This window comes from Schistocerca gregaria, chromosome 8 (genome assembly GCF_023897955.1).
Source record: "Schistocerca gregaria isolate iqSchGreg1 chromosome 8, iqSchGreg1.2, whole genome shotgun sequence".
Classification (NCBI taxonomy): domain Eukaryota; kingdom Metazoa; phylum Arthropoda; class Insecta; order Orthoptera; family Acrididae; genus Schistocerca; species Schistocerca gregaria.
In genome coordinates this window covers 350,098,696-350,378,468 of record NC_064927.1, presented here as the reverse complement: position 1 = coordinate 350,378,468, position 279,773 = coordinate 350,098,696, and the positions used below count along the sequence as shown (strand labels likewise).

Here is a 279,773-nt window from a genome sequence, read left to right as displayed (position 1 = left end):
AATGAGAAGATCATCTAACTCAAAATAACTACATAATTTCTTTCAAATGGAAGAGAGACAGTACAGGTACAAAGAGATATAATTGATAGATTTAAAGATAGAGAGAATCGACAACAGAATAAAGGAAGAAACAGTGCTACAGCAGCTCACAGCTCTGTGCTCACTAAGCACATCATGTACAAATGAGCTTACTTTCCTCTGGGAGAAATCATTTTTATTGTCAAACATAGTTGATACATCTCGAACAAAATAATGAAATTAATAGCAGTTACATACACCGGTGAGACAAAACATTATGACCACCTGCTTAATAGCTTGTTGGTCCATCTCTGGAATGGAATACGATTCTGCATATCAGGGATCCAACAGTTTGTTGACAGGTTTGTGGTGGTATGTGCCATTAAATGTCTATGCACAGGTCATGTAATTCACGTAAATAATGAGGTGCTGATTTGTGCATGGGGTGATGGCACCTGATAGTGACCCAGAGGGGTTCGAGAGGATTTACATCAGGTGAATCCCAATTTTCATTACAGTCTTAGAATCAGTTTCTGACTATTTATCACTTACATATGATGCAGGTAGATTATTCGTGGTTTTTAATACGTGTGAATACACATACACTTGTTTCTACATCATTTCTGGCATAAAGAGTTAAGTTTCAAACTAATTTTCAGTGATACGGTTTCTTACACTGCTGTTAAGGGCACAACCACAACTGTCCATTCTGTCAGTTTATATTGTGCGCCGGCCAGAGGGGCTGAGCAGTTCTAGGTGCTACAGTCTGGAACCGTGCGACTCCTACGGTTGCAGGTTCGAATCTTACCTCGGGCATGGATGTGTGTGATGTCCTTAGGTTAGTTAGGTTTAAGTAGTTCTAAGTTCTAGGGGACTGATGACCTCAGAAGTTAAGTCCCATAGTGCTCAGAGCCATTTGAACTATTACATTGGGATTTTATAATGGTGGACTGTTGTCATCAGTGCTACTCAGCTTAATTCTTGAGACCACCTTTTTCATATCTTTACTCTATTTCCTCATTACTGTTGCTACCCTTTCTTCCTTTGTCTGTTGATGAGCAGTTTAGCTTAAATTACGCCAACAGTGGCTGTTTTATGTCTTTCTTTCCATCTACATATTTTGAGACATTGCACTTCTCTTGTTGCAGTCTCCAAATTATGCTTATCGCACGTTTGCTTTGCCAATATGCATATATGGCTTTTGAAAAATAATCCACTGTAAAATCATGTGGCTACTTAGAATTGAATGGCCTTCTTTTGGAATGCAAAACTAAAATTTTATGATTGATATCAAGTTTGCCACATAAATGAATCCATTTACTAAATATGTTTTGTCTTGGTGAATTAAAACTGAGCGAGGTGGCGCAGTGGTTAGCACTCTGGTCACATATTCAGGAGTATGATGGTTCACACCTGCGTCCGGCCATCCTGATTTAGGTTTTCCATAATTTTTGCTTCAGGCAAAGGCATGGGCATGAGCAACTTCCTTTCCCATCCTTACCTCATCCAATGGGACTGATGAACTTGCTATTTGATCCCCTCTCCCAAATCCTTGCTGTTTGATCCCCTCTGCCAAATCAACCAACCAACCTGGGTAATTAAAAGATATCTGAAGTCTATTGTTGCAGGAAACTTTTTGTCATTTTGAAGATTGTTGGACTTGTCGATGGTAGAGTCTTTGTCAGCACTTGACTGTGATAGAACAAATAAAATCTGCTTACGAACTAAAGTTTTTAAGATGAAATTGGATTTATGATAACCATTTTAAAATTATTCTCCTAATGATATTATGTAACAGATGTTATGTAAGCAAGGAAACTGATTTTCGGAATACATAGATGGGAAAGATGTTGATTATAATAGTAACATTTTCTACAGAAATAGGTGAGTGAAATATGTGTACTGAAATTGATTTTAGTTTAGTTATGAAATTATGCTGTTGATAATGAGGAAACATTGATGAGAAGGTTGAAGTTTGAGTTTAGGGAACTCATTCTACATCATAGCAAAATTAGTGCATGAAAAGCTCTATATGTGATTACTGTGGTTCTTATAACTGATAGAAAAATGGCTCAAAATAAAATTAAATAATTATTACAATAAAAAGGGTAATTTTGTACAACAGAAATGATAGAAATAGAAGGGCTGAATATGAAGGAATAAGTAGAATGTTGCTGACCAATTGGCAACATTAAAAAGTTAAAACAAGTCTGAACATAAGGAGATTTTACTATGTCTTAATCTGAGAAAAAGTTCATATTTGACTACTTCTGCCAGAAATTAAGTCAATCCAAGGTATTTAAACCTGAAATCCATTTACCTGTGTATTACTAGTAACAGCACTAAAATGCCAACCAGTGACAGTTTTTGTAGCTGTAGTTACAATGATGTAAAGAACATTGTATTAAGCCAAGATGGGAAAAGGACTTATACATTACAAATAATGAGATGATGATGTACCAAGAACATGAAAAAGACTAAGTGAAATGAAGAAAGGTTTGGCATTTGTACTATTTTCTTTCTACTAGGTGAAAAAGACCATAATATTCATGTTCTTATCTGCTGTTGTAAATATTGACAAATAACATAAATATGGAGTGGGACAGTGTTTGTAAAATACAAAGAATTTAGCACGCTAAACAATTTTTGTGACAAAATTTCAACACAAAATGTACTTGTATGTAGCATTATTTAGTAATTTGCCTAATCATTTCCTTATGTCATTTGCGAATTTTGGTTTATTTTATATAATTTTTTTAAAAATAAATCTTAATCACCAGGCAGTCTGCACATGTCAAATAGATTTCAGTTTGAAAAGTAATTTATCTCTCTTATATTTGTCAAAAAACAACTTTGGGCAGTTCTGTTAGTTTGATATCAGCATTTTGTTCTAATGTGCATGCCTAGAAAGTTCTGGGTTGGCTGTCGTGATGGAAGTGCTCAACACATCTGTTTTTTTCTGCAGAGTACAGAAGAACACAATACACAATAATTTAATGTTATGAATCTTGTGATTCCCTATTATAATCACACTTATTGTTTTCCAAACCAATCAGAAAGATAAAACTGATAAAAATGCTTTAGTCTATACAATATTAATTGTCTGCATCTCTTTGATTAAGAATCATTGATTATAATGATAGTATATGCATATCTTTTTATGTGAAAATTGTATAATGCTGGAATAATCAACAAGGAGTTGGAGTCTGTCTGTTATCGAGTAGAAAGATGGAAGTGGGCAAGAGATGCTGGACTGGAAACTAGTTTTGTAAATGATTTTTAAAAAAAACTGTGATCTTGAAATTTTCCCAGCGTAAGGAGTATTCCATGAAGTTTCACGATTGAAGTCAGGTGCACCGACTTCTTGCCATGATATTTTGGCTGACATTCATTTAGCCATTGTCAGGTGAGTGTTTTTAATTGGAGATTGCTAGTTCACATCACTAACTTTACACCAAAAATAGATGCAGAGATGCATGTGTAAAGGCACCACTAAATGAGTGACTTGTCGAGTTTCATGCCCTCTTTAAATATTGCTCCATCTATGGCACGAAGGCGGATAGATAATGATTATAATGCATGCACACCCTTTTGCCAGAATGTGGGCCCATGGGGTTAAAATCCAGATGTCAAATTAATAAAGTTAACTGACATTAGACATGTCATTAACCATAAAATGCTTTCTTTCTCAAGATAGAAAAGAAATCATTCGGTCCCAAACCTTATCCAGTTGAAATCTCCCATCACAGTTAATAAGAACTTCTGCTAAACATATTTCCACCAATTCCTTAATAACCAAAACCAAGAAGGATCGTGTCAAGAAGCACAAACTTCAGTAGAAACAATCAACTTTAACCCTTGTACAATCATTTTCTTTTACTAATTTGTATATAATTTTGCAGATGGATGCAAAATGAGAATTTTGCTAATTTATTTAATACTACAGTTATTGAAGTCAACGTAGCAAGGGGTGGGTGGGTCAGAAGCAGGATACTACACGATTCAAACTGTTCTTTCTGCTCTGTGGTCATGGTGACAAAAAACCATGGTTACACTGCTACTGTTTCTACTGGACAAGACTCAGGATGACTGAATGAGACAACTTATCACAGAACCAAAGAAACTGACTGACATACACTCTCCGTACGCCCAGGAGAAGGCCCAAGAGTGCTATTACCAAGCACCAACCAGTAGTATATAGCCTGGCAAACATGGTATGGATTTTTATACCTGTGTGGAAAGTGTGACTACTGAAAAGATCCAAAAATTCTACTTTGGGCTTTACCATATCCTTCATCGCTTTTCAGACATCACGTAGGAAGTCGAGCATTATGACACTTCATCAAGAAGACAAAAGCACAGAAACATCATCTATGTCCACCCTATGAAGCCCTACTGCAATGCAGTGAGATGTATATTAGCAGCGGGGGCTTCTCAGACAAGGAAATTAAAGGTCCTGTCCATCATAATGACTCAATGACTCTTCAATTGCGGGGGGGGGGGGGGGGGGGGGGCTACTTTCAATTCTGATTGATGGATGTTCACCCAAGAAGCAGTTGCATTCTGTCTGTAGTTTGGTGTCCATAATAAACATGCTTTCAGTAACAAGTGTTTTTTCTTCATTGACAATCCTGCTTTCAGATTTGGACTTTATTATTATTATTATTATTATTATTATTATTATTACTACTACATGAAAGTGTCATTAAATTCAGCTGCAGACAAAGGTCACATTGATCAGCCTACTTAAGTTTTCCAGATATTTTGATAAACATTTTCTTATTTAAAAGTTTGTAATGTTCACGGCAAGTTTTTGACAATGAATGAGATAGATAGTCTTATAACTCTTCCTCAACGAGAGGGAAACATAACTGCCTTTAAGCATTGGTACTGGCAGAAAATTACTTAGCAGTATGGGTACCATTCACTGGGCGTTCATTTAGTCTTATAGGCAGCAACTGAGTGGCGCTTGAGTGCTGTAAGGTTTTTTACTTACTGGAATATCTTTACATACATTTTTAGAACTTCGACTGACAACTGATTGCATGAAAACAGCAGAAACTGACAAATCCATTCTCGTGCTAAAAAAACTAACAACACACTGGTCACACCAAGCTGATGCTACAAGAGCTCTCTTGCAAGGCAAAAGGGAATGCACTTTTTGAGCATCCTGAGGACAAAGAAATGTAAGGAAAAACACATATTATTGCTCTATGTTAGCACAACACAATGTTAGACATGGATATTGGGCCCTAACAGTATTTAATATCTTATGACAGCTAAATGAAAATAGTGAAACTCTGCAAAACCTTAGATTGGATGTTAACAGTCCTGTTTTATCACCATTCATAACCTTACTAACAAACTTCATATAAGCTAAGAAGGTTATCTTTGAAGAATATGAGGTGGAGTCTTCTGGATTATCTGACTGCACTGAGTATGAAAATGAAATTCATTGCAAGTGGAACGTAAGTGTATGTTCGTCATTGTGTGATTGTGGTATAGTACTAGAAGTCAAACCAACTGCATCAGAACAATTACAAACCATGAGTTCCCTGTAGCAAAGATTTGGGACATACAAACTAGTTGCTTTTGATGTTTGGCTTCTCAACAGGTTGGATTAACTTACCAATGAAGAGATAATTGGCACAACTCAAATCTTATTGAGACACAAAAGACTGGTTTACTGCTAACCTCATTCTCTGAGAACTACATGGAACAGATTGTTTGAAAACCCACCCATGATGGAAATACAGAGTAGAGAAAAATTGTGTCATGAAATTTTAACTCTGAATAGCTGATGCCTGTAGGAACCAAAATTACTAATGTTGTATAGGTCGACAACTGCAGAAACTTGACGCCACGTGCTCCACTTGGCCACAGGATTGCCCTGTAGCTGGATGTTCTGGACAATGCGTGAAATGCTTGAGAACAGTGTCTGTAAACACAGCATCCTGTTGTGTTCGAGATCTTCCAGCATCACCATGATATCCTGCTAACAAGCCTGTTTCGCCAAGTCGCTGGTGAATTGCTGTAAACGTTTGTAGGTGTGGGTGGTGGCATGCTGGGTACCGTTCCTCATACAACCGTCAAGCTTTGTGCACATTACCGTCAGCTAGTCCAATAAAAAGAACCATATCTTGTTGTTCTTCAAACGAATACTGTGCCGCCATGCTTACTGTATGACTAAATTGCAGGTGAAGAGTGTGTGCTCTGAAGCGAAGCTAACATGTGAATGCCTCTGATGTGAGGTGGAGACAAACGGCAAGACCTATTTGACACGTGTGCGTAACATGTTGGGGCAGTGATGGGGTGAGGGACGTTTGTATGCATGAACCAATAACCATAGTGCTGCCCATCAACCGACGGATGGAACAAGGCAATCCCACAGCCAATCGGAGTGTGTGGCACCAAGTTTCTGTAGTTTAAAAATGGTGCATTGTTGACCTACACAACTTTAGTAATTTTGGTTCCTACTGCCATTGGCTATCCAGGATTAAAATTCCATGACACAGTTTTTCTCCACCCTGTATATTGGATCTAATCGCAACAGACATACCTGACCTCTTTGATGGTATCCACATAGAAATTGGTATTGGTTGTTCTAAATCAGTTGAAGCAACAATGACCACTGAAGTACAAAGGGCAACTGAAAAAAGTAGAAGGATCTATATGTTCTGTAAACTGGATAAAGAGGGAATAGTGCTGTACTTCAGTAAGGAACTTGAAAAATTTAACTCTGCAGAGGGGCATGTGGAAGAACTGTGGCTCAGGTTTATAAGAATAATTGACTATGCACTTGACAGATATGTATGTAGTATAGCAGTTCTTGATGGGAGGAACACTCCATGCTATACAATCACTGTAAAGAAACTTGTAAATAAACAGACACTACTGCATAATAGACAAACAAAACATAGGGTTAGACCCAGGGAGATGCTGAAAGAAAAGTGTTAGGCTGTCAAGAGCCCAACATGTAAAACCTTCCACAACTATCACAGCAGAATATTACTGCTGGAATTGAGGGTAGGAAAGAAGAAGTAGGAGCACTGAACTCAGTTTTCAAATGTCCCTTTAGAAATAAAATCCCAGGGTCCAGTTTGAATCTTGCACCACTGCAAAGATGAATGATATGGATATTAGTGTCAGTGATGCCAAGAAATGACTGAAACTGCTAAAATTGAACAAAGCTACACATCCTGATGATGGTATCTCTATCAGATTCTACAATGAATTTGTGGCTAAGTTAGCCCCTCTTTTGAAAATAATCTATCTTCCATCCCTCAAACAAAAACTGTGCCCAGTAGTTGGAAAAAGTACAGGTCCACTTGCCTACAATAAGGGTGGCAGAAGTGATCCACAAAGCTACTTTCCAACATTCTTGACATCCATTTGTTATAAGGTCTTAGAACATGCTCTGAGCTTAAACATAATGAAGTATCTTGAACAGAATGGCATGCTCTATGCCAACCCACTGTGGATTTTAGAAACAGTGTTTATGTGAAATGCAACTTGAACTTTTCTTGCATGACTTCCTGAAACCCATGGATCAAAGCATTCAGATAGATGGAGTGTGTCTTGAGTTTGGAAAAACATTTAACTTAGTACAACATATATGCTTATTATCAAAAGTATGATGGTACAGAGTATCAAGCAAAATTTGTGACTGGATTGAGGATTTTTTGGTAGGAATGATGCAGTATGCTACTTGAAACTGAGAGTCATGTACAGATGAAGAAGTAAATTTGGGAGTGCCCCAACGAAGTTTGTTGGGATTCTAGCTGTTGATGTTGTATATTAATGCCATTGCAGGCAATATTAATAATAATTATCTCAGATTTTTCACACATGATACAGTTACTTATAATGAAGTACTGTCTGAAAAATATGCAACAAATATTCAGACAGATCTTAATAAGATTTCAGATTACTGCAAAGATTGGTAATTTGCTTTAAATGTTCAGATATGTAAACCTGTTCACAAAAAAACTAGTATTTTATAACTACAGTGTCAGTGAGTCATAGTTGGTATCAGTTAATTTGTACAAATACTTGGGTGTAATACTAGTAACTACTTTTAAGCAAAGGAGGCACTCAAGTAGTTAGTGGGTGTAACACTTCATTTGTTTATGAAATGGAGCAATTGCAAAGGCTGAGTCATAGATAAAGCAGAAGGCAGACTTCTGTTTCTTGGTAGAATACTAGGGAAATGCAATCCACAAAAGAGAACATTGTTCAAGTGTGCAGGACCCATACCAAGTAGGAATAACAGAGAATTTTGAATGTATACAGATAAGCAAAGCATGAATGGTCATAGGTTTGTTTGACCTATGGGAGAATGTCACAGAGACGACAAAGAAACTGAAGTGGCAGAAACTTGACAATAGACGCAAATTATCACAAGAAAGCCTACTGACAAAGTTTTAAGAAATGGTTTTACATGATGACTCTAAGAATATACTATGACCACCTCTCCTGTTGGGATTGTGAGGACAAGATTAAATTAGTTAAGATCAGCAAATAGTTATTTAAATTGTCATTCTTCTCAAGCCCCATACATAAATGGAATGAGGAGCAACTGTAGTAATTGGTACAATGAGAAGACCCTCTCTCACATTATAATAAGGAATAGCACAAATGAGATTAGTGATAAAATTAACATCAAAACGGGTTGCCAAGAAGAAGAAAAAGTGAAGGAATTATGCTGCCTTGAAAGCAAGATAATGCACAGATGAAGCAAGGAGGACATAACAAGTGTACTAACAGAGATGAAGAGAACATCAGTGGCCTAAAGACATCCGCTAGTATACAAAATAGGTCTTCATTAAAGGAAGAATTTTTTGAGTATATATGTTTGGAGCAAATAATTGTATGGTCATGAATCACAGACTGGGGGAAACTAAAAAAGTAGAGAATTAAAGTGTTTGTGGTCCTGTGTATAGAAAGATGTCCAAAATTAGGTGGACTGGAAAGATAAGAAATGAATAGGTTCTACACACAATTGGCGAAGAAAGAAAAATATGGAAAACACCAACAATAAGCAGAGAGACTATGATATGACACATGTTAAGATGTGAGGGAATAAACATGTGTTAAGATATGAGGGAATAACTTCCATGGTATTGTGAGGAGTTGTAGATGGTAAAACCCATAAAGGAAGACTGAGAATGGAATAAATTCAACAAATAAGTGAGAACATACTATGCAAGTGCTACTCTGAGTGGAAGGGATTAGCACAAGAAGAGAGTAATCTGTGGCGGGCTACATCAAACCAGCCAGAAGACTGATAAATAATGTTGTTGTTGTGGTCTTCAGTCCTGAGACTGGTTTGATACAGCTCTCCATGCTACTCTATCCTGTGCAAGCTGCTTCATCTCCTAGTACATACTGCAGCCTATATCCTTCTAAATCTGCTTAGTGTATACATCTCTTGGTCTCCCTGTATGATTTTTACCCTCCACACTGCCCTCCAATACTAAATTGATGATCCCTTGATGCCTCGGAACATGTCCTACCAACCAATCCCTTCTTCTACTCAAGTTCTGCCACAAACTCCTCTTCTCCCCAATTCTATTCAATACCTCCCCATTAGTTATGTGATCTACCCACCTAATCTTCAGCATTCTTCTGAAGCATCACATTTTGAAAGCTTCTATTCTCTTCTTTTGTAAACTATTTATCGTCAATTTTTCACTTCCATACATGGCTACTCTCCATATAAATACTCTCAGAAACGACTTCCTGACACTTTAAAGACACTGTCGATTCCATACAACTGCTCTTCCAAGTCCTTTGCTGTCTCTGACAGAATTACAATATTATTGATGAACCTTAAAATTTTTATTTCTTCTCCATGGATTTTAATACCTACTCTGAATTTTTCTTTTGTATCCTTTATTGCTTGCTCAATATACAGATTTAATAACATCAGGGAGAGTACTACAGCTCTGTCTCACTCCCTTCCCAACCACTGTTTCCCTTTCATGTCCCTCGACTCTTATAACTGCCATCTGGTTTCGTACAAATTGTCAATAGCCTTTTGCTGCCTGTATTTTACCCCAGCCACCATCAGAATTTGAAAGAGAGCATTCCAGTCAACATTGTCAAAAGCTTTCTCTAAGTCTACAAATACTAGAAATGTAGGTTTGCCTTTTCTTAATCTAGCTTCTAAGATAAGTCGTAGTGTCAGAATTGCCTCATACGTTCCAATATTTCTACAGAATCCAAACTGATCTTCCCCAAGGTCAGCTTCTACCAGTTTTTCCATTTGTCTGTAAAAAATTCGCGTTAGTATATTGCAGATGTGACTTATTAAACTGATAGTTCGGTAATTGTCACTTGTGTCAACACCTGCTTTCTTTGGGATTGGAATTATTATATTCTTCTTGAAGTCTGAGGGTATTTCGCCTGTTTCATACATCTTGCTCAACAGATGGTAGAGTTTTGTCAGGACTGGCTCTCCCAAGGCCGTCAGTAGTTCCAATGAAATGTTGTGTACTCCGGGGGCCTTGTTTCGACTCAGGTCTTTCAGTGCTCTGTCAAACCCTTCACGCAGTATCGTATCTCCCATTTCATCTTCATCTACACTCCTGGAAATGGAAAATAGAACACATTGACACCGGTGTGTCAGACCCACCATACTTACTCCGGACACTGCGAGAGGGCTGTACAAGCAATGATCACACGCACGGCACAGCGGACACACCAGGAACCGCGGTGTTGGCCGTCGAATGGCGCTAGCTGCGCAGCATTTGTGCACCGCCGCCGTCAGTGTCAGCCAGTTTGCCGTGGCATACGGAGCTCCGTCGCAGTCTTTAACACTGGTACCATGCCGCGACAGCGTGGACGTGAACCGTATGTGCAGTTGACGGACTTTGAGCAAGGGCGTATAGTGGGCATGCGGGAGGCCGGGTGGACGTACCGCCAAATTGCTCAACACGTGGGGCGTGAGGTCTCCACAGTACATCGATGTCGCCAGTGGTCGGCGGAAGGTGCACGTAACCGTCAACCTGGGAACGGACCGCAGCGACGCACGGATGCACGCCAAGACCGTAGGATCCTACGCAGTGCCGTAGGGGACCGCACTGCCACTTCCCAGCAAATTAGGGACACTGTTGCTCCTGGGGTATTGGCGAGGACCATTCGCAACCGTCTCCATGAAGCTGGGCTACGGTCCCGCACACCGTTAGGCCGTCTTCAGCTCACGCCCCAACATCATGCTGCCCGCCTCCAGTGGTGTTGCGACAGGTGTGAATGGAGGGACGAATGGAGACGTGTCGTCTTCAGCGATGAGAGTCGCTTCTGCCTTGGTACCAATGATGGTCGTATGTGTGTTTGGCACCGTGCAGGTGAGCGCCACAATCAGGACTGCATATGACCGAGGCACGCAGGGCCAACACCCGGCATCATGGTGTGGGTAGCGATCTCCTACACTGGCCGTACACCTCTGGTGATCGTCGAGGGGACTCTGAATAGTGCACGGTACATCCAAACCGTCATCGAACCCATCGTTCTACCATTCCTAGACCGGCAAGGGAACTTGCTGTTCCAACAGGACAATGCACGTCCGCATGTATCCCGTGCCATCCAACGTGCTCTAGAAGGTGTAAGTCAACTACCCTGGCCAGCAAGATCTCCGGATCTGTCCCCCATTGAGCATGTTTGGGACTGGATGAAGCGTCGTCTCACGCGGTCTGCACGTCCAGCACGAACACTGGTCCAACTGAGGCGCCAAGTGGAAATGGCATGGCAAGCTGTTCCACAGGACTACATCCAGCATCTCTACGATCGTCTCCATGGGAGAATAGCAGCCTGCATTGCTGCGAAAGGTGGATATACACTGTACTAGTGCCAACATTGTGCATGCTCTGTTGCCTGTGTCTATGTGCCTGTGGTTCTGTCAGTGTGATCATGTGATGTATCTGACCCCAGGAATGTGTCAATAAAGTTTCCCCTTCCTGGGACAATGAATTCACGGTGTTCTTATTTCAATTTCCAGGAGTGTATATCCTCTTCCATTTCCATAATATTGTCCTCAAGTACATTGCCCTTGTATAGACCCTCTATATACTCCTTCCACCTTTCTGCTTTTCCTTCTTTGGTTAGGATTGGGTTTTCATCTGAGCTCTTGATGTTCATACAAGTGGTCCTCTTATCTACAAAGGTGTCTTTAATTTTCCTGTAGGCTGTATCTATCTTACCCATAGTGAGATAAGCCTCTACATCCTTACATTTGTCCTCTAGCCATGCCTGATTAGCCATTTTGCACTTCCTGTCGATCTCATTTTTGAGACGTTTGTATTTCTTTTTGCCTGCTTCATTTACTGCAATTTTATATTTTCTCCTTTCATCAGTTAAATTCAATATTTCTTATGTTACCCAAGGATTTCTACTAGCCCTCGTCTTTTTACCTACTTGATCCTCTGCTGCCTTCACTACTTCATCCCTCAAAGCTATTCATTCTTCTTCTACTGTATTTCTTTCTCACATTGTTGTCAATTGTTCCCTTATGCTCTCCCTGAAACTATGTACAACCTCTGGTTCTTTCAGTTTGTCCAGATCCCATCTCCTTAAATTCCCACCTTTTTGCATTTTCTTCAGTTTTAATCTACAGCTCACAGCCAATAGATTGTGGTCAGAGGCCACATCTGCCCCTGGAAATGTCTTACAATTTAAAACCTGGTTCCTAAATCTCTGTCTTACCATTATATAATCTATCTGATATCTTTTAGTATCTCCAGGCTTCTTCGATGTATACAATTTTCTTTCATGATTCTTGAACCAAGTGTTAGCTATGATTAAGTTATGCTCTGTGCAATATTCTACCAGGCAGATTCCTCTTTCATTTCTTACCCCCAATCCACATTCACCTACTATGTTTCCTTCTCCTCCTTTTCCTACTATTGAATTCTAGTCAGCCATGACCATTAAATTTTCATCTCCCTTCACTATCTGAATAATTTCTTTTATCTCATCACACATTTCTTCAATTTCTTCGTCATCTGCAGAGCTAGTTGGCATATAAACTTGTACTATTGTAGCAGGTGTGGGCTTCATGTCTATCTTGGTCACAATAATGCATTCACTATGCTGTTTGTAGTAGCTTACCCGCACCCCTATTATTTTATTCATTATTAAACCTACTCCTGAATTACCCCTATTAGATTTTGTATTTATAACCCTATATTCACCTGGCCAGAAGTCTTGTTTCTCCTGCCACCGAACTTCGCTAATTCCAACGATATCTAACTTTAACATATTCATTTCCCTCTTTAAATTTTCTAACCTACCTGCCCGATTAAAGGATCTGACATTCCACGCTCCGATCCGTAGAACGCCACTTTTCATTATCTGAATAATTTCTTTTATTTCATCATACATTTCTTCAATTTCTTCGTCTTCTGCAGAGCTAGTTGGCATATAAACTTGTACTACTGTAGTAGGTGTGGGCTTCGTATCTATCTAGGTCACAATAATGCATTCACTTTGCTGTTTGTAGTAGCTTACCCACATTCCTATTTTCCTATTCATTATTAAACCTACTCCTGCATTACCCCTATTTGATTTTGTGTTGATAACCCTGTAGTCACCTGACCAGAAGTCTAGTTCCTCCTGCCACCAAACTTCACTAATTCTCACTATATCTAACTTTAACGTATCCATTTCCCTTTTTAAATTTTCTAACCTACCTGCCCAATTAAGTGATCTGACATTCCACACTTCGTCCCGTAGAACGCCACTTTTCTTTCTCCTGATAAAGACATCCTTTTGAGTAGTCCCCGCCTGGAGATCCGAATGGCGGACTATTTTACCTCCGGAATATTTTGAATATTTTACCCAAGAGGATGCCATCATCATTTAATCATACAGTAAAGCTGCATGTCCTCGGGAAAAATTACGGCCATAGTTTCCCTTTGCTTTCAGCCGTTCGCAGTACCAGCACAAGGCCGTTTTGGTTATTGTTACAAGGCCAGATCAGTCAATCATCCAGACTGTTGCCCTTGTAACTACTGAAAAGGCTGGTGCCCCTCTTCAGGAACCACACGTTTGTCTGGCCTCTCAACAGATACGCCTCCGTCGTGGTTGCACGTACGGTACGGCTATCTGTATCGCCGAGGCACGCAAGCATCCCCACAAATGGCAAGGTCCATGGTTCATGGGGGGAGGATATTGAAAGTGGTATCTTAAAATAACTAAATTCTGAAAATATTAGAAGTAGCTTTATTAGTATGATTTGTATGCAGGTACCAATTATCCAATAAGATTACTTCAAGGATGATTGTTTGGGAACATACTGTACCTGAATTAAATACAAGTAAAAAATTGTTTCATTGTTTCATTTCTTCTGTTATCTTGCATCTGCAAAACAAACATGTTTGCTTATAGTTTGCTGTGACATTTACTTATTAAAACATCTCACAAATATAGTAACTCCTCCTTTCCTGCAACAAATTTAATATGGAATAATCAAGTTGCCTTTGCAATACGGGACTGAAATTTGGGGTGGGGCGCCCACAGTCCATATGAATACTCAGGTTACAGAAGAAACAGTTAGCATAATTGCTAATATAAGTGAATGTTAGTCCTGTAGAAACCATTTCATCAGGCTAATTTAGTGGCTACACACTTATTGAGTGTCTTACTGGCATTTTTCTGTGAACTGTCAAAAGCCTTTGACTGTGTGAATCACAGCATTCTCTTAATGTAAATTAGAATATTATGGTGTTACTTGCAGTGGTGCAAAATGGTTTGAGTCTTACTTGACTAACAGCAAACAAAAGGTGTTGCTGTGCAATACCTGTGGAGTAAGCCACCAATCTTCATCTGACTGGGAATTATTTACATCTGGTATGCCTCAAAGTTCCATCTTGGGTACATTAATGTATCTCGTTTACTTCAACGACTTCGTCTGTTACATTGGCAGATGCAAAGTTTGCTTTGTTTACAGATGACACAAACATTGCAATAAATAGCAAGTCAAGTACAGATTTACAAATGGCTGTTAATCAAATTTTACTGGCATTAATAAATGGTTTAAAAGCTAATTCACTATCATTAAATTTTGAGACGACACATTACATGCACTTCAGAACCTGTAAGAGATTTCCTTCCGGCATGCTTATAACATATGAAGACATGCAGATAAAAGAGGTTGACAGTGTTAAATTTCTGGGATTACAACTTGATGATAAATTCAGTTGGGAGGAATTGCTGAAGCACCCAAACAAGTATGTATTTGCTATGCAGATGTAGGAGATATAAAAAAATTGCATACTTTCCTTACTTTCATTCTATATTGGCATATTGGATCATATTCTGGGGTAACTTGTCAAACCAAGCAAATGTTTTTAGAGTGCAAAAGTGTACAATAAGACTCATTTGTGATGTAAACTCAAGAACATCAAGCAGAAATGTGTTCAAGGAAGTGGGTATTCTAACCACTGCTTCTCAGCATATTTATTCCTTAATGAAATTTGTTGGAAATAATATGGCTCTATTTCCACCTAACAGTTCAATACATAATCTCAATACTAGGGATAACAACACTGCATATAAAGACTTAAAATCAGTTACCATGGTAAAAAACATATCTGTTATTCAGGAACACTCATTTTCTATAAAATGCCAGCGACCATTGAACATTTGGTTTCTGATAAAGCACAGTTTAAACTGAGTTTGAAAGACTTGTTGACAGGCAGCTCTTTCTACTCTATAAACAAATATCTTAATAGGGACTGTTAGACCAGCTGAAATAATAATGTCTATTGAATTTCAGTTTTGACAGCACTTGGTCACAACAGTCAAGATTAGGTATTATGTGTATGATAAATTTATTAAAAGTGCATAACAATGTTTCATTCTGACAGTGGCAAATATTAGCAGCTCCAGTTTAATGTAATGTATTCACATATCTTGAGAATCTCCTGATAAATGGTCAGGGAAACAGTCTTATATTCAGTTGTTCTGTGTTTTTTATATTATACTTTCTGAGATGTTCCACACCCACAGGAGTCATCTCATTTTTGGGTCTGTGGAACAAAAACTGAATCTAATCTACAACAACTATGTTTGTGAAACAGAATGAAGAACTAAGCTTAATGATACAGAAATTCATAATTACATCAATTGAATCAAATGTGATTATCTTAGGAAACAGGATAACTCAAGAGGTATGGATCACAGTCCACTTGCAGTTACAAGACAATTCTATAACACATCATCAAGTAACATACAGTACTGACCTGCAAATCTTTTTAAGGTAAAGTTGAAACATTTGTTAATTAATAGATGTTTACACTCACTCAAAGATTTCAGAACACCACTATCAACAGTAATACTTTAACAATACCAGAGAAGGAAAGTTACCATTCACCATATAGCGGAGATGCTGAGTCGCGACTGGCACAACAAAAAGATTCACACAATTATAACTGACAAAGGCCTTAATGGCCGAAAGCTATAATTGTATGAATCTTTTTATTGTGCCTATCGTGACTCAGCATCTCCACTATATGGTGAGTGGCAACTTTCCTTCTCTGGTATTATTACATTCCATCCTGGATTTTCCATTGTTTAATAGTAATACTTTTGTATGCTATATTGTAGTACACTATTGGCAATAAGCATTTGTGGTGACATCACATCACGTAATTCCACTGACAATCAATCTTGCACCACAACAGACTATCTTTGGTGTTGACTGTAATAGATAGTACTCCCTGTGGTTTCTGACTGAGTAAAAATCCTTTCTTGCTGTATACCATTTGATCAATTATTCTGTACTGTTTTGTGTTGTATGTCATCTACACCATATCCCATGGTATGGATCTACATTGGTGACCCACAATAACTGCAAATTAAAGATAATACACACTGAACTTGATACTAAGCATCAACAGTGTAGCTATTGTGTAACAATAGTGCATTGCAATTCACAAATTATGCAAATGAATGCAGTGCCAGAGTATACAGTGCTTCACAACTAACTATCCAACAAAATGTATTGTCAAAAGCAACACACACCTGTGCAGTGTGTCAGCAATTGCCAATAATGTTGAACAATGCCACCCTATTGCTGATTTATCATGGGACTTCATTGCCATTCCTGCTTCACAAGCGGCCCACACGGAACCACTAGCATCTGACTGACGGTACCTGTGACCACCTGCTGTCAATGATGTCTCTTGCACACCATGTGACCTAATCTTTGATAAGGTGCTGATGCAGCCAGCTATGCAGATGCACAGTCTGCTCACACTACTAGGCACCATGTGCCGAAATAGCAGATTCACCTACGTCACCACTACTAGTTCTGCGGCAACCAACATGACCTCTCACAGATGTCACTTCTAAGTGATTTAGTATTCACCCCAAGCTGTTACTGTTTTTGTTTGGATCAGCCCTCTATATGGTTTGCCATAGTGGACAACATCCCCACCACCCATGATGTTACCAGTGACGCTGCAAAGTTCGTCATGCTACTCGGCCACTTGGATGAATAAATCAGCACTTCTGTAACACCTCTCTAGGACAATGGAAGAGCAAGTGCAACAAGTAATCCATAATGAACAATTAACAAACAGAACACCATTACAACTATGCTGTCAGTTATGAACACACACTGTGATAGCCCAGCTCACAGCTCAAGTGCAAGCTTGCCACAATCACCAAGTGGGAACCATTGGACTACAGACTTAAATTAGCAGATAGAATTTTTTTTTGTAATTCAATACCGGTGATGTATAAATTTAGTTGACAACAATGCCACCATATATGGCCAGCAACACCAGTCCCAGCATGCTTTGCTTCCTGTGTCAACCGAATTGGCTTGATGGTACCTGATGGTCACTGACTGTTATGTTGGAGCCTCTGACTGGGACAATGACCTTCATGCAAGCTAAGTCAACACACCCACGAAGTCGCCACCCAGTGTCTGCCGGTACCTTGTACAGTTTACAACACTGTGTGCAACTGCTGTTCATCTTGTGAACACCCAAAAAAGATGTACAGCCTATGATGTGGAACTATGGTAAGCTCTATATCCTGGACCATTGGACCATGTCAGACAGTAATACTGTTGCAGAAGAAACTGAGCAGTGCAGACACCTTAGTGTAGTGGTTATGATACTTGATTGTTGCATGGAGGGTCATGAGTTCAAAACTCACCTGAACTAAAAATTTTAATTTCTATATTCAGTTTGAGTACATACTAGAAGTATCCACAAACGGCAAGCATCATTATACTGGAATGTTCTGTAACTTTATATATACCATATGTTTTCTGGCCAGAGGCAGTTCGCTCCCCGCTGGTGTATGTGGAACTGCTGAACAAACGTTTGTCATTCATCTACTTACATCTTTGTCTATATGAAATTATTCTGGTGGAGTCGCGGGGTATTGGAACTTGTGATACTGCACATTATTGATGACACAGTGGACCCCATCAGGCCACAACAGAGCCGCCATTTACGTGGCGAGAAATGATATTCAGCAGATCGCAATCCATCAGAGACAGAAGAAGAAGAGGATGTCACGATGACAACAACTGTGTGCCACCACGTGAGACATCCTTCTGGGTTCTCTGGTGACATGGCTGAAGGTATATGAGCATATAGCCAAATTTAACAAATTGGATGACACTGTGTGTTTGGCTAACGTATTTTTCTACTTGGAGGCCACTGCCAAGCAATGGTATGAGAACAATGAGGAGAAGTTCACGAGCTGGGAAGTATTCCAGGTGGAACTGTGCAAGTGTTTCAGCAACACACAACAACAGAACTGCGAAGCTGAAGATAAATTAAAGTGCAGGGCACAGCACCCAGGAGAAATAACAGCATCCCACATTCAAGATGTCTTGGAGTTGTGTAAAATGGTGGATCCTCGAATGAAGGAGGAAGATAAGTTTGCACATCTCATGAAGGGTGTTGCTGAGGACATGTATCAAGCCCTCCTCCTGAAGGAGGTTTCGACAGCAGACGACTTCATAAAATGGTGCCAGTATATCGAGACAATGCATCAAAAAAGAATTACATGCAAGAAGTCTGAATGACTTCCAAACATCGTATTGAGTCTGTGATGGAGAAAGAAACTGATTTCACAAGTGTTCTTCATCAAATAGTGAGAGAGGAAGTTCAGAAGGCAATTGGATTGCACGGCAAGCAAAAAACTGAGATGCTTCAAGAGGTAATAAGGGACAGACATTGAACCCAATCTCTCGTCCTTCCTTTCCCTTTAAACCGGTAAAAAAGTCGAGATCCAGGTGAAGTTATGTTCCTACAATGCCGCATGGGGAACCTGTTTGGGCACCAAGGAAGACTGATGTCTGGAGGACCCAAGATAACCAACCACTATGTTTCCACTGCGGATGACCGGGACAAGTGGTGCACTATTGTCAAGAAAGCCAGGGGATATTTGACAATACCCATGCCAGAAGACAGCAGACTGATCTCAGCTGACGCCAATTCTGGGACAACGAAGATGAACAAGAAGATGTGGGTGCAGGATGACATAGAGCTCCACTGCTGCAAGCTAGCCACTGAAGAGGATGCTCCACAACATGCCGATCAAGGTCTCCATCACTGTTTAGAAGCTCCAGCCAATCACCTAGCCACCAAAACCTGGAAAACTAAAGGGTGTGACCTTCCTTGGAGGTGAGGCCGCCAAAGAGAAAAATCCTCAGCCATTGATCACTACAAAAATGATAGGAAACTACGTTGACATCCTCATGGATGGCTGACCAGTCCAAGCTCTTTTGTACCATCGCCAGTTGCAGAAAACCGTATTCATCAAAAAATCTCTGCTGAAGGTGGATAATGGGAAATATGTAAAACATACAGAAAGATGTGTTATTCGTGTGGGCATAGGTGGCCATAAACAGCCCTTAGAATTCATCGTATTACTAGAGTGTAGTCATGACGTCATTCTCAGTTGGGACTTTTTGAAAGCTTCTCAAGCATTTATAGATTGTGGTAGCACGAAGATTATGCTAGATGAGATGAGATACTGTAGACAGGAAGATGCACATCCGAGTGTGTGGAGACTATGTGTACTGGATGAAGTGATTATTCCTGCAGTCAGCGCTAGAAAGGTAGCTGTCATGTGTCATGCCATGCATCAACCCATGGATCTTGTAGTGGAATGTAAGAGAAGCATACAACTGAAGAATAACTTGGTCATCCCAACCTCTGTCATCTTGTTTAAGAAGAGATTTGGTGAAGTGTGGATATTTAACTGTTGCCGAGTATCGCAGATCCTTCCAAGATGCGGAGCATAGCAAATGCTGAGGCATTAATTGCAGAACAGCTGAGTGTCATAGAAACTTCTCATGCTGAGTCTGTGGGTGAAATTAGTGATACCACTATGAGACAAGATCTCCTAGCTCAACTATCACCAGATCTCACTAATGATCAACAGCAGAAGCTACTTGCCATTCTTCAAGAGTTCTCTGAATGCTTCAATACACAAGTGAAGAGCGTATTAGACAAACTGATGGTGAAACACCAGATTAGCACTGGAGACCATCAACCAATAAGCCAGAGAGCATATCCTGTGTCAGCAACAGAACATCAAATAATTCACAATGAGGCAGAGAAAATAATGAAGAATGACATCATTCAGCCTTCACAGAGCCCACGGTCGTCAACAGTAGTTTTCATCAGGAAGAAGGATGGCAGTTGGCACTTTTGTGTTGATTACAGGAAGCTTAATAAGATAACTAAAAAGTAAGTTTACCCCCTTCCACAAATTGAAAATACACTAGATTGTCTGAAGGGTGCTAAGTTTTTCGCATGGACATGTACTCGGGATACTGACAAATCGAAATAGATGCGACTGATCGTGAGAAAGCTGTGTTCATCACCCATGAGGGCCTGCATGAGTTTAAGGTAGTGCCATTGGGTTTGTGTAATGAACCAGCAGTTTTTGAACAGATGATGGATAATCTTCCACATCACCTGAAGTAGGCAATGTGTCTTTGTTATTTAGATGACATTATAGTGTTCTCAGAGACATTTGATGAACACACAAAAAAACTGAGGTCTGTTCTTAAGTGTCTTCAACAACTCAGACTGGAACTTAATCCAAGAAAGAGTCTCTTTGGACTAAAAGAAATCAAAATACTTGGACACCTTGTGTCAAACGAAGGTGAAGGCCAGACCCAGAAAAGGTGAGAGCTATAACGGAATTTCCAATTCCTAAAAGTGTTAGAGAAGTAAGAAGCAGCCTTGGACCATGTTCTTATTACCGGCGTTTTATCAAAGACTTTTGTATCAAAGCCAGGCCATTTCAAGAGTTGTTAAAAGCCGATGCTAAATTTACCTGGGATGGTGCTCAACGAATTTCTTTCAATGTGGTGCGAAAAGCTCTGACGATTGACCCTGTACTTGGTCTGTGGATGAGAGAGCACCTACAGAACTAAACACAGTTGCCAGTGGGTATGGGATCAGTGCTGTTCAGGGGGAAATTTCGGATGGAAAAGAGAAGGTTATAGCCTATGCTTCTAGGACACTTACAAAATTTGAGAGAAACTACTCAACTACAGAAAGAGAATGTCTTGCTGTGATCTGGGCTACATGCAAATTTCAACAGTATTTCTATGGAAGGCCATTCACTGTTGTTACAGACCATCATTCACTTTGTTGGTTGCCAGGTCTGAAGGATCCAACAGGATGACTTGCCAGGTGGGCACTACGTCTTCAAGAGTATGACATTACCATAATGTACAAATGTGGAAGAAAACACCAAGATGCCAACTGTCTCTCAAGAACCCTGTACAAGACCATGAAGACTTTGATGAAGATTGTCTCACTGCACTCCAGGATCTCTCTGCTGAGCAGAAGGACGCCGAGATATCTCAAATTATGCTTGCCTTAAATCAGTCAGCAGATTTGAAAGGACAATTTGAGGTAGTTAATGGATTACTTTGCAAGAAAACTTTGATCCGTTTGGAAAGAGGTGGCTACCAGTGATTCCTTAACACATGTGCCTAGATATTCTACAGAAATTCCATGACACACCTGAGGCCAGACATTTAGGATTGATTAAGACATACGATAGGATCTGCAAGAGGTATTCCTGGCCAGGTTTATTTAGGAGTGTCCGCCACTATGTGTCGAACTGCCAAGAGTGCCAGAGAAGAAAGGTAGTTCCTCAGAAGCCACCTGGCTGAGTCTTACCAATTCCACCAGCCGAAATGCCTTTCCAGCAAGCTGGGATTGACCTCCTCGGATGATTTCCAACGTCTGCTAGTGGCAATAGATGGATTATTGTTTGCACTGATTATCTGACGTGCTATGCCATTATAAAAGCCGTGAAAACAGCTGAAGCATTCACGGTAGCCAGATTCATCATAGAAGACATTGTATTAAAACACGGTGCCCCAAGATAGTTAATTATGGATCGAGGGAAAGTTTTTCAATCAAATCTTGTGACAGAGATAAACTGTTGGTGCAACATTACTCATCATATGATGATTGCCTACCATGCGCAATCTGCCAGCTTACTGAATGCCTAAATAAGACCTTGGCCGACATTCTATCAATGTTCATCAATGTTGAGCAGAGCAATTGGGATGAGGTGCTACCTTTCATGACGTTTGCCTACAACATTGCCAAACAAGACATCACAGGATTTACGCCATTTTTCCTGGTGCATGGGCGAGGCAATGGCGATGACGGACACTGTGTTTCCATTACATCCTGATGATGTGGACAACTACTACATCGGCCAGGTGTTAACCAGAGCTGAGGAAGCTCAGCAGTTAGCTCAACTCCGCACGCTGCAGGCTCAAGAAAATGATTGCCGAAGGTATCATGCAAGCCACCGCCCTGTTGTTTTCCAGCCTGGTGACCTCGTCTGGCTCTTCACTCCTGTTTGGAAGGTTGGTCTCTCTGAGAAGCTCCTCAGGTACTATTTTAGACTTTATAAGGTTGTAAGACAATTGTCTGATGTTACTTCTGAAGTTGAAGATTTCGACCCTGACACAAGATGATGAAAGATCAGAGATATGGTCCACATCCTTCGAATGAAGCCCTATAAGGATCCTGCAACCCAAGGTAAATTTGAAACTCCAGTGACAGGCAACAAGTGGAAAGGTAACAAAGAATGTAGTGGCAAGGGAAGTTCTAAGAAGATCACCGCCAGGGAGAATATCAATCATCGGGAGTCAGAGTATGCAGGACCAATGACTTGTCCCCAGACTGGGAGGACATAACACCGAGACGCTGTCCTCTTAAGGAGGGAGCAATGTCGCAGAAGAAATTGAGTAGCACAGCTGCTGTAGTGTAGTGGTTATCATACTCGATTGTCGCGTGGAGGGTCGTAAGTGCAAAACTCACCTGAACTGAAAAATTTTAATTTCTATACTCAGTTTGAGTATATTCTAGAAGTAGCCACAAATGTCAAGAATCACTATAATGGAATGTTCTGTAGCTGTATATATACTGTATGTGTTCTGGCTGGAGGCAGTTTGCTCTGCGCTCTTGTATGTGGAAGTGCTGAATAAACCTTCATTAAATGAAGTTAGTGTTTGTCATTCATCTACTTACACCTTCCTCTATGTGACAATATTATATGGTTGATTCTGGCTCTGACATTATTGTGACACTCTTACCTTCCCTGCCACAGCATGCGACAACACAGTTATACAACTCCATGCACTGAGAAACTTGGTAATCACTGTTTTCAGTTCCACAACTCACACATTGGACCTGGGGTTTAGAATGATGGTCACATGGGACTTTCTAATCACAGACATCAGCGACCCATTACTCAGTACCAATTTTCTCTGCCACTCCCAACTTGTACTTGATTTATCCCATGGCACACTGATTCAATGTAACACAAGTCATGAAGTTGTTGGTATCATCAGCAGTGCCATCCTTACTACATCTCCAACTGACAAGCTGCACTGCACCTCAATGGATCACCATTTTTGCCCTCTACTTGACTTATCAACTCACGTGCTAACTCAACAAAACCAGTTTCCTTACTAGCAAACCCACCTGGAGTCTCTGTGCCTACAACAGTAGAATTAAACAATATGACCGGCAATCCAAAAAAACATCTGAAGAGCTCAGCAACCTCAGATGAAGCATCATCAGCTACACAGCCTTCATGTAATGAAAAGATAGTTCTTACCCCATACATTCAACTACCTATGAATTCCCCTCGAGTGTTGTTCTCCCAGTGTGCCATCACAAATGGAATGGTACACAAGATCCCTGGTCTTACACAGGCAGCCAGGCAAATACATACAGCCAATCCAGCAGTCAACAAAATTTTAAAAGCCGTGATAGTTAGACCTTCAGATATTTCATGAGCTTCATCTATTAAACTAGTGCCAAATAAATATGGTACATTACATTTATGCGGTGACTACAGAACTCTTAATGCACATACCATAACTGACAGTTACCTGATACCAAATATCCAGAAATTTACACACTACCTTGCAGGTGCATCTGTCTTCAGCATCCTTGACTGCAAATAAGCTTATCATCAAATACTAATAAGTGTGGAAGATGTGCAAAAGACAAAAAAGACAACAATCATCACATCTTTCAGCCTATTGGAGTACATCTTTATGCCATATGGCCTCAGAAATGCACCCCAAACATGGGGACAGTTTTGGGAGGTATCCTATTTAAGCTACAACTTCTGCTATCCTTATCTTGATGACATCATTTTTTCCTAGGATAATGACATGCACAACCCCCACCTCACACAAATTTTCTATTTTCTTACTGCAAAAGGAGTAATAATTAATAAAGAAAAAGACAACTCCGACAAATTTTTCTTGGTCATGTTGTCAATGCCATGGGATTCGCACTAAACCACAATGAATGGAACTCAACCAACAGCTACCACCTCCAAAAGACTATCAGAAAGTACCTCAGTTTCTAGGGATTATTGAATTCTACTGGCACCACCTCCCACAGGCCGCCCCTTATCAGGCCTCACTCGCAGAGGTCCTCAAAGAAAAAAACACTAACAGCAAACAGAAGATGATGTTAATACCAACATGCAGAAAGCCTTCTACCAGCTCAAAGACTGTCTCAATCAGCCAACAATACAGTCACACCCACTTCCTCGTGCACAGTTAGCCATAACGTTGATTGTGACTGATTTTGCAATAGGTGTGGTCCTCTGACAGCAAGTGGCAGGTGTACAACAACCATTGGTTTTTTTTTTTGTGGTGAAAATTGACTCGTTCTCAAAGCAAATGGTTCACTTATGACAGTGAACTTCTCCATCAGTTCAAAAATGACATACACTGTTGGGGGGAGGGGAAAGGGGTGGAAGAGGATTAATACATCTGGAAAGGCAACATTGATTTTGATCTGATGATGGTATCTGACACCTGGGGGATAGTAGATGTACTGGTAATGGATTCAACACCATCTGCCAGCAAATAGCATAGTGCCATAGCTACCAGAGTACCATACGTGTCTATTCTTTAATAGGGAATGCTTATAGCCAGAAGGCACAGTGTGATGTAAACATGCATAGCAAATGGGCAATCGTAGCATGTATACCCAATCGTGCTTTCTACAGCCAACAGAGCAATCTTGAAAGGAGTCACATTGTGACCTACTGAGTGGTGGGATGGTCCTTTTCAAAAACTGCCAGAAGTTGGACATGCTGTCTCAGTTATGCAATGACGCTAGTATCAACAGTCACGTGAACAGTCTGACACACATAGATGTGGATGTCCACACAGCACAGACGCCCATCAGAATTGTCATATTGTAAGGGCAGCAGTGGCAATTTGTGCAGCTACCACAGCACAGGTAAGAGAGCTTGTGAGTCCAGATGTGTCAATACAAACTGTTGTGAACCGGTTATTAGCAGTGGGACTATGGGCATGCACATCTCTACCCTGTCTTCCACTCACACCACAGTGTCAACTTGCATGACTTGATTGGTCCCTTCAGAAGATCACCTGAAAAAAAGAATGGCATGCCATTGTCTTCAGTGATAAAAGTAGTTTCTGCTTGCATGCAAGTGATGGATGTTTGCACACACATCATACATCTGGTGAGGGCTGTCTCATAGAGTGTATTCATCCAAGAGACACTGGCCCCAACACAGGCCTTATGGTCTGGAGTGCGATAAGCTACAATTCTCATTCACCTTTGGTGTTTCTGTAAGGGGTTACTAATCAGTGCTTTGTATATGCAGAATGTTGTTAGACCTGTTCTTCCAACAAGAAGGTGACGTGTTGTTCCGACAGGATAATGGTCGCCCACACACTGCGTGTGAGACTCAATGCGCTCTTCAATGTGTGCAGCAAATTCTCTGGCCAGCATGATCTCTGGATTTGTCTCTAAGGATGATAAGTGACTCATCAACACACAACTCTTACAGAACTATGTGAACCACTGCATAACATATCCCAGGACAGTATTCGCCGTCTGTATGATTGATTCGATGCCAGAGGCAGCACCTGCTTTACCACCCATGGAGGCTACGTCCTGTACTACTAAGGGTATCTCAGCATGGGTTGATACCTGGTATCTCAGAATTTTTTTTTAAAGGCAGGTCACTAATCATCTGTACAGATCACCTACCAGTATTGCTCTCAATTTGTAACCTGTTGAAAAACTTGTGTCGCAGACATTTCAACTACCTGGCCAAACAGCTCCAAGACTTCCTCAAGGATATAATGACTAATCTTAAACTTGAATATTGTCTGATACAGGGCACAACAAGACAGATCCTGTCTGACGTGTCACAGAGCTGAACCCGTCCCTTCATCCTCAACCATTGTGAAACATCATGTTCAATCAGCTGCACAACTCATTGCATTCTGGCATTTGACTGATGGCACACCTCATTACAGATCAATTTGTATGGCTGAACATCATGAAAGATTACAACTAGTGTACACATGTGCATACCTCATCAAAAAAGCAAAGTGGGATGCCATGCATATTCACCTATTGGACAGTTTACAATACCAGAAGGGTGGTTCCAACACATGCACCTTGACCTTGTTGGACTTTTCCCTTAATCTGATGGCTACCAATATGTCCTTTAAATCATCTACTGTGTAACACAGTGTGTAGAAGCCATCCCTCTCTAAGACATGTCAGTAGAATTAACAGCCAGAGCCTTCACTGACATTTGGATTTCCCAGTATGGGTGTCAGGTGTACACGACCACCGACTAACGTAACCTCTGTGGCACTCATTGTTATCAAGCTACTGTTTATCACACTCAAAGCAATAGCCTTGTGAAACAATGACATCAAAAGCTACACGTATGTGTCATGGTGATTGCTGGACAGAAGATTTACTGTGGCTGCTATTAGGCATATGCACCACCCACAAAAATGACCCACATGCCTCCCTCTCTGAAGTTCTGTATGGCAAGCCACTCACATTTCCCATTGAGTTTGTGCCACAAGTGTCGACAGCGAAAACCACAAAACTTCCTGCCCTCATCACTAGGATCAAACAACAAGCTACATGGCTCAAGATACCACCTCCGCAACCTCACAGCATCACTAAAGTTTTCATCCGTAAGGCACTCACAGACTGCACATGGCATGCTTCACAATAATATGATTTGGCACATTTTTCAGCTTCTTTATACAGTGCTCCACAAGGTTCTAAAACATGGCACACAGGTGTCAGAAATACAACTGAATGGAAGGGCCTGCACAGTATCTACTGACTAAAACCCAAGTGGATGCCTTAAGATGACCCATCCAAAGACAAAACATTAACCTTCACCATACAACACTGCGACTCAACCAGATACACCATGGCTCTTATGACTTCATAGTAAAACTTGACATCAAAAATTTCTGACCTAACATCTTTTGCGTAAAACTGCTCAACAAGTCTCTGGTTGCTGAAGGTCAACATCCCAAATACAACATTGGAACAGTTTCTTTAGCATGCATTTCAAACATTCCTATGAACTGCCCAACAGTATGGATGCATCAGCCATTGCATCACAGCTGTCATCTGATGGTTGCCTAATAGTTACAGTCCCCAGAACATCACACCCTCTGTCACTGCATTCAAGGACAATGGGGACAGTGCTCCACAAGCTGACCCCATAAGAACATCCCTGAATTTCAGCCAGACTTGGTGCCCATGTGTATACCTGCAATATTATCATGTTGAGGCTGTGCAAATATAAGGGTGGTTTGAAAAGTTCTCAAAATGGAATAGAAAAAAAAGTACTTGCATCACTGAAACTTTTTTATCTTTCAATTTAGTCTCCTTGTAGAATAATTCACTTGGTCCAATGATGTTCCAGCGCCTTGATCTCATCCCGAAAATTAGATTGCTGCAGGCCTGCAAAATAGCTGTCAACTCTGGCTATTAATTCTTTGTTTGAAGTGAATCTTCATCCACCAAGAAAAATTTTCAGTTTTGGGAAGAGATGGAAGTGTGACAAAGCCATATCAGGTGAATAAGGTGGGTGTGGCAATTCATATCTTAGTTCGTGTGTGTGGGTGCGCAATGTCTGGATGGAAGATGACTTTCTTCCTTGCTAAACCTGGCCCTTTTTCATGTATCTTTTGTTGCAGTTTGTCCAGGGGCTTAGCATAGTATTCTCCAGTAATTGTTTGCACAGTGGGGAGATAATCTATGAACAAAATCCCTTTTGCATCCCAGAACACTGATGCCACGACCTTTCCCACCAAAAGAATTGTCTTTGCTTTCCTTGGTGGCGGAGAATCAGCATGTTTCCACTGCTTTGACTGTTGTTATGTCTCTGGGGTATTGTAGTGCACCCAAATTTCATCTGTGGTCACAAAAAATCTTGGTTGTTTCTCCTAAAATGGGTCAAACATTATTCCGATATGTCCATTCTCAAGCGTTTTTGATCCAGCGTCAATTTCATGTCTAATTCTTCAATTAAAACGTTATATACCCTTTCAGATGACAGCTAGAAAGCGTGAGCAATTTCACCCACTTTCCATTGGTGATCTTCCATGACAATTTTGTGCTGTTTTGCAATGATTTCTGGAGTAGTGACACATCTTGGCCGACTACTGTGTGGGCCATCATCTAAGCTCTCCAAACCAAATAGAAATTCATTTGTGCATTTGGCAACAGTTGAATATGGAGGAGCAGACTCCCCCAGTGTATTCTGGAAATTGGCATGAATGTCCTTTGCTTTTATACCTTTCTTTACGAAGTACTTAATCATTGCTCAAATCTTGATTTTTACCATCTTCACAAATCATTATGCAGGAACAACAACAGAGCCATGTCACCGCCACAGCTCTCTTCGAAAAACAATGACATGTCACATGTTTACAGACAACAGTCCAATGAATATCACTTGAACAACTCATTGTGCTAGCACTGGCCTCTCATCGTGATTCCAAGAACTTTTCAAACCACCCTCGTAGATCCAGATCACTGCTCCTCCGACACGTCTAGCTCAGATGTTGTCCTGCTCAATGCCCATGAAACGTTGCCCACCATCGCATGGATGCCACCTTATTAAACCCCCATCAGCTCACAGTGGTCACCTTTTTCCAGTGCTTTGTACTAAGAGTGGAGGGGGCCACTGGGGGACACCACATTGAGTAACCCTGCTGACAATCAGTCTTGCTCCACAATGGATTATCTTTGGTGTTTACTGTGTATAGTTAATATGCTCCATGGCTTTGGATCAGTCACATGTGCTTTCTTGTTGTGTGCATTTGAGCAATAACATAATATTATTCTGTGGCGTGTCATGTTGTATGTCATCTGCACTATATCCCACCTTACAGATATACACATCTTTATAATAGTATCTTAAGTGCTACTGGCTAAAACTGGACATAGCAATGTTAATAAATTGTGTTGATTACCTTAATGATATAAATTCTGTCAACTCTTTAATCTCATCAGTTCATTAAATCATAAATAATATATCAAAATTTTATACAGTTGAATAATAAACTCTACATATTGTATTATGGGCCTTTAATGAAAAATTGCTCCAGAATGATATTTTGTCAGGTGAGCTGCCACAAAATTTCCTCTTGTATGGCCTACACCACAGATTCAGCCAAGGAGTCGTTTGTCAAGTATGGATGTAGATACAGAAAATCATTCAGCGTGGCATGAAAATACACAAAATAATCCACCACCCTATTTAGTAGATCAAAAGAATGATAAGCACTTTTTATATCATAACATACTATGGAATTGACCTTGGTTAGTTTATCTATGCATTGTGTACATTTTATATTGTTATCAAGCTGGGCCAAGAGGAGTTCTATTGTATGAGGATTAATTCAATTCAATTCAATTTATTATGATCCATTTCATCATATACATGATATAGGAATTGTCAAATAGAAAAAGAGAGAGAGAGAGAGAGAGAGAGAGAGAGAGAGAGAGAGAGAGAGAGAGAGAGATAGAGAGAGAGAGAGAGAGCAGGATTTATATTTTTAACTATTAAGGGAAATAACATTTTATTAATTACACATTAACATTTGCTTAATTACACTTTATGTATCTTATCTTCCTTTTACGTGCAATATGAAAAAATTACAAGTTTTATACAAAAAATCCATTAAGGGAAATAACATTTTATCAATTACACTGTAACATTTTCTTAGTTACATTTAACATACTTTGTCTTCTTTTTACATGCAAGTTGAAAAAAAATGAAGGTTTATGCAGAAAAATCAAAAGATGAGCACCATCTGTTTAGATAGCAAAGAAATTCATCAACATTATAGAAACTTTGACCTAACAGTAGCCTCTTTAATTCTTTTTTTAAATATATATAAGTTTTGTGTGCTTTTTATTTCTTTTGGTAAGACATTGAACACTAACTTGGGTAGATACATCACACTATTTTGGTACAGGGCTTTTGAATATATTTTTCTATGGAAATCATGCCTGTTTCTGGTTTGATAGTCATATACTTCACTGTTTAGAGAAGAGCATTCTTGATTTGACTTCAGAACATACTGATTCATAGATGAATAAACTAGGAAGGGTCAAAATTTTCAACTTCTTAAGGAGTCCTCTACATGGATCTCAATAGGCAACACCATTCAGAATATGAATAGCACTCTTTTGGAGCTTAAAACAACTTTTTGTGAAACCTGTATTCCTCCAAAATATAATACCATATCTTGCATTACTATGTATATAAGAGTAGTAGGCACATAGTACTGTTTCAAAATTGTAGTTTTCTTTAAGTTTTCTCAATATGTAACAGTATTTACTAAGTGTTTTTATTTAATAGTTCAACATGTTTTTCCCATCTTAAGTTATTATCCAGCCATACACCTAAAAATTTTGTAAAAGAAGTTCGTTCCAACAGACATTTCCCAATCTGTACTCTTACATTATTTTTTACTTTGTTCCTTATGTGCCTAAAATTCATCCAAGTGTTTTTTTTGTCATTTATAATTAAGTAATTTTCCTTGAACCATTCAACTGCCTCATTCACTGTTGAAGTTATTTTTTCTTGTAGGCCAGCTTCACTAACTCCCTTTATAAAAAGGCTCATATCATCTGCAAAAAGTACTGATTCTGCTCTTGTTAGATGTTTAGGAAAATCATTAATAAAAACTAAGAAGAGCAGAGGGCCTAGAACAGAATCCTGGGGTGCACCACAGTTGACTTTCAGATATGTTGAGTAATATTTTGTGCCATTATGTATTATTTCAACACTTTGATATCTGTTGCACAGAAACGATTGAAACCAGCTATATGCTTTTCCACGTACTGCATAGTAATACAGTTCCTCTAACAAAATATCTTGGCTCATGAGGTCAAATGCATTGTATAGATCTAAAAATATTCCACAGTTTAAGTCCTCATAATCCATTGCAGTTAAAACTTGTTCCAAGAAGTGATATACAGCTGTTTCTGTAGACCTGTTTTTCCTGAACCCATTCTGTGCATTGGTTAGAACTTTGCATTTGTTTAGGAAACTCAACAGTCTCTCAATTAATTCAGAAAAACCTGACAGTTGTGACAATTGTCTATAATTTTGTATGGTATATGGATAGTCTTTTTTATAAAGTGGCTTTATTATTGATTTTTTAAGTGCAGAAGGGAATTCACCAGTTTTAAATGATGTATTAATAATATCAACTAGTTCAGTTATTATTTTGTTTGCTCTATGTTTTATGACCTTATCAGGAATACCACCACATCCACAGGACATTTTATTTTTCAGCTTATTAATTGCTTTTCTCACTTCTGAATGCGGAACTGGGTACAAAAACATTGTCTTTTCATTTGTGGGAACTTCTGACTTACTACCTTTTGAGTTCCCCAGGTTCTTGATAAGATTTTAAGCACTGTTAATGTAGTAGTCATTGAACATCTTGGTAACACATAGAGGGTCTTCAACAACTTTTCCTCCCTTTTTTTATGAATAGATTATTGCTTGTCATTTTGGATTTACCAATGTTATGATTTATGATCTTCCAAACTGATTTGATGTTATTGCTGCCTTTTCTGATAATTAAATCATAATTCAGTTTTTTTGCCACATGAATAACTTATATGTAACATCTAAGATATGGCTTTAATGCTGCATTATGCATTGAATGCCAACCCAGATTTCTAAGAGTACCTGCAGATTTCTTAATTCTCGCAGTTAACCATGAATTAGATTTGAGAGACATTTTTACTTATCTAAGGGGAAAAGTGACATCAAAGCAGTATTTATAATCAGAGTAAAATGACTCATATTTAGAGTCTACAGCTTTGTTTGGGTCTCTGTCCCATTCAACGCTATCTACATCTACATCCATACTCCGCAAGCCACCTGACGGTGTGTGGTGGAGGGTACCTTGAGTACCTCTATCAGTTCTCCCTTCTATTCCAGTCTCGTATTGTTCGTGGAAAGAAGGATTGTCGGTATGCTTCTGTGTGGGCTCTGATCTCTCTGATTTTATCCTCATGGTCTCTTCGCGAGATATACGTAGGAGGGAGCAATATACTGCTTGACTCTTTGGTGAACATGCTATGAAAATTCCAAAGGCTACTTTCATTAATGTATCTTGTTTCTTTATAGTTTCCGCTGCCATGTTTTTTCCTAACCATATTTTTTAGTAACAGCTTGATTGCCATGTGGTCAGAGAAACCAGTATCTGTTACTTTAACCTCATAACTACAGGTCTCTTTGTTAATAAACACCTGATCAATTGTTGTCTCACACCCATCTCCATACCTAGTGATATCAGTTGCTACGGCTTCTAAATTATATGTGGTGAAGAGATTTAGCAATTCATCCTTGTGTGCAAAATTATTTCTTCTGGAATTGACGTTGAAATCACCCAGTACAACTGTTGATTTCGACCTAAGTCTCAATTCATTCATTAGATCCTCAAGATTTTTTGAAAATAAAAGAATATTCCCAGAAGGTGACCTACATATACAGACAATTACCAAACCACAGTCTGTCAGTTCACAGACACAGTATTCAAATTCTTTTTCTATACACTTTACATTAATTAACTTTACTTCTTCAGAATTAAGATTGCCTCTAACATAAATACAAACACCTCCATATCTGTAGTTTTCTCTGCAAAAACTACTTATGATTTTAAATTTGGGAAGGGCTGCTGTACATATTTAAGAGTTTTGTAACCAGTGTTCACTGACACTTACAACAAATATTTGGTTGAAACCGTCACTTAAAAATCCAACTTGTTACATAAACCTTGTACATTTTGATATAAGACTGAAAACTGATTATGAGACACAAAGTTAAATAAATTATTACTTATCTTAATTCTGCTTTCTCGGGGCTCTTTGACACTAAAAAAATCCCTGAGGTGATTTGGCTGCCTCACACTTCTGCTAATTGGTAGCCCAGAAATTATTGCTGCTGCTGCTGGTTCTGATGAAGTGGTTACTGAAGCTGGTTGTGGTGTCAGTTGGGCTTCTGGCGTTGTTGCTAAGACTGTTGTAGTAGTTCCTGGAGCACTCATTGTTGATACTGTTGGTGGTGCTGCAGATGAAGTTGATTGTGATGTTTGTTGGGCTTCTGCTGTTGTTTCTGCTGTTACTGGAATAATTGGTAACCCAGATATTATTGCTGCCGCTGCTGTTGTTGGTTCTGATGAAGTGGTTACCGACGTTGGTCGTGGTGTTGGTTGGGCTTCTCCTGTTGTTGCTTAGACTGTTGTGGTGGTTCCTGGATTACTCATTGCTGACCCTGATGGTGGTGCTGTAGATGAAGCTGGTTGTAGTGTTGGTTGGGCTTCTGCTGTTTTCACTGTTACTGGCGTGGGTACTGCTGCTGATGTTGGAGAACCCACTATAGCAATGGTCTCTTTATTCTTTTTTTGTCTAGCAACTGTACAATTTTTTGTCCAAGGAGTGACTTTCCACTTGCATGCAAATGCAAACCATGTTTAGTAAAATCTTCTCTCTGCAACAAATCAACAGATAAGAAATGTGTGTTGAGGAATGCTTTACATTTTTTTTTTTGCACTGTCTGTTTGCCTTAGCAATTTTTACATTCACACAAAAACTTTTTATCAGGTCATGTCTGTGTGGAATACCAATGACAACCACTGATGCATTCTTGTTGCAACTGAGGGTTTCTTTCAAGTTATCTGTGGCTTAAATTAATTCATTTTTATACATGTCATTGGCACCCCCAATTATTACAGTACATTGATTAGAATTAGATGTTTTTCCATCTTTTATGTTTCTTGTTACTTCAGCCATTGGTGCAGTCTGGTCATAGTTACTTGTTTGAATTTACATTTTATGGCCCTTTGTAATATTAAGATAGGAATTATCTACTGTGAACCATTTGTAGACTTGTTCAGCTATTGTCTGATCTATGCCTGGAGAGTCTGTGAGAGGACTCTTGATTAGTATACTTGTGTCATTTTGAAATCTTACAGTCTTTGACCTATCTGACTGATACAAGATCACTAGCAACCATAGCAAAGCATTATGTTGTGATCACTGGTGGCCACATGAGAGTCATCATGTTGCAATAATTCACTGATTTAGGTTAAGAACTAGATTGGATGCAGTACTGATCTTCATGGGGGCCCATGTGCTCTATTCCCTGTTCTAAGGGCAGATTCGTTCCTGTGAGACAGACTGTCACTTGGGTTCTGTTATGAAGTTAAAGTTCCACACATGCAAACAGGTCACAAGACATATCACCATAATTATTTTTATTTTACTCTGCTAGGACTTTACTTGTGATATCTCATTTGATTTTTGCCTGTAGAGAATATTTTACAAAAGCCAAACTTAGAGGAAGCTATACTCAGATAAATGAGAAAGTTTTCTATCACTGACCACTTGCTCAGAAAAATAGAATATTACATGTGTAAGCAGATAAATCAATATTTTGAGTCTAGTGATATACTTAGCCGCCCACAATATAGATTCAGATCTGGTCTCTCTACAGCCAAAGCAGTTGACAACATGATAGTAAATGTTTTGAAAATAAAGAGGTATTCTGTGCAACACTGTTGATCTAAGGAAAGCATTTGATCTGGTCTCCCACAATATTCTAAGTAAAAAACCACCATTACAGAGAGAGAGAATGCTCTATGCCCAGAGCAGACTTACTTGAACAATAAAAAACAGTTAGTGAAAATAAATAATTAAAAGTCAGGATGTCATAAAATTGTAAAGGGTTTGCCTCTGGGATCTGTTCTTGGGCCTTTCCCTTTTATTATTTATGCCAGTGGCTTACTCACAGTTGAGCTATGTGATGCAGTGCCATATGCATATGACACAACACTTACGACATGATACTAATCTTGAAAATGGCGGTAGCTATGGAGAGATGTACCACTCTGTTTGAGGCATCTCTACTGTAGAAAAATGACAGTAAAACTGAAGACATTGTATTCAGTTTGAATGCTCCAATCATGGTAACAAAACCATCAAAACCATTACAATTTCATATAGACCAAAAGACCCACAGGTGGAATTTATGTAGCAGACTATTAAAGCGTATTTTACATTCTCCCATTCCCACTTCAGCTTTGGAATACTACTACAAGGTACTTCTGTAGGCTCAAAATTAGTTTTAAAAGCCAGAAGAAAGTTGTCAGGTGCATAACAAGAATTATCTCATGTGACTCATGTAGAGATTACTAGAAACAAAAGTATAATTACAGTATCTAGTGAGGATGACCTTAGGAGTACAATCTGTGACTATCAACGAGACATGGGGATACAAGTAATGTGTCATATACCAGACTGGCAAAGACCCATAGCAAATAAAAATACCTTCGTCTTGTCTGCTTCAGCAATTTACCTGAAACTGCCTACACAGTGGCAGTAAGCAAGTTTCAAATTAACACTGAGGATGAAAAGTAAAGAATTTTACACTTCAGAACAGTACCTTGTGTTTGTGACAAATAACCTACATATCTTATACGAATGACGGATTTTATTTTCTGACCACGTTTGTCATGATGGGTAAAGATTTTATTGCTGACTAGCTGTTCCCAGCAACACGCTGCTCTGGCTCAGTCTGGTTAGTTGAAAAAGGAAAAAAAGAGAAAGCACATGTTTCTAACATGTATGCGAATTGGATAATTGGATGTATGTCCTAATCTCCAGCTTCTCCTGTCTCAGTCTATCTCCTCCTCTTCCTCATTTTGTCCATCTCCTCCTCCTCCTCCTCCTCTCTCTTTGTCCATTTCCTCCTCACTCCTCTCTCCCCATCTCCACATGCCCCCTCTCTTTATCCATCATCTCCTCCCCTTTCTCTGTTGATCTTCTTCTCCTCCCTCCTATATCTCCTCCTCTCCTCTCTCTATGTCCATCATCTCCTGCCCCCCTTTCTCTGCCTGTATTCTCCTCCCCCTTTCTCACAATTTTCTCCTGCCCACTCTCTCTGTCCTTCTCCTCCTTTCTGCTTTCTATGTCAATTTCCTCCCACCCCCTGTCCATCTCCTACTCTCTCCTCTCTCTGACCTTGAGCCTTGTTTATTGCTATTCTGTAGTAACAGTCATCCTACATCCATCCAACTGTTCATAAGAGTATTGTACTGAATATTGTACTGAATTAACTCCAGTTAAGAAACCACTCTTTAGATTATCACCAATGAGGATGTTGATATTAACAGAAAATGTGGCAAAGATACTAGAACAAGGAGTGAGTTTACCACCTGTCTCCTTATGCTACTCTAATTTTCTTCATTCCTAAATCTAATGATGAGCAGGGCCCTGCAGTGGACTACCATGAATTAAATAAAATGATAATATGAGATCAGTGCTCCTGCCAGATTTGCATTTGTTTTTTGGTTGGTTTAAAGGAGTGCAGATTTTACTGCCTTAAATCTTGATCAGGCAAATAATCAGATATACTTGGAGGAAGGTTCAAAGCTGATGTCTGAATCTGAAACTTTCAGTTTAAGTGTGTCCCATTTGGACTGACTACATGTGCCACTGTCCTTTCACAGATAATGGATGCTGTGTTTTCTGACATAAAATTTAGATGTGTTTACCATTATCTTGAAAATTTATTGGTGTGCAGTAAGTCAGTTCAGGAACATATACAGCATCTGTGAGAGGTTTTTGAGTGTTTAAGAAAGGCAGACCTAATGGTTAACCTATAGAAGTCTATTTTTTCAGTTCCTCTATTAAGATTCTAGGGCATATGGTTTCATGCGAAGTGACACAGATTGACCTGGAGAGACTGGAAGCCACTAATGAATATCCACTCCCACAGAATGCCAAACAAGTTGCAGGTTTGCCGGGATAGCCAATTTTTTCTTACGAAGGTCATTAGTGTAGCAATTTTGCACAGGCGACATCTGTACTTAATGCATTATGTAGAAAAGAGTGTCATGTTTTATGCGGGCCTTCACAGGAAGCATCGTTTTTGATGTTGAAGCAAGCATTGAAGTCAACAGCAGTGTTAGATCCACCAGACTTCAAAGTGGAATTCATTCTTCAGACTGATGCATCAGCTATCAGCTCTAGGAATAGGAGAGGTTTCATTGCAGGACAGGGAGGGGCAGATTGGGGGGGGGGGGGGGTAAGAAGACAGTTGCCTGTGCCTTGAGTGGATTAAATGAACTAGAAAAAAAGATACTCCAATTATGAATTGGAAGCCTATGCAATTTCATATGGTACAGAGAAGTTTAGGTACTATGTAGGAAATTGAAATAGACCAACAATCAAGTGCTCATCTGAGTGCTAGCCAGACCATGGAAAACTGGTAATATTTTCTGGTGGGCAGCAAGAATTCTCACATTTAAATTCATGGTACATATCCTCAGAGAATGTGGTCGCAGGTGGCGTGAGCAGTGAGTTTGATTGGAGTGAGAACAACAAAGGAGATGGTCAGCTTGTGGAGGACTGTGGTTTGGGTCTGATTAGGACTTTGATTCTGATTCACATTCCTAATTTATTTAATGATGTTAGAGAACTACAAGATCAGTATGAATGAATTTATGAAATTAAGGAGAGGCTTCAGAAACATGAAACAATAAAACCCTATGTTTTAAGAGATAAAGTACTGTGTTTAAGTCACATGGGGGTAATGAATTTAAGATAATGGTTCCATTGCTGTTCTAGTATGTCCGTGAATCAGCTGTAAGGGGAGGGTGAGAGCATCTAAGAGTGTGTAAGAAGCATGAGAACATCTGGCAGTAGTTTATATACTCAGGAGTGGATAGGGAAAGTCATAAAATAGCATACAATTGTAATGTGTGTGCCGTTTGTAAACTGGTCCAGAGTAGAAAGACAGGATACTTTGCACCCAAGTAGAGAGGGCCTTTCAGAGTAGGCAGATTTTATGGGTCTATGCCTAGCTTGAAGGTAGGAAACTGGTATAGTTTTGTTTGCATTGTTACGTTTATGTATTTCGTTTGGTTATGACACACCAAAGTGGTGACTGCTCAACATCTGCTACTTTGCTCATGGGCTACCATGTATCAACTCTACTGTGTAATTCCTGATCAACTGATTACCTCCTGCCTGAAAACAGAAATGCTCAGCAGGTGGTTACAGAATTGAGATAGGCTAAATGTGGAGTGTCAGCCAAATACTTGCTGAGTTGATGAGAAGGTCTTTATTAGAAGTTTCCAGGGGGTTAGTATGTCCTCTGAAACAGTGACCAAGAAGTTGTTGCCCACATTTAAGGGTCTATTGGAGATTAAAAAATTTCTCACTCCCATTACTGTTTTGTTAAGCGATCTACTTACAGGCAATGAAATAAGGGCTCATTTTTTTCAGATTAAGCTGGGTTTTCAGAAATGAGCTAGTTCTTCCCAGCAGATTTCCTAATTAAGGGGGGAGTATTTGTCAAATCTGGCACTATTTTGCCTAGACGCAGTCACAGAGTAAACAGATTTTACAAAAGGAGAAGAGGCTGTCAAGTATACTTTGAGCATGGATTGTGATATTATGAAGAACTAGGTGTCTAAGGGTGAGGGACTGACAGAATTGTAAAAGATGAAGATAGGATGTGTGACAGCCCAAGATGCCCATTTTAATGGTAAATCCATTAGGTGGGATATCATGTGCCTCCCTCTAGCCCCTACACACCCTACCCTCTGAGCTCCTTTCATCTTTTTGTGTAGATACTGAGTCATCTGTTGAAAGACCTGCCTCACTCTACACTGCTATATCCCACCTTGCCTCAGCCGTCCTTCCCTACCTCTTCCTCACCTCCGTCTACCCAGACAGGTGCTTTCAATAACTGGTATTCAGTTATCAGTACTGCTACTACTGCAGGCTTGTATGTTTGAGTGCCTGTAAGGTTGTACATGTAAATAAATGTACTCTTATCAGAAAAAGGACAAGAGCTCTAAAGCTAGTGTTAACTCTTTTCTATTACATGTTTCTGTGTGCCACGCACCAGTCTGCTATAGGTAAGTGGTTGCCATTCCATCACTTTACATACATTATTGATGAGAAACTTTTTTTTCAGGTGGAATTTCTGTGTGGTGTGGAAACAGACTGTCTTTTTTTCAGAATTTATTGTGAACCTGTTAGTTCTGAACCACTGTGCTAAATTTTATATTACAGATCCAGCTGTTTACTGTTATCTTAATTACAAGATTCTTATTAGGATATTTGTGTCATCTGCAAAAAATTATGTGGTCTCATCCATTATTTTTTTCTGTTAGGTCATTAACACAAAGAATCAACAGAATGGTCACAGAACTGACTTTGAGGGACTCCATATCTGATTTGTGTATTTTTGCACCTTTGTATTTTGTTTGAGTGATTCGTTGCTGATCATGGAGGTAAGATCCATCTCAGTGGTAGGTCTCAAATTCCATAATTATTTACCATCTTCAACAGAATATCATAATCAGTTACATGAAAATAATTTCTAAGGTCAAGGAATATGCTAGAAATGTGTTGTTTGTTATTTGCTGCAGTTAATATTTCACTTAGGAATGTCAAAATAGTTGACTATGATCAACTGCCAGTTTCAAATCCATGTTGTGAATCATTTATTACCATTTATTTATTCAGGAAGGCTGTTAGTCTCCTAAATAACTGTTTCTCAATAATTTTATAAAAGCCCAATGAAACTGTCACAGGCTGATTGTTCATAGTTTCAAATTTGACTTTTGTCTTGTTTAGTGGTGTCACTTTTGTAATTTTAAGTTTTTTGGGGGACTATACCACTGATGAATGCTGAACTGTAAATACCTGTTAGTAGTTCTGCAGTAAATACCACACATGCTTTTATTATAATATCTGGTAATTCGCCAAAACAGGAATATTTACTAGATAATCATTGATAATTCCTTGGGTGTTGTAGGAAACATGAATTTATGACTTGACATTAGTATGTTTGGTAATCAGGTGTTTTGCTATATTTGAAATGTAACTGTTGCATTTACAGCCCTCTATTGCACGGGAGGGGGAGTAGCAATATTTGTAACCTGAAATTTGTATGACAATTGACTTGTATCTGAAATACCAGTACTAATAAAGTATCTAACTGATCAAAATGAGCCAATAAAGAATTATGAACAATCTATAAATCCTAGGGAACCTTTTGATATCTTATTTCTTCATGCAGTGTGTTCTATAGAACCTATCAAGGAGAATCTTCAGGGATGTGGAATAAGTCAATATAGACATGAGATGAAGACATGATAGAAACTTAATATGTATATTGTATCAACAGTACAATATCACCATAGTGGTCTGCTTAATGCTATTCACTCTTATGTCATTTAAATATAACTGTTGGGGTGCTAGATAATTAGCTTCATTGGAACACAGAAACTAAACTGTTACTCATATGACTCTGTTAAATTAGCACATTCAACAACAGAATAAAATGTACATAAAAACAAAGAAGAAACATAAGTCCATGACAGCACTAAAGATAATCAATAAAAATAGTTATCATTCGTGCTTAGCATTACACATCACATAACACTGCATTTCACCTCTCTGCCCCTTGTATCAGCGATATTTTCTTTTGAATCGGACATGTTGTCTGGACCAAATAACAATGGGTCATGCACAGGCTGCTAATGGTACATTAGAGGTTGCCTCCAACATCCATTGTGGCAGATCTGTAATGGGCGGTGGAGCAGTTGGCGCATTTGTCAAGTCTGTCATGTGTGTAGATGGGCCCATACCAACTTAGTGTGAATGGGAAGCAGGTTTAAGCCTGTCAACAGTGATGGTGATTGGTGTACCCATCACAACTTTGAATATCTTGTCATCCCTTCAGAAGACATGGTATGGTCCATCACATGGTGGATGAAGTTGCTTGCATACTGCACCATGCTGTATGAAGACATGATGGCACTCCCTGAGCTCTTCAAAAACAAAAGGACATTGGGTCTGCTAACAGCTTGGAGCAATGGGGCATATTTGCTGGATTTGTGTACACACCTTTTGTACAAAATCTGATGGGTCAGTGCAGTCATCTGGCACACTGTCAGAGAACTTGCCAGGTAGTCGTATTGGCTGCTATAAACAAGTTCAGCAATCATTGCTTTCAGTTCTTCTTTATGCAACACATGGAGACCCAGGAGGATGATGGGCAACATCTCTGTCCATCACAGTAAGTCATGACATCGAAGTGACACTTTCAGTTGGTGGTGCATGCGTTCAACTACATTATTTGCTGCCGGGTGGTAAGCTGTAGTGTTAATCCATTTTGTACGCAGTAGGATGGTAAGTACTTTGAACAGACATGACTCAAATTATCTTTTATTTCACTTACAAGCCACACATTGTCCCACATATTGGCTGCAATCTTTGTCTCTATGTGGCTAGATAAAAGCTCACTTCACCATGTTGGCAGTGGCTCACACTCCAGGGTGCAACATGTTGTGTAAAGAGGCGATTGCCTGCTGGCAAAAGTCAGTAGTCACAAGTGGTCACTGTTTGTTAGTAGCTATATCACAATGCAGCAGTGCAGTTGACGATGGCAGCATAATATGGCAGAGTTGTAGCCCTGATCGGTGCACCAACAAATCTTGTAGCTTAAACTGATTCTTGCACTGAGGTGAAAGCTTCAAAGTCAATTGCATCAGTGACTGCTTCTATCCGAGATAGACCACCAACTGGTAAGTTTAGTTCTCTATCAATGTGACCAATATTGGTAGTGAACTGTCTGATATAGTTGAGGTGTCACAGCTGATGAGGTGATGGGTTCTCAGGGTGCTAATGGAAAGCATCTGTTAGTAACTTGTGATCTACGATGAGAGCGAACTGTTGTCCCTCCAAGATGTGACAAAAATCCTTGATAGTAGCATCGGCAGGGTCACAGGTTGATCAATTCTGTTGTGATGGCGATAACTTTTTACCAAAAATGGTTAAAGGCTGACAGTGCTCATCTATTTGCTGTTGCAGCGCAGCACCAATTGCAGTGCCAGATGCATCAACATTCAGGGTGAGAGGTGCCTCCTGCTGAACTGTGTGCACTAACAGTGTAGCTTCTGCAATGGCAGTCTTCAGCTTGGTAAATGCCAATTCGACCTCACTATTCAACTGTAGTTGCATGAATTTATTCACCCATGCAACTATGAGGGAATGATTGCAAATGAACCAACAGTAAAATTGGTTACACCAAGAAATCCAAATAATTCTTTAATTGTCATAGGCTGTGGAAAATTAAGTATAGCTTGTACTTTCTCTTGCAGTGGCCATATGCCTTACATGTTGATAATACAACCTAGGAAGTGTACTTCAGCTGCTATGAAACACACTTTGGCAGGTTGATGTGCACATAGACAAGTGAAGGTCTGTCATAAACGTGACAAGTGTTCTAGATCTGAGTTTCACATGACCAGAATGTCGTCGATATACATGTAACAAAAGCCAAAATCATGTGTGACTTCACTCATGAACCACTGAAATGTTTGGGCAGCTATACAAAGTCCAAAAGGCATTAATCAAATAATCCAAACAGTGAGCTTACTGTGGTCTTAGCAATGTCTTCCTGTGCCACAGGTATTTAGTAAAATCCATGAATTAAGTCCAACATAGAAAAGATGTGCTTACTGTGGATACTGAATGTAAAACCTTCAATACACAGTACTGCTTATCAATCAGGAATAGTTCTGGCATTTAGCTGTCTTTAATAGCCACATAGATGCCATCCATTATTCTTTTTTAGGACCATGTATAGTGGAGATGACCAACTACTACTCAATTCCTTGTGCAAGCATTGATGAGAATTCCTGCTTAACTATCTTCATTTTCTGGGGTGTCAAGCAGCACAGTCGAGCATGTAATGGTGGTACAGATGCTGTCAAAATATAGTCTACTGTTGAGTGCTGCACAGGTGCTAGTGTGGGGAATCTTGCAAGTGATATCTGGGAACTGTCTGAGGAGCTCTATGAATGGAGAATCACTGGTAATCATCTTTAATACTGTGTCTTCTACACAGCATACTCTACCTTGACTTGCTAGGTTGGTAGTACTATCAAGAAGGCTTCGGTGATGGAGGTCAGGCAGGTGTCCAGAAAACAATAAAAAGTCTGCCCCACATACGGAGTGCATCACGTCCACTACAATGAACTGCCAATGAAATTTGTGCCATGGGTCTAAGTTCAACACTAATGAGACATGACCATATGTTTCAACTGTAGAACCATTGGTGGCAAAAAGGTGGCAGTCATCACAGTTATGACGCAGCAGACAGGCTGATGGGTAGATTGACACATGAGCACCTATGTCTACCAAAAACAGCAATTTTGTGCCATGTTCTGTTACAAATAGTCAATGCCTGTTTTCTAGAGCGCCAGTGGCCATTATCACTGAGTTTCCCTATCTGCACAGTAGGCTACACTTCTGTGCTTCAGAACCATACCATTGGTGATACCAGCAAACTCTTGAAGAGGAGACCGAGTGAGGTGGCACAGTGGTTAGCACACTGGACTCGCATTCGGGAGGAGGACGGTTCAATCCTGTCTCCGGCCATCCTGATTTAGGTTTTCCGTGATTTCCCTAAATCACTTCAGGCAAATGCCAGGATGGTGCCTTTGAAAGGGCACGGCCGATTTCCTTCCCCACCCTTCCCTCACCCGAGCTTGTGCTCCGTCTCTAATGACCTCGTTGTCGACGGGACGTTAAACACTAATCTCCTCCTCCTCTTGCTGAGGAATTTGAGTGGTTGCACTTTCCTGATGAGCAGTGTCAATGAGATCAGCGACTGGTAGTCGGGGTCCTTAATGCAGCAACTTGTGCAGTGAGCTCAGCAACCTGTGCTTGTTGCACAGTGAGGCTATTATCTGCCTGATGCTGTGAGCAAACTGTTGCAATGCATGTGGATGGACACATTTCCACTATGTCATTCATCATTTTTGCATGAGTGCATCTACATCACAGGCACACACTGTCAATATCTTCAGCGCATTGGGTGGGACACGTGATAACCAAATATTCCACAGAATCTTGTCACTGACTACATTGCTCACTAATGTATAATGTTGGTATAGTAGCTCCAATGGGATGTGGTTGCCAGCTCTTCACTGCAGAATAGTTTGTCCATTCTCTTCACCTCAGACTGTGAGAGCTAGGTAATCAGGGCATCCTTGATGGTTAAGTAATGATCAGTGCTTGGTTGTGACACCAGAATGTTTTGCGCTTCTGTGACCGTATCTGCATTGAGTACAGCCACTACATAATTGTACTACATGTCATCTGCAGTTACTTGTACCAGCAAAAACTTACTTTCTAGTTGCAAAAACCACAGCACAGGATTCTGTTGCCAAAAGATTGGCAGCTGTACTGTCATGTGATTAATTACTGCATTAGTGGACATGTCTACAGTCGGTTGTGGGTTTGACATTGTTAAGTTTTGCTGAACTAGAACATGGAAGTAGGCGTATGATGCAGTTGACACAGATGCTCATACTTAGCGCAGTGCGACATGATACATACGTGAACATCGGAAATCAAGTCAGAGTCACCAACTGCTGTGGGGCTAGATAATTAGCTTTATTGCAACATAAACACTAAACCATATCTCATTTGACTCATTACATAGTACATTCAACAAAAGAATAAAAGATTTAAAACCACAAGGAAACATAAGTCAATGACTGCACCAAAGATAATGATTAAGAATAGTTATCAGTTGCATGTAGCATTACATGACACATAACACTGCACTCGTTACCCTTTTGTCAGGCACAGTGCTTTTCACAGTGAGATAGGGCATAGTGTATCAAATTGATCACACTGCTTATTCACATGGTTATTTATTAAATCACATTAACAAAACAAAAAACAACTTAGAAACGTTCATACTGTAAACATATGTACACATCAATTTGCAATGTAAATATAAAATGGCTTGCTCCACATCACTACAATCTATTAAGTAAAAGATCCACGAACACGTAACCAACCAACTAACTAACTAACTCTGTAAATGAAATATCTTTAAAGAAAGACAAAGAGCACAACAACAATAGAAAGGTAATCATTCAGATTTCTTGTTGTCAGTGTTGAACTGTGGTAACAAACGATAACAACACTGCATTTTCACTTGCTTCTTTAATAAATTTCACTAGTGAAACTTCTTATAAATGACAAATATCTTTACAGAAATGGAAAGATGACATTAGAGGACAACAACAATGACAATATTACACACTAATCTGTCTCATTGTCACTTTTGGGCTACAGTAATACATCAGGAATTTTACTGCAGTCAGAGCTAAAAGTTTCAATGTGCATCAAACAGATTAGCTTTTGACACATTTTGCAACATTATTTTGTCAAACACTTCTTTACTATGCGCGTATTACATCTTTTCCTCTTGTTCCACATTCCTTCTCCTCCATTTTGATTTCATCTTCTATTTCTTCCTCATGTTAGCCTACAATGTTGTAGTCTCCGTTGAAGATACGTATGAATTTTTGTGGTGTCCAAGATTCTTCAATCCAAGTAAGCTATAACTAATGCATGAGACTGTTGTTTCAGGTATCTTTTTCTTCTAATAAAATTCCTGTTGTTTCCACAATATATTACTTGTGTGCTGATCCCACTCATATTCGTAACAGCAGAAAATGTATGACTTTACACTGTGGGCTTAGTTGATACATGTTAAAAATTTCTGTCAATGTTTTTTGTTAAAATCTTCTTAAAAAATCTGGAAACTGCATTAGCTGTTGATAATCCTTTATCCCCAGATTATACATGACTGGCTTCACAATATTGTAATCATATCTTCAGGTGATAAAACCTACAAAAATACAAAATTTGGATTAGGAGCAAATTAATTATACCAAAAATGTGAGGGACCTAAAACTGAAAAAAGAGGGACTGAAATACATAACTAACTTAACTTTAGGCCACTGAAACAGTTTGCTCTCCCAATGTTGGGATGGCACTTGTTATTAGCATTACCAGTTAAAATGTAATTTAAGTGATCCAGAAAATGACTACCAAAAATAAGTGGTTGTAGGCCACGTAATTGAACACTGCAACAAGTTGCATTTTTAGACCTAAAAAAGGACGTAGCGTAAGAAAATCAAAAAACTATGGGCACACTAACTTCTGGTAATGTAAACAAATGATGGCTAACCAGTGCTGCAACCCCAGTGAAAACAGCAAGAAGCTACATGTTGTAACACTGGATATGGCTGCACCAAGGTATAGGCGTGGCTGAGTGTTGAGGAAAACTGATGTGGGGCAATGCACTGAAATGGGAGAAGTGAGAAGTAGTGGAGTATGTCAACAGAGGGTGCAAAAATGCCGCAGAAGTAACACTGGTACATTTTTAAAGCAAATGTTGGGGGCAGTTACATGAACAGGAATGTCTAGAAGAATTAATATTTTTATAGAAATTTTTAACTTGCTATAATTGTTAACTATCAGCCAATAGCACACATTTCTTGCAACACTATGCAGTGGTCAATATATTACTAGTGTCGACTCCACCTTTGGCGCTATTGTAAAATGTTTTGATGAATCGCTTCTGTTTATTTCCAGTGTCAGCATCTACTGAATTGTCTTCATACAAGCTTGATGCCAGGATCACAGGCTTCCCATTTTTACAAGGTGTACAACTTTGTTTCCACCGTTTGCCAATAGGTGGCGACAACAGTAAGTAGTGGTCGAAAGAAACAGGTCACAGATGTCAGGCAGTTAGCTTGGACCTCGGTCAACATAACCCCATTCAAACATTAGTCATTTTGTGTCAGCATCATAAAATTGTTCTTGATTGAAAATGTCAGTTTATGAGCCTAATTCTCATCATTTCTGGGAGGTGTTATTGTTTTGTTTCAATATGAAGAAAATAGCAGCTGAGCCTCATTGAATGTTCTCAAGTATGTATGGTAAGGACGCTTTCAGTGAAAGAACGTGTCGTGAGTGGTTTCAATGCTTCACGAACAGTGATTTTAACATCATAGACTGGCATAGTAGTGGGAGAGAGAATGTTTTTGAAGATGTAGAATCAGAGACACTGCTGAATTAAGACTCATGTCTAACTCAAGAAGAATTGGTACGATTAGTGGGAGTGACACAGCAAGCCATTTCAAAACATCTCAAGGCTATGGGCATTATTCAGAAAGAAGGAACTTGGGTCCTGTGTGAGCTGAAACCAAGAGACGTTGAACGGTATTTGTGTGTTTGTGAACAGTTGCTTCAGAGGCAAAAATGGAAGGGATTTCTGCACCGCATTGTGACCAGGGACAAAAAATGGCTTCGTTACAATAACCCTAAACGCAAAAAATCATGGGGATATCCCAACCATGCTTCCATGCCGATGGGCAAACTGAATATTCATGGTTCCAAGATCATGCTCTGCATTTGGTGGGACCAGTTCGGTGTCGTGAACTATGATGTGTTAAAACCAAGTGAAACAATCACAGGTGCTCGTTATCAAATGCAATTAATGTGTTTGAACAGAGCATTAAAAGATAAATGGCCGCAATACAGAGAGAGGCGCAATAAAGTAATTTTGCAACATGACAACGCTCGACCCCATACTGCAAAAGAGGTCAAAGCGCACTTGGAAACGTTAAAATGGGAAGTCCTATCCCACCTGCTGTATTCTCCAGACATTGTTCCCTCTGACTACCACCTGTTTAGGTCAATGGCACATGGCCTGGCTGACCAACACTTCCGATCTCATGAAGAAGTCACAAATTGGATCAATTTATGGATTGCGTCAAAAGATGAACAATTTTTTTGACGCAGGATTCGTACACTGTCCAAAAGATGGGAGAAAGTAGTGGCCAGCAATGGAAAATACTTTGAATGATACATGTGTAACCAATTTGTTTCACTGAAGCCTCAAATTTTGTGGAAAAAATGGTGGAAGCAAAGTTGTACACCTTGTAGGATCATACGAAACTAGGGTAAGGCCTTCCTTGAAGCGAAAAAGTGAACTATGGACAGCTCTTCCATTACTGGTAGCAAACTCCAAAGGAATCTCACGCTTGTTTTTCTTCACTGCCCCCCCCCCCCCCTTCCCCCAAAAAAGAAAAGATTTTTCCTTCCTAACTTTTCTACCAAGCCAATATCAGTACACCATTTGTTTGCTGTCACATTTCGACCTGACTGATAAGTATGTTCACACAGTCAGAATAAAACATCAGAAGGCTTATTGTTTATGTGCTTCCAAGCCAGTTTATATTTCCAAATTATTCAGGTAACATACTTCGGAATCGATAAGACCATACATCTTAATTCAATATTTGTTTGGTTTTGTGAACAGTATCCTTTCAGTTTCCCATCTACTTTAACATTTGTCTGAGGGTGTTGGATTTTTGGCAGTTCTGTGTGTGATTACCCTGTAATTGAGAAGTTCATTGTTTTTTTAAAAAATTATCTTGCACCGTTCCACAAAGGTGGTCATTTTTAGTTGTAAGTGCACAACGGTTTTTCTATTTGGAGACATTAGTGTTAACTTGAATATCTCTGCACTGGGTTAAGTTATAAATCCACTTATTAGACCCAAAATTAACAACCAAGGAGTTATTTACCAGACTGTATTTTTTATTTTAGTTAGATATCATAATCTAGTAGCCTTATATAGAGCAAGAACACTGACAAAGGTTTTCTTAATTTTTTATAAATTTGTGAAATTTGAAAATCTTTGTTTTTTATGAAGTATGGGGATAGTTATCTCTGGTGGGACTGAATATAAAAATTTAATTTTTGCACTTTTGTACATCTATATGATAGCAAAGCACTGCAAAAATTTGAACATTGATATCTGTCTATGAACAAAGACATGAATTTTTAAAAATGAGGAAATAATTAACATTATACTACAATTGATCTTATAGTTGTTCCCTGTTTAAATGGTTTATTGTTTCATTGTAATAAAATTTAGTTGTAACCTTCAATTAATTAATGCTATTAACCTATATTTGGTTGTTGTTGTTGTTGTTGTTGTGGTCTTCAGTTCTCAGACTGGTTTGAAGCAGCTCTCCATGCTACTCTATCCTGTGCAAGCTTCTTCATCTACCAGTACTTACTGCAGCCTACATCCTTCTGAATCTGCTTAGTGTATTCATCTCTTGATCTCCCTCTATGATTTTTACCCTCCATGCTGCCCTCCAATGCTAAATTTGTGATCCCCTGATGCCTCAGAACATGTCCTACCAACCGGTCCCTTCTTCTGGTCAAGTTGTAGCACAAACTCCTCTTCTTCCCAATTCTATTCAGTACCTCCTCATTAGTTATGTGATCTACCCATCTAATCTTCAGCATTCTTCTGTAGCACCACATTTCAAAGGCTTCTATTCTCTTCTTGTCCAAACTATTTATCGTCCATGTTTCACTTCCATACATGGCTACACTCCATACAAATACTTTCATAAACGACTTCCTGACACTTAAATCTATACTCGATTTTAACAAATTTATCTTCTTAAGAAACGCTTTCCTTGCCATTGCCTGTCTACATTTTATATCTTCTCTACCTCGACCATAATCAGTTATTTTGCTCCCCAAATAGCAAAACTCCTTAAGTACTTTAGGAGTCTCATTTCCTAATCTAATTCCCTCAACATCACCCGAAAAAATCGACTACATTCCATTAACCTCGTTCTGCTTTTGTTGATATTCATCTTATACCCTCGTTTTAAGACACTGTCGATTCTGTTCAACTGCTCTTCCAAGTCATTTTCTGTCTCTCACAGAATTACAATGTCATCGGCGAACATCAAGGTTTTTATTTCTTCTCCATCAATTTTAATTCCTACTCCGAATTTTTCTTTTGTTTCCTTTACTGCTTGCTCAATACACAAATTGAATAACATTGGGGAGAGGCTACAACCCTGTCTCCCAACCACTGCTTCCCTTTCATGCCCCTCAACTTTTATAACTGCCATCTGGTTTCTGCACAAATTGTAAATAGCCTTTTGCTGACTGTATTTTACTCCTCGCACCTTTAGAATTTGAAAGAGAGTATTCCAGTCAACATTGTCAAAAGCTTTCTCTAGGTCTACAAATGCTAGAAATGTAGGTTTGCCTTTCCTTAATCTTTCTTCTAAGATAAGTCGTAAGGTCAGTATTGCCTCACGTGTTCCGACATTTCTACGGAATCCAAACTGATCTTCCCCGAGGTCGGCTTCTACCAGTTTTTCCATTCGTTAGTATTTTGCAGCTGTGATTTATTAAACCGATAGTTATGTACTTTTCACATCTGTCAACACCTGCTTTTTTTGGGATTGGAATTACTATATTCTTCTTGAAGTCTGAGGGTATTTCACCTGTCTCATTCATCTTGCTCACTAGATGGTAGAGTTTTGTCAGTACTGGCTCTCCCAAGGCTGTCAGTAGTTCTAATGGAATGTTGTCTACACCCAGGGCCTTGTTTCGACTCAGGTCTTTCAGTGCTCTGTCAAACTCTTCACGCAGTATCATATCTCCCATTTCATCTTCATCTACATCCTCTTCCATGTCCATAATACTGTCCTCAAGTACATCGCTGTTGCATAGACCCTCTATATACTCCATCCACCTTCCTGCTTTCCCTTCTTTGCTTAGAACTGGGTTTCCATCTGAGCTCTTGATATTCATACAAGTGGCTCTCTTCTCTTCAAAGGTCTCTTTAATTTTCCTGTAGGCAGTATCTATCTTGCCCCTAGTGAGATAAGCCTCTACATCCTCACATTTGTCCTCTTTCCATCCCTGCTTAGCCATTTTGCACTTCCTGTTGATCTCATTTTTGAGATGTTGGTATTCCTTTTTGCCTGCTTCATTTACTGCATTTTTATATTTTCTCTTTTCATCAATTAAATTCAGTATATCTTCTGTTACCCAAGGATTTCTACTAACACTCGTGTTTTTACCTACTTGATCCTCTGCTGCTACCCATTCTTCTTCAACTGTATTTCTTTCCCCCATTCCTGACAATTGTTCCCTTATGCTCTCCCTAAAACTCTGTACAACCTCTGGTTTAGTCAATTTACCCAGGTTCCATCTCCTTAAATTCCCACCTTCTTGCAGTTTCTTCAGTTTCAATCTACAATTCATAACCAATAGATTGTGGTCAGAGTCCACATCTGCCCCTGGAAATGTCTTACAATTTAAAACCTAGTTCCTAAATCTCTGTCTTACCATAATATAATCTATCTGATACCTTCTAGTATCTCCAGGATTCTTCCATGTATACAAACTTCTTTCATGATTCCTGAACCAAGTGTTAGCTATGATTAAGTTATGCTCTGTGCAAAATTCTACCAGATGCCTTCCTCTTTCATTTCTTATCCCCAATCGATATTCACCTACTATGTTTCCTTCTCTCCCTTTTCCTACTCTTGAATTGGTTAGTATTATTTATTTTAATAACATAATATTAAACAATTGGAGATTATGTTAAAAAATTCCCCTTTTACATCTAGGTTTATTCTCAATAAAGTAGCACATTACCACAAGTTCAAAATGATAAAAGTAAAATAATAAACGTGAAATTTCTCTACCGTTGAGAAGGCTACAGTTTTGTGCGTGAGTTTAGTCCTCAAGACAAGTGTGTACAGGAGGTCAGTGGGCAGAGTAGCAAGCCTGCACAGGAACTCAGCAGTCAGTGACAAGTCTGTGCATGAACTGTGTACCCCCACTACATTTGCTGGATGTGGCATTCTTGTAGTCAGTTTGTTCAGAAAACTCTGTTAGAGTGGATTAACATACTTCATTGAGATTGTAGAACATTTTATGTGATTTTGTTGTAAGTGTGATTTTAATTAACTATAGTAATATTAAAATTTAACAATAATAAATCTAGGAGACTAATTGGATTACAATAAAATAGATGAACAGTGTTCTATTGGAGAGGTAGTAGGTGAAGTGTGTTACAAAAAAGTTTATGGTTCAGTTTCCATAAACTTAAAAAACTGTTAATGAATTTGATGAAGATAGACAAACCCCGTTCACATAGTGAGCAAATTCTTCTGTATCCTCAGTTTGTGAGTAACATGACAGGGGAAAAAAAAATTCTACCAGAATAACATCACCTTGTAAATGGCATTGACATTCCTAATGAGGAAGCTATTAGTGAACTGGATATTACTTGTTCTAATTTAAAGGCATATCTTGCTTCAAAAATAAGAAAATTTTGTAAAGGAAAAAGAAAGGTTACTGTTGAAAGAAAGATCCTATGAATTTCTGAAAAAAATAGAAAAGACTTAGAATAAATGCTCCACCACCACTACCACGACCACTCCCTCGCCCTCTGAGGAGCCTGTGCCCCCCACAGCACCTGTAGTTGCCTGGGGAGGGGGGGGGGGGGGGGGGGGGAAACCAGGAAACCATCGCCCTGGAAGGGAACCACGTAACTGGGCAACATTTGGATGGTTTCGTGTTGGTGAAGAAAAGCTTTCGCCAGTTGAGGCTTCTGGGTGGCGGGGGAGTGGAACCCACCCCAAACAGATTTCAGGTGGTGGCTGATGAGCCAGATACAACACAAAACAACACAACAGAAACACAAACACAGAAACAAGTCACCCACTAACTCCCTCCGGTTGTCGCAGAGTTTCCCCAGAATTACGAGGAGCTCTTTGACTTGCTACAAACAGAAATTGGGGGAGGCAGTTTCGAGATGAAACATGCCGGTGGTGACAAAATAAAAATATCACTACACTCACTAGAAGACTACAATACAGTCAAAACACTTTTCACTAACAAAAAAAAAACATACCCCACTACATGTTCCCCACAACAAAAACACGAAACAAGTATATCGTCATCACAGACGTCCCAAGATGACTGTCCCCCCAGGCAGTCAAAACAGACTTGACTGCCCAGGGGTACGTCGTCAAGGCCGTGCAGCAGATGGGCAAAGTGGAGAGCAAGTGGCCACTTTTCCAGGCCACAATGCCAGACATCCCACAGAACAAAAGGGAGATTAAGATCGTCCTGGCTCCGCCGGTCACCACCGAACCACTCCGCCGCAAAAACAAGACGGTGCAGTGCTTCAGGTGTCAGGGCTTAAATCACATCCCCACACACTGCACCATGGCGATAAAGTGCAGAAAGTGTGCTGAGGCCCATGACACGAGATCATGCACACTAAAACCTTCAGACCCACAAATAAGGTGCATGCTGTGTGGCAAAAACCACACAGTACAAAAGCGCCCTCCACAAACGAAAACCAGACAGCACCACCCCAGCCATTCACACAAAGAAAGAAAACACGTCAACACACACAGACAGGGCTTGGGTAAAACCAAGGGCAACATATGCAGAAGTGGTTTCTCCCTCGATAAACCATGAAAATGTAGCCCTATCCTCACAATACCAAACACAGTCACAAGAAAAACACCGGGAAACACACAAAACAATGACTAGGTCCACCCAGACAGAGGAAGCTCTACAGAATTCCACAGTCAGTCCGCCCCCTTGGATCAGTTGTTAGGCTTTATGGTGCAGACCATGAACCTCGTCATGGAATTGATGAAGGAATTCAGGGAGGACCAGAAGCAGAACACTCAGATCCTCATTGCCCTTCAGGCAGCAGTTGCCCCCTCTGTGACATCCTCAGTAGTTTCAACACCCCATCACGGATAGACGATCAAATATCCAAGGCCTGACAATGTGTGTCTTAATGCAGATGGCATTGTTAATTAAGGGGTCGAGTTCAGAGAACAGATGAAGGAGTTCTCCATTGACATATGCCTGCTGGGGGAAACCCTCCTAAAACCAGGAATAAAAGTGACAGCCCCAACTATGTTAGCTGCCATTACGACAGGCCAACCCAAGGCGGAGGGGTGGCCATATACATAAAAAGAGGGATCCCATACCACCAGGTATTCTTACCAGCTACCAATAAAATCGAAGCAGTGGCTATGGAAGTAACCACTGCCACCGAACCCCTAACAATTGTTGCAATCTACTGACCCCCACAAGACAAGATAGATGAGGGAGATATAGCTGCTCTAGGGCAAATTGAAGGCAAATTCATAGTAGGAGGTGACTTCAATGCCAAACACCCCAATTGGAACTTTAAAGTAACCTCCAGAGCAGGAGCCAAATTGCAAAGACTAGCACGCAACCACCACTTCGAACCATGGCATCTGGTTGAGCCCACACATTTTCCAAAAAATGGAGGTAGGCTCGACGTGTTAGACATAGCCCTCACTAGGAGGGTCACGGGGTTTGTGGCCGCAAGGACAATCAACAAAATGTCCTCCAACCACAACCCAGTGATTCTAGAGGTCAATGTGGGAAAATGGGTAGCACTCCCACGGTACCAGTCATCTTACAAACGCACAGACTGGGAGTGATACTGAGAAACTGTTGCCTCTGATATCGCTCACGCTCTGCCACCTACTGCCGAAACAGTAGAACAAGCGCTACAAGATCTAACAGGAACCATTTTGCAGGTAGCGAAAGATGCCACTCCCCCACAAAGGGATGGCCCACCCTTGCAAGTACAACTCCCGGAACACTTACTAGCCCAAATCCGTCACAAGAACAGAGTGGCGAAAGAGTGGAAGATCACCAGAAATCAAGCCACCAGGAGGCTGCTCAATCATCCGCAGAGAGAGCTGAAGGTAGCGCTCAGTGAGCACAGAAACCAGCAATGGCAAAACCACCTCACAGCTCTCAAAGTAGACGATCACACATTATGGGAAGCAATCAAACAATTCACAAAAAGACGTGCTAGGATGCTGCCACTGCACGGCGAGTGGGGTCTGGCGTACAGCCATGCTGAAAAGGCCAATGCCCTGGCCGAATCCTTTGAGAAGCAGTTCCAAGCCGCAGAACTTCAGGATGAAGAACAAGAAGAGGTTGTCCATTGTCAAATGTCTGTCTTCCTCAATGCTGAGGAGGACCCAGAGGATGAGCCCACACTTTTTGCCCCTGAAGACGTGGCAAAAGTAATCAGGTCCCTTCCCACAAAAAAGGCGCCAGGATATAATGATGTCACCAATCAGTTAGTTGAAAACCTCCCACCCTTGACTATCGAACACATCGCGAATGTCTTCAACGAGATTACTCGTTCCCACGAGTTCCCAGCTTGATGGAAATACGTGGAAGTGGTTGTGATACACAAACCAGGGAAAGACCCTCTATTCCCACAGCACTCCAGGTTGATTAGCCTCTTGCCAACTCTCAGCATGATCTAAGAGTGCCTCGTGCTAATACCCATACAGGACCACATTACCAGAGAGCAACTTCTACCGGATTTCCAATTCGGATTCCAGCAGAACCACTCTGCTCCACAACAAATCATGAGAGTGGTTGAAGCAGCCATAGAGGGCTTCAACCACAGAGGCTACTGCAGGATAGTGCTACTAGACATAGCCAAAGCCTTCGACTCAGTATGGCATAGAGGGCTACTCTACAAGTTGTATACACAAGGGTTCCCCAGGAGCATAGTCAAGCAGATCAAAAGCTATCTCATGGACAGAACTTTCTCTGTCAAATTAGAAACCTCCACCTCCACCAAAAGATGTATTCATGCTGGGGTGCCACAGGGATCGGTCCTGGGACCTGTGTTGTACAGTCTGTACACTGCGGACACACCAACGGCCACCCTGGTGCACACCGCACAGTACGCAGATGACACAGCCTTCTACACTTGAAATGTGAACAAGGACCTGTCATCCGTAGGCTAGAAAGGGTTTTAGATGACACAGAAAGTTGGGCTTGTCGCTGGAGCATCACCATCAACTCTTAAAAGATGCAAGCTATGATGATCACACGTAGGCTCGGAACGCCCCCCCCCCCTTCCACCTTCACCTAAACAGAACCCAACTTCCCTGGGACAGAACCGCCAAGTACCTTGGTGTAACCCTGGACTCTCTTCTTACGTGGCAACCCCACACAAACAAGGTCCACAGGAAGGTCTGTGCCAGAATGTCCATCCTATACTCTGTCCTCAACACATCCAGCTCCCTTCCCTGCGCTGTAGGAGTGAACATTTATCAGGCCCTCATACGGCCAATAATGGAGTATGCATGCCCTGTCTGGGGATACATGGCGAAGCAGCACCTGAACAAACTCCGAAGGCTGCGGAACCACAGCCTCAGAACGGCTCTGAACCTACCCATGGGTTTCCCCACCGATGATCTGCACACCACTGCTGAAATCCCACTCCTCAAAGAAAGATTCCAAGGTCTGGAAAGAGCTTTCTACTAGAGCTCTTCCAGATCTGGAAATAACCTCACCCACACCTTAGGTCGGTATGACATGTCCCATGACAAGCACAAATGCCCAATGACGATCTTCGACGACTAAGTTGAAGAGAACATCCATATACCATATTCCTAATTCTCCTCCCTCTCCCAAAAATACCAATCATCACGCCAACCCCAGGCAAGTACCAGACACACACAGAACAATCATCACATCACACAGACAAAAAAAATCACAGAAATAAACACACACACAAGTGCAAAGTGGAGTAAAACCTGCAAGGCTACAAACTCCCCACAAACACTTCCTCAAAGCGGGGATTTAGATGAGTGAGAGACAAGCAACCACAGACGATGAATTCTTACAGTACAGGACATGTACGCCTTTTGCAAGGATACCATTAAAGGCATCACCATCGTTTTTTTTTTCCCCCCACCAAGAAAGAACAAGTAGTTCTTCATAACAAAACAACACTTCAAACCAGATTTGAAAGCTGTATAGCAATAAAAGGAACATGGCAATTCCACAAATTCCTTGGCTTTTCAGAAAACTTTGTGCGATGCTGTGTAACATCAAAAACCGAAATTTACAGAGATCATTGTGCCAGTGAATTTACATCTCTGTCTTAACACTGCATGACACAATGGCATTTGTGTTTGATGGACCATGGTCGCTATTGAAAGAATAAGTTTGGAAAACAATGATGTTTTTGTGCATTTTTACCACCCTGCTGGCTCAAGAACACCATTCGAGAAATGTACTAGTGACGAAGTTTGGATACCAATGAAAAATGTATTAAGGAAGCTTTCAGTGCTTGAACTTACCTCAGCAACTGGGAGGTCTTACTCTATATCACAAAAGTGGTCTGAAGAAATAAGTGTTCTTAACAATCGCCACTAAGATTCGGAAGCACAGAACCTCTTAAAGTATGTTAACTGAAAACATTTATTTTAAATTTGTTAAGATAATATAAATGTTTAGTTCAGTAATTTTTCGAGTTTTTACATATAATTTGGTTCCTTAACTTCAATAATAATTGATCTCATCTAGCCAATAACACACATGAAGTATGCAACAGCCATAAGATCAGTTGTTGTGTAATGTGAATTATTTCCTGTTTCAAAAACCCACATCTTTGTTCAAAGTCAAACATCAATTTTGAAATTTTTACAGTACTTTTCTATCATATTGGTGTGCTAAATGTGCAATAATCAAATTTTTATATTCAATCCCACCAGAGGTGACTAGCCCCAAAATTTACAAAAGATAAAGATTTTTAAATGTCAAAAATCTATTTAAAAAATCAAGCAACCATTTGTCAGGGCTCTTGCTCTATACAAGACTAATAGTTTATGATATCTAACTAGAGAAAAAATATACACTGGTAAATCACTTCTTGGTGGTTATTTTTTTGTCTAAAAAGTGGATTTTCTAAATGTTCAGTACCAAACTTTGGAGGTCATTTTGACTGGTTATTTTTGAATTTAGGGTAATAAACAATGTTATAGATGAGGCTCTTCTAAAAACAATCATGTCAATTGCAATGTTGTAACTTAATCATCCAGCGCAGTGATATTCGAGTTAACACTAACATCTCCAAACTGAAAAACCGATGTGCACTTAAAAATAAAAATGGTCGCCATTCAGTAAAGGGGCTAGGTAATTCTCAATTATAGGGTAATCATGTTTAAAAAAACCAAATACTTGAAAATGGTCAAGCAACCAACCTAATTTTTATTGGATCACTTCACTTGGACTGAGGCTGTTATTTTGTCGAAATGTCTCTTATCATCATGAGTCACATGACTGTCAAGTCTAAGGAAATGCATAATGAATTTTAAATGTTTTATGTTCATTACAAGGTGAAAGTTTTCAGTTCCCCACAGATCCTTTAAGCTTTCGTTTTACTTTTGTTAACACCAGTTAAAAATACGAAACCGATAAAGGCTTTCAATTCAAAAACACCTACTGGTTGTATGTCTCTCTAACACTTAAATTGAAGCTTTGACGCTCTTGTCGGACTGGCCTTGTGTCTGCAGCTGTCCAAACAAATTACTGGATGTGTACTATTAGCCGCTGATGTACCGAAAGAGACTCTTCATGTGAGAAGCAATAAACAGTTTATTCAGTTGCACAGGGAGTTAATTAATGACAAATACTAGATGGAGGTGTTCTACATGAAAGTAGAACAGACCTGACAACTAGGACATTCAATAGTTCAAAGTAATTCAGTAACTAATTAAAAATAGACTGGAAAGCTAATCTGACAGCAAGTGCACAAGCATCATAAAATACAGACCTCTAGCAGCTGGGACAGAAGCACTTTGACAGCATTACAAAACTATGCATGCAAACCACACAAACAGGGTTGTGCTGTAGTGTCACTTCTGCCTGATACATCAGCCCCTGCAGGGAAAGTGAAGCAATGTCCAAAAACCTTGTAGGGACATGGACTCATCGATCCAATCGTGTTGTGCATCCTGAGGGCTTCTTCGCATCAATGGTTGGTGGAATCAGTAGTGACAAAACAGTTGGAACTGGGTTAGGATTGTGCTGTGTTGACCTCATTGGAATTTCTTCTTGAAAGAGGTGTGTTGGTTTCATGTGACCCAGTGCGACAGTTGTGATTTTACAATTAACTATAATGCTGAGCGTGTGGCCTCCTCGTCAAGCTACTTTATGCGGTCCTGAGAAAAGTGGTAAGGTGGTTGTAACGGGGATTTGACTTTGTCAGAACATAGCATTGTGTATGTGCACTTCTGAAGGCCTTGGTGTATTAGGACTGGTTCCAAGTCTGGATGCTTGCTGGGGCTGGATGCAGGAGATGTGTTCTCTCAGCTGACATGCAATTAAAAATCTTCATCTCTCAAGTTATATAGCTGCAAGGACTCTGGATCCACAAATTCCCCTGGAAGGCATAACATTGTACTGAACATAAGTTTGGCAGCTGAAGCTTCCAAACCCAGCTCTTAGTGTTTCTCAGACTGAGCAAAACCATTGATAGGGCTGTGATCCAAGTTGCATCATGGAACATCAAGGCTCTCGCATTCTGGAGGCCGACGGTTCAATCCCACGTCTGGCCATCATGATTTAGGTTTTCCAAGATTTCCCTAAATCGCTCCAGGCAAATGCTGGCATGGTTCCTTTCAAAGGGCATGGCCGACTTCCTTCCCCATCCTTCCCTAATCCGATGAGACCGATAACCTTGCTGTCTGGTCTCCTTCCCCAAACAACCCAACCCAACATCAAGGATGCTTTGAGTAATCAGTGCCAGTATTCTATCATCCCATTGCTGGCGGGATGATGGCTCATCTTTCTATGCTGCACAGTGCCAAAAAATTTAGACAGCTATGTGAACAGGTTGGACTCAAACTGGTGTGTGTGATCCATCATGGCATGAAAAGGGCAACCAAAAAGTCACACCCAAGTAGGAACAAAGGTGGAAGCTAAGGTCTCTCCCAAGTTGTAGTCTACTGGTGTGGCTTCCAGCTATCAGGTGAAACGACCCATCATCATTAATAAATAATGTTGACCGTTTCATAGAGGTATGGGGCTGACCACATCAGTATGAATGTGTGCAAATTGAGCAGATGTACCTGGAAAGTTGCCCACTGTCATGTGAACATGTCTACTGACTTTGCTGCATTGGCATTTAATATGTGTCTCTGCCCAGTCTTGGCAGTCTTGACTCTTGGCCACACAAAATGATTAGAGATTAGTCATTTTGTCACACAATACTCCTGGATGGTAAATGTTATGTTCTTCTTCTCCTTCTTCTTTGACAATGGATCACTTAGGACCCCACATAATCAACATTTGTTGGCCTTCGTATTTGCCCAGTATTCCTTCATATGCAATGAATAGGCTCTTCTTTTTGCACAGACCATGTATGTCGGTTAGTTTTTTACTCTCTTCTTCCTCAAAACCCCATGTGTTCGTGATTTTTCTGATTTCATTTCTCTCATGTAGATTTGGAAACCCTAATTCTCTCAGGTCTTTTTCCTCTGTTTGTACCAGTTCAGTCTTGTAGTTTTCTTCTTTAAAAATGTATGGATTGTGTGTGTTAACCTGTTTGAGTCCATTCTTTTTAAATGCCCCATGAATTGGATTCTTCTCATGCACATTGTGTCTGTTCTTTTGGAGATGTATTTATACAGGGTAAGTCACCTAACATTATCGCTGGGTATATTTCGTAAACCACATCAAATACTGATGAATCAATTCCACAGACCAAACGTGAGGAGAGGGGCTAGTGTAATTGTTTAATACAAACCATACAAAAATGCATGGGAGTATGTTTTTTTAACAGAAACCTACGTTTTGTTAGCACATCTGAACATATAAACAAATATGTAATCAGTGCCGTTTGTTGCATTGTAAAATGTTAATCACATCCGGAGATATTGAAACCTAAAGTTGACGCTTGAAACCTCCGACCTTCAGTTGCGTGTTGTAACAAACACGGGCCACGGTCGGCGAGCAGCATCTGCAGGGGCATGTTTATGTTTCTACAGAATGATCTGCCAACGTTGCTCAAAAATGTCCCACTGGAAACGCGTCGACGTATGTGGTATCAGCATGATGGTGCTCTTGCACATTTCGCAATTAACACTAGGCTGACCCTTGACAGGATGTACGACGGGCGTTTCATAGGATGTGGAGGACGCATAAGTTGGCCAGCCCGTTCTCCTGATCTTACACCTCTGGACTCTGCCTACAACCCCAGAGGATATGAAACAACGTATTGTGGCAGCCTGTGGCGACATTACACCAGATGTACTGCGGCGTGTACGACATTCATTACGCCAGAGATTGCAGTTGTGTGCAGCAAATGATGGCCACCACATTGAACATCTATTGGCCTGACATGTCGGGACACACACTATTCCACTCCGTAATTGAAAACTGAAACCACGTGTGTACGTATACCTCACACCTCATGGTAACGTACATGTGCGTCAGTAAAAAAGACCCATAAAAAGGTGTTAGCATGTGGACGCAATGTGCTGTTCCAGTCTCTTCTGTACCTAAGGTCCACCACCGTTCCCTTTGGATCCCTACATAATTCGGTGCTCTCCGATACACACGATCGAACAGCGGAGGAGTGGTACTCAAGCGTCAACTCTAGGTTACAATATCTCCGGATGTAATTAACATTTTACAATGCAACAAATGGCACTGACTACCTATTTGTTTATATATTCAGATGTGCTAAAAAAACTAATGGGGTTCCATTTAAAAAAAATGTAGGTTTGTGTTAAAAAATATACTTCCGTGCATTTTTTATGGTTTGTATTAGCCAGTTACAATAGCCCCTCTCCTCACGTTCGGTCTGTGGAATTGATTCGTCAGTATTTGATGTGGTTTACTAAATATATCCAGCAGTAATGTTAGGTGACTCACCCTGTATATTTCTGGAATGGCTTTTGGATAATGCACACCACCTTTAGTTCTTGGTCCTAGGATTTTCCTCATTATTATAAGTTCTTTCACTTCTAATTCTCCTTTTAGTGTTCTGTGTTTAAGATTTAGTGTCTCAGATGCATAGAGAGCTTCAGGCTTAATTACTGTTGTGTAGTGTCATATTTTGCAGTTCCACGAGAGACTCTTTTTGTTGTAAATGTTTTTTGTTAACTGAAACACCGTCTCCATTTTCTGGACTCTTGATCTGACAGATTTCTTTTAATTACAATTTTCTGCAATCCATTCACTTAAATATTTAAATTCTTTTAGTCCATAGATGTAGTTATTAGCAATTTTGAGATCAGAATATTACTTTTCCATATTCAGATATTCTTCAATGTTATAAAACCTTTGTGTTAGTAAAAATTGGTTAAGATCTACCTTGTATTTATGAAATTCATCAATTTTCTTTATTGTAGAAGGCAATGCACTAAAAAGTATTTTGCGCTGGTAGTATACACTTTTTTGGTAGAGTGCTCCTTTGTGGGTGTCTCTGTGAAAATCATCCCTGTTCCTTGTTTCATGGTTATGAACCTGACTATTTGATGTTGAAAATTCCTGGTGAGTTTTCAGAAAGCATACACATTCATAGATGTATAAGCTAGGAAGGTCATTATTTTAAATTCTTGAAATATTTCCCTGCATGACACTCTGCAGTGAACCCCTTTCATTATGCTAATAGCACTTTTTTGAAGTTTGAAAGCTTGTTTTGCCATACCTGTATTTCCCCAGATCATCACACCATATCTAGGCAAACTGTTCATGTAAGCATAATAGGTACACAGCAATGATTCAGTGTTGCAACAAACCCCAAGCAATCTTAGCATATAGCAACATTTACTTACCATAATTTTTTACTCAAAACTTCTAGATGTTTTTCCCATCTCAAGTGCTCATCCACCCACATACTTAGGAATTTTGTGTATGGAGCTTGTGCAATAACATAGTTCCCTAACTCAGCTTTTACTCTTCTTCTAGCTTCATTTATAATATTACTGAAATTCGTCAATACTGTTTTATTCTTATTTATGATCAAAAAATTATCGCTAAGCCATTTTCCAGTCTCGTTTATTTTCCTAGAAACACTCTGATGCAGATTATCCTTTTATAAAAATGCTACTGTCATCAGCGAACATCACTGTTTCTGCAACTGTCAGATGGTTTGGCAAATCATTTATGTACACCAAGAACAAGAGAGAACCCTGGGGCACTCCATAGCTAGTTTTTTTGAAATCTGAAAGATACACTTTGCCTTCATGACATATTTGTACTTTCTATTGTCTATCGGAGAGATAAGACTTGAACCATTTGAAGACAAGTCCCTGGACCAAATGGTTCAAATGGCTCTGAGCACTATGGGACTTAACATCTATGGTCATCAGTCCCCTAGAACTACTTAAACCTAACTAACCTAAGGACATCACACAACACCCAGCCATCACAAGGCAGAGAAAATCCCTGACCCCACCGGGAATCGAACCCGGGAACCCGGGCGTGGGAAGCGAGAATGCTACCGCACGATCACGAGATGCGGGCACCCCGGACACCATAACATTCTAGTTTCGTAAGCAATAAGTCTGTATGATTAGATCAAATGCTTTAGATTAATCTAAGAATATCCCACAGCTTAATTTGTTCTTGTCCAACACATTTAGAAGCATTTTCATGAATTGGAAGACTGCCGTTTCTGTGGATCTGTTCTTTCTAAACCCATTTTGAGCATTAGTCAGTATTTTATTTTTATTCAGGAAATCAGCTAGCCTTTCATACATTACTCTTTCAATTACTTTAGAGAAACCTGACAATAATGACACTGGCATATAATTATTTATGTCAGCTGTACTATCCTTTTTGTGAAGTGGCTTTATTATGGAGAATTTTAGATTTGATGGGAACACCCCTGTCCTGAAATTAGTATTAATAATGCCAGTTAGGTGAGTATCTATGCTGGTAGAACTATGTTTGATTGCCTTGTCTGGAGTTCCATCGATATCACAAGACACTTCATTTTTTAGTTTATTAACAGCATTTGTAACTTCACATTCTGTTACTGGGTTGAGAAACATTGTCTTTTCACAAGTAGGTACTTTTATGTTTTTGTTGTTTGAACTGCACAGACTTTTAATTAGGTTTGTTGCTATCTTCACATAATGTTCATTGAATATATTGGTTACCTGCTGAGCATCTTCTATCACTTTACCTCCACTTCTAATTTTGAAATTATGCGTCTTGGTTTTACATTTTCCCACACTATTGTTTATAACCTTCAAAATCTATTTTGATTTATTGCTTCCCTTATTAATGTATGAATCACTGGTTAGCCTCTTTGCTGCCTGCAAAACTTTCCTATAGACCCTTCTATATTTCCTATAGTATGGTTTTATTGTTGTATTTATTTTAGCATGTTTGCTGACGTTTCAAAAGGTGGTTGCTGATTTTGTAATACCTTGTGTTACCCATGTTTGTCTTCTCACTGACTCTTTTTAACGGGAACACTACATTGTAGCAATATTTATAATCAGCGAGAAAACTAGGCCTATCTACATCATCAGTTTGTTCTATACCCCACTACATCCTTTTTAACATACTATTAAATACCCTTATGTTGTTTGCATTAACCCTAATGGTATGTTCAGTACTGGGTGTGCAAGTAATGCCACATCATCTATACTCCACATGGATGCTTAGAAAGCCAAAATCATTTCATCTGTCCATGAAAATGGCGAATTATCCCCTTGCTCTTGAGGCTGGTGAGTGCTGCTGTTAATGGCACTTGCAACCTGGCTGTTTGAGGTAAATGTCAGTGGTAGAAATTGAGGACACTGACAAAACAACACAGTTCCTTGCAGGTTTATGGCTGGGTCATCTGCAGGGTGGCTTCAGCTTTCTCTGTCAAGGATAGTGAGCCTGACAACGTGATCCTCTGGCCCAAAATATCAACTTGTGCTTGGCCAAAGATGTACTTGGTAGTGTTTAGAATGATGCCATATCATTCCAATCCTCTGAACACTTCAGTAAGTTGCTTCTTATGTTGCTCCAGAGAGGCAGGGAAGACTAGAATGTTACTAAGATAAGCGAAGAAAAAGCTTAGCCCTTGTAGTGAGGAATCAATTACCCTTTCCTACATTTGCACTGCATTTCGCAGGGCAAACATCATGAGCTGACTCTCCAAAAGGAGTGACAATGGCTGTCTTTTGTGTATCTTTTTCTGGCATGGGAATCTCCATATATACTTTGCACAGTCTAAAACATTGAATACAGTTGTACCCCACAATGTATAATTGTAGGTCCGAAGTAATGGAATGGGGTAACGATTCGGGACAGTTCTAGCATTTAGAGCCTGATCATCACTACACTCGCACAATGTTCCATTCCTTTTTGGTTTCAAGTGTAGTGGTGACGACCACAGATTAACTGATGGTCATATCGTGCCTTCTCAAATTAGTCAAATTCCAATTTCTCTATGGCAAATCAATGTAGTGCCAATTGTCGAGGTCAGCAGGGGACTTGTCGACCTTCTGTAATCTGTATGTGATGCATCATATAAAGGGAATCTCCTTCAGTGCTCCTGGAGGTCTTGTCGGTTCTGGGAGAGTCCCTTCCAATAAGTCGATGTACTTGCTGCTAGTGTTTTGTATGAGATTAGCCATGCGCACTGCCGGAAACTTGCCAAAAACTTGCAGCTGTTAATCCAGTGCATCAGAACACATGTTTAAGCCAGAACCAGAATCTGTGAGATATTCCTGCAAGGGCATACAGTCACTGACGAAGGCTGAGATGATGCCTGGCCTACATCCAATTGCATTAGGATGTGAGCAGGGTATTGTACACTTCCTTTCCCAGTCCCAAAATCTCCTGTGATACCAGAAAATGGTGGGCTTGTCACTACCTGATGTTGAGAAATGGTAGACGAGCAGTTTCTTGATTGCTTGTAATTATGACCCCTGTCACTACTGCGGCCATGCCACACAAATAATTCTTCCACCTTTTTGGTCAGCAAATCCACTCTGGTGACATGTAATCGGCCCATTACCAAGTGCAACGACAAACTGTTGCATGCAGCCACCAATGTCCTCACTGGCGGAGGCATTATAGCATCAAATATTTCGCTAAGTCTGCTAAAGTGTCTAATGGCATGCCGGTTTGTGAAACAATAATAGCTTTCACATGGGGTGGCAAGCGATTAATCCACTGCGTGCACTAAAGACTATCAGGCGTGGTTCCCGTATCCACGTTGACAAGTGTTGCAAATATTGTTAGGGTCTTCTGTCGCCAATGTGTTCATGGGTTGGGACTGATGCATTCTTCCTATGAAGTGAAAAGCCATCATATCAGTACCATTTTTAACTTCCGTCGTAGGAGTAGTGATCACATCTTTGATTTCCGCTGCGTATTTCTGTTCCAGCTGGATCACTACGATTATGAATTTGATTGCGTCCGCCATAATTCCGGCATGGTGGGGTCACCAAAGTCAAAGTAGCTTGTGTCTGTGACCGCCCGAACAAATTATTGCAAGCGTACCGTTACCATTACCGCCAATGCAGCACTTTATTCAACTGCACAGGGCGTTAGTTAAAGATGAATACTAGGTTCAGGCGTTTTACATGAAAGTAGAACAGACTCCACAACTAGAAACTCAGAAGTTAAAGCTAACTCCACAACTAATTAACAACTATTCTAAGAGCACCCAAGTGTCATAAAATACAGCGCCTCTGGCGGCCTAAGTCGAAGCACTTTGACAGTGTTACACAATTACGCGCGGAAACCACGCAGCTTGCACTGCATTGGAGTGTCACTTCTATCCACCACACTCTCAATATGCTGATTTGTATACAAAACCATAACAGACAAAATGTCGTCATCTGTAAGGTAATTGCAGCATTCCAGATGCACTCTTGCTGCTTTCGCTGCACTTACAGGCCCATGCAATTTTCAAATAATATTGTTGGGCCTGAAATGTACTGTCTGTGTCAGTGGAACTTAATTCCACTTTGTCTCTTTGTCCCTTCCAATACAGTAATGGTCGTTTTTCTCCCTCATCATCTTCCTCTGTTTCTGAATCTTCTAGCTGAACTTCGACTACGGTACATCATTACAATCGGTATTCTTTTCATTTTCAAAATCTTCCCGAATTTCATTGTCATCCTCTTCGAACAATATCTTTTGGATTTCTTCAACATGATTTGAGTGGAGGAGGTTCTACATCTTACTTAGCTTGCCATGATCAGGTAAGTCCTATATTAAATCACCAAATTCCTATAAAATAACGGATTCAGGCGCAGTGTACTAGTTTTATACTCGATAGTCCAGCCCTAACAGACGCTTAAACGGTCCAAAAACCAAATAAGTGCAGTTTACATTTTAAATTAACTTTGTACTACTAAGTTACGTTGATAACCATAGAAATGAAATGTTGAAAAGAAACGCGAACAGGTGCACTATATAAAACTCAGCGACTTCACTCATCTCAACAACGGATACTTAAGCACACAACAATCAAAAGCCGTAGGAGAAAGGAAGCTATTAGCGAGTGGTGCCAAGGCTGCCAATTGTTCATTAATAATTTACAGCAGCTCTTTACGCGTATCAGTTTGAATGCCGCGCCGATGGAAGATTAATAAAAGGAATTAGCAAGAAAGCTATTTTGAAAAAAACTGCTGCCTCCTCTGTTTTATTAAATAGCTGAAAATGAATTAGCAAGACAGTTGCTATTTTGAGAAAAGTTGCTGCTTCTGCAGTTTTATTATATAGCTGTTGTTTGTTTGCTTTTAGGTGCGAAATATTTTGATTAGAACGATATTTAAAAAAAAAAAAACATTTTGATCTGTAAATACTGAGTCCTATTATTATCAGTTATTATTGTCCATTATTACTTGTTATACAGCTTAATGAAAAGCTAGTACCTGCAACATAGCTAACATAACGTTTTAACAGCTGAATCTAGTTGCTGAGGTACCATAATTAGTAGTCGAAGTCGAAGTAGATACTCCGTGCGAATTGGTGTGGGTGGAGGTTATACTTAACAGCCGAATTAAGTTAATAATTGGCTCCTTCTACCGACCCCCAGACTCCGATGATACAGTTGCGGAACAGTTCAGAGAAGGTTTGGGTCTCGTAACAAATAAATACCCCACTCATACGGTTATAGTTGGTGGGGACTTCAACCTACCCTCGGTATGTTGGCAAAAATACTTGTTCAAAACCGGTGGTAGGCAGAAAACGTCTTCCGAGATTGTCCTAAATGCATTCTCCGAAAATTATTTAGAGCAGTTAGTCCACGAACCCACGCGAATTGTGGATGGTTGCGAAAACACACTTGACCTCTTGGCCACAAACAATCCAGAGCTGATAGAGAGTATCATGACTGATACCGGGATTAGTGATCACAAGGTCATTGTAGCTAGGCTCAATACCATTTCTTCCAAATCCATCAGAAACGAACGCAAAATAATTTTATTTAAAAAAGCGGATAAAGTGCCACTAGAAGCCTTCCTAAAAGACAATTTCCATTCCTTCCGAACTGACTATGCGAATGTAGACGAGATGTGGCTCAAATTCAAAGATATAGTAGCAACAGCAATTGAGATATTCATACCTCATAAATTGGTAAGAGATGGAACGGATCCCCCGTGGTACACAAAAAAGGTCCGAACGCTGTTGCAGAGGCAACGGAAAAAGCATGCGAAGTTCAGAAGAACGCGAAATCCTGAAGATGGGCTAAAATTTACAGACGCGCGAAATTTGGCACGTACTTCGATGCGAGATGCCTTTAATAGGTTCCACAACGAAACATTGTCTCGAAATTTGGTAGAAAATCCGAAGAAATTCTGGTCGTATGTAAAGTACACAAGCGGCAAGACGCAGTCAATACCTTCGCTGCGCAGTGCCGATGGTACTGTTATCGACGACTGTGCCGCTAAAGCGGAGTTATTGAACGCAGTTTTCCGAAATTCCTTCACCAGGGAAGACGAATGGAATATTCCAGAATTTGAAACACGAACATCTGCTAGCATGAGTTTCTTAGAAGTAGATACCTTAGGGGTTGCGAAGCAACTCAAATCGCTTGATACGGGCAAGTCTTCAGGTCCAGATTGTATACCGATTAGGTTCCTTTCAGATTACGCTGATACTATAGCTCCCTACTTAGCACTCATATACAACCGCTCGCTCACCGATAGATCTGTACCTACAGATTGGAAAATTGCGCAGGTCGCACCAGTGTTCAAGAAGGGTAGTAGGAGTAATCCATTTAACTACAGACCTATATCATTGACGTCGGTTTGCAGTAGGGTTTTGGAACATATACTGTATTCAAACATTATGAATCACCTCGAAGGGAACGATCTATTGACACGTAATCAGAATGGCTTCAGAAAACATCGCTCTTGTGCAACGCAGCTAGCTCTTTATTCGCACGAAGTAATGGCCGCTATCGACAGGGGATCTCAAGTTGATTCCGTATTTCTAGATTTCCGGAAAGCTTTTGACACCGTTCCTCACAAGCGACTTCTAATCAAGCTGCGGAGCTATGGGGTATCGTCTCAGTTGTGCGACTGGATTCGTGATTTCCTGTCAGGAAGGTCGCAGTTCGTAGTAATAGACGGCAAATCATCGAGTAAAACTGAAGTGATATCAGGTGTTCCCCAGGGAAGCGTCCTGGGACCTCTGCTGTTCCTGATCTATATAAATGACCTGGGTGACAATCTGAGCAGTTCTCTTAGACTGTTCGCAGATGATGCTGTAATTTACCGTCTAGTAAGGTCATCCGAAGACCAGTATCAGCTGCAAAGCGATTTAGAAAAGATTGCTGTATGGTGTGTCAGGTGGCAGTTGACGCTAAATAACGAAAAGTGTGAGATGATCCACATGAGTTCGAAAAGAAATCCGTTGGAATTCGATTACTCGATAAATAGTACAATTCTCAAGGCTGTCAATTCAACTAAGTACCTGGGTGTTAAAATTACGAACAACTTCAGTTGGAAGGACCACATAGATAATATTGTCGGGAAGGCGAGCCAAAGGTTGCGTTTCATTGGCAGGACACTTAGAAGATGCAACAAGTCCACTAAAGAGACAGCTTACACTACACTCGTTCGTCCTCTGTTTGAATATTGCTGCGCGGTGTGGGATCCTTACCAGGTGGGATTGACGGAGGACATCGAGAGGCTGCAAAGAAGGGCAGCTCGTTTTGTATTATCACGTTATAGGGGAGAGAGTGTGGCAGATATGATACACGAGTTGGGATGGAAGTCATTACAGCATAGACGTTTTTCGTCGCGGCGAGAGCTTTTTACGAAATTTCAGTCACCAACTTTCTCTTCCGAATGCGAAAATATTTTGTTGAGCCCAACCTACATAGGTAGGAATGATCATCAAAATAAAATAAGAGAAATCAGAGCTCGAACAGAAAGGTTTAGGTGTTCGTTTTTCCCGCTCGCTGTTCGGGAGTGGAATAGTAGAGAGATAGTATGATTGTGGTTCGATGAACCCTCTGCCAAGCACTTAAATGTGAATTGCAGAGTAGTCATGTAGATGTAGATGTAGTAGTAAGAGTAGCTAACGAAATGTTTCTAATTGGATATGCTACTCTTTAGTTAAGGACCTACTAGCTGTTGAAGAAGCTTGTAAAATGATCTGTCGAGTGAATACACTACTTCTAACTAAGTACATCATGACTCATGTCGACCACCTGTGCTAATTTCCATACAGCTAGGGTCTCTTCACTCTAGCGAACTAGTGGTCTACTGGGACAAGGGTCAGTGACCGAAACCGGTTGATGCAATAATAATAATAAAAGTAAAGTTATAAAATAGTGTCTGTTAACATTTCAGTGCACTACAACAGTCCATAACACAATTCAGATATGAACTTTTATGTAGTTTGTTAAAAAACAAAATACATGCTTTTCACATGGGTTAAATGTGTACAAAGCGGCTTTCAGTGCATGCGAAAAATGGAAATTGTCAGATGACAAATGTATTTTGTTCTGTTGCACAAGTAGGCACCTGAAAACTTTGTCCTCTCTGGCCGCACAATTTCACCCACTGCATGTAACAAATTGCGCAAATGAACCATTTTGACATTTATCAGAGATAATGTATCTACAATGGAACAGGTGGCACGCCTGTCAAATGTGGTCAACCTGAGCAGTATGGTTGTTTTCTGAGTATGGAGGAGAATGGAGGACGGTGCAAATAATGGTTCGTACGCAAACAGACCAAATGCTTTTGCTAACATTCTTAATATGTTGACTAGTTACTGAAAATGCACGTGCGAAACCTAATTAATTTTAGTTTTCACATTTAATTTCTTTCGCTATGGAAATAATGGCTGTTTGCGAATTCACGAGTGGGCGTCAGTGCTTAGGATGCCATATTACTCAGAAAACAGTTAACAGCTTCAGCTAAATAACAAATTGATTTATCTCTGCACGATGCGGATTAAATGATTAGGCCAAGTAGAAGTTGTGGTAGTTCCGTATCAAATTCTAGGCCCCTCAGTTGTTGCCCCTGTCATCTGTTTTGACAATTCGGAACTGCGTTTGTTAGAATTGTTTAGTGTATGCTGCTTTCACACATTTAATTGAAAGAAATTTTGGTCACGTGTTTTAAGAAAACATTGGGATAGTCAGCAGATATGGGTGTATTGGCACAGTCGGATTTGTTGTTACGTGTTGTGTAACAAAACATAGACTTGTTAAGCTGCATTTTGAGTTTCAAGCCTATGTACTCCAGGACAAATCGTATATCACATGCGTATAAAATGTTTGAATAGTTAAATTTTGATTTAGTTATGTGAGAAATTGTATTCTAGGAGATAGTGGATACAAATTAGTACGCCTAGACAGAGATCAGGGCGTGTATTGCATACTTTTCAGTCTGAATGTATCTGACACATTACATGTAATGACCTGTAGAGAGACTAAGTAATTTAGGAATAGTGCCCACCATAAAATCTTTGCAGTCTAAAAATATCGGTGATTATGACAAAATCTCGACTAGTAAATCAAAGTGTGTGTTTTTGTGTTTAGTAACATACGTGTAGCCAGTCGTGTATCTGCGAAAATTTCCTGAATAGTTGAATTAAGCCATTTTTTATGAAAGGAGAAAAAGAAATACCGTCCAGTTTCATTTTTGTCAGCAGTCTCTAAAAATTTAGAAAAACAAACTACACAACTGTCTTCGTAATCATCCTACGGCAAATACAGTGCCAGAGCTACAGTTCAGATTTCTAAAGGGTTTGCATGTTGAAAAGGCTATCTTCAAATACAGTGAGAATATACGTAGTTCATCAAATTACTCGCTACTGACATATTTTTTTGTTATGTCACAGGCATTTGAATGCATAAATCACAACACTGTATCATTTAGAGCAAATTAAAATAGTATATTGTAACAGTAAATGCTGCAAAACCGTTCAGATCATATATTTCTGACGGGAAATAACGGGTGTCAATAGGGAAGAGGTGTGTTAAGCCATCGGGCATCATCCAGCTGGGCTAAAGAGATTTGGTGTTGCAGCTGAGGGCCTGTACTTTTTCTTGTGTATATCAATGATATCTAAACTTTAACATTATCAGATGCCGAGTTTGTTCTGTTTGCAAAGGACACAAACGTTGCAGTAAATACCAAATGAAGTTCAGTTAGTGGAATTTTTGTGGACGTTAATAAGTGATGTATAGCCAGGGAGAGCATAAGGGAGCAATTGAAAAGAATGGGGGAAAGAAATACGGTGGAAGAAGAATGGGTAGCTTTGAGGGATGAAGTAGTGATGGTAGCAGAGGATCAAGTAAGTAAAAAGATGAGGGCTAGTAGAAATCCTTGGGTAACAGAAGAAATATTGAATTTAATTGATGAAAGGAGAAAATATAAAAATGCAGTAAATGAAGCAGGCAAAAAGGAATACAACGTCTCAGAGTTCGAAAGGAAGTGCAAAGTGGCTAAGCAGCGATGGCTAGAGGACAAATGTAAGGATGTAGGGGATTATCTCACTTGCATGAATATCAAGAGCTCAGATGGAAACCCAGTTCTAAGCAAAGAAAGGAAAGCAGAAAGGTGGAAGGAGTATATAGAGGGTCTATACAAGAGCGATGTAGTTGAGGACAATATTATGGAAATGGAAGAGGATGTAGATGAAGATGAAATGGGAGATACGATACTGCGTGAAGAGTTTGACAGAGCACTGAAAGACCAAAGTCGAAACAAGACCCCCGGAATATAGAACATTCCATTGGAACTACTGACGGCCTTGGGAGAGCCAGTGCTGACAAATCTCTACTATCTGGTGAGCAAGAGGTATGAGACAGGTGAAATACCCTCAGACTTCAAGAAGAATATAATTATTCCAATCCCTAAGAAAGCAGGTGTTGATAGAAGTGAAAATTACCAAACTATCAGTTTAATAAGTCACAGCTGCAAAATACTGACGCAAATTCTTTACAGACGAATGGAAAAACTAGTAGAAGCCGACCTCGGGGAAGATCAGTTTGGATTCCGTAGAAATGTTGGAACACGTGAGACAATACTGTCCCTACGACTTACCTTAGAAGCTAGATTAAGGAGGGCAAACCTACGTTTCTAGCATTTGTAGACCTAGGGAAAGCTTTTGACAATGTTGATTGGAATTATCTCTTTCAAATTCTGAAGGTAGCAGGGGTAAAATACAGGAAGCAAAAGGCTATTTACAATTTGTACAGAAACCAGATGGCAGTTATGAGTCGAGGGACATGAATGGGAAGCAGTGGTTGGGAAGGGAGTGTGACTTTGTTGTAGTCTCTCCCTGATGTTATTCAATCTGTATATTGAGCAAGCAGTGAAGGAAACAAAAGAAAAATTCGGAGGGGGTATTAAAATCCTTGGAGAAGAAATAAAAATGTTGAGGTTCGCCGATGACATCTAAATTCTGTCAGAGACAGCAAAGGACTTGGAAGAGCAGTTGAACGGAATGGATAGTGTCCTGAAAGGAGGATATAAGATGAAAATTTACAAAAGCAAAACGAGGATAATGGAATGTAGTCGATTTTTTTCGGGTGATGTTAAGGGAATTAGATTAGGAATGAGACAGTTGTAAAGGAGTTTTGCTATTTGGGGAGCAAAATAACTGATGATGTTCGAAGTAGAGACGATATAAAATGTAGACTGGCAATGGCAAGAAAAGCGTTTATGAAGAAGAGAAATTTGTTAATATCGAGTATAGATTTAAGTGTCAGGAAGTCATTTCTGAAAGTACGTGTATGGACGATAAATAGTTTGGACAAGAAGAGAATAGAAGCTTTCAAAATGTGGTGCTACAGAAGAATGCTGAAGATTAGATGGGTAGATCACATAACTAATGAAGTATTGAATAGGATTGGGGAGAAGAGAAGTTTGTGGCACAACTTGACCAGAAGAACGGATCGGTTGGATTAGGACATGTTCTGAGGCATAAAGGGATCACCAATTAAGTATTGGGGGCAGCGTGGAGGGTAAAAATTGTAGAGGGAGACCAAGAGATGACTACACTACGCAGATTCAGGAGGATGTAGGTTGCAGTAGGTACTGGGACATGAAGCTTGCACAGGATAGAGTAGCATGGAGAGCTGCATCAAACCAGTCTCAGGACTGAAGACCACAACAAGAAGCCAGTTCTTAGTCACTGACCTTTTTTTAACACACACTATGACTTTTAGAAATTTTAAGAGGTTTACTGCCAATATATGCCCAATTGATAAGCTGATAGAAGTTGAAAATGTTAAAATCTTGGGATTACACCCTGATAATAATAATAAACTCACCCAGAAGGGAATACCCAAGAATACAAAGTAGTTCCTAAAAAAAAAATCTTGTTACATTGTGTATGTTTGGGGAAATAGGAGGTATATAAATAACCAACACCAGCATACAGTGCTTGCTTTTATTCCATGATGTCATATGGGATTATGTATTTCTTGGGGTACCTCATGTTGTAAGACTTGTTTGTTGTGTGAACTTGAACATTCTGCAGAGGCCTATTTAGGGAACCAGTGATGCTGTTGCTTTCCAGTATAATTATTCCTTAATGGAATGTGTCACGAAAATATTTTTAAAACCAACAGTTCAGTTCACAGAATCAATACTAGAAACAAAAATAATCTTCATAGATTTAAAGTCAGTAAACATTGGTTCAGAAAGGTGTCCATTATGCAGGAACACTTTTCAGCAACTTGCCAGCAGCCATTATGAGTTAAACTACTGATAAAGTTGAATTTCAGAGGAGCCAAAGGATTTATTGGTGGTAAATTCCTGCTCCATTGATAAATGTGTTACTGGAAGTCGTAGGTGTGCATATGTTAATATTGGATACTGTGGGTAGGCCTATTACATAGAATCTGACTTTTGTACAGACTCAGTACAATAATGCAATCATTGAAAATGAGTGTTGTAAAATGTTTCTGTTTGATGGTATGTGTCTGACAGCCAAAGTATTATTGTATGCACCGGAATGTAATGGGACATATACATGATTAGTTGCAAGTTTGCTACTCCATTGTAAATGAAACGATGTTTAAGATTTTTTGACTCAGCTATTCTGCATCCATGAGGACCATTTCAATTGGAATCTGTGGAAGACGCATTAGCATATTTATTGTTGTTGTTGTCTTCAGTCCTGAGACTGGTTTGATGCAGCTCTCCATGCTACTCTATCCTGTGCTAGCTTCTTCATCTCCCAGTACCTACTGCAACCTACATCCTTCTGAATCTGCTTAGTGTACTCATCTCTCGGTCTCCCTCTACGATTTTTACCCTCCACACTGCCCTCCAATGCTAAATTTGTGATCCCTTGATGCCTCAAAACATGTCCTACCAACCGATCCCTTCTTCTAGTCAAGTTGTGCCACAAACTTCTCTTCTCCCCGATCCTATTCAACACTTCCTCATTAGTTACGTGATCTACCCATCTAATCTTCAGTATTCTTCTGTAGCACCACATTTCGAAAGCTTCTATTCTCTTCTTGTCCAAACTAGTTATCGTCCATGTTTCACTTCCATACATGACTACACTCCAAACAAATATTTTCAGAAAAGACTTCCTGGCACTTAAATCTATATTCGATGTTAACAAATTTCTCTTCTTCAGAAATGCTTTCCTTGCCATTGCCAGTCTACTTTTTATATCCTCTCTACTTCGAGCATCATCAGTTATTTTGCTCCCCAAATAGCAAAACTCCTTCACTACTTTAAGTGTCTCATTTCCTAATCTAATTCCCTCAGCATCACCCGATTTAATTGGACTACATTCCATTATCCTCGTTCTGCTTTTGTTGATGTTCATATTATATCCTCCTTTCAAGACACTGTCCATTCCGTTCAACTGCTCTTCCAAGTCCTTTGCCGTCTCTGACAGAATTACAATGTCATCGGCGAACCTCAAAGTTTTTACTTCGTCTCCATGAATTTTAATACCTACTCCAAATTTTTCTTTTGTTTCCTTTACTGCTTGCTCAATATACAGATTGAATAACATCGGGGAGAGGCTACAACCCTGTCTCACTCCCTTCCCAACCACTGCTTCCCTTTCATGCCCCTCGACTCTTATAACTGCCATCTGCTTTCTGTACAAATTGTAAATAGCCTTTCGCTCCCTATATTTTACCCCTGCCACCTTTAGAATTTGAAAAAGAGTATTCCAGTCAACATTGTCAAAAGCTTTCTCTAAGTCTACAAATGCTAGAAACGTAGGTTTGCCTTTTCTTAATCTTTCTTCTAAGATAAGTCGTAAGGTCAGTATTGCCTCACGTGTTCCAACATTTCGACGGAATCCAAACTGATCCTCCCCGAGGTCCGCATCTACCAGTTTTCCATTCATCTGTAAAGAATTCGCGTTAGTATTTTGCAGCTGTGACTTATTAAACTGATAGTTCGGTAGTTTTCACATCTGTCAGCACCTGCTTTCTTTGGGATTGGAATTATTATATTCTTCTTGAAGTCTGAGGGTATTTCGCCTGTCTCATACATCTTGCTCACCAGCTGGTAGAGTTTTGTCATGACTGGCTCTCCCAAGGCCGTCAGTAGTTCTAATGGAATGTTGTCTACTCCGGGGGCCTTGTTTCGACTCAGGTCTTTCAGTGCTCTGTCATACTCTTCACGCAGTATCGTATCACCCATTTCGTCTTCATCTACATCCTCTTCCATTTCCATAATATTGTCCTCAAGTACATCACCCTTGTATAAACCTTCTATATACTCCTTCCACCTTTCTGCCTTCCCTTCTTTGCTTAGAACTGGGTTGCCATCTGAGCTCTTGATATTCATACACGTGGTTCTCTTCTCTCCAAAGGTCTCTTTAATTTTCCTGTAGGCAGTATCTATCTTACCCCTAGTGAGATAAGCTTCTAAATATTTGTGTAGGTATTGTTTTCCAACATGTTCTCGATCCTGTCTAATCTCTTCTCTTTGGATCTTTTGGAACGAACTGTACATCTAATCTGTAAGAACATTTTCATGTTGAAGTTGATTATTGTGTGGCCAGTAACACGTGTGACCTGTCCTGAATGCAAATGTGGCGTTTTATTATACACCTTAGTCGTGTTTGATAATTTATGGGGAGACATGTGGAGGGGATAGGATATGAAATATATAGCCAATGGAACCATAGCATCGCCATAAAACCTAGGTGAGTGGGAAATGTCATTTAGAATCTGTGGAACGTTGCACATTAGAATGAAACTTGGAGGACTAGTACTAGTTCTGAATGTAAACTGCAAGAGAATAGTGCAATATAGACGAGCTTAACAATTTGATTTATCTGTAAGTAAGGACTAACAATAAGATATGTGTAATTGTTAGTTGAGGTGATCAAAGTGTCCAGTTGTTTAATGGTCCAAGGAATCCAGTTTTACGGGTGTGGTAAAAATAAAATTTGAATGCCATATATAAGAACAAAATTGACAATATTATAGCATTATGAGATAGCTGGGCAGGATTTTGGGGTACCTTTCTGTTCCACTTCCTCATACATAATCATGACTCACTGTGCATTGTTATTATCCTCTCTGTTAAGTGTAAAAGGGTATTTTGTGACACTGACTAATTGTCATTACCGAAATGTCAGATTCACCCATCTGCTTTGACCCATGATGTCATCAGTATGGCAGAAACGACTACTACTAGCATGTACAATGTGGAGACAATGGCATTACTAAGTACACCTATCAGCAAATGCAAACAAAAATGTTTCACTCCAAAAATGAAATGAAACTAATAGAACATCCACAGAAAATTGGCAGTTCAGGGCAAGGACAAGTTGAATATGCAACACTAAGAAAGCACTGTACCGTCCTAAATCAAATAATATAAAAAAAAAATTTATTACAACATTCCGTTATACCAACAAAACCACAGGAATTGGTCATTTCCCTTCACCCGTATAGCTCAAAAACAACTGTTGAAACCAACTCCCACAACTCTGAAAAGTGGAACCAAAACCCCAACAGCTCATAAACACAAATACACCATTCACAACATGAACTAAAACACAGCTGACACACCATCAATATAAAACAGACAAAAAAATCAGTCACTATAGAATAAAACCAAAACAAAAATTACTTACCAACAAAAGCCTCTAGCAGCAGCACCTAGGCCGATCACTGCCCTCCCCCCCCCCTCCCCCCCTTTACCTGAACTACTAAAACACCCACTCCTGCACTTCACTGTCATCTCCATACCTAATTAAAAAGCTATAAAAGCAATTCGGCTTCTTTCCGCACAACAAACACCAAACTAAACAGACCTAACAAAAACGACAAACACATAAACAAAACAAGAAAAACCATAGTAACTTACTTAAAACACTTCCTTAACTTTTGTTACCACACCAACTACCTCAATTCAAAACCATGTTAGCATGATGGCAAACAATACTCAAATGAACCCAACACTACACATTAATCTCAGCGCAGCCACCTTGCAAGGGCACCATCAAATACAACAAGACATCTGTAGACACAACCAACTCAAAAACTTCGTGCCCTAGTGATCTCACAAACCACAACACCGTTATGTCACGGGTCAAAGCAGAGGGATGGAATTGGACGCTTCAGTTGACCCTCGTCAGTTGCAGTTATACTTGTATGAGCACTAGTTAGTAAATACACAATTTTTAACACATTTACAAGTTATGCTGCACAATCAAGTATGTTACTCTTTTTGCCCTCCTTCCCATTTAGTTTTTCTTGTATTAAAAAAAAAAAACCACTATTGAGACTGAAACAGAATAACTTGTATGGTACACTTCTTTGAGAGACTCCCTGTAAACACAAAACATTACTATTATTTTTAGACTTTTACAGTTATGATTTACTGTCTGCAATTTTTTTTACTTGATGCAATTTTGATTTAAAATGTTTATGATAACACAAATTATTAATGTTAATTTTGAAAGTCAAACTGCTATAGTTAATCTAGGCCTCGCACTAAAGTTACAGATCAGTCTGTCACCACAGCCAGGTTTTTAACTTTAACGTTTATTGGCTGTGTTACTCACAACCAAACTATCACATAGCAACCTTATAATTCATGACATACTCGAAAAAGATCAAAATACTTATGATGACAAAGATTACAAATTTCATTGCTGCAAGTGAAATGAGCTGCAATTTAATGTGTGTTGTTAGGTTCCAACCTATCATAACCTCATAATTTGTGAAATACTCGGAGGAAAAAATATTTATGTGAAGAATGAAGAAGACTGGTTTCTATTTTGGCACTAGAAATTCATTTTCTTACCTCTCACTGGTTACTTGAAAGTATCATCTGATTGATTGCGTGAAACTAACATGAGCAATAGAGACACTGCTGTTTCGGCTGCTGTCCCTAACCAAAGCAGAAGTTTCTATGTTAAAATTAGAAGAAGAAATATATTTACCCATGTCCCTCCCAAAAGACAATGCATGCATGCAAGCAAGCAGAGCATTGTGGCACCTGAAGCTATTGTCCCGTAGCATAGTGAGGATGTAGCATGACAGGTCGTATGTGTGCAAAGATAGAGAACAGGTGCCTTCAGACCAATTATGTTCCCAATTACAGTACGGTACTCCATACTTAATTCATATATATAATTTCCTCTGCAATTGGTAAATTCCTGTGGTGCTACTACAGTTTTTTATTAGCAAATCACGGTAGCCAGTAGGATGGATACTTAAACTCCATTAAAATGTGTATAAGTAATGTTTATGTAATCACTATAGTCGGTGGTGCTGTTCGTAACTTAGTGCTTTGTTGGTTCCTAGTTGAGGCCATGGTGATAGTTTCCTAGCTTTGGGCTCAAAGGATTGACTGCTGTTATTTATAAGCCTGTTTGTGACAATAGAGAGATTGGGCATACTACACATTTGTGATAAATGTCTGCTTTCAAGCTTTGCCATATTGCCATGTAAAATAGAACCATGGACCTTGCCATTGGTGGGAAGGCTTGAATGCCTCAGTGATACAGTTAGCCATACCATAGGTGCAACCACAATGGAGGGGTATCTGTTGAGAGGCCAGACAAACATATGGTTCCTGAAGAGGACAGCAGTATTTTCAGTAGTTGCAGAGGCAACAGTCTGGATGATCGACTGATCTGGCCTTGTAACGTCAACCAAAACGGCCTTGCTGTGCTGATATTGTGAACAGCTGAAAGCAAGGGAAACTACAGCTGTAATTTTTTAAGAGGGCATGCAGCTTTACTCTATGGTTCAATGATGATTGCGTTATCTAAGGTAAAATATTCTACTGGTAAAACAGTCCCCTATTTGGATCTCCTGGTGCGGACTACTCGGGAGGACGTTGTTATCAGGAGAAACAAAACTGGCATTCTGCGGATCGGAGCGTGGAATGTCAAGTGGGAATTAGTGAAGTTTGGTGGCAGGAGGAACAAGACTTCTGGTCAGGTGAATACAGGGTTACAAATACAAAATCAAATAGGGGTAATGCAGGAGTAGTTCTAATAATGAACAAAAAATAGGAATGCTGATAAGCTACTATGAACGGCATTGTAAACACATTATTGTAGCCTAGCCAAGGTAGACATGAAGCCCGTACCCATCACAGTCATACAAATTTGTATGCCAACTAGCTTCGCACATGATGAAGAGATTGAAGAAATGTATTATGCGATCAAAGAAGTTATTCAGATAATTAAGGGAGATGAAAATTTAATAGGCATGGGGGACTGGAATTTGATTGTAGGAAAAGGAAGAGTGGGAAAAGTAGTAGGTGAATATGGACTAGGGGTTAAAAATTAAAGAGGAAGCCGCCTGGTAGAATTTTGCACAGAGTGTAACTTAATCATAGCTAACACTTGGTTTAAGAATCATGAAAGAAGGTTGTATATGTGGAAGGGGCCTATAGTAACTGGAAGGCTTAAGACTGATTATATAATGGTAAGACAGAGACTTGGGAACCAGGTTTTAAATTGTAAGACATATCCAGGGACAGATGTGGACTCTGACCACAATTTATTGGTTATGAACTGAAACTTCAACAAGGTAGGAATTTAAGGAGATGAGACCTGGGTAAACTGAAAGAACCAGAGGTTGTAGAGAGTGTCAGAGAGAGCATTAGGGAATGGTTAAAAAGAACAGAGGAAAGAATTACAGTAGAAGGGGAATGGGTAGTTTTGAGAGATGGAATAGCAAAGGCAGCAGAGGATCAATAAGGTAAAAAAGATGAAGGCTAATAGGAATTCTTGGGTAACAGAAGAGCTATTGAATTTAATTGATGAAAGAAGAAAATATAAAAATGCAGTAAATAAAGCAGTCAAAAAGGAAGACAACTAACTAAAAAATAAGATTGACGGGAAGTGCAATATGGCTAAGCAGGGATGGCTAGAAGACAAATGTAAGGATGTGGATGCATGTATCAGTTGGGGTAAGATAGATACTGCTTACAGGAAAATTAGAGAGACCTTTGGAGAAAAGAGCCACCTGTATGAATATTGATCTTGGATGGAAAACCAGTCCTAAACAAAGAAGGGAAAGGAGAAAGGCAGAAGGAGTATATAGAGGATCTATACAAGTTTCATATATTTGAGGCCAGTATTATGGAAACGGAAGACGAAATGGGAGATGTGATATTTGCATGAAGAATTTGACAGAGCACTGGAAGACATAAGTCGGTACATGGCCCCGGGTGTGGACAACATTCCATTAGAACTGTTGGTAGTCTTGGGAGAGCCAGTGGTGACAAAACTTTTCCCTCTGGTGAGCAAGATGTTGAGACAGGAAAAATACCTTTGGACTTCAAGAAGATTGTAATAATTCCAATCCCAAAGACAACAGATGTTGATAGGTGTGAAAATTAACAAACTATAATTTTAATAAGTCGTGATTGCTAAATAGTTACACACATTCTTTACAAACGAATGGAAAGACTGGTAGAAGCTGACCCCAGGGAAGATCAGTTTGGATACCGTAAAAATGTTGGAACACACAAGGCAATACTAACCCTATGATTTATCTTAGATGATAGTTTAAGGAAAGGCAAACCTACATTTTTAGCATTTGTAGGCTTAGAAAAAGCTTTTGACAATGTTGACTGGAATACTCTTTCAAATTCTGAAGGTGGCAGGTGTAAAATACATAGAGCAAAAGGCTGCTTACAATTTGTGCAGAAACAAGATGGCACTTGAAAAGAGTCAAGGGGCACAGAAGGGAAGTAGTAGTAGTAGTAGTAGTAGTAGTAGTAGTAGTAGTAGTGGGGAAGGGAGTGAGACAAGGTTGTAGCCTACCCCCGATATGGAGAAGATATAAAAACTTTGAGGTTTGCCGATGACATTGTAATGCTTTCAGACAGCAAAGTACCTGGAAGAGTAGCTGAATGGAATGGGCAGTGTCTTGAAAGGATGATAGAAGATGAACATCAACAAAAGCAAAATGAAGGTAATGGAATGTAGTCGAATTAGATTAGGAAATGAGACACGTAATGTAGTAGATGAGTTTTGCTATTTGGGAAGAAAAATAACTATGGTTGAATGAGAGGGGGTATAAAATGTAGACTGGCTATGGGAAGAAAGAATTTCTGAAGAAGAGAAATTTGTTAACATCTAGTATAGATTTAAGTCTTAATTTTTTCTGAAAGTATTTGTGTGGATTGTAGCCATGTATGGAAGTGAAACGTGGACCATAAATAATTTAGACAAGAAGAGAATAGAAGCTTCTGAAATGTGATGCTACAGAATAATGTTAAGAATTAGATGGGTAGATCACATAACTAATGAGGAGGCACTGGATGGAATTGGGGAGAAGAGGAATTTGTGGCACAACTTGACTTGCGGAAGGAATTGGTTGGTAGGGCACATTCTGAGGCATCAAGGGATCACCAATTTAGTACTGGAGGGAAGTGTATAGGGTAAAAATCATAGAGGGAGACTAAGAGATGAATACACCAAGCAGATTCAGAAGGAAGTCGGTTGTAGTAGTTATTCGGAGACGAAAAGGCTTATACAGGATAGAGTAGAATGGATAGCTGCATCAAACCAGTGTCTGGACTGAAGACCACAACAACAACAATAGTAGCAGCAGCAGCAGCAGCAACTACGACAAATAAAACTGGTGACCACACCACTTCATCCAACTTTTAAGTGCACATAGCTACCTGAGTAAATGCAGCGGTTTCGGAGTGACCCTGAAACAGCCAATAGGGGCTCAACTTTCAGGATATGTGGCAATTGTCACAGTGCAAAACACAAACCTGCTTGATATCACAGCCTAAAAAGAATTCCTAGTGAGCAGTGATGGTGCACATTAAACGGACTGTTGAGATGCAATGGGTCTGATTCATCACCGGGCCATGCCAGCAAGCAGCAAAGTGGCAACATAAATACACCCTAAGTTCAAGCACATGGCAATACTTAGACACCATAGTACTATAAAGGTTACTCACATTCACCTGAAACTAAATAACCTTTAGGATGCTAACATATGTATCTGATGTATGAAAATGATGGTTCCCATAAAAATACACAACCTGCAGATGAAATAAAAGGTATTTTGATGTTTTTGTGTACTGTGCATGGTCCACTATGATATGGCACTTAAAATTATTAAAGTTGAGAGAGAGAGAGAGAGAGAGAGAGAGAGAGAGAGAGAGAGAGAGAGAGAGAGAGAGAGAGAGGGGGGGGGGGGCTTCGAGAAAATTTAAAACAATTTTAAAGGGAAACAGTTTGTAACTGTAAATCAGAGTTATTTTACTGTTTGCAGGATTAACAGCTAGTATAAATATCAGTGATTAAAAGTAATAACAGAATTATAATCTGCTTCTCTGCATTAAGGCTGCTAAATCAAAACGTTGATCAAGCTCAGCCTCTTACTGCTGAGTGTGTTGTTTACAAATTACAAAGGCCATTCTTGCTAATCAGCCAGTACCACAGCAGGAAGAAAGCAAGAGTATTACAGAAACCATACATGTAATTACATAAAGGAATACAACCAGTCAATGGGCCATGGAACATGAGATCCATGCCGAAAATAACTAGAGTGCATCCATCTAATGAAAGCCATTGGTACAAGTGTAACAAAATTGAGGGTCACTAGAGACAACAGTCTAGTTGTGTGGATGGAATTCTAGCACATCATCAAAATCTGCCTCACTAACCTGCAGCCAAGTATTTTAAGGGACCTCTGGCAATAATCTTCTGTATGTTGTCGCATACCACACAGGGACGATTACTTCTAAATTCCACACTTCCTCACCATACACCACACCTCACTCCATTTGGGATGTAAGCATTGGGTCTGATCAGTTCATCGTCTATCACACTGCTTCAGCACTCTGGCATAATCAACACCAGGCTGCATACCGAGCAAGACAAGGCTCGTACAGGTGCGTCTAGTGCTAAATTTCCCTGACTGCCTCTTCTTTTGTCCTCTTTCAGGAAGCTGCGAAATCCATCACATTGTGACGAAGTGACAAGGTCTCTGCCCCACTCCAAAACACATTGATAGAAGCCAGTGCACAACTCACAGTACTTTCATCCCATTCCGAAATATTTTTTTGATAATAAAGCATGTTTGTCTTCTTAGATCACTGTCATGTGACAGCTAAATGTCGCGACCACAGACAGAATCACATATGACTTTCCCCCTTGATGTCTGTAATGCTACAGCAATATCACAATGTAGCTGGGGGGGTCCAAATTTTTGTGGTTATGTGAGAGAGAGGTAGCTGTGCAGCTTGTCTGTGCTGTTTTGTCTGTGTCGCTCGCAACTTGTCTGCCGGTAAGTGGTTCTTTTCTCATTTTGTTTGTTCCCAATTTCAGTTATTTGTTCAAGTAATATCCTTGTAACATTAAGAATAGATAAGATTATAGAGCTTCATTCCACTTGAGGTCATAAAATGTATACAAACTCCTGACAATGTTGTCTTCTTACATTGCAAAGCATGTGAATGACAACCTGTATTTGGTGTCTCTTGTTTAGTGCATGTTCTGTGAGCATGTGTTAAGTGCATATGTGTCACAATTCACAATTCTCCATTATTCGTGTTCTAGTGTGCTGTCCAATATGCCGTTCCAGGAGCCCTAGTTGTGAAGGGCTATATACTTCTGTTGCAACAAATTATTTTGTGTGAAATTTCTGAACAGTGTGTGAAACATTTTAACAGTGTTGATCTTCCAGTATGCATGTAATTGTAGCTGGAATGCAATATAATCAGTTTGTGCTTTTCATATTGTTATTTCCATAGATATTTTGTGTATCACAAAATGTCAATCTTAGTATTATATAATGCATTAGCAGTTCAGATTAGTACCTGTACTAGATTTTTAATGTGATTATCATTAGTTGAGATAGTGAACTACGAGGTTTGCCCAGAAAGTAATGTCACTGGTTCTGCTCTGATACTCATATTATTCATAGTGATGGTACAGTTACATCCACAGTGCAGCACTCATAGCAACAATAGTACCTATTCAAATTCTGTGAATACTCAGGAAATCTGCTGCCAAAATATTTCCAGTGATGAAGCAGGCATTTCTGTTAAAATGGCACGTGTTTCAGTGGCACAATGCGTTTCTGAAAGGCTACGATGATGATAACGAACTTGCTCTAGACGCTTCTCTGTGTCAAAATGTGAAGAGGGTCTCATATGCATGAACTATTGAATGCAGACTGTAGAACAGGTTTTTATCTGATAGCCCCTATTCTGGATATAGCTAGAACAGTTGGCAGTGAAATTGTGGCTGATCAATGGCAGATGAAGAAAATATGTGCAAAACACATCCCAACAATTTTGATGGATGACTGCAATTCCAACAGAGTGCTTATTTGTGAAGAACTTGCAGAATTGTGTAGAAATGCTGCTACTTTTGTTGGACTGTTACAGCAGGAAGCAAGTTGTGGGTTTTCATATACAATCCTGAGATGGAGATATTGCTCAGAGTGGCATACCTCAGAGACACCACACCCAAAAAAGGCACAGATGAGGGTAGGTCCAAATGGAAAGCACATTTCATAGTCCTTTATGAAGGTAGTGACATCATCCAATATGAGTTAGTACCTGTCAGATAGTCTATCAATGGTGCCTTTTTTGTGGATGTACTGAAAAGATTGATGGAAAGTGCTGCGTATGTCAGACCACACATTGCTTGTTCTTGAGAGCTCCATCAAGACTGCCCAGCCACACGGCTTTCGTAGTCAGAATTTGTGAAAAATGATGTGGTAACTCATCCCCATACCTTGTTCAATCCCAACGTCATTCCAGCAGACTTTTTTTCCCCAGTGTTGGTACCTTCAAAGGACACTGTTTCAAGACCACAGACAAAATGAAAGTGGCTGTCAAGTATGCCCTAAAGGATTTCCTAACACAGGTCTTCAGGACACCTGCAATCCTTGGAAATTTTATTGAAAAAATGTATTTACTCAGATGGGTCTTTGGAAGAAATTTGATGTGTTGTTCCATTCTGAGCAATAAATTAATTTGTATCGGCTTAATGACATTACTATCTGACAAACCTTTTGTGGTAAAATTTCTTAGAGTGAGCCTCCCAATACTATTCCATGTGTTGCTCACAGTACTGGATCAGGTATTTCTACAGTTTAGGTTTCAGGTACTTCTTTATTTAAGTACACATGAAAGCATATTGCTTCAGTAGAAGAGATAAATCATAATTTTATTTGTTTCAGATGATGCTGGTGACCCAGCAAATACAGAAAATTCCATTTGTGCTGGATGCCTAAATGTTCTTGATGAAGATGAAGTTATTCAGGCATTAAACCAAGAGTGGCATGTTGAGTGCTTTCGGTATGTAAAAATGTGTCGCATATATTAACTATAGTCTGATCGAAATTACTTGATAATTGATGTCTGTCACTTACTGCTACAATGTTGCCACATCCACTGCTTGCTAGTGCTTGGTTGTAGGTGACACATGGCGGGTCACTTAACATATGCTGTTAGTGTGTAATGGAAGTAGCCGCCACGAGGTATGACAGAACTGGGAGATGTTCTATCGATGGCTGATTTAAAGCGAGTAATGACTGATCTGCAGCGGATGATGGGTTTTGTAGCCCTGAATTTAAACTTGTATCTTAACCTAACCCCAAACTCATGTGTACAATGTCTCTGAGAATATGGCGATCAACAATTTGCGGCAGAAGTAAAATCAGGATTGCTTTGTTCATGGCATTTATGCTAACTTCTACAAGCAAACTCAAGAAAGAAAATTTTTTATAATACGTTTCTTTGCGTAGCCATCTTCTGCAGCAAAATTTAAGTTTTAGCAGTAAAAGGGAACTATAGTTCCTTGCTGTCATCGGTTACCTGAAACTACCCACACACAGGCTACATGGGATGCCATGGGACCAACCAGTGAGCAGCTTTTGTTAACACTTGGTTGCAGATTATAGGTGACACAAGTAGACTTTAAATGGGAGGGGATGGGAATTAAAATAAGATCAAATAAAAAAAATCAATACAATGATGAAAACGGTGTGGCAAACTATTAGGAATATAAAATTACATCAAAACCAATTAATTGAATAAAACTAATAATTGGTCTTTTGATTAGATATAATAAAAAAATGGCGATGCAGTTGACAAAGTCCAAACCATCAACTTTCTTGATGTCAGGTTTATAAGCTAACCAGTATGCTATGCCATTACACTGCAAAACACTGTTATAATTATGACTTTACCGTCCCAGTAAAAGTGCATGTGTGTCACAATTCTGGTGAATGGTAAAGAAGTCAGCATGATGTGGGATGTGTATAATATGGATTGCTTATAGTTAAAATATTTGTGAATTGACAAAAAGTTGAAAAATTATGACAAAAGTTACGTGGCCACGCGTGAACAGCAAGAATTTGAAAAATGGGCCTCCACCGAGATGCTGCTATCTAAGCAAATAGTTTGAACTGAAAAAAATTCAGAACTGTTCATTAGTTGGAGATGAAATGTTGTTTCCAATAAATTCGAGGTACAGATTTTTTCCCGAAATTGCATTATTCGCACACAAGATGTTCGGTGGTGAGAAATATGTAAACAAAGCTCTACATGCTGTGCTGTTGGTGGTTGGTAACAAACTGCCCTTCATGCTTATAAAAACCTCTGGTATGTCAATGATTTACAATAACCATTCACAATCAGAACTTCCAAAATTAATAGGGTGTGAAAAAATTAATATTCATACAAAGAAAAGTAATGAAAATAATTCTTTGCAGCTTTGTGTGGATGTGGACATAATTTCGCTAAGTATTCTGAAGTAATTTAGAAGTCTCAAGAAAATAACAATACATATTATATTTTACCCACCCCATGAACCATGGACCTTGCCATTCATGGGGAGGCTTGCGTGCCTCAGCGATTCAGATAGCCGTACCGTAGGTGCAACCACAACGGAGAGGTATCTGTTGAGAGGCCAGACAAACATGTGGTTCCTGAAGAGGTGCAGCAACCTTTTCAGTAGTTACAGGGGCAACAATCTGGATTATTGACTGATCTGGCCTTGTAACACTAACCAAAACGGCCTTGCTGTGCTGATAATGCGATCAGCTGAAAGCAGGGTGAAACTACAGCCATTATTTTTCCCGAGGGCATGCAGCTTTACTGTATGGTTAAATGGTGATGGTGTCCCTTGGATAAATTATTCTGGAGGTAAAATAGTCCCCCATTTGGATCTCCGTGCGGGGACTACTCAAGAACACGTTGTTATGAGGAGAAAGAAAACTGGCATTCTACGGATCGGAGCGTGGAATGTCAGATCCCTTAATTGGGCAGTTACGTTAGAAAATTTAAAAATGGAAATTGATAGGGTACATCTACATCTACATGACTACCCTGCAATTCACATTTAAGTGCTTGGCAGAGGGTTCCTTGAACCACAATCATACTCTCTCTCTACCATTCCACTCCCGAACAGCGCGCGGGAAAAACGAACACCTAAACCTTTCTGTTCGAGCTCTGATTTCTCTTATTTTATTTTGATGATCATTCCTACCTATGTAGGTTGGGCTCAACAAAATATTTTCGCATTTGGAAGAGAAAGTTGGTGACTGAAATTTCGTAAAAAGATCTTGGCCCGACAAAAAATGTCTTTGCTGTAATGACTTCCATCCCAATTCGCATATCATATCTGCCACACTCTCTCCCCTATTACATGATAATACAAAACCTTTCTGTTCGAGCTCTGATTTCTCTTATTTTATTTTGATGATCATTCCTACCTATGTAGGTTGGGCTCAACAAAATATTTTCGCATTTGGAAGAGAAAGTTGGTGACTGAAATTTCGTAAAAAGATCTTGGCCCGACAAAAAATGTCTTTGCTGTAATGACTTCCATCCCAATTCGCATATCATATCTGCCACACTCTCTCCCCTATTACATGATAATACAAAACGAGCTGCCCTTTTTTGCACCCTTTCAATGTCCTCCGTCAATCCCACATGGTAAGGATCCCACACCGCGCAGCAGTATTCTAACAGAGGATGAACGCGTGTAGTGTAAGCTGTCTCTTTAGTGGACTTGTTGCATCTTCTAAGTGTCCTGCCAATGAAACGCAATCTTTGGCTCGCCTTCCCCACAATATTATCTATGTGGTCTTTCCAACTGAAGTTGTTCGTAATTTTAACACCCTGGCACTTAGTTGAATTGACAGCCTTGAGAATTGTACTATTTATCGAGTAATCGAATTCCAACGGATTTCTTTTGGAACTCATGTGGATCACCTCACACTTTTCGTTACTCAGTGTCAACTGCCACCTGCCACACCATACAGCAATGTTTTCTAAATCGCTTTGCAACTGATAATGGTCTACGGATGACCTTACTAGATGGTAAATTACAGAATCATCTGCGAACAACCTAAGAGAACTGCTCAGATTGTCACCCAGGTCATTTATATAGATCAGGTACAGCAGAGGTCCCAGGACGCTTCCCTGGGGAACACCTGATATCACTTCAGTTTTACTCGATGATTTGCCATCTGTTACTACGAACTGCGACATTCCCAACAGGAAATCACGAATCCAATCGCACAACTGAGACGATACTCCATAGGCCCGCAGCTTGATTAGAATTCGCTTGTGAGGAACGGTGTCAAAAGCTTTCCGGAAATCTAGAAACACGGAATCAACTTGAGATCACCTGTCGATAGCGGCCATTACTTCATGCGAATAAAGAGATAGCTGCATTGCACAAGAACAATGTTTTCTGAAACCATGATGATTACGTATCAATAGATCGTTCCCTTCGAGGTGATTCATAATGTTTGAATACAGTACATGCTCCAAAACCCTACTGCAAACCGACGTCAATGATATAGGTCTGCAGTTCAATGGATTACTCCTACTACCCTTCTTAAACACTGGTGCGACCTGCGCAATTTTCCAATCTATAGGTACAGATCTATCGGTGAGCGAGCGGTTGTATACGAGTGCTAAGTAGGAAGCTATTGTATCAGCGTAATCTGAAAGGAACCTAATCGGTATACATTCTGGACCTGAAGACTTGCCCATATCAAGCAATTTGAGTTGCTTCGCAACACTTAGGGTATCTACTTCTAAGAAACTCATGTAGCAGCTGTTCGTGTTTCAAATTCTGGAATATTCCATTCGTCTTCCCTGGTGAAGGAATTTTGGAAAACTGCGTTCAATAACTCCGCTTTAGCAGCACAGTCGTCAGTAACAGTACCATCGGCACTGTGCAGCGAAGGTATTGACTGCATCTTGCCGCTTGTGTACTTGACATACGACCGGAATTTCTTCCGATTTTCTACCAAATTTTGAGACAATGTTTCGTTGTGGAACCTATTAAAGGCATCTCACATTGAAGTCCGTGCCAAATTTCGCACGTCTGTTAATTTTAGCCAATCTTCGGGATTTCGCATTCTTCTGAACTTCGCATGCTTTTTCTGTTGCCTCTGCAACAGCGTTCGGACCTGTTTTGTGTACCACGGGGGATCCGTTCCATCTCTTACCAATTTATGATTGCTCAGTTGCTGTTGCTACTATATCTTTGAATTTGAGCCGCATCTCGTCTGCATTTGCATAGACAGTTCGGAAGGAATGGAGATTGTCTCTTAGGAAGGCTTTTAGTGACACTTTATCCGCTTTTTTAAATAAAATTATTTTACGTTTGTTTCTGGTGGATTTGGAAGAAACGGTATTGAGCCTAGCTACGACGACCTTGTGATCACTAATCCCTGTATTAGTCATCATGCTCTCTATTAGCTCTGGCTAAGAGGTCAAGTGTGTATTCGCAACCATTTACAATTCGCGTGGGTTCGTGGACTAACTGCTCGAAATAATTTTTGGAGAAAGCATTTAGGACGATCTCGGAAGATGTTTTCTGCCTACCACCGGTTTTGAACAAGTATTTTTGCCAACATATCGAGGGAAGGTTGAAGTCCCCACCAACTATAACCGGATGAGTGGGGTATTTATTTGTTACGAGACTCAAATTTTCTCTGAACTGTTCCGCAACTATATCATCTGAGTCAGGGGGTCGGTAGAAGGACCCAATTATTAACTTAGTTCGGCTGTTAGGTATAACCTCCACCCATACCAATTCGCACAGAGTATCTACTTCTACTTAACTACAAGATAAACCACTACTGACTGACACAAACACTCCACCACCAATTCTGCCTAATCTGTCTTTCCTGAACGCCGTCTGAGACTTCGTAAAGATTTCTGCAGAACTTATTTCAGGCTTCAGCCAGCTTTCTTTACCTATAACGATTTCAGCTTACATGCTTTCTATTAGCGCTTGAAGCTCAGGGACTTTCCCAGCACAACTACAACAATTTACTACTACAATTCCGACTGTTCCTTGATCCCACGTCCTGTATTTGCCTTGCACCCTTTGAGATTGCAGCCCACCCCGTACTTTGCTGAGGCCATCTAACCTAAAAAACCGCCCAGTCCACGCCACACAGCCTCCGCTACCCGTGTAGCCGCCAGCTGAGTGTTGTGAACTCCTGACCTATTCAGCGGAACCCGAAACCCCACCACCCTATGGCGCAAGTCAAGGAATCTGCAGCCAACACAGTTGCAAAACCGTCTGACCCTCTGATTCAGACCCCTCCACTCAGCTCTGCACCAAAGGTCCGCAGTCGGTTCTGTCAACGATGCTGCAGATGGTGAACTCTGCCTTCATCTCGTAAGCAAGACGGGCAGCCTTCACCAAATCAGATAGCCGCTGGAATCCAGAGATAATTTCCTCAGATCCAAAGCAACACAAATCATTAGTGCCGACATGTGCCACCACCTGCTGCTGGCTGCACCATGTGCTCTTCATGGCATCCGGAAGGACCCTTTCCACATCAGGAATGACTCCTCCCGGAATGCACACGGAGTGCACACTGGATTTCTTCCCCTCCTTAGCCGCCATATCCCTAAGGGGCCCCATTACGCACCTAACATTGGAGCTCCCAACTACCAATAAGCCCACCCTCTGCGATTGCCCGGATCTTGAAGGCTGAGAATGATCCTCTGAAACAGGGCAGGCAGCTGCATCTGGCTCAGCCAGAGACAGTGCCTGAAACCTGTTTGTCAGACGCACCGGGGAGGCTTTCTGATCAACCTCCGGTGACATCTTTTGCTGCCTGCCACACCTTGGAACGACCTCCCAATCAACCACAGGCGAGGGCTCAGCCCCTCTGCAGGCAGCAACTGGGGCAACCACAGCGGCAGACCGATCTGGGGGCAGACGGGACGAGGTTGACATCCCCGTGATACCCAAGTCCGGCTCCCCACAGTGGTGCCCATTGGCAACAGCCTCGAGCTGCGCGACCGAAGTCAGTGCCGCTTGCAGCTGTGAGCGAAGGGATGCCAAATCAGCCCTCATCCAAACACAGCAATCGCAGTCCCTGTCTATTCTAATCGATGTTGAACAGCAGTTACTGAAACAAGAGTCTGTACGTAGATAACACAAGGGAAACACGCAAAGAATGTATTAATTAACCTGTACAAATGCCTAACGACTGTGCTACAATCTGCCTGAATTTACGATTACAGTAACTAAAACTCAAAATTACACCTCCTATATGAAACTCACACGCAATTTAAGAAAGAATCTACGAAGTAAACACTAAAGCGCGATGCTACAACTCTCAAATACTATAATACGCCCGAAATTTATGAATTAAACAATGCAAGTACCCAAAAACACGCAAAGAAATTAAGAATTAAACTATGTAACAAATAAGTAACCTAGGGGTATAAGACTTGCTGCTGCAGCTGTTTATCCAATGGTGGCAGGTAGTTAGATATAATGGGAATTAGTGAAGTTTGGTGGCAGGAGGAACAAGACTCCTGGTCAGGTGAATACAGGGTTATAAATACAAAATCAAATAGGGGTAATGCAGGAGTAGGCTTAATAATGATTGGAAAATAGGAATGCGGGTAAGCTACTACAAACAGCATAGTGAACGCATTATTGTGGCCAAGTTAGATACGAAGCCCATGCCTACCACAGTAGTACAAGTTTATATGACAACTAGCTCCGCAGATGACGAAGAGATTGATGAAATGTATGATGAGAAAAAAGAAATTATTCAGATAGTGAAGGGAGACGAAAATTAATATTCATGGGTGACTGGAATTTGATAGTAGGAAAAGGGAGAGAAGAAACGTAGTAGGTGAATATGGACTGGGGCTAAGAAATGAAAGAAGAAGCCGTGTTTTAGAATTTTGCATAGAGCATAACTTAATCATAGCTGACACTTGGTTCAAGAATCACGAAAGAAGGTTCTATACATGAAAGAAGCCTGGAGATACTAGGAGGTATCAGATAGGTTATATAATGGTAAGACAGGTATTTAGGAACCAGGTTTTAAATTGTAAGACATTTCCAGGGCCAAATGTGGACTCTGACCAGAATCTATTGGTTATGAACTGTACATTAAAACTAAAGAAACTGCGAAAAGGTGGTACTTTAAGGAGATGGGACCTGGATAAACTGAAAGAACCAGAGGTTGTAGTGAGCTTCAGGGAGAGCATAAGGGAACAATTGTCAGGAATGGGGGAAAGAAATACAATAGAAGAACAATGAGGAGCTCTGAGAGATGAAATAGTGAAGGCAATCAAGTAGGCAAAAAGAAGGACTAGTAGATATCTTTTGGTAACAGAAGAGAGATTGAATTTAATTGATGAAAGGAGAAAATATAAAAATGCAGTAAACGAAGCCGGCAAAAAAGAATATAAAAGTATCAAAAATGAGTTCGACAGGAAGTGCAAAGTAGCTAAGCAGGGATGTCTAGAGGACAAATGTAAGGATGTAGGGGCTTATCTCACTTGCATGAATATCAAGAGCTCAGATGGAAATCCAGTTCTAAGCAAAGAAGGGAAAGCAGAATGGTGGAAGGAGTATATAGAGGGTCTATACAAGGGTGATGTTTTTGAGGACAATATTATAGAAATGGAAGAGAATATAGATGAAGATGAAATGGGAGATATGATACTGCGTGAAGAGTTTGACAAGCACTGAAATACCCGAGTCGAAACAAGGCTCCGGGAGAAGACAACATTCCATTAGAACTACTGACAGCCTTGGGAGAGGCAGGCCTAACAAAACTCTACCATCTGGTGAGCAAGATGTATAAGACAGGCAAAATACCCTCAGACTTCAAGAAGAATATAATCATTCCAATCCCAAAAAAGCAGGTGTTCACACATGTGAAAATTATCGAATTGTCTCCTCCTTGTAAATGTTAAGCAGACAACAGTAGGCAATCTGTAACTGGAGAAGTGGCTGCATTTTTCACCAAGGTAGTAAAATTCCGGTTCTGGCAACATGACATTGCGCACACACAACAGTCATTGTCTTTAGATGAAATGTTATGTTAAAGTATTACTCTAGCTTTAGGAACTAATAGTTAAATTACCATAGAGGATAGAGCGACATGTTGGGGAATGTTATAAAGGAAGAACAGCTCACTCAGATGGCCAAAAGGGACCTATCTATTTTGCGAATGAGGACATCTTGTGTCCCCGCATAACAGGTGGATCCCTTACATCTCGGGACCTGAGTGACCCGACCTATCCACCTCCCTTCCCTGAGTAAGGAACTATTATTTGCAAAAACTAGGACAGTGTTGTGTATTTTTATATGTACTTACTGGTATTAGTGATGTTTTGCCTCCTAAAAGGTATGTATTGGTCAGCAATTTGCCTCGTAACTTTAAAGTTTTATCAAGTTTTTTATACATAGACAGATGAGTCTATTTTCTTGCCAGTTATTAATTTAAGAGCTTTGTCGTTGCATTCATGTGTACAAGATTCTTCACCTGGTTTCAATGTTTGAAAGCTTATGAAAACTTTTACACCACAGACTTCTTCCTTTCTGTATCTTTATTTCAGTACTTTGAGTTTATTACCATCCACTGGATTAGACATATTATGGGCCACATATTTTGATGTTGTTTTGTATACTTATAGAGAAGCATTTGGTCTACCAAGGGACTTTTCCTTGATTTTAGGTGATGGAAAAACAATATTAAGGAAATTGTTGACTTTTGATTTGGCATAAGGATCGTGCCTAATTTAATTGGATGAAAGTTGTAATGCCCATTTCAGTGGTTGGCTCATCATTTTATTTTTGCAATCAACCAGCCATCTTAATGCCATCCACTGTTTGTTTGAGTGCAGGGTGATTCAAAAGTAGTTTACATATCAGGCATACAACAAAGATAACTAATCGCATAGGAACTGGGGCTCGCAAACACTGAGAGGGTGCTGCAGTCATGAGAGGGCATTGCTGTACAAACATGGCCAGAGCACATGGGGGCCGTCACAGTTTGTGCCATTTAACCACTGGGAGTAACATGCCTAGCTACATGTTACGCTAAATGGCTGAAATGCATTTGATTTATGGTGCAGCCAACTGCAATAGACGGAAGCCATGCGATTGTATTATGTGAAAAATCCTGATAGGAAGATACCATGCCACACATTATTTGCCATCCTGCAATGCAGAGTGTGCGAATCTGGCTCATTCCATGTACACGAGCTAGATGCTGGCCACCAACAAACTACTCGGACAGTTGTGGTGGAATAAAGAGTTCTCGAAGAGGGTGCGGCATATGCTGTGAACAAGTACACGAGATGTATCCCATGCCCACTGATATTCCCCAATCTTATGTCGAGCACGTCCATGCATTGCTTCTGGCAGGGTCTACAGCAAGTGCGTAGGGTTTGCACTGTTGTTTCTGCGGGAACCTGCTGCAGATCAAAGCTTAACAACAAGTGTCCTCTTCACTGATTGGGCTGCATTCTCATTTGAGGATGTGATGAACTTTCACAACCTGCATATTTGGGCAAATGTCAACCGACATGCTACACGTACACATGCCTCATAATGCAAATTTGCCCTTAATGTGTAGGCTGGCATTGTTGGAGGCTGTTTAATTGGGCTATACATTCTCCCAGATGGACTTGGTGGTGACATGTATTTTGTATTCCTGCGAGAGGTTTTGCCAGACATGCTGAATAACGTTCCCATGCCTATTCATCACTGCATTTGATTTCAGCATGATGGAGCCCCCATGTGTTTCAGCAGACAAATGGGGGCATATCTACAGGTAACCTTGCCCGAACACTGGATTTGTCATGGTGGGCCAGTCACATGGCCACCATGATGATTACCCCATCTGTTCTCACCCTTTTTTTCCTGTGGGGGATATCTGAAGGTCCTTGTGTAAGAAACAGTTGCTACATTGCCAGAGGACCTAGTGGGCAGGATTGTTGTTGCAGTAGAATGTCTTCGAAATACACCAGATATATTTGAGAGGGTGCTTCATTCAATACGGCGTCAATGTTGGCCGTGGGACAATACTTAGAGCGTCTCTTGTACTGGGCGTACATTTGTAGCACGTGACTAAATAACTGCATTGCCATTAGTGTCCCGGACGGCCTTTGCAACCCCCAGTTCCTCTTGATTACTGATCCTTGTTGTATGCCCGATGTGCCATGTTTGTATGTAAAAGTGTTTTTGAGTCACCATGTATACTGGAGATTGTATGTGAAATTTCTTTACGACTTATGGCTGTAGTTATATGGTCTTCACTTTTTGTTTTAACAAGAGAAACCACTCGTACACCAGTACCACGATCTTGAGAAAGGGCGCAAATGATCATGCTGTTTAGTGCCAAATAATTTAAAATCCACCCATCCATTCATCCACACAAGGACTGAATGAGACAGTATAAGGTAACAGCTGGCACCTGATATGCATGTGAACTTCTTGTGTTGAGACACTGTTATTAAGAAATTCTGTTATTAAGAAGTACTCAGGACTGGACTGAGACCACTATGAACTTACCACACCTACATTATACTCTGCAAACCAGTGTGAGGTGCATGGCAGAGGGTACGTCCCATGGTACCAGTTATTAGGGTTTCTTCCTGTGCCATTCATTTATGGAGAGTGGGAAGAATGATTGATGAATGCCCCTGTGCATGCAGTAATTACTCTGATTTTATGCTCATGACCCCTTTGTGAGTGATACATACGGGTTTGTAGTATATTCCTGGAGTAATCTTTTAAAGCCGGCTCTTGAAACTTTATTAATAGAACTTGTCAGGTATAGTTACAATCTCTCTTCAAGAGTCATACAGTTCAGTTCTTTCAATATCTCGGTGACACACTCCCATGCATTAAACGAACCTGTGACCGTTCATGCTGCCCTCTTCTAATTACATTTGGTATCCCTGTTAGTCCTATCTGGCATGGCTCCCACACACTTGAGCAATATTGTAGAACTGGTCACAAGAGTGTTTTGTAAGCAATCTCCTTTGTAGATTGATTGCACTTCCCCAGTATTCTACCAATAAATCGAAGTGCACCACTTGTCTTACCCACGACTGAACCTAGGTGATCAATCCATTTTATATATGTTAAACCCAGGTGTTTGTATCGAGTTGGCTGGTTCCAACAGTGACTTCCTGATATTATAGTCATGGGATATTTTTTTTTAAGTAAAAAATTTCCATTTCTGAACATTTAAAGCAAGTTACCAATCTCAGCACCACTTACCAAGATCTTACTGTATACTTATACAGCTTCTTTCAGATAGTACTTCAGTATAGATAATTGCATAATCTGCAAAGAGCCTGATTCTACTGTTAATATTGTCTGCTGGGTCTTTAATATACAACATCAACAGCAATACACTTCCCTGTGCACACTCAAGTTTTTCTACATTATGTGGTCAAAAGTATCTGGACACACCAAAAAACACATGCTTCTCATATTATGTGCATTGTGCTGCCAGGTACTCCATATCAGCAACCTCAGTAATCATTAGACATTGTGAGAGAGCAGAATGGAGCACTCTGTGGAACTCCCAGACTTCGAACGTGGTCAGGTGATAAGGTGTCACGTGTGTCATACGTCTGTATGCGAGATTTCGATACTCCTAAACATTCCTAGGTCCACTGTTTGCGATGTGATAGTGAAGTGGAAACGTGAAGGGACATGTACAGCACAGAAGCGTACAGGCCGACCTTGTCTGTTGACTGATAGACCGCCGATAGTTGAAGAGGGTCGTAATGTGTAATAGGCAGACACCTATCCAGACCATCACACAGTAATTCCAATCTGCATAATGATCCGCTACTAATAATATGAAAGTTAAGCGAGATGTGAGAAAACTTGGATTTTATGGTCGAGCGGCTGCTCATAAGCCACACATCACACCGGTAAATACCAAATGATGCCTCACTTGGTGTAAGGAGCATAAAAATTGGATGATTGAACAGTGGAGAAACGTTGTGTGGAATGACAAATCATGATACACAATGTGGTGATCAGATGGCAGGGTGTGGGTATGGCGAATTGCCCTGTGAACGTCGTCTGCCAGCCTGTTTAGTGCCACTAGTAAAATTTGGAGGTGTTGTTGCTGTGGTGTGGTTGTTTTTTTTTTTCTTCATGGAGGGTTCTTGCACCCATTGTTGTTTTGTGTGGCACTATCACAGCACAGGCCTACATTGATGTTTTAATCACCGTCTTGCTTCCCACCGCTGAAGAGCAATTCGGGGATGGCGATTGCATCTTTCAACACAACTGAGCACCTGTTCATAAAGCATGGCCTGTAGCGGAGTGGTTACAAGACAATAACATCCCTGTAATGGTCTGGCCTGCAGAGAGTCCTGACCTGTATCCTATAGGACACCTTTGAAAATGTTTTGGAACACCGACTTCGTGCCAGGCCTCACCGAATCACATTGCTACCTCTCCTCAGTGCAGCACTCTGTGAAGAATGGCCTGCCATTCCCCAAGAAACCTTCCAGCACCTGATTGAACAGATGCTTGCAAGAGTGGAAGCTATCATCAAGGCTGAGTGTGGGCCAACACCGTACTAAATTCCAGCATTTACCAATGGAGGATGACATGAACTTGTAAGTCATTTTCATCCAGGTATCCGGATACTTTTGATCACATAGTGCACGTGTGATGATGTTCCATCCAAGTTAACATGCTGTTTCCTCCCTACTTAAAAGTCCTCAATCCAGTTATAAATTTCTCTCGATAACCCACATGATTGTACTCTTGGCATGATATTGCATCAAATGCTTTTTGGAAATCAAGAAATACGGCATCTACCTGATTCCCTTGATCCAAATCTTTCAGTATGTCGTGAGAAAATTCCAAGTTGGCTATCACATAATTGATGTTTTCAAAATCCATGCTGGTTGGCATTGAGGGGGTCATTCTGTTCCAAAACCTCATTATGTTTGAGCTCAGAATATGTTCCAAGAGTGTACAACAAATTCATGTCAAGGATATCGGACAGTAGTTTTGTGGATCACTTCTACTACCCTTCTTGTAGGTGGGTGTGACCTGTGCATTTTTCCAAAAAGCTAGCTATGGTTTTTTGTTTAAGGCATCTATGACACATTATAGTTAGAAGAGGGGGTAACTCAGCTACAAATTCAGTGTGAAATGTAACAGGGATTCCATTGGTCCCTGGAGCTTTGTTCAATTTTAACGATTTCAGCTGTTTCTCAACACCACTTACACTTCTTTCATTCATCGTTTTAGTGGTATGAGGATTAAATTAGGGCAATTCCCCTGGGTTTTCCTTTGCAAAGGAATGTATGAACATGGAGTGAATCATATCAGCTTTTGCTCTGCTACCTTCAATTTCAGATCCTGTCCCATTCACTAGGGACTGGACACTAACTTTGGTGCCACTAACAGCCTTCACATATGAGTAGCATTTCTTTGGGCTCTGTGAAAGATCAGTCGATAAATCAGCCATTGAAGGCATCACAGCTAAATGTATATCATTCAGCATCTCCCTGTCTATAGCCCAATGCTATGTTTTACACCTATGATGCAGTAATCTCTGTTTCTTTGGAAGTTTCTTTGGAGTGACTATACCATGGAGGCCCCCTTTCATTATGAACTGTTTGACTGGGTATATGTCTAATCAGTGCAAGTTCCTTATTGGGATATGACACCAGTGATTTTTTTTATCTAGTTTGCTGGACATATATATCTTTCTACTTGTTTCAGTTGTCCTTTGTACTTCGATAATTCCTGTTGCCACAACTTTGTCGTGGTCACTGATACTAGTTTTGATGTGGATATCCTCAAAGAGGTCAGGTCTGTTCGTTGCCGTTTGATCTAATGTACACTGAAGAGCCAAAGAAATTAGGAATAGTGAACTCAGGTGGCTTGGCTTCAGTCAATGGGATAGACCCACCTAGTTTTGCACACATGAAATGTGGTTAAATAATGGATAACAAGTATCTTATTGCCCCAACTGTGTATATAAAAAACAAAGATTCCAAGACTTACCAAGCGGGAAAGCAACGGTAGACGGGCACAATAAAATAACACACAAACACAAAATTACGAGCTTTCGCAACCGGCGGTTGCTTCGTCAGGTAAGTGGGAAGGAGAAGGAAAGGTGAAAGGATGTGGGTTTTAAGGGAGAGGGTAAGGAACCATTCCAATCCCGGGAGCGGAAAGACTTACCTCAGGGGGAAAAAAGGATAGGTATATACTCGTGCGCACACACACACATCCATCCATACATATACAGACACAAGCAGACATATTTAAAGGCAAAGAGTTTGGGCAGAGATGTCAGTCGAGACGGAAGTGCAGAGGCAAAGATGATGTTGAATGACAGGTGAGGTATGAGTGGCGGCAACTTGAAATTAGCGGAGATTGAGGCCTGGTGGATAACGAGAAGAGAGGATATATTGAAGGGCAAGTTCCCATCTCCGGAGTTCGGATAGGTTGGTGTTGGTGGGAAGTATCCAGATAACCCGGACGGTGTAACACTGTGCCAAGATGTGCTGGCCGTGTACTAAGGCATGATTAGCCACAGGGTGATCCTCATTACCAACAAACATTTTCTGCCTGTGTCCATTCATGTGAATGGACAGTTTGTTGCTGGTCATTCCCACATAGAAAGCGTCACAGTGTAGGCAGGTCAGTTGGTAAATCATGTGGGTGCTTTCACACGTGGCTCTGCCTTTGATCGTGTACACCTTCCGGGTTACAGGACTGGAGTAGCTGGTGGTGGGAGGGTGCATAGGACAGGTTTTACACCGGGGCGGTTACAAGGGTAGGAGCCAGAGGGTAGGGAAGGTGGTTTGGGGATTTCATAGGGATGAACTAAGAGGTTACGAAGGTTAGGTGGACGGCGGAAAGACGTTCTTGGTGGAGTGGGGAGGATTTTATGAAGGATGGGTCTTTTTTCAGGGCAGGATGTGAGGAAGTCATATCCCTGCTGGAGAGCCACACTCAGCCTGATCTAGTCCCGGAAAGTATCCTGTCACAAGTGGGGCACTTTTGTGGTTCTTCTGTGGGAGGTTCTGGGTTTGAGGGGATGAGGAAGTGGCTCTGGTTATTTGCTTCTGTACCAGGTCGGGAGGGTAGTTGCGGGATGCGAAAGCTGTTTTCAGGTTGTTGGTGTAATGGTTCAGGGATTCAGGACTGGAGCAGATTAGCTTGCCACGAAGGCCTAGAGTGTAGGGAAGGGACCGTTTGATATGGAATGGGTGGCAGTTGTCGTAATGGAGGTACTGTTACTTGTTGGTGGGTTTGATGTGGACTGATGTGTGAAGCTGGCCATTGGACAGATGGAGGTCAACGTCAAGGAAGGTGGCATGGGATTTGGAGTAGGACCATAACCATAACCCACTGTCCTTTGGTTGGTCTTTGTTTTTAATATATATAAAGACCTTTACAAATGTCTGCTTGTGTCTGTGTATGTGCGGATGGATGTGTGTGTGTGTGTGTGTGTGTGTGTGTGTGTGTGTGTGTGTGTGTACACCTGTTCTTTTTTACCCGTAAGGTATGTCTTTCCGTTCCCGGGATGGGAATGACTCCTTACCCTCTCCCTTAAAACCCACATCTTTTCGTCTTTCCCTCTCCTTCCCTCCTTCCTGAAGAAGCAACCGTCGGTTGCGAAAGCTAGAAATTTTGTTTGTTTGTGTGTGTGTGTGTGTGTGTGTGTGTGTGTGTGTGTGTGTGTGTGTGTGTGTGTGTGTGTGTGTGTTATTTATTGTGCCTGTCTACCGGCGCTTTACCGCTTGGTAAGTCTTGGAATCTTTGTTTTTAATATATGAGAGAGCGGATTGGAAATTCAGGTGTGGACTTTATTGTTAACAAAATAGTTAAAACAATGTTAATTAAAACACTATTACAATTGCTGAAGAAATGTCAGAATGTCAATAATTGCATGAAAAATAAACAGATTCATAGAAATCCATAAAGCGTACGTGCCAACATTCTTACAGAGAGGTGGATTATGTTTAAGAGCAACAGAAAGACTAAAGAATGATTCATTGGTGGAAAACTTAAGGAATGATGCCAGAAGTTACAGAGATGTTGTCTTGCCAATAACAAGATGTTTGTCCTTCACAAATTCAACCAAAATAAAAGTCAGGAAATGGACTTGACAGTGACCAAATTGAACTAAATATGAAAGTGACTCTGTTAATGAGTAAAGAAATTGTGCTTGATTTTATAGTCCTAAACAAATTTAAGAAATAGAATGTTCATAGGTTATCAAGTTGAAGAGTAAATAGAGATGCATCAACCAAAGCACTCTCCAGGCAGAAAGTAAGAAATTTTGATGACAGGAATTATCCAGAATAAGGAGATTTAACCAGATGAATTATACAAAGTTCTGTGTGTCTTGGTTTGTGGGGTATATGCCAACAATGACAAAAGGGGCAATTATGTAAAAACAAAAGTTCATATACAAACAGAAGGAAGTTGTTGCAGTTACTACAAGGAAAGGAAGTAAAATAAAAATAAAAAAGGCAACTATTAAAGAGAACATGAAAGTGTCAAGCAGCAGTAATGGAAACCTAATTCATTGCACTACATGAAACAAAACTGTTCGTAAATGTCTTTGAGAGCACATGAGAATATACAATCAATAGTTGGTAAAAGTTAGTAAGACAAACTAGTCAAAACAGAAAGACTATGAAGAAACAGTCGTGAATGTTGAATTAAGTTACAGGTGGCATGCTAACTGCAAGAAAATTGTACGAGTGTTCAAAGATTTCCTTATGTGTTCATTTAGTCAGAGAGATGGAGTAGGATCACAGATTGTTAAAAATGGCAGTGATGACACCAGGAATCACCCCAGATGAGTTGTCCTAAGCCATTCTAAGAACAAAGCAAGGAAAGGCTCTAGTAGATAATGATATACAATAAAAATGGTTAAAACTGGAGTGGGTAATAAAGCCATGACATTCAAAATTGTTTACAGAATTTCTGAAAGGGGGGGGGGGACACTAACAACCTGGAGAAATTTTTGCAGTTACTCTACTTCACAAGAAAACGTGTTTGGCTCCTCTTTACAGTGTGTAAGATATTTACTTAAATTATCAGCTTCACAAAAGGGAGTGAAGCTATAGATTTCAATCAGACAAAGGAAAAATCTATGTTTATAATTGTTTGGAGAACTGTGATCCAGTTACAAGCTGTGCACAGAATTATAAAATGGAGCAATAGATATGAATTTCTACTTTGTCTCTGATTCATGGATTGTGGAAAAGATCTTTCCTCAATTTCAGCCAAATAAATCTCAATATCCATTGAGAAAAAACCTGTTGATTCCATCTGTGGAAGCATACTGAAGAATATAAACATCAATGCTACAGATTCTGTTACACTTCAGCAGGATAAAAGAAAAATTAAAATTCAAAGAGGATGTGTGGAGAAGTTTCCATGTTAATGAAATTATTCTTAGGTACCTGAAATGTTTTCTGGATGAGGATGATGAGGATGGAACACAGCTGAATCACCATCTGCTTTGGTACATTACATGGTTTACATTAAGTGCAGATACACTGCACCTGATGGAAGCGTTTAATAGAGGAAGTGTGAAAGTAGACCTGAAAACAATGGTAAGATTAAAGTACTGTAGAATCAAATTGCTGAAAAGGAAACAGAGATATACAAATTATTTGTATTTATTTATAGAAGTGGGTCATGTGTTTTCGATATTTTCACCTTTCGAGTATGAGAGTTGCTCAGTAAATGATGGATATATCTTCGGAATTCCTATTCCTAGAAGATACAGGGAAAGAGACACAATGAATCAGTGAACAAATTGTAGCAGTAGATATCATTCTGACTGTATAAAATGCAGGTTGGTAGGATATGTAGCCAGGTGACGTAATGGAAGGTATGTGAATGATGTAAGAGAATGGAATAGTAAGGATGAATAACTGAAGTCTGTTGTGTATATGAAAGTATAGAAATGACAATATTAGCTGTTTTCACAGTGTTTGAGAATTTTCTGACTACTGTAACATATAGGCCACTGCATTGATGCAGTGTATCTATACTTGGCTTTTGCATAACCATCCCAGGTCAGATAATACTTTGCGTAATATTTAAGTCTCCCCTCTCCCCTTGGGGAGAGAGAATTAACATCTCACCCTAGTATCATCTGGCTTCAACATAATACAATTCTGTGATTCAGATCTAATATGTATTGCTGAATTGTTTTTCGTTTTATCAACAGCTGTTCAGCATGTGATGCAGCACTCTCCAGTTGGTATTTTGAGAAAGATGGGCTGCTATTTTGCAAGGATGACTACTATGCAAAATATGTGGAGTCATGTCAGGATTGTGGACAGGTGAGTGAGTGATATAAGGAGTGCAGTGAGCTATATTTTAACTATGAAATTAACTCATTGTACCAATTGTGCCTGTTTTTTCATTGGAGACTTTAGATAAATAAAATGTCAGGCACACTGTACTTTTCAGTATATCCTCTATCAAAAGAAACTGCAGACTTAAACATCAAATTTCAAGTTAGATTTAATGAAGGTGTATTTTTAGTTGTGTCCATGTCAAAATGGGATCCGATCTAAATGTACAAATATAAGTTTTGTGGGTAGCACTATAACCACTCCTGGACTAATTACACTGTGAAGTAGGTAAACAAACAACTGAATGGGCTCCTATATAACACTGAGAGATCCTACATTCATACTATTTCATATAATGCCATGGGCAGATGGGGTTGGACAAAAGACTGCTCTCGTTACACAGGAAAACTACTGATGTGGTGTATTAGTGTACATCTGTTTCTCAGTCTTGACGTTTATGCTGTATACGTGTTACTATGCTCCACTGGAAGTCAAAAACAGCAGAGCACCTGTGCAGCTTTACACAGTAAATACGTGTTGTTGGCAATAACACACACAGACTTGAATGGTCTTATATGTATTCTCCCTACTTGGAAGATTGCAACCACGAATTGAATATATGTATAAGTTGGCAAACTTGCATCATCAGATTTTAATTTTATCTTGTACATAGATGGCAAAACGTTTGTAATAATCTTGTTGTTCATTGCAGCTGAGCTAACTGAGCACTTAACAACATTACAGTGAAACCTCTATATAATGGTTTTTCAAGGGACCACAAATTCTGAACACTGTCTAGAGAAAAACACTATAAAGAGGAAGGCTTCCAAATAATAACTATAGGGAATTACTGGAGGTTGGGATACCACTAATCAGCTTTGACAAATGGTGCCATAGATGACATTTTAAATATGTAATACTGTAATATGATATTCATTGCAAATGATCAATGTATTAAATTATTAGTTTTTTGTAATTAAAACATGGGGCCCATTAGGTGGATGGGTGAAAGTAAATGGATCAGTTTGTAATGCAAAAAGTTATAACAGATTCTTAAGATATGACATCATTGTCCAAAGTTGACTGGTGGTATCCCGTTCTTCAGTTGACCCAATTATAGAATATGAGCCAAATTTTGTTTATGATATACTGAACATATTACATAAAAACACAGTAAATGGTACAGATTAAAAAGGACTTAGTTGCAAAAAATTACTTTAATAATTAAATTGTTGCAATAAGGTATGTAAACGAATGACTGATGTGGATAGATTTTACAGTGTCTAGCAAGAAAATTAGGATTGTGTCAGTATATTTGCATTGTGAAGGGACAGATCAAGATAAGATGGATAGTTTTTATGATGCACTCAGTGATGTAGTTGTTAGAGTAAAGGACAAGGACAGTGTTCTGCTCATGGGTGATTTTGATGCCAGGATTGGAAATCGAACAGAAGGGTATGAAAAGGTTATGGGTAAATTTGGAGAGGATATGGAGGCCAGTATGGGCTTAGTAATCACAAACTCCTTTTTTAAACATAAGAACATTCACCGGTATACTTGGGCAGGGGAACCAGATCTGTCATTGACGATATAACAACAGATCAGGAATTCAGGAAGGCTGTGAGGGACACACGTGTATTCAGGGGATTCTTTGATGACACTGATCATTATTTAATCTGCAGCGAAATTGGTATTGTGAGGCCGAAAGTGCAGGAGGTCAGGTCCATGTGTAGGAGGATAAGAGTGGGGAAACTTCAGGATAAGGAAATCAGGCACAAGTACATAACAATGATCTCAGAAAGGTACCAGTTAGTTGAATGTAGTCAGTTACAGTCATTGGAAAGAAAATGGACAAGGTATAGTGACACAGTACTAGAAGTGGTTAAAGAATGTCTTGGAACAATAGTGTGTAAAGGTAGGATGAAGCAAACAGCTTGGTGGAATGACACAGTCAAGGCAGCCTGTAAAAGGAAGAAGAAGGCATATCAAAAATGGCTACATACTAGAACTCAGGTAGACAGAGAAAGTTATGTTGAAGAAAGAAACAAAGCCAAACAGATAATGGCAGCATCCAAGAAGAAATCTTGGGAAGACTTTGGAAACAGGTTGGAGACTTTGGGTCAAGCTGCTGGAAAACCATTCTGGAGTGTAATTAGCAGTCTTCGAAAGGGAGGTAAGAAGGAAATGACAAGTATTTTGGACAGGTCAGGAAAACAGCTTGTGAATCCTGTGGATTCCTTGGGCAGATGGAGGGAATATGTTGAAGAGTTGCTCAATGTAGGTGAAAATACAATCAGTAATGTTTCAGATTTCGATGTACAATGGAATAGGAATGAGGATGGAAATAGGATCACATTTGAGGAAGTGGTGAAAATGGTCAATAGATTGCAGTGCAATAAAGCAGCTGGGGGTGGATGAAATTAAGTCAGAACTCATCAAATACAGTGGAATGTCAGGTCTTAAATGGCTACACAGGATAATTGAAATGGCCTGGGAGTCAGGACAGGTTCCATCAGACTGGACAAAAGTGGTAATCACACCAATCTTTAAACATGGAAACAGAAAAGATGGTAAGAACTACAGAGGTATCTCTTTAATCAGCATTGTGGGTAAAATCTTCTCAAGTATTGTTGAAAGGAAAGTGCGAGTATTAGTTGAGGGCCAATTGGATGAAAATCAGTGTGGGTTTAGGCCTCTTAGAGGTTGTCAGGACCAGATCTTTAGCTTACGGCAAATAATGGAGAAGTGTCACGAGTGGAACAGGGAATTGTATCTATGCTTTATAGATCTAGAAAAGGCATATGACCGGGTTCCTAGGAGAAAGTTATTGTCTGTTCTACGAGATTATGGAATAGGAGGCAAACTTTTGCAAGCAATTAAAGATCTTTACATGGATAGTCAGGCAGCAGTTAAAGTTGACGGTAAATTGAGTTCATGGTTCAGAGTAGTTTCAGGGGTAAGACAAGGCTGCAACCTGTCTCCACTGTTGTTCATATTATTTATGGATCATATGTTGAAAACAATAGATTGGCTGGGTGAGATGAAGATATGTGAACACAAAATAAGCAGTCTTGCATATGCGGATGACTTAGTTGTGATGGCAGATTCGGTTGAAAGTTTGCAAAGTAATATTTCAGAGCTAGATCAGAAATGTAAGGACTATGGTATGAAGATTAGCATCTCCAAAACGAAAGTAATGTCAGTGGGAATGAAATATAAACGGATTGAGTGCCAAATAGGAGGAACAAAGTTAGAACAGGTGGACAGTTTCAAGTACTTAGGATGCATATTCTCACAGGATGGCAACATAGTGAACGAATTGGAAGCGAGGTGTAGCAAAGCTAATGCAGTGAGCGCTCATCTACGATCTACTCTCTTCTGCAAGAAGGAAGTTAGTACCAAGACTAAGTTATCTGTGCACCGTTCAATCTTTCGACCAACTTTGTTGTATGGGAGCGAAAGCTGGGTGGATTCAGGTTACCTTATCAACAAGGTTGAGGTTACGGATATGAAAGTAGCTAGGATGATTGCAGGTACTAGTAGATGGGAACAATGGCAGGAGGGTGTCCACAGTGAGGAAATCAAAGAAAAACTGGGAATGAACTCTATAGATGTAGCAGTCAGGGTGAACAGGCTTAGATGGTGGGGTCTTGTTACAAGCATCCCCACTCTACCAAGAGTGTCTTTCCGCCATCCATCTAACCTTCGTAACCTCTTAGTTCATCCCTATGAAATCCCCCAACCACCTTCCCTACCCTCTGGCTCCCACCCTTGTAACCGCCCCGGTGTAAAACCTGTCCTTTGCACCCTCCCACCACCACCTACTCCAGTCCTGTAACCCGGAAGGTGTACATGATGAAAGGCAGAGCCACGTGTGAAAGCACCCATGTGATTTACCAACTGACCTGCTTACAGTGTGACGCTTTCTATGTGGGAATGACCAGCAACAAACTGTCCATTCGCATGAATGGACACAGGCAGACAGTGTTTCTTGGTAATGAGGATCACCCTGTGGCTAAACATGCCTTGGTGCACGGCCAGCACATCTTGGCACAGTGTTACACCGTCCGGGTTATCAGGATACTTCCCACCAACACCAACCTATCAGAACTCCGGAGATGGGAACTTGCCCATGTCTGCTTGTGTCTGTATATGTATGGGTATGGGTGTGTGTGTGTGTGTGTGTGTGTGTGTGTGTGTGTGTGTGTGTGTGTGTGTTATTTTATTGTGTCTGTCTACAGGCGCTTTCCCGCTTGGTAAGTCTTGGAATCTTTGTTTTTAATATATTTTTCCCATGTGGAAGTTTCTTTCTATTTTATTTATATTCATGTAATTGTTTATAAATTAGCTGAACACTCATGTAGATCCTGTATGTACAAAAGATTAATAGGATACTTAAGTGTCAATTCATATGAAGTGGTCCAGTGATGGTTGCTTGACCATTTTTAATATATTAATTTTTTTGTGATTGCCCTATATTTGAGAAGTTCAAAACAGTTTTTTAAAATAATTTAATTTGCACCTTTACTGAATGGTGGTCATTTTTATTTGTAGTTAAACAATGGTTTTACAGTCTGGAGACTTTAGCGAAAATTTGAATGTTTCTGCCCTGGTTTAAGTTACAACATTGCAATTTACATGATTGTTTTTTAGAGAAGTGTCCTCTACAACATTGTCTATTACACAAAATACCCTAAATTTAAAAATAACCGGTCAAAATTGCCTCCAAAGTTTGGTATCCAAATTTTCAAAAATGCACTTTTTAGGCCCAATAATAACAAACAAGGAGTGATTTGTGAGTGTCTCTTTTTTTCCTTTAGTTAGATATCATACACTACTAGCCTCATATGGAATAAGAACTATTACAAATGTTTCCTTAATTTTTTATGAATTTTTGTTAAATTTGGGATCAGTTATCTTATGTGGGACTGAATATAAAAATGATTTTTCCACAGTTTGTACACCTATAAGATAACAACGTACTGGAAAAAATTTCAACATTGATATCTGACTGTGAACAAAGATACAAATTTTTGAAAATCTACATCTACATGACTACTCTGCAATTCACATTTAAGTGCTTGGCAGAGGGTTCATCGAACCACAATCATGCTATCTCTCTTCCATTCCACTCCCGAACAGTGCGCGGGAAAAACGAACACATAAACCTTTCTGTTCAAGCTCTGATTTCTCTTATTTTATTTTGGTCATCATTCCTACCTATGTAGGTTGGGCTCAACAAAATATTTTCGCATTCAGAAGAGAAAGTTGGTGACTGAAATTTCGTAAAAAGATCTCGGCCCGATGAAAAACGTCTTTGCTGTAATGACTTCCATCCCAATTCGCATATCATATGTGCCACTCTCTCTCCCCTATTATGTAATAATACAAAATGAGCTGCCCTTTTTTGCACCCTTTCGATGTCCTCCGTCAATCCCACCTGGTAAGATTCCCACACCGCGCAGCAATATTCTAACAGAGGATGAACGGGTGTAGTGTAAGCTGTCTCTTTAGTGGACTTGTTGCATCTTCTAAGTGTCCTGCCAATGAAACACAACCTTTGGCTCGCCTTCCCCACAATATTATCTATGTGGTCTTTCCAACTGAAGTTGTTCGTAATTTTAACACCCAGGTACTTAGTTGAATTGACAGCCTTGAGAATTGTACTATTTATAGAGTAATTGAATTCCAACGGATTTCTTTTGGAAATCATGTGGATCACCAACTCGTGAGGAAATAATTCACATTACTCTACAACTGGTCTTATACCTGTTGCCAATTTAAATGGTTTATTGCTTCATTGTAATAAAATTTAATTGTGACATATATTTAGTTAACACTATCACCCAATATTAATTTAGTTTATTTATTTTTAATAATGCAATATTAAACAATAGGAGCTTTAGCTATTGTTCTATGGTAATAAAAGTGCCCATTTAAGTCTAAGTTTAGGTTTATTGTTAGCTTTTGTTCTATTATAGTAAGAGTGCCCATTTAAGTATACGTTTATTGTCAATAAATGAGTACATTATTGCTGGGTGTGGCATTGTTGTAGCAAGTCCGTAGGCATTGTTGCAGGCACTCCGTTCTTGACCTCTGTGTGGAAGTACATACTTCGAGAGTGTAGAATGTGTTATGTGCTTTGTTCTGTGTATAATTTATTAATTTTTGAGAGATTAACTGTATGCAATAACATGGAAGAACAGTGCTCTGTTGGACAGATAGTAAGTGAAGTGTGTCGCAAAACAATTTACGGTTTGGTTTCAAAAAAACTTGAAAAATGTCAATGATTTTGATGAAGTTAGACAGTCTTTGTTTACATTTTGAGTAAGTTCTTCTGTAACATCAGTGTGAGTATCATCAGTAGAAATATATTCTGAAGTACAACCACATTTCTGGAAGAAAGTGCTGTGATTCACTTAAAGTTCCTAAAAAGCCTATTACTAAAGGTTTGAGGGAAATAAAACTTGATCATTTGTCCTTATGTGAGAGTGAAACAGCTTCCAAAGTGATACGTAATGTGATTCCTGGAAATTCTCTGTGCCCAAATTTACTCAAAAATATTTGTTGCGAATCCAGAACCAGAATCATGTAACCTTGTTCACGACATTTATATTCCTAATGAGGAAGCTGTTAAGATATTGGATTTTGCTTGTTCTAAGTTATATGTATCTCTTGCTTCGAAAATAATAAAATTAAGTAGCAGAAAAAGAAAAGCAGCTATTGAAAATAAGGTACAACAAATTTCAGACAAAATTAAAAGAAACTTCCTGGCAGATTAAAACTGTGTGCTGGACCGAGACTCGAACTCGGGACCTTTACCTTTCGTGGGCAAGTGCTCTACCAACTGAGCTACCCAAGCACAACTCACGCCCCATCCTGACAGCTTTACTTCTGCCAGTACCTTGTCTCCTACCTTCCAAACTTTACAGAAGCTCTCCTGTGAACCTTGCAGAACTAGCACTCCTGAAAGAAAGGATATTGTGGAGACATGGCTTAGCCACAGCCTGGGGGATCTTTCCAGAATGAGATTTTCACTCTGCAGCGGAGTGTGCGATGGTATGAAACTTCCTGGCAGATTAAAACCGTGTGCCGGATCGAGACTCGAACTCGGAGACGAGGTACTGGCAGAAGTAAAGCTGTGAGGATGGGGCGTGAGTCGTGCTTGGGTAGCTCAGTTGGTAGAGCACTTGCCCGCGAAAGGCAAAGGTCTCGAGTTCGAGTCTCGGTCCAGCACACAGTTTTAATCTGCCAGGTAGTTTCATATCAGCGCACACTCTGCTGCAGAGTGAAAGTCTCATTCTAAAATTAAGAGACTTGGAATCATGCTTTAATAATAAACATACCAACATTATTTCTAAAGGAGAAGAAAATCTAACACCAGCATCATCCCTCACTGAATATTTGAGCTTAATCGAGAAATTAAAAATTACAATGTTCAGTAACATCTAAAGAGGAAAAAGTTAAAATTTTAAGTTTGCTCCCTGACTCATGGTCAAGAGAAAAAATAGTTCATGAATTCAACATTTCTCATCATGTGATTAAAAGTAACCCGAAAATTAGTGAAAGAGCAAGGCTTTCTTCTAGTTTTAGGAAAGAAGAAAGTAGTAGGTATAAGTGAAGAAACATTTAAAAAGATCCAGCAGTTTTTTGAAGATGATTGAAAACAGTAGAATGTGTCCAGGTTGCAAAGATAGCAAAAGAGTTATCACTGGAGTTGAAGTAACAAAGCAGGAATGACTAGTGCTGTCAAATTTAAATGAACTTTATGTAGCTTTCAAAAATTCTCATCTTGAATGCAGAGTTGGAAGGTTGTGACTTCTGCCCTGTATGGTGAATTTTTCCTGGATCCTCAGGGACACGCTTTATATGTGTTTGTCTATATCATCAAGATGTCAAACTGATGACTGTGGGTGCAAAACTCTGTGATCTTAACTACAAAGAGTTACTAGATTTAATAGTCTGTGGCACTAACAGTTATGACTGCATGATGAGTTTGTGCAATAAATTCCATGGTAAGGAAACCGTTTTTGAATTGTTTCATGAATGTGAGGAGGAAATTACAGACAGTATTACCTTCACAACAGTGGTTCACAACTGACAGGGCAGAAATAACAACAGTGGTTAAATCTCGGGAAGAGTACTTGGAACTTTAATTGATAACTTACAAAAACTCAAGTCACCACTATGTTTCTAAAATCCAAAGTAAGTTTTTGAAGGACAAAAAAAGCATAACTTCATGAAACTGAATGTATAGTGCTGGCTGATATTGCAGAAAATTTTACATTTGTGATTCAGGATGCAATACAAGGGTACCACTGGGACAATGACCAGGCAACAGTGCATCCATTTAGAGTCTACTTTAAAAATGAGAAAGACGAAGTTTGCAGTTCAATTTGCACTCCAAGTGACTACTTGGAGCACAACAGTTTGGCTGTACATGTGTTTCAAAAGTATGTAATAAATTACATAAAAGAAAATTTTCCCAAGGTTGAGTAGATGATATAATTTTCAGGTGGAAGTGGTAGTCAGTATAAAACAGAGTTTTTGAAATCTGTGCAACCACAAAGTAGACTTGGGTTGGAGGCTGAATGGCACTTTTTTGCATCTTGCCACAGTAAAAATGCATGTGATGGAGTAGGAGGTACAACAAAATGTGAAGTAAGTAAAACCAGCCTACAAAGGCCAACCACAGACCAAATTCTCACAGTACATGACATGTATGTACTTTTGCAAGGATAATATTAAAGGCATACCTATTTTATGATCAAGAAAGAAGTGGTTCTGCATATGAAAACAACACTTCAAACCAGATTTGAAGACTGTATAGCAGCAAAAAGGAACAAGGCATTTCCACAAATTCCTTGGCATTGTAGAACACTTAGTTTAATGCTTTCTAACATCAGAAACTGAAATTTGAGGATCATTGTCAGTAAAATTACATCTGTCTTTAATGTTGAATGACATAGTGGCATGTGTGTATGATGGACAGTGGTGGCTTGCAGAGGTTGAAAGAATAAGTTTGGAAAAAAATGAATGTTTTTGTGCACTTTTACCACCCTGCTGGCCAAGAACATCATTCAAGAAATCTACTAGTGACAAAGTTCGGATACCAGTTAAAAATGTTTTAAGGAAGCATTGTGCTTGAACATACCACAGTAACTGGGAGGTTTTATTTTATATCACAGAAGCTATTTGAAGAAATACGTATCCTTAACATTCACCACAAGGTTTAGGAACAGTCACATCTCTAAGGATGATGATTGAAAATATTTATTTTAAGTATGTCAGAATAATATAAATGTTAATGTCAGTGTTTCCACTCCTTGTATATAATTCAGTACCATACTTCAATAATAATTGATTATATTCTGCCAATATCACACATGAATAGGCAACAGCCATAAGATTAGTTGTAGAGTAATGTGAATTATCTTCTCATTTTCAAAAATTTGTATCTTTGTTCAGTCAGATATCAGTATTGACTGGCCGGGATGGCCGAGCGGTTCTAGGCGCTATAGTCTGGAACCGCGCGACTGCTACGGTCGCAGGTTTGAATCCTGCCTCGGGCATGGATGTGTGTGATGTCCTTAGGTTAGTTAGGTTTAAGTAGTTCTAAGTTCTAGGGGACTGATGACCTCAGATGTTAAGTCCCATAGTGCTCAGAGATCTAACTATAGGCAAAATCACTCTTTGTTTGTTATTTTTGGGCCTAAAAAGTGGATTTTTGGAAATTTGGATATCAAACTTCGGAGGTAATTCTGACTGGTTATTTTTGAATTTAGGGTATTTTATGTAATAGGTACTGTTGTAGAGGACACTTAGAAAAAATTCATGTCAATTGCAATGTTGTAACTTAACCCAGTGCAGAGAGATTCATATTTTTGCTGACATCTCTAAACTGAAACATTGTGGCGCACTTACAAACAAAAATGGCCGCCATTCAGTAAAGGTGAAAGGTAAAATTTTTTAAAAAACTGTTTTGAACTTCTCAATTACAGGGTAATCACACAAAAAATTAAAATATTTAAAAATGGTTAAGCAATCAACTTATTTTTTATTGGACCACTTTGTTTGGATTGACCTTTAAGGTGTTTAAGAATGTGGTTGTGATTGTTAACAGGTAGGATTGGAGTTTTGGGAAGGTGTCAGTTCCTCTAATTTGAGGAAACTAGAAAGGCAACTCTGCTGCTTGGTTCCATGAATGTTAAGTATTTATTGAGATAAAGAAAATTCAGGAGATATGTCACAAGTAGAATATCCTATATCGGGCAGAGAAAAAAAAAAAAACTATCTCAGAAACCATTAAACTTGCAACTCATTGCGGTCACAGGAATATACATTTGGGTGACTGTGTAGTTGTGTGTGGAAATGTATGTACTTCATAGTAGAAAGAAAGCCAGAGCTTCAAAGCTAGTGTGAATAGTGTTTGCTGTTTAGTGTGCTTGTACTTTACGCACCAGACTGCTATAGGTAAGTGGTTGCATTTCTCTTATTTTACATGTTGTTCGATGCAGTAATTTCAATATTGCTTTGAAGATGATAGTAAAGATGATACGAGATTGAAATCTGCCAGACACAACCAGCAATCTTCTCCAACAGCTTTGTCCCAATGTAACTTCTTTTGCAGAATGATAGGTGTGAAGAAAATTCAAACCTCACTGATAAGATCACTCTTATTTCATATTGGAGCATGTATGGGTTGTGGCTACATCTGAAGAAAAGGAGAATGGTACTGTAGGGCAGATCTTTGGGCTTGTGTAGCTTGTATTTGCTACAAACATATTTTAAATTATCTAGTGTCTCCATTCTAAGGGATAATAGCATACGGAGAAGATAATACTTCACCAAAAAGAAAAATATGGTATTAGTAACTATCTTTGTAGACGGTATTAGTAACTATCTTTGTAGACGAGGTGTACCACTCCTCGCCTCTTCATGGCGACATCCTGCTCACTACTATTCCTGGGTCGAGTTGTTGAATCCTTTGTAATAGAGAATTCAGTCCTTCTTCTGTTGGGTCAGAGCACACTTTTCAGCATTGCTACATAGCCCCTCTCTGCCAATGACTTCTATGTCCTCCATCCTATTCACACACTGCTCTGTGGGAAACAGTTGATTATTTCCACTCCAGTGATCACCAACATCTTAAAGAAAGTTACCAATATGGGTGCTCAGCAAGGAGTGAGAGACTGTGCTGTCAGCCGACTGTGTTTCAAAGTGGACAGTGTTCAGGAATTGATGAATCATGTCACCAGGACAGTCCAACACATTGCTGATGGATTCATGCTATAGCGACCACAGCCACAATCTGGTCAATTCCGCTAGGGGCGCTGTACTTTGTTCTTGCGATTTGCAGAGCTTTTTGTATTTTGTTTATTCTGCGTTTTTACCTTCAGTCTTATACAGGTTCCTATCTAGAATGCACCTAGTAAATCAAGCAGTGAGCTTGCTCAGACACAATAGATGTATTCTAGTGTTTCTGATCTCATGAGCCTGATATACAGCTGTCATCCTCATGAGCTCTCTATTTAGCATTCTGTGTGTTATTCCTATAGCAGGCATAGTGTAGTCTCAAGGCCTGATGTTAATACACAGCTGTCAAACCAGTGACCCCAACATGATATGGTGCCTGCATGTTTGTAACACAAGTAAACAACACAATGGATGAGTCTGGAGACTGTGAACATGATTGTCTCCAGACTAGCCTTGTGGCTACCGCTGATCTGGCTGCACAACCACGCCATATGGTTTGCCCAAGTAGAGGCATTTTTTTTCTATTCTGATGTGAGTGTAGATGCTTCTAAATTTGCATTGATGGTGAACCAACATATGGTAGAAGTGTAGGACATCACTGTTCCACCACCTTAAAGGAATCCATACAACACGTCGAAGTCGGAACTGGTCCACAGTGTTTCCGGATATCAAGTGGAATGCGTTAGACTGGTATGGACCCCAGAGGATATCTGCGATCGAAGAGCATCACAGTACCTGCGGCATCTTAGAAGAAAAATCCACGCTGGTACCGCATATGATCAGCTGTTGTGTACGATCTGGTGGTCACTTGCCTCCCTCTATCAAGGCAATTATGGTGATGCAGTCACAGATGTCACTAGATGCCGTGGTAGAATTGGCCAACAAAGTACTGGATGCCATATCACCTGTGGACATTATAGTATCAACTGTGCAGTGCGTGAATACAACCACCATTGTAGCATGTGCCAAGTACGAGGCATTAGTGGGGAGAGTCTATCAGCTCACATAAGAGTTACTGCAGCTGGTATCATTGTTGGAGCATTGGCTATTGCAGCTGGCAGAGGGATAGAATGTGCTCTTGAAGCAAGGCCACATTTTGTTGACCTATACTGACACCTGAGGTGCAGAAGGACATCTGATACCAGTGGCTTTTTGGGGAATGTGTGTGTTGCTGCACCAAGCCATGCATATATTTAAATGCCAGAGGAAATCGACTTTAGTTGCTCCTTCAGATTCCTGCCCAATGACACAGCAGCTATTCATCAGTGACCGATGCACTGGTCGTAAATGTCTGATAGACACTGGCTCTGATTTATGCATCCACCCATGCAAGTTGCTACATCAGTGCTGATCTCATACAACATTTTGCCTGGCGGCCGCAAATAACTTGCCTATCTCCACGTATGGTCTGCACAGAATAGACTGGATTTCGGTCTCTGCCGCATCTTCCTATGGAATTTCCCTGTGGCAGATTTGGGTGAACTGTTTATAGGTGCGGATTTCTTGGTGTAATATAATCTTTCGTGAGACATATCCAATGCCTGCATTGTAGACCAGACCAGTGGGCTGATGGCTGCAGGCTTCCAGTAAGACACCCATCCAATTTGCCCGGCCAATAACAGTGGTTGACGAACATGTTGTGTTACTGAGAGACTTTCCTGTGTTGACGAAGCTACCAGGCGTACCAAAAGACAACAGACACAATACTGTTCATCACATCAAGACAATGGTGGGCCCACCAATCTTCTGTCGACATCGAAGACTAGCGGTGCATCAGTTGAAGATAGCGAAAGCTGAGTTCAATATATGATCAAATACGGCATTGTGCATTTGCCTGATAGCCCCTGGTCTCCACCCATGCACCACATTTCTAAGAAGCATGGTATGTAGTGACGTTGTGGAGACTACAGGGCTTTGAACACCCACATGATTCCAGACAGATACCTGGTACCTCTGCTCCATGACTAAAACTATGTATCGAGCGGTGCTGTATACAGTGAATTAGATTACACCAGGGCCTACACACAGTTACCAGTGGAAGACTTTGACATCCTGAAGCCAGCCATTATTAAGCCATTCAGCTTTTTGAGGACAAGTTCATGACTTTCAGCTTCCAGAATGCTGCACAGACGGGACAAAGGTTTGGCGATTCAGTGCTGCATAGTCTGTCATTTTGTTTTGCACGCCTGGGCAACAGCTTAAAATTCTCCACATCACCAAAAGAACACCGCCAGCATCTCGTCCATGTTTTCCAACGACAGAGTGAACATGGAATTGGTCTGAACGTAGCAAAGTGGGTCTTCAGACAGCTGCAGATCCCCTTTCTAGGCAACTGCATTACCCCTCTCGGGCTTGCTACCATTGCTGGACAAGGTTGACGCTATCTGCCAGCTCCCAGGGCCAGCCACATACAAAGAATTAAGGCACTATTTAGGCACTATTAGGATTGTTAAACTTTTACCAATGGTACCTGTTGCATGCAGATGAAGTTAAAGAGCTGCTGACAGCCGCTCTGGTGAGCCCAAAGGCTAAAGGCAACTTAGTTATTACCTGTACTGATTATATGAATGTGGCATTTGAGATAGTGAATACGGCATTTTTGGCACACCCTGAGCCGAATGCATTGTTCCGCGTAGCAGTACATGCAAGTTAGACGGCAATAGGCAGTTTGCTTCAACAATATCTTAACAAGATCTGGCAGCCGCTAGCTTTCTTTCTAAAAAGCTGACCGCCTCACAGAAGAAAGGAGCATGTATCACAGAGAATTATTGGTGATGTACAGAGCCATCAATTAATTCCACTCTCATGTCCAAGCTTCTGCCTTCACAATATTTACTGACCACAAGCCGCAGACATTTGCCTTCCGGCAAAATAACCTGAGCTGTTTGTCGAGACAACAGTCAGCTGCTGTAGCAGCCCAATTTACCACGGACATCCGACACATCTCGGGTATGGACAACATCATGATGGACTGCCTCTCTTGCATTGGAAGCATCTCAAAAATGGACTACATGGCACTCACAGAAGCATAGAGGTTGGATCAAGAGCTTCAAGACTTGCTAAGACATGGGGTCATCATTACAACAACAACTCATGAACATTTCTGGCACTGGTGAAAAACTGTATTGCGATGTATGCACAGCCAAGTCACATCTGTACCTGCCATCGAACTTCTGTTGGGAAGCGTTTGAATCCGTGCACAACCTGAGCCACCCAGGTAAGAGGTCTACACTTGGTGTAGTTCTAGCTAACTTCATATGGTGATGGGGGAAGGAGGATTGCAGAGAGTGAATTAAGTGCTGTCTACAGTGCCAGTGCAGCAACGTTAGCAGGCACATTCATTTGCCAGTAAGTAATTTCCTAAACATCACTGTGTGCTTTACACTGTCCACGTTGATGTCTTCGAACCACTGCCACCCTGAAACGCTCAGTGTTCCCACCTCATTGTCAGCACATTCCCTTGTTGGCCTGAAGCAATTCCAGTAGGCAATATCTCAGCGGAAACCTTGGCACAGACCTTGTAACGCATCAGACATCTCGGTTTGGTTGTCCTCTTCATGTCACAACCGATAGAGGCAGACAATTTGAGTTAGTTGTTCACAGAACTGGCAGCCCTTAGCAATTTGAGCATCTTTGGATGAGCAACTACCACTCGGTCAGCAAAGGGATGTTGAAGATAGCACCACCCCCTAAACATGGCCTGATGTGCACTGCAGCCACATGGACTTAGGCTCTGGCAGTAGTCGTCCTCTGGCTTCACAATACCTACAGACCAGACCTGGGTGGTTCCTCGACAGAGCTAGTAGGAGGAAACACTGCAATGAGATCAACCCATCATGCTCTTTGGGCACCCCAGAGAGCACATGGAGAAGATAAGCACCCCACAGCCATTGAGACACAGTAGCATTCCAATGTTTGCACACAAGAACCTCAGCTCGTGCTCATGTGTGATGCTACATAGTGAAGGCATCAGGATGGCTTTCCAGTCGCTCGACACTGGTCCACACCAGTTTGTCAGCAGCGGAGACCACACTATCAACATTATCTTCATAACAACTGCCCCTCTCCGCCGTCTTGTCCATTGTTCACCTGTGCTCCAGAAGCGACCCAGACAACTGCACCGCCTTTGCCAGCAGCTTTTGACCACACTACACCATGAGATCTGGCTGTCATGTGCACTCCTAGTGTGCTTTCTAGATAGTGCTCTGCCCCTGCCAAGAGGCTGTTGTTGCAACTGCAGCTATCATCTGGTGTGTGTTGTGGTAGTGTGCGAGTGTCAGCCTGAGTGCAATTGTCAGTTTTTGCGCGTGTCTTTGTAATTATTGTGCTTTCCGCTGGGGGCACTGTGTTTTGTTCTCATGACGCGTTGAGCTTTTATTCCTTGTTTTGGTTCTTTTTGTGTGTGGTTTATTCTATGTCTTTTACTTTTAGTGTTTTATGGGTTCCTATGTAGAATGCACCTAGTAAATGCAAGCAAACAGAGCTCACTCAAGCACGGTTGATCCGTTCTCCCATTCCTGGCCAGATTTAGCGTTCATCCTTATGAGTTCTGTGTTCCGCATTCTACAATGAAATAAATTTCTGTTGTTTTCTTGATGATGATAAGGTGTACGTGTTATTCCTGTAGCAGGCCTACTAGTCTCTCAAGGCTTGATTCTCATACATGGCAGTCAGAATGCCAGTCTTCAGGACAACTTAAAACACTATTTTTACTCGGCAGAGTGAAGAGAGGTACTAGACAATTGAGGAGAGGCACAGTACACTGCAGTTGTTAAAGTGTGTACCATCAGTTAAGAATTTTGCAGACTTTTTGCTTCCTGTGGCAGAATGTCATTGTTTTATGAGAAAGATGTAGTGGTTGTTGTGGAAACAGTCTTCAACTCCATAAATTGTTATATTTGAGATATCAGGATCATTTCATTACTTCTGTAATGAGGAATGTTATTCTCCAGACCAACAGACATTGCTCAAACTATGATGAAGCTTTTTGCCCAATTAACTTTTACTGTTTGCCGGAATTGAACTTTCCATCAACATTGAATGATTGCTCAGAGGGCCAGTTTTGACTACTGTTCTACCAGTGTTGAAGTTTACACCTGTCCTTTCTCAATTGCAGGAGCTGCAGTTGTTATTGGATGTGACATTTTGTACATCATGAGATCATTATAGAATCTATTTAAGCATGTTGCAGCACATCAGTGGAAATACTAATGGAATCCTCCTAAATAAGTTCAATTTTGAGAGTGAAACAGGAAGATTTTGCAATTCCTTTCCTCAAGCTTGGGAAGGATTGTACATCCTGAAGTAGTTGACATAGTATTGCTCTCACTAGCAGTGTGGGAAAGACCTTGGAGTTCATCAACCACCATGTTGTGTGGATATTACAACCCAGACAACTCTTCAGCCACCATTTAAAATTTTTAACTTTCAGTGAGTTTCCTGCATTTCACATGTTATGAAAATCTTACCTGGTTGCCTTATGTGAATGGTCTGAAAGGGTCATATGTCAAGAGTTCAGTATTTTAAAATTCTTAAGCTGAAAGATGCCCCTCTCCGCTTGAACTGTGGCGTTTCTCAAGGTGAGGTAGCTTGTATGTCTCAATAGTGTAGATAATTATACTATAGAGCCAACCACCGTGGAATTAACTGGGGTGGGGCCCAGGGAATTTGGTTTGAAAATGAGATACTAAAAAGTGGTAATTGATGTTTGGTATTTGAGCAGAAAAATAGCTATGATGGATGGCTGAAGTGAAGAGGATATAAAATACAGATTGGCAGCAGCAGGAAAAGCTTTTCTGAAAAAGTGAAATTTATTAACTTCACAGACAAATTTGGAGGTGGAGGAGCAGGCATAAGACATGGGGATGGACAGAACTTGCGGTGGGGTCGGTTGCTCTCTCACTATCCTTTAAACAATCTGTCCACCACCTGGATAGGTTTCAGATTGTCTGCCCCTGCATTCTGCGATGGTAGATACTGGTTTAGCTGATAACAGTAGAGTTGACGAAAATTTGATGAAGTCCCTGCCATGGAAAGGCCACAACTCCAGGTCATGGGCTATAGCTGAAACTAACGAGTATTAGGTATTTGTCCATGACTTGTTTGAAAAAAATGTCTAAAATTTTCTTTAAGTTGTTTATTGTCTTTAGAACACAGAAAATGGCCACCAAGTCCGTATTTAATATCCCGACATCAATTATACCATGTTATTGACTGATTGTCAAAAGTTCACACTCAAAAGTATCCAGAAGATACCGAGTCCAACCTGTTAATTTGAATGTCCTAAACAGTCACTGACCCACGACTGCTTGCAGGTTAACACATTCGGTTGTTCAGTAGGCTTCTTGTAAAGAAGTTCTTGCCATAATGTCTTGTAAAATGCGCAAAACTTGCCATGTGGAGTTCATGTACAACATGAAATGTTTACACGCAAATGTCTCCTAAAATAACCACTCACAAAGCTCAAATTTTCATTAAGTCTCAATACTCTAGTCATTTTTCATTGACGACATGAGAACTGATCAAAAGTGCAAATTTCTTCATTTTGGTACAAATTTGTTCAGCATGGATTAACATAGATGTTTACCAGAAGACTATCTCGACTAGAGATAGGCACAAAGCCCTGCTCAAAAGCATGGGAAATGCTGAATTCCTGTTTGCTAGTATGTTAAGTAGCTAATCAAATAATCTGGAGCACTTCTGTACCCACGGTATTTCTAATGTCAGCCAATAAATTACCACAAGTAATTTAGATTAGATGTCTTGTAGTTCTGAAACTAAGTAAAATTTAATGGAAACAAAGTGAGATTCTTTTCCACAAAATAATTTACTAATAAATTTAATACTCAGTGCCCCTTCTGGTTGCCTTTTCAAAAACAAGCTCACTCGGAAATTCCCCTATTGCACAGCAACTCTCTCATGTGTACATATCCATAGTTTTAATAAAATATAACATTCTCACTTAACATATGCGCTCCATTCACTCTGTCTCTCCAAAACACGATGAAATAATAATTTTTCAAAGTACTTCAAATTGCTTCAGAAATTTGTGGCAAAGAAGAAATTCCAGAAAATTAGATTATGTGGATCTGTTCTATTGGTTGTAGTTTCAATTGATACTAGAGATTAATAATTACAGCCCCTAATTCAGTTTCACAATGCCAGCACAGTTATTGTGTGTTTTAGGGAAAAATTTGTCTCCAAAAATACTGAAGTTATTTGTTTGAAATTTTAACAATATGGTTAGTTATCCATAAAATTTGGTATGTTAGGTATGAAAGAAATCAATTAATATTTAATAGTACTTCTTCAAATTTATAGTGTGTATGTGAATATGGGACATCATCATCATATGTAATGTATTGCATGCAGCATTAAGCTAGTACACAGCTTACTTGGCCCAGTTGGCAGCATCAGCTGTACCAGTGAGAGAACCAAAATGTGCTCCCTCCAAGCTCCACGGCAAGCTATGCTTTCAGTGCAAGATGACAAGTAGTAATAATATGCTGCATTACAAACTCCCCTGTTCCAATTTTTTAGCGGTTTCCTGCGATCCTAGCTCTGTTATGATTGTACAGTGTGCGGATCTGCTCAATGATGCACCTGAAGAGATCCTGGATTTGGTGTTCCACACAAGAATAATGCTGACCAAAGTGGCGTTAAGGACCAATGCCATATGAAACCTTTGTCCTGAGCCAGGGGAAATGTCACTTTATATAAGACAGCAACTCCTCATGGTGTGATACATTCTATCACGAGCCTTGAGTACTATGCTGTTGCTCAACTATCCCTAGAGCAACTTTTTGATAACCATATGTAACCATTGAGGTCCTTTGCAATTATTGCAAAGACTTTTCGTCTAGAAGTTGTTGACAAATATTGTTTTGTGACCTGTTTCTAGCCATGGCAACCTGTGCTTTATTTGGTGACCCATAGTATTTAAAATTTAGTAATGTTAGAGAGAGAAAGGCACTGTGGTTATGAATAAGCACCCACCATGTAGTTGAAGTGTTGAATATGGTAAAGTGAAATATTTATATTAATCTCTCTGCAGTACCTTATCTGTCTTTTGTTGCTGTCCTAAAATGTGTATTGTTGTGCATTTGCTTTGTTTTATGCCATCTATTTCTTGAAGCGTCTGCAGTAGGTTCTGGGTCCTGTTTGTAGTTCAAGAAAGAAATTAACTACTGTAATTTCGCATTTTGTAATACCAGAAGTGCGTTAGCATTTGTTGTGCAATACTTGTGGTTAGTATTGTGTGTATATGTGAAAAATTACAGCACGCTTGTTACTGGAATTTTTGGATCTGTAAGTCTGGTCTATTTTATGGAGATGCACTGGATTTCCATGGTTTTGAGAAACTGTTGTGGTTGAAAATAGGACCATACAGAAGTTTGCAGTAAGAAATTCATTACATATATCAGATGGCACCCACAAAGTGTGTATTGATGACACACAAAGTAGGCGAGTATGCGAGTGATTTGTGGTGCAAGCTACATGCCATATTTGAACAGAAAACAAAGCAAGCTGCACTTTCTGTTCTGTCAGAATTCTTCAGTTTTCACACAAGTTCATGCAATGGCATTTGGTGACAAATGCGCACATTTTGAAAACTAAGTTTTTCGAATGTGAAACGAAAGATTTACCATATGGATAGGTTTGTCACCAATTGTGGCAGCATATTTATTACAAGAAAGAACTCAAAAATATGTAGGAGGTTGTCATGAATCTCAAATGTGGATTAATTTGGGTGAAGTTAAGCCTCAAAGGTTAGTCGAAACTGGTATTCTGATGGTTTATAGACCATGTGGATCAGGAGCTGCAGTGCTAGTGCCTCATGGAGAACTTGTAGAATATTGTTGATCATTTTCCTGATCATGGTGGTGTAATGGGGTGGGGGTGAATTGAACTGGCCATGTATAGGTTGGGAGAATCTTGCTATCAAAACTGGCGTCAGAGACAGGGGTCTGTGTGACATTATTCTGAATGTCTTCCCCAAAAAATCCTTTCTGCAGATAGTTAATTATCCAACTCATGTAGGTAAGATCTTAGACCACCTAGCAACAAATAGACCTGAACTTAACAAATTGGTGATCTTAAGGCTGTGATAGCAACCATGGCTGTGGGATTTACAAGGAATATTAAGAAAGACAGGAAGATTTTTTTTCTTAGGAACAGTGACAAGGTACAAATAGCAGAATAACTGAGTAGTTAGTACCAAATACTCAGTGATGAGGATGAAGATGTTGAGCACAAATGGAAAAAAATTCAGTAGCAGTCTTCAGTATCCCTTATACAAGTATGTTGTGAGCAGGGTCGTAAGGGATGTGAAAGACTCGCAGCAGTTTAATAGCCATGCTAGAAAACTGTTTTGTAAACAAAGAGATCTTCATCTCAGATTCAGAAACCTAGCTGACAAACAAAATCTGAATGAAGTGAAAATGAACATAAGGAGAGCAATGAGACAAGTGTTCAGTGAGTTTGAAAGTAAAATTTTTGTCAACCGCTGTGAGTAAAAACCCTAAGAGGATTTTTGGTCTCATGTAAAATCAGTAAGCTGTTAGACATTTACTATTTCTTCACTCAATGACCATACTGGGACCAAAACGAAAGATGAGAGAGAGCGCTAAAATACTGACTTTGGTCTTGTGAAATTGTTTCACCATGGAAGATGGGAACACAGTCTCTACTTTGTCATTGTATAATCATTGAAATGGCAGATATTGAGACAACCAAATGTGGAATAGAAAGCAGCTACGGTCTCTTAGTAGTGGAAAGGCATCAGGACCAGATGATAAACCTGTAAGATTCTGATAGGATTATGTGAAGGAACTCTGTCACTTTCTAGTATCAGTTTATTGTGGGTACCTGAGGACAAAGAAAAAAAACAAAGGCCCTTCCTGCTTTCAAGAAGGGCCCCAGGACAGATGCACACAATTACATATCTATATTGTTGATGTAAATATGTTGTAGCATTCTGGAGCATGTTTCATGCTCAATAATTATGACATATTTGGAGAATGAGTAATCTTCTCTATAAAAATCAAGATGGATTCAGCAGACAGAGAGAATGCGAAACTCGGCTCGCTCTGTTCCTCTGAGAGATGCATAGCACTGTAGACAATGGCAGTCAGGTTGATGCCATGTTCCATGACTTCAGGAAGGCTTTTGACACTGTCCAGCACTGCTGTTTAGCTTCAAGCATCGGAACAGATTTTTGACTGGGTTTATGACTTCCTTACAGACAGAATTCAGCACGCCGCTCTCATAAAAACAAAATCAACTTGTGTAAAGGTAATTTCTGGAGTATTGCAAGGAAGTGTGGTAGTGCTTTTATTGTTCACAATGTATATGAATGATCTAGTAGAAAGCATCTGGTGCTCTTTAAGACTGTTTGCAGATGATGCGGTTGTCTGTAATGAAATAGTAATGCCAGAATATGGTAACAATTTGCAGAATGACCTGCAGGGGCACTTGTTTGACCAATTCTGGAGTGTTGTTAATTGCTAAGGGATCCTTACGAGGTAGGACTGATAGAAGAGAGAGAGAGAAGACCCAAAAAAGATGAGTGTGTTTAGTCATCAGATCAATTAGTTTGGGCAAGAGCTATACCAAGACACTGGACAAACTCCATTGGAAGTCATTACAAGGGAGGTGTTCTGCATCTGAGAGAGGGTACTATTGTAACAATATTATGAAAACAAAAGTTGCCACCCACTGCATAGCAGAGAACTCTCTCTCTCTCTCTCTCTCTCTCTCTCTCTCTCTCTCTCTCTCTCTCTCTCTCATAAACACGACTGCAGTCTGTTAACTGTGGCTACATTTGCCCGAGGTTGCAGTTGTGTGTGTGTGTGTGTGTGTGTGTGTGTGTGTGTGTGTGTGTGTGTGTGTGTGTGTCGTCTATTTTTGACGAAGGCATTACTGGCCGAAAACTTTATTTGTGGCAGTCTTTTTGTCATGCTTACCTGCAACGCAGCATCTCCGCTAAATGGGAAGTGGCAACTGGAAGAGTTTGCTCCTGGAAAGACTCAAGGAAAGTGAGTTTTTTTTTTTCTCTCTCTCTCTCTCTCTCTCTCTCTCTCTCTCTCTCTCTTCCCCCTCCCCTGTTGGCACTGATGAATTTAGATTGTAGACTGACTCAGAAAAACGATTATTCAGATTAATAATGTTGTTTTTGAACCTGAGAAAGCTGGCATGACTATGGTATTAATCAAACATGAAATAGGCTGCGAACAATTATTCAGTTCAAATGTCAACTTCGAAGAGGCTGCAAGTGTGTTTAAAGAACCTGCAGAAGCAAGTTCCAGTGGACAAGTATTAGGCATTAGGCAACAACCAGAGTGTCTTATTGAAATGATGCTGGCTGAAATAAATTAACCTAAGAGTTATGCAGAGTGTGAACATTCTGTAGACCATGAACACTGGAGAAGAGAAATGGAGGAAGAAGTGACATCATTAGAGGAAAGTGCTGTATGGACTCTGGAACCTATGCCACCAGATCGTAAGCTCATTACAAACTGTTGGGTTTATAGAATTTAGTGCAAAGCTGATAGTAAAATTGATCACTGTAAAGCAAGGCTAATTGTTTGTGGATATGTCAACAAGTAGGTATTGACTATAATAAAACATTTATTCCTGTTGATACAATACAATTAGAGCAATTCTGAGTGTTGCAGCACAGTTAGATGTAAAATCTGCTTCTCTGAAAGGCTTGTTAAAAGAAGAGATATGTTCAGAGGTTTCTTTTACCAGGATTCAGATTGGCTGGCTGCTTTTCAAGGAGTTCCTTGTGTGTGTGTGTGTGTGTGTGGGGGGGGGGGGGGGGGGGGGGGCAATGGCTATGTACATAAAAAATAGTATTCCGTTTGAGTCCATAGACCTATCATGGCACTGCACTGAACATATATTTGAATGCTGTGCAGGGGCAGGTGAATTTAGTGAAACTAAACTTCTAATTGTTGCTGTTTATACATCCCCTAACTCTGACTTCAGGGCGTTTCTGCTCAAGCTAGTGTGGATTCTTGATTCCCTTTGTAGGAAGTACCAGAAATCTGGTGACTTTAATATAAATTTTGTGTATGATGGTGCAAGATAAAGGATGCTGGTAAAACTCCTAAATTCATATGATCTGATGCAGACTGTATTTTTTCCAACTAGGGTGCAGGGGAACATTAACACAGCCATAGACAATATTATTATTCGTTCTTCATTACTAGATGGGCATTCCGTTAGTAAAAGTGTGAATGGCCTTTCAGACCATGATGCACAAATTTTAACACTAAAAGGCATTTTCGAACAAATGTCACATGTAATTACAAACTATGTAGGAAAGTTAATCCAACAGCAGTAGAGAGTTTTTCAAACTTTGTCAGGGAACAGGAGTGGCAGAATGTTTATAGTGCCGATAACATAGATGATAAATATAATGCTTTTCTTAACACGTTTCTCATGCTCTTTGAGAGTGGCTTTCCATTAGAACATTCTGAACGGGGGTACTAGCAGTAATAGGCTGCCCGGGTGGCTGACTAGTGGGATAAGGTTATCATGTAGAACAAAGCATGTATTATATCAAAATGTTAGAAGTTGTCACAATCAAGCTACAGTAGCCCATTACAAACAATTATAAGGTGCTTAAAAATGTTGTTATGAAGGCAAAGAGTATGTGGTATGCAAATAGAAAGCTAATTCACAGGATAACATTAAAACCATTATGAAGGAAGTGTCTAGTCAGCATCACAAGGCTGACGATTTAACGTCAGTTTGCAGTAAAAAATATTTCTATTACTGATAAATCACATGTATGTATAGTATTTAACGATCACTTTCTGATTGTTGCTGGTGAATTAAATAAAAACTTAAGTTTCTACAGGGAATCACATAAATCTTTTTGAAAATGTCTTTCCAAGACTGATATCTGAAATACTCCTCTGCGATACTGACAGGGAAGAGATCGAGTAAATAAATAAGTTACTGAAGACTTCGGACTCTTTCTGGGCATGATGGGAGTATCTAGCAGAATATTGAATTACTGTGCTGCACATTTTAGCCCTGTTCTTGGCCATATTTTTAATTTTTTTTCTTGAGTGTTGGTCACTTCCCTGAACAATTTAAGTACTCAGCACTAAAACGCTTTATAAAAAGAGAGAAAGGGATAATGTAGACAATTTTAGACCTATTTCTATGCTCTCAGTGTTTGATAAAGTTATTGAAAAGGCTGTGTATGTAAGAATAACTGATCATTTTATATCACACAATTTGTTACCTAATGTACATTTCGGCTTTATAAGTCATTTAACAACTGAGAATGCTATATTCTCTCTCCTCTGTGAGGTACTGGATGGGTTAAGTGAAAGGTTTCAAATGCTGGGCATATTTTTTGATTTAACTAAGGTGTTTGATTGTGTTGCTCACAAAATATTGCTCCAGAAGCTGGACCATTATAGAATACTTTAGCAACAGACAACAAATGGTCTTTATTCTCAGTGTTGAGAATGGCTGTGATGTGGGGTATGGTCAAGTGGGGGGTGCCCCAGGGATCAATGTTGGGGCTACTCCTGTTCCTTATTTATATAAATGATATGCCCTCTGGTATTATGGGTAACTCTAAAATATTTCTGTTTGCTGATGACACTAGCTTGGTAGTAAAGCATGTTGTGTGCAACATTGGCTCAGTTTCAAATAGTGCAGTTCCTGACATAAGGTCATGGCTTGTAGAAAATAAATTAATGCTAAATCACAGTAAGACTCAGTTTTTACAGTTTTTAACACAATTCAACAAAACCTGACATTTTAATTTCACAGAATGGGCATATGATTAGTGGAATGGATCAGTTCAAATTTCTAGGTGTTCAGATAGATGGTAAACTGTCGTGGAAAGCCCATGTTCAGGATCTTCTTCAGAGACTTAATGCTGCCATTTTTGTTATTCGAACGGTATCTGGAGTGAGTGATCATTCGACACGAAAATTAGTCTACTTTGCATATTTTCATTCGCTTGTGTCGTATGGTATTATATTCTGGGGTAAATCTTCCCATTCTAAAAGGATATTTTTGGCTCAGAAATGAATATATATATATATTCCTTACTGACATTTCTTGTTAGCAATATTAGCTTATTCCCAAGAATAGGCAGCTTTCACTCTGTTTATAATTGGCAGAAATGAAACCTGCATTTGGATCAGATTTTCTTAACTCTTGTGCAGAAAGGTCTGCAGTATACTGCTGCGTCCATTTTCAGTAAGCTACCACTCGAATTCAAAAATGTTAGCAGTAATATGCTTTCAAATTGAAACTGAATAGTTTCCTCATGGGTCACTCCTTCTATTCTGTTGGAGTTCCTTGAAAAAGTAAGCTGATTCTTGTTGTATTGTTGATTGCTTTTACTTAAACTTATGGATTGACTTTTTTTGGGTTGATAAACCTTTTATTTTTATCTGTTATTATTTTTATGTTGTAATTTCATGTAGTGACACATTCCATGACCTTGGAGATTTGCTCCTCAATTTAGTCCTACAAAATTTGACACGTAAATGAAATAAAATAAATGTGGAGCACCTCGAAGGATTTAGTGATTGGGTGTACAGAAATCAGAAAAGTTTGTGGGCTAAAACGATCTCAAAGGTGCTGGAACCAACAGTGCAGAGACGTCCTAACAAACCATGGTCTTGGGGAAAGTAAGGCTGATTCATTCCTGTTCTATGGAGACTATTAAAAGAAGTTGGCGGTAGTTATGTAAATTGATGATGGAGCTATATCTGCAAGTAAGGAGATGGACATTGACGTTTCCCTAAGGGAAATTGAAGAGGAATTTAAGATAACTGTTGGGGCAGTGGGATACTTCTTAAATATTATTATCTACACCTGCATCTACATAGTTACTCTGTAATTCACACTTAAGTGCCTGGCACAGGGCTCATCAAACCATTATCATACTACTGCTCTACCATTCCAAACTCGAATGGCGTGTAGGAAAAAGGAACACCTAAGTCTTTCCATTCGAGCTCTGATTTCTCTTATTTTATTATGATGGTCATTTCTCCCTACATTGGTGGCTGTCAACAAAATATTTTCGCATTTGGAAGAGAAAGTTAGTGGTTGAAATTTTGAGCAATATCTGCTACCAAATAAGTTGGTCAGTAATAAATCAACTAATGCTCCATATCAAGAAGCAGTTAGCTGTCTTATACATTTAGGAATTGATACATGGTCTGATGTAGCATTTGTAGTGAGCTGTGTGTAAGATTTTTTAGGGAATCCTCAAGAAAATCACTGGTCTTCGGTAAAATGGATTCTATAAAAGATTTAGTGTCATAGGGTTCGTCATGCAAACAGAAGACTGGATATATGTATTGATGTTGATTATGCCTGTGATCCAGCAACTTGACACTTGATTAATGAAGTGACTGCAATATTGTATGGGGAAGGGGTTAGCTGGGCTAGTAAGTGCAACAGTGCATATCACTGCCAGCAACATATGGCTGCCAGGGAAGGGCAAGAGGAGGGAGGTGGCTATCTAAGCTCCATGAAGAAATTTCACTACTGGAAAGTGTTCCTGTCTTGTTAATAATGCAAGTGAAATTACACAGGGCAAAAATCCTGAATTTCACAAGCATGCACTACATCTGTGAGAAAATTCAAGAGGGCCAGCTAGCTATTGAGAATGTATGAGGGAATAAGCAAGCTGCAGGTATTCTCATCAAATCAGTGCCACGTCTGGCTTGAATATTTAAAGTAATTAATCGGAATTTGTAGCAAAGTAAATAATTAGAGTAAGTGTTGAAGCGAAATGTTTTGTTTGCAGTGTAACGTGTCTGTCTTGTTGCCACCTTAAAATATGGGTCATTTTGTAGCAACTACATTGTGTGTGCACTTTATATTGTGCCCTCATTTTTCTTTAAGTTTCTGCAATATGGAATGGATGACATGTGTGCATGCCTCAGTTATATGATAACTGTTACCTTTACTAAAATGGATCAGTTGTATATGGATAAGGGTGAAATCTGTAATTGCCTTATGAATTTTATAAATAACAGAATTTGCTGCTTCAGTTATGCATAATAGCAAAATTTATTTCAACAAGATGCTTTTCAGCAGCATGATGGCATCACCAGATTACATCTATTGTACATTATCTCGTAAGGTTTGTGCATATGCAGCAAGTGCAAGATATTGTATTATTGTTTGTGACAGTGAGGTTATATGGCAAGATTCTACCTTGAAATTTACAGTGGATTGCAATCTATTAATACATTTACACTAAAATGGCATATATGTTTCGAAGTAACTGTATATTCCAAGTTTTTGCAGATAATCGCCATACAAAACAATAACACTGCCTACAGTTCCTTAGGGCTATGTTAAAACTGGAGTGAAAAATGGTAGTATGAGAAAGATATTCACGTTGAGAACAGGTATTATTAAACTTGGTGTAATTCAAGACAACTAATTGCGGAGACAGAATTTTTCTGTTAACATCTACTTCCCTTTGTTAGTTTGTTGTCCCTTTTTCATTCTATATTGCTGCATCCTTCTGTCTTTCATTTCTTCTTTCGCATTTTTTAAATCTCTCTTGTCTTCATTGTATGCAACGTATTGACTTTAGTTGCCAAAAAGCCATTGGAGAAAAAGTTAATTGTTTTTTCTTGCTGATCATCTCTGTATCTAATAAGAATATGCTGCCACTCAGATTTAGGTCTAGTTATATTTGTGGCAATAATTGTGTTTTCTATTTTATTGTATGTTGTAGGTGATTACTGGACCTGTAATGGTTGCTGGTGATCACAAATTTCACCCAGAATGCTTTTGCTGTACATCATGTGGAAGTTTCATTGGCGATGGAGAGTCATATGCACTTGTGGAGCGCTCCAAGCTCTATTGGTGAGTCGTTCTGTGAGCTAGACTTTATTATAGCTAATACAATGGAATTTCAAAATTTGAGGAAATCTCCTCTCACCCACCCCCCTTCACTCTTCCTGCACTTGCAACATCCCTCCCCCCTTCTCTCTTCCTGCACTTGCAACATTCCTCCCCCCTTCTCTCTCTCTCTCTCTCTCTCTCTCTCTCTCTCTCTCTCACACACACACACACATACACACACACACACAAGTATCAACTTGACAAAAGTATACTATTTATGGATTAATTAGTGCAGTCATGAAAGCTCTTTTTGCTAGTCAGTTCACTCTTGGGCTAACATTCCCACTAAAACCTAGGTACCTGTTTTCCTCAAATGTGCCACCAGAAGAGGAGCAGAACTTTATTTTAAATTCATTGTTATTTTGGTTTTGTTTATAGATTTTCTTAAAGCTTGTTAAATATATGTTCTCTATTTCTAAACAAGCCATTTTGATTTACCACAGTTTTTTCAAACCATATAGGATGTTCTGTTTACTTCTGTGACTGTTCTGCATAATTAATAAGTGACCTATTTCATAAAATAATGGTAAAATCTGTGCTAGTTAAGTCATTAATATACTTTCATCATTGCCTTATTAAAAACAATAAACCAGATCAAAAACAAATCAAGCTAATTATGGGGTGAGAACGTGTGGTGCATAGTATAAATTTGTTAGGACACATAATTAACTTTTCGTTTTTGCTTGAATAGTGGTTTCCATGTTTATATTTCTATTTTCAGTGGTCAGTGCTACAAACGCCAGATGCAACCTCTTACAAAGACTGTTGGTGGTATGTCAAATGCACGAAAACCGCATTCGATACGCCTGGTAGAGATACCACCTTTGAATGATGGACAGCGAAGTATTAAACTTAGTGCAGAAGGAGGTCGTGGTATTCCAGTTGTTCATTCTGAACCATATGGGTGCCGTGGATTACGGATCTCAGAGTAAGAATCTTTTAACTTTGTCTTTGTTTAGTAGTGTTCGTGTATGTAAATATGTACCACACATTTCAATGTTTCCATCTCTTTTTGTGATTGCAAATAAATTGAATGAATTATAAGCTAACATTAAAAGTTTAGTCCAGCTTGTGCATGCTAAGATTCGTGGTAATCATTGTTTCTTAATATGCTGTTTCGTGAAGTGCTTTGATGCCATTTATATTCGGAGCAGAATTCAATGTTGTAAATATGTTTAGAGGTTGTGAAAATTGAATTTCTTTCAATGTATAAAATGTTAAAACAACTTGTGAGAAAATCAGTGGGTTTTCACCTGGCTGCATTCCTGTAGGTTGTTTCTATAGTGGCTATTACTTGCTATTATGACCATGTTTCACATGTGAAATTATACAGTTGCAATATGTGGTGACATGTGACACTTTGATTTGCGATCGAGTCATAGCTTTGCAGGGAAACTGTGGCTAACTGTTTATTTTTATTGAAGCTATGCAATAAGGATCAAATACAGTAATAAGGGACAAAAAGCTGCTACTGTTAAATGTTGAAATGTCCTTTAATGTGATCAAATTTTTTAGAACAATTTCGAAACAGTTTCTTTCTTTACCAGAATGTAATGTAATTCTTAGTTGATTTTGAACACTTTAATTTGATTTTGTGCATTTTTACATTGATATTTTGTCAGATGTCTGAATTCAAAACTAAGTTCACTGACATTTTGTGGTGCCGTTGATAAGATAGTTGTGATTCCAGTGAAATTATTAATGCCATTTCTCGGCATAATATTTAGGTAACTGGTTTGGTAATCAGCTATTGCTGTCAGTGTCTGATGTGTGTAACATTCAGACTACAACCAAGCAGACAAATTGATGTGGGATAGTAGTTAAGGTGGTAGAAACATCATTTGGGAGGATGGCAGGTTAAAACCCTGTCTGCTCACGCAGACTTAAATTTTTGATGGTTTTATTAAATAATGTAAGGCAAATACTGAGATGGTTTTTTTTGAAAAATGACAGCAGACTTTCCTTAGCCATTCATAGCATTTGCCCCATTGCTGTTGACCTAGTCATCGATAGTACGTTTTCCTGTGAAGCTGTGGGGTATTGTTCACAACATGCTGCCATCAGCATGAGACTCAGATTCCTAATGCTGGCCATGCACCTTTTATTTGCATTATCTCCCTTTGTTACAGTAATTTATGTATAGCATCTTCATCTGCATCGGCACTCTGCAAACTGCTATACTGTGTACAGCACTCACAATGTACAACTCCTTTGTTGTTATATCTTACCTACACTGTAGTGAGCTGTGGTGTTACATTTCTGTACTGATTAAACAGAGGTGAGACTTGCAGCTCTTAATGAAATCATTGTTAGCACTTCGATTAATTGAACTTTATCATGGTGCTACTGTCTCCTAGTTTGAAAGTAGAATATTAGCATTGAATTAATTTCTTTTTGTGAAATATTAGATGAAATAATGTTAATTGCATGCACGTGACAAAATTATTTGCTGTAAATATCAATAAAGCTGACTTTTTAAAAAGTACTTATTATTTTTGTTGAAAATGGGAAGTTTATTGCCATTTGAGGCCTCAATACTACTGAATGTTATTTTCAAATACAAGTGTCTACCACCATGCATGAGAAAACTGTGCCACCTTGAAAGATTTGTTGTACTGGAACACATGTAGCAAAGTTAAACAGTACTGACATGACATTGCTGTAAAGATCTTCAGTTAAAAATAAATGGTGCAATTGGAGGAATACTGCAGACTTGGTTGCAGTGTTGCTTGCAAGAGAGGTGGGCATTCAGACTGGGGTTCTATCACCAGGAGAAGGTATATTGTGGCGTGTGTGTTTTTCTTTTGAATAAATGTAAATAGTTCATCTTGTGTATCCTGCTCTGGCAGAAGTTTTACACCAAATTATTTATTTATTTATTTATCTTACATGTCCGAGATATACAGAGTCTGTCCCAAAAGTCTCTGGAATGAATTTTTAAAAATCATTTATTCAGTATTGGTTCAGTCTTTCCAGAAGTTTCCAAAGTATTCTCCCCGTACTGTGATGCACTGTTGCCAGTGCTTCACCCATTCTTCGGAGTTGTCCTGAAAGTTGTCAATGAGAACCTCCTTCAGTGCAATTGTTGGTGCTTTTACAATCTCCAGGATTCTTTTGACCTATGGGAATAAAAAGAAGTCTGCTGGTGCCTGATCGGGGCTTTACGGAGGCTGAAGCAGAGCTGCCACACACATTTTGGGCAGTAGCTCGGAGGCAATGAGCATGCTGTGGCTGGATGTGTTGTCATGGTGTAGATCCAGTTGTCAAGAATTTCTTTTCAGCCATTTCAATCTTTGTTGTGCAGTAGTTAAAGCGCTTCACAGTAAAACTCCTTGTTGACTGCTTGTCCTTGCTACATGCTTTCACAGTGAATCACACATTTTCTATCAAAAAACGCAGTGAGCATTGCCTTGTTTTGTGATTTGCTCATCCTTGTATTTTTCAGGCACGGAGACTCCTTGGTGTGCCACTTGATACTATGATGCTTTGTTTCGGGATTGTACTGAAAAAACATCTCATCTCCTGTGGTTACTCCGTCTAAATATTAGGAGTCTGTTTCATAGGACTTGAGCAATTCCTGGCACTTCAATAAATGCTGCTCCTCTCACTCATCAGGATTTTGGTTCCGTTTTCATGCAGAGTTTCCTTGTTTGAAGATCCTAGTTAAGATGTGGTGAAAGATTGATTTGGGTATTCCACACTCCTCTGCAATCATATGAACCATTAATAGTTGGTCCTTGTCCGCAACTTGCAAGTTTTGGACAGGTCACCCTTTTGGTGATGTTGCTTGTCATCCCGAGTGGTCATTGTTGTTTATGGACACCCAACCTTCCCGGAACCTTTTGTGCCTCATGAAAGCTTGGCTTTGTTTCAGTGCCTCATCACTGTAGGTTTTCCGAAGAATTTAAAGCATCTCTGCCCCATTTTTTTCCCCAGTTTCACACAGGACTTGATTGAATAAAGGTGCTCCAAAATCTGGTCCATTTTTTTGCTCGACAAGAGTGCAGTAGATACTTATGAGTGTAGCATGACCCGATCTCAACAACTGCCCACAGGTGACTGACACTTCTCTCGTTTCGAAGCTTCGATCCCCACCAACTTCTCCCCCAGAAGCTCTACCGGGCCACACAGTGTTGTCACCTATCAAAAATCTTACCATGAACTTTTGGGACAGACCCTGTACAACAATGTGAGATACAAATTTTAAACTGTGAGTTGAAAGTATTACTAAATTTCTTGGCTTATGTGTGATAACACACTAATAACTGAACACTGCACTGTGCATAAGACGAGATTTGCAGTTAAAAATTTTATTAACTGTAAGTTAGTAACACTAGAAATTAAAAATTAAACACACAATCATAATAGCAGACCAGTTATGTACTGTTCCATTATACTTACATTCAGACATACTGTAGTACAGTCACACTGAAATCTAAAAGTACAAGAAATGTTCGAAAAAATTGGGTTCTAAGCAGTTAACAACAGAAAAGTGTGTGCAAGAATGACATTTTTTTTCTTTATTCCTAAATGCATTTCTACTTTCCAAAACTGTTAGGGGTAATTAATTGTAAAAGCACACTTCCTTTATTTCTTGCATTGAGTAAACTTTTGGTGGATCTTTTACTATTCAGGTGAATGTCCAAACTAGAATGAGTATTATGATCAGAATAGACTTGTTGATTTCAAACAAATGCAAATTCTTATTAACAAAAGTCACAGTTTCTAAGATGTAAATGCAGGGAACAGGCAGTATTTTCAGTTCCCTGAAAATTGGGTTAGTGAAGGTACATGGAAACATGCTTCATCCTTGAGAGCTTTCTTTCTATCACAAAAATTTTGCCAACCAGCTCTCACAAACCGCATGGAGAAAACCCTGAGTGAAGTAAAGCAAAATAAACTGTTTTTAGGATTGAGTGAGCACTATTTCTTTACTAGCATTTCTCTGTAAATATTGCTTTGTAAGTTATTGTGTATCAATTAGTATGGGTTTCACGTAGGTAGGATGGTTTTTGGAGGCACTGAAAAGCTTTTTAAAAATATTATTTTGGCTTGGGCATCCAGAAAATTAGCCTGTTGATAGATCCTGATATTACTTCCTTTACAATCTGAAGAGATGGATTTTGGAGGAGATTTGTGTCATCTGCAAACAATACAAGTAAGACAGGTCATTGATAAATGAGAGGAAAAGTAAGGGCCCAAGAACTGAATGTTGAGGGGCACCAAAACTGATGATAATTTCGTTGTATATAACTTTGTACATTGTTTGTTGGAGAATTCAACCACCCGCCTACTATTAGTGAGGTATGGCTGAAACCACATATTGCAAGTGCTCCAGTTTTTCAAGCAGCCAAGAGTGATAAAGTCAAATGCTTTAGTCAGTTGTACAAAAAGATCAGACATAATATTTATCATTAAAAGTACGCAGAACTTTTCAGTAAAAGAAAATAACACTTTATTTAACAAATCTCTTTTTGCAAAAACTAAACTGATATTTGTGAGCAGGCAGTACTTATCAAGGAATGAAATTACACTACAATGCACTACTTTTTCTAGAATCTTTGATATGACAGACAGAACGGAGATGTGTTCATAATTGTTAAAATCTTATGTCCTTTTTTTTTTTTTTTTTTTTTTTTGAACGCAGGAATAGATTTAGCAATAATGATTTTATAGCAAAATTTTTCAGTAAAAAATCAGACATGCTGCATCATTATATGAATATGAGTCTGTATTTTATTATTATTATTATTATTATTATTATTATTATTATTATTATTATTATTTTAGCGAATTTTACAACATTGGTTGCTGTCTACTGTTCATATTAAAAGTATGTTGAAATAGCTTTTTGTGCTCTTGAGATCAGATGTATAATATTTGTATTATTAGTGTAAATACTATTGGAAGAATTTACCCATGTTTTAGTGTTCTGTTTCATAAATATCTCCTTTATATTAGTTTAAATGTGTTTCAAAATATAAGGTAGTAAATATAGAAGTGAGTCACTCTTAGAACATTACCTTACTATGGCTTCTCTTACATTAATATTTATCGTATTAACTATGTGCCTACAAATGGAAGAAGGCATTCTCAAGGTCTGCTGTTGAAGACTGACAGCAATAACAGTAGCGCCTGCTTTGATAAAGGTGTTGTCTGAGATAAGGATTTGTTTGTTTTTTGAAGGTATGAGTGAAAGGTGATGACCAGAGGTCAGAACAGTATGACTCATGTTCTCAGATAAGGACTATCTTGTGGTCATTCAGACAGTGTACAGCAGTGTTAACTTGTGTTTTGCAGGATACTGAGTATAGTTCATGGCAAAGTTGGCAAGTTGGCTGTATCACTTCTTGAGGCAGCCTTTAGATTATGCTGCCATCTATCACGTTATAGGTACTGTTGTTCATATACAAATGTGTGATGCATGTTCCTGCTTTGATCTAGTTGAATGCCAATAGTGTTATGTCTTTGCATTGGGAATTTAGTTGTCACAAATTGCGTAGTAATACTGCTCTTGAAGCTACAGTTAGATAATTCTATATTGAAGTTAAGTATCTCATGATAAAAGGAATAATTGGGAGCATAATATCTTTAAGCCATTGCTTGTGGTATGTGTGTCATATAGCAGCAGCTTTATCACAGGAAAAACCTTAAAGAGAGACAAATTACCAACAGCAATAATAGACTTTAAAGATTTTGTTAAAAAAATGAAATAAAATGCTGAATTAGTAACAGCATGAAAAGGATTATGAACAAATGACTAAATGGACTGGACATATTGCATGTTTAATAATAAAGAAAATTTTTAAGTGATTTAATGATAATTTTTAAAGATTAGACAGGCTGCCATTTTAGAACAGGTCCTTTGTCTGCTTTGGAGGGTCTTGCTCAGCAAATGATGATACAAATATTCTGACTGTAAAGAATATAGTTTACTGTGAACAGTTTTTCTCATATCCTTCTCTCATCGAACAAATGGCTGCACAAGAGTTCAATTGTTCATTGCACCAGAAAATTTGCATGTTCTTTATTCTGATATCGTTGCACTTTGGTGGCATATTGAGCAAGTATTTACTTCTTAGTGTTTGCACAATAATGTATTTTACCCTTTTGTGCATGCCTTTGCATGTGTCTGGGGTCTGATTATTTGTCCTTTACTAAGATGTTTATCTTATTTAATTTTTTAAATTGTTGATATTATCCATAAGCATATATATTGGTGGAAAAACCAAACACATGTTGTAAAATAATGTGTCCTGCTTCTAATGACACCTTATGATGTACATTTAATGAAATTTGTAAACTACAGACTGCATGTTATGAAAGTTATGTACTTAAGAGTTTCCTTTCTTGTCTTATGCACAGTATTTGTAAAACTGATTTGTGAATGACCCCTGGGGAATGATAGTAACCGTTGAAGTTGTGTAGTTCAGATTGATAGCAAGAACAGAATTTGATATTTCTGTGATTTTTTTATAAGATGAAAACTGCGAAAGACAAAGATTGTTTTAACAATATTTAACATAAATTTTTCTCTTTTTTAAAAAAAATTCTTAGTAACTTTCCATGTTGTCAGCAAGAACATAAGATGAGTTTGTTATTTTGCTGAAATTTGTTAGTAATGAGATTAAAAAAACTAATGGGTTCCACATGTTAACTGAAAACTCCAGGTCTTCTTTTCACTAGAAAAAATTGTCAATAAAATACTAAGGTAGAAGCCATTGAAGCCCATGTCTGTCAATGTTAAAAGTTGTTGAAGGAAATAGAAATTTAACTAAATAGTTCTTGTGAAAATAATTATAATTGGTAATTTGTGTTCAGAAGTTAGTTACGTTAGTGTCAAACATCTTTTCTCTAAGTTTGATCAATTTCTGGTAGTCTGATTTTATGAGGTTGTAGACACAGTTATGTTGTCAAGGTGTTAAGTTTCCAAAATCACACTGTATGCATACTGCAGATAAGTCAGTGGAGAAACTGTAGGTGCTGATTTGTGTTCCTTGTTATGTAAATTAACAATGGCAACAATCAGTTATTGATAATATTACTCAATTGGGTAGATAAAAAAAATCTACTCACAAAGCAGTGGCAGAACACACACATAAGACTGTTGCGATTAGCAAGCTATCGGAGCTCCGAAAGTTTGCCAATCGTGACAGTGTCTTTTGCGTGTTCTGCCACCGCTTGGTTAGTAGATTTTTTATCCAACCAGTTAAATAATTTTATTATGTAAATTAATTTTTATGTCTTTAAAGTTCCATGTTATAAGCCAGACTTGCAAACATGTGAATGTCTGATGCACAAAATGCAGTTTGTAAAGTAAGACTGTTCTAATGGTTAAAAACTGTTTCCTATTTGAATTCAACTCAGATTTATGACAGATAATGTATGAGCTTCAAAGTTAGGTAAAAATCAGTAAAATGATAATTTGCATTGAAAAACAGGATTAGTTAAACATCACATTTGATTTTCAATTTGTCTTTCATTATTAGAAAACCCTACTTCTTTCCTTTACTTTAGGAACTTTTTTTACACCTCAAGGGTCCCATAAGGAATAGGGTTAAGTGCAGTCTAACATGTGAATCTTTCTCTTACTGTTTGAGACTGATAAGCATTACATGCCCATTGCCTGTAGTGCTTTGTGCATGTTTAGTATTACTGTTCTTATTTTCTTGAGTTTCGTTTTGACTCTTTACACATACAGTTTTCAAAATAAAATGTTCCTTTTGTTCATCCGCTATTAATATCAATTAAATGAAGCTGCACAACATAGATGGAATTTGCTGTTGTATGTAAGTTAGAGGTACGTAATTGGTGTAGCTAAAATTAGTGGATGCAATAGTTAGGAGATGAAGTAGATACAAAATTTAACACTTCAAAACCAGACATAATCAAAACAATTCACAAATTAGGGCAGTTTTGCTCGAGTTGGGAAAAGTACTTAATATTTTGTGTAACTTAACAGCACATTCAATATCGCAAAGGTTCAGCACATTCAATACTGCAAAGGTTTGTCCAGTAAAAGTAATGTTTTTCTCCTCCTTAACTATCCAACTGAGCAAATTTTTCCGCTCCTTGTGACCTCACTGTCAAAAGTGTATAAATTCTAATCTTCCTTCCTTCTATAGGTTTTACAAAGGAAGGGTGTATATCTGGTGTTTCTGATTCACTGTTGGATAAAGACCTCTTCCAAATGCCATATGTCTCAAACTGCTAATAAACTCTAGCCATAAACCATCCATTCAAGATATGTTGGAAATTTATTTTTAAATATGACACTGAATTTCCCTAAATGAACTCGACAAAAATTTTAGTTCTGTATTACTGTCAGCTCATTCAGCAATTCTCATTACTACTCATTATGGTCTTCCTTGTACACCTACTGTGTACCGTTATTGTGTTACTACAGTGCATTTTCAGTCCTACTCTCGCACATACTCCAGCGACTTCAATCATTCTTTATTACACTAGTTCGTTTGAGGAGAACAAAACAGATTTCAACCACAAATTTTATGTGCTGTAGGAAAATATGGGTTATATATACTCTTTCATGAGCCTCATGGAAAAGGAAAAAATTTCCCATTGTTGCAGGAAGTAGTTTTGCTGAAATAGTCAGTTGTCCGACTTACAAACTCTCCTCAGTGGTAAATAAGTATACATTATTACTTTAATAATTTTGTGTTCAATAGCTGCATTTTTTCCCATTAACTTCAATTCCAATCAATTTCCAAGTCACAAGGCTTCATCTTAAGGCATAAATGATGGATGTCCAGTACAGCCACAGATAAATCATCTCAACAAGACACAGCATACATCTATCAACACGTATGGCCATATGTGTTTATAGCTCCATCATGTTCACATCTCACCACCTCATCTCAGACTGCTTCAAAATACATGAACTCTAAGCATGCATAAGGTTCGCTGGAGAGCTTCTGTAAAGGTTGGAAGGTAGGAGACGAGGTACTGGCAGAAGTAAAGCTGTGAGGACGGGGTGTGTGTCGTGCTTGGGTAGCTCAGTTGGTAGAGCACTTGCCCGCGAAAGGCAAAGGTCCCGAGTTTGAGTCTCGGTCCGGCACACAGCTTTAATCTGCCAGGAAGTTTCATCCATAAGACCTGTTCTTAGTTTGGACGTAAACGAAGGATTCTCCTGTTATCAGTAGGTCATTTCTCTTCTATGAAATGCAACACACTCTGTAAGTTATTTAGTTAGTTTCAGTAAAACCCCAAATTAACTAATCGACTTTTAACTGTACTCAGTAACTCTACTTTCCTTGTAACGATACTGGCAGACGCGTTGAAAGAATCTGAAATATATTTCCATTGAGTTAGGTCATGTGATCTTGATGTCACGGCCACTGAGTCTCCAAAGTGTAAAATATGTAGTTGTTTGGTTAATGAAGTGTCGATCTTGTGAATTTTACTGTTGTAGAGTTATGGCCTAAAAATAAAGCAAGCTTGCAGTTCATCTGCAATGTCGATGTCAATCTTTAAAAAAAAATCCCTCTGACATGGTGAAGAAATATGGTTTAGTGCCACCTGTTACAAAATTAGGAAATGTTCTTAAATGCTCAGGGTATATAATGGTGGATGTGGATCCATAAAGGAAGAACATTCATATTTCTGCATTCAGTGATGTGGGAAATATTCTTCTAAATTAGTTTCAAGGACTGAGGAGTGGAAACATTCCTATAAGCTGAATCATACTGCAAGAGAAAGCTCATAAAATAACTCTTGAAGATTGGTATTGAAAATTTCAGTGCATTGAATAACTTCTTGAATTGTTTTAAAAACATCATAATCAGTTATTTCAAAGTTTAAATGAGAAAGTGAGGCTCTGGTCATAGAAAGTATAAACTATTGGAAGAACAATAAATTGCCATGATTGATAAAGTTTTTATGTTCCAGGTACATTTTTAAAGCTGATGAAACTATCACCTTTTATAAGCTGTATTCCGCGATTAACTACTTTAATCACAATACACAACTTTCGCTACAATTTGCTTTAAGGGCAAAAAAGACTTATTTAAAAAAAATAAACTGTTTTGTGGAAAGTTTAATAATTATACATTTACTGCATTTAAATTTGTAGCACAGGTATTGGCAGTAGTTTTTTAAATTGAATAGTGCTTATATCACCTAAACATGCTTGAACTATGGTTCTGGGTCGCTCCTTCCATGCACTCTGGTGAAACCCTCATTTAAGGAAAACCTAGGGGGCCATTCTGGGCAGAAACACTTGCTATTGGGTGGAGCCCCATGATGTTACTGTGAGGCTGCTCAGAATAGTAGAGCGTAGCACAGGAGTGTAATTATATGACAAATACGCTGCACCACAAACGCTATGGCGTGTTACTCTTTCATTATACATCCGGGTTGGTTCAGTACACAGATGGACATTTCAAATCAAGTGACATGACAGGTCCATCACACTTTAGGATTAAATAAATGATGTTTAAGATGAAAAATAACATTCTCATTTGATGAAGAAGCAGATGTTAATGTAGCCTGTTCCAGATTTCCGTTGCCTTTGACCAGATGAAGATACAACTCATAGCTGCTTATTCCTTGTAGCACATTTCTTCATTGCTTCCAGTTTTGCTTCTTGATTCAGGTACCTAATCCTTACAAATGTTCTTGTCCTTACCTCAGGGAAACATTTGTTTGAAAATAGAGCACAGAGACTGTAAGACAATTTTTGTTTGGACGCTCCATTTCCATGAAAAGCAGCAAATTCTTCTTCAGGCTGTAACACTTAGTTTGACCTTGTTCGTGTTTGAGAGAAAAGACCACCTAAAGGTATAAAAAATATTCAGTCTGCATTAGTCTCTCCTACTACTTGCTAGTGCAAAAACCCTAACAACTTATCAATGTTTTGGGACTTAAATGCAATTTAGCCTGCAATCTATTTTACTACATCTGGGGGAGCATTCAAGATTACATCATCATAGTAATTTATAACCAGTAGTTCCATGAGTAACTGATATGTTCCATGAGAAGATAATTTGCAATGCTTTGAGATCAGTAACTTTTGTAAGTGATTTTATTTCGCTTTTTAGTTACACCAAAAATAAGAGGCTGATATAAAATTAGCTTGTAGCCAGTTATGCACCACATTTCATTTTTATAAAATCATGTTTGTAGCCATTGTTCTAACTTGTCTAAGTAGCTTGTGGAATGACAGACATTAATTTATTGTAGAGTGCAAGAGATTGAACTGAGAGAATGATAGTTATGACATTAGTGATAAGCAGTATAAACAAACATGAAACCACAATCAGAAGAAATTCAGAGTTCGCAACAAGTAATGTAACAGTTTTGTGATCATGCTTTGTATTTGCTAAGCAAAGATGGTTATGGTTGTCTTTAGAGTCTCTCATCCATATTGCTTCTGTAAGTTTTCAAATGCATTTATCCACCTTCTGTAGGTCTTTAACTTGGTTTTTTCTTATCTTGTTGAATCAAGCCAAAATCTTTGTGTATATACTATTGTTCATCTGGGTACGTGTCCTGCACACCTCCATCTCCTTTCCCTCCCTGTTTACATTCCATTGTGTTCAGCAATACATTTTTTCCTCTGCTAGTAATGCCAGTACATGTCTCCATTGTTTGCTCAGCAATCCGCTGTTTTAAATAGTTGAATTAAAAGTCCATGAATCGATCGACTCACTATCATAAGTCAAAACTAGTAGCCCACAATTACTCCAAGTTTTGCATCAGACACCTTGGGAAACTTGTTATGAAACATTGTTTTAGTTTATGAAGTATTCCAGGCCATTTTGTGTCTGTAATTTTTTATCCCCCTGCCCCCCCCCCCCCCCCCCTCCTCCTCCTCCTCCTCCTCCTCTTGTTCATGCAATCAGTTCCAGCTACCCTTAGTACAGAATCTCATTATACTGATTCTGTTACCTACTCGTTAATTTCTACTATTTTGTGTGTGTTATTTTAGTTCTGTAAAAATTCTTCAGACCTACTTCAAAAGTCGGTGTATTAAGTTTTTAATGTTTGTTGTCAAAGTTCACTTGCAATAAAGGCATGTGGTACAATGAAAGCAGCAAAAAGCTGGTGGTTCATACATGTTCCACTACCAGGTAATATTTTAGATACCAAGTTTAGGAATGTATGAATTCCTGAAGGAAAGCTGAGAATAGTATTGGAGGCAAAGAAATCATTGCCAAACTCTTTAGATTCTGAATTTCCTACAGTCCCGATGAAATGTTATAGAAGCTGTAACACTGATGTATATATTCTACACTGTATCAGTGCTGTGTTTCCTGTAGTCTGTTAGTATAAAATTTATTGAAACTCTGTCAAAAGCTTTTCTAATAACTACAGGATTTTGCTGTATCCACTTTTAAAACCAGCTTGTTCCTCGGCATGTTTGAAATTCAATGATATTTCATTGAAGTTGGCTGTAATGGTAGTGAAAATCTTGTACATTGTAGAAAGGGGAGATGGCTGGTAGGTCTATAGGTCTGTAGTGTTTCTCTCTTTCTTTTCTCTTAAGCAGAAAAATTACTGAAGTATTCTAGTATTGGAGAATTTTCTTCTCTTGAAGACACTGTAATTTTTATTCTAGATCCCTTTATTTCTCCATGGTTTTGACCATATAGTGTATGTTGAAGTTGAAATGCTATGATCTTTGACATACTTCTCCACATACAGTACCTGGAATTTCTTTATATGGTTCATCTTGTTAGTGCAGGAATGTCATTATTTTCATTACTTATTGTCTGTTTCTAATTCATTTCTTTAATTATACAACATATACAAAAATACTGATTTTTGTTACTGTACCATCTCCTCAACATAAGTTTTCATATTCTCCCATTCCCAACATCTTGCCACAGGTATCATATCCATGTGGAAAAGTGAGTTGAAAAACCTGCCTAATCCACCCACTCAACACTTCATGCTCGTCTTGTCACTGTCTTACCCTAACCCATCGGAGGCAGGGCCATAAGTGAAAGTAGCCATTCGTAAACCATCTCTGCTGCTAACACTGTGCACAGCTTTGTATATTGCTATGACTATCAACCAGTTGTCTACCAGGTTGAATGATCACTGTCAAACTGGTGCCAAGAATAAAGTTGACCAACTAGTCATACAACATGTAGCTGAGCATAGCATTGCTCAATTTTCTGGACATCTATATCCTTATACCATCATCACCTTCTGCAAACTATACAGATGGGAGCTATCCTTCGCTCTGGTAATAGTTCTTGCTTCAATGGTTGGTAACATATTGTCCCTACACACCACCACCTATCTGTTTACCTTTCCTCCTTCCTGTCACCCCTCCTAGTTAACTTCCTCATCACTTTTAGTGTGTGCTGCTAACTACCAACCCCAAGCCCTCTTCCTGCCTCCTCTGCCTCTCTTCCCCCCTCCCCTCTTCCTTCTCCACCCAACACAACCCCTACCTCAAACTAGTCCACCTGCTGAACTGCAGCACCGGCATTGTGCCTCCAGCTGGTGTGCGTGCGTGCGTGCGCGCACTTGTGTTCGTACTCCAGATTTACTCTGAAAGCTAGCAAGTTCACTTTCTTTTTTGTGCACACCTGTTCACTTCTTGGTGCTTCAGCTTTTCAGTGAGTTGTCTCCTTTACTCTTAAAGTATTTTAATATTCTTATTACTACTTTAGTTATTTATGACCAAACTTCCATTGAATCTTCTCACATTCTTTTGAAGATATTTATGAATAGTAGTGTTTAATTCAGGATATTGTATGATATTCCTGTTGTTTGTTAAAAACTTTGACTTTTTCTTTAAATATCGATCTGTTTAATTTTAGATTTTGGCTGTCTCCATGATAAAGTGTTTACCTCTATTATTGGATCTGTTCCTACTGTGCTTCTTTTATAACTTGGGTTTTTAAAAGTTGTATAGAGTTTTAACAATGTGTAAAATTTTATTTCTATTTGATAATATCGTCAGTTTTATTTTTAGTTCAGTTTGGCTCCTATCAAACTTTTTTCCTCCTGGAAAAATATGCTACAAAGTACATGCTGTTTATATAAGGAAATTCCAATAACATTAAAATCTGGCCTTTTTTGATTCACCAAAGTGACTGCAGTGGGTATTGATGAGTAGTCCATTTACATTTATTCTCCTTAATCCATGAAAATGTCACTGACACTTGCATTGTGTGCCTATGCAAATTTTGTAATGTTGAATTAAACATGAATGATTTTTGACTGAAAGTAAACTAAAGTCTCCAGTTTTTACATCAAAAGCTGTTCAGTCTGTTGCCTGATTTGCTTAAGGGGTTTTTAAGTTTTCTAGACTATAAAATAGTCCATACTGCCTTAATAACACTTAAGTTATGACTTATATGAAGGAACTATGTCACACACAGGGAAAATTCAAATGTATGTTAGAATCAGGAAGTCAAACTTTTTTTATTTTTTATGCAAAGTGCAGTTCTCGGGAACTTCTTCCAACTCTCCTATTTTTTTCCTTTTGTTGTGGTCTCCAGACCAGGGACTAGTTTGATGCAGCTCTCCACGTTATTCAATTGTGTGGAAGCCTCTTCATCTCCAAGTAACTACTGCAACCTGCATCCTACTGAAACTGCTTAGTGTTTACCTTGATGCCTCAGAACGTGTCTCACCAACTAACCCCTCCTTCTAGCCAAGTTGTGCCACAAATTCCTCTTCTCCCCAGTTCTGTTCAGTACCACCTCATTAGTTAAATGATCTATCCATCTAGTCTCCAGCATTCTTCCATAGCACCACAGTTTGAAAGCTTCTATGCTCATTTTGTCTAAACTATTTATCATTGGATGTTTCACTTCCATACATGGCTACAATCCATCTATAAAAATACTTTCAGAAAAGACTTCCTGACACTTAAATCTATATTCGATGTTACCAAATTTCTCTTCTTCAGAAATGCTTTCCTTGCCATAGCCAATCTACATTTTATATCTTCTTTGACCATCATCAGTTATTTTGCTCCCCAAATAGCAAAACCCTTGTATTACTTAACTCATCCACTTCGCTGTCTCTGACAGAATTACAATGTCTTTAGCAAACCTTGTAGTTTTTATTTCTTCTCCATGGATTTTAATTCCTACTCCAAATTTTTTCTTTAGTGCTGCTTCAATATGCAGATTGAATAACACCGGGGATAGGCTGCAACCCTGTCTCACTCCCTTCCCAACCATTGCTTCCCTTTCACGCCCCTCGACTCTTGTAACTGTCATCTGGTTCTGACCACATTGTAAATAGCCTTTTGCTTCCTGTAGTTTACCCCTGACACCTTCAGAATTTGAAAGAGAGTATTCTGTCAACATCGTCAAAAGCTTTCTGTAAGTCTACAAATACTAGACATGTAGGTTTGCCTTTCCTTAATCTATCTTCCAAGATAAGTCATAGGGTCAGTATTGCCTCACATATTCAAACATTTCTATCAATGGAAGAGTTTTGTCATGGCATGCTCTTGCCTAATCCTGGGGTCTTGTTTCGACTTAGGTCTTTCAGTGCTCTGCCAAATTCTTCACACAGTATCACATCTCCCATTTCATCTTCATCTAAGTATTCTTCCATTTCCACAGAATTGCTCACAAGTACATTGCCTATCTATAGACTCTCTATGTACTCCTTCCACCTTTCTGCTTTCCCTTCTTGGGTTATGACTGGTTTTCCACCTGAGCTCCTGATATTCGGATAGGTGGTTCCCTGTTCTGCAAAGGTCTGTTTAATTTTCCTGTAGGCAGTATGTACCTTGTACCTAGGGATATATGCTTCTACATTGTTAAATTTGTCCTCAAGCTGTCCCTGCTGAGCCATTTTGCACTTCCTGGCTATCTAATTTTTGATATGTTTGTTTTCCTTTTTACCTTCTTCATTTACTGCATTTTTTATATTTTATTCTTTCATCAGTTAAATTCCATCTCTCTTCTGTTACCGAAGGATATCTACTAGTCCTCATCTTTTTACCTACTTGATTGCCTTCACTATTTCATGTCTCAAAGCTACCCATTCTTCTTCTATTGTATTTCTTTCCCCTGTTCTTGTCAGTTGTTCCCAAATGCTCTCTCTGAAACTCTCCACAACCTCTGGTTCTTTCAGTCTATCCAGGTCTCATCTCCTTAATTTCCTACCTTTTTGCAGTTCCTTCAGTTTTAATCTACTGTTCATAACTAATAAATTGTGGTGGGTGTCCACATCTGCCCCTGGAAATGTCTTATAATTTAAAACCTGGTTCCTAAATCTCTCTCTCTTGCCATTATATAATCAGTCTTAAACCTTCCAGTTTCTCCAGGCCTCTTCCATGTATACAACCTTCTTTCATGATCCTTAAACCAAGTGTTAGCTATGTGCAAAATTTTACCATGCAGCTTCCTCTTTCATTCCTTACCTTCAGTCCATATTCACTTAATACTTTCCCTTCTCTTCCTTTTCCTGCTATTGAATTCCATCCCCCATGACTATTAAATTTTTATCTCCCTTATCTGAGAAATTTCTTTGATCACATCATACATCTCTTCAATCTCATCATTTGCCTCCCCAGTTGGCACATAAACTTGTACCACTGTGGTAGATTTGTGCTTAATATCTATCTTGGCTACAGTAATGTGTTCACTATGCTGTTCATAGTAGCTTATCTGCTTCCTATTTCATTATTATTGTCACAATGTAACTGCTCTATAAAATGTTATCAAGTGGAAACATTGACTTTCTCAAGTTTTAGATAAAGTTGAATCAGTGTTTTTATTTGAAAAAAGTAAATCACATGGTACACAATGAATGAAAATCCTTGTCTGTCAGAGAAGGAACTACACGTGCTCCTAAAAGGTAATACTTATCTTGTTTTTCAATAATTAACTTAGTCTTTTTCATATCATTACTATTTTATTCTTCAGAATCGGAAGGAAGTATTTGGCTGGCGAACATTTAGTCTGTAAAGTTAATTCCCCATTTGATCCCAAGAGTGAACTATCAGTTTAAAGGAATCTATTTTGAGATGAGGCCACATCTAATGAGCAAGACTATGATTGGGCACAGGCAGGACAGGGATTTAATAATGGTCTGAGGGGGTTTATGTGATAAATTAAGAATAAGAGTGCACAAGCAGCACTGTGAAGCTAGGAGCCAGACTTAAAATGACAAACAATATACTAATAAGTCATCATTTGTGAAGCATTACAATGATTTGAGAAGAAAGTACAGAAAATTTGATAGTCGATGGAGAACAGGTGCTAATGCTTTGTCTTTCACATATAGTGCTTTGAATAATTATAAAACAATTTATCGGCTATTTTGCTTATTACATATTAAAAGCAAATGGTTTCTCTCATTTAACAGCTCATTCAGTTAGCTGAGCTTGGTAAGGAAGTTCCTTGCATAGATATGTATTTTTACTGTTCTTCTACCTTTTGAAACAATTACTGTGTCACAATAGTATTGATGATGATGATGATGATAGGTTGATGCAAAGTTACTGTGTTTGTTCTGCATGTATAATTCATATTACTGTGTTTTTTTAAATAGTCATTTTTTATTTGTAGTTCACTGTTGCCTTAAGTTCGCATATTGTCATTGTATCATTTGGGGAGGGTTAGTGGAGCTGTGGAAAGTGGTGTGCAAATTGGAGAAATCATAACATTTCTGACACATTCTTCTGTTTGAGTTCCATAGATAGATGATAGCAGCAAAGAGGGTCAGAAACATTTAGGCCGTGTATGAGGATAATTCCATTGCACAGAGCCTGGCAAGAAAATTGTTTCCTTATTTTAGGGAGGATTGTTTTGACATTCTGGCTTTGAAAGAGATCATTTAAATGCATTAATCCACAATGATCAAAGTCAGTTTACTCGAAAACCGGCAAATCGGCAAAAATTCCGAAATCTGATAATTCCACCATCATGCGACATTTGTATGCATTGTGGAAGGTTCAAAAATCTGGTGTATGGGTACTGCATGCTTTGAGCCAAAATCACAAATATCAGCAGGTGGGCATATGTGGACCTGCTTGCTCGTCATCAGTTGTCTCGTGAACAACACCGACATTTCTATCCTGTATTATTACTGATGGTGAGAAATGGTGTTTTTATGCTAACGTCAGGAAAAGAAAGGCATAGATTTGTACCATGAGTGTAAAGTGCCTGACGTGCCGTAGGATCGTTAGCTCCGGGGTCTGGTGTGATGGATGTAGTAACTTTTTTCATTGGGGCGACTGTAGTGGAGTGGGAATTGGGAAAATGAGCGAGACTCATCAGTGGTTCTGTAGGCTATGCAGTAGAGATAGGAAGATTGTGGAACAGGAGGGGAAAATTGCTGCCCTTCAGGCTGAGTTAGATGAGGCTAGGCGAGAACTGGGCAGGTTAAGGGGGCAGAAGGGTAAACAGGGGTGGGAAGTGGCAACAGGCATGAGTAACAGGCCAAGAAATTCTTCTGACCGCTTTGTTATTAATGTACAAAATAGGTTTGACCTGTTGCCTCAGTCAGAAACTGATGAGCCTCTCACAGAAGTAGATGTACACAGGGCTCAACAAGCTTTCAGCAGCAAATTGATTAAGAATGTAGGGAAGTCTGCAAAGAGAAAGAAAGTCTTGTTGCTAGGTAGTTCGCATGCTAGGGGTGTGGGCCAACTTCTGCAGGATGAATTAGGGTTGGATTACCAGGTCACAAGTTTTTTCAAACCTAGTGCTGAACTTGGGCAGGTTACAGAGGATTTAGGTTCACTATGTAAAGGTTTTACTAAGGAAGACACCGTGGTTATTGTGGGGGGGCCGGGCAACAGTATTGACAGAGATCCGGGGTACAGCATAAAGTGTGACCTGGCAAAGATTGCATCGGCATCGAATCATACCAGTGTTGGGTTTGTGTCGGTTCTGGAGCGCCACGACCGACCTCATTTGACCTCTTCTGTCAGGAGAGTTAATTTGGAGTTGGAACGGCTACTTGGATCTGGTGCAGGGTCACACATTGGTGTGGTTCCTGTTGATTCACTCTGTAGGTGGGACTATACTAGACATGGCCTACACCTCAACAGGAAAGGGAAGGGTAAACTGGCTGGGCTGATAGCAGGAAATTTAAAGGGGGGAGGAACTACATCTCATGGTGGAAACTCTTTTTAGTGTAAGATCAGTGTCCAGTGGGAAACTCAGCCAGGCAAGTACTAAAGATGTTAAAAAAGTTCAAGATACTCACAAAAGTAAAGTGAAAAATAATGTTAGTATATTTCATCAAAATATTGGGGGATTGAAGAATAAAAGTACTAAAGATGTTAAAAAAGTTCAAGATACTCACAAAAGTAAAGTGAAAAATACTGTTAGTATATTTCATCAAAATATTGGGATGCTTGGATGCTTTGTTGTGCTATCTGTCAGACAGGGGGAAGCAAATTATCATTTGTGGGGATTTCAATGTTGATTCCCTGAAAGAGTGTAATAGGAAGAATGACCTTTTAGTATTACTCAGTTCTTTCAATTTGAGCTCCGTCATTGATTTTCCTACTCGGATAACAAAGAACAGCAGTACATTGATAGATAACTTTTTTATAGACCAAGATAAGTTTAGGGACATAAATGCTTATCCTGTTGAGAATGGTCTTTCAGATCATAGTGCACAGCTTGTTACAGTACATGACATAGCTCCATGCAGTACAATAAATCAGACTTTCAAAGCAGTGCGTTCAATTAACAATATAAATATTGCAAACTTTAGGGAAAGCCTACAGCAGCTAGACTGGGATGAAGTGTATAAGGAACCCGATGCAAACTTGAAATATAACTTATTTCACAATACATTTTTAAGGGTATTTGAAAATTGTTTTCCCAAGAAAATAGTTAAACATAATTCCAAGAAAACATATAAAAAACCTTGGCTAACTAAAGGAATAAGAATATCTTGCAACCGCAAAAGAGAACTGTATCTAACAGCAAGATGGAGTACTGACCCCGAAATTGTTCAATATTATAAAAACTATTGTGCGGTACTAAGAAAAGTTATTAAAAAGTCCAGAAGCATGTGTATCATGTCTGAGATCAGTAACTCTGATAATAAAATTAAAGCAATTTGGAATATTATTGAAAGGGAAACAGGGCAACCAAGAGCACAGGAAGACTTTAGTGCAATAAAATTGAATGACAAGTGCACTAACAAACAATCAGAAATTGAAAATATTTTGAATAATCATTTTTTAAATGTTGTGGAGAAAATAGGATCTAGATCTTCACTAGAAGAGGCAAGGCTATTAATAGAAGAGGCCATACCTGCACAGTTTGAAACAGCTGTAATTCCACCAACCTCTCCCTCTGAAATCAGTAAAATAATAAACTCACTGAAAAGTAAAAGCTCTTACGGAATTGATGGCATTTCCAGCAAAGTACTTAAAGCTTGTTCCCCACAGATAAGTAGAATTCTCAGCCACGTATGTAATAGCTCTTTGGAGCAGGGTGTTTTCCCTGATAGACTGAAATATGCCATTGTAAAACCATTGCATAAAAAGGGGGATATGTCGGATGTCAACAACTACCGCCCAATCTCTCTTCTGACAGCTCTATCAAAAATTTTTGAGAAAGTAATGTATTCAAGAGTAGCCTCCCATATTTGTAAAAATAAAGTACTAACAAAATGTCAGTTTGGTTTTCAGAAAGGCTTTTCAACAGAAAATGCTATATATGCTTTCACGGATCAAATATTAAATGCTCTGAATAACCGGACATCACCCATTGGTATTTTTTGTGATCTCTCAAAGGCCTTTGATTGTGTAAATCATGGAATTCTTTTAGATAAGCTAAATCATTATGGTTTGAGTGGGGCAGTGCACAAATGGTTTAATTCATACTTAACTGGAAGAATGCAGAAAGTTGAAATAAGTGGTTCGTGTAATGTTAAAACAGCTGATTCCTCAAACTGGGGTGCTATCAAGCACGGGGTCCCACAGGGTTTGGTCTTAGGTCCTTTACTGTTCTTGATATACATTAATGACTTACCATTCCACATTGATGAAGATGCAAAGTTAGTTCTTTTTGCTGATGATACAAGTATAGTAATAACATCCAAAAACCAAGAACTAAGTGATGTAATTGTAAATGATGTTTTTCACAAAATTATTAAGTGGTTGTCAGCAAACGGACTCTCTTTAAATTTTGATAAAACACAGTATATACAGTTCCGTACAGTAAATGGCACAACTCCAGTAATAAATATAGAATTTGAACAGAAGTCTGTAGCTAAGGTAGAATTTTCAAAATTTTTAGGTGTGTCCATTGATGAGAGGTTAAACTGGAAGCAACACATTGATGGTCTGCTGAAACGTCTGAGTTCAGCTACGTATGCTATTAGGGTTATTGCAAATTTTGGTGATAAGAATCTCAGTAAATTAGCTTACTATGCCTACTTTCATTCACTGCTTTCGTATGGCATCATATTCTGGGGTAATTCACCGTTGAGTAGAAAAGTATTCATTGCACAAAAACGTGTAATCAGAATAATTGCTGGAGCCCACCCACGGTCATCCTGCAGACATCTATTTAAGGATCTAGGGATCCTCACAGTAACCTCACAGTATATATATTCCCTTATGAAATTTGTTGATAATAATCCAACCCAATTCAAAAGTAATAGCAGTGTGCATACCTATAACACCAGGAGAAAGGATGATCTTCACTATGCAGGGTTAAATCTGACTTTGGCACAGAAAGGGGTAAATTATGCTGCCACAAAAGTCTTTGGGCACCTACCAAACAGCATCAAAAGCCTGACAGATAGCCAACTAACATTTAAAAATAAATTAAAAGAATTTCTAGATGACAACTCCTTCTACTCATTGGCTGAATTTTTAGATATAAAGTAAGTATTAAAAAAAAAAAAACCCTTAATCATTAGTGTCATGCAATATTTTGTGTAATGTAATTTCTTGTACAGACATCTTTTATTAACCTGACACGTTCCACATCATTACGAAGTGTCGTATTCATGATCTATGGAACAAGTATTAATCTAATCTAATCTAATCTCAAACAAAGAAGCACCTCCCCATACAAAGACCTGTGCACATGCACAAAGGATAGTTATGCATTTGGTGGAACAGTGATGGTGTAGCATAATAAGATTGTTTCCCCAAGACGTAACCTTCACTGCTGACATTTGTCAGCAACTGAGATGCCTTGTGGATGCAATGCAAGAACAGCGACCAGGAAGACTGCGTAAAGTGATGTTACTCAACAGTAATGCCTGCCCATATTCAGCTAGACTGACAAAAAAACAGTATAAAAGAGTTGGGTTAGGAAGTCATTCTGCACCCACTTTATTCACCTGATCTTGCATACTCAGGTTTTCACCATTTTCACTGTCTTGAACAACCTTCAAGGACCTTCCTTTCTGGCTGAAAATGCATTCCGAACATAGCTCAATGAGTTCTTCACCTCAAAACCACATAATTTCTACAGTTGTGGAATTGAGAAGTTACCACAGCATTGGCAAGCTGTTTTAATTAGTGAAGGAGAATATATTATTGATGACTAAAGTCTGTTGTGTATGTATTGTGTTGATTAAACTTTAGGAAAAACACTACACAGTAAGGCCTCAGCCTAATAATAATAATAATAATAATAATAATAATAATAATAATAATAATAATAATAATAGTGATAAGAGGCTTGGGAAAAAGAACATACAAACGATTGACAAAATTAAAAAAAAAAAAAAAGTCAGAAAAAGCACAAGGCCTCATTCCTCTGAAGAAGAATACAAAGCACCCTTGGTGGGACACTTGATTGTGAGAATGCACTCGCCACTAGGAAATTGCCATACCAGAAATACAACAGTAACATGCCCCAGAAAATTTACAGGTGTTCAACAAAACATGAAAAACAACAGCAAAAATTATTAGACAATCAAAGAGGAAATACCTGAAGGAACAGCTAGACTTTGTAGAGGACAAGCTCTGCAACTACAACACAGCGACTTCTACAGGATGTTCACAGGGCACATCTGAGGGTCACACCACCGAACCTCTGCTTTAGAAATAGTGACAGAAAATTGTCACTGACAGATAAAGAGAATTGTAAGGTACTGGCACAGTACTTTTCAACTGCCCAGAACTTGGAGAGATTCCCAGGTGAAGAACCTACAGACCGACACACAGGCTCACTACCCCCAACACAAGAGGAAGTCCACAGGCACATCCTCAGCCTCAAAAACAGGACATCTGGTGAAGATGGCATAGTGGCCGAACTACTGAAAAACCTCGGACCAAACTCTCAGAGAACTCGCACAGATCATCAAAGACATATGGACGTCAGAAAAGTTGCCTGATCCGTCCTCTGCGCAAAAAGGGTGACCCTACAGATGTGAACAGTTACAGGGGCATCTCACTAATACAAGACACATACTAGGTACTGCAGCTTGCCTACTACAAAGAACATGGAACCAACTGGAACATAAGATCGGCAAGTACCAGGCAGGCTTCTTCCCTGATTGCTCCTGCACAGAACAAATCTTCAATCTGAAGACTACTCTGAAAATCAAAGCCCTCAGGAACAGTCAAGTCACATGCACCTTCATTGATCTCAAGAAGGCATATGACTCCATCAACCGCCAGTCATTGCTCAACATTCTACATGTACAGGGTTTGGACAGCAAGACACTGCGACGGATCAGACATACACTGACAGACACGACATCTAAGGTGAAGTTCAAGGGGAAATCTCCAAACCCTGATCATTTGCCAAGGTGACGGACTCTCACTGGTCCTCTTCAATCTAGTACTGGATAAGGTCATCAAGGAATAGGAGAGAGAGTTGCAAATACAAGGCCATTGGAAGCCGTGTGACTTGGAAGACCCAGGGACAAGCTGGAGGTCGGCTGTTTAGCCTTTGCAGACCATCTGGCACTACTCACGGATAACGAAACTACAGCAATCAGACAGGTAGAAGCTTTCAAAGTGTGTGCAGAAAAAGGTAGAGCTACAGATTTCCTTTCAGAAAATGGAGTTCTTCTGCGTGAAATTAAACATTCCAAATTTGAACACGAAGTATGGCAAGATCAGCAGGGTCACACACCTTAAGTACCTAGGTGAAGAGCTCGAACCGACAGGGAAGGAGAAAATTGCCCAGAACACTAGGTTATTGAAAATGGAGAGAGGCTTATACAAAACACAGGGTATTTACAACCAGAAATGTCTGTCCACCTGCACCAAAATTTGTCACTACAACATTGCAATCAAACCTGAGGTGCTATACACCAGTGAAAGACTGATGTTACACACAAAAGTCGACCTTGAGAACATTCTCACACAGGAAAGAAAAATCATTAGGAAAATTATTGGGCCAAAACTCATGTATGATGGATACAGGCTTCACTCCAAGGACACCACAGAGAAGTTCTCCAACATTTCAGCGGACATCAGAAAGAGGCGACTAAAATTTTATGGACACATAGACAGACTTCCACTGACCAAACTCACCAACAGAATCCTCACTACATACAGAGACTCAAGACCATTACACCCTGGATGACACAAGTCAAAATTGATCTGGAAAGAGTTCAGATAGCTTCAGCGGTCGTCATGGATCTATACGTCTATAGACACAAGGTGCACAAGTGGGAAGTGATGTCAGAGAAAACAGCACCTAAAGCCCAAAGGCAGATGTGAAAGGAAGAAAGCCTTTTGGTGAATGATTGAAGGAGTACTGGAAGAACAGGAAGAACAAGTAGTCAAGAGTTTCACATGGTCTGATAAAAGGCCTGTAATCTGTGTAATAATGTAATAACATAACAACAGTGATGATGTAGTAAATCACTAGACTACACTTGCATTAGTCTTAATCTTCTACAGTACTAATGCCTATAAGACACCACACAGAAAAGCTCTCAGAACTTTGTCAGATACACTAATGATCAAAAGTAGCAGAAATGAGAATAGTGCCATGATGAGTCATAAAGATTCCTTGACAGGTGGGAATTGACCGTTTTCTATAGTAGCAGTTCCAGCAACAAATTGAGTTAGGTGAACCGCTGACTTTTAAGTATACATAAAGTAGACATGCATAAAATTAGATTCCAAGCAAAAGGTTTAATAACCTTAAATGAATTTAATTCTTAACAGTTAAAACCTAAAATTATTCTAGTTACAGCTTAAAAGTTACACAATGTGTACGCCTAGTTACAATAATAAGTACATGTTTCTGTTGTAATTACTCATCTCTTCCTTGGAATTCAGTGAGAAGGTTGCACGTGCTTTCTATGGCACAGAGTTTTGAAGTCACAAATCACTGAAGATAAATAAAGTCTGTAATTACTTTCAGCACAAAGCCTGTATCTGTATTTACCTTTTAAACAGGCATAGGGAGAAAATGACTTTTTGCACAAATCGGTGGATGAAAAGGGTAATAAAGCCATTATGGCTGTATTCACTAACATTGGGAACACTCTTAAAGTTAACCAAAAACCAATTAATGACAAACCATGTAGCAGAGGTGCTGAGTTGCTGATACCACAACAAAAAGACTGTCACAAATATAGCTTTCGGCCAATAAGGCCTTCATCAAAATTTGACATAACACACACGTATACACACACAAATGCAACTCTCTCACATGAGTGCAGTCTCAGGCATCTGAGACCACACTGCGAGCAGCAGCACCAGCGCATGATAGGAGTGGCAGCTGGGTGGGGGAGGAGGAGACTGGAGCAGGGAGTGGGAGGGATAGCAGGATAAGGGTGGCAGACAGTGACATGCTATTGGGGAGTCTGCAGGGATGAGGTGGAAAGAGGGTAGGGCAGCCATGCCCAGTCGGGAGGTTAGGCAGATAGGTGGTGAGGGGTGGGGGCATCAATAGCAGAAAAGGATAGAAGTAAAAAGATGGGGTGTGATGGAGGAATGAGGGCTATGTAGTGCTAAAATGGGAATAGGGAAGGGGCTGGATGGGTGAAGGCAGTGACTGACGAAGGTTGAGACCAGGAGGGTTACGGGAACAGGGGATATATTGCATGAAAAGTTCCCACCTGGGCAATTCCAAAAAGTTGGTGTTAATGGGAAGGACCATATGGCTGAGGCCATGAAGCAGTAAAGATCTCATGTTTCACAGTGTATTCAGCAACAGTGTGGTCAATTTGTTTCTTGGCCCCAGTTTGTCAGTGGCCATTCATGCGGACAGACAGCTTGTTGGTTGTGTCATGCCCACGTAGAATGCAGCACAGTGGTTGCAGCTTAGCTTGTAGGTCACATGACTGGTTTCACAGGTAGTGGGTGTTTTGGTAAAGGGACAGGAACTGTGGAGAATGATGGAGGAAATGGTTGGTATCTTTTATATAGGAGGGTGGATTTCGGGTAATAGGTTGAAGGTGTTGCTTATGAAAGCAGATACTCTTTCAGTGGGGGCCACAATGGGGCTTCCTGGGTGGTTTGGTTTGTGGACTTAAGGAAGCATGTAGAAGGTGAGGAGTGCAGGGAGTGGTAGGTGTGAGCAGAGAGGTGGACTCCAGGGAGGGGTTCTGTCATGGGCCTAAGGATTCGAGGAGTGACTGACCACCACTCCAGAAAGACCCACCATCTGGCCACAAATTAGCATTTCCCTCATAACCAGGACTGGAGCAACTGAATTACATTCTCTGCCAGGGTTTCAACTACCTCTTTTTGTGTCCTGAAATGAAATGGGGAAATGTCCTGCCCCTATCCTTCCCATCCCTCCTACAGTGGTATTCCACCGTCTACTGAACCTACGCAGTATATTGTTGATCGCTACACAACACCTGCTCCCAACCCCTTACCTCATGGCTCATACGCCTGTAATACACTTACATGCAAGACCTGTCCTTTACATCCTTCCAACACAACCTACTTAAGTCTCGTCACAAACATCACCAAACCCATCAAAGACAGGGCTACCTGTGAAACCGATCATGTGATGTACAAGCTAAGCTGCAACCACTGTGCTGCATTCTATGTAGGCAATACAACCAACAAACTGTCTTGGTCAAGAAGCAAGTGGACCTCACTGTTGCTGAGCCAAACATGACATCCTTCGCTTCAATGACTGTTTCACAGCCTGTACGATATGGATCCTTCCCACTAGCACCAGCTTTCCTGAACTGCGCAGGTGGGAAATTAATAACCCTCCTGGCCTCAACCTTTTTCCTACCTCTCTGTTGTCCTCCATCTGACCTCCCAACTGTGCATAGTTGCCCTACCGTCTTTCCCCCTTATGCTGCCCACAGCATGTCACTGTCCGCCACCCCTGCCGTGCTACCCGTCACCTCTCCCGCCCCAGCCACCTCCTACCCCCACCAAGTTGCCACTGGTGCTGCTGCTCACAACGTAGCCTCAGATGCCTGAGACTGCAGTCGTGCGTGTGCGTGTGTTCTAATTTTGACGAAGGCCTTATTGGCAGAAAGATATATTTGTGATAGTCTTTTTGTTGTGCCTATCTGCGACTCAGCATCTCCCCTATATGGTGAGTGGCAACTTTCCTTTTCACAATATTCTTACATTCCGTCATTAATTTTCAATTCTTCAATTAATGACAATGATTTATAACTTTTTTGTGATTCAAAATTAATGAAATTTGAAGAAGCTGCTCTTTTTCATTTACGCGTAATGTAGATTCTAAAATTGTTGGCTCTTCAAAGTGATTTGGACTCAGTTGTTGTTTTTGGGCATAGCAGGGAAATATTCTGTAAATTTTTTTCGAAATCTCTGCAAATATTATGCAACTGTGTTCTTGACATTGGTTTTCCTCTAGGAAGTTGTGATGGGTGTCAAAGCACTCTGGTAGATCACTATTGCAACAAAGCACTCTGGTAGATCACTATTGCAACACATTTCCCAAAAATTAAGTATTTCAATGAGTGATTTGATATGATTTTGGACAATACAATCATTTATATTAGACCCATGGTGAGACAAGATTAAGCTGTTAATTTTTGAGAAAATTTCTACCAAATAATCTCAAACCTGAAGCCAGATTTTGTCTTCGATGCAATTTGCTTTGTGAAGGTCACAGCTGGTGAGAAAAATGTGGACTTCTTCTTTAAGCTCAAGTAGTGTGGAAATAGTTTTGCCACGAGATACCCACCTAACTTCAGTGTGAGACATAAAAACTTGTAAATGCTTCCCATTTCCTCACAAAACTCTGCAGAGATGCCGGAATTTATAGGGCAAGCCTAAATTATTTTCACTGCATCCACTAGCATGGATTTCAATCCATCAGGCATGTGTTTAGGAGCAAGAGCCTGTCTGTGAATACAGCAGTGTGCCCAAGAAGCATTCAGCACTACTGATATCTCTTTGGCAACAAACCCAGCGTAACATCCTGTCACAGATTCACACTATCTGAACAAATGGCTACACAGTGAGTCCAGTCTACTGAATTTTCACGAAAGTATTCATCAGTTAACTGAAATATATCTCCTCCTCTAGTTCTCCCTCTTAATGATATGCAGTTGTAACTCCTCTTTTTACAGGCTCCCCTTTCATATAACAAATGAAAAGTAACTAAATGGTTGAATTGGCAAAATCAGTTGATATGTCAAATTGAATCGCTCAAGAGCTGGCACATACTCTTTCCAAACTTTCATTTTTGGTGTAATTAGGCACGACTTTAATCCGGTGGTTGACTGTATTGTTTCACAGTGGTACCATATTGACCTTTTTGTGCAAGATTCTCCAAGCATGCACTGTACTAAACAATGTATACATAGTTGCACTAGATCTTCAGCTATTGAATGAGGTTTTGCAGTTTTAGGCATCATGTTGCTAAAGCGATAAGACGTTTGAAGAGCATTCTCATTGTAACTTTTTGCAGCTGATACAAAAGTAGTTAAATGGTTTTTCCACTCATTAGCTTTTCATGTAAAAAAGAATGGCACTTACGTATCACGCCTGGAAGGCAGCACGTGGGTCTGCTCCTGTGATCTGCAAAATAGGCTGAATGAAGGAAGCGAGTAGGAGCAGGAGAGTTAAAGCAAGTCAGTACTGCATGTAAAGTAAAAGCACATTTAATAGAGAATATTAGTCAGTGACATATACGTAACTTCTGGTAAAGATGGTGACGTAGGTGTGAAGCTGTTGTCCGTGTATCAAAGCTAACAGTTATTAGTAGTTGGACAAACTATCATTGAATTAACAAAAGCAAAATCTGTAATGGCTATCCTCTCTATGAAGTAGAAGCTAAGTTGGGGTTGAAAGCAGAGCAGCACTCGTTGAGCTCCACAGCATTGACTAGAGGGCGCTGTAGTCTGTGTAGTTCGTCCACTCTAAGAGCGTGCACCTACCTGTGGCATGGGAACTATCGACACCACAGGCACATTTGTTGATGTGGGTTATGTGTTTAGTTCCTAAATGGTATTTAGGTAGGGAAGGTGTCTGACTACTATTAGCAAGGGTCTCACCACAAAAAACACACTTAGATCTTGGACGGTCTGTCACCTATATATGAAAATACAAACCTGATGTAATTGTTATCATACTTTCTTTTCTTTATACATGCTTCACTTTTTTCAGATTCACATACATTACTAGACGCTAATGACCTATTGACATAACACTAACTTGTAATTTTGTTGCATCCTGTTTCCCTTTACAACCTGTTATCCACTTTGATGTAAACAGAAAAGATTCTGATGCATAACTGACAACTTATTGCATGTGCCACAAGAAAAGAAGTAGTAGGCTATTGTTGAAAAACTGTAAATCAGGCATTTGCAGTAAATATTAATTTATGTTGTGATAATACAACAAAAATAAGGAAACAACAATATCCGATCCTCAAAATCCACCATTATGAAAAAAAAATTGGAGAACCCCTTGAAATATTTTGTGAACTCCCCTGGGGTTTCATCGAAACAATGCTTTGTAGGGAAGTCATGCTTTTTGCTGTGGATAGGCACATTTCCATTTTAATTGTAAGGGAAATGTAGTCTGTTGACAAGGTTTACTACATAATACCACACACACATGCTAGAGACACTGTCTTGTTGAGTAGAAATGTGACACCTTTATGCAGCTCAGAGATACTCCATATTTTCAACATAGAATGTGCTATAGTGTGTCATTTTTAGGCTATAATGATGATTATTAGACATAACAAATGTTCATCATAGACTAACACAAAGAGAGAGCACTTCGAGCAGGACTAGTTTCTGGCCTGAAATACAAGATCAAATCATACACTGTATGCAAGACAACAGTGGTATACAGACCGAATGGCTAGCAGTGTGTGTGTCCCACTCGCAGTAGTGCAAAGATGGACATGTTTCTTATGACTTCACAATATTGGGGCCATACTGTAAGTGAATGGAGGGATGTAGTTTTCATAGACAAACCTTGCTTCATATTGCAGAATTATTACAATTGCACATTCACCTGAAGTGAAGACAGTAACCTATACAATTACAGGTATATGACAAAAAGAGGTATACTCTGTTCTGGTGTTATTTTGGGTGTGAGTAGGTTTCATATATGAGAACATCAGAGTTTCACATCCGTCACTTAATTCATCAATATTCTTTCAAAAATCAGGCTTTTTCTGCATTATAGATTTCCTCAGATTGTGCAGACTAAGTTGTAAGGGTATTTACTAGCACTTTGAGAAGTATTGATAAGAGAAGAGTATGAGCATTGTCTTGTGTGATCATTCCTAGTCCCCCCCCCTTTTTTTACAATAATGTAATATATATATATAAAACAGAAAGAAACTTCCACATGGGAAAAATATATTAAAAACAAAGATTCCAAGACTTACCAAGCGGGAAAGCGCCGGCAGACAGGCACATGAACAAAACACACAAACACACACACAGAATTACGAGCTTTCGCAACTGGCAGTTGCTTCGTCAGGAAAGAGGGAGGGAGAGGGAAAAATGAAAGGATGTGGATTTTCATTTTTCCCTCTCCCTCCCTCTTTCCTGACGAAGCAACTGCCAGTTGCGAAAGCTCGTAATTCTGTGTGTGTGTTTGTGTGTTTTGTTCATGTGCCTGTCTGCCGGCGCTTTCCCGCTTGGTAAGTCTTGGAATCTTTGTTTTTAATATATATATATTTTTATACTAAGTGATTGCTTTTTCAAATGCAGCTCACCTTTCCACTTTTTGAGCTATGTATGGAAGTTTGTGAATCGTATTTCTGTTGTTTGCAAATTTTTCTGGCTAAAGGATCCAAGATATATTGTCAAGTGAGGTGCCCATTTGGTTGTTCCCAGAATTAGATAAGCAGACTTATTAGGTTGGTGCAAATGTTTATATTCAGATAGCGTTGGTGGCAGCTGTCTGAAGTAAGTAACGGTGATGGGGGGATTGTCTAATACCTGATGTATGTCATTTGTTCATATATCCAAAATGATAGAATTGTATGTTGTATTATCCATACTTGGACCATGTCACAAGGTATGCTGTGAAATTTTTTGACTGTTGGAATGGTTGTAGATGTTAAGGAGCAGATACAACTGTGTGCTGTTGAAGGACTTTGACTCCTGCCTTTGAGAAAATTTGTTTGTCAGTTTTAGAAACCTCTTTTTCTGCTGTTCCAAACACCATACTGTTCCCTTCCTCTATGATCTGCAGCACTAGCAACTTTATAGAAAACTGTTTGGTGGGTTGAACAAAACCTGAGGTTTATTTCTGAATGAAATGAATACTTCATCAGTACACTACACATTAACATTAACCTTAATGGCAGAGTAGAACTGGTTTACTGAGAGTGATACCTGAACTGAGGTGCTCCTTCCTTTTAAGGAGTGTTCAGCTCTAAGATTAGTCTATAATGGATAACAAATTTAGTTCCTTACTAACATCAACATACATTAACAAGTGGAAAATTTGTGCTGTGATGTCCTCAAACCTTGATGAATGCAAGCTGCAATGATTTATCATGTTTTATTAAATGTCACATTTGAGATGTCACGTACTGAACAGAATGCATTACCTGTAAGCTATCCTGTTTCATGTGTGAAATAGAACTGTAACTACTTCAGCACTGTTTCCCCAAATCTTTCATAATAAACAATCAAAATCATTATTGCAGGCTGGACATGAGCAGTGATTTGATGTCCCTTCACATTGGAGATAGAATATTGGAAGTAAATGGAACTCCAGTGAAGGACCAGCCAATTGAAAATATAGAAAACCTGATTCGTTATTCAGACACTGTGCTCCAGGTAATATGAAGAATATTTGCTGATTTCATTAACATTATTTTTTTAAGAAATTAAAAATGCTACATACTATGAAGTGAAGTGGTGAAGATTAAACTGTGCCAGTTATTTTAATCTCTCTCTCTCTCTCTCTCTCTCTCTCTCTCTCTCTCTCTGTGTGTGTGTGTGTGTGTGTGTGTGTGTGTGTGTGTGTGTGTGTGTGTGTGTGTGTTGTTTGTTTGTTTGTTTGTTTGGAGAGGGGGGGGGGAGATCGATCCTTCCTGTTCTTTTGCAGGTGAGTATCCTCATTTATGATTCTCATATCAATTATTGTATTTGGTTAGTCTAAATAGTATATTTTTACCATTCTTTGTACAAAAAGATATGCCTTATATCTGTTTCCATGGAAAGGGAAAAAAATGGTTGGTTAATGTGAATGGGGAGAAGCATTTAGTGTGTCTGACATAAATTATTCTGTTTTTACACCCACGTGTTAATACTTTTCTTACTGTGAGATATTGACATTTCTATTCATTTTCAAGCTGCAAGAAAATATATTAACATTATGTTCACAATCATGAATGGACTGCTAATCTTCTGCAGTACATATAAGATACAGTAAACATTTATAGGTCATTGACAGCCTTCTGGTTAGTAAGTATGAAATTGTTCTACCAAACAGTGGCCAGAAAATCCATTCATATTACACTTATACCATTCTGAAATATTTAGTTTCAGAGAATTCATTGTTTTTGTATTATGAAAAGGAAAGTTGCTGCTCACTATATAGCGGAGGTGCTGAGTCGCAGATAGGCATGACAAAAAGACACTCACAATTATAGGTTTTGGCCATTAAGGGCTTCGTCAACAACACACACGTGTACGCGAAGTGCAACTCAAACACACGACTGCAGTCTCAGGCAACTAAAACCACACTGCGAGCAGCTGCACCAGTGCATGATGGGAGTGGTGACTGGGTGGGGTAACTAGGAGGTGGGAGCAGTGAGGGGGAGGGGTAGCATGGTAGGGGTGGCGGACAGCGAAGTATTGCAGGTTAGACTGAGGGCAGGGGAGAGGTGGGGAGGGGGTGGGAAAGTAGTGTAAAAGAAGAGAAATAAAATGACTGGGTGTGGTGGTGGAATGACGGCTGTGTAGTGCTGAAATGGGAACAAGGGAAATTCCCACCTGTGCAATTCAGAAAAGCTGGTGTTGGTGGGAAGGATCCATATGGCACAGGCTGTGAAGCAGTTATTGAAATGAAGTATATCATGTTTGGCAGTGTGTTCAGCAACAGGGCGGTCAATTTGTTTCTTGGCCACAGTTTGTCGGTGGCCATTCATACAGACAGACAGCTTGTTGGTTATTATACCTACATAGAATGCACCACAGTGGTTGCAACTTAGCTTGTAGACCACATAACTGGTTTCTCAAGTAGTCCTGCTTTTGATGGTACAGGTGATGTTAATCACCGGAACGGAGTAGGTGGTGGTGGGAGGATGTATGTGACAGGTCTTGCATCTAGGGCTGTTACAGAAGTATGAGCCATGAGGTAAGGGATTGGGAGTGGGGGTTGTGTAAGAATGGACGAGTATGTTGTATAGGTTCAATGGACGGTGGAAAACCACTGTGGGAGGGGTGGGAAGGATAGTGGGCATTTCTAATTTCAGGGCACGATGAGAGGTAATCGAAAACCTGGTGGAGAATGTAATTCAGTTGCTCCAGTCCTGGGTGGTGCTAACTTATGAGGGAAATGCTCCTCTGTGGCCGGTCAGTGGAACTTTGAGAGGTGGTGGGAGACTGGAAAGATAATGCACGGGAGAATTGTTTCTGTACTAGGTTGGGAGGTTAATGACAGTTAGTGAAGGCTTCAGTGAGACCCTCGGTATGTTTAGAGAGGGACCACTGATCACTGCAGATTGCATGACTGCAGGTGCGTGGCAGTGTGGAAGGGACTTCTTGGTATGGAATGGGTGGCAGCTGTCAAAGTGGAGGTATTGCTGATGGTTTGTAGGTTTGATGTGCACGGAGGTACTGATGTAGCAATCTTTTAGGTGGAGGTCAACATCTAGGAACGTGGATTGTTGGGTTGAGTAGGACTAGGTGATGCAAATGGGGGAGAAGTTGTTTAGGTTCTGGAGGAATGTGGATAGGGTGTCCTCACTTTTGATCCATATAGCAAAATGTCATATATAAAAGATACCAACCACTTCCTCCACTGACTCAACAGTTCCTGTACCTTTACCATATGGTGCCCTGCTCGTCACTATGGATGCCACCTCCCTGTACACTAACATTCCTAATGCCCATGGCCTTACTGTTATTGAACATTACATTTTCCAATGCCCAACGGATTTCAATCCAAAAACCTCCTTCCTAGTCGCCATGAGCAACTATATCGTCACCCACAATTACTTCTCCTTTGAAGGCATTACGTACACACAAATCCGGGGTAGAGCTATGGGCACTCCCATGGCACCATCCTATGCCAACCTATTCATGGGCCATCTACAGGAACCTTCCAACCCAGAATCCTAAACCCATCACCTGGTTCAGATTCATTAATGACATCTTTGCTATCTGGATCAAAGGTGAGGACACACTTTCCACATTCCTCCAGAACCTCAACTTCTCCCCCATTTGCTTTACCTGGTCCTGCTCAACCCAACAAGCCAACTTCCTAGATGTTGACCTCCATCTCAAAGATGGCTACATCAGTACCTCTGTTCATATCAAACGTACTAACCACCAGCAATACCTCCAGTTTGACAGCTGCCACCAGTTCCATACCACTTAGTCCCTTCCGTACAGACTAGCCACCTGCGGTCATCAAATCTCCAGTGACGAGCAGTCCTCCTCGAAATACGATGATCTCACTGAAGCCTTCACTGACCGTAATTATCCTCCCAACAGTTTACTAAAACAAATCTCCTGTGCCATATCTTTACAGTCTTCCACCACTTCACATAGTCCCACCGTCTAACCACAGAGGAACATTCATCTTGTAACTCAGTACCACCCAGGACTGGAGCAACTGAATTACGTTCTCTGCCAGGGTTTAGATTACCTCTCGTCGTGCTCTGCAATTAGAAATATCCTGCCCGTCTATGCTTTCCACCCTTCTCACCCCTCCCACAGCGGTTTCCCACCGTCCCGCGAACCTACACAGCATACTCATCCGTTCATACACAAGACTTGGTCCCAATCCCTTACCTCATGCCTCTTACTCCTGTAATAGACTTTGATGCAAGACCTGCCCCATACATCCTCCCACCACCACCTACTCTGGTCTACTCAGCAACATCACCTGTACCATCAAAAGCAGGGATACCTGTGAAATCTGTTGTGTACAAGCTGATTTGCAACCACTGTGGTGCATTAATGTAGGCATGATAACAAACAAGCTGTCTGTCCGCATGAATGGCCACTGACAAACTGTGGCCAAGAAACAAATTGACCAACCTATTGCTGAACACGCTGCCAAACATAACTTTCATTTAAATTACTGCTTCACAGCCTTTGCCACATGGATCCTTCCCACCAATACCAGCTTTTCTGACTAGCGCAGGTGGGAACTTACTCTGCAATATATCCTACATTCCCATAACCCTCCTGGCCTCAATCTTTGTTAGTCACTGCCCTCACCCATCCAGCCCCATCCCTGTTCCCATTCCAGCACTACACAGCCGTCATTCCACCACCACACCCAGTCTTTTTATTTTTCTCCTTTTCCACTACTCCACCACCCCCTCCCCACCTCTCCCCTACCCTCAGTCTAACCTGCAGCACTTCACTGTCCGCCAACCCCACCATACTATCCCTCCCCCTCCCCACTCCAGCCTCCTCCTTACCCCCACCCAGTCACCAATCTCATCCTACACTGGTGCAGTTGCTCACAGTGTGGTTTCAGTTGCCTGAGATTGCGGTCTGGTGCGCGCATGCGCTGTTCGCGAAGCCCTTAGCGGCCGAAAGCTATAATTGTGAGAGTCTTTCTGTTGTGCCTATCTGCGACTCAGCATCTCCTCTATATGGTGAGTAGCAACTTCCCTTCTCATAATGTTGTGACATTCCATCCTGGATTTTCCATTGATTAATTCATTGTTTTTATTAGATAGATTTTGACTCTTTTTGTGTTTATGAGGTTTCCTTTATCTGATATGATTTAAGTGTGTATCATTTCTTTCGAGAGGGTCCTCTTGTGTATGGATATCTTTATTTAAAGATGTATGAGATAACACACTGAGAGGCAAGCAAGATACACGAAAGTGTTAGCAGTGATGAACAGAAGGAGAAAGAGAGAGAGTACCGTTTAGTTTGAATGGTTGAAAATTGTTACCTATCCTTAAAAATTTAGCTAAAGGCCATCTAGTAATGACACTTCATGTTTACAGTAACCTGCAGTTCTTTGTCCAGAGACTGGTAGAACAGGAAGAATTGGAAAGAGTTATAATTTATTAAGTACTTTATTGCAGCAGTTGACTTCAGAAATTTACAGGAGAGGACCAAGTCTAAATCAGTCAGTGATATCCATGAGAGAAGCTCCAAATAAGGCAAAAAGTTGGCAAATGTTGTAATGGGTTTCTGATCACAGTAGTTTGAAAAGATTGAATAAACTAACAAAATAATAGTAGTTATAATAATACGAATAATAATAATTTTTGTTTGTGTAGTTCGTAGTCTGCAGAAAGCCTTAACGCTGTGGTGTGCAAAATTTAAGCATAACCAAGAAACTACAACAAAATTTCAGAAAGAAATAAAAAAGTAAAACAATGTTAAAAAGCTTGTGATTAGAGCCGTTCTGAAACTGAAGATACATATTTTTAAAATGTAATAATGAAATGTAAAATTTCTTCCACAACAAAGCATCACTTAATTGGGGAAATGGTTCTCTCTGGTTGCCACATGTTTCATAGTGGCATCAGTGCTTGTTCTACACTGAGGTATTGTGTTAGACATCCTTTTGCCTCATGCATTGCAGCAACTTAACTTGGCATGTACTCAGCAAGCCAACAAACTTTTCTAGTCAATGATATGTTCATTTGGACCATAGGACCCAATCTACACACCATTATGGAGCCACCACCAGTTTGCCCAGTGCCTTGTTGACAACTTGGGTCTATGGCTTAATTGGGTCCACACCATACTCAAAGCCTACCATCAGCTCTTCCCAACATGAATCGGTGACTCATCTGACAAGGCAACGTTTTTCCAGGCCTCTGTGCTCCAACAGATATGGTCACGAGCCTAGCAGAGGTGCTGCATGTTATGTCATGCTGTTAGTGAAGGCATACACATCACTCTTCTGCTACCATAGTTAGTTAATATTAAATTTCACCACACAGTGATTTCTGTTATTTCCTGCAGCATTGGTTGGCTGTTAGCGTGCGCAACCCAGTGCTAATGTCACTGACCTCGGTGGTTAAGTGAAGGCTATTGGCCACTGTGTTGTCCATGGTGTGAGGTAATGCCTGAATTTGATATTCTCAGCACTCTTGGCACTTTGGATCTTGGTATATTGATTTCCCTAACGATTTCCGAAATGGTATGTCCCATGCATCCAGTTCCAACTACCATTCCACATTCAAAGTCTGTTAGTACCAGTAAGGTAGCCATAATCCCATCGGAAACCTTTTCACGTGAATCACCTAAGTATAAATGATGGCTCTGCCAATGCACTGCCCCCTTTATACCTTGTGTACGTGATACTACTGCCATCCGTTTATGTGCATGCCACTATTCCGTGAATTTGGTCACCTCAGTGTACACAGATTAAAAACTTTTGATGGCAGTCAATCCCATTCTTGATAAAGCTCTGTGGATGTATTAACTGATGGGCCACTAGTTGTTTCCTAATTGGATATGATTTATTTATCCTTATTCAAACCTACCACAAGCTGTTACATTTCATGGGGATTAAAAAAAGTTTGCTAAAGTTCAACGCTGAGTCTTATGATTTCAGCATTAATTGTGTAGAACTAAGATATGTTGTGAGCTAAGCTAAGTTGTCATCAGCATAACGAGTAAGTCTCTGAAGTTCAATATGGTATATTTAAAGAAAAGGGACCGAGGATAAAGTCCTGTGGAATATATGTACTAATTTCTACTAATGGATAGTATATTTCTTATAGGCAAATTGTCATCTCCTACGTAAAGAAGAAGAAAGTATGTCTCATGTGGATTTGTTTACATTAAAGATTTTAAAAAGAGGTCAAAAGGTATTAGGTCAGTATTTTACAAAGGCCACGTAACATCAGTGAGATCTTTTCATTTTCTAAACCTATTAATGTTTGATAAAGTTTCCAGAACAGCTGCATTCTGTTTACAAAGGAAACTTGAATATCTGTAGTCATAAAGTTTGAATTAAAATGGTGAGAAAAAAGTTACATAATTAGTTTTGTATTTGTTTGCAGTACGTGTTTTCAGTTCGGGTATGTAGTGACACCACAGTATGATAGCATGCAGCTTGAGGAACTGGAACAGAATGGTGTTTCCCGTAGATTAAGTGGAGGTGGGCTGTGGCATTTTGTTCTGGCGGCCGTCTGTTGGCCATATCGGTATGGGTGTTGGTGGGTGGGGGTGGGGGGTGTGGGGTGTATTGCCTTGTTGTAGGTGCCTTCAGTGCTGGATGCTGTGCGGAAGGGTTTGCATGCCTCAGTGATGGTGAGGACTATGCCGATGGTAGAATAACTACTGACAGGGCCACCCCAGCCGGAGAGGCCTCAGCAGAGGGGCCTGACAGTGTGTGTCCCACAACATTGGCAAGGCAGGGTTGTTTCCTATCACCAGGGAACTCTGCCAGCAGTGAATGGTTACGGGCATGGTGAGCCCAGGTTTCCTGAGCTGGAGACATGCAGCAGAACCACCAGATCTTTTCCCCCATACACTCTGGGCATACTTCACTGACCGTCATTGGGTGTGGCGGTGGAATGTAGCAATTTTTGGAGAATGTGGGCCTTGGCTTCACTGCCTGCATCATGAGGGAGGTAAACACCTCAAAAGAAAGAAAGATACACTGCTTGCTGATGGAGAGAATGGCTGGTAAGGTAAAACAGTCTCTCGTGGGAAACTTCCGGGGTGCCTATTGCCATCCAATCATATAAGGCTTTCTCAGGGTCTACATTTGTTTCCGTAGTGGCTCATGGGATCTCTATGGAGCAGCTTAACTCAAATCTATTCCTGATGGGACTGGTGTACTGTCAGGCAGTACCTACACCCATCCAACAGAGAGCTTGGATGGTCTGTTCACTTGAAAAGAACTCTCAGAATTACTGTAACTGCATACTAATCTGTCGTAACACTTTCATCATAAACAAGAGAGCAGAAGGAACACTTACAAAGATCTCCCTTTCCTATTTTCATAATGGGTTGGAGGGTATTCCTGAGTCCGCAAACAGTGCTTAACAAATTTTGTAATGAAACATTTCCAGTTGAAACATAAGCTTCTGGGATGCAAGATCTTAGGTGGCCAGCCTGTTCTGGCTGAATTGCATAATGCCATTAACTTTGGAAAGGTGTGGTTACCTGCTCTGTTGCAATGGAGATGTACCTGAGGAATTACATGGAGAATGGGTGTCACGGAAGTGCAGAACTATATGAGGGTCAGTGGCACATAAGGAAAACATAATCATTTATTTTAATATTCAACATTCCGGAATTACTTGGATGTATTCTAGCAGGCTATATCTGGCTTTTAAGGTTCCTCTGTTTGTTCCAGCCCAGTGTAATGTTTTAAAAGCCAAAGATTGTCATACTGCTATGGCACGTAACAGGAGGGCTACAAGTGGAGATTCTGGAGGCCCAGCACATAAATTGTGAGATTCTTGTACACTACGTCTGAAATGTATAAATTGCTCCAGGGAACACTGATTATTGAACAGGAAGTGTGGATTAATGACATGGAGCTGAAAGTTGACACACATACTGAAAAGTGAAACTAAAAAAGCTTTGAGTTGTGCAACCTCCAGTGTTTGCTATCTCTTTTGCATTGGCCCTTAAGGAGCTAGGAGTGATGCCTCCACACAAACACAGACAAGATTCAAGTAAGAGTACATGCTCTTTTCAGTGTACCAGTGGACTTGAAACCTCAGTCACACACTGCTGCACGCCATCAGAGTGGCAGTCCCTCTACCCCCGTGCAACCATCGCATCCCATAAGTAAGGAAAAGTTACACAAAAAGTCATTTGAAATTGAAGACAGTGGCTGATTAGCTACCAGATTGATGAACTCACTCCCTTTCTGGTGTGTTGTCAAGGATATTGATATCCACATGGAAGAACCTGTGAGCTGGATATTATCTAATGTTCACCCTGACGTCTCAGGTGAGTCAAGTCACTGCATTAGGGGGTAGGGGGAGGAGGAGGAGGCGGCCAATTGTTGCTAATCAATGGCTCTCACAGGAACGTCTACATTGCAGTGGAATGTAAATGGATACTGATCACATTTGGAAGAATTGCAGGTCCTGGCACGGGAAAACCATTCTGCATCTGCTTACAAGAAATTCATGTAAAGTTACTGACACACTTGCATTAAAGGAGTACCACTCCTACAGGAATGACAGTTCTTTTGGAGATGGAGCTAAGGGTGGAGTGGCTGTTTTCATAGATGACATATTCCACTCTTCTCCTGCCCCTCTTTCCATGGCCACACAAGCAGTTGCAGTGGAAATTCCCACATAAAGATCACTGTGTGTTCTTTATATCTTGTACCTCACAAACTGTTGGGTACAGATGCGCTGACAGAGCTCTTCTGTACACTCTCCCACCCATTCCTCATGTGGGTGACATTAATGCTGTGGGCCTTAGTTACTGTATTCCCCATGTGTTGTATTATTGAGTGCCTCATCCATCTAGAGTGTATGTGCCTTTTGAACTCTGGTCAGATGACACACTTTTCTAAAACTACTACATCATCTTCCATGTTTGACCTTTGCTTTTGTTCTACAGCTCTTGCAGACTCAGTGACCACACTGGTGTGAATCCATCAGCTGACTTGGACAGTAATAGATGGATGCCTCAAAGGGCAAATTGTTTTAGATACAGTCAGCAGGGTGTAATTGAACAACAAGAATATGTCCAGGAGGTGGTGGACCCATCACCTGTGTGATCCACTGAGCTGCTGCTGATTCCATTTCCCATTCTAGCAGCCACTTCATACTAGGCCCTGTTCCTGGTGGAATGATGAATGTTGCTTGGCAGTCAGCTGGATGTGCTGCTTTGTGGAAACATGTCAGACTATGGGAAATCTTCATACCTTCAGGTTTGTGAGAATCCAAGCAAGGCAAGTGGTAAAAGAATGGAACTCCAGGAAATTTGGGAAACAGCAAGGTATATTACAGGCAAAGGCGGTATACCTCCCCTTATGGCCTTGTTGGGAAATGGTCTTGCTGGCATGTTTAAAGACATGATTCCGGTCTTAGCTGAACACTCCTTTACTGACACTGCATCGTCCAGACAAATTCCTTAGTTCCAGATGGCCCATAAGACTTTGCAGGTTCATGTAATGAAGTGATCTATAATCATCTGTGCTCCATGTGAGCATCAGCTCTGTCCACAGCCAGAGACTGTAGTTCAGGACTAGATCAGATTCATTATGCCATGCTCTGTTATCTGTTTCTACAGCCAAAGACAAGATTTTATCTTTTGTTTGTCAAATTTGATTTGATGGAAAGTACCCCGCCACTTGGAAGGAGGAAGTGTCAATTTCATTACGAAACCAGGCAAGGATCATGCCAAACCTGACAGTTACTGGAGTGTAGCTGTTACCAGTTCCATGGGTAAAACTGAAGAGCATATTGTCAACCACCACCACCACCACCTATGGCTCCTCAAATCACGAGTTCGCCATAGCTGCTTCCAGTGTGGTCTCAGATGGTACTGTTCCACCCTTGACATATTACTTCTATTTGAGATGATGATACAGGAGTTCTCCTTACACTATAACTTTTGGTCAGTGTGTTTTTTGACCTTGAAGAGGTGTAAAACACCACTTGGAGGTAAAAAGATTGTTCACCATCTTCATGAATGGGGACTATGTGGATGTCAGCTGCTTCTTATCCAATCCTTACACGAGGACTGGTGTTTTTGATGTCTGACTGCTGTGTTCAAGAGAATGAGGCCCCTAGTGCACTATACTTTGTGTGATGCTGTTTTCACTTATCATTTTAGTGGATGACTTCACAATCTTCTCCTATTCCTCGGATTTTACAATGATGTAACAGGTACAGTTGACCATTAGGAGGCTGGAAATTTAGGCCAATAAAACTGGTTTTAGGCTCTCACCAGAGTGGATTACTTGTTAATTTTAACCATGCTCGTCCAAGCTTTAACCAATCAGAGCTGATGATGGGGAACAATATTTTAAATTTTCTGGACAAATTGACAAACTGAATTTTTGGCTTTACAATTTGACATAGTTACCCTGGTTCACCCCTTGCGGGTCTGGGGGTTAGAATAGGCCTGAGGTAGGTATTCCTTCCTGTACAGAGGTGACTAAAAGGAGTCTCACATGGTTTGGCCTTTGTGTTGGTCGCCTGTCGGCTTTGACCTCCATCTTTTTAAATTTTCCCGAAGAGCGAGCCAACTGGGGAAGGGCACCTTAACATGGTGCATCGTGTCCATTGTGCATTGAGATCTTTAGCCAACTTTCTCATTGTTGCATTGCAGTCCCGCTCAGTCTTCATCTCTTGGGCAAGGACACCTTCCTGAGTGTGTTTTCCACCATGCAATATGCAGTGTCACTTTCTGCTCTGACGATGACCATGGACTTCTTAGCTACTCATATCCAGTACGGTAACCAGTCCATTATGGTGGGGCACCATGTACCCTGTTGGTTGTAGCCCCCAGACAACACAGGGAATGCATGTGCCGTTAACTCCCCACGTATGCCATGTAGTAGATGCTCATCTCCCTGGGGCATCGGGACTCCTGGCAATGACCATCCTGCCAGGTGGCCCTTGCTGAGGCTTTGTGGTGCCCTAGTCGGAGTGGGTGGCATCAGGGCGGATGACGCACCACAAAACGTAGTACGTCATCATTTGCTGGTGGTCTGCCGCCAGCAGCCTCTAAGCAGGCGAAGTCTAGCTACAGTGCTAAGAAATATGGCCCCAAATCGTTCCCCTCCCTGGCCACACCATGGAAGGCATGCCACGCTAAGGATGGCAGTGAAGCTTATTCGCCCTGGTACCTCGTATGTATGAGACTTGATGACGAATCTTCCATGTCCATGAAGCCTCAGATTTTTGCGGACCATTTGGAGGACAAGTTTGGGGAGGTGGAGGGCTTGTCCGAAATGCGCTCTGGATCAGTCTTGATAAAAACAGCATCCACTGTCCATTCACAGGCATTACTCGCTTGTGACAAGTTGGAGGATTTATGTTACCATCACGCCCCATAAGAGCGTCAATATGGTCCAGGGTATTATATTCCACAGGGACCTTCCTTTGCAGTCTGACGACGAGCTGCACGCCAATTTAGACCAGCGAGGTGTTCATTTCGTCTGGCGCGTCCATCGGGGTCAGAGGGATAATCGGGTTGCCACCGGTGGCGTCGTCTTGGCCTTTGAGGGTGTCACATTGCTCGAGACGGTCAAGGTGATGGTCTACCATTGTGACGTCAAGCCATCTATCCCTCCCCCAATGCGGTGCTTTAAGTGCTGGAAGTTTGGCTATTTATCTTTCCGCTTTTTGAGTGCCTACATCCTGCGGCTATGACCACCTCTTGCACCGCTGCTACAAGAACAGTTGTTGTGCCAATCAGTTCCTTCCATTCCTGTCACCTCTCGGAACCAGAAGACTACACCTGCCCACTTGATGGTGGGGGCACTTCTCTCCCGGTTGCTCCCGCACCATCTACTTTGGGAGCAACCCCCCCCCCCCCCCCCCCCCCCCCAACCATCGAGGATATCAGTCCCCACTTCTGAGCCGGAGAAGCGTAAGTCTTCTTCAGCTCCTCTTGCTAAGAGGAGGTCCCTTGGGTTACTTACTCCCTTCCCAGATTTCTGCTAGTGGGAAAGATGACAACCACCAGTGGCTGAAGAGCCCAAAAGCAGCTCGTTGTAGGGCTTCATGCTCATCCTCAGTTGTGGAGACTGAATCAGTGAAGTCCTCCCAGCCAGGGAAACCCAAGGAGCAGCAAGAGAAATCCAAAAAGAATGTCCCCAAGACCAAGTGAATTGCAGTGGCACCCACACCACTGCTACCTACAAGCTCTGTGTCTATGGATGAGGTGGATATTCTAGTGTCTGCTGAGGATCTAGACTTCGCTGGACCCTCAGACACAATGGATATATACTGCTAAGCAAAAAGTCGTTGGCAGCAGGTGACCCTGAGGTGTAAACTGCCTCATTGAATGTTCCATGCCTTCCCAGTGTCATGATGAAATCATCCTTCAGTGGAATTGCGGCAGTTTTTTCCACTGCCTGGCTGAGCTACGGCAACTGTTAAGCTTTACACGTGCTTTCTGAATTGCCCTCCAGGAAACCTGGTTCCCGGCAGTGCGGACCCCTGCTCTCCGCGGCTATAAGGGATACTACAGGAACTGTAGCGACTATAATAGTGTGTCAGGTGGAGTTTGCGTTTATGTCCTAAACTCAGTCTTTAGTGAACCTGTGGCTGTCAGAATAAGAACGACACAGGAAATAATTGTCTGCAATGTATATCTTCCTCCAGATGGTGCAGCATCCCTGAAAGTATTAACTGCACTGATTGACGAGCTCTCTAAACCTTTCCTACTTCTGGGAGATTTTAATGCCCATAACCCCTTGTGGGGTGGCACTGTGCTTACTGGCCGAGGCAGAGATGTCGAAAATTTATTGTCTCAGTTTGGCCTCTGCCTCTTAAAATACTGGGGCCGCTCATGGTAGTTACTCGGCCATTGATTTATCAGTTTGCAGCCCAGGACTTCTCCCATCTATTCACTGGAGAGCACATGATGACCTGTGTGGTAGTGACCACTTCCCCATCTTCCTGTCACTGCCCCGGCATCAGGCCCATGGACGCCTGCCCAGATGGGTTTGAATAAGGAGGGCTGAGAAACTTTCACCTCTGCTGTTACCGTTGAATCTCCCCTACATGGTAACATCGATGTGATGGTTGAGCAGGTGACTACAACAGTCGTTTCTGTGGCAGAAAACATGATCTCTCACTCTTTAGGGTGCCCCTGGCGAAAGGCAGTCCCTTGGTGGTTGCTGGAAGTTGTTAAAGCAATTAAGGAGCGTCGACGAGTCCAACAGCGGCATAATTGGCACTTTTCCCTGGAGCACCTCAGTCTTTAAATGGCTCCGTGCCCGCGTTCGCCAACTTATCAAACGACGGAAACAGGAGTGTTGTGAGAGATACGTCTTGACCATTTGGTGTCATACGTCACCTTCCCAAGTCTGAGCAAAGATCAAATGTGTTATCGGGTACCAGACCCCAACAGGTGTTTCTGGTGTTAACATGAATGGCTTGTTATCTACTGACGCAAATGTGATTGCCGAGCACTTTGGTGAGCACTGTGCTCGAGCTTCTGTGTCGGAGAATTACGTCCCAGCCTTTTGCACACTCAAACGGCAGCTGGAAGGGAAAATCCTATCATTCACTACATGCCACAGTGAATCCCATAATGCCCCATTTACAGAGTGGGAGCTCCTCAGTGGCCTTGCACATTGCCCTGACACAGCTCCTGGGCCAGATCAGATCCGCTGTCAGATGATTATTATCTACAACCGGATCTGGTGCGATGGTGTCTTTACATCGCAATGGCGGGAGAGCACCATCATTCCAGTGCTCAAACCTGGTAAAAACCCTCTTGATATGGATAGCTATTGGTCCATCAGCCTCATCAACCTTCTTAGTAAGCTGCTGGAACTATGATGTGTCGGCAGTTGGGTTGGGTCGGGTTCTGGAGTCACGTGGCCTACTGGCTTCTGCCAGGGTCGCTCTACCGCTGATAATCTTGCGCTCTTGAGTCTGCGATCTGAACAGCCTTTTCCAGACACCAACACCTTGTTGCCGTCTTTTTGATTTACGAAAAGCTTATGACATGACCTGGCAACATCATATCCTTGCCACATTATACGAGTGGGGTCCAGGAGTCCATCTATGCCCTGGAATGGTCTGGTCATTCAGTGGTGTTTGTCTGGACCCCAGGTCAAGTCAGAATCCAAGCCTACAAACTTGCCGACAGGCTGGCCCAACAGGCTAAGCGGAAAACACTCCGGAGATCAGCTTCTCTGTAACTGACCTGCGTTCAGTACAACGCCGCAAGCGTTCAGTACTACGCCGCACGGTTTTGCGGCTTTGGGAGATGAAATGGCGCAACCTCAGCTTGCACAACAAACTGTCTGCCATTAAGGAGACTATGAATGTGTGGCAGTCGTCCATGCAGGCATCTCACGGACTGTGTGGTTCTCTGCCGGCTCCGCATTGGCCATGCTTGGGTGACACATGGCTGCTTCCTATGCTGTGATGACTCACCTCAGTGTTGGTGCGGCGCCTGTCCGACAGTGGCCCATATCTTGGTTAGCTGTCCTTCTTTGGCTGCCCTGCAACAGACTCTTCAGTTACCGTTACCAGACTTGTTGCCATTAATTTTAGCTGATGCCTCATCGGCTAATTTAGTTTTATGTTTTATACGTTATGGTGGGTTTTATCATTTGATCTAAGTTTTAGTGCATGTCCTTTGTCTCTCTGTGTTCTCCACTCTAATGCTTTTAGCTGTGGATGTTTTAATGTGTCACAGATTGGCTGGATTTTTCCTCTTTTTCCTTTTTTCCCGTGGTCGGCGAGCCATGAGCCATGGCCATCTGCTCCCCCCCCCCCCCCCCCCCCCCTTTTAACCAACCAACTTACCCTGGTTCCCAGACCTGTGAACAGAGAACATCAAGTCATGGAATATTTTGAAATGTCTAAGCAGAAAGATATGGGAGGAACTTGCAGGGTATGCCTCCTGAAGTTTTTTAGGCAATTTGTCAGAAAATTATAGATTTGGCTAGAGATCTGCCCACCATCCTCGCTGATGCAGACACCAATGCAACATGGGTTTTGAAATTTGGTGAATTTCAGTCTCATCCCTAAATGGCTGGGGTAGGAAGGTTAATGTGCTCTGAATGGATAGCTTGTCCATTCAGTTTGACATTTTTATTGCTCTGTTTTCTGTGTTATAGTTTAGCGCATCTTAATGATGTTTCTTTTATAATTAATGGTGGGCTTCCAGGAATTATAAGCTACTCTGCCACTTGGGGCAGCCTTCAGCCCCCTCTCCCAAGTGAATTACATGCTGGCCCTTCGTAAGGGTGGTGGTGATAGTGCTGCTGAATGTCCCACCTCCAAAAGATAAAAATTAGCTCAACTCATATTCCATGTATGTCAGTGTAAAAGTCCATAGTTTGCTGCACTTTAAGGAAACAGGTACAATCTATGCTTCACACTTGCAATATCATTTGCTCCACCAATATTGAAACCAATGGAAAAGACTATACAAAGACAGCCCAGTTCTTTGTATAAATGACTTACAAACACAGCATTGCACCGGTACTGAATTTGCGACTTTCTGTTAGAAACAAAAACAGAAAATGAACCATGTTTGTAGTGTAATATACAAAAATTACATTTCCATGTATTTGTGAAGATACCTTTTTGAAATTATGAAACAGTTTGTACAAAGAAAAGTGGATAATGCACATATGTATAATTGCAGTATCCATATTAAGAGACATAGTATGCAAAATACAAATTCTCTGTAATGTTTATTTCACTCTCAACTTGTTTATAATCAGCATTACTAGTTACATGGCCAGGAACTATGATGAATAAATTCTTGTGTGACTCCACCCTTCAGCAAGCGATACTAAGTTATCTGTGAGAAAAACATGGAAATGTGAAACCCACTCTGCAGTATTTAATAGATTGTCCCTGTGACTTGTTAACTGTAATGGAAAATGCAAGCCTCACTGGAAACTTAAGTCTCGTGAAATGAGAGGGAATATCTGTTGTGGTAAGGGGTATCATTGGGTTGTACACAATTTAATTCTCACCCTTTCCTATTAAGATGATAGCCTCAAGTACGTTACCCAAAACCTCTCTAACGCACAGCCTTGTGGTATTGCAAAATTTTGGTGAATTTAGGTTTTGTAGTAAAGCAATTGATGATTCCACTTTCAGTAAAAGCTGATGTGGTAGCTATGTTTTTGCTTACAGCCGTTCACACTTAACAGTCAAAAACTGTTGAAAGTGCTGGCAGGTGTCAGGAATTTCCTTAAGTTGACTCCACTGTAGAAGTTTGTTGGTAGTAAAGAACATATGTATTGAAACTTAATGCACAATGTAGCAGTTTTGTATGCATTTCATCATTTATGACATTATACCTCCTCAACTGCATATGGTACCATAGTATAATTTTGTAGGGCCATTTAGCAGCATATGTGAATATTGTCTAGGACATTTATTGCGAAAAGAGGTAGTAGCACAGAAGTAATAAGTATAAGTGTCATGCATGATGCTGCAGTTTTTATGCATCTCATTGTTTATGACATCACATCTCTTGAACTGTGATTGGTATGTGGTTACCTAACAGTAAAGGATGCGAGTACAGAATTTAATTGAAATTGGTCCATTGGTTTAGGAGGAGCTGTGGTACATACATACATACATACATACATACATACACTGATCAGCCAGAACATTATGACCACCTGCCTAATAGCCAGTATGTCCACCTTTGGCATGGATAACAGTGGTGATACATCATGGCATGGAAGCAGTGAGGCCTTGATTGGTCACTGGAGTTAGTTGGCACTAGATCTGCACACACAAGACACCTAATTCCCATAACTTCCGAGGAGTTGCCAGATGTATTTGATTGGGTTCAGATCTGGTGAGTTGGGGGCCCAGTACACCAGTTGGAAGTCGCCACTGTGTTCGTCGAATAATTCCATTTCCTAGAGGAAATGAATTTTCTGCGATGATATTAGACACATCAGAGAGCTATAAGACATCGCATATGACATAGTGTACATCACACACAGGACACAGTAATATGGGAAGAATTGTGTTTATTGCTCTGTTCAGTCATTCTATTCCTGAGAATGAGAAGTCAGTTGACAGACAGATTGTTCCAGAATTTTAACGCTCTCTGCACCTAACCAAACCTGTAGAAAATACAATTTGAAGCGTTTGGCTTCAAGTATTACTTCTGCTTCCCCCAGGTTTTTAGTAATCTTGGAGCAACTATATTAGCTTCCTGCAGTGTTAGTTAAAGTGCATGTTCACAGTTAGCATAAAAAAGGCCTCATATTGTGGATTTTCGAAAAGATATTTTCACACTTACCATTAGTGCATGACATACTGTTGGCCTGACTCTAGTTTATGAAATGACCATCTGAAAAACTTTAAAAGTATGAAATTTGTTAATTCTGGGTCACTAATAGAAAGGTGACTTGAAATTGTGCACTGTGTAGTAAATTTTAAGATTTATGCTGGAAAGCAGGCTCTCGACAACTCTTCTTCACAGTTGGCATGATGCTGCTGTCGAACAGTTATCGGCTGAACAAAGACCATACTGTTCCCTTTGATTGATTTTTGTTCCATCCCGTTTCTTTGTGCAGTTGGTTCAGGAAGAAACTGGTGCTAGTGTTCAGTGTGAACAAATAATTATGTTCAGTGCCTAAGGATTTACATACCACTAGATTGCAGAATGCAGAAATTGTATCTATACAAGAAAATCAGAAAGATGTTAGCAGTATCATGAAAGAACAAGTTAAATTTACATCGATTTGGACAAGGCTGTAGTTGACTTCACTGACAAATATCTGATGTTGTGGGAAATAAGTTGAGCCAACTTGATACTGAAAAAGTCATGGTGTCAATGTGAGGTATGTGATGTTAACTTTGTGTGTGAAATTGTTTTAAAAATTCATAACACAAATAAAAAAAGTGATTTAGTGGAAGAAGTGATAAAAAGTTGCCAAGTGTGTAGAAATAACAAAAAATGTGTTGAAGTATACTACCTGTAATTTTGCCCCATAATTTAAATTTTCATGTCACTAGAAACAGTATTGTGGTTTTCAGTATTTCCAAAATATGAGAGTTGATAAACCACAAAGACTTTCACTTTTAATTTTTTTCCTTTTCTGTTAAAACATAGAAAGTGTACATCACTTTTTTATGCACTCTCCTGCTCTCAAAATCCACACATCCCATGACAGCGTCATGTTGCCCTCACCTGTGAAAACTGCAAGACTCTTTCAACAGCCAGTTGTGCACAAAGTCTTCCACAGCTTTGTTAGGAGCTGAAAATTGCAAGGTGATGGATTTGGGCTGTTAGCAGGCTGGTTGTAGGGTATCTGTCTAATTTCGCCCACTTTCTGCTAACAGCAGCAGTATGATGATGTGCTAATTGGTTGATTTGCGTGGTGTGATAAGCTAGTGCAATCTTACTCAAAAGTTCACTACAGTATGCTAGATTGGTATGAGACTTGTCGGTAATAGACATGTCAAATACCCCAATAGTAACAAAGGTCACAATCATCTTGCCAGGTGACAGAAAAGTATTGGCTTTAACTGGAGTATTTTACACTAGATCGCGTGTTTCCTTACTGGCATTTTCTGATCTGGTCAAGTAGTGCTGTACTCATGTTTCATCAAGTGAAAATGCAATTCAAGAATGCACTCCGTTCATCTACAAATATTGTTGAGTGGCTTTCACTAACTTACCTACATTTCAGTTTATATTCTTAAGGGAAAAATTAGGGGACTTGCCAGGAGTGCACATCGCACTGGATGTGTTATAATAGCCCCCCATCACTTTTGGATACCATCAAATGTTGGATACCTTTTATGAGATGATGAAAGGCACTGAGTTTCTCATCTGTAAGTGTTTCTGCATAGGCTTCTTGTCTCTAATTTTCAACCAATTTATGGCTTTCTTCAAAGCGTACATGCAATGCCTTCAAAGTGTTGAACTCAAACTGTGCTTTCGGACTCTGCAAAATTTTTGCCATATTCATATCTTCATGAGTAAGAAATTTGATGAAGTGTTGCTGTATCATAAATGAAGCTGCCATTTGTGAATAACACTGTAAGGGACTATAAATACTTCTGCCTGCCATCCACACTGTTGACATCATCATCTGTCACTGCATACTCTTTCAACAACACATGCCTACTCTTTTCAACAACACGTGCTCAAAGCACAATCTTGTGTATATTTGAACCAACTTTATATTTACTGAATTTCATTAAGATTTCAACAGAATAAAACGTAGCAGAAAGAAGTTGTAAAATAGTGGCTAATTTGTCAAACAAACGACACAGCAGCATTTACCTGCATATTGCTAGCATTTTCCTGTTTCTGCAGCACAGTTAATAGAACTGATCTGGTACTTGGATGGTAAAGGAGCTTTTGGCTTTGGTAGAGGTATAACTTACACAGGAAAAAGTCAAGAAGCATTCGATGAAGCAATAGTTGCATTATATTTTGAGGTGTGTTATTTACTTGAAAACTAGGCATTTAATTGAAAGTTAACATTATTGTCCATACAGCTGACAATAGAACATGACCCAGATGCTTCTTGCCGACGCCGTCCAAGTGTAGCTGCCTCGCCACCTTCTTCACGTCCTCCAGATGGACGCCTTTACAGACGTAAAGATGAGGGTTACATGAGTGGATCCAGATCTCGTGCACTGCGGCGTAGCCGGGGGAGTGGTAGTAGCAGTAGCAAGGAACGATCCTCATCAATGTCAAGACTGCTTGAAGGGTAAGCAAAAGAAGTACTTTTACACTTTGAATTTACATTTTAGATAGAGCATAAATGTTCAGTGCCGTCATTTTTAATGTGGATGGAGGTATCGAAGTACCTGAATCTGAAAAACAACACTGAAGGCACAAAAATCATAAAATATGCAGGATGTTTATAAAATTCACTTTACATTATTGAAACATTGTGCACAGCTGCAAGCATGTCACTACACTAGATCGCGTGTTGTGATATGACCTGTGAATGCTATGGCCTGACACTGGTCAGTAGTCTTGTTTCTTCAGCATTAAGTATGCGCTATTGATCAGTAGACTATCGACCTCAACTGTATTTTGTTGATTAAGATTGCTCCCTTGGCTGTTGGTATTTGCTTATGATGACTTTGCTGCCTTCTGGAGTGGCTTTTGGTTAGCCATCCACTTCGTGAACTCCATTTTCATCAACCTCGGGACCCCTTTTGTTCCATTGTTCTCCTTGTACTCCAGTGCGAGTGATGATAAACTGTATTCTACCTGTGCAGAGTAGGATAGAAAAGTGGGGATTCAAAGTTTCTCACTGTTCCAGTGCAACATGGATCCAGAGTTTTCTAAAGTTGTGGCAGCAGCAGTTGCAACAGCAATATCAACAGGAGCTGCAGCACAGGTTGGGGGGGGGGGGGGGGGGGGGGGGGGAGAGAAACGGGATCTCCAGCAGCAGCATTGGGAACCCAGGAGCTATAAGAGTAATTGTTGTTAAAAACTGCTGCAAAAATTAGCAACATTCGGCAGCTGCACTCTCCTCAATTCGCCCTTTTTTGCTTTGATGAGTTAAATGAAAGTTGGGAGGTCTGTTTACATTGTTTTGTTCCCCATTGCAACATGGCAAGGCAAGTCAAGTAACAAACCCAAAACGTCAGTGCAAACTCTTACCGTCTTCTCGTAATAAATTGTACAAAACAGCACAAAAGTAGATTGCAGCTTGTGGCATCAAAAGTCTCACTGTCCTTTTTGTGACATCGTCTGCTTTGCACACTGCAAACTGCGGCATCTAGCGAGTGCCTGTCAAGGCTTGCATGTAACAGCAGCATTGGCCGCTAGCTCACTGCAAACTAACTTGCCAGTGGCCTTGGCAGCAGAAGCAGATGTGATACAGAGTCTCATGTTGCAACTAGATAGTAAAGAGCAACAGTGGATTCCCAGGTGGACACAGGCATGGCCGCGTCTCTAATTGAAGAGGACGCATACCTGCAAACTGGTTCCTAATAGCTGAGATCCCCTTATTATATAGTGATGACATATACTGACTATTTGATATCGTTGCACTGTCGCATTGTAATCTAGATTAAGTATAAAAATGTAGCTCGGCACCTGATCCTGCTGGTAGTCAACTGGATGAAAAACTAACATTTTTGGCTTAAAACCTTCTACACTTCTTGATTTCAGAATTCAGGACCAAGTGAATTGTGTTTTAACTGATTCACTCACACAGCTCTGTTTGAAACTACAGTGGGTTGTGCAATAGTGTTCCAGGCCTGTGTATCATTGAAACAATTGACAGTGCCTCAGTTTTGTGAAGTATGTACAACCAGAACTAGATAGGTTGCCAAGTATAGAAATTACATCCCCAGTATTGACTAGACAGTGAGCTACACCCATGGTTGTAGTTCAATTTGATAAGATTTTACCAGGGAAGCAAAAACAACATTGGTCAAACCCGCTGCTGCTCGCACCGAAACAGAGTTCATTGTGTGGTATCATTACCTGTGTCTCCAGTAAAGCCAACCAATGCCCTTGAACAGTGCAAGGAGATCCTTTACCAGTGCTTTGCAAGACACAATTTCTTCAGATCTGGTTGATCCAAATATTCTGTTTTAATCTCAAATGCCTCGCATTCGACAATCAAATGTGACGCAGTTTCCTCTCCCACACCACACATCCTACATGGAGTCTTCTCCTATTATCCCCATTGTATGTAGGTGTTCTTTGAAATTTTCATGGCCTGTCAATAGTCCAACCATGAGTTTCATTTCTCTCCTGTTCAAGCCCAGGATTGAGAGACTTCTCTTAAAACATGGGTTCGGCATCGATACCTTGCCATGTTTTTACTTTTGGACCTTAGCCCAATATTCTACATGCTATCTCCTTTTCCAGTCTCATAGTTTTATTTTGATTATTGCCTTGGTGATTGATAGGACAGGTTGTTGTTCTTGTTGTTGTCATCAGTCCTGAGACTGGTTTGATGCAGCTCTCCATGCTACTCTATCCTGTGCAAGCTGCTTCATCTCCCAGTACCTACTGCAACCTACATCCTTCTGAATCTGCTTAGTGTACTCATTTCTCTGTCTCCCTTTACGATTTTTACCCTCCACGCTGCCCTCCAATGCTAAATTTGTGATCCCTTGATGCCTCAAAACATGTCCTACCAACCGATCCCTTCTTCTAGTCAAGTTGTGCCACAAACTTCTCTTCTCCCCAATCCTATTCAATACCTCCTCATTAGTTACGTGATCTATCCACCTTATCTTCAGTATTCTTCTGTAGCACCACATTTCGAAAGCTTCTATTCTCTTCTTGTCCAAACTAGTTATCGTCCATGTTTCACTTCCATACATGACTACACTCCAAACAAATATTTTCAGAAAAGACTTCCTGGCACTTAAATCTATATTCGATGTTAACAAATTTCTCTTCTTCAGAAATGCTTTCCTTGCCATTGCCAGTCTACTTTTTATATCCTCTCTACTTCGAGCATCATCAGTTATTTTGCTCCCCAAATAGCAAAACTCCTTCACTACTTTAAGTGTCTCATTTCCTAATCTAATTCCCTCAGCATCACCCGATTTAATTGGACTACATTCCATTATCCTCGTTCTGCTTTTGTTGATGTTCATATTATATCCTCCTTTCAAGACACTGTCCATTCCGTTCAACTGCTCTTCCAAGTCCTTTGCCGTCTCTGACAGAATTACAATGTCATCGGCGAACCTCAAAGTTTTTACTTCGTCTCCATGAATTTTAATACCTACTCCAAATTTTTCTTTTGTTTCCTTTACTGCTTGCTCAATATACAGATTGAATAACATCGGGGAGAGGCTACAACCCTGTCTCACTCCTTTCCCAACCACTGCTTCCCTTTCATGCCCCTCGACTCTTATGACTGCCATCTGGTTTCTGTACAAATTATAAATAGCCTTTCGCTCCCTGTATTTTACCCCTGCCACCTTTAGAATTTGAAAAAGAGTATTCCAGTCAACATTGTCAAAAGCTTTCTCTAAGTCTACAAATGCTAGAAACGTAGGTTTGCCTTTTCTTAATCTTTCTTCTAAGATAAGTCGTAAGGTCAGTATTGCCTCACGTGTTCCAACATTTCGACGGAATCCAAACTGATCCTCCCCGAGGTCTGCATCTACCAGTTTTTCCATTCGTCTGTAAAGAATTCGCGTTAGTATTTTGCAGCCGTGGCTTATTAAACTGATAGTTCGGTAATTTTCACATCTGTCAGCACCTGCTTTCTTTGGGATTGGAATTATTATATTCTTCTTGAAGTCTGAGGGTATTTCGCCTGTCTCATACATCTTGCTCACCAGCTGGTAGAGTTTTGTCATGACTGGCTCTCCCAAGGCCGTCAGTAGTTCTAATGGAATGTTGTGTACTCCGGGGGCCTTGTTTCGACTCAGGTCTTTCAGTGCTCTGTCAAACTCTTCACGCAGTATCGTATCTCCCATTTCGTCTTCATCTACATCCTCTTCTATTTCCATAATATTGTCCTCAAGTACATCGCCCTTGTATAAACCTTCTATATACTCCTTCCACCTTTCTGCCTTCCCTTCTTTGCTTAGAACTGGGCTGCCATCTGAGCTCTTGATATTCATACACGTGGTTCTCTTCTCTCCAAAGGTCTCTTTAATTTTCCTGTAGGCAGTATCTATCTTACCCCTAGTGAGATAAGCTTCTACATCCTTACATTTGTCCTCTAGCCATCCCTGTTTAGCCATTTTGCACTTCCTGTCGATCTCATTTTTGAGACGCTTGTATTCCTTTTTGCCTGCTTCATTTACTGCATTTTTATATTTTCTCCTTTCATCAATTAAATTCAATATTTCTTCTGTTACCCAAGGATTTCTAGCAGCCCTCGTCTTTGTACCTACTTTATCCTCTGCTGCCTTCACTACTACATCCCTCAGAGCTACCCATTCTTCTTCTACTGTACTTCTTTCCCCTATTCCTGTCAATTGTTCCCTTATGCTCTCTCTGAAACTCTGTACAACCTCTGGTTCTTTCAGTTTATCCAGGTCCCACCTCCTTAATTTCCCACATTTTTGCAGTTTCTTCAGTTTTAATCTACAGGTCATAAGCAATAGATTGTGGTCAGAGTCCACATCTGCCCCTGGAAATGTCTTACAACTTAAAACCTGGTTCCTAAATCTCTGTCTTACCATTATATAATCTATCTGATACCTTTTAGTATCTCCAGGGTTCTTCCACGTATACAACCTTCTTTCATGATTCTTAAACCAAGTGTTAGCTATGATTAAGTTGTGCTCCGTGCAAAATTCTACTAGGCGGCTTCCTCTTTCATTTCTTAGCCCCAATCCATATTCACCTACTATGTTTCCTTCTCTCCCTTTTCCTACACTCGAATTCCAGTCACCCATTACTATTAAATTTTCGTCTCCCTTCACTATCTGAATAATTTCTTTTATTTCATCGTACATTTCTTCAATTTCTTCATCATCTGCAGAGCTAGTTGGCATATAAACTTGTCTACTGTAGTAGGTGTGGGCTTCGTATCTATCTTGGCCACAATAATGCGTTCACTATGCTGTTTGTAGTAGCTTACCCGCATTCCTATTTTCCTATTCATTATTAAACCTACTCCTGCATTACCCCTATTTGATTTTGTGTTTATAACCCTGTAGTCACCTGACCAGAAGTCTTGTTCCTCCTGCCACCGAACTTCACTAATTCCCACTATATCTAACTTTAACCTATCCATTTCCCTTTTTAAATTTTCTAACCTACCTGCCCGATTAAGGGATCTGACATTCCACGCTCCGATCCGTAGAACGCCAGTTTTCTTTCTCCTGATAACGACATCCTCCTGAGTAGTCCCCGGTCCAATAAATGGGGTCATCGCCCCTATCCTGGCAAACATATCAGCTTGCACATTACCACTAATCCCTGTGTGACCGGGGACCCACAATAGGTTTACCCTATTGCTTTCCCCTAGCTCCTCAAGGACTTTGTGGAATTCTGCTACGATCTTTGATCTTGTTCCAGAGGCCACCAATGCTTTCAGGTCTGCTGGGTTGTCTGAATAAATGAAAATTCTACGACCTTTCTGCTTGAAACACAATGACCATCTCCTCTACAGAGATTTCACTCACCAGTCTTGGCTGCACTCTATATACCCCGACCCCAGCACCTTGGTTTGTTTTCCAACCATCAGTGACCTAAACTACGTCCCCAGTATGATGTCAAAATTTCTTCTCCCAGAACTCTCTACTTGTAATTACTGCATTGAAATACTTGTTGTAGCAGCTGGAAGTTGTTATATAGTCGGCTGGCATTTCCCCAACCATACCTATGTCTACCTCACTCAGTATTTTAGTGTGAGATCAGGAATACCCCAGTGAGTTCCAGGTTTTGCCAGTCTTTAACCTGTCTGCTTCAGCTGCTGCCACCATCTTTACCCACAGGTATAATAGGGACATGTCCAGCATGGTTCCCATCCCAGCAGTGTCCGCCCTCGGTAGGTGAGTGGTCAGCACAACAGAATTTCAATCCTAAGGGCCCGGGTTCGATTCCCTGCTGGGTTGGAGATTTTCTCCCCTCAGGGACTGGTTGTTGTGTTGTCCTAATCATCATCATTTCATCCCCATTGACACGCAAGTCGCCCAAGTGGCGTCAAATCGAAAGACTTGCACCTGGCGAACGGTCTACCCGACGGGAGGCCCTTGTCACACAACATTTATGTATCCCAGCAGTGGGTGTGTTGCTAATTCCGCCTGTAATGGCTAAGCAGGCCAATCTTCGCACCTTAGCAAGCTCCTTAGCAGCTACCCACTGTTCTTCATTTTTCCAGGATTTTATAGTCTAATAAGTGATCATAGGTCTTACTACCGTGGTGTAGATCCAGTACATACTCTTGGGGATTATCGACCATTCAAGGAAGACACAGCAGTCCCTTCTCTAGAGAGGGTGAGCCTTGGAGCAATTCACACATTTTGTAGGAGATGAACATATGACTTCTTCATGGGCAGCCTTACCACAATTGCCACAGGTGGCGTCTCCCTTACATGCAAGAGTTGTGTGGCCAAAGCACTGGCATTTAAAACAGCACATTGGGTTGGGGACATAGGGCCACATGGTAAGGTTTGTTGATTTGGGGGAAGGGACGAAACCGCGAGGTCATCACTCCCATCGGACTAGGGAAGGACAGGGAAGGAAGTCGGCCATGTCCTTTCAAAGGAACCGTCCTGGCATTTGCCTGAAGTGATTTAGGAAAATCACGGAAATCTTAAATCAGGATGGCCTGATGTGGGTTTAAACCATTGTTGTCCTGTATGAGAGTCCAGTGTGCTAACCACTGCACCACCTTGCTTGATACCACATGATAAAGTGAAGAAAACTTGCCTTAATATGTTCTGGGAGTTTTGTGCTATTGAAAGTGAAGTTGAACATGTCAGATTTAATCAAACTGCCTTCCACCCATTGCATAACATTTTGCATATCTACAATGCCTTCTTGGGCCCACTCAACTTTCAGTTCTGTCCACCAGGTTCCTGAATGTCACAACACCCTTATTGTTGTTTAATGTGGTATGGTGCAGTCTCAGTAGCTCATTCCCCATGGCTTATGGCTTTCTGTGGTTTGTCACTTGTTGGGAACTTGAGAGTTCCACCAACAGTGTCCAATTTTGCAACCACTTAACGATTTTTAATGTACCTGCAATCCTCTCTAAGCCCCTTTCAATGCAAGAAAGTGAAATCTTTGCCAAAGCTTCACTCTTTCTTTTTAACCAATGAAAACAGTTCTTCTTTCTCCATTGAACGGGTGCTCCTTATCTGAGGGGTCCACGATAGTTTCTCATCCAGGGTTACCCCTAGATATTTCTCTATCCCATTCACTGGTAGAGTTTCACCGAGAAGCTTGGGATTACAATATGTGTGTTGGATCTGTATGTTCGATCTGCTTCCTTGTAACTGTTACTGCAACAGTGTTCTTAGAACTGACCTTTAGATCCTGTTTCCTGCACAAATTTTGCATAATGTTCAATTCTTTTTGTGCTATAGCTCTGACTTTCATGGAAAACTTGTCAAGTATTTCTATGATAAGATCATTTGTATATCCGTGGACTGTCTACTGTCTAGAGTTTTATTCTACAATAAGTTCATTCACCACAAGGTTCCAGAGTAGAGGGGACAGGACCCGTTCTTGTGGTCAACCTTTGGAGGTGTTGATTACTGTTTTTTCTTGCATCATGGTGGTTCTTACTTTTCTACCACTAATCCATAGCTCCACGGCTCTAATCCACCTACAAATGGTGGTTTCCAAGCCATGCACCTTTGCTGCCTTAACCATGGATTTGAAGGTCCAAGAAGATGCAGAGGGCTATTTCCTGGAAGTGTGCTTTCTCCATCTTCCCAACAAGTTGGTGGAATGCAGTTTCACATGATTTTCCTGGTTGGTATGCATCTTGGTTTATGTGTAGGACAGACTGGCTGGTCTCATATCTGTGGTCTTGGTATGATCAATTCTCCCTGGCTTTGGAATGAAGACAACCTTCACTGCCCTCCAGACATTAAGAATGATCCCTGCTGCTAGCTTAACCCTAAGTAACCTGCATAGGAATCGTATTAAGTTTGCTCCTGCTGGTTGCAGGAGCACTGGGAAAGTTCCGTCTGGGCCAAGTGACCTGAACAGTTGGAATGTCCCCCCCCCCCCCATTGGATTTTATTGTGTCCAACACATTCTCTGGCAGATTCCCAGTTCTTCCTCCAAATACCTGAAAACCGATATCGCACAGGGATCTCATCCTGGTCTACGTTGTCTCTGAGTACATTGAGGAAAATGTCTTAAGGAGTAGTTCCAGCGTTTCATGTGCTGTCCATGTATACTCCCATCCTCTTTCCTTAAAGTTCCTCCAGAATTAGTTGGTATCCTAGTGAGTATTTTGTGAAGTCTGGCCTTAACAGCTGCACTCGCTACCTTTTCACAGAATACCTTCCAGGGTGCCTGCTTTGCTTGCTTAATTACAAGATTGTATCCGGCAAGGGCCTCCACATATTCTGCCCATTGTCCTTTCCTTCTAGCAAGGTTAAACAGTCTTCATATCTGTTTCCTCTGTGATTCCAGGTTGTTGTTCCACCAAGATAAATTTCTATTCGTGCACTTCTTGGTAATAGAGCAGTTGTCATGGTATGAGGTCACCATGGCAGTGCCTCTGCTACCTCCTGAAACTCTACTGGTTTCCTTATCGAAGTACTGACTTCTGATAGGCTTGAGTGGAGGTCCCTCCTATATGCCTCCCAGTCAGTTTTCCTGCGATTCCTATAGGATGTGGTCTATCTAAGGCCCATTTCTACCTCGAACTTAATATACATGTGGGCTAATGAGGATGGCTCTGAAGCCTCATGCCATTGTTTGACATAACTAACCCTCAAAGTGGAACCATAGGTTATGTCAATTACCACTTCCTCTCTTACATTTCTAAAAGTAGGTTCCTTGCCCCTATTGAGGATCTCTTAAGTTATTAGCTAGAAGAAATTCTAGGAGGTTCTCATTTCTACCGTCAGTGTTGTCGCTGCCCCACATCAAGTTGTGGGCATTAGCATCACATTCAACCAACAGTTCGTCACCCTGTTGTGCACAGTTTTCCGTCAGTCTCTTCACCTCCTGAGGAGGAGGAGGAGGAGCACTGTCTTCATAAGGAAGGTACGCTGAAGCCATTACAAACTCCCTCGTGATACCTTCCTCACATTGCTGCATCCTGATGGTCATAAAGTCCCTAGAAGAAAAGTCCGCCATCAACGTGAAAGGGATTCCATTTTTTACATAAATGGACATTCTGGAGTTTCTTATATTTCTAGCATAAGCCAGCTTACCTCCAGTGTTGCCAAGGCCCGATACACTCGCTTTATATAAATAGGATTCCTGAATCAGGGCCACATCCACTTCTCGTCTTCTCAGAAGACGACTGAGGGCAGCAGTGGCCCCTTTACTGTGTTGTATATTTATCTGCAGCACATTCAGTCTCCATCTTGCCACCATTGTCGCTTCTGGTGTCCTTGATTACCCAGACGGCAATTGCGAGAACCCCAAGAATAGTCTCAGGTTCTGTTCCTGCACTGTCTTCAGGGACTTCTCTCTGACTTCCACCACAAGGGTTTTGCCATTTGATGCAATCCTCTGGTTGATTACCTTCCAATCCTCTGTTAAGACTTTTGAGTTTTGAGACCCTATTTTCTCGATCAGTGTCTCTGGAGAGGTATCCTTAAGGAGTTTTGGCACCCCGATTAATATTTTTGTGGTCTTGAAGAGCTACACGTCCTGCCACAGTGATATTAGGGGCACCTTTTCCTTAAGCCATTCCACTGTACCCATCCCCTCACAAAGGTAAGAACACCGTGATACAGATACTCTCTCCTGAATATGGGTCCTGGACCAGCAACCACCCCCCCCCCCCCAAAAAAAAAAAGCCATCTGTACGAACTACTACTGCTGCGAGGTGATCCTGATCAGTGGATAGCCTTGCTGGATAACCACCAACCTAAAAACTGAGACTGCAGTGCTAGAGGTTGAACCGCACAATAACCCTAGATTTGTGTGGGGTGGGTGGACTGCTGTGGCCTGTTGTGGGGTTGTGAACCACTAAGAGCTATGGCGGGATGAAGCCTCTCTGTCGTTTCTAGGTTCCCGGTTCAATACACAATACGTCTGTTTCCCTATTTCTTGCCTCGGATTTTTCTGGATATGCTTACCTTGAGAAGTGGGATCTTAGATCTCTCCCATGTTCTCTTACTGCCTGCCCTCGATGTAGAAGGGGTTTGTGCACCCCGTTCACCCTGGGACAGTCTTTCCTTGGAGGCCTTGGGCACAAGCCCTTTTAGTTCCCTTCACTTTTGTTTAGGAAGCCACTCTGTTCCTTCCTTTAGTTTTTGTTCTCAAAGAGGTTTCCTCCTCTGAGCCCGAGACAAGTCTTTGATCTTAATCTGGTCCAACTTCTTAGTAACCATTCCCACTTCTTGAACAGGTCTGTTCCCTTGTTCAGCTCAGGGGATGTTTTCCATTAGTTCCAGCCCCGATGTTTGTGTGTTGCGAGTTCTCATCAAGCCTCTCAGTTTTGTTGCTTTCTTTTGCGTCCCTTTTGGTCCCTCAAGAGTTGGGGATCTAATCGGTCCGCGCCACGGAAACCCCACACAGTGCAAGGGTAATTACTCAGGGAGATCCTCCGGTACCCCTGAGGCTCCGTTCATGACACATCTTCTCATGTGCCACGCACCCCTCGGCATGGATTGCATCACACCTTGGGTTGGCTATTGAGGAGTTGGGAAAGCACAAGGAATGGATGTGAGATGACAAGACCTTACCAACTGTAGGTTCCCATAGCCAGCATTGCCCTCAGCTTCATATGAACACACAAGCCTCCCCACCCACATGGATGGTGCTACTTCAAGGTGGTGGTCCCCGGAGAGGTAGTTGTAATTTAGAATAAGTTGTTTAATACTCAAGAAAATGTCAATCTCTATCAAATTCCTAGGCCAGAGGAATTGGTGGAAATATTGGCTGGGGGCAATTATTTTTCAAATATATGTCCCTGATGCCTATTTTCAGTTGGGAATATTGGACAGCCTTGGCGATAGTGACGATCTAAGAAGGGGAAAATAAGCTGCATATGTAGATTGAAGTTTGTGTTAGGGAGGGCATTGGACTAGTGTAGTCTATACAGCTGTGTTAGCTATATTGCTGTGGTAGTGTAATGGTTAGCATATCTGTCTAGAAAACAGACACACCCAGGTTCAAGTCCCAGCCGTGGCACAAATTTTAATTCTCATTTCTTCAGATTCCATCATTAAAGTGAAATGAGGGTGTAAAATGTAGTCAAGTTAAATCAGTTACTGCTGAGAAAATTAAATTAGAAAGTGAAACTGAAGGTAGTAGAAGTGTGTTGCCGTTGTTCGAAAGTTTTTCTTGAAAGTATTTGTCTGCTGTGTGAATTGAAACATTGACGATAAACAGCTCGGAAAGGAAAAGAATCGACATTTTTAAAATGTGGTACTGCAGAAGAATGTTGAAGATGAGATGGATAGATTGACTAATTAATGAGGAGATACTGAATTGAATTGAGGAGTAGCAAAACTATGGCTCACCTTGACTAAAAGAAGATAGGACATATCCAGAGGCACAAAGGGATTGTCAAATTAGTAGTCGAAGAAAGTAAATGGGAGAAAAATGTAGAGGGGAAACTGCAGTGCAGAGTCGGAGCACAGATTGTCAGTGCAGTATGTTCTAACAGCCAAGTGTTTGAATGTCTGTAAAAGAGTCTGCAGTTGCCTGTATGCTATTAGAAACACACATTGTTTGTTGAAAAGTCTCCTTATGGGCCCTGTTTATCCACATGTTATTTATACAATATCAAACCACTGAAGGAGAGCAAACATACAATGAAGCAGCAGCAGTGAAACAGCTCATCAACAATTGCCAGTTTAAATGCTGCTGCTGCCGCCGCTCTTTCCCCCAAGGAAAAAAAAATTGCTTAAATTTTATGCACATTATCAGTCTCCCAGTAAATATTTGGAAAATCTACATCAATTTTTTTAGGATTGAAATACTAAGTGATTTGTCATAATACATGTGTGAAAGAAAAGAACGAAAATGTATACGTTTGATTAGCTCTTGTCAAAGCTAGTTTTTAAACTGCTTAGTCTGTCAGTTGTTTTGCTCAAGTATTTGTCAGAAATTTTTTGTCATCATCGTTAGTTTGTTCTCAAGCCTGAATTTTCGTTTTGGAAAGTATTCTCTGTTCTGCAGTATAGAAATGACGGACACTCATTGTTGCATTGTGGGCAGTAGTGTGAAAAGATAGAATTGATTGCTGGTGTTCTGTTTCATAATGGGCAAACAATTATAAATGAATAGAATCTATAATTGCTTCATTTGTATGGGATATCCTGTAGTTTCCCACATTCCACTTGAGTTCTAATAATTAACAAAATGACATTTATGGAAATACTGCCATTCGTGATGTTGTAAACTGTGAAATTTAACATTTCTATAAAATGGATAACTATCACACTATCAGCAGTAAAACTTGGAGATATGTGGAAAATTTGCTTTTTGGAAATCATAGTTCTTTTAAACTAAGAAAAGAACACTACATTAAAAAACACTTTGTTCTAGTAAATACCATTCATCCATCTACAATTTCTTGTGTTTCCTATAGGGAGTAACATTGCTGAAAAGTAGCAGATAAACTGTGCCACATGTCCAACCACAGAAGCAGAAAATAAGCAAAAATATGTTAAAATTACAATATTTAGAGAAGCATTATAGTTGCTCAAGGGAAATTGTGCCAATTGAAAATGATAGCAGGAGAATTATTGGTGAAATAAAACTTGCATCTGAATTTCAAAACACTTTGGTTGTGCTTTGAAGAAACAAATGTCCAAGTATTGACAAAATAATGGTAGAATTCTTGTGGGCGCATGCTGAAGGATGATGTAAGAACTGTACAGGTTAATAAATCACATATATGCAGCGAGGGAAGATTAATCAGATTTTTAAAAGAATATATGTGAGTCTTCGTTTCTAGCATTTGTAGACTTAGAGAAAGCTTTTGACAATGTTGACTGGAATACTCTTTTTCAAATTCTAAAGGTGGCAGGGGTAAAATACAGGGAGCGAAAGGCTATTTATAATTTGTACAGAAACCAGATGGCAGTAATAAGAGTCAAGGGGCATGAAAGGGAAGCAGTGGTTGGGAAAGGAGTGAGACAGGGTTGTAGCCTCTCCCCGATGTTATTCAATCTGTATATTGAGCAAGCAGTAAAGGAAACAAAAGAAAAATTTGGAATAGGTATTAAAATTCATGGAGACGAAGTAAAAACTTTGAGGTTCGCCGATGACATTGTAATTCTGTCAGAGACGGCAAAGGACTTGGAAGAGCAGTTGAACGGAATGGACAGTGTCTTGAAAGGAGGGTATAAGATGAACATTAACAAAAGCAAAACGAGGATAATGGAATGTAGTCAAATTAAATCGGGTGATGCTGAGGGAATTAGATTAGGAAATGAGACACTTAAAGTAGTAAAGGAGTTTTGCTATTTAGGAAGTAAAATAACTGATGATGGTCGAAGTAGAGAGGATATAAAATGTAGACTGGCAATGGCAAGGAAGGCGTTTCTGAAGAAGAGAAATTTGTTAACATCGAATATAGATTTATGTATCAGGAAGTCGTTTCTGAAAGTATTTGTTTGGAGTGTAGCCATGTATGGAAGTGAAACATGGACGATAACTAGTTTGGACAAGAAGAGAATAGAAGCTTTCGAAATGTGGTGCTACAGAAGAATACTGAAGATAAGGTGGATAGATCACGTAACTAATGAGGAGGTATTGAATAGGATTGGGGAGAAGAGAAGTTTGTGGCACAACTTGACTAGAAGAAGGGATCGGTTGGTAGGACATGTTTTGAGGCATCAAGGGATCACAAATTTAGCATTGGAGGGCAGCGTGGAGGGTAAAAATCGTAAAGGGAGACAGAGAAATGAGTACACTAAGCAGATTCAGAAGGATGTAGGTTGCAGTAGGTACTGGGAGATGAAGCAGCTTGCACAGGATAGAGTAGCATGGAGAGCTGCATCAAACCAGTCTCAGGACTGAAGACGACAACAACAACAACAATGTGAGTCTTCAAGGGGTGGATGGATTTCTAAATATATGAAAAGTGCCAGTTTGCCTTTGTTCTATAAAAGAACAAAAGCAAACTGGCACTTTTCATTTATTATAATGTTGTTCTACCAAGCACCAATAGAAGATTCCGTAAACATGGATTTATAAATCTTCGCAGTAGAGTAGTCAGAGGGAGGCAGGTGTAAAAAAAAAAAAAAAAAAAAAAAAAAAAAAAAAAAAAAAATGTTGTAGCAAGGATTGCATAAAACAAAGGCACTTACTATAAAATAAAACTGCATTTAACATCCAAAAATATAAAGCTTCAGACCAGAAAAAGATTAGTGGAAAGTTATGTTCAGAGAACTGCTTGGTATGGGGTAGTTGATGAAAAAATTCCTGATAAAAAATGTAATAAACTGTGTAACTTTGGAAATATTCAAATAACAGAATTCTGGACAAGCTAACCAAAACTGTCCAAAATATTTTAACAAAAGTGTCTGGAAGATCCACCTACTGAACAAAGCAAGTGATACAACCAGTGTGAGCAGTTATGGGGATCTCTCTCTCTCTCTCTCTCTCTCTCTCTCTCTCTCTCTCTCTCTCTCTCTCTCTCTCTCTCGCTCGCTCGCTCGCTCTCTTCCCCCCCCCCCCCCCCCCCCCTACTGGTTACTGGTACCTACAAAATCTTATCAAAAGCATTGTTAGCTAGGGTGGAACATCTCAACTCTCAAATTGGGGACTTTGAATGTGATTTTAAAGAGCACAGATCACATTCAGAGCAGATTCTCAACTGAAAGTCGATAATAATGTTTCTGACAACATGATATAAAAATTTCATAATCAGTTTTGTTGACTTCAGGATAGCCTGTGACTCAGTTGATAGGAAGTCACTGTTTGAAATTCTCACTGAACTGGACTTAGGTAGTAAAACTACTACTCTGATTAAGCAAACACTAAGAAACGCCAGGTATAAAGTGAAATTTGGAGATGGAATTTCTAGAAGTTTTGAGATCAAAACTGTAGTGAGGCAGGGAGATGGTCTTTCTCCAATGCTCTTTGTGTTCCAGGAAAAGTCGAAAGGGAATGGAGAATGTCATCAGGAGAAAGCAAAATCAGTAAGGGACTTAGATTAGGTTACAGAAGAAACAGCTTACATATAGTGTGTTTATCATTTGTGGATGAAATAGCTATTTTTCAGACTCGGTCGAAGCAGCCACTAGACAAATAGAATTGCCTAAAGGACAAGCTGAAAAAGTGGGCTTACAAATGTCCTTTGCGAATACCAAATTTATCATCAAAAATTAAGGCAACCTCTGTCATAACTATGGAAAAAAATTGAGAGAACAAACAAGTATATAGGAGAAATAATTGAACAAGACAATTTCGAGACTAGAGCCACTAAAGCAAGAGTTAATAAGATGAAATCAGCATATCACCTCACTAAGATGGTATATAATAAGAAATTAATATTAATTGATGCTTCTTTAGAAACTACTGTACAGTAATTTGCCAAAAACCATTTTATATAGCAGAATGTGTAACTCTGAACAAAAAGATAGTGATGGAAGTACTGGAAATTACTCAAAGAAAAATACTAAAGAAAGTATTGCGATCAGTTAAAGAGCAAACACAATACATAAGACGTCTTAATAGTGAACTTCATGTGCACATTGAAAAAGAGAGACCGGATTTGGAAATGAATAGCTTTCTTTGGCCACATCCAAAGGTTGAATTCCAACAGACTGACATAAAGACTGTTCACATAGTTCGTTAAATTAAAAATGAGTAATAAATGGTGCAGAGAAGTTGGAAGGATATGGGGAAACTCCAAATTGCTCTGCAAGATACTGAGGAATAACTGCCACTCGGAATAAAATTGAGACTCTAAAGGTGTCTTGAAAAATCCTAGAAAACTGGCCCATTTTGGCAGGATAAAAAAGGGAAAAATTGTAAGAGAAATGTGGAAGAAAATAAAGAACTGATTTAAATAACCATAGTCCGTAGCGGCTCATACGAAGAAGAAGAGGAAGAAGAAGAAGAAGAAGAAGAAGAAAAAATGGTTGGGCATATATGACATGAGTAATTGCTGGAAACTGTAGTTGGAAGGATGGTGGAACAAAACAGTGACAGCACCATGCCTAGATATGTGTATATAAGTAGATGGTACCAGGGTAATCCCAAAAGTAAGGTCTCCTATTTTTTTATAAGTACATAGACCTGTTTATTTCTACAATGGTTTACATCAGTTTACAACTTGAACATTTAGCTATTTTTCGACATAATCACCATTTCTATCGATGCATTTTTGTAGACGGTGTGGGAATTTTTGTATGCCCATGTCATACCAGCTCGCCGCCATGCTGTTCAGAAAGTTATGAAACTCTTCTTTCACCTTGTTGTCGGAGCTGAATCGCGTTCTTGCCAAATGTTCTTTTAACTTAGGGAACAAGTGATAGTTACTGGGTGCCAATTCAGAACTATAGGGTGGGTGGGTGATTATGTTCCACTGAAACTGTTGCAGGAGAGCAACGGTTTGCCGAGCGATGTGTGGGCGAGCATTGTCATGGAGAATGTGTACGCCCTTGCTCAACATTCCTCTTCTCCAGTTCTGAATTGCCGTTTGAGTTTTTTGGGAGTCTCACAGTACCTGTCAACGTTAATTGTGGTCCCAGCGATTCAACTCTGATGACGAGGTGAAAGGAGAGGTTCATAACTTTCTGAACAGCTTGGCGGCGAGCTGGTATGGCATGGGCATGCAAAAACTGCCACAGCGTTCACAAAAATGCTTCGATAGAAATGGTGATTATGTCTAAAAATAGCTGAATGTTCAAGCTGTAAACTGATGTAAACCATTGTAGAAATAAACAGTTCTATGTACATATAAAAAAATAGGAGACCTTACTTTTTGGATTACCCTCGTAGATTGTGTTGGATGCTATAGTTAAGAAAGGTGGTAAATGGCAAGCTGCAAAAGTGAACTGAATCAGTTCAACCTTGTGATTGGTTAGAAAAACAACATGGACTACTGAGTGGACAGCATTGTCATTTCTTTTTATAAATCATACAGTAGCTTTACATTCTCTAATCAGGTTTCCAGTTCCTAAAGTAGAATAGGTCTTATGATTTAAGCTCTTTATCTCAAAATGGCTTACATATTTTTCATTGTATACTGTTTTTACATTTTCAGCAGTTCACCACCATCTGGCCGTGAAAGCTGTGATCTGTCACGAACTCGATCATTTCGTGTGGAACCCAAAAGTCAGCGCATTTTCCGTGCCTCTGATTTAGTGAAGGGTGAATTATTGGGGAAAGGATTCTTTGGCCAAGTGTACAAAGTTACCCACCGTGCAACAAATGAAGTCATGGTACTGAAAGAATTGTACAGAGTGGATGAAGATGCACAGAAGAATTTCCTCAAAGAGGTAAACTGAATATTCATTTGTAAGAAATACTTTGGATAAGTTCAGCTCTGCATGGCAATAATGTGTACAAAGGGATACTAGTTTAGTATTTTACTTGCAAAATGCCCCTGATAATTTCAAAACAAGAGAGTAACAAAAGGTATAATAACAATATGAAAAGGATAGATTACTACTCATCCCTTCAAGGAGTCAGTGAGTGGCATTCAGGCTAGTCTGATAGCTAATAATATGTTGCAGTCTTCTTCTTACTGCACTTGTGTGCCACTCGGCACCTCAATGTGGTAAGTAGTAAGTAATCATCCTTTTCATATTGTTCCGAATCCATCGTGGGTTTTATATTGTTAGAGTTTGCAAAACAAATGGAGCAGACACAATTATTGACTCATTCTGAATTACAAATGTGCACAATTTTACTATAAACAATATTGATGGTGGTAGTATTTGAAGATAACAATTTCATATGAAATGTTCACCATAATTGTTAAATTTCAGATTTAAATGTACTAGCAAATGCTGTTTTAAAATCTAGTTTTGAAAAGGTAGTTGATTCGTGGTCCATATCAGTGTGTTTTAGTAATAAGTTAATTGGCAGAATTAGCCTTGTATGCAAAAGTTGATAAAAATTTTCTTGTGCTTGTGTGCACATCTGAATGACATTATTTTGAAATATACGATTACATTTATTTCATGTTACCTCTTCTTAAACACATACTGTTACGAAATTTGACTAGTTTTGTTCCTCTATTCTAACCAAAGAAATTGGTGCTACTACAAGTGATCTGACAGTTATATTTATGTCAACCTGCCATAGCTTCAGAAATTGAAGCAATTTAACTTTATTTTATGTTGCAGATTGTGAAGATATCAACAGCTGCCTTCACTATGTCACTAATCTATCTTACAACTAAAATTTACAAATTGTAGTTTATACCTGCTGTCAAATACATAATTCTGAAGGATATATTTAACTTCATTGTTGCTTCTCTTTCCTTTAGTAGCATTTTAAGATGGCTACAACTTCATCTCAGTACTCCATATGTCTCTACCCAAAGAGCCTTCAGTCTTATGACATGGTCGAAAGGAAATTACCATGGCATTTCCCCCTCCCCTTTCTTAATGTTACATTCTTCCGTGAGAGGCTTTCATATTACATCTTTCATTTTTATGTAAGGGTAAGAAACACATCTATGGGTTAGCATTGATATTGTTATATTTTTGCTTCAGGTGGCGGTACTTCGTAGTCTGCATCATCATAATGTGCTGCGCTTCATTGGAGTGTTGTACAAAGACAAGCGTTTGCACCTGGTCACTGAATTCATCTCAGGGGGCACGCTACGAGAGCTATTGCATGACATATCTGAACCATTACCATGGGAACAGAGAGCATCATTTGCAAAGGACATTGCTGCTGGCATGGCGTACTTGCATTCCATGAACATCATCCACCGTGATTTAAACTCTCACAACTGCCTTGTTAGAGAGGTTAGTTATATACATCATACATCTAGCGAAGAAATAAATTACAGTGCTGTTATTTCATATAACCATGCCTGGGAAGTGTGTGTGTGTGTGTGTGTGTGTGTGTGTGTGTGTGTGTGTGTGTGTGGTGTGTGTGTGTGTGAGAGAGAGAGAGAGAGAGAGAGAGAGAGAGAGAGAGAGAGAGAGAGAGAGAGAGTGTTTTTGTTATTATACACACATTACTGCAATATAAGTTATGGTATAAATTATAGGGAAAAAGATCTGGAAACCTTATTTGGATCATACAGTCAGTTTTTAATTAACTTTCCAATAGAAGTGGATAAATGCAGTAGGACCCTAATTGATAGTGTTTTCTGTGATGATCAGAACAAGAGATACAACTGTATACCCAGTAACACATGGTCTTTCTGATATTGATGCATAGTTAGGTAAATCAGATAGTGCCTTATGGTACAGATACTCCTCAGTGGAAACCAATTAATTAATGATTCCAGGATAAACATTTCTAAGAATACTTGCAAGAGAAGCCCTGGGATTAAATCTGTAACTATCTCAATACTGACATAAAATTCAATCTATTCTTTGATAAATTCATACCATTATTCAAAATTAACTTTCGATATACACTAATCAGAAAGGACATTGAACAGTCTTGTAAAAACTGGATCCCTAGAGCCTCCAGGGGCTCGGCATTCATTTCCTGGGCATAGGCTTGGCGACCCCAGGGTTTCCTGAGCTGGGAACTGGTAAGCGCTGCCAGTCCCCCGTCACCGTAAGCTCTGGGCATGCTTTAGTGCCACCGTGTGGCGTCGAGGTGAACATTGTGTGTCTCAGGAAATGGGGATCTTGGTTTAACTGCCTGGATCGCGATGATGGAAGAAATCTGTACCAAAAAAAAAAAAAAAAAAAATCCTCAAATTCAAGGTGTGTTGTTCGCTGATGAGATGCATGGCTGTTGAGGTAGAAAAGTTGTTAGCTGGCAACCTCCGGGGAACCTGCCGCACCTCACCTCAGTTGTATAAGGCTCACTCAGGCATGCGGGGCTCTAAGTGGACCCTTACTTCCCTAGCCTGTTCGTGGGAACATATCATGAAGAGGGTTGATGGCAATCTTACCAAATCTGTCTCCTTTATTCTGACCTTCAGTAGCACAAAATATCCTGAGCAAGTTAAGGCTGGCTTCCTTCACCTTAGTGTGAGGCCTTATTTCCCGACTGTGGTTTTAAATGTGCTGTTTTAAATGCCAGCGTTTTGGGCATATCACCTTAGGGTGTACAGGTGAAGCGACTTGAGGCAAGTGCGACAAGGCCGCTCATGAAGGAGCTGGTTGCTCGTCTCCAACAAAATCAATTGTATCAATTACTCTGGAAACCACCCTGTTTGGAGAAGGGACTGCTGAATCTTTTTAGAGGAAGGTGAAATCCAGGAAATATAAACAACCTCCCCTATGGTGAGGCAAAAAAGATCTACAAGTTGATGCAACCTCCCATATTTGCTACATCTTTTGTGTCAATGGTTCAGAAGCCTACTCCAAAAGCAGATGCCGATGGAGGTGGCAAGTGTTGGCACTAACACCTACAGATGTCAGTGGACTTGCAAGGCAGCAAGTGTTTCAGAGCATGTAGCCTCTACTCTGTTGACAGAAGAAAGGTACAGGCGCCTCCAACAGCTGAGGCTGTTCAGAAGCCCAGTACAGCCATTACCACTCCCACGTCGCCTCCACCAAAGCCCACCAAACCGCAAAAAGCTCCTATAAAGCAGCAACAGCAGGTCAAATCATGTGGTAAACTATCTGACTGTGTCGATTTCATTTTACATGATGCTTCATGTGACTCATCCCCAGAGCTGATGGAGTATGACATATATGTGGGGGAATGATCTCATCCCATGACTGCCTCTCCACTTGCTGCAGTCCCTCCACCCTGTCGGAAAGACAGGATGAAGGTGCTACCCCCGTTATAAATGGCTCCCAGACTTCAATGGAACTTGCAGGGCAGCAGAATGCTTGTGGAGGAACTTCGTCTACTCTCTCAGGGTAGACTGCTGTGTCTGTGTCTACAGGAGACTTACTTCCATTCGTCATACTCCCCTGGGCTATGAGGCTATACACTCCACCTGGGTGGAGAGAGAGCTAGAGGAAGCATAAGTATTTTCGTCAGCACAAACTACCATTCCTTGCCTCTCTCACTTAAGACAACTTCAGAAGCCGTTGCTGTGTCCGTGCACGAACATCATCCATTGACTATATGTTCCATTTACTTGTCCCCACATGATGCACTTGATGAAGAGGCCCTCAACGACTTTGTTACACAGCGCCCCCAACCGTTCATCATCTGTGGTGATTTTAAGGCCCACAATGTGCTTTGGGGCTCTGCAATTACTTGTCCCAGGGGTAGAGCAATTGAGAGGCTTCTCCACAGCGACTGGGGTCATTCACTGCCATTGATCTCTCGCTTTGCTTTCCAGCTCTTGCCCACAGTGCTCAAAGGGAAGAGGTCGATGACTTCCACAGAAGTGATCACTTCCCGATCTGGGTTCTCCTGCCATATGGTATGGGCCCCGAAAGAAAACTGCCGTGATGGGTGCTCAGTAGAGCCGAATGGAGACTCTAGAACCAATTGGCCCAGTTCGAACAGTGTGCGAATGTCAAGGCATGGGTGGATCATATTACTAAAATGATCCACCTTGCCACTGTAGCATCCATTCCACAGTCCATGAGCCACCAGAAGAGGCAACCTGTCCCTTGGTGGAGTGCCAAATGCCACTCTGCAATCAGCACCAGTCATGTGGCTCTGCGTAGGTTCTGATGTCAGCCAACTGCTAAGAATCTTGCAGACTTTCAGGTGGCGAAGGTAAAATGTCACCGAATTATTCGAGAGAGCAAGAAGAGGTTGTGGCAACAGTTCTTGAATACCATTAATCGTTCCACCAAAGGTTTCATTGTGTGGGAGACAATCAGGGGAATTTCTGGGAGAGGAGGGAGGTGCGCCAAGACTGCTGTAATGAATAACTGCACTCTCCACACAGATCTGAGAGACATTGCCCAGACTATGGCGGTGTATTTTGCCACAGTTACTGCAACAGCCAGTCAGGATCCGGGTTTTCATTGCCATAGAGCGGTTGCTGAGAGGTATAATTTCGACTTCCAGTCCACCTCTAGTGCAGTTTAAAAATGCCCATTCTCCATATGGGATCTGGATTCTGCATTGTCTGCGGCTTGTGACACATCCCCTGGTCATGACAGGATCCTTTACAGTATGGTATGGTATGGCACTTCACAAGGCGCAACAAAGATTCACTCCTCACACTTTTTAATGACAATTGGGTGTCAGGTCGCTTTCCTGACTCGTGGTGGGAGGCAGTTTTAATTCCTCTTTAAAAGCCTGGGAAAGACCGCACATGCCCAAGTAGTTACTGTAATGTTGCCCTCACTAATTGCATAGGAAAGACCTTGGAGTGGATGGTCAACTGCCACCTTGTCTGGATCTTAGAATCCTGGCAACATCTTAGTCGCTTTCTGTGTGGGTTCAGGTGGTTTTGTTCCTCCTTTGATAACCTTGCCCTCCTGGAGGTGGCTATACAACAAGCTTTCCTAGGCCGTCGCCATCTTGTAGGTGTATTTTTTGACAGCGAGAAGGCCTACGATAGTACTTAGAGGCGTCTCATCCTGAAGCAACTTCATGAATGGGGTTTTCTTGGTTGTCTTCCCATTTTTATTCTGTCTTTCCTTGCGCCACGATATTTTAGATACCAAGTTGGTGACGTCCTGTCTGATCACTTTGAGCAGGAGAATGGTGTCCGTCAAGGTAGCATTTCCAGTGTGGCTGTCTTTGCCATAGCTATTAATAACATTATGTCCATTGTGAAAAGTCCTGTCCAGTGTTCCTTGTTTGTGGATGATTTCTCTGTTTTGCTCTTCTGCAAGTCTCGTAACAACAACACGTCAGTTGCAACTTGCTCTTAGACGTTTGGATGAATGGGCGCAGAACTTTGACTTTGTTTTCCACCAAGAAGTCCGTGTGTGTTCTTTTTCACTATTCTCGTTAGATTTCCCCGGTGAGATTTCTGGGGCTCATTGTTTACTCGAAGCTTTTGTTGTTAACTCATCTTAAAGACGTGAAACAATGGTCACTTAAGGCTTTAAGTATTTTAAAATGTCTTAGCCACAGTACGTTGGGAGCAGATAGGACTTGTCTGCACCTGTTTTACAGGTCATTTGTGCTATGTCGGCTCTATTATGGGTACATGGTGTATTTGTCTGCAAGACCTTCTTATTTAAAGATGTTGGACATTGTGCACCATTAAGGGATTAGGTTGGCCACTGGGGCATTCAGAACTGGCCCCATACAGAGCCTCCGTGCAGAGGCTGGTGAACCACCACTTCATATGCCAGGCATATAAAACTATGTCCACACCATACACACCTGCATACCATACTGTTGCTCAGCTTCCTCTGGCATGGCTTTTTCGTAACTGGCAATGAGCAATGAGGCCCTTTTGGATTCGCGCACAGGATTACCTTTCTGAGATTGACATGGCTGGTCTTAATGTTTTACGTTGAGGTTGGAACAGATTTCCACCTTGGCTCCTCCAGAGACCCAGACTTATTTTAGATTTGACTAATTTTGAGAAAGATAATACGCCAGATTTTACATTCCAATCTCTGTTTTTTAACATTTTAGATGTGCATCACGGTTTTACCGTCGTTTACACTGATGGTTCCAAACAAGGGAATTTCCTTGGCTGTTACGCAGTTTTCCCTAATCATGTCATCAGGATTCACCTGCCTGATGAATATACCGTTTTCACAGCGGAGCTCCATGGAATCCTGAAAGCACTGGAGAAGGTGAATCATATTCGGAACACTCAGTTTCTCATCTGCTCAGATTCCCTTAGTGCCTTACAAATGTTGCAGAATCAGAATCTGTACCCAGCTGAGGAGTTGATCCAGCTGATATATGACCAACTGTACTAGCTCCAATGACGGGGTAAGCAGCTGCCATTCTGCTGGGTGCTATGTCATGTCGGAATGTGGGGCAATGAACAGGCCGATCAGGCTGCTAAGGGCAGGATGTGGCACAGTGTCCTATTCCCATGCAGTCTGTCATTTCTGCAATCCACAAGAAGTGCATGCAGTTGTGGGAGGAAGAATGGGTGGTGGTGACAGCCAGTAAGCTGCAGTTGGTGAAGTCCACAATCCGGCCATGGCATTCCTCCTGCCAGTTGCTCAGGCAGGATGAAGTGACCCTCGCGTGTCTTCAGATCAGGTGCTGTCCTCTCACACACAGTTTTCTATTAGGGCGGGAGGTTCCCCAATTTTGTTATGCTTGTGGTGTGCACATCTCTATCCACCACATTTTAACAGAATGCATTTTATACTGTGCTGAAAGGACAGAAGCAAAAATTGGTGGTAATCTGCCCTCTATTTTAGCTGATGCTGAGACAAGTATAACTATGGTTTTAAGGTTTTGTGATGTGCCTGGACTCTGGCCTGAACTTTTGGGCTGGAAGTTTTAGTCTATTGCAGACTGGCTGGCTCCTCCCTTTTTTCCTTGCAGTCATCCAGCCACTTCCATCTGCTATATTGTTTTAGCTCCTCCTACCACTTTCCTCCTATGTTGTCCATGTTTTACTGCTGACTACATGCTTCGTCCCATGCTTCAGTGTGACTATGCACATAGTTTTCCAATCTTTGTAACATGTGCTTTACCTTCTGTTTTATATTCCTGTTCTGGGTATCATCTTGACACCTGTCTCAATCTGTTTTTGAGCAGGGGCTGAAGACCTTGCTGTCGTGTGCCCATACAAACCTCTCCATCCATCCATCCATCCATCCTCCCATCCTCCCATCCTCCCATCCTCCCATCCTCCCATCCTCCCATCCTCCCATCCTCCTATCCACCTATCTGTGGATAACTAGAGGCATTAAAGTATCTTGAGAAAGGAAAAGAGATTGGTATCTGTTGCCAAAAAACAAGTAAAGCTCCTCGTTAGTTGCATACCACAAATACTACAAAAATTGCTCAGAAAAGTTATTAAAAAATCAAGGAACATGCATGTTGTGTGTGGGATTGGTAATTTTGACAACAGACTTCAGGCTATGTGGAAAGCAGCAAAACAAGACACAGGACAATGAGCCATAGACCAGGGTAACATCTTCATTAATTTAAATGGAAGTATTATATATGATCAGTCACAGGTAGCATACATGGTTAATAATAATTTATTAAATGATTTAGAAAATACGGGGCCAAACAGTTAAAGCAAAAAAAGGAGTATGATGAACAAGAGCTTGCATAAAATTTCATTGTGTTGATGTCTCACTGACTTTTCCTTTGGAAATTAAGAAAATTATATATTTTCTCAAAAATGAAAGCTCATTTACCTTTGATGGGGCTTACAACAGAGTACTAAAGGCTTTTTACCATATAATAATCACTGTCTTTTCTAAAATATGTAGCTCATCACTGATTCAGGAAACTTTTCCAGTGATTGAAATATACCATTGTTGTGCCCCTATATAGGAAAGCTGATAGCCAATGTCAGTAAGAACCAACCCATTTGGTGACTGAAATTTTCCAAATTGTTGATGTGGTTATGTATCCTAGAATAGCATCCCCCTAAGCGACTGTAATATCATCAGTAAATCTGGATTTCTGAAGTGTTGCATAACTTTGAATGCCATTTACGCATTCAGTAACCAAAATTTGAAAGCACTAAATAACGAAATACACTGAAGAGCCAGACAAACTGGTACACCTGCCTAATCTCGTGTAGGGCACCATGAGCATGCAGAGATGTTGCAACACGATGTGGCAGGAACTCTACTAATGTCTGAGGTAGTGCTGGAGATAATTGACACGATGAATCCTGCAGGGCTGTCCATAAATCCATAAGAGTGTGGTTTTAGGGCGCACAACCGCAATGTTCATTAGCGCCCTGACTAATTTAGGAATGTACCGCGAGGCACAAGGTTAAAATATCAACTAAAAGGGACAACACTATAAAATACGTATTAACAGGCATAGGATTAAAAAACTACAGCATAATCAAACGTCCTTAGACAGGTGTGTCAAGTTGATAAAACGAAGAATGCGAGCAGCAGCTCCTGGGTTATCTGCTAAAATGGCATCCAGAGTACATGGCAGGCCAAGATCAAGACGCAGCGTAGTAAAATCCGGACAGGACGTTAAAATGTGGCGGACCGTCAGCAATTGCCCACATGGACAGAATAGCGCTGGCTCTGCCGTCAGCAGATGGCGATGGCTGAACTGGCAGTGTCCAATTCGTAGCCGGGCCAAAACGACCTCCTCCCTCCGAGAAGGACGTGAGGAGGACGTCCAAGCTGCAGGAAGAGGTTTCAAGGCCCGAAGCTTGTTGTCCATAAGTGCAGCCCAGTCGGCATGCCACAGCGATAAAATGCGCCGACAAATGACCTTGCTACAATCTGATGAAGGGACACAACAAGAAGCCGTCCGAGGCTGGAGGACCGCAGCCTTGGCTGCGGCGTCTGCAGCTTCATTCCCAGGGATACCGACATGGCCAGGAACCCACATAAAGCTAACTGGAGACCCGTCGCCCACCAGCCCAGCAGAAGTGTTTAAACCCAGAAGAGTGTTCCTGGAGCCACTCTGTAGCAGTTCTGGACATGTGGGGTGTTGCATTGCCTGCTGAAATCGCCCAAGACTGTCGAAATGCACAATGTACATGAATGAATATAAGTAATCAGACAGGATGCTTAATGTATGTGTCACCTGTCAGTTATATCTACACCTTTCAGGGGTCCCATATCATTCCAACTGCACACACCCCACACCATTTACAAAGCTTCCACCAGCTTGAACAGTCCCCTGCTGACATGCAGGATCCATTGATTCATGAGGTTGACTCCACACCCATACACATCCATCCACTCGATACAATTTGAAACAAGACTCATTCAACCAGGCAACATGTTTGCAGTCATCAACAGTCCATTGTCTGTGTAGATGGGCACAGGCAAGGCGTAAAGCTTTGTGTCGTGCAGTCATAAAGGGTACACGAGAGGGCCTTTGGCTCCAAAAGCCCATATCGATGATGTTTAATTGAATGGTTTGCACACTGACACTTGCTGATGACCCAGCATTGAAATCTGCAGGAATTTGCAGAATGGTTGCACGTTGAATGTTCTCTTCGGTCGCCGTTGGTCCCGTTCTTGCAGGATCTTTTTCCGGCCGCAGCGATATCAGATATTTGATGTTTTACCAGATTCCTGATATTCGCAGTACACTCGTGAAATGGTCGTACGGGAAAATCCCCACTTCATCGCTACCTCAGAGATGTGTCCCATCGCTCGTACACCCACTGTAACACTACATTCAAACACACTTAAATCTTGGTAACCTGCCTTTGTAGAAGGATTAAACGATCTAATAACTGTGCCAGACGCTTGTTGTCTTGTATATAGGCATGCCGACCTCAGTGCCATATTCTGCTCGTTTACATATCTCTGTATTTGAATATGCGTACCTATACCAGTTTCTTTGGCACTTTAGTGTAGTTCTAGGTGATATTTTCTGTGACCTATCTGAGGCATTTGACTGTTAATCACATATTCTCTTGGATAAACTGAGGATTTATGGTACTGATCGTATGGCAAACCAATGGATAATACAGAGTGATTCAAAAAGAGGTTACAAACTGCCATGGCATGTTGGGCATTTGAGAAGAATCATTAATCCCATAGGAACTGGGGGTTGCAAATGGCTTCTGGTGCTACTAAATGGCATTGCAGTTATTTAGTCGCATTCTATAAATGGACACCCACTACAGGTGGGAGAGTTTTTGTCTAGATGCATCGAGACAAGCCTGACATGTTCTGCATTGAACGAAGTGCCTTGTCAAACATACCTGGGTTTCTCGAAGGCATCCTGCTAGTGCAACAATGATACACACTAGGCCCTCTGACGATGTAAGAGATGTTTCATACACGAGGCCCTTCAGATATCCCTAACAGGAAACAATCAATTGGAGGCAGAGTGGGTGATTGTGGTGGCCGTGTGACTGGCTGACTGCGACCAGTCCAGCGGCCGGGAAATTATTTGTCTGCTGAAAGATGCGGAGGCTCCATAATGCTGACAAATAGCCATGGGAACATCTTTCAGTATGTCTTGAAGGGATCTCCAGTGATGCCAGCCCACACTTTAAGGGTAAATTTGTTTTCTGAGGCATGCGTATATGTAGCATGTGGTTTCACATGTGCTCATGTATACAGGTTTTGCACATTCATCACACCCTCGAAGGAGAACACAGCTTTATTGGCTAAGAGAACACTTTGAAGTTTTGGTCTGCAATGGATTCCTGCAGAAAGCATTGTGCAGGTCCCATGTGCTTGTTGTTGTCTGCAGGTTGCAATGCCTGGATGCATTGGTAATGCACCAGACAGATGGTTAGGGGATTTCAGTGGCATGGGATACATCTTGTGTACTTGTTGATGGCTGCACCCTATCGAGAATGCTTTCTTCTGCTGCAACTTTCCATGTTGTTTGTTAGCAGCCAGCATCCAGTTTATGCACGAGCTTGTACACATTTGACAAGAGAAATAGTTCTTTTTGCTGATGACACTAGTATGTAATCAGTCCAAACATACATACAGCAACAGAAGAAATGGTTAATTATGTTCTTAAAAATATTACTTTATGGTTTTCTGTGAATGGTCTCTGTTTCAAGAGGTTCATTTCAGCACGTCTAGCGGTATTGCACCAATAACAAATGCAAATTTTTAGGTGTCAATATTAATAAAATTTAAACCCGAAAAATACATTATGAAATTCCTAAAGCATTTCACTTAACTCAGATTTTCACTGCAAATCCTTGTAAATCTTGGGAGGGACAAATGAGTAAGCTAACATATTTTGTGTATTTTTATTCAATACTGTAATATGGAATAATGTTCTAGGGTAGTGCAGTTTTCAGAAAATAAGTGTTCAATGCTTAAAAATGTGCTGTAGGAATAATATATGGTGCTCACCTGCATTAATGGTGTAGACATCTGTTATGGTTTATTCCCTCATAAAGATCATTGTAATTAATTTATTGCAGTTCAAAAGGAACAATGATGTACATTACTACAGTACCAGAGAACACAAAATGAGATAAGTTACTCCACATTAATGTTGTTGTATTTGTCACAAAAAAAGGTTTCACAATGCTACAACCAATATGTTTGATCACTTACCCCATGATGTAAAATGCCTGGAGGACAGAAAAGTAAAATTTGAGAATAAACTGAAAAAGTTTCTCCTTGACAACTTCTATTCCACAGAAATTTTTTAAATTTTGTAATGTGTCAAAGGTGATTTTAAGGATCGAAATAGTACTTAAAAATTGTGGATTAGCATGTAGCCGTATTTACATATGAATGGGTAATGTGAATGTAAAATGACTCATTCCACGTCATTGCAATAAATCATACAAAAGATCCATGGAACAAGAAGCTATCTACCTGCATACTGATTAATAAGCAATTGTTCTTTTTTTTTTTTAACTTTTTAACATTGTCCTCCATGACTTTCTTGATATAGTAGCATATTCCCTAAAATGTTTTACATCACAGCCATTTCAGAGACTGAAGATCAGTGGTAAATGTAATAGAGCACATAATAAAATTTTAGCCCTGTATAAAGCAGTGTTTAAGTATAAATACTTAGACTGTGTGTAGTTCAAAATTTGTTCCATGGAACTGCTGTAATTGTACATAACATGCAATTTTCACATATTATTGTATAAGAACATTGAAGTTTGAAAATGTGTGAGAAAGGAATGATAATTATTTCTAAATTTTTAAATAATAGGTGGAAAAGTGGAATTACCCCAGGAAAGTGTAAATTTTTTGTGTACTAGCACATTCGCAGTTGTGCATGTAATTTTGTAGATTGTAACTCAGTGGAAATTTTTGAAATTGTGAAATGGTTGTTCTTGCATTTTGTTTTAGGACAAGACGGTTGTTGTGGCTGATTTTGGGCTAGCACGTATAATCTCCCAGAATCCTGTGGGTGTGAGTGCTGCAGATCGAAGGCGTTATGGAAAACGAGGAACTGGTCCAGGAAGCAGACGCTGTGAAAGGAAAAAACGTTACACAGTTGTAGGAAACCCTTACTGGATGGCACCAGAAATGATGAAGGGCAACAAATATGATGAAAAAGTTGATATATTTTCCTTTGGGATTGTGCTATGTGAGGTAATGAAACAATTACCATAATCTAGCATACATATCCCAGACTATAGCAAAGCCACCGTTTTAAAATTATCCAGAATATAAGTTGTTACTTGCTTACAAATCAATGACTGCAGTTATTACGTCTCTTTATACATAACTTATCCTGTATTGCGTCTTTGTTGATATACCCCTTAGATAGGATAGCTTAATATAGGGACCCCATCAGTATTCAAATTGTTTGAATTTTCATATGTATGGCTGCATATAGTCAAAAATAAAGTACACTTTGTAAAAAACAAGTTAGAATTACTGTTGACAGCGTAATCATGTTTATAATAAATGTTGATGTAAAAATATCGGTGCACTGTTGAATGATTGAAGCACTCAGAACCATGGAACTAGTACAGTAGTTGTCAAGTCACCTGCATACCGTACCTATTGCACTTCTTGCTGCTTTTCGCATCTAGCTATTTCATTTCCAGTAAATATCACCTTCTCAAGAGCGAACTCTGTTGGACCACAATATGAATTTTCCAGTGCTGACTTGTCACCACTGTAGGGCAATAATTCAGTATTGCAATATTTTATTGCAAAAATGTAGACTGGCATCATAAATGCCACAGTTTCACACAAGCTCTGATAGATTCATGGACATGTGAATCTATTACCTTAACCTTATTGAAGCGAGGCTTGTACGTAAACAAGGTCCCATGACACATGTATTCCCTGTGTGCTTCCATATTGTTGGTTGAAATTTGGTCAGCAATGGTATTTTATTCCACAAGCATTCCAACTGCTTTCACCTGAGACTACAAGGTGTGTGAGAAAAGTAATGAGACTGATTTTTTTATCTGCCAAAGTTTTTATTTCTTCAAACAACATTATTGTTCCCTTCACAGTAGTTCCCTAAGGCTGGAGACGTTGTTCCCAGTCTTGGTTGCAGTGCTGAAGGGCTTCAGATGGTAGGGCCTTCAGCGTGTCAGTCATGTTCTTTTGAATGTTCTCCAGAGTCCCAAAATGACATTCTTTTAGCACATTTTTCAATTTAGGTAAAAGAAAAAGTCACAGGAACACAGATCAGGTAAATGGGGAGGGGGGGGGGGGGGGGGGGGCTGCGGAACAAAATTCCGTGATGCAAGTGGCGATATGACGTGGGGCATTGTAATGATGTTGCACCAACTAGTCTACAGTGTTTGGTCTCACTTGATCCACACATTTCCTGAACCTTTTAAAGACATCTTCATATAACACTTGGTTGGCTGATTGTTCTGGAAGAACAGATTCTTTATGCACCATACCCCAACTGTCAAAAAATCAAATCAGCATTGTTTTGATCTTTGATTTGCTCATTCGAGCTTTTTTTGGTTGAGGAGATGTCAAAGTGGACAGTCCTCAATTTGCTGCTCTCTCAGGATCATACTCAGAAATACAGGAGTCATCACCAGTGATCACATGACTTAACCATTTGTGGTAATTTGGAAATACTCTCAAGATGATCAGAGCACACGTTCCTTCGAGGCTTTTCAGCACCATCTTGGCACAAACTTTTCGTATGTGCAAATCTTCGGTCAGACGTGTTTAACAGGTTCTCCATCATCTGTATTGCCAACATTGGTTTGAACTCTCAAGAGCATGCACACATTCAAAACTTTTGTTGGTTCTTGAAATTGATCTCCCTGAGTGAGGTTCATCTTCAACATGTTCTTGGCCTTCCAAAAGTCATTTGTGCCAGCAAAAAACTTGTTCTCTTGATAAGGAATGTTCCCCATTGGCCTGTTTCAACTTTTCAAAGGTTGCACTCATGGATTCTCACAGTTTAACTCAAAACTTGATAGCATAACATTGTTCTAAATTGCACTGTTCTATTTTTGTAACACACAACAAAACACATCATCACTGATTGCAGTCTCTCAAATCATGTGTGACTGTATGGAACTGAAACTTGTACTGAGCAATCTAGAAGGGATGAACACCCTGGTCTACACAACTAGAACAACACAGTGTTGGCAGATTGTTCAGTGTTGTCAGTCTCATTACATTTCTCACACACTTCCTACATGCTACAAATGGCCAGAAGTACTGCATAAGGCCATAGCTCTTTAAACAGTTTTACGTAAGTTCCTTTCTTATGCTACTCCAAATAACACTCCACTACTAGTGTGTGCATCTTCTACATATAGCTAGTGAGAATAGCTTAAATGTGTGGTACTTCAGTGTTGATCCAGACATTTCAACTGATATACTACAGTCTAGAACAAGACTCCAGTGTTAGAAACTGGATAGAAATCAACAAAACAAAATACAAAGTTATGAAAGAACACTTGAAGAGATGAAAGAGAAGCTTCTAACTACTTGTCATATTCTTGAATTACTGAGGACTTCCCCTTTCCAATGAGTTTTGTCAAACTTACATTTTGATAATCGCTGATTTTCATTAGCTGGCACAAACTGACTGAATGGATTACTGGACAGTAAAAGGTCGGGTATATTCCTTGTCAGAAACTAGCAAATTTTTCTAAGACTGATTCTGATAACAATAGGTTGCACATCATAGTTTTTCAAATAACTGCACTACAAGATTTGTGCAAGTTGAGTTATTCATCACTGCTGGTATGACACAAAGTATTAAAATCCTTGGAGTCTTCTTTTAGTGGCATTTGTGAATACAATATGCTTGGTTGTGAAGTCAAGTTATTTTGTACAAAACCTGGAGCTTTTGAGAGTTCTCTTTCCCCTAATCATCATCATGAGTAAATACTACTGACTGTTGGAGCAGACATGGTGTTTCACTTGTCACTTTCTCTCCTTTCTGAAAGATTCCAAGTGCTGTTACTGTGTCTATATAAGCTTAAAAACAACAATCCCTTTTATTCGAGACTGCTAAGGTGGAGACAAATGGCGAATTTTTACTGAATTGGTGCATCGTGAAAACGGAAAATTTTGCAAACCACTGGTGTCTGTCACCATTTAGTCTGGAGACTGGTTTAATGCAGCTCTGCATGCTGGTCAATCCGGTACAAGGTTCTTTATCCCCGCATAACTGCTACAGCCTACATTCATTGGACCTGCTTACTATATCCGTGTCTAGGTCTACAGTTTTTACCCTCATACTTCTCTGCATTATCAATTTTACTCTTCCTTGATGCCTCAAAATGTGTCCAGTCCATTAATCCCTTCTTTTTGTTAAACTGTACGATAAATTTCTTTTCTCACCATTTCGATTCAATATCTTCTCCTTAGTTACTCAGTTCACCCTTCTAACCTTCAGCATTCTTCTATAACATCATGTTTGAAAAGATCTTATTCCCTTCTTGTCTGAACTGTTTATCACCTCTGTTTCTCTTCAGGACAAGGCTACACTCCTTACAAATACCTTCAGAACAGAGTATAACAACTCATTGAAGTAGAGAATGAGCATTTGCGCCTACTTGCGAGATAGCAGAGCAGCTGCAGCGTAGTGGAAAGTGAAGGAAATTCACAAGCATTATGTGGTCTTGACAACATGGGAGAAGTGGTAACTGTGAAATCGGGGATGGTCAGTTTCAACAGTGGTGCCAGACAATAGCAGTATTCTGTAACACTTCGCTCAGCAGGGTGAGAAATCTTACCATTTTGCGCAAAAAGATTGCTTTGCAAAAATTTTAGCATATGAGACCACTTAAGTCAACACTGAGCAAAATTGCGGCCCCACTCCCAGCTCTGCTTCTTGGCAAACTTCATTGCCACACAGCTGAACATTAAGAGAGCGGGCCCCCTGCCAGCATGGCATATCAGGAGGCCCCCAGCCACGCCCTCTGCCCAAAGAATAATACAAATGAGAGCTTGATGTGACATACAGATCAGATTTGTGGCATATGCCCCCCCCCCCCCTCCCCTCCCCCGTACACTCAAACCTCTGTGATAGGGTTTACAACAGAGTAGATGTTAAGTAGAACTAGTGGCCTTAATCTGGCTCAGGTGCAGATGATGGTCACATCTTGTCTGTTCATTCATGACCAAGAGTGTGATGGGTGTCGGCACCTCGCGGCTCGACATGGCTCTACAGAATGTGATGTCAACTTTGCTGACATCTTATTAGAATGATACCACTGCCCTCAAAAACCCTTGATAAAGACCATGTCTCCTGCCTCAAATACTTTCAGGATGTTCAATTTACAAATGCTGTACATGTGTTACCATGTTGGAGTATACAGAAACACAAGATGATGATGATGATGATGATGATGATGATGAAGAAAAAGAAGAAGAACCGGAAGGAAAATCAAGTTAAGCGTGCTGTTTTGATGAGTTACAAAACTGCACAGCTTTTAGCATAATCCGTTTGGCCTTTCACAGATGGTGATTTAATAAAAATATGCTTTGTAGTTAACACTAGAATATGTGATATTTGTCCACTTCAGGTAGAATAGTTCCACGTGGTGATGTTATCAAACATGACAATTGTGCATCCCCCACAGGTTATGATAGACAATGTTCAGAGCCAGTTTGGAAAATCTTCGTAAAGTGTGTGTTGCACTATAAAACTGTAGAGGCTGCAAGCACACGTCTGGATGTAGCATTCTTGACAACTTTGAAGGGAATGTAGAAAATATAGGTTTGTCATGGAATTTATTAGTTTCCATGTCTAGAGATGGGTGTCAGTCATGACGGAGAAAGAAATTAGGATTTGCAGTTAACTGAATGGGAAAATAAAAAAAATAAAAAATAAAAAAAAACTTTCCATACTCAATTTGTGCTGATCAGCTGCTTGAAGTAATTAATGTGTAAATTGACAAGGATTGTAAAGGCATCTAGATTTTTCTAAGCATTTCATTCATGATCAATTTTCTTGTTTACATTTGTGTCAGTGAGGCTCCCTGTCCTATTTTTTGTGGTGATAGAGGGGGCTACAGTACTCGCCTCTCACAGACCTGCACTTGCTGTCTGCTCCTGGAGCGCCTTTGCTGTGAAGCCCTGCTCCAAAAAATACTTCCTAACATTAAAATTTGCATTGTATGTCAACAAATTCCTCTTTTTCAGAAATGCTTTCCTTGGTGTTACCAGCCTACATTTTATATCCTCTCTGCTTTATCCAGCTTCAGTTATTTTACTGCCCAAGTAGCAAAACTTACCTATTACTTTCTTAGTCTCGAATCCTAATCTAATTCCCTCAGTCTAACCACCAAGTGAGGTGATACAGTGATTAGCTCACTGGACTGGGATTTGGGAAGATGATGGTTCAAATCTGCATCCAATCATCCAGATGTAGGTCTTCCATAATTTTACTAATTCACACTAGCCAAATGTCAGGATAGTTCCTTTGAAAGGGCACAGCAGGCTTCCTTCCTTATACTTGAATCAGTCTGAGTCTGTGCCCTGTCTCAGGTGATCTCCATAGTGATGGGTTATTAAACCCTAATTTTCCTCCCTCCCTCCCTCCCTCCCTCCCTCCCTCCCACCATAACACTATTCCCCTCCATTGGGTTTTTCTGAATGTTATGTTAAGGAAGTGAAAGAATTTGAAAATTTATTTTGTCCTTTTGTCTAGGTAGAGATGAGTCTTTACTAATTCATTACAGCTTCATGCCGTTTATGTAGCCCACATTGTTGTTGTAACTTTTCTCCACCACTATGCTGCCATTGCCACTGGTTTGTATTTTCCTAACTTAAACTGCTGTCCATCATTCACTGTCATATAATAGCGTTCCCCCAGATAAATGTTCCAGCAACAAGATTTTTGTCGACGTTCATGTGGTTATTTCTAAATAGGTTTTTCTCTTAACCTAGCATTCCTTTCTAGGGAATTTCTCTGTTGCTTGGTCTTTTGGAATGACGCTACCAAGAAAAATCTTTTCACATAAGTCCTGAAGCCTGTCTTGACCCTTTGTCATCTCAGAGCCTATCATACATTCATATTCATCATTTGTGCGCAACAGGATTAAAGAGATGATCTAGAGCATCCTGTTTTTATTTATGAAGTAATCTCTGCAGGTTACTATATTGTCTGCAGACATTACGGGCAGTGTATTTTTTGCCATTAGTTTTAAGACTTTTGTTTCACTTTAATTATGGCATCGTCCAGAGAAGTGAAAGTGGACAGCCCTTCTGTACATCTTAGTGGTGACAAGCTGTAAGTTTTGCTTTTATAACTGCCTTGGTACAGTATTACAGGATCATATTTTAATCCTACTAGGTTTTAACTATAAAGGCATTGTCATTTTTTCACGTCTTTTTACATGCTGTACCAACTTTTAAAATTCATAAAAGAGCTTTTAGTATTGTCATGTCGTCATAAATGAAAGAAAAGTGCAAAGCACATTTGTGGAGAGGCTACAAGAAATGAGCGCCTTAAGGAAATATCTATTTGTGGCTGGAAAATTATGCTCATGTTGCTATACCATACTTGGATGGTTTAACATGTTTCAGAAGTGTAACTTCATTTTCACTTACTTTTTCTTCCTTCATTGGTTACTAAAATATGAAATGGTAGCATGGAAATTTGTGATCATCTCTCCTATTAGCACATGCTGTTCATGACTGTCCTCATGACTACATTTTAGTGAAGAAGCTTTCTTTTATGTTCATGTCATGCTCCGTGAAAAGTAAATGGTATTATTTTCATCTGGCCAAGGCAAATTCCTTTTCTTAATACATTGCTTTATATATTCTTAGGTGCCTCAAATAATAAAACATACATATGAAGATAAATCACATTGTTATTGAGATTTTAAGATGTGAAAATGTTTCCTTGCTAATAACTTTCGAGACATCAGGCATTTTATGGGGTAAATTCCAAAGCTGTAGCATGCAGAGTGCCTTTGTTTAGTAATGTTTACACACGCGAGACAGATTTCTGTAATGTTTGTGTCCGCATGAGTTCATCTTTCAAATGTTAGTCTAGAATTGATCTCTGTTTTTTTCCCCACTCTCCTGGCTGTTACTTTTGTCTTTAAGAATGTGGGAAGATGAAGTCATACTGTGATACGTAGTCCATGTTAATCTGAAGAGATGATTGGCTGGGTCAAAAACTTTTTCAGTCTGTGGAAGGCAAGGACATTCTATCTCAAATTGGACCAGTCTAGTGTGTCACCAAGGAATTATGTTCAACGCGTTTTACTATATGTAACTATTTTCCTGTGGAGACTTCAGTGTTAAATTGTAAGAATCACATTCAGTGTGTAAGCTCTGTCCAGGTGTTGAGTGAGTGTCATTCTATGAACTCAGTAGCCTGTTTGTTTTTATTCCAGATAATTGGTAGAGTTCATGCTGATCCAGACTACTTGCCACGCTCATCAGACTTCGGCCTGAATCAAAAGGTGTTCCGTGAGAAGTTCTGCTGCAGTTGCCCTGAACCTTTCTATCGGGTAGCCTTCCTTTGCTGTGATCTCAACCCAGATAAAAGGTACCTGTCATTCTTATGATGTTGGGTATTAGAGTGGCAATGTGCTTGTTATAAATATAAAACATAGGGGGGAGGGGGGGGGGGGGATGAAGTCACTGCAGTACATGCAGATGTAGCTTAAAATTCTGGTTCATAATGTAGAAAAGTGAAATTTCGTAATAAATACTATTTCACAGTGAATTGTATTCAGATGAACTATTTCATTACATATTGTTTCAGATAATGTACACATTTTAATTTACATCTCAAATTAGTGAACATCAGTTCTAGTTTGTTTATACTTGTAGTTGACTGGCATTTTATAGTGTCCCACTCTGCAATATAGCATGAATGGAAAGCAAAACCTGTTACCTTATTTCCAGCAACCAGAAAGTCTTCTCCTAACTTGCAAAAAGTTATTTCCAGGTACGGATGGCACAGCTGTGAATGCCCACAAGAAGCCTAAATCAGTAATCTCTAGATTTTGTAATCATCAAATCTGCTGGGAAAAGAAAAATAATGCCAAGAAACACTAAATCACAGATGTGTAAATGGTGTTGCTCCTTAACAGAAAAAAATTATTTGTATGGTCAGGAACTGCCTGAAAAGTTTGTAAGGGTGTTGCCGTACTTAATGTTACAATGGCCCAGTGGATAGCCTGTCAACAGCTGAACACAGATCAAGCATGAAAACAGGAAGAAGGTGTACTGAACTGTGGGAAAAAAGCAAAATAGCGAACTGTGGGAAAAAAGCAAAATAGCGAACTGTGGGAAAAAAGCAAAATAGCGAACTGTGGGAAAAAAGCAAAATAGCAACAGTGAATGGTCCAAGGACGAGCATTGTTACGTGGTCACAGTGTTGGGCTATAAAGCAAAACTCCCTTGTGCCATTTATATTTATTTATTTCACAATATTATGAACTGGTTGTCCCATTATTGAAATGTTTATTCACGCTCTGTAGTCTTGGCATACTACACAATGGTTATAGAATATCATTTGTGTGGTAAGAATACGTTACTGTCACAAGCAAGCATGAATAGTGAGAGCAGATAAGATACTTCATGGACATCTCACACAAATGGAAACAACAAACGGTTGTGAACTCCATTACAACAAAGGAATTCAAGAGTCAAGGCTTCAAAAACATAATGCAACTTCAGATGTTAAAAATGTATGTTTTGACAGAGCACAGAGAAAGTGTGCGATGGTGAAACTGTTGCGTTCATTTGTTGCATCTTAGCTGACAAGCTATTACGTTTTCATCATTTCCATGGGAGGAATTGTGTTCACATTCATACAAATATGTAAACTGGGCAAAGAGGCATATCTCATTCTCTTACCAGGTGTAAAAGTTAGGTGCGTCGGTAAGAGATTCCTATTACATGACACACCAGATGTGTTTTCCGGTGGAGGATTCAGTTGACTTGTTGCCTTGTCATCAAACGTTTGCTGTTCTTATTCAAAAGGCACTTCCTTTCAGCTGCAATAGAGTAGTGGTGCAGAATCAACTGTCATTATAAGTGCCTTCCTTAGACACAGTGCTGCTCCTGGTAGCACATCTGTTTACTTTCAACATAAATTATACACAATGGAAGAAGCTGGTTAGCCCATAACTAAGTACCTTACTAGACTAGAAAAATCAGACTACATGTTGAGGCTGTGTCCCTCCAATTAAAGTAGTATACAAAAATTTTGATGTATTGCTTGAAATAACTTGTGCCCCACACCAGGATCCCAGGAACTTGCCCAAATTTAACGAAAGGTAACCTTCTTCCCAATGTTTTCTCTAAGAATTCACATAACTCATGGAAAATTAAATGCCAAATTGAAAGTTAGGTACTTGCTTCTACAGGTGCCTGTTACAATAGTTGTACTTTAGCACCCACCTTTTACACGTGCATTGCTACCAGACAGCTGTCACTGAATATCTTTACAGCATTGAGAAAATCACATGGCAGGCTATTGAGCATAGCCCAGATTATTATCACGAAAATGAGAAAAGACACAATGACTTGACTCTAAACTGTATTAATAATTGTCTAATCCTGTCTCAAGCCTGAAGTTATGCCATTGTAAAGGTCAAACAAGTGTTCACAGTAACAGGTCACTGCATTTGTAATTTGACATTTTGCTTGACAAAGGCAATCAAACTTCTATCACAAGTTACTTGACACCATCTAGTCTGTTGAACACTGTCACAGTTTACCTATAACAAGAGACTGTTACAGCTGCAAATAAATTTTCTACTGTCTGTGACATTTTCATTAGTTTTCTTAGGTTCAATCTGAATGGTCTTCAAATTACAAAATGTAACAAATGCTTATCACCACTTAAATAAGTCATTACAAAAATTTTGTTGTCTGCTTATCTAGCTTGTATTGCAGTTTTTGCTGTACAGTTTCATATCCTCCCCACTTCAGGAAACTGATGAATCAACTTCTCCCAACCCTTCAATTAATGGTGTTTTACTTCTCTTTAAATTCGAAGTATGGACATATGCCAGCCTTCTGGAAAATTCAAGGAGCCACATTGGCATTTCCACATGGAACCTCTAAGGATCAAATCAGTGACTTACACCACTCAGTCTGCCATCATCTTTGCTCACCAGTGTGTTCCTCCTTGCATCCATTTTGAAGCATGGGAAACATGGCTCCCATGTGAGTCTCTGATTGTTACTGCTTCACTAGCTTGAAAATTGATAAGGGCCCAAACTGTTGGTCTGATTTTGATGTGGATTGCAACAATTAACTTAAAATTTTCGTCTGCATACAATCAAATTCAAGAAACAATAATTCCTTTTAAATAATCGTAAGTTATTAGGAAAATTTATGTCTGGTAGTGAACAGCAACAGAAAAATTAAGTAGCACTCCCATTTCTGAAGCTGAGTAAGAAGACTTGCAGATGTTGCAGTTGGGTATTTGTAGCAGCTTAGCAAGTTCTAAGAGCTCTCACATGAAGACAGGTAGCTGGGATAACACACATACTGGAGGTTGTGAATTTTCCAACCACTGCAAAGAAAAGGGTGGGGGGGATTGGGCATGGCATGGCATGGCATGGCATGGCATGGCATGGCATGGCATGGCATGGCATGGCATGGCATGGCATGGCATGGCATGGCATGGCATGGCATGGCATGGCATGGCATGGCATGGCATGGCATGTTGTTGTTTTCAGTCCAGACTGCTTTGACCAAGCTCTCCATGGTACACTGCCCTCTGCAAGCATCATCTCCAAGAAACTATTGCAACCTACATCCTTATGAATCTGCTTATTGTCTCCCTCTATGATTGTTACCTGCCACACTTCTGTCGATTACTAAATTGGTGACACCGTATGACTCAGAATGTCTTACCAACTGACCCCTCCTCCTAGTCAAGTTGTGCCACAAATTCCTCTTCTCCCCAATTCTGTTCAGTGCCTCCTCATTAGTTATGTGCTATATCCATCTAATCTTCAGCATTCTTCTGAAGCACCACATTTCGAAAGCTTCTATTCTCTTTATGTCCAAACTATTTATCGTCCATGTTTTACTTCCATACATGGCTACACTCCATACAAATACTTTCAGAAACGACTTCCTGATACATAAATCTATATTCGATGTTAACAAATTTCTCTTCTTCAGAAACCCTTTCCTTGCCTTTGCCAGTCTACATTTTATATCCTCTCTACTTTGACCATCATCAGTTATTTTGCTCCCCAAATAGCAAAACTCTTGTACTACTTAAAGTGTCCCATTTCCTAATCTTAATTTCCTCAGCATCACCAGATTTAATTCGGCTACATTCCATTATCCTCGTTTTGCTTTTGTTGATGTTAAACTTATATTCTTCTTTCAAGACGTTGGTTATTCTATTCAACTGCTCATCCTTTGCTGCCTGACAGAGTTACAATGTCTTCAGCAAACCTCCAAGTTTTTATTTCTTCTCAATGTATTTTAACTCCTACTCCAAATTTTTCTTTACTTTCCTTTACTGTTTCTTCAATGTTCAGATTGAATAACGCCGGGGATAGGCTACAACCCTGTCTCACTCCCTTCCCAGCCACTGCTTCCCTTTCATGCCTCCCGACTCTTATAACTGCCATCTGGTTTCTGACCAAATTGTAAATAGACTTTTACTCCCTGTAGTTTACTCCTGACACCTTCAGAATTCGAAAGACAGCATTCCCATCAACATTGTCAAAAGCTTTCTCTAAGTCTACAAAAAAAAGGCTGGAAACGTAAGTTTGCCTTTCCTTAATCTATCTTCTAAGATAAATCATAGGATCGGTATTGCCTTGAGTGTTCCAACATTGCTACAAAAATCCAAACTCGTGTTCCCCAAGGTTGGCTTCTACCAGTTTTTCCATTTGTCTGTAAAGAATTTGTGTTAGTATTTTGCTACCATGCTAGTGATAGCTCAGTAATTTTCACACCTGTCAACAACTGCTTTCTTTGGGATTTGAATTATTATGTTCTTCTTGAAGCCTGAGAGTATTTCGCGTGTCTCATACGTCTTGCTCATCAGATGGTAAGAGTTTTGTTGTGGCTGCCTCTCCCAAGGCTATCAGTAGTTCTAATGGAATTTCGTCTACTCCCGGGGCCTTGTTTCAACTTAGGTCTTTCCATGCTGTGACTATTTTTCTTCATGCAGTGTCGTATCTCCCATTTCGTCTTCGTCTATGTCCTCTTCCGCTTTCATAATATTGTCCTCAAGTACGTTGCCCTTGTATAGACCCTCGCTGGTGTTACCTATGATTAAATTATGATATGTGCAAAATTCTACTAGGTGGCTTCCTCTTTCATTCCTTTCGCCAGTCCATATTCACCTACTCCTTTTCCTTCTCTTTCTTTTCCTACTATCAATTTCCATTCCCTCATGACTGTTAAATTTTCGGCTCTTTTCATCATGTGGCGCAGTGGTTAGACACTGGACTCGCATTTGGGAGGACGACGGTTCAATCCCGCGTCCGGCCATCCTGATTTAGGTTTTCCGTGATTTCCCTAAATCAGTCCAGGCAGATGCCGGAATGGTTCCTCTGAAAGGGCACAGCCGACTTCCTTCCCCATCCTTCCTTAATCCGATGAGACCGATGACCTCTCTGTCTGGTCTCCTTCCCCAAACCAATCCCCTAACCCTCCCTTCACCATCTGATTAATTCCTTTTGTCTCATACATTTCCTCAGTCTTCTCCTCATCTGCAGAGCTATTTGGCATATAAACTTGTACTGCTGTGGACTTTGTCTCTCTCTTGGCTACAATAATATGTTCACTATGCTGTTCATAGTGGTTTATCTGCATTCCTATTTTTTTTAAACTCATTATTCAACTTACTCTTGCATTACCACTGTTTGGTCCTGTGTTTAAAACCCTGCATTCACCTGACTAGAAGTCCTGTTCCTCCTGCCACCGAACTTCACTAATTCCCACTATTTCTAACTTTTTACCCATCCATTTCCTTTCTTAAATTTTCTAAAATCTGTCTGCCTGATTAAGGGATCTAACATTCCACGCACAGATCTATAGAGCACCACTTTTGTTTCCCCTGAAAATGATGACGTCCTGAGTAGACCCCACCCAGAGATCCGAGTGGGGGACTATTTTACCTCCAACCAAGATGGTGCTATCATCATTTAACGATACAGTAGAGCTGCACGCACTCGGGAAGAATTATGGCTATAGTTTTCCCTTGCTTTCACCCGTTCACAGTACCAGCACGGCATGGTCGTTTTGGTTAATGTTACAATGCCAGATCAGTCAATCGCACAGACTGTTGCTCTGCATCTACTGAAAAGGTTGCTTGCTCCTCTTCAGGAACCACATGTTTGTCTGGCCTCTCAACAGAGATCCCTCTGTTGTGGCTGCACGTATGGTACAGCTATCTGTATCGTTGAGGCACGCAAGCTTCCCAATCAACAAGGTTTATGGGGGGTTGGGGTATGGCATAGGAATGGTAAACTTAAAATTTTGCAAAGAGGATGAAAATGTGTGGACCAATCTGAGAAGGTTATTATGAAAAATTCCAAGACAGCCATTTGGGTGGTTTTACAGTAGTGTGTAGGAACTAGATGATGGCTCAAAGACTGTTGAAGAGAATCATAAGACTCAGACAACATAAAAAAGGCATTTAACAAATGTTCACGTGAGTGGTGAGGGAATGAAGGCACTGGAGAAGTGGGAAGCAAGTTTGGGCTTGGGCAGTGAGCAGTTATGAGACAAGACAGGAACATTAAAAGAACCATTTCTTCTGTAATAGAGGAATGTGGTTGGGTGGTAAACACTTAGGCATTCTAGTGTAGAGAGAATCATAACAGAGAGCTGAATAACAGATTTTCCATTCACTGTCTGGAATGGGAGACACTAAAAGTAGTTTGCAGGACTTAGGTGTCATTATTAATTGTGGTTTGACACACATCATTGGTGTTAAAAGTATTTGAAAGATTCTTGTAGTTATGTTCCTGTTAATGTGTTTCCTTCACTGTAGTTACTCTCCTTTTGGTTTCCGTAAATGTTTTTCTCTCCTATTATGTGGCCAAACTTGTCCAGTTGATTGGATTGTCTTCCTACACTTATCTGGTCCTACCAACGAACCTTGGATGGTAATGATTATAAAGAATATGAAACCCGAAAGAAAAAGCATATTACGTATGATGTGAAGTCAAATCAGTATACAGCATTTAAGCTATTCATTATGCAATTAAACATTGACTCATAAGTTGTCAAACACTAAAACCACTGAAGACATAAAACACCTAATTTTCATATACAAATCTTCATTCAGCTTACTAAAAACATGCATAATCAGAAGCAAAGAGAGAATTTTAGTGAGGCTTGCTCATGACATGAAACATTGTTATATACCATCATAATTAAGTATACAGTATATACATAATCAACTTTGGTGTGAAGTAAAAGGCAAAATTAATGCAAAGTAGCACTCTGATCATGCAGAGCATGTCCATTAAATTAGGAGCAAACTATGCTCAGTGAGGTTTGGGTTAAATTATGATGTGTTTCTGCTGAATACTTAATTTGTATGTGAAACACATTTAAAATATTGTTTGAAAAGACGCTTAAAGGACAGATTTTATGTTTTATCTATGAATAAAGAAGTTTCAGATGTTGGAATATCCACAGTACTATGAAAAGGATAAATACACTGTAAAGGCGACATGTTGAGTTGCGGGCGGGCATGATGCAAAGACAGTAGCACATTTAGCTTCAAGCCAAAGTGATCTTCAGAAAAGAAAAACACACACACACACACACACACACACACACACACACACACACACACACACACACACACACACACACGAGCAAGCATGCACACCTCACGCATACATGACCGCTATCTGATGCTGGATTGTAAGTGTTGCACTGAAAGAAAGCAGCAGTCAGGAGTGAAGGCCAGTGAAAGGGGACGGGGAAGGGGGGGGAGACACAGCTGGGTACTGGTGGGGATGGATAGAATAGCTCTGTCTAGTAGAGCATTCTTGGACTAAATGGCAGCCGGAGAAGGCTTCCCAGTGCAGTGGGGGTTGGAGGGAGGGGGGGGGGGGGGGGGGGAAGGAGAATAGCAGGAAATGGGAAATTATGGGCAGGTGTATTGGTAGAGGACAACACACAATAACAGTGAGGTGATGTGGGCATATGAAGTAGGAGGAAGTCTGATGAAGCCACTGAAATAAAGCCTGTTATGTTCAGCTTCATGTTGTGCCGGCGGGTGGTCCTGTTTGGTGGTGGCTTTTCATCCTGGTGGACAGCAGGTTGGGTTGTTTTGACCGAAAGCTGATTGCATAGTGGTCTTTTTGTTGTGCTTGTCTACAACTCAGCGTGTCATCTTTACAGTGAGTAGCAGTCCATCCATTTCATAATAGTGTGGGAATTGTATATGTGTTAAGAATTAGCTTTAACAGCCTCTAAAAGTTCCATTGTAAAAGTGGTGAGAATGATTGTATTCTGATGGTTATCACACTCCCAAGAGAGACTTATTATAGCAACAGTTGGAAGTGATCAGAGGCTCTTTGAAATCATCCTCTGCTTGAGGTACTTAAATTCAATCAGTAAATGAGTGTTAGTGCCTTGAGCAATTTCATTTGAAGTTTAGAAGTGATCTTTCTCCCAGGCCATGAGACTACATTGGTATCATGAGATGGAACATCAAAAAAATTGTCGTGGAGACTGTGGTAGGGCTAAGTCCCCACTAGCAGTTAATGTTGACAAAAGTTCTTTTTGTGTTAGTGCTGATTCTGCAGTATCTAAGTTTACTGTACTGCACGCAAGATGCAATTCCTTTGATAAAACAGCTAGGCTGAGAGGCTGTCGTCAGTGTATAAAACTACACACATCAAAAAAAGTTTCACGTCACCCCGGTTCCCAGAACTTCTTAAGATAGATGTTGACTATGGATATTGTATCACAGTCACAGTCCCTTTGACTGTTCAGAGATGTCACTAAACCTGCCCAAAGATATAAACAACCATGCGTGAGCAGTGTCTTAGACAGAGGAGGTCCGACAGCCGATCAGTTCCAGTCATTCCATCAGGAAGGACGTACACGACTCGTGTTATCTGTTGTTCAACCATGCTTAGACGGTCAATACCGCGGTTCGATCGTGTCAGCATTGTTACTGGCTACCAGGAAGGGCTCTCAACAAGGGAAGTGTTCAGGCATCTCGGAGTGAACCAAAGCGATGTTGTTTGGACATGGAGGAGATACAGAGAGACAGGAACTGTCGATGACATGCCTTGCTCAGGCCACCCAAGGGCTGCTATTGCAGTGGATGACCACTACCGACAGATTATGGCTCGAAGGAACCCTGACAGCAGTGCCATAATGTTGAATAATGCTGTTCGTGCAGCCACAGGATGTCGTTAAGACTCAAACTGCGTGCAATAGGCTGCATGAAGCGCAGCTTCACTCCCAACTGCCATGGCGAGGTCCATCTTTGCACCATGAGGCCATGCAGCGTGGTACAAATGGACCCAACAACATGCCAAATGGACTGCTGAGGATTGGCATCACATTCTCTTCACGGATGAGTGTCGCACATGCCTTCAACCAGACAATCGTCAGAGATGTGTTTGGAGGCAACTCGGTCAGGCTGACCTTAGACACACTGTCCAGCAAGTGCAGCAAGGTGGAGGTTCCCTGCTTTTTTGGGGTGGCATTATGTGGGGCCGATGTACGCCGCTGGTGGTTATGGGAGGGGCCATAATGGCTGTACGATATGTGAATGCCATACTCCGACTGATGGTGCAACCATATATGCAGCATATTGACAAGAAATTTGTCTGCATGGACAATAATTCGTGCCCCCATCATGCACATCTTGTGAAGGACTTCCCAAGATAACGACATCGCTTGACTAGTGTGTCCAGCATGTTATCCAGACATGAACCCCATCGAATGTGCCTGTGATAGATTGAAAATGGCTGTTTATGGATGACATGACCCACCAGTCTCTGAGGGATGTATGCCGGATCACCATTGAGAAGTGGAACAATCTGGAACAATAGTGCCTTGATGGACTTGTGGATACATTGCCACAGCGAACACAGGCATGCATCAATGCAAGAGGACGTGCTACTAGATATTTGAGGTACCAATGTGTGCAGCAATCTGGACCACCACCTCTGAAGGTCTCCCTGTACGGTGGTACAGCACGCAATGTATGGTGTTCATGAGCAGTAAAAAGGGCAGAAATGATGTTTATGTTGATCTCTATTCCAGTTTTCTGTACAGGTTCTGGAACTCTCAGAACTGAGGTGATGCAAAACTTTTTTTGATGTGTGTATTTAGTGTTAGCTATAGTGGCTATTCTTCCCAAACCAAGACAATGAAATATATGTAACATGTAATAGTAAATTTGGCCTACTACCTATACAGTATTTTTACAGTCCCAATTTAAATTTTAAAGCCACAGCTTCATCATAAGGATTTTGTTGTTTTGCACAAACTTCATTGCGATGGTAACATATGACACTATCTACTTACGTTTTGTTCTCTTCTGTGGGCAGTATTTTCAGTTTTAGTTTGTTTTAACTGGCAACTGAGGGGCCCTCAAATTAATAGTCATAGTATGAGCTACAGAGCACCACAATTTGTCATGTGATGACAAAAGCATTTGATTATTTCTGACAAATAACATAGTTCTCAATTACAAGTAGCAAAGTGTTAGAATTACTCTATTGCTACAAAGTTGGAATCCATATTTTATTTTATTAAATTCCCCCTTCTTTCCTGTTAAAATTATTGTGGTTATATATTTCTATTGGTACTGTATACATGTTTGCATGATTCCCTAGGCTAAAACATTAGTCCCACAAAATTTTCTTCAGTGATCTCCATATTGCATACAAATGTTTTGCAGTTACAAGGAATTCACGATTTTCTTGGTAGCTCCAAAATTATTTAAATCCCATACTTGATGAAAACTTTTTCAATGTGACCAGACAACTTGTTAATGAAAAGGAAAAATACGTTCCCCATTGCTGTTTTTGTAAAACTTGACTGGAATTAAGAATTCATCTCATATTTAACAATGTGTTTGATACATTTAATTTTGGCAAATCCAAAGTACACTCATGGAAATTGAAATAAGAACACAGTGAATTCATTGTCCCAGGAAGGGGAAACTTTATTGACACATTCCTGTGGTCAGATACATCACATGATCACACTGACAGAACCACAGGCACATAGACACAGGCAACAGAGCATGCACAATGTCGGCACTAGTACAGTGTATATCCACCTTTCGCAGCAATGCAGGCTGCTATTCTCCCATGGAGACGATTGTAGAGATGCTGGATGTAGTCCTGTGGAATGGCTTGCCATGCCATTTCCACCTGGCGCCTCAGTTGGACCAGCGTTCGTGCTGGACGTGCAGACCGCGTGAGACGACGCTTCATCCAGTCCCAAACATGCTCAATGGGGGACAGATCCGGAGATCTTGCTGGCCAGGGTAGTTGACTTACACCTTCTAGAGCACGTTGGGTGGCACGGGATACATGCGGACGTGCATTGTCCTGTTGGAACAGCAAGTTCCCTTGCCGGTCTAGGAATGGTAGAACGATGGGTTCGATGATGGTTTGGATGTACCGTGCACTATTCAGTGTCCCCTCGACGATCACCAGAGGTGTACGGCCAGTGTAGGAGATCGCTCCCCACACCATGATGCCGGGTGTTGGCCCTGTGTGCCTCAGTCGTATGCAGTCCTGATTGTGGCGCTCACCTGCACGGCGCCCAACACGCATACAACCATCATTGGCACCAAGGCAGAAGCGACTCTCATCACTGAAGAGGACACGTCTCCATTCGTCCCTCCATTCACGCCTGTCGCGACACCACTGGAGGCTGGCTGCACGATGTTGGGGCGTGAGCGGATGACGGCCTAACGGTGTGCGGGACCGTAGCCCAGCTTCATGGAGACGATTGCAAATGGTCCTCGCCGATACCCCAGGAGCAACAGTGTCCCTAATTTGCTGGGAAGTGGCAGTGCGGTCCCCTACGGCACTGCGTAGGATCCTACGGTCTTGGCGTGTATCCGTGCGTCGCTGCGGTCCGGTCCCAGGTCGATGGGCATGTGCACCTTCCGCCGACAACTGGCGACAACATCGATGTACTGTGGAGACCTCACGCCCCACGTGTTGAGCAATTCGGCGGTACGTCCACCCGGCCTCCCGCATGCCCACTATACGCCCTCGCTCAAAGTCCGTCAACTGCACATACGGTTCACGTCCACGCTGTCGCGGCATGCTACCTGTGTTGAAGACTGCGATGGAGCTCCGTATGCCACAGCAAACTGGCTGACACTGACGGCGGCGGTGCACAAATGCTGCGCAGCTAGCGCCATTCGACGGCCAACAGCGCAGTTCCTGGTGTGTCCGCTGTGCCGTGCGTGTGATCATTGCTTGTACAGCCCTCTCGCAGTGTCCGGAGCAAGTATGGTGGGTCTGACACACCGGTGTCAATGTGTTCTTTTTTCCATTTCCAGGAGTGTATATTCAACACGTATTTTGTAATGAAACACTACTCTACCTGTCTAACTTGTAAGCGAAGTGGCAGTCATGTATCTAAATTAACCCACAGTAATGTTTCTTCAAGGAACAAACTTCCTTTTATGAAAGTAACTGTAGAAACATCTACGGAAATATTGCTTCTTAATGCCCTCATACCCTGAAAGTATTAGTTGGAGTTTTGAATGTATTATGAAACTGACTTATTTTTTATTTTTTATACAGGCCTCCATTTGAGGTTATGGAGGTTTGGTTGGAAGGACTAGCTATGCACCTTTCAGTAGATAAACCACTGCCAAAGGATCTCGAGTTTGATATATTTAATTATACGGGTAAGTATTTCACGATTTATGTGCTAAGTTGTATTGTAATGTTTTGCCAATTACAGTAACATTTAACATTATTTTCCTCTGCTAGACTCAAGTAAACAAAGTTTTTCTTGTTGTAAACAGTGATCGACATCCTGAAATAGCTTTTGCTGAATGTTATTGGAATGTGAGGGTGAGATGGTATGAACTGACTCATTCCACACCATAGTGAGAGGTTGCAGGTGTGATTGCGGAACATGCAAAAAGTAACTAATCAATCTGAGTTCACCAAAATTTTTGCAGTATTGTCCATAAACTTAGTTACGCCAACATTTGGTCTTCCTACTTGCCTGTCTGGCCTCAATGTCTCTTCTTCTCTTCAGAGAATAGTGATTAATTTTCCCAAGTTACAAATGAATGATTATTTCTGGCAAGAGCTAATAACTGTTAATGCTGGAATAACTATTAATAGTTCATTCATTAAGGGTATCTGACTTAATCAGGTAAATTTATGAAAGCCTAAGTATTGTGCATATAACATAATGAGTTGAATCTTAATTGAATGTGCATCTTAATACAGAGAAAAATACTACTGATATATTTTAATTACATATTGTATTGGAAGAGGTTATAGTGCACATGTGTTTGTGTATAGTAGTAGTCTATCATTATTTGTACAAAGTAGCTATAAACAACCTGAAAACTTGTAAGGATGTTGCAGGATAGGTTGTGTTGAGAAATAATTAAGAAGAAAGTTCAGTATGTTGTGCCATTTCTGAGTTAATTAGCATTAAAGTTAAGCTATCGGACAATTATGTGCACCAATTCAAGAGGCCCACCAGGTACAGTTTGAGTCCGTTGTTATCGTGGTGTAGATGATTGCATACAAGACTGCTCAACCTTTATCTGTCCAAATTTTGTAACTCTCTCTTGTTTTGTTTTAGAAAGCCAAACAAAGAACATGTTTGTTGACACTATCTCTGGCAGATCACTTGAATTTGCACACACAATGCCCTCATTGTCTATCTTCAATGCCAATTATCTCTGAAATGGCACAGAGTATAAAATTCTTTTCTTAACAATTATTTTTTAGTGCAACCTATCCAGCAACAGTCTTAACCAACTTTTTCAGACTGTCTCTCACCAACATCCATTTCTTTGTTAATTTCAAACTGTCTTTTTCTTGCTGCACTGCAATATTTGTTTTATTTAGTTTCCATACATGTTTCAAATTTTAAAGGCAACTTCTGTGGATGTGATATGAAATACAGTTATGTTTTTATGTACCGATTCGAAACAGTCTACATCATAATTTATATGTCAGTAAAGTATTGCAGTTAGTTCTCTGTCCTGTCAACTCAATTTTTTTTCTCTCTCTTGTGTGATGATAGGTTAGTGGGCGTACTTACATGATACGTTCAAATAATCAGCACACTCCGCTGCTGGTCTAGTGAATAAATCAGAAATTCCATACTAGAATGAGGCATGGAAGGAAAACACACAATAAATCTCTATATGACCTCTAATTACTGATTTTCTCATTGTGGCTATTTTGCATTATATATTAAGCACGAAGCAATACGTTGCCTGACTCTTCTTATAGAGGCGATTTAAATCACCTCTCTGAGTGTTCGTTGCTGAAGTTTGTTGAGACTCTCTGTAAAGGAGAATCTCTGTAATGCTCTCGCATTTGCTAAACAATCCCATGACAAAATGTGGCACTGATCTTCTCTTCTTTATGGGGCTATTCATAAGTATCTCCCGGGCTTCAGAAGATGACTGTGCAAAAACTATAACTTACAGAAAAATGGAAGCAGAGCTATGATAGAACATATCTTAAAGTATTGATTCGTAATACATGTCGTGGCATTGTTGCAGTGTGTGCCACTAGGAGGCAGGCATATTGGAGAGTTTTGAAAAATTATCCGCTCTGCATTGTTATATCAGATTAGTTAGTGCCTGTAGATGGACCATCTGTGAACAAATTTTCAAAGTGCACTGCTGGTGTTGGACCTTCCTGCCACAGCAGCAGTGACTTCAGTGAATTGTATGCATATATTGTCATTCACCATGTCACAAATGGTGCCCATAAAGCAATAAAACTTGGAACGAATCTGTCCACTGGTAGTGTTTATTTTCTGTATGATTTGTAGTTTCCACACCGTTATCTTCTGTATCCCAGCAGTACTTACGGATCACTCTGTGTTAATCCGACCTGGTAAATGTCCCAACCTAAGGAACAATGCTGAATTATTGGTCTTAAATGTTATGTAAGCCAGTTCTTTCATGAATGAATTAAATTTCCCTAAAATTCTGCTAAAGAAAAAGTTAGATTGATCTGGATGGTTACTTCAAGGTATTTTATAGTTGTTGCTGTTTCCTGTGAGTTATCACAACTCAAGAGTAATTGAACAGTATTGAATCTCTACATCTTTCTTGGTGCAATATTTACTGTTACTTTCAGGGTCAACTGTCAGTCCTTGCTCCAATCATCTTACGTTTTGCAAAAGTCTTCAGGCATTGCAGCCTCTATATAGACTGCAGTATTGTCTCAGAACAACCTTTTAGAAATGGCTGCGTATATTCTGTTTTCTCAGTGAGGTACTTGATGGATTAAACAAACACTAGGCATCCTTTTTTTATGTAATACGGATGTTTCATTGTGTTGACCACAGAATATTGCTCAGAAGTTGGACCATTATGGAATATGGGGAGTAGCTCACAATTTGTTCACCTCTTACTTTAAGGACAGACAGCAAAAGGTCATTCTCCACAGTGTTGGAGGATGGCTATGGGTGGGGTCCGAGTAGGGCATGGTTAAATGGGGGTGCTTCAGAGGTCGGTACAGGGGCCACTCCTGTTCTTTATTTATATAAATGATGAGCCTCATAGTATTACAGGTTATTCTAAAATATCTCTGTTTGCTGATGACACTAGCTTTTGGTAGTAAAGGGTGATGTGTACGATGTTGGCACTGTTCAAAATAGTTCAGTTCAAGATAAAAGTTCATGTCTTGTTGAAAATAAACTAACACTAAATCACAGTTTTTACAGTTTCTAACATACAATTCAACAAAACCTGACATTTTGGTGTTGCAGAATGGGTGTATGATTAGTGAAACTGAAGTTAAAATTTCTGTTTGTTCAGATATAGTAAACTTATCATGGGAAGCCTACATTCAGGACCTTGTTCAAAGAGTTTATGCTGCCATTTGTACTATTAGAATGCCATCTGAAGTAAGTGGTAGTTTGACAAGAAAAGTACTGTACTTTGCTTATTTTCATTTGCTTATGATGTATGATATTACATTTTGGGGTAAATTCCCAGTCCCAAAAGATAGTTTTGGCTCAGAAACAGGTGGTTTTGGCAATAAGTGCTCTGAATTCAGACCTCTTGTTGACTCCTGTTCATTAATCTGTGTCTTTTGACATTGGTCTACACATATACACACACCTAAATTAGCAGCTTTTACTCAGTTAATACGAGGTAGAAATCCAGTCTTTATTAGGGTTGTACCTCCCTGGCTCTCGTACAGAAAAACATGCAATATTCTGTTGCATCCATTTTCCGTACGCTAGCACAAGAATTTAAAAATCTTAGCAGTAATCTATGCACTTTCAAATGTAAACTGAAGAGTTTCATCATGATTCACTCCTTCGATTCTGTCGGAGTTCCTTGATAAATTAAGCTGCTTTCTATGTCATATTGTTGTTTGTGTTTATATAACATTATAGATGGTTGTCTTTTTAGGATTCAGAAACATTTTTTTTTATCTGTTATTACTGTCTTGTTGCAATTTCACGCACTGACACATCCCGTGGCCATTTAGATTTGCTCCTCAATTTGGTCATACAGAACTAGACATGTAAAATAACAGAATAAAAATAAACACTTTTGAGCTGCTCCCAAAATTTGCTTTTACGTGTGTTGGTTTCATCCTATTAGAGACAGACAGTTAGGTCTGCAAAGACGACCTGAATCCAGTCACAAATATTACCATATACTTCATAAGGTCATATTTTGTTCACAATACAGTGGTACAGAACTGTACTGAATGCCTTCTGTAAATCAAGCAGCATGACACCAACCTGGACAGTTTGACTACATTGCTCAGAGTTTCGCAAACTCTGTTGATATTTATAGATGAGATCCTTAGTTTGGCTGGCCGGAATAGACGAGCGGTTCTAGGCCCTATAGTCTGGAACCAAGCGACTGCTATGGTCGCAGGTTCGAATCCTGCCTCGGGCATGGATGTGTGTGATGTCCTTAGGTTAGTTAGGTTTAAGTAGTTCTAAGTTCTAGGGGACTGATGACCTCAGAAGTTTTAAGTCCCATAATGCTCAGAGCCATTTGAACCATTTTTGATCCTTAGTCTCCAAACGTGAGAAAGAATAAAGTAAGTTCCATATTTCTACAATAGATTGACGCCCATGACATGCAGTGAGATGAAAAGTCCTGGGACAGCGATATGCGTATATACAAATGATATTGGTCTTGCGTGTGCGAGGTATAAAAGGGCAGTGAATCAGCAGAGCATTCATTTGTACTCATGTGAACGGGTTTCCGATGTGGTTATGCCCTAACAATGGGAATTCAGACTTTGTATGCAGAAAGGTAGCTGGAGCTAGATGAATGGAACACACTATTTTGAAATCGCTAGGTAGTTAACAACCAAGAGCAGCAGTGTTTGCATAGAGTTGTCAGTGCTGACAGACAAGTGACACTGTGAAATAACGCCAGAAACTAATGAGGGACGTATGATGAACAGATCCGTTACGACACTGCAATGAAATTTAGTGCTTACGGGCAATGGCAGCAGATGACTGACGCGAGCACCTTCGTTAGCACCCTGACACCACCTGCAGTGCCTCTCCTGGGCTTTTGACCATATTGGTTGGGCCATAGATGACTGGAAAACCATGGCCAGGTCAGTGGAGTCCTGATTTCAGTTAGTAAGAGCTGATGACCCCATGCTGTTCAATCTGTACATCGAAGAAGCAATGATGGAAATAAAAGAAAGGTTCCAGAGTGGAATTAAAATGCAAGGTTAAAGAATCAGTGATAAGATTTTCTGATGACATTGCTATCCTGACTGAAAATGAAGAAGACTTAAATGATCTGCTGAATGGAATAAGCAGTCTATTGAGTACAGAGTATGGATTGAGAGTAAACCAGAGAAAGACGGAAGTAATGAGAAGTAACATAAATGAGAACAGTTAGAAAATTAACACCAGGATTGATGGTCACAAAGTAGATGAAGTTAAGGAATTGTACTACCTAGGTAGCAAAATAACCAATGAGGGACGGAGCAAGGAGGACATCAAAAGCAAGACTAGCACTGGGAAAAAGGACATTCCTGGCCAAGAGAAGTCTGCATGTATTAAACATAGGCCTTAATTTGAGCAAGAAATTTCTGAGACTATGTCTGGAACACAGTACTTTATGGTAAAGAAACATGAACTGGGGGAAAACAGGAACAGAAGAGAATCAAAGTATTAGATGTGGTGCTACAGATGGATGTTGAAAATTCGGTGGACTGATAAGGTAAGAAATGAGGACATTCTGTGCAGAATCTGAAAGGAATATGTGGAAAACATTGATGAGGAGAAGGGACTGGATGATAAGGTATCTATTAAGACATCAGGGAATGACATCCATGGTACTAGAGGGAGCTGTAGAGGGCAAAAATTGTAGAGGAAGACAGAGATTGAAACACATCCAGCAAATAATTGAGGGCGTAGGTTGCAAGTTCTACTTTGGAGAGATAGATACAGGAGAGGAATTTGTGGCGAGCTGCCTTAAACCAGCCAGAAGACTGATGACACAAAAAGGGGGGGGGGGGGGGGGGAGTGAGAGAGAGAGAGAGAGAGAGAGAGAGAGAGAGAGAGAGAGAGAGAGAGAGAGAGAGAGAGAGAGCGCTGATGGTAGGATTAGTGTGTACCACAGACTCTATGAAGCCATGGACCCAAGTTGTCAACAAGGCACTGCACAAGCTGGTGGTGGCTGCTTAATGGTGTGGGCCATGTTTACAGGGAATGGACTGGGTCCTCTGGACCTACTGCATCGATCATTGACTGGAAATGCTTATGTTTGGCTTCTTGGAGACTATTTGTTGTTCCCAAACAATGACAGAATTATTATGGATGACAATGAGCAGTGTTACAGGTCCACAATTGTTTGTGATTGGTTTGAAGAACGTTCTGGACAATTTGAGCAAATGACTTGGCTAATCAGATCGCCTGACATGAATCTTGTCGAACATTCACAGGACATAATCAAGTGGTCGGTTTGTGCATAAAATCCTGCTCCAGCAACACTTTCGCAATAGAAGCAGCATGGCTTAGTATTTCTGCAGCGGACTTCTGACGACTTGTTGAGTCCATGCCATGTCGAGTTGCTGCACTGCACCAGGCAAAAGGTGGTCTGACATGTTCTTAGGAGGTATCCGAAGACTTTTGTCACTTCAGTGTAGTTCTATAATTGTGGTTCTGTTTCACAATCCTCCTTGAAAATGGGAATTACCAGCACTAATTCCTGATTGTTTGGTACTCTTTGTTGTTCCCCCTTTTTTCTGAGTGAGTTCCAATATGGTTACTGAATGACTAAAGAGATTATTTTGATCCAATTACTGGCGACATAGAACCAAAACTGCTTAAGGTGTTTTGTCTGATTGGTTGATAAAATTTTACTTTAAAATTCATTGAACGCCTCTCACATAGTTCATTTAATGTTCATTTTGGCTTTAGGCAGCTGTTGCTGGTCAGCTAGACTTTGACTTTCTTTAAATCTGTGATACAGCTCTCTTTGTTTTTGCAGCAACTGTCTACTATGACTATTGAGCTGCAGTGGGTCTTTTCCAACCCTCACAACTTTGCTCAACACATACTGGTCTAAAGTGTAATACGGTAAACAAAGCTTTGGAAATTTATCAATTTCTGCTGAATATTTGATGTTGATTACTCAGATACTATTCAGTTTGTTTCTTGTCCCCATGTGGAACCAAACTATATTTCCAACCTTTCTTCATATTCCTGTATGACCCCCAGGATACCAGCTTCCTATACTTCACCTTAATTGGTTAAGGCAAATCCTGAGATGGTCCCTTGACTGTAGCATGTTCAGTATTCATTCTAATGACATAACCACACGTAAAGTACTTATAAAAGCCCCATGACAGAATCAGCAATTGAAAGTACTTGATATCAGCTATTACCTTACATGTTTTCCTCTTCACATTCATATTGAATTTGTAAGTATTTGCATTGACATAAGAATTATTGGACATCTACCTTTAACTATGTATGTAATATGCTCAGTATATTTTCCTTTTTGCCTGTTATTGTTCATCTGTCAGTCTTTCGACATTTATTAAACCAATTCTCAACATTTCCCCTTTGTACAGGATATACTCCTTGCCTAAATTTCTACTTCAGCAGAGAGTGCATATCATCTCTGCATCTAAGTATTCTCCACAAGTAGAATAGACCATAGGGGAAATAAAATTGGGGGGAAAAAAATAAAATAAAGTTACAGGTGCATAGGACAGGAACGAGTAAGGGATTAAGATGGATTAGGATCAAAAAGGTCACAAGAAAATTTCAATAATGTATAAGTAGTTCCTAAGTAAAATATTCTGAAGACTAATGTTGAGAGGAAATAGCAAAAATAAGTTTTGTTGTTGCCATTTTAGTGTAGGAGACTTAGTACAATATAAAATATTTGTTTGTGATAGAAGTGTGTGTGTGTGTGGGGGGGGGGGGGGGGGGTGCTGTGGTAGGAGACTTGTCCTTTCAGTGTTTAACTTTTTCAATATGTATTAAATTTTGTTGTTGGTAGTGTGCCTAGGAAAATTTTGCATCTAAGACAATCCCAGAGGATGAGCCGAATAAGTTGGTTTTATGTTAAATTAATTGCATTACATGGCTTCCATGGAGAGAGAGGTCTGTGGGACATGAGAAATGGTGAATAACCATAGTGGTAGGACCATGAGATTGATATGGAATGGCTGGACTTAGTATGGTGTATTGAACTCCTTATGTCCCCATCCCATTTAAAGACTTCTGAAGCCATTACTCTTCATTATAATTCTCAGATTGTCTGTTAGTGTACTACTTCTATCCTGAGGAGAAGAAATTAAGGAGTTTGAAGTGTCTTTTGCGTTGATGTAGACTCTTCTTCACTATGCAGTGTCACTAAAGTTTTTTGACGAAGTTTTTGTACAATAAAGTTGGCAGCATGCAAGATAACTGGTCATGCCAATGGCATAAGGGTACATGAGATTCGCCCCCCTGCGGGTTCGGGGGTAAGAATGGGTCCGCGGTATTCCTGCCTGTCGTAAGAGGCGACTAAAAAAGAAGTCTCAAACGTTTCGGCCTTATGTGATGGTCCCCTCTTGGGTTTGACCGCCATATTTCAAAATTTTTCCGCAGAGCGAGCCGATTGGGGAAGGGCGCCTTACAATGTGCACTGTATCTGTCGTGCATTGAGACCTTAAGCCGGCTTTCTCGTCGTTGTAATGGTGTCCCACTAGTTTTCCATCTCTTGGGCGAGGATACGTCCCTGGGTGCGATTACCACGCTGCACTGTGCAGTGTTGCTTTCCGCTGCAACGACGACCTTATACATTTTTGCACCTAAGATCCAGCACGGTAGCCAGTCCGATGTGGTGGGGCCGCCATGTACCCTGTTGATTGTAGCCCCCTGATAACACAGGGATCGCTCTACTGATGTCTGCGCCGTTTACTCCCCATGTATGCCAAGGAGTAAATGTCCATCTCCCTGGGGCACAGGACTCCCGGCAATGGCCATCCTGCCAGGTGGCTCTTGCTGTGGCTGGGTGGCACCCATGGGGAGGGCCCTTGGTTGGAGTAGGTGGCATCAGGGCGGATGTCCCGCAATGAAGCGTGGTACATCATCTCTTGCTGGTGGCCAGCCACCAGCAGTCTCTAAGCGTTCAAGGGCTCATTTTAAAGCTAACGTTTATGACCCCAAATTGTTCCCATCCCTGGCCACACCATGGGAGGAACGAAAGGCAGTGAATGGTAGTGACATGTATTCGCCCAGGTATCTCGTCTGTACCAGAGCTGATGGGGAATCCTTTGTATCCATGAAGCCTCAGTTCTTTGTAGAGCATTTGGAGGACAAGTTTGGGGAGGTGGAGGGCTTGTCTAAAATCCGCTCTGGATCAGTTTTGATAAAAACAGCATCCTCCGCCCAGTCACGCAGGTTGCTTGCTTGTGACAAGTTGGGGGATGTTAATGTTACCATCACACCACATAAGAGTTTAAATATGGTCCAGGGTGTTATTTTCCATAGGGACCTACTTCTGCAGTCTGATGACGAGCTGCGTGCCAACTTAGAGCGTAGAGGTGTTCATGTTGTCCGGCGCGTTCATCGGGGTCTGAGGGACAATCAGGTTGCTACCGGTGAGTTCATCTTGGCCTCCGAGGGTGAAACATTACCGGAGAAGGTCAAGGTGATGGTCTACCGTTGTGACGTCAAGCCCAATATCCCTCCCCCCATGCGGTGCTTTAAGTGCTGGAAGTTCGGCCATATGTCTTCCCGCTGTACTTCCAGCCGCACATGTCGCGATTGCGGACGTCCATCTCATCCCGATTGTCCATGTGCTCCGCCTCCCATCTGTGTCAACTGTGGAGAGCCTCATTCGCCTTGCTCGCCAGACTGCAGGATTTTACAGAAAGAACGCAAAATCATGGAATATAAGACCCTGGACCGACTGACTTACACTGAGGCTAAGCGGAAATTTGAATGGCTACATTCCGTGCGCATGCCTCCACTGTCACTCCTGCTCCAGCTCCTTTAGCTGCACCACAGACAGTTAGCTCTCAGCGTCAGAGGACCTCACATGCCCCCTTGATAATGGGGGCCCCTTCTCTTGCTGTTGCTCCCACACCATCTACCTCGGGAGCAGCACCCACTAAACCAACGGGGACACCAGTCCCCACTACTAAGCCGGAAAAGCGAAAGTCTTCTTCGGCTTCTCTTGCTCGGAAGGGATCCCTTGGGTCACTCCCTTCCCAGGTTCCTACCAGCGGCACAGCAGACACCAACCAGTGGCTGAAGAAGCCACAGGCCGCTGGTCGTCAAGCTTCGCGATCATGTTTGGTACCGGAGACTGACTCCAATAAACCCTATCAACAACGGCAACCAAAGGAACAGCGAGACAAAACGACACTGAAGCCCCGTAAGACCAAGGCATCTGTGATGGCTCCTACTCCACCACTACCTACAAGCTCTGCGTCTGAGGTAGAGGTGGAGATTCTTGCGTCCGCTGAGGACCTCGGTCTCGCCAGTCCCTCAGACGCAATGGATAGCATTTGCACGGGTGCTCCATCGGAGGCAGCAGGTGACCCAGTGGCGTAATCTGCCTTCCCAGTCCTGTCACGCCTTTCTCAGCCATGGACACCACCATCCTCCAGTGGAACTGCAGCGGTTTCTTCCACCTTCTAGCTCTGAGCTCCGCCAACTTATCAGCCTACACCCTTTCCTCTGCATTGCTCTGCAGGAAACTTGGTTTCCGGCAATGCGAACCCCCGCCCTCCGTGGCTACCGGGGTTGTTATAAGAACCGGGCAGCTTATGAAAGGGTGTCTGGTGGCATCTGCATCTATGTCCTGAACTCTCTTCACAGCGAGTCTGTCCCTCTCCACACACCTTTAGAGGCTGTCGCTGTTCAGGTGTGGACGCCACAGGCTGTTACCGTCTGCAGTCTTTACCTTCCACCGGATGGTGATGTCGCGCAGCATGTCCTGGCTGCTCTGATAGCTCAATTGCCGCCACCTTTCCTGTTACTGGGCGACTTTAACGCCCATAACCATCTGTGGGGTGGGTCAGTGGCAACAGGTCAAGGCGCCAATGTTGAGTATTTATTGGCGCAGCTCGATCTCTCAATCTTATTTTTTTATGATAGTGCCTTCACACACTTCAGTGTGGCGCATGGCACATACTCTGCCATTGACCTTTCAATCTGTATCCCTAGCCTTTTACCGTCTGTCCAATGGAGAGTGCATGATGACCTGTGTGGTAGTGACCACGTTCCTATCTTTCTGTCACTGCCACAGCGTCAGTCTTCTGGGCACCCTAGCAGATGAGCTATGAATCAGGCTGACTGGGACTTTTTCTCCTCCACTGCCGCTATTGAGCCTCTGTCTAACGAGGACATTGATGCAGTGGTTCAATTGGTCACCACCGGCATTGTTACTGCCGCCGAATCTGCCATTCCCTGTTCTTCTGGGTCCCCTCGGCGGCGGACTGTGCCTTGGTGGTCGCCTGAGATCGCTGAAGCGATTAAAGCTCGCCGGTGAGCACTCCAGCGTCACAAGCGACATCCCTCAATCGAACACCTTATCGCCTTCAAACGGCTGCGTGCGCGAGCCCGCCGCATTATCCACCAAAGCAAGCAGGAGTGCTGGGAGCGGTATGTGTCCACCATTGGTCTCCATGTCACTCCATCGCAGGTCTGGGCCAAGATTTGCCGCCTCTGTGGCTATTGGACCCCTGTCAATGTCCCTGCGCTCTCACTGATTGGAGCAGTTTGTACTGACTCCGACGTCATTGCAAACCGCTTGGCAGAGCACTTTTCCGCTTCTGCCAACTACCCCTTGGGCTTCCACTCCATTAAGGAGCGGATAGAACGTCGGAGTCTTTCTTTTCGCACTCAACATCCTGAATTGTACAATGTTCCATTCAGTGAGTGAGAATCTAGCAGTGCCCTCGCCGCTTGTCCTGATACCGCTCCTGGGCCAGATAGCATCCACTCTCAGATGCTGAAACACCTTTCAGTGGACTGCCAGCAATGCCTCCTCGACCTTTACAACCGCATTTGGGTCGAGGGTGAGTTTCTGTCGCAATGGCGGGAAAGTCTTGTTGTCCCTATTCTGAAACCGGGGAAGAACCCTTTAGAGGTGGACAGCTACTGTCCCATTAGCCTCCCCAGTGTTCTTTCCAAGTTGCTTGAACGGATGGTGAGCCAGCGCTTGAATTGGGTACTGGAGTCTCTGGGCCTTCTGGCTCCGTCTCAGGGTGGGTTCCGTAAAGGCCGCTCCGCCGCCGACAATCTGGTGAACCTGGAGTCGGCCATCCGTACTGCCTTTGCCCGCCATCAGCATCTGGTCGCTGTCTTTTTCGACATGCGGAAAGCGTATGATACGACATGGTGTCATCACATCCTTTCTACGCTTCATGGATGTGGTCTTCGGGGCCCTCTGCCGATCTATATCCGCAATTTTCTGTCGTATTGTACCTTCCGCGCGCACGTCGCGGCCTCATATAGTTCCTCCCAAGTCCAGGAGAACGGTTTGCCACAGGGTTCTGTTCTAAGTGTCTGTCTGTTTTTAATAGCCATTAACGGGCTCGCTGCGGCTGTGGGAAATTCTGTCTCCGCTTCCCTGTATGCTGACGACTTCTGCCTTTACTACAGCTCTATTGGCATTGCAGCTGCTGAACGTCAGCTACAGGGCGCAATCCGCAAGGCGCAGTCTTGGGCTGTAGCGCATGGTTTTCAGTTTTCCACAGCCAAGACCTGCGTTATGCATTTCTGCCGGCGACGCACTGTTCACACAGAGCCGCGCCTTTATCTAGACGGTGAGCTTCTTACAGTGGTGGAGTCACATAGGTTTTTGGGGGTGGTTTTTGATGCCCGGTTGACTTGGCTGCCTCATAATCGGCAGCTTAAACAAGGGTGTTGGCGGCATCTAAATGCTCTGCGATGCCTGAGCCACACCTGATGGGGCGCCGAACGATCTACTCTCCTACGGCTTTACCAGGCGTTAATCCAGTCCTGTCTGGACTACGGGAGTCTGGCTTATGGCTCAGCATCCCCATCTGCGTTACGATTGCTGGATCCAATCCTCCACAGCGGGATACACCTTGCCACTGGTGCCTTTCGAACCAGCCCTGTGGACAGCATACTTGTGGAGGCTGGTGTCCCTCCACTGCGGTTACGACGCCAACAGTTACTGGCTGCTTATGCTGCCCATGCTTTTAGTTTGCCCGGGCATCCAAATTATTGTGTCCTGTTCCCGCAGTCAGTCGTCCATCTGCCAGAACGTCGGCCCCGGTTGGGTTGTCCGATCGCCGTACATGTCATACATCTTCTCTACGGGCTTGGGTGTTTCCCTGTACCACCTCCTTTCCGGGCACCTCTGCGTACACCCCCATGGTGTGTGCCTCGCCCTTGCCTTCGGCTCGACTTGGCACAGGGCCCGAAGGACGCAGTCCCTCCGGAGGCCTTCCGACGCCGCTTTTATTCCATCCTGGCCACGTATGAGGGCTCTGGCGTTGTCTACATCGACGGTCGTGTCGGTTATGCACTAACTCTAGGGGACCATTCTGAACAACGTTCGTTTTCGGCTGGCTGCAGTGTTTACACTGCTGAGCTGGTCGCCATCTTTCGTGCCCTGGTGTATATCCGCTCCTGCTCAGGTGAGTCCTTCGTTATCAGTAGCGATTCCCTGAGCGGTTTATGAGCTCTCGACCAGTGTTTCCCTCGTTCTCGTCTGGTGATGGCTATCCAGGAGTTGACAGTGGCCCACGTTTTGTTGGACTGTCCACTTTTATCTGTGCTCAGGCAGACGTTTGCGCTGCCTGACACGCTCTCTGCTCTTTTGTTAGATGACTCTGCCATGGTGGACTTGGTTCTGCATTTTATTTGGGCAGGGGGTTTTTATCCTTTAATCTGAGTGTTTGTTTTATAGTGTTGATTCTGGCTTGTAGTCTCTGATTTTAAACTGAGTTTTTAATATGCTCTTGGTGGTTGGCTTTTTCTTTTTTTTTCTCCATGGTCGGCCAACCACTGTCACACTGTGTGTTTTAATTTGTTTTGTCTGGTCTCTGTCAGAGTATTTCATGTCCTGTTTCGTCTGCTGTCTTTCCTGTTGTTCGTTTTTGTTCTCCTTGGGTGGTTTTAGTTTTTTTTGGAAAAAGGGACCGATGACCATGGTAGTCTGGTCCCTTTAATCCCACAAACCAACTAACCTACATGAGATTCGGCATTTGTTCCAGAGCATGACAGAATCAATGGGTGGGAAAAGATGAAAAAAAGGATTTGGACATAACATTTTAAAGACTTCTGTTGTTAATTGTGAATAGTTAGTTTCCCCAGAAAATTCATAGTCATTAATACAGAATTATGCCACTATGAAAATGTAAACAAAGTCCCGCAAGTTTGAAGGAGGCAGTGATAGGCTTTGAAAGAAGCTGCAGCACAGGCTGTTGATGGTGATACTTTGAATATCTGGACAAGTGGTTGTCAATTTTTTTTTCCTCGAGAGCCAATACTGACACTGTGGAGCTGCATCCATACCAATATTTTTATTAATTGGTAACCTATATACACTAGCATGTTGTGAGCCCCCCCCTATAGTGGTGGTAGCTATAATAATATATTATAAGCGGGATGCCAGCACCCAAGTACTGATCAGTAAAAGTTGGCACCATTCGGTACACGTTGTATTGACTGCTTTTTCACATGTCTTTAAAGTTTGTATACAGTATTTTCATGAATATGTACGTGCCAGAAAAGTTGTAGTTGGGATGGAAAAGTTGATCATGAAGGTACCCAAAACGCCATTTATCTCAGAAAAACTACATATATCTAGTGCAAGATGCCAGAGGTGTCTTTTCACAAAAATTGTCTTGGACTGTGTGATTCTTAAGTTTCTTATTATTATAACAACTTGAGTTTCAAAGGTGATCTCCCAGCACAATAATACATCTTACTTCATATTCGTGTTAAATCCCACTGAAAGTCTGCCTGCTTAAGCAGGTGCTTGCTTCATGTGCAAGCGGGCCCGGGTTTGATTCCCAGCTTTGAGATTTTCTCTGCTCTTGGACTGGGTGTTGTGTTGTCCTCATCAAAATTTCATCACCACCAGCATGCATATCGCCCAATGTGGCATCGACTGAAATAAGACTTCCACTTGGCGGTCGAACTTCCCTGGATACGCCTCCTGACCAACAATGCCATTCGCTCATTTCATTTCCCACTGAAAAATCAACCCTGATTCTGTGATGTGCAAAGATGAGTTGCCTTGTGTATTTGTACTGTGCCATTATACTTTTAATGTAATTTGTAAATTATATTTTATGACAACAAACATACCTGTAAGCACTACAGTTTTGCCAATTAAATTTTTATTAGGTCGGAGTCCTAGCTCGTCTGAGTCAACAACACCAGAAGCACTTACCCCATCAGCAAATCAGCCTCCACTTCAACCTATAGAGGAGGGCCGTTGCCAGATACCGCTTCCAACACCAGTGCGCTCACCTTCACCTGTAGAGAGTACAGCATTGTGAGGCGCAGTTCTCCATTGCCTGAATCCGATACAGTATTCTCACTCTATGTTTGTCTAAGTGGTGCATTTTTTCCCTGCCGTAAAGTGGCTGCTGTTTCTCAGCAAAGTCATGAAAGCTTTAAAGTATAATATTAAATTCTTATGACGTAGATTCTTGTTGCATCTCATAGAGAATCTATAAACTGTTAGTAAACTGTTTCAGAATTGCAGCCTGGCATTTGGCTGTATTTGTTAAATTATACTTGTATTATCCTTACAAGTAAGAGATTCCTCTTTTTGGATGGTACTTCCATAATTTCCTTGCCTTTTGAAATATTCTGAAAAGCAATAAGACTGATTTGCTATTTTTACCTGCAAGCAGTTTTAGAATGACATTTGCTATGTCTTTTTGTAGCTGGTTTGACAACAATATAAAATGTTGAGAGGAATAATTTTCTATGTAGGCATAATTCATTGTAGAATGGCATTTTTATAAATATCATTCCAAAATATTTTTTTTTAGAAAACAAAATTTTATGGCTTTTCTACTACTGTTATTACTACTATTACCAGCATGGGTAATATCCTTCTCCCAACATAACATGTTGTATGTTGATCCATAACAGGTCATGGCTACTTTTAGTATGTTTAATAATTATTCCTGTTTCTGGAACATTTGAATGTTTAAGTGATCAGATTATAACTATAATAGCTAGCATGTTTTTCTGTACTCAATTACATTTTAAAACATTTCATCATTTTGGTTCTGTGATAAAGTTTATAAAATAATGGATGAATTAATACATGCAACAGCAGCCTGTCATACGAAGTATTAGCCAAAGTTGGATCATTTTTGTCAGTCTGAAGAATTCTTTCTTTATAATGTAAATGTACAGCAGATGTTTTTGTAATCTATACTGTTCTGATATGTTTGTTGTTCTTACTAGTCTTGTGCATTAGATTACATAACTCCTTGTGCTGTTTAAAGCTTTTTATTGATTCTTTAATTTCTCGTGCCATTGAGGCACCAATGCTAATTTTATTTTGTGCTCTACCAGGTCGTCATGTGACATGCCCCAAGTTAACTTATTTTCATTGAATTCTTTGCACTTCATTCTTAGCTGACATTAGTTTTATTTTCAGAGCTTATATGGTGTCTAAATGTTTGTGTCCTGCAGATGTGTGTGTGGTTATTTTTTTTTTTTTTAATGCCAGATTAATCATTGCGTGTATGGGTATTATTTTGAATTTTGTCTCATACTTACACATCACTTTACACTACTTCATGAAGCCAGCTGTCTGCTGCTCTTGTCCAAAAAGTAATGTCATGTGGTCTTTCATAGTATAATAGCTCAACCATTGTTTGGCAACCATTGTGGTCCTTCTGAATTTCTGTATAAGGTGCAAGATGGTGATTTCAACTATCAGATAAAGACTGTTGGTTTGAAATGTCATTTTGGTTTTGCTAGTTTAGCAAATGTCTACATACACTTCAGTATTTCTCCAGCAGCTATATACTTCAATTGGAAACTGTAATTCAGAGGAGGGGATGGTGGTTATTCCATTGTACAATAAGACTTATCATAAGGAATTTGTATATTAAAGGAAACTTATGTGTAGATAATTTAATCATGGATTTAAAAAAAAGGATATGTATGTGATTGCATCAAAGAAAGAGTGTTAGAACAGATCATTTTGAAAAGAAATAGGTAATGATCCAACCTCAAGATTTAATCATCATCTGTACTTGAAGTACTATTATAGTAAATGCTTCTGTATAATTACACGTAAATTTCTAAGGAAACTCATTGAAGATCTTATGGCATTTATACTTCATTTACATTTACACGAGAGTACTATTGATGGTCTGTAGTGATTAAAAAATCTAAGTAGTATATAAAATTTAAATAGCAACTGTCCAGAATTGAATCACATATTGGGTCTGCCAGATAGTAGCAGATTCTTTGACAGTTCTCCAAACCATACATTTTTTTGGCAGCTTTTGGGTCCTCTTCATTCAGAAACAGTATCATATGAAAATGAGACCTCATACAATCACGTGGAGTTCATTCAAACCATCTGTGTTCATTGACAGGAAGACAATTTTCATGACATTATTTACAGGAGGTTACAGTTTCTTGAGATTTTTTGTTATGAGCTAATAAAAACAGTAATGGAATTTTAAAAATTTATGCTGTCTGGGCAACAACAGATTTTCTTCCCCTCCTTTTTCCCCTTTCTTTGTACCTATCTTATAGTAAACAGCAGTCTGTGAAAAGGGTTCTCAAATATCTTGAAACAAATTGCAAGCTTCATTCAGGGCTAAAACTGGCTTACTAGCTTGAATATTGTGCATGTGAATAGTGTATTATCTCCAATAGAGCAGTAGCATTCTGTAGTTGTAGGAAACTGATGCATTGCAAATTATTACTTTACACGTTGTGTTAAGATACTTATGGAGCACAGTCCTATATGGCCTTACCTGTCAGCACTCTCCATCCCCCTCTCCCCCTCTTTTCCTCCCTCTCCCCCAGTGATCAATATTCTGTCTCCTCCCTCCTTACTCTCACTTCTTGCATTGAGCTCATCTTCTTTATTAACCTATCTTTTCAGTCTGCACCAACATCTTTTAAAGTTCTCAGGAGTATGCTACAATTCACTGTCAGATACCTTCTCCTGGTCGATAAAACAATTTGTCCCTCCTTGTTCATTTCCCATTCTTTCTCCAATCATCCTCCGACAACATGTGGCATCTCTAGTTCCTTTGCCCTTTCTTAACCTGAAATGGTCTTACCAAGTATGTTCCTCAATTTTCATTCAAATTTTCCTCAGTATCAAATTCATTACAACCTTTGTAATATTATAGATGTAATTGTATTGTGGTACAATAGCGTCCATTTTCCAGTGAACCAGTATTCTGTTTACAAAAGCATTTCGAACTTTCTGTGCCCATCCTGTTTATTTCCAACGTCCTGAAAGTGCCCCTGTTTTCTGGATTCCTTCTTTTCATCTGTGCTATACGATCTAAAAATGGCATTAATTAGTCTGTTTCCAGTATTCAGACTGATCTCTGATAAGAACTGTGTATTGTTTTCTTGTTCCTGTTTCTATTGCTATATAATTATTTACATGCTACTGCGGCACAAGATGTGTGTGTTAAACGCTATTCCAACAAAGCTTCTGATAGCCAATCTGTGAGTGAAGAATTGAAGGGAGTATTGAAGACTCTCATTATTCCTTAAAACACCAGAAAATTATTTATTTCTTGTTGTGATATAATTGTATGTAAATTGTGCCTTGTACACACGAATGATTTCATGTACAACTGTTGTATCTTTCTGTTGTCCATAACCTGGATTTTATTTCCAACTTCTGATATCATCCATGAAATTAACAAAAAAATTTCCTTTCAAGTGTTCTGTAGGCAGTCCTATTTTTTAAAATTACATATTTGAACCAGAAAGTGAATATGTAGCATCACAAGAGAAGTAGACTTAAAAAAATTGAAGTTCGCCTTACAGTTGAAGTGTTGAGTAGTCATTAGATACATACAAAAATCACAAATGTTGCTAAACTGTTTGACAGCAACCTTTCTCAGAGCTAATAAATGCAGAACCGACACTCACACACTTCACTTCATTCATTCACTTGGGCTATTTCCCAGCCGACTTGATTGTACTGGAGCTGTGACTCGACCAGGCTGTGTTGGTAAAATGCGGTTGGCCAGAATAATGTAATATAATGTGTGTGTGCGGTGTGTGTGTGTGGGGGGGGGGGGGGGGGGGTGGTGAAAGAGGTGACGGCGCATGCATTTGTTTTATTAATCAGTATTAGTTAGCTCAGGAGGGGAAGAGTGTCCAAAAGTTTAGGAAAATTTTCACTCTTGTGGAGCATTTCAATATTCTTTTATTGAGTATGTAGACTTTCATACTTTAGATTTCCAAGTGATCTCCATAGACTATTTTATAAAAATATAGTAAATTTTTCTGTATGAGTGTTTCTTAATACAGGAATGTCACTTATCATATTTTCTCCAGATCTGACAAGAGGCCAACTTGAATCAAATTTCATGATCTTGTGCCATTTCTCCACAAACCATTCACTCTGGGAACGTGTACTCCAAATTTGGTGCACTACTCAAAACTGGTACAATGATGCATGGAGTGTGCATAAACACCCACACAGGTCTTCATCTCCCGCATTGTTGCCCCACCTTGAAGACTTGCAGCATCCCTCGGTATACTCGCTACGTACTAAATGCATAATGAAACTGCACAAACGTTGTGCTCTCGTAAATATCAAATTATTATATCCAACAGTGGAAGGTTCATTTTGGAATGTCAACAATATTAGGAAAAGGAGAGATTGCTACTCACTGCAAAGATTAAACTTTTGAGTTGTAAACAGACAAAACAGAACTACTTACTGCCGAGAGCTTTTTGTTGTGCCTGTCTGCAACTTGACATGTCATCTTTATGGTGAGTAGTAATCAACCATTTCCCTAAAATCGTTGTTTTATACGTCTGTATCTACATCTATACTCAGCAAGCCATGCTTCCGGTGTGTGGCAGAGGGTATTTTTTGTACCACTGTCACTTTCCATTTTCCTGTTTGTCGCGTGTGGTTCATGAGAACAATTGCCTCCTTGTAAGCTCAAATCTCTCTAATTTTATCTTCATTGTTTTTTCGAGAGATGTACATAGGATCAGAAACTTTTGTCAGCAAGGTAGATGTAGGATTGCGCTTTTTTTCCCGCGTGATATGTAATACCACACCATTCAACACCTCAGCTATAAAGCTAGTGATTACTTTTACGCTTTAAGTTATTTGTATTCCACTTATGTCTTGCTGTTATCAGATTCAGATATTAATAAATGACGTGACGTGAGACGAGGTGGCAATAAGTTTCATTGGTCATTTGAAACTAGGCCCTTTTGATAATTTAATGATTTGTGGTGCTAGAAATGTCATGAGGCAGTTTACGGGGCACCATAGCTAATGCCATAAGTTTTGATCAGATCAGAGTATTCACTAAGTCCTGTATTTTGAATGCTACTTCTATCACTTGTTTTAATTTTAGTTTGGAAAGTAACATAAAATCTAACATTAACATATATTGGATATTTGAATCATACATTAGATAGCAAGTGCTGTTTGTCTCTTGGCTACACATGACAATAATTCCACGCACTGTGCTACATTGATTGAGAATTATGGGCTTAGCTGTAGGTAACCGTTTACCTGGATCTGTGACTTGTTCTCTGGAAATTTTCACTTCTGAGAAGTGCAAAACATGATGACACTGTATATCTCGTTCAGCTACAGTAGCTACCATGTCTGTTCTGACAATGACTTCAGATAACTGACTCAACTTATTTAAAACTTCCTATAACACACAATCCTCCTCCCACTCTTAATGACCTACTCCATGCCAGCCAGTAAAATGTTTTGAGTTCCTCACCGATGGCATTCTATTCACTGAGGGTAAGATAAGTCAAGAATATAAAATTGGAATAATATATAATAAAATTATAAAAACTTACTTAAATTAATTCATATAAATATTAGTGTGATACATTATTTGGTATATGTTTAGAATCTTGTATAAACTAAATAAAAGTAATTGATCATAGGGATCAATAAACATGAAAAGTACCAGTGTGGGGAAATTGTTAGAATACTGTGTGTTCTGTTTCTCTCTGACAGAACTCCCGTATGGATATCTGCCTTGGTAAAGCTATTGAAAATGCTTCATTTATTGAGAGTTAGTAGTGAGAGAACATTTTTTGCTGCTCTGCCATTAAACGTATTTAACAGCTGGCCCGTCTTCGATAGAAACAGAAAACTTGTAATGAACTCTGTTGAATAGTATCTACAAACAGAAAGTCTAGAATAACGTTTATCTTTTCTCCTTCGTCTGCTGTTGCCTAGAACTATTTTATGAGGCTTAAAAATTGTGACTTTTATATTTTAGCTGGTATATATGAATACAGCCAAATATTGTTATAACGTAATGGTTGGGTCATTTAGCAGCGAATAGGTGGTAAAAAAATTCAACAAACTTGAAATAGGGAAGTAGGCTTTAATGATAAATTGTATCACATACACTGCCAAGCACAGTATTTTTTTTTCCAAAGGAATGAAATTCTCTCTTTTGCATCTGTAAGGAATCTCAGAACATCAAACTCTGATGCTGTGGTGTTAATAACAGTTGGTGCAACTTCATTGAAAGTAACATAAGTTCCTATGTTCGTTTTCTATATAATATGCTTATTTCAGTAACAGTTTCAATTAATTACAGTGGACAGTAGCCATGACCTGTTTCATAATTTTCATTTTTGTGACTGTGAAGACCTATAACCAGTTACAGGTCTAGAATTTTGTGAATACTCAGTGTTTTCTAGTACCAGCAGGTAATTTGCCATTATTATTTTCAGAAAATGATAGGTGGAACATATTGTGATGTTTTTTGTGAATATTCGCTGTATATATTTGTACATAATGTGACGTGTGTGTGTGTGTGTGTGTGTGTGCGTGCGTGCGTGCGTGTGTATGTGTGTTACTTGTGCTATGTAAGGTATCGCAATTTTGATGCATTTTGTTGTTTGGTGGTGATAATTTTAACATACTCTCATCAATATTATCTGTAATACTAGACAAAACAAATTTTCCTAAATGAGAAAATTATGTTGTTTGAAAATAGTGTTTTGTTATGTCTAGTGAGATTGTAAATATATTTCAGCAAGCATGGTACACGTGTTTGCAAAATTCTAGAAAATGAAACACTTAATAACAGTTATATTGTGAGATACCTTTAACTTGTTAAGAAATGATTCCATCACCATTGGGTCATTGTGACATGGCAGTTTTCAAAATTTGCTTATCTTGTAAGGTGACAACTTCATTACTCTATAGTCTTTGGGATGTTGCTGACTTTTGTCTTGTAATTTTAACATTTTCACCTGCTTATAAATGTAAAACATTTGCAAATAAAAGGAATGAATTTCTTTTTCGTGCTAGTTAGATAATATTGAAATACTGTACTTAACAAAGAGGCAAAAGTAGTAGCTGTGAATTTTTAGAAAATTGTAATGTGTGGTGCGGTGTATGTATGCCTTTCTTGCCAGTACCATAACCCACAGTGCTCTGTATTGTAAGAAAGAAAATAAGCTGTTGTGTTATTGTAGTGCATACATGCAGTGATAGTGCTCATTAACTGCCATTCCTGCAAATTTGAATAAAAACTTTTATGTCGGAAAGGTAGCTGACATTTTTAGTAGTACAGTAATAAGAATGACATTATTTGAAGAGTTCCTTACACATAAACAAGCATTGTATTTCAGATACAGAAATTATGCACAGATTTTCTGAAGAAGGTAATAATTATAGCAGTAGCCATCCCAAATATATTTGCATCACTGAAAATGTTAGTTTTGTCATGTGTGAAAACAAGATATGCAAAATGCATGTTACAGGTGGAGAGGGAATCATTTCTTTTATATAAAGGTCTTTGACTGCCTAAAAAACTATAAAACTCAGATTTTACTTATAAATGAGTAGATGAAAATTCAACCATCCCTCTGTCCCCTCCGTTATATCCTGCTTGCAGTTTTAGAGTACGCAGTTATCAAAGAAATCGAAGGCAAAATGTTGTTCCCTTGGATGTTGTTATAAACAAACAGCCATTCAAAGCAAATTTTGTGCAAAATAACCCTTTCTGTCTGTGAAGTATGAGTATTACCATAAAGTCAAGAGCCAAAATCGTGTTACGGTATAACTGTAAAACTGATAAACCAAGACCTAGATAATATCACGAAATGTGACTCACTACAGTTCCTTAATGTAAGAATCATTGTGCTTGATAATGAGTACTACTATTTTGTTAAAATAAGTGAGATTGATGATATATTGTCTGTTCTATATTACAAAGGCCATGTCTTCGAGCTGCCATGTCATATGCATGTTGCTGTAGTGTTCAGTACTGTCGTATATTGATCTGATTATTTTTTTTGTTTTCATTCTGTGCACATGTAGAATCTCAGTTCAGTCTTATTAAATGGAAGGACGATGTGTAAGTTTTGATGTTTGTACATGCTTCAGTACTTTACTTTATATTGTTTAAAAGAGAACATGTACTGAAAAGTAAAAGTGATTCTTGGCATCATTAGCATATCACATACTCCTTAAAAAGCATAGCTCTTACTTTAAACTTGGAAAAATTCAGGCTAGAAACTATATTATATTTTGACAATCTGAGTGTTATAAATGCTCAAACTGAAAGCTGTGAAGAAAGTTTGTTAATATTTTTTAATTTCTTTCTTTCATATTAATTAAAAATTACCAAAGGTAAAGATATTTTATAATTCTGATCATTTTGAGGAGATAGTGAAGTATGTTCTAAATCAGGTAATAAACATGTTATTTTTAAGATAAAATGATGTAATGAATTTATAGTCTTGTCTGTTGTGAAATAGGCATCAACAGCGGCTTATTGGCAATGTAGTCTATAGTCCTACATGTTAATATATTCAGCTGTGCCAAGGTTTTAGTGCAATTTACAATGTGCAATTTAATATTTTATAATTAATTTTCGTGTACATTCCTTTGCCGGAAGACAGTACTACAATCGTATGCTTTTGTCAGTTGAAGAAGGAATTTGAAATACATTCCATAATATTTGACCATCATATATATATACTATCTAAGTACCTTTGTTTAAAAATTGTGAATAATAATATGAAATAAATTTTGGTTTCATAGAAGTTTCTCTGCTTTTAAATTAATTCTCATGTAGTGATGGGAGTCAGTATGAACTTGTCACTTTCATTGCATGATAAATCAAAGTAAATGTGAGATGTGTGCAGATATTATTATTAATTTTTTAGCTGTGACTGTTCAGTACGAACAGAGCCCAGTATGCTTTCCCTTTTCCACACCTTACTATGCTGGTATTTGAATTTGTTTTCCATTCACTTCTTGGTAGATACTACAATAGTACAGTGAATGTAAAGATAAGAGAGAAGAAAAAGATATTACTTTAGCTGACAAGTGTCAGTAGCCTGAGTTTGGGCAGAGATGTCAGTCAAGACAGAAGTACAGAGGCAAAGATGTTGTTGAAAGACAGGTGGGGTATGAGCGGCGGCAACTTGAAATTAGCGGAGGTTGCGGGATGCGAAAGCTGTTTTCAGGTTGTTGGTGTAATGGTTCAGGGATTCCGGACTAGAGGAGATTCGTTTGCCACGAAGACCTAGGCTGTAGGGAAGGGACCGTTTGATGTGGAATGGGTGGCAGCTGTCATAATGGAGGTACTGTTGCTTGTTGGTGGGTTTGATGTGGACGAATGTGTGAAGCTGGCTATTGGACAGATGGAGGTCAACGTCAAGGAAAGTTTTACGGGATTTGGAGTAGGTCCAGGTGAATCTGATGGAACCAAAGGAGTTGAGGCTGAAGAGGAAATTCTGGAGTTGTTCTTCACTGTGAGTCCAGATCATGAAGATGTCATCACTAAATCTATACCACACTTTGGGTTGGCAGGCCTGGGTAACCTCTGAAGGCTTCCTCTAAGCGACCCATAAATAGGTTGGTGTACGAGGGGACCATGCTGGTACCCATGGCTGTTCCCTTTAATTGTTGGTATGTCTGGCCTTTGAAAGTGAAGTAGTTGTGAATCAGGATGAAGCTGGCTAAGGTAATGAGGAAAGAGGTTTTAGTTGGGGTGGCAGGTGATCGGCATGAAAGGAAGTGCTCCATCGCAGTGAGGCCCTGGACGTTCGGAATATTTGTGTATAAGGAAGTGGCATGAACGGTTACAAGGATGGTTTCTGGGGGTAACAGATTGGGTAAGGATTCCAGGCATTCGAGAAAGTGGTTGGTGTCTTTGATGAAGGATGGGAGAGTGCATTTAATGGGTTGAAGGTGTTGATCTACGTAGGCAGAGGTATGCTCTGTGGGGGCTTGGTAACCAGCTACAATGGGGCGGCCGGGATGATTGGGTTTGTGAATTTCAGGAAGAAGGTAGGGGTGGGGTCAGGTTGATGGAGTCAGGTGAAAGGTTTTGTAGGGGGCCTAAGGTTCTGAGGATTCCTTGAAGCTCCGCCTGGACATTAGAAATGGGATTACCTTGGCAAACTTTGTATGTGGTGTTGTATGAAAGCTGACACAGTCCCTCAGTCACATACTCCCGACGATCAAGTACCACGGTCGTGGAACCCTTGTCCGCCGGAAGAATGACGATGAATCGGTCAGCCTCCAGATCACGGATAGCTTGGGCTTCAGCAGTGGTGATGTTGGGAGTAGGATTAAGGTATTTTTAAGGAGGATTGAGAGGCAAGGCTGGGAGTCAGAAATTCCTGGAAGGTTTGGAGAGGGTGATTTTTGAGGAAGAGGAGGTGGGGTCCCACTGTGACGGAGGATGGAACTGTTCCCTGCAGGGTTCAATTTGGATAGTGTCTTGGGGAGTTGGATCGTTAGGAGTAGGATTAGGATTATTTTTCTGTGTGGCAAAGTGATATTTCCAGCAGAGAGTACGAGTGTAGGACAGTAAATCTTTGACGAGGACCGTTTGGTTGAATCTGGGAGTGGGGCTGAAGGTGAGGCCTTTGGATAGGACAGAGGTTTCGGTTTGGGGGAGAGGTTTGGAGGAGAGGTTGACTACTGAATTAGGGTGTTTTGGTTCCAGATTGTGTTGATTAGAATTTTGAGGTTTTGGAGGGAGTGGAGCTGGAAGTCAGAGACTGAGTAGATGGGAGAGACAGGATTTGTGTGCAATGAGAGGAGGTTGAGGTTTGCTGGAAAGGTTGTGAATGGTGAGTGAGTTGCCTTTCCGGAGGTGGGAAACCAGGAGATTGGATTGTTTTTTGAGGTGGAGGGTGGCATGCCATTCTAATTTGTGGTTGGTCTGTAGGAGGATGCTCTGTACAGCCGGTGTGGATGTGGGAGAGGAAAGATTGAGGACTTTAAGGATAGGAGTTGACGGGTGTGTTCATTGGCTGAGTTGATGTGTAGGCGAAGGATTAGGTGGGTGAGGGCAATGGATTGTTCAGTTTGGAACTGGGATAGGGATTGATGGAAAGAAGGGTTGCAGCCAGAGATGGGAACTTTAAGTGTGAGGCCTTTGGGGGTAATGCCAAATGTCAGACAAGCCTGAGTAAATAAAATATGGGAGCATAATCTGGTTAGGGTGAAGGCATGTTTGCGGAGGGAATGTAAACAAAATTTAATGGGGTCATTGTGGGGGTGTTACGAGGGTGACATAGTATTAGAAGGTAGATTAGAATGACTCCTTACCCTCTCCCTTAAAACCCACATCCTTTTGTCTTCCCCTCTCCTTCCCTCTTTCCTGAAGAAGCAACCGTTGGTTGCAAAAGCTTGAATTTTGCGTGGATGTTTGTGTTTGTGTGTCTATCGACCTGCCAGTGCTCTTGTTTGGTAAGTCACACCCCCGGTGTAAAACCTGTCCTATGCACCCTCCGACCACCACCTACTCCAGTTCTGTAACCCGGAAGGTGTACACTATCAAAGGCAGAGCCACGTGTGAAAGCACCCACGTGATTTACCAACTGACCTGCTTACACTGTGACACTTTCTATGTGGGAATGACCAACAACAAACTGTCCATTCGCATGAATGGACACAGGCAGACAATGTTTGTTGGTAATGAGGATCACCCTGTGGCTAAACATGCCTTGGTGCACGGCCAGCACATCTTGGCACAGTGTTACACCGTCCGGGTTATCTGGATACTTCCCACCAACACCAACCTATCCGAACTCCGGAGATGGGAACTTGCCCTTCAGTATATCCTCTCTTCTCGATATCCGCCACGCCTCAACCTCCGCTAATTTCAAGTTGCCGCCGCTCATACCTCACCTGTCTTTCAACAACTTCTTTGCCTCTGTACTTCCGCCTTGACTGACATCTCTGCTCGAACTCTTTGCCTTTACAAATGTCTGCTTGTGTCTGTGTATGTGCAGATGTGCGTGTGTGTGCACGAGTGTATACCTGCTCTTTTTTCCCCCTAAGGTAAGTTGTTCTGATCCCGGGATTAGAATGACTCCTCACCCTCTCCCTTAAAACCTACATCCTTCCGTCTTTCCCTCTCCTTCCCTCTTTCCCTCTCCTTCCCTCTTTCCTGAAGAAGCAACCGTCGGTTGCGAAAGCTAGAAATTCTGTGTGTGTGTGTGTGTGTGTGTGTGTGTGTGTGTGTGTGTGTGTGTGTGTGTGTGTGTGTGTGTTATTTTTCCCATGTGGAAGTTTCTTTCTAATTAATAGCAGACGGGATTATTTGCAAATTTGTAATCTGAAGAACAACTCCTCAGAAAATTTGAACTCTTTATTGCCTATTAGCTATTAACTTGCTGTTTTGTGTGACATAAAATTAAATATAGGATACATAAAACCAATAAAGACAAGAGATAAGCAATATATTACACATTGCTTCAATCCTTAGCTCCTAACATTTTTTCTCCGCAATCTTGCTACAGCTTTACAATGGTGTGCTTTTGTTTCTGCGAAAGAGTCTGTTACCTCATCAAAGTTCATCAAACGCATTGCTACATGAACAATCGAAATGTCGTTCTCTAAAACTGAAAAAGCTGTTACAAATACTACCCAAGGCTGGTGTGGTTTCTCGATCTGATTACGTCTATTTTGTCACTGTCTGCTAGATAAAACAAAATAGGCCTTTCTAATATGGCAGCAGTTTTGTAACATACACCAAATAAGAGAGACTGTTTTGGCACAAATGGTCTTTTTTATAACACGACAGAATATAATTCACGAAGTACCAATATCAAATGCCTATTAGGCCTACTACAAGGAAAAAGCTTTATTTTAGGAAATAGTTTCACATTTCATTCATACGCACCAGTTTCTCAAGCATGAGATCGAAAGAAGTATTACAAAATTTTTATATAAATTTGGAATCGTCTTAACCTTCCATAATTTGTGTGATATACCCGTTTCTTCTCCTTCATCGTCCTGACAAACAATCTTGTCATCACCAATTCTGTAGCTATTCCTGCCATTGTCAAACTTTGTTCGCTGATTAACTTCACTAAACCTGCCAGAATCTCAGGTTTAGTTATCCCGCGGTTATTTTCCAGTTAGGCGTTATTACGTGTTCGTGCAACATGTTTTTCACGTTACTTCCAGAATAGAACTTAATTGGCTGCTGCTGTACTGTTGCTCCTTACTACTGTAGCGATCTGGCCAAAAATTTTCTGTCAAAATTTCTTTTACTTGTATACACCGAGAAGATAATAAGTAATCTTTCTCACCTGTTACTCGTGTCAGTCGTTTATTTCCATTCTGGTAGTCTGAATCTATGGATTTAGCTAGTACTTACAGCAACGCTGATCATTCGCAAACCCAACCAATCACATAATCAGACAGCGATTGGCATTCATCCATTCTGTTTTACTCTGCTATACTCTTATAGCCCAGTCCCCTATTGTCTGCGGAAAGTGTATTTCTACATGCAACGAGGATTCTCCTGACACACACATCACGTACGCTATGCATGCATTCAAAAATCAACTTATGAGTCATTCAGAAATAAACTTAAAATGGGTTCAAAAACCAACAGGGAAGCGTTTCAAAGTCATATGAATAATCAATAGACAAATGTGCGCTGGATGCTAGGCTCTTTGTAAAACAAGTTTTTTTTTTTTTTCCCCTCAAGAGTATGAATTTGGCGCCACCCGTTCCCGGTAGAATGTAGTTGCTTGCTGTGACTGCTTACAGAGCCAACAGCCACATTCCTGTAGCCAGAAGGGAGAATCTACTACTCAAACGCGACTCAACTGCGTATGCGCATGAGTCTGCTCGAAACTGCTAAAACGAATCTAACATAAACAGTTGTGACTTCACGCTCATTGGAGGCAATTTGTTGTTATGAAGCATTACATAGTCTTCCTAAAGCCTTTGACACATTTTGCAGTTGGCAGATGTTTGAGTGAGCACTGTTTGTCGTTGTGTACGGCGCATTTCCTTTGCAATTTAAGTTATTTTCATTTTTTTCTCTCGTTTGTTTTATGCAGTAGCGGGGTACAGTAATATCCTTTGGTAGAGTATCGGTTATTACCAGTCAAAATTACAAAAATTTAACTGGAAACTAAAACAATGAAAAATTCCCAGAATTCTAAAAAAATCCCGAGTTTTTCCTGGTTTTCTCCCAGATGAAAAAATTCCCGGATCTCCTGGTTGTCGCAGTTCGTATACACCCTGTGAGATCAGACCTAAATTCAGTTAGTAATTACTATTATTTACAAATAGGCGTCCTATTAGTGCACTTCTTCATACTTCGAACATCAACATTTCTGCACTGGATAACTTACATGTTCGCCCTGTAGCAGTTTGAGGGTTCACGATTGCCACTACTTTCCTACTGCTTATGGAAAGAATGTCTGGATGTTTCGGAAATGTAAAAGATTGTGACGATCGATGTGGATGTAAGAAACTAACTGTGATTTCATCCTCCTGACTTTTTTTTTTTCTCTCCAAGTACACAGGTTAACCACCATTGTCCATTATAATCACAAGCAACATACCTTTTTATGTCTTTTAACAGTATTGTATCACTGTCAGAAACTGTCACCAGTTCAATTTTACTATCATCAGATTAATGACGATGTAAATAAAATAGAAAGAAACTTCCACATGGGAAAAATATATTAAAAACAAAGATTCCAAGACTTACCAAGCGGGAAAGCGCCGGCAGACAGGTACAATGAACAAAACACACAAACACACACACAGAATTACTAGCTTTCACAACCGATGGTTGCTTCTTCAGGAAGGAGAGGGAAAGACGAAAGGATGTGGGTTTTAAGGGAGAGGGTAAGGAGTCATTCCAATCACGGGAGCGGAAAGACTTCCATTTGGGGAAAAAAAAGGACAGGTGTACACTCGCGCTCACACACACACACACACACACACATACACAAGCAGACATATTTAAAGGCAAAGGACTAAAACGTAATCTCAGATAGCTGGTTTAAAGCTTACTATTATATTTTTATAAAATAAATTATAGGTTATTAACTTCAAAGCTTATCCCTTAAAGAATAAATAAGTTTATATTTAAAAAATTAAATTTTTTCTTAAGAAACTAGATATCTTGGGAAACGATTAACATCTCATTTCTATAAATAATTTAATAATAATTGATACATTAACTATAAATTATTTATAAATCAACCCAAATCGAGACAAGTAAAATAAATACTAACATTTTGATAAACCCTGATACAAAAGGTACAATAAATAAAATCTACTTAAAAAAATTTAAAATAATATTTCATAAAACACTTACATTACCAATACACTATAATTTAAAAAATCAATTCTATAAAATATACTAAGACAAAATCCAATAAAATTATTTATATTAAATAATTAAATAAACAAAAAATAAATATAATAAAATAAATAATAAAGATATCCTGATTTGCACAGAAAAATTTTCAGTGTAAGTGAAACACTTTACTAATAAGTTATATCTTGAACCTCTTCCTAGATACACTTTCCAGTACATCTACTATGTTACGACTTATCTCATCTAAATTGAAGCTACTTTAAAATAAAATAGAATAATCAATAATGAGAGCGACGGGCGATGTGTACACATCTCAGAGCCAATATCAGTTAAATAAATTAAATTACTATCAAATCCACCTTCATTAACAGTATTTCACCATCAAATCCGTTATAAACAAAAATCTATTGTAACCCACCTCCTCTTAACTATAAGCTGCACCTTGACCTGAAATATTTTATAATTATAAATCTTGAGAATTATAACTCTAAAAAGATTCTCTGATAACGGAGATATACAAACAAATAAATTAAGTAGAGTAAATCGTGTATTATCAATCAGGGGGTAGGTTCCTCTGAATGGAATGAGATACCGCCAAATTCTTTGGGTTTAAAGACCTTAACTAATAGTACCCTGGTAAATATAATTAACATTTAAAATAATAGGGTATCTAATCCTAGTTTATTATTTAAATTTCACAGATTCATAAAAAGAGCCACAAATAAATTTTAACATTTCACCTTACAAATTTATATTTTAACCCTAATAATATAAACAACTGTTTTAACCAATAATATTCACTTGTATCAATTGTATAACCGCGGGTGCTGGCACGAATTATGCCGATACTAAATCAATTGCTAAATCCAAAATCACTTGATAATTAAATCAAATTACTGCAAAAAGAACATTTAGTCTAACAAAACTTACATATAATACAAAGAAAAAGTAATTAAACTAAGAAAAAATAAAAGATTCAAATATTTAAAGAAAAAAACCACAAACATTAACAAAAAAAAGAAATTCACCCCCGTATGACCACAACTACTTCTATATTATATATAATTAAAGATTAATATGGAACATGTATAGCAATAAATGTATTATATTCTTTCTTATTTAATCTTTCTTTTCACTAATAAATAAATAAAGAAAGATTAAATAATATAATAAATATATTTTATACAATTATGTAATTTAATATAATATGTTATTAATATGAATTCTTTTTTATATTAGGTTAACTTATATATCTATTAATTAAACAATCTAATTATAGATAAATTATCCAATTATATTATAATTAATATAAATATTTATATTAATATAATATTTTATATTTAAAGTTAATTATTTTATTTATTATATCCAATTATAATAATATTAAATATTAAATTACATATTATATATATTATATTATAATAACCCATTTTAAGCTAAAAACATAAGTAGCTATAATCATTTAATAATAATAAAATAAACTTATATGTAATTAAATTTAGTTAAATGTAATATTTTAATATAAATTCTTTATTTTGTATATATATATATATATATATATATATATATATATATATATATATATATATATATATATATATATATATATTAAAAGGAGCAGGATAAATTAATCCTAAATAAACAAAAAATACATAAAAGAATTTAAAAAACTTTCAATTTATATATTAATTAAATGAAGTGCCTGATTAAAGGGTTACCTTGATAGGGTAAATAAAGTAAATAAAATTACCTTCATTAAAATTACATAAGATAGAATTAAACTACCTCCTTTAGTATCAAAAACTAACGTGCATCATACACCTTAATGTAAAAAGGTAAGCTAATTAAGCTAATGGGTTCATACCCCATTTATAGAGGTATCAATCCTATCCTTTTTAATGACCAACAACTCTACAAAACTTCTCTTCCTATCAACATTAATGATAGGAACGATCCTGTCCATTTCATCAAATTCCTGATTTGGGGTTTGAATAGGACTTGAGATCAACTTACTTTCATTTATTCTGCTCCTAACAAGAAATAAAAATATAATAATAAACGAATCATCAATTAAATATTTTATTGTCCAAGCAATGGCATCGACAATACTATTATTTTCAATTTTGCTGATTCAAATAAAATATCCAATGGGATGGGAAACAGAATTTATCCCACCAATAACAATTAGATCTAGATTATTATTAAAGATTGGAGCTGCACCTTTCCATTTCTGATTCCCAGAAGTAATAGGAGCCTCAAGATGAAATAATTGTTTAACATTGATAACATGACAAAAAATTGCCCCAATAATGGTCTTATCCTATTGTATTCAATTAAGAACTTTCATTTGAACAATTATTATCTTAAGAATTATTATTGGGGCAATAGGAGGTTTAAATCAAACATCCCTACGACAACTTCTAGCATATTCGTCAATTAGACACTTAGGGTGAATAATTAGATCATTAACAGTTAGAGAAAACATCTGAGAACTATACTTTATTATTTACTCACTATTAAGATTAATTATAGTTTTATTATTTAAGCAAATAAATTTATTTTTCATAAACCAAATTTATTCAGCCAGAAATATAAAAACCGAAATTAAATTCATAATATTTTTATCTTTATTATCTTTAGGTGGCCTACCACCATTCCTTGGATTTTTACCAAAATGAATTGTAATACAATCGTTAATAGAAAACAATATAACAACTATCATAACTATTCTAGTTGTATTAACTACAATTACACTCTACTATTACATACGTATTAGATTCTCAGCCCTAATTATATCATACACAGAAAATTCATGATCTATAAAGATAAAGTCTCAAAAATCTAGAATCATTCTTCCTATAACAGTAATAATTTCAACAATATGATTGATTTCAACATCAACCTTAATTTCATTATACTAAGGACTTAAGTTAATCAAACTAATAACCTTCAAAGTTATAATTAAAAGAATGATCTTTTAGGCCTTAGTAAAATTTTACACCTCAAGAATTGCAGTCTAGAATCATAATTGAATATAAGACCTAAATATGGTAAGAGAGAAAACATCTCATAAGTAGATTTACAGTCTACCACCTAAAATTCAGCCATCTTACCGCAAAAATGATTATTCTCAACAAACCATAAGGACATTGGTACTTTATACTTCCTATTTGGAGCATGAGCAGGAATAGTAGGAACATCAATAAGAATACTTATTCGTGTTGAGCTTGGTCGGCCCGGATCTCTAATTGGGGATGACCAGATTTATAATGTTATTATTACAGCTCACACATTCGTAATAATTTTTTTATAGTAATACCTATTATAATTGGTGGATTTAGTAATTGACTTGTTCCATTAATAATCGGTGCACCAGATATAGCATTTCCACGAATAAATAATATAAGTTTTTGATTACTACCACCTTCACTAACCCTTCTTCTTACATCTTCTATAGTAGATAATGGTGCTGGTACAGGATGAACAGTTTACCCTCCTGTAGCAGGAGCTATTGCACATGGGGGTGCATCTGTAGATCTAGCTATTTTTTCACTACACTTAGCAGGTGTATCATCTATTCTTGGTGCAGTAAATTTCATTACAACAGCAATTAATATACGATCAGAAAGTATAACTTTAGATCAAACACCTTTATTTGTTTGATCTGTAGCTATTACAGCCCTACTTCTCCTTCTTTCACTTCCAGTTTTAGCAGGAGCTACTACTATATTATTAACAGACCGAAATTTAAATACATCATTCTTTGACCCTGCAGGAGGGGGTGACCCAATTCTATATCAACATCTATTTTGATTCTTTAGACACCCAGAAGTTTATATTTTAATTCTACCAGGGTTCGGAATTATTTCACACATTGTATGTCAAGAAAGAGGAAAAATTGAATCATTTGGAACATTAGGTATAATTTATGCTATATTATCAATTGGACTAATAGGATTTATTGTATGAGCACATCATATATTTACAGTAGGAATGGATGTTGCGACACGAGCATATTTTACATCAGCAACAATAATTATTGCTGTACCTACAGGAATTAAGGTATTTAGATGATTAGCTACATTATATGGAACTAAATTCAAGTTCAATCCACCATTACTATGAGCTCTAGGATTTATTTTCCTATTTACAATTGGTGGATTAACAGGATTAGTATTACCAAATTCATCACTTGATATTGTATTACATGATACATATTATGTAGTAGCCCACTTCCATTATGTATTATCTATAGGAGCAGTATTTGCAATTATAGGGGGTGTTATTCAATGATATCCACTATTCACAGGATTAGCTATAAATAATACATGATTAAAAATCCAATTTACAATTATATTCATTGGAGTAAACTTAACATTCTTTCCTCAACACTTCTTAGGATTAGCAGGAATACCTCGACGATACTCAGACTACCCAGACGCATATACATCATGAAATGTAGTATCAAGAATTGGATCTACAATTTCTATTGTAGGAATTATTATGTTCATTGTAATTATATGAGAAAGAATGGTTACAAACCGAGCAATTATATTTAGAGCTAACATAAGATGATCAACAGAATAATTACAAAATAACCCTCCTGCAGAACACAGTTACTCAGAATTACCATTAATCTCTAGATTCTAATATGGCAGATTAGTGCAGTAGATTTAAGCTCTACAAATAAAGGTTTGACCTTTTATTAGAAAATACTCAAATGGCAACATGATCAAATTTATCCCTTCAAGATGGAGCTTCACCATTAATGGAGCAACTATCATTCTTTCATGATCATACTATGGTCGTATTATTATTAATTACAGTAATTGTAGGTTATGCCTTAAGTTATATATTATTTATTGCCTATGCTAACTGAAATATACTTCATGGACATTTAATTGAAACAATCTGAACAGCTTTACCAGCAATTACACTAATTTTTATTGCCCTTCCATCATTACGACTATTATATTTACTTGATGATTCAGTAGATGCAATAATTACAATTAAAACCATTGGACGACAATGATATTGAAGATATGAATATTCAGACTTCATTGACGTAGAATTTGACACTTATATAACACCAGAACAAGACTTAGAAAATGATGGATTTCGACTTCTAGATGTAGATAACCGAACAATCCTACCAATAAATACAGAAGTACGAGTATTAACAAGAGCATCAGATGTTCTACACTCATGAGCAGTTCCTGCATTAGGAGTTCAAATTGATGCAACACCAGGTCGATTAAATCAAGGAACATTTACAATAAATCGACCTGGATTATTCTTTGGACAATGCTCAGAAATCTGTGGAGCAAACCACAGATTTATACCAATTGTAATTGAAAGAACTTCAGTAAATTTATTTATTAAGTGATTATCTAAGATAATTTAAGGAGTTAGTTAAAATAAATAACATTAGAGTGTCAATCTAAAATAACTAAACAAATTAGTACACCTTGAAATTCATCAGATGACTGAAAGTAAGCAATGGTCTCTTAAACCAAATAATAGTAAATTAACGACTACTTCTGATGGGGAAATTATATCCAAATCCCTCAAATACCCCCTCTTATATGATTCTCCCTATTCATCATATTTTCAGCTACATTAATCTTGTTTAATCAAATAAACTTCTTCTCATTTAAGCCTAAGCCTTTAAATGTGTGCGTGCATGCGCGCGTGCGAGAGTGTACACCTGTCCTTTATTTTCCCCTAAGGGAAGTCTTTCCACTCCCGGGATTGGAATGACTCCTTACCCTCTCCCTTAAAACCCACATCCTTTCGTCTTTCCCTCTCCTTCCTGAAGAAGCAACCATCGGTTGCGAAAGCTAGTAATTCTGTGTGTGTGTTTGTGTGTTTTGTTCATTGTGCCTGTCTGCCGGCGCTTTCCCGCTTGGTAAGTCTTGGAATCTTTGTTTTTAATATATTACTATCATCAGAGTTCGAATACACTTTTGCTATTATTTTGTCCTTGCTAAAAGGAATAAAAGTGTGAAATTTTTGTGTCCTTCAATTTTGCAGTATTTCTCAAATCTCTCCATAAGTTTCATTTCTTCATTTTTATGATCTTCTTTAGTGGCATACTTGAAGTTCATTCCTTCTATGTTATCCGTGACAAACATATTAAGTTGTTTTGGTGTCTTTATTTGATCAGTGTATGGCCGTTGCAGACTTGCTCTCTTTCTATGCAAGGTGGCTGAAAAATGCCATTCAGCTTCAGTGTGGAAATCTTCTTCATGATGGCACAGGTTGGTAAAGTTCTTCCTATTTTTATAATGAGCTGCTGCTCCATCAGAGAAATAATATGTTTTTCTTGGTTTTCTACTGAATTTAACAGTCAGGAAGTCCATCAAGTATGATTGGAAAAAATGCACAGCAACAGTGTCGTGTGCTAGGCATTCTGATATGATTACAAGACTTGTGAGCTCGAGTTCATTCCCATCCTTGTAATAAGCAACAATGGGATGAACTGTTGCTTGCATATTTGTCCAGTGATAGCCTTGAACTTCGTCCTGGATGACAAAGGAGTAATTCTCAGAAAAGTCACAGATCGCTAAGACCTCGCCTTCTTTAAGTTCATTTCTCAGTCTCTTTTTGGAAGGCTGATTGTTGCCATGCTACAAATGAATGTTGTGTAAGCAATTTTAATTTATCAAAAAAACAATAAAGTTGTCAGATCATTTTATGATTGTTTCTAGAGATCAACAGAAACCCATTGCTGATAAGTTATATTATCAATATCATTAGTATTCAACAAATCTTGTAAATATGTCTTAAATGTTTCTGAGCCAGGGCAGAATTTACGTTCACCAAAATGACACAACTCTTGCCATGCAGTCTTTGTAAGATTATCTTCATCCTTTGTCAGCTGAGGAATGTTACATGCAGTCAGCATGAGTTTGAAGTTTTGATGGGTAGTACACACACACACACACACACACACACACACACACACACACACACACACACACACACACACACATATTCTATTTGTACCACTACTTCCAGCTAAAACACCACACACACATTCTATTTGTACCACTACTTCCAGCTAAAACACAATTTTTGGGACGTAGGTCTGCAAACTTCAAAAACCAAATGTGAGCTCTACATGGTTGTCTTTAAAGTTCGCCTAAATTAATTTGAAATTACTTAAAACTAGCCGTTTTTGTACTTGCAGTTATCTCTCAAAAGCACAAAATCTTTTTTCCCAGGCATTGCCCTGCTTATCTCATCAGAAAAATAAAAGTTTCTAACAAAATCAGCAGTTGTTTGATCAAGAGTCTTGCCAGGTTTTGGGTTAGGTGAAGACAAAATTCCCTTGGCCTTTGCCACATCTTTTTCTCTTTGAGCCATGTAATTTGTTACGTTAAATTCATCTTGAAGCTTCTTACCACTCCAGCTTTTAGGTAAAATGGTAAGAATTTCCATCTGTTTGAGATGTACATGTACAAAATTTATCTTTTAGCTGACTGATCATCTCAGATTCTGCATGATCATGTACCTCCTCTTCTTTTTCGGAAGGAAGCAATAATACCTTTGTTTGAATTGTTGAAGTTAATTTAATTAATTTTTCCTTAGGATATTTTACTTCACACAGTCGTTTCTTCTTAATTGGTGATTTACCAATGGACTGCAAAGAAGCATTCAACCTTTCTAAGGCCTCCCTTGCTGCAATGTCTTGCACGTCACTATCACAAACCTTTTCACTTTCTTGTTTCACCACAGAATGCAGTAGATCATTGTCTGTGCTAGACGTATCAAAAATTTCTACTCCTGCAATTTTTTTTATAGCAGTTGTCACACAATTTTTTATTTAAAGTTAAGAAAGGTTATGAAACAGGCTGTAAGTTTTTCTTGTGGTTATTGTGACCCTTTTCATTAAATGGATTACAGCACAAAGCTGAAATTTGAGGCAGTTTATATTTCTCAAGTGAACAAACTAATTTTAAAAAAATTTTGGAGTTGAATTTCCCAGCTTCCTTTATTCAATACTACACAATATTACTTCTCTATTCTTTCACTTCCTGTAAAAAAATATTTCATTATGTTAATAGTATGCAAACATTAACTGGTTGTAGGCATACAAACTTACAGACTTGTGAAGTTTGTACAAAAGTACCTTTCAGCTAGATTCAAAACACATTTCAGAGTTACTCACATAATTCCACTACAGCTGCCTCACTACAAAAGAATGTGACAGTCACTTTCAACAATAGGTGAAAATTTCTGACAATATTAACCAGAGATAAAATACTGTTAATCTTTAAAATGAGAGATTGCTTCCTTTTTTCTTTTTTTTCCAGTTGTTTTACAGCTTTTAATAAATAGGTAGCACTAAAGTTTAATAAGCAGTTATTCATTTCAAAAGTACAATTTGTGGACCATGTAACAAAATCTAACACTGTAATATTTCCATGTGTAGCAAAATAATAGAAATTCACCCATCTGACTGTGATTTCGGAGAATCGTGGTAAACATAAAGTTGCTTCTGATAGTGATCCCATGCTCATCCCAAGTTGAAACTTTCAGAATATGTAGATGTAAAGTGTATCTTTCACACATAAATTTTTTGAGAATTTAAAAAATACAGTTTTTCAAAATTTGAGAAATTCAACAATGTTGTTTTTATAAACAATATATATTAAACTAATGATGTTAGGTATCATATAAAAGCTATTTAAAAGAGCTTTCCAATGAAGTAAATTTTATTGTTCCAGCTTAATTAGAACACGAGTTATAAAGAAAACAACACTCTTCCGTGAGTCAAAAATTTGTCATTCTTTCAGTTTTTGAAAGTCCATTATTCGGTAACTTTTTATCAGAAAAATGTGAAAAAATTAATTTGTGGTACCATTTATGAGTACTATAGGGCATACTTAATTTCATTTAAATCCAAGAGGGTAAGGTTGAAAACGATGGTTTCATTTGTTAATTTGATGTGGAATGACCCATATACCAATATGTTTTTACAGCGGCTTGCTTATTTCACATTGTGGCGTTTCAGATGTGATTGTGATTGTGATTGATGTCTTTATCAAGTATGAAGGGATAACTCAAGTGTCTGGAGATCCTGTAGAGTCGTGACTAGTGTCTAAAATTGGTACTCATAATGCTCTAGTCAGAATTCACCATGCATATATTATGTGTGGCGGCGATTAGTTTCTTAGGTACTAAACTTTGTGGCCATCAGTCCTTTTGTCGTGAGACAGTTCGTCAGTTCTGAGGCTATTGAAAGATATCTTTTCACCTTGTTAGTAGTGCAAGGCTAAGTACAAAATCTGTAGTTAACTTGAGGATGAAATAGTCAAATGGCCAATATAGTATTCTAAAGTAAGTGAATTAGGTGTTTTCCTGGAAAAGTGACAGTCCAGTACATCAGTGCAAAGGGGACAATAAAGTAATTATACTGCACAATTTCTCTTATGAATCGGAGGCTTATTAAAGGATAGGCAGCAAGTGAACAGGATTGGAATCTGGTGTCAGTAAGCTCATTCTGTAATAGGCAGCGGAGGGAGTAGTATTTGGGGGGGGGGGGGAGGGGGGGGGAGAGAGAGAGAGAGAGAGAGAGAGAGAGAGAGAGAGAGAGAGAGAGAGAAGCTCATTCTGTAATAGGCAGCGGAGGGAGTAGTATTTGGGGGGGGGGGGGAGAGAGAGAGAGAGAGAGAGAGAGAGAGAGAGAGAGAGAGAGAGAGAGAGAGAGAGAGGGGGGGGGGGGGGGGGGGAGTGAGTGAGTTGAGTTGGATGTGGGACAGGAGGAATATGGGATCAGAGGATGTGTTGTAAAGACAGTTGTCATCCACACAGTTCAGAGAAGCTTATGTCGAGTGAGGAACATCCATATAACACAGGTTGTGAAGCAGGCATTGAAGTTGAATGTGTTGTACTTGACATTGTTTGCTGTCACTGGCTTTTGTTCATAATTTGGATAGATCATTTTTTCTGGTGGAAAACCTGGTTGTTAGTCATGCCCACATAAAAGGCTGTGGAAAATTACAGTAGGGCTGCTACATGGTGTGACGGCTTTCACAGGTGGATCTGGTTTTGATGGGACACAGTAGGATATGCCTGTGCCTGTGACGAGACTGGAATATGGTGTGCTCTGAGGGTATATATGACAGACCTTTCATAGTGATAAGATCCATATAGCATGGGGTTAGGCGTAGGTGTGACCTTAGGATGGAACAAAATGTTCCATAGACTGGGTGAGTGGCAGAATACCATTTTGGGACGAGTGTGAAGGATTGCAAGTTAGATGTTAAACTTTCATGATCATCTGCTATTAATATGGAGAATTTCTTCAGCTCCTCCCTCATATCAATCAGGGTAATACATTTTGTGACATTAAGTTGAGTGTGATCTTTTCCTGGCATACAAATAACTGTTGAATCTGTGGAGGACTGCATTTGAGGACTGTGATAAATGCAGAAATCTATGTCATATCATTCTAAATGTCTCTGGATACCCGCATAACTAGATGCCTGTATGTACCTGCACTATTGATCTTGTCCTGCAGCCATGTATCGGCGATACAAAGACATTTCGTGGATATCTTTTCAGTAGTTGTAGGAGTAACAGTCAAGTTGACTGACTGATCAGGCCTTGTAACATCAGCCAAAACGATCTAGTTGTGCTGCTACTGTGAATGGCTGAAAGCAAGAGGAAACTACAGCCATAATTTTTTCTAAGGACATGCAGCTCTTGGGTAAAATATTCCATAGGTAAAATAGCCCTCATTCAGATCTCCAGGCAGGTGCTGTTTGGCAGGATGTTGTCATCAGGAGAAACAAAATTGGCATGCTACAGATTGGGTGTGGAATGGTAGATCACCTAATCAGGCAGGTAGGTTAGAAAATTTAAAAAGGGAAGTGGTAGGTTAAAGTTAGATCTAGTGGGAATTAGTGAAGTTTGGTGGCAGGAGGAAAAGGACTTCTGGTCAGGTGAATATGGGATTATAAATACAAAATCAAATAGGGGTAAGGCAGGAACATGTTTAATAATGAATAAGAAAATAGGTATGTGGGTAAGCTACTATCAACAGCATAGTGAACACATTATTGTAGCCCACATCCACAATAGTAGTACAGAACACATGGATTTGACTTGCATAATACCAGTGGCGGGAGTGGGATGCCAGTTTCTCGCAGTGGCACAGTGGACCATCATCATTGCAGTTTTGCTGTTGGAAATTTCTTCAAACATAATGACCCTTTGATCACAGTCCAATGGCTTTTCTGTACACTCTTCAAAGTTCTGTGAAACGGTTTGATGCCTGACTGCAACACAGTATTGCATTGGGTTGTCTCTCTTCATACAACTGGGTCAGTCATGAAGCAGATATTGCCTGGTCGTTCTCACATGGTGTGAATGCAGGAAAATGTTGATACAATAAGAGCATCTGTTCTTTAAAGTTCTCGCAGCTCCACTAGGTTGTGTGATCCAACTCTGGGCTTGTCTCATCGCTCGCTGCAGCGCTTCCTGAAGGGTGAATTACATTTTCATTCTTACAAAATTATGATCACACAGAAGATTCACAATCCAGATTATGGTAAACGGAGACAGTTTTGTGAGAGAATATTTCATGTTCTTGCTACTGCTGCTGCTGCTGCTGCTGCTGTGTTGGTGATGAGCGAAGAAGCACACTTTCACTCACACGATTATATAAACAAACAAAACTGTCATTATTGGGCAGCAGGCAACCCACAAGAACTTCATCAAAAACCACTGCACAGTGCAAAAGTGAGTGTAGTATGGAATCATTAACTTTCTTTTTTAAAAAAAAAAAGAGGCGGTATTAGTGTATGAGTGAATGCTGCACGTTACGTTGCAATGCTACGCAATTTTGTGCAGCCACAACTGTACATTGTAGGGATAAACATCGCAGACATGTGCTTCCAACAAGATGGAGCCACAGCTTCAGTGGCAGTTGTTTGAGAAATGTTTCCCCAGCGTGTGATCTCACGTTTCGGTGATGTCCATTGTGCAGCTCACTCACCAGATTTGTCTTTTTGTGACTTCTTTTGGGCTTGTCGAAAAATTAAAGGGTACTGCAACAAACCTTGCAAACTCGATGAACTGAAAGTCACAATGTGTCAAGAAATTGCTGCTATTTCTCGTGAAATCTTGATGAAATTGATGGCGAACTTTGAAGAAAGAGTTTTAATGTGTATTCATGAAGAAGGCCTGTATCTACCTGATGTTATCTTGAAAACAAGAAAAACATGACAATTCGTAGATTGGATGCATTGCCAAATGTATTGATGTGAGTACATTCTGTATGTGATCAAAATAGAGCCAATCATACTAGTTTGAAATCCACACATTCTTCTTTAGCTACTCTGTACAAGTTTGTATGCGAACCAGCTCCCCATATGATGAAGAGATTGAAGAAATATATGCGGAGATAAAACAATTTATTCAGATAGTTAATGGAGACAAAATTTATGATAGTAGGCTGGAATTAGACAGTAGGAAAATGAAGAGAAGGAAAAATAGGTGAATATGGACTGGGGGAAATGA

The 279,773-nt window shown here is 40.0% G+C and overlaps 2 protein-coding genes and 1 long non-coding RNA gene across 6 annotated transcripts; 1 reads left to right on the top strand and 2 right to left on the bottom strand.

Annotated features, from left to right (window-relative positions):
• Positions 1-29,658: 29,658 nt before the first annotated feature.
• Positions 29,659-32,632, bottom strand: LOC126285182 (uncharacterized). Its single transcript, XM_049984489.1, has 3 exons — positions 32,518-32,632; positions 31,858-32,264; positions 29,659-29,754 (listed from the first exon to the last, which is right to left on the bottom strand). Exons 1-3 carry the CDS (start codon positions 32,630-32,632, stop codon positions 29,659-29,661), a joined length of 618 nt encoding a protein of 205 aa, XP_049840446.1.
• A 12,995-nt stretch (positions 32,633-45,627) lies between these two features.
• LOC126284707 (uncharacterized) lies at positions 45,628-140,369 on the bottom strand. Its single transcript, XR_007551532.1, has 2 exons — positions 140,212-140,369; positions 45,628-46,632 (listed from the first exon to the last, which is right to left on the bottom strand). It is a non-coding gene; the product is annotated as an uncharacterized LOC126284707 (long non-coding RNA).
• On the top strand, positions 71,569-255,696 carry LOC126284706 (LIM domain kinase 1). Of its 4 annotated transcripts, none has more exons than XM_049983836.1 (14): positions 71,569-71,650; positions 87,571-87,688; positions 105,889-106,003; positions 134,019-134,149; positions 134,910-135,116; positions 140,489-140,581; positions 167,161-167,293; positions 186,784-186,998; positions 204,057-204,288; positions 205,513-205,770; positions 216,739-216,984; positions 224,190-224,344; positions 236,553-236,659; positions 251,794-255,696. In XM_049983836.1, exons 1-14 carry the CDS (start codon positions 71,629-71,631, stop codon positions 251,946-251,948), a joined length of 2,187 nt encoding a protein of 728 aa, XP_049839793.1. In that variant the 5' UTR covers positions 71,569-71,628; the 3' UTR covers positions 251,949-255,696. The 4 variants fall into 4 exon arrangements, with proteins under 4 accessions (XP_049839793.1, XP_049839792.1, XP_049839795.1 ...); XM_049983835.1 differs by having other exon boundaries at positions 204,054-204,288; XM_049983838.1 differs by lacking the exon at positions 140,489-140,581.
• The last annotated feature ends 24,077 nt before the right edge of the window (positions 255,697-279,773 follow it).

Coding starts and splice junctions, on each gene's coding strand:
- LOC126285182 (XM_049984489.1), bottom strand. CDS start 32,632: ATGTCTCTCAAATCTAATTCATGGTTAACTGCGAGAATTAAGAAATCT. Junction 32,265..32,517: donor ATTAAAGCCATATCTTAGAT/GTTACATATAAG, acceptor GGAACTCAAAAG/GTAGTAAGTCAGAAGTTCCC. Junction 29,755..31,857: donor ACAGGTCTACAGAAACAGCT/GTATATCACTTC, acceptor TATATCTGTAAG/GTGGGATATAGTGCAGATGA.
- LOC126284706 (XM_049983835.1), top strand. CDS start 71,629: ATGGAGGACGGTGCAAATAATG. Junction 167,294..186,783: donor ATTCAGACACTGTGCTCCAG/GTAATATGAAGA, acceptor TTGTCCATACAG/CTGACAATAGAACATGACCC. Junction 204,289..205,512: donor AGAAGAATTTCCTCAAAGAG/GTAAACTGAATA, acceptor TTTTTGCTTCAG/GTGGCGGTACTTCGTAGTCT.